Source organism: Cervus elaphus, chromosome 2, assembly GCF_910594005.1.
Source record: "Cervus elaphus chromosome 2, mCerEla1.1, whole genome shotgun sequence".
In the NCBI taxonomy this organism is placed as follows: domain Eukaryota; kingdom Metazoa; phylum Chordata; class Mammalia; order Artiodactyla; family Cervidae; genus Cervus; species Cervus elaphus.
Window position 1 is genome coordinate 13,874,415 of NC_057816.1, and position 250,567 is coordinate 14,124,981.

General features: G+C 45.5%; 1 long non-coding RNA gene across 1 annotated transcript; it reads right to left on the minus strand.

The window, feature by feature from the left end:
- Nucleotides 1-10,184: 10,184 nt before the first annotated feature.
- LOC122674537 lies at nt 10,185-210,322 on the minus strand. Its single transcript, XR_006334990.1, has 7 exons — nt 210,231-210,322; nt 166,049-166,249; nt 156,860-157,126; nt 155,755-156,130; nt 48,803-49,200; nt 31,495-31,635; nt 10,185-11,601 (listed from the first exon to the last, which is right to left on the minus strand). It is a non-coding gene; the product is annotated as an uncharacterized LOC122674537 (long non-coding RNA).
- Nucleotides 210,323-250,567: the final 40,245 nt, after the last annotated feature.

Sequence of the window (250,567 nt, forward strand, 5' to 3'; positions counted from 1 at the left end):
CTCATCCCCATTGCTGGAGCTTTCTCTAGCCAAGACACTGTCCCTGGTCTCGGGAAGAGCTGATGATCTAATTCTAACTAAAATGTTAGTGACTTTCAGGGACTTCTCTGGTGGCCTAGTGGTTAAGACTCTGTGCTTCCAATGCAGGAGGTGAGGGTTTAACCCTAAGCTTTCGTTTAACCTAAGTTTTTGTTTTTGTTTTTTTCTTTTTTTAAAAAACTTTTTATTTTACATTGGAGGCTTCCCCAGTGGCTCAGATGATAAAGAATCTGCCAGAAATGTGGAAGACCTGCGTTTGATCCCTGGGTTGGAAAGATCCCCTGGAGAAGGGAACGGCTCCCCACTCCAGTATTCTTGCCTGGAGAATCCCATGGACAGAGGAGCCTGGCAGGCTACTGTCCATAGGGTGGTAAAGAGTCAGATACGACTGAGCGACTAACACAGTTGATTAACAAAATTGTGATAGTTTCAGGTGAGCAGTGCAGTGACTCAGCCATATGTATACATGTCTCCATTCTCCCCCAAACTCCCCTCCCATCCAGGCTGCCACATAACATTGAACAGAGTTCCCTGTGCTATACAGTAAATTACCCATTTAAGATACAGCAGAGTGTACACGTCCATCCCAAAAGAGCCTCATTTTAAATAGTGGAAAAGCAATACAAAGCTTAAATTTACCATCTTAACCATTTTAAGTATACAGTTCAGTCGTGTCAAGTATATTCGCATTATTGTGCAATCATGAAAAAATGAAGATCTATGATTGTGGTACTGGAGGTGGGGGTGAAAAACTTCACAACCTTTTCATTTTGCAATAGGAAACTCCATATCCATTAAATTGCTACCTATTTGCCTCCCCGCAAGTCCCTGGCAACCACTCTAAGTTTTTAAAAAAGGGATGGACAGTGATGCAGCGCTTAACCCAAAGAATGAATCACTGGTGGTGGAACTGGAGTCTACAAGAACAAGCAAGTACGGGATATTTTCAGCTGGAGGAATATTCTATAATACCCCACCACTACCACCACCACCATCATAGGTCTTCCCAGGACCCACCCTGGTGGTTGAAGGAGATGGTAATACATTCCACTGTTCCTGCCTGGAAAATCCCATGGACAGAGGAGCCTGGCGGGCTACAGTCCATGGGGTCGCCAAGAGTCAGACACGACTGAGCTACTGAGCACCCTGGTGGCTGGACCATTGGCCATTCACTCCGGGCTCCAGGGCATTACATGATGGGCAGGCTGCTGACCTCATTAAATATCCAGAAAAGAGAAGGACCATAAGAGTGTTGCGCTCTTCTCAGGCTGTGGCTAATCCAGGCTTGGGAAACTCTGTGGGCCGGCCTCGCTCCCAGGCCACAGAGCACTGCAGTTAATCCCTCAGGGCTGGGCAGTGGCCAGAATCATCTCCGGATAAGCTGATGGCCTGTTCTAGGCACAGCTGGCCTCCACCCATATCCTGGTGGGACATAGTAGGCGAAAGGCCACGTGGAAAAGAAAGAGTTCAGTAAAAGAGAAAGCATTTTTAGCTGATCCTCAGGGAAACCTGGGGTTTGGACCCACTGCTGCTGCTATTAGACTTGGTCACCATCCACAGATAATGTCCCCAGTGACAGGCTCCCTTTTCTCCTAGAAACAGGAGCTATTGAGATTAATGCCTCAGAGTTAAGATCCATGCCTCTCTGAGAAGTCATTATCCTTTGTACCAAAATAAACCACAGAGCTTCACACATCCTCCATCATGAAGGGGCACCGGCCATTATTATATGGTCTGGAAGCCAAAGATGTCTGCAATGTCTTGTGCCTTTGCTTCTCAGAATGAAATGCCTGGAACTGGCAGCACTGGCCCTTGGATCTGGCACAAAATCCCAGACTCAGGCTATTGCATACTCTGCGTTTTAACAAGATGCCCATGTGTTTCTATGGCCCACAAGAGTTAGAGAAGGACCACTTCAACATGGGCGGCACCTGGCCAAGCATCGTGGCACCTCAACACTTGTATTGGCTCCTTGTGACCCCAGAATAAGCCCGAAATCCTTAACAAAGGTGGAAGGCCACCACCAGCTGGCCTCTGCCTCCCGGTCCAGCTTCGGCTCCTTGGGTCCCCCTCTGCTCTCTTCAGCAGAGCTGTGAGGACCTCTTTTGCTGGGCTGAGCACGTGGCCATCAGATGACAAATTCCCTTGGCTTGGAATCTCCTCCATAGAACTACCCCCTTTTGTTAACTCCTCTGTTATCTCTTCAACAGATATTTAGGGAGCATTCCCTAGGTCAGGCATCCTCTGGGAATAGTCCTCATGGAGCTTACGCTGCAGGCCTCCCAGATTTCACTGACAGTCATTTCCCCGAGGATGGCAACCCTGACGCCTAGGGAAGGGTAAATCTCTGAGCGCTGTCCTCCCAGCCACCTGCATGCCCCATTTGTAACACGTTATGCTTTACCCAAGTTTGTGGCTCATGTCTTCCTTTCCTGTTAGTCTGGAGTCCTGCGAGGGCAGGGCCTGTGTGTCTTGTTTGCGGCCCCTGCTCTCAGCCACCACCTCACCCAGAGAGGGGCCCTGTGAACTCAGTACAAGGAGGGGTTCCAGAGGCAGGGAGGGCCATGGCTGAGATGCAAAGAAAACGCTCCGTGACAGTGGGACCTGCTGACTCTCATCAAAGGCACGAGAGAACGACTTTTATCTTTGACTCTTATTTCTTTGATCTGAACTTCTAAAGAGATGATGTGTGCCCACAGTGTGTGCCCTTTGAAGAGAGAAAATCTGAGCTGGCATCCACGGTGGATTCCTATCTGTCCAGCTGCCTGGGATCTAGCCCCACTCCCTTTTCCAAGGAGAGAATGGTGGGTACTACAAGGATGGAGTCAGGGTGTGGCTCCAGCCGGGTCTGGGCTGTGAGAGGCTGTGTTCCTGCCCCAGTGGGAGGCGCTGTGGCTTCCCCCTCCCCAGCCCCCTGGAAAGGAGGTGGGTGGATGTGGCCTCCGATGTCAGGGACAGAGGCCCAGATGAGAGCAGCTCTGCAAAGAGAGAGGTTCAGGCATTTTTCAAATCAAATCTTATTAAGAAATCATGGACCATAAAGACTTATTCTAAATTGATGAACTGGGATAGTCAATGCAAGAGAGAATATTCCTTTTCTCCCTCCCTTTGCAGGTAGCTGTGGTGGTGCTAGTGGTAAAGAACCCACCTGCCAGTGCAGGAGTCATAAGAGACATGCGTTTGATCACAGGGTTGGGAAGATCCCCTGGAGGAGGGACAGCAATCCACTCCAGTATTCTTGCTTAGAGAATCCCATGGACAGAGGAGCCTGGAGGGCTATAGTCCATAGGGTTGCAAAGAGTCAGACACAACTAAAGTGACTTAGCACGCATGGTAAAAAGAGCTTTAGGTTTAGGAAACCTAAGGAAAGTCAGGCTTGTCATCAGAGATCACAGGGGCCAACTTTCAGACTCCCATGACTTTACTGTTCAGTATCAAAATGGGTCTTTTCCCACATCCTTCTCATTTTCCTTCTTGCATTTCTGAGGCAGGAGAGGCAGATGGTGTGGATCCCAGGCTGGCCAGGGAATCGGCTGGGCTTCACTGACCTTCCCTTGGTCACACAGAGTCCTGATTCCAGTTTGCTATGATTCCCATTAGACGTTCATGCTGTGGCATGCATGCAGACTGCAATGAGGTCAGGCAGATGGCTCTGTGACCTTGAGCTCTGAGCAAAATTGGTTATGACTGCAGCTGCCACACACACCCAGGCCCACAGTGCAGGCAGGCAAAGGCCACCTCGAGTCTGCACAGGACTGCTCTCAGGAAACCTTTGGATAAATTCTTTTTTCAATAACAAATTCCCTTATGTAAACGAACGAAGATAAAGCGAACCCACGTCTCTGTGTAGTTGACTTGTTTTGTATTATTTTAGCTGTCTTAGAGTGCTTATGAGTCAGAAGCAATTTCAGGAAATACTGCCCGTATCACCAGCTGGAATCCAGGGTCCTGTTTTCCAAGAGCCCTCAGGCTCATGGACATGTGTTTCTGGGCGTGCACACACACACACACACACACTCAGGCTCTCACACAACACCTACACTCACTTTCACCAACTGGCATATTCACGTACACTCCCATAAAACTCATATATACACACACACCTTCCCACACACACATTACACATACATTCCCACCCAGGCACCCTATATACACACATGCATGCATGCGTGTGTACACACACACACACACACACACACACTTTCACACATTTCTGGCCAACTCTCCCTGACACTAAATGTAGCACAATGGACTCTTCACCAAAGGCACTTGTTGCATGAGAATTAAACCTGGAGAATGTTCACTGGTCATTCTTTAATAGATATTTCCAAATGTCTGTGTGTTTTGGTTGGTGGACATCAGAATGTTGGATTGAGGCAAGTTTTTCTCTGCAGCTCCCTCTCTTCTGGGGATGTGTGAATCAGTTATTCCTGGCCATCCCTCCCCACTGAAGCAAAGCAGTGGGAAAAGTAAAGGCAATTAACTCTGTCTCCACTGCAAAGGACAGACAACATATAGGAAGCTGATTTGGAGTACCTAGGCACAGGTAGCACAGTTGGTAAATAATCCACCTGCCAATGCAGGAGACATGGCTTTGATCCCTGGGTCAGGAAATCCCAGGGAGAGAAGAGCCTGGTGGGCTACAGTCCACGGGGCTGCAAAGAGTCAGACACGACTTAACAACTAAACACATGGAGCACAGCAGGGACAGAAGGCGCTTTGCAAGCAACAACTCCAGCCCCTCCTGATTTCTCCACAAAGGTCCAGAAGCCCCTCAGATCCCTACCCTTTGCACAGTGGTCACTGCAGGTCATACCCAACTCCCTGGGAACCTGTGATCTCTGCTGAGTCCAGTGAGGACAGGACATGGCGATGGCCCCATCTGTGGGAACAAGGCTCCCTTCTGTAAATGCAATGGCTCCTCTGCACTCTTGGCTTTCGTACAAAGCCAATGTTTGTCCTTAACTATTTGTGTTTGTCCACTGTTTGTTATATAGTTGTGTCTATTTCCTCTTGGCGTCCATCAGCCTCAGTGTGTCTCCCTCTCATTGTAAACACACAGAAGAGCGAGACTTTCTCTGACTGATGGTGAGTATAGGGTTCCCGGAAACAGAGCCCTCCCTCAGTGCTTTCTGATGGCGGTGGGAAGGCAGGAAGGCTGTGACAATGAGCTCTCGTGGTTTCTATGCACATCTAGGTGATTCTGTTTCAGGGGAGGGCTCCTTGATCCTCTGGGTGCACTTTGTCTCGAGATGCTCATTCAGACCCGAGTTACCAGGTGACACATCAGTGTGGACCTCAGGAGAGCTTTTCCCTACGGTGTTTTATGCCAAATGTAACATTCAGAAGGGCTTCCCGGGTGGCGCAGGGAGCTTGCCAGCCATTGCAGGAGACACAGGTTTCAATCTCTGGGTTGGGAAGATCCCTTGGAGAAGGAAATGGCAACCTATGCCAGTATTCTTGCCTGGGGAATCTCATGGACAGAGGAGCCTGGCGGGCTAGAGTCCCATAGGATGGCAAAGAGTCAGACACAACTAAGCGACTGAATAGCAGCAACATTGTGAGTGTGAGGTCGTGGATGAGCAATCCCAGTGGACAAAAGGTGGGGGGGACATGCCAGCAACTGCTTATGCAGAATGAAGGGGTGGGTCTTAGGACCCCCATATATAAGGCTACACCACATATGATCAGAATAAATTGGGAAGCCCTCTGGGTTAGAAGACAGTGTGCTTGGGTGTGGCTGCCAGCAAATGGAGCGTTCTTTACAGAAAAGATGGGGACATTGCCAGGACACCCACAGATCTGGGTGCCTACCAGCAACCCACGACCAGGCAAAACCATATGCTGATGCCTGGAGAAAGTGGATGACCTTGCTAATGTGTAGAATGTGTACAATAACACTTATCTCATAGGATTATTTTGGAGTTAATTGAAAACACATGCAAAAGGGCTTAGCACATTAACACTGAACACTAAATAAGTGGGAATCATTACTATAACCACAATCATTATTACTCATCTTTTTCACCCCCACAAATAATTAGAAGGGAACTACCCTTGTATAAGTTACTGTGTTTGGTAAAAAGAATGTGACTCTTCTGGGGATAAAAGAACTCAGTAAACTGAGCCCTAAATAATGAGAAAGAAAAATTTCCACCTGAACAGAAATGATGTGAGGAAGAATAAAAGGGAAGAAAAGTAGCTGACATGGTCATTGTGAAATGGCTTGAAAATTTCCATCACCTACTTTCATGAATGGAAAAAAGTCTACATAATAACCATTATTTTATTGTTGTTCAGTCACTCAGTCATGTCCAACTGTTTGTGACCCCATGGACTGCAGCACGCCAGGCTTCCCTATCCTTCACTATCTCCCAGAGCTTGCTCAAACTCATGTCCTTTGAGTCGGTGATGCCATCCAACCATCCCATCCTTGTCATCCCCTTCTCCTCCTGCCTTCAGTCTTTCCCAGAATCAGGGTTTTTTCCAGTGAGTTGGCTCTTCACATCAGGTGGCCAAGGTATTAGAGCTTCAGCTTCAGCATCAGTCCTTCAAGTAAATATTCAGGGTTGATTTCCTTTAGGATTATTTCATGGGCACTTAGTATTTGTCAGGCACTTTGTCAACATCTTCTCGTTCAATTATAAGACCCTATGAGGTAGGCATTTCTCTCAAGAGAGCTGTACAGGACCTGTCAGAATCACTGTCATTGTCAACCACAGTCCTTTACCCAGGCTTCCTGTTAGCGCCTAGAGCTGCGGTCCAAATCCAACGCTGAGGTGCCTGCCGCTGTGGTTTTTTCCACCCCAGCTCAGAGCATGGAAGCTCAGAGGGTGCCCTTCCCCACCCTGCCTTCTGCTCCAGCAGGCAGTGGAGCGGAGCTTCGAAGTGTCTGGGTTTTGGGTCAGACTTGGCTAGGTGTCCAGTGGCAACTTTGTAGCAGCACAACCTTGGAAAGGCTCCTCCAGTTCTCCAAGTCTCATTCTCCTCACAGTTCAGTGAGGACGACAGTAAGATGATCTTCCGCATGAGCTTCATTTTTTATAGAATGACATCCAACTATATGGCTGGCACATAATAAGTATTAAAATCTTTAAAGGGTCACTGTTATTATAATACTGTATAATCACCAGATATGTATGTAGCCAGAGCTTCTTCAGCACCAGGCCCCACAGTGGGCTCTCAGATCCGATGAAGCAACATTGCAAAATATCTCAACAGCCACTCATCAGTGAGTCAGAACTCATTTCCAGGTGGCTCCAGCTAACACCTCTTTTAATTGCCTTCAGAATAAATACCTCCCAGGTTCAAAAAGTTGCCTGAAGTCTTACACAAAGTCCGGGGCCAGATATTGTTATGAAAGCCAGGTGGTGGATTGCACAAATATTTTAAAATATGGCTCACACTCTCCTTGCCCAAGGCAATGTCAAAGCTGGGGGTAGCAGGCAGGAGAACAGAAGATTTTAATGGGAAGGTGTGAACTTTGTGGTGACAGTCCTTGTTTGTTTCTAACTTAGGAATTTTCTAGCCACGCATCCATCCTGGGCTCTCAGAAACTGAGAAATCACCCCGGTTGGCCCCTGGCTCTGCGATGCAACTCAATTCCCCTTGCTCCACAATTTACTGTGTTGTTTCTGGGTGGGTTTCTGTGCTTATTTCCCTGGGTGTCATCTAGATAGTCAGCACACGTGATTTGCAAGGCAAACAAAGGCTGGGTCCAGGGAAGAGAAGAGGTCTGTGTAACAAGACAGCCAATGGCTTTTAAGGACTACCTAAGTCCATCCCAGCTCAGAGCCTGGGAAGTAATGAGCAGAGCCATTGCTGCCCGCTGTATGAACACCACTTTGTAACAGTTCTATCCATCCAGTAGATGAAAGCTGGGATGCTTCTCACACCCAGACACATCCCTGTACATTCAAACTGGCTCTGCAGCTATGTGCATAAGCTGTCAATCACGGAAATAATCCATTTGATTATTGACTTGACGTAGACAAGAGCTTCCTAGTAGCTCAGCTGTTAAAGAATCTGCCTGCAATGCAGGAGACCCTGATTCAATTCCTAGGTCAGGAATATCTCCGGGAGATAGGCTACCCACTCCAGTATTCTTGGGCTTCCCTAGTGGCTCAGACAGTTAAGAATCTGTCTGCCATGTGTGAGACCTGGGTTTGATCCCTGGGTTGGGAAGATTCCCTGGAGGATGGCATGACAACCCACTCCAGTATTTTTGGCTGGAGAATCCCATGGACAGAGGAGCTTGGCAGGCTGCAGTCCATGGGGGTCACAAAGAATCAGACATGACTGAGCAACTAAGCACAGCATAGGCAAAAAGCAGAGTTACTGTTTCCCTTTTAAACATCAGGTAAGTAAATGCGGATTTAGTCAAAGGCTTCTCTTAGACTTATGGACACAGGGAGAGGAGAGGAGAGGGTGAGATGCATGGGGAGAGTAACATGGAAACTTACATTACCATATGTAAAATAGAGAGCCAGTAATTTGCTGTATGTCTCAGGGAACTCAAATAGGGGCTCCGTTATCAACCTAAAGGGGTGGGATAGGAAGGGAGATGGGAGGATGGGTCAAGAGGGAGGGGACATATGCACATCTATGGCTGATTCTTGTTGATGTTTGACAGAAAACAACAAAATTCTGTAAAGCAATTATCCTTCAACTAAAAAATAAATAATTTTTTTTTTAAAAAAAGGCTTCTGTTAAGTCACTTTAACACACATAACACGGTGCCCTTCTGCAGGATCTGGCTTCAAGGTCAGTGCTGGAAGGAAGATGCCTCAAGTCAGGTCAAGCACAGACGCACCACCCAGACAGCAAGCGATCACACTGTAATTATAAGTGTGTGCTGGGGGTGACTAGTGGGCTCTTTCTGTCTCCTTCTGTGTATGAGAATCAATCAAACGTTAGGAGAAAGGAGACACCCGCCAACAGAGGCACCCGTGTCCAGCATTTTCCCTTTGAAGCCAGAACTCCTTTGACCTCAGGAGTCACTGAATGGCTGTCAAGCCCTAGCAGTGTCAGACGGGTCAGCAGAGGTGGCTCCAGGGGGAATGTTTTCTTAGCCGGTAAATTTATCAAGACTGGGAAATGGAAGCAGCCCCAGAACTCAGCACAGTCCTGTGCATCCCCTTTTCACCGGTTCCCCTTTGAAGGTAAATCTGTAGCAGACATGAAATCGATTGGTGGGTTGGGGGAGGGAAAAGATGGACTAGCTTGTGTTTCATGCCTTGTAACAGGTCTTAAGGACTTCTTAGATGAAATAAAGGGTAACTATAATGGGATAGAATGTTTTGTCAGGGCTTTGAAGCTGAGTTCGTGGTCCAGATGGGGCTACAGGTGAACATAACACAGCAAAATGCTGCCAGGAGGAAAACCACAGTGGTTACGTGATAAATTATCAGAAGACTAGCAGGTGAGGCAGGAATACAGAGCTGCAGGAACAAGGTCCCCCAGGAAATGTGTGAAGAAATGAATAGGAGGTCTTTGTAAGCAAGTCCAGAGCTGAAGTGCCTGGATGAACTCTGTGGAAGGATTGGGGCTCTGACTAAGTGTTTCCAAACCTTGGGTCATAAATTCTTGTCCACTGAAAATCCAAGACGTGAAACTAAGTCAGGAACGCCCCACACTAAGGACAACACACTTACTCTGTCCCCAGACCAGAAATAAAGCTGAATTCTGTGGATTCCATCCAGGAAGTCTAGAATGGGGTGCCAGGTACGGGCGCAAGTCTGAGTTACAAAGAAAGGGATAGAAGACAAACTCTCTGACTCTTAGATGTTTAAGACCACATCTCCATCCAGACATCCATTCCAGAGCAATGGATCCTGATGGAAAACAGGATGAACCTTTCAGTCTCAGAGCACAATTACCTATTTTTATAGCCCTGAAGTTTTTACCATCAATGTGAGAAGTGAAATTTTTTGAAGTATTTATTTATTTATGTATTTTTGGCTGTGCTGGATCTTCACCGTTGTGTGGGCTTTTCTCTAGTTGTGGTGAGCGGGGGCTGCTCTTCATTGCGGTACTTGGGTTTTTCATTGCGGTGGCTTCTCTTGTTGTGACGCATGGGCTCTAGGGTGCATAAGCTCAGTAGTTATGGCTCCTGGGCTCTGGAACACAGGCTGAGTAGTTGTGGTGCATGGGCTTAGTTGCTCTGAAGCATGTGGGATCCTCCAAGACCAAAGATCAAACCTGTGTCTCCTGTACTGGCAGGCAGATTCTTTACCACTGAGCCACAGGGAAGCCTGAGGAAGCTAATCTTTAAAGGCAAAGCCCCCTACCCCCTGCCCCATCCTTCTTAAGGATGTCACATTGAACTTCCAGCTGCAGGCGAGGGCTACACAACTTGGCCCTGAGCCAGCACGGACACCCCTCCATTCAAATGGACAGAGGCTGTGATCCTTGAGGAATATTTGCTTCCCAGCTTGAAGGGAAGATGCTGTCAACCACAGGCATCATGTAACATCTTCCAGTAAAGCAAATTTCCGCAAAATGTGTTCCATAGACATTTTGCAATGTTAGTGTTCTACCATCAAGCCAATTTGAGAAACACAGGGTTAAACTGAGTTCAGCGTTTTCTCAAGTATGGGTTTTTGAGTCATTATTAATGTATATCATGACTCTCCAAGCAGAGAATGCAGCATCTTTCAATCTTATTAGACCAGTGAACACTTTCCTAGTGAAAATGACTTCCAAGGACAAGTGCTCCATGAAGCACATTATGGGGAGCACTGTGTGAGGGCCCCCCCTCCCAGAACATGCTCTCCTTCAGACTCCATGCCTCTGCCAGGAGAAGGGGCTTTCTGGTGACCCCCGCCAAACCAGCTATGAGAAGTTTTCCTTGTTACAAGCCTGTCCACAGCTAAAGTTCATATGTTTTCTCCAAGTACTTTTTCTTGTGTTCACAAGACTTCCTTTCTACTCAGATCCCTTGTCTGAGTTATGAGGAGGCAGAGCTTAGTCTCCGGGTCCATCTGCAGTCCCAGGCCACTTGTTACATTAGGTCACGTTTAGCTGAGCAGTCCGCTGGGATCAATTCATCCTTCTCTGAGGGGATGAGGGGTTTGGGACTCAGACCTGACCTGTCAAAGGGCCTCTTTGCACAGAATAAAACATGGTCCGGAGTCCCACACTGCCGAACCCCATTCTGAAGAAGAACCCGGGCTCCAGGGGGGGACGAGGGCAGAGACCACTGGTCACTAGGGCCTCCTGCCACCACCTCTAGAAAAACAATTCCAAGCGCCTACTCCAGACGGTTGCTCAGCGGCTTCTGTGCAGGCGACAGCATGCGAGGCTTAGTCACCGCGTCCCGAGTCCTCCCGGGGGGACAGTGATGCTGGGAGGGCGGGGTTGGGGGGGGCGCCCGGTCCCCCCACCACCAGCCGGAAGCTCCAACACTGCCTCCTCAGCAAGGACTTGGCCCGCATCAGAAATGTAGAATCCGGTCCTAGAGCCTCCACTGGGTTGACTCCTGGTTTCTGTCATGATGTTGGAGACGTGAAGTCTGGAAACCGCAGCCCATCTGTTTTTCAGTTTTCTTGTTTAAAATAGTACCTTGTCCAAACGTGAAATGAGAAGAAAACACAGCAGTGTGAATACTCTGTAAGGTGGAGACCTGAGAGGGCCCAGCTCTGGCGCACAGACTCCACCTGGAGGCCAGAAAGGGTGACCCCAGGTGGGATGGAGTGCTGCCCCCAGGGGCTGGGCAGCTGCATAAACACCCCAGCTCCTCCTTGGAGCCCGGAGAGCCTGCCTGGGAAGATAAAGGGATGAGGTCATCCTGGCAAGCCTGTGCCACCTCGAGTCATTAGACCCCTGCCCGGCCTCCCCCCAGGCCCGCCCCTCGCCCCCACAGGTGTGCTGTCCCTCTCCAGCTGGCATAACAAGGCCATGCCAGCTCCGAGGCCGAGGCGGCCCAGGGCTGTCCAAGACTAACACAGCCAGGCCGCCGATGCCAAGGCAGGAAGATGAGGGAAGGCTCTTCTCTGCAAAATGAAAATAAATTGCAAAATGGCATCGTGTGTGTGGTTGCCCTGGAGAAGGAGGATCTGGAGAGGAGTAAAGCTAGAAAGCTGGTTTCCGCAAAGCCAGGTGGTCCCGGGGCAGGGACGAGCATCAGCCGCCTTGGTGTGGGGATAAACGGGAAAAGCTGCAGAGCTTGCCCAGATCCCGGCCCCTCCTGGGGACCTCTGGGTGCGGGAGACACACTGCAGTGCCTGCAGGCTGCCCACTCACACCATGAACAAACTTGGAGACTCAAGACTCGGAACCGGGGCTTCTCACACGTTCCATCTCTGCCCCTCCAACCTCATCATCTGTGCTTTGTTAGTCCCTTAGGTTTTCAGGCCACAGAAGCCTGAACAAGCTGCCCCTGCCTGGGATATCCCGCATCATCCGTTAGAAGGAGCATCTTCACCCTCACTCTGTTCTCATCCAAATTCTCCATCAACTTGGGCTCCAGGAGGACAAGCAAGCTGTACCTGAGGGTGCAGAGGGGTGGGTAGGGGCAGTGGGGTTCCCTCTTTCTCTCTCATTTGCTTCTGCCCAACTCTAGCCTTCATGCCTGCCCCCATGTCTCTAACAAGTCATGGCTCTCCACCCAAGAAAGGGTTTGGGAGTGCAGCTTGATAAGACCAACCAGAACCCAAGCACTGTACTGTTACACTCCTCGCAATCCAACACTATGCTCAGGTGGCTCCGGATGGCTGAGTGCAAAGCATTACAGGCTTGGGATATTTTTGATGATCTTTTTGCAAGGAGAAAGCTGTACTTGGGTTTCATCCCCTCAGCGGTTCTTCCTGAGATACTGCAGAGCCCGCTGACAGCACCAACACACACAAAGACACTTGGCATTTGGTGGGTGTTTTCTGTACATTTAAGCTGTGAGCGCTCAGCACAGTGGTGCCAATCTGCCCCACGGGAACGCTGCTCCCTTCACGACCCGAGCTTGGGAATTGAGGTCACGCCTCATTGTTCTCATTGTCCCTTTAACCAGCTCTTCCTTTTGTCTCCAGAAGGCCTCTCTGTCTTACCCTTGTTGTTTGAAAACGTTTCTTCTTTCTTGCCCCTTCCACTCCTCTCTTCCCTGTTCCCCTACTTTCACTTTCCATTCACAGCTAAGCACAATTATTTTCAGGATCCTCTGAAAACTGACCCATCCACTGCACCCACAGAAAGTGTCAGGGTCTTCAGCTGACACCCCAGTTCAGTGAAGGTCTGCTGAGCATGCACTGGTCACCGAGTTCCCATGAGGGACACAAGATCCAGACTGGGTCCCATCTAATAGCAGACAGGAGCCCTAAGTCTCCTGCTGTGGCTTCTGTATCCCAAGAAGGCTTACACTTTGCATGGCATATACACAGTAGGTGCTGAATACATTCTTGAATGAAATCAATAGTCTGCCCCTACTTATTCTGATGAGAAAGCTGTTCCAAAGCCTGAAAGTTTCCTAAAAGATGGGATTGAACATAGAGAATGAGACAAAGGTGTTTAAATGATTAAGTAGTTATAAACTGTGGACAGGGGTACACTGACCACTCATTTTCCATCTTCCAACTTCCTCCAGTGCCTCAGGCTCAGTCTGTCTGCTGACAAACAGAGGGGAGAGGGAAAGCTTGCCAAGAAAGGGCAAGGTCATGCATCAATCCCCAGCCCATCCCTTGGACCACAGGTATCTGCTTTTCTCCCAACACCTGGAGAGTATGGACTCAAGTGGGGAATGAGGGAGAGAAACGTTCATTCTGTCCCTTCAGCCCATGATCCATCCTTGCTTCACATACCAGGCACCATGTGACAGAGTCACCCTCACCCACGATTGCGATTCATAGAGTTGGTTCTGAGCCCAGGACTCAGATCTCACTGGCCCTGCCTCTGACATCCTTTGGCCACGTTCTTCCTTCACCCCTGCCATCCCCCACAATGATCCAGCCTCATTCACATCAGCAACACTGGTTTTTCAACCCTCTTTGATTAATGGCTTCCCTGATAGCTCAGTTGGTAAGGAATCCACCTGCAATGCAGGAGACCCCAGTTTGATTCCTGGGTCTAGAAGATCTACTGGAGAAAAGATAGGCTACCCACTCCAGTATTCTTGGGCTTTTCTTGTGGCTCAGCTGGTAAAGAATCTGCCTGCAATGCAGGAGACCTGGGTTTGATCCTTGGATTGGGATGATCCCTTGGAGAAAGGAATGACTACCCACTCCAGTATTCTTGCCTGGAGAATTCCATGGACTAGTCCATGGAGCCACAAATAGTTGGACATGACTGAGTGACTTTCACTTTCACTTTGATTAATAGTCTTCACAATTCAACTCTGTATCCTGAAGCCCACATACTTGGTGCTTGCTCTGCAAGAAATGACCTTTCTTCTCCCCTGAATGACCTGGACAGAACCAATGACATTTAAGTGGGGACCAGCAAGATGTTAGGTTTGCAGTCAGTCCCTCACACTTAGGCAGAGGGAGCTGGTCCACTGCCTGGGCTCATAAACTGGGCTTGATAAGTGAGCACCTGAGAAGACAGCATCCTCTTCTCTCCTCCCCCCATGATCTCGGATGTCCAACAACCACACATCTCCCATTGCATTTTGGCTCAGCCCTAGAGTCCCCTGAGATACCTTTGGAGGTCAACCTTTGAAGGTCAACTGTGTCAAAGAAAGATGATCTGGGAGTGCAAAGAATGAAGCTTAAAAATGAGGAAGTGGGGATGTGAACAGACTCCGGTGCAGATAAGCCGCATAAATGCAAACCAGTCAAGCCCTGGACATATCCAGGACTACAAGCTGAACTCGAAGAAAGAACAATACAGAGCAATTAAGGGAACTGAGATAGCAACTGGGGATATGATACCCTGTCCCACTACCCTCCTGGGGTGTCTGTTTCAGGAACAGGCACCCTTAGAAAAGGAGGTATTTTACAAATAAATTCCAGAGGAAAACCAGGGGCCCAGGCAACCAGAGAGAAGTACTATTCAGAGGTGCAGCCTCACCAGCCCCAAATGGAAAATCCCAGTACAGTCCTAATATTGTTTCCTTGTTAATGGGGACCAAAGGCTTTCTTGGATCCTAGAAAGAATTTTTCTGTGGTGATTAAGTAGAAGATCTTTTCTTAACAGGGCATTTTATAATATATATTATACATGTGAATATACAAAATGCAATGATGTATATTTGAAGTCTTAAAAACCTTTGACAAAAAGATCCCAACAAAGTCTAGAATCTGTTCATACAAGAAGATTTTTCTAATTCATAACAGTGGCCTTTCTGGACAGTGAATACATTTAATCTTCATGTTAAAACTGCAACTTTCCTTTTAAGTTCTTCTTTAGCTGTATCCCATAAAGTTTTATATATGCTGTCTTCATTCTGTCCCAAATAGTTTCTAATTCCCCTTGTGATTTCTTCTTTGATCTGGGTTATTTAGAAATGTGTTGTTTAATTTGCAGATATTTGGGGAGTTCTCAGATTTCCGTTGTTGCTTTATAATTTAATTTTATTGCAGTTGGAAAAGATACTTCAAGTCACATCAATCCTTTTACAAGCATGGAAACTTGTTTTAAGGCCTATCATGTGGCCTTTCCTGGAGAATGTCCCACATGCCCTTGAAAGAATGTATTTTGCTTCTGTTGGGTGAATTGTTCTATAAATGTCAGTTAGATCATGTTGATTAACTGTTTTTCAAATCTTCTATATCTTGGTTCTTTCGTGCCCCCGCCTCTGGCTAAGCCACACAGCACATGGGATGTTAATTCCCTGACCAGGGATTGAACCTGTGCCCCCCGCATTGGAGTTGTGGTCTTAACCACTGGATTGCCAGGAAAATGCTCAAATCTTCTATATTTTTATTAATTTTCCATCTACTTGTCCTATAAATATAAAAGGTCTTGAAATTTGGAACTATGAATATTGAATAGTGTGTATCTCCTTTCAGTTCTCTCAGTTTTTGCTGATTACATTTCAGAGTCTTATTAGGTTCACATGCATTTCAAATAATTTCATCTTTGTGATGTTGTGACCCTTTTTACTATTATGAAATGTCCCTGTTTATAGCTACTAAAATTATTTTGTAAGAATCTATTTTGTTTGATATGAATAATATAGCCCATTCTAAGCTCTTATTTTTTTTTTTTTTACTGTTTGTATACTATATCTTTTCTATTCTATAACTTTCAATCTAGCTGTATTTTTGAATTTGAAGTATGTCTCTTGTAATCACCACATAGTGGACTCCTTCTTTCCTATCTAATCTGATAATATCACCATTTTCATTGAGCTGTTTAGTCTATTTGATGAATCATTTAATGTGATTTTTGATGTCAGTAGATTCACATCTGTCATTTTGCTCATTGTTTTCATTATAGCTCTTCTCTTTTTTGTTTCTTTGTTCTTCCTTTACTACTAGCTTTTGGGTTCAACAAACATTTTTGGTATATCATTTTAATTCCTCTGTTGATTTGGAGGGTGGTTTTTGGTTTTTTTCTGTTTTGTTTTTATTTTCTTAGTGTTTGCTACAGGGATTTAAATATACATATTAATTTATCAATATAATTTATGTTAATATTACCTTAATTTTAGTAAGATATAGCACATCAAATAAATTTTTAAAATCAAGGGAATATATATTTATACCTTCTTTTATATTTATCCACAAAAAGAATAGCAAGGAGAGATAAGACAGCCTTCCTCAGTGATCAATGCAAAAAAATAGAGGAAAACAATAGAATGGGGAAAACCTAGAGATCTTTTCAAGAAAAATAGAGATACCAAGGAAACATTTCATGCAAAAATGGGCACAATAAAGGACAAAAATGGTATAGACCTAACAGAAGCAGAAGATATTAAGAAGAGGTGGCAAGAATACATAGAAGAACTACACAAAAAAGATCTTCATGACCCAGGTAACCATGATGGTGTGATCACTCACCTAAAGCCAGACATCTTGGAGTGCAAAGTCAAGTGGGCCTTAGGAAGCATTACTAGAAGCAAAGGTAGTGGAGGTGATAGAATTCCAGTTGAGCTATTTCAAATCCTAAAAGATGATGTTGTGAAAGTGCTGCACTCAATATGCCAGAAAATTTGGAAAACTCAGCAGTGGCCACAGGACTGGAAAAGGCCAGTTTTCATTCTGATCCCAAAGAAAGGCAAATGCCAAAGAATGTTCAAACTACCACACAATTACACTCATCTTACATGCTAGCAAAGTAACGCTCAAAATTCTCCAAGCAAGACTTCAACAGTAAATGAACCAAGAGCTCCCAGATGTTCAAGCTGGATTTAGAAAAGGCAGAAGAATCAGAGACCAAATTGCCAACAAATGCTGGATCACAGAAAAAGCAAGAGAATTCCAGGAAAACATATACTTCTGCTTCATTGACTATGCTAAAGCCTTTGACTGTGTGGATCACAACAAACTGTGGAAAATTCTTAAAGATATGGGAATACCAGACCACCTTATCTGCCTCCTGAGAAATCTGTATGCAGGTCAAGAAGCAACAGTTAGGACCGTATATGGAACAACAGACTGGTTCCAATTGGGAAAGGAGTATGTTAATGCTGTATATTGTCACCCTGGTTATTTAACTTATATGCAGAGTACATCATGCGAAATGTCAGGCCAGATGAAACACAAGCTGGAATCAAGATTACCAGGAGAAATATCAATAACCTCAGATATTCAGATGACACCATCTTTATGGCAGAAGGTGAAGAGGAACTAAACCTGCCTTACTTCAAACGATACTACAAAGTTACAGTCATCAAGACAGTATGGTACTGGCACAAAGACAGAAATATAGATCACTGGAACAAAATAGAAAGCCCAGAGATAAATCCACACACCTATGGACACCTTATCTTTGACAAAGGAGGCAAGAATATACAATGGAGAAAAGACAATCTCTTTAACAAGTGGTGCTGGGAAAACTGGTCAACCACTTGTAAAAGAATGAAACTTGAACACTTTCTAACACCATACACAAAAATAAATTCACAGTGGATTAAAGATCTAAATGTAAGGCCAGAAACTATAAAACTCCTAGAGGAAAACAGGCAAAACACTCTCTGGCATAAATCATAGCAGGATCCTCTATGACCCACATCCCAGAGTAATAGAAATGAAAGCAAAAGTAAACAAATGGAACCTAATTAAACTTAAAAGCTTTTGCACAACAAAGGAAACTATAAGCAAGGTGAAAAGACAGCCTCAGAATGGGAGAAAATAATAGCAAATGAAGCAACTGACAAAGAATTAATCTCAAAAATATACAAGCAGCTCCTGCAGCTCAATTCCGGAAAAATAAATGACCCAGTCAAAAAATGGGCCAAAGAACTAAACAGACATTTCTCCAAAGAAGACATACAGATGGCTAACAAACACATGAAAAGATGCTCAACATCACTCATTATCAGAGAAATGCAAATCAAAACCACAATGAGGTACCATCTCACGCCAGTCAGAATGGCTGCTATCCAAAAGTCTACAAACAATGAATGCTGGAGAGGGTGTGGAGAAAAGGGAACCCTCTTACACTGTTGGTGGGAATGCAAACTAGTACAGCCGCTATGGAGAACAGTGTGGAGATGCCTTAAAAAATTGGAAATAGAACTGCCATATGACCCAGTAATCCCACTGCTGGGCATACACACTGAGGAAACCAGAATTGAAAGAGACACATGTACCCCAATGTTCATCCAAGCACTGTTTACAATAGCCAAGACATGGAAGCAACCTAGATGTCCATCAGCAGACAAATGGTTAGGAAAACTGTGGTACATATACACAATGCAATATTACTCAGCTATTAAAAAGAATGCATTTGAATCATTACTAATGATGTGGATGAAACTGGAGCCTATTATACAGAGTGAAGTAAGTCAGAAAGAAAAACACCAATACAGTATATTAACGCATATATATGGAATTTAGAAAGATGGTAATGATAACCCTATATGCAAAACAGAAAAAGAGACACAGATGTATAGAACAGACTTTTGGACTCTATGGGAGAAGGCAAGGGTGGGATGATTTGAGAGAATAGCATTGAAACATGTATACTACCACATGTGAAATAGATCTCCAGTCCAGGTTTGATGCATGAGGCAGGGTGCTCAGGGCTGCTGCACTGGGATGACCCTGAGGGATGGAATGGGGAGAGAGGTGGGAGGGGGGTTTAGGATGGGGAACAGATGTACACCCATGGCTGATTCATGTCAATGTATGGCAAAACCACTACAATATTGTGAAGTAATTAGCCTGCAATTAAAATTAATTAATTAATTAAAAAAAAAACAAGGGAAGAGGAGCTCTATTCAGTTAAGAAACTTAATAGATACAGCAACCAAATGCAATATGGAGGCTTTGTTTGACTCGATTCAACTATTAACTCAACTGTTTGTTTTTTTTTAAAGTATTTTTGAGATAATCAGAGAAATGTTAATACTGACTGGGTGTTAGATGATACAAGGAATATCATTAAGTTTGTTATATTGATGGCACTGTAATTATAAGGGAAAAAATCCTTATCAATTAAATATACATAACAAATTAAAAAAAAAATGAAGAGCCTCTTGATGAAAGTGAAAGAGGAAAGTGGAAAAGTTGGTTTAAAACTCAACCTTCAAAAAACTAAGATCATGGCATCCAGTCCCATCACTTCATTGCAAATAGATGAGGAAAAAAATGAAAAAGTGACAGACTTTATTTTTTTGAGCTCCAAAATCACTGCAGATGATGACTGCAGCCATGAAAATAAAAGATGTTTGCTCCTTGGAAGAAAAGTTGTGACAAACCTAGACAGCGTATTAAAAAGCAGAGACATTACTTTGCTAATGAAGGTCTGTCTTAGTCAAAGTTATGGTTTTTCTAGTAGTCATGTATCGACGTGAGAGTTGGACCAAAAAAAAAGGTGAGCAACAAAGAATTGATGCTTTTGAACTTTGTTGTTGGAGAAGACTTTTGAGAGTACTTTGGACTGCAAGGAGATCAACCCAGTCAATCCTAAGGGAAGTCAGTCCTGAATATTCATTGGAAGGACTGATGCTGAAGCTGAAGTTCCAATACTTTGGCCACTTCATGTGAAGGGCTGACTCACTGGAAAAGACCCTGATGCTGGGCAAGATTGAAGTCAGGAGGAGAAAAGGGTGACAGAGGATGAGACAGTTGGATGGCAACACCAACTCAATAGACAGGAGTTTCAGCAAGCTCTGGGAGTTGATGATGGACAGAGAAGCCTGGTGTGTTGCAGTCCATAGGGTCACAGAGAGTCGGACACAAGTAAGTGACTGAACTGAATTGACACCATTTCCAGTGTTCTTCATTTCTTCCTTTGGATTTGCCTTATTGTTCCATATCCTTCTATTTTCTATCATTTTATATAGAATTTCTTATAAGGTAGTTCTTGTTATAACAAATTCTCTCAGTCTTTGCTTATCTGGGAATGTCTTTATTTCATCTTAATTTTTGAAATATACAATTCATAGTTGACTACTTTCTTTTATTACTTTGACTATTTCATTCCACTGGCTTCTGGCCTCCACTGTTTCAGGTAAGAATTGGGCTGTTAATTGCATTGTTGTTCCCCAGTTCGGGATGAGTTTTTCTCTTGCTGCTTTAAAGACTTTCTGTCTGTGTCTAACTATGATGTATGGGTGATTTTTATGTTTATTTTATTCAGGGTTTGTTGAGCTTTGTGGATGTGTAGATTAATACTTTACAACACAGACTTCCTTCGTGGCTCAGTAGATAAGAATTCACCTGCCAACTCAGGGGACATGGGTTTGATCCCTGGTCCAGGAGGATTCCACATGCCTTGGAGCAACTAAACCTTGGAGGCGCAACTACCAAAGTGCTCCACAACAAGAGAAGCCACTGCAATGAGGAGCCTGTGCACTCCAACAAAGAATAGCCCACACTCACTGCAACTAGAGAAAGCCCATGCAAATCAACCAAGACCCAGCACAATCAAGACTAAACAAATAAAATTATATGAAAATATTTTACCAAAAAAATGTGAATTTTCAGCCATTGTTTCAAGTATTTTTTCTCCCATTTCTTTCTTCCCCTGGGACTCTCACTACATGTTGGAGTGTTTATTGTTGTGTTATAGTTCTCCGAGGCTCTGTTCATTTTTTAAAATCTATTTTCTTCTCTATTCTACACATTAGATAGTTTCTGTTGACTTATCTTCAAGTTCATTGATTCTTTCTTCTGTCATCTCAAATTTACTCATTTAATTAGTTTTTATTTTAGTTATTGTGCTTTAAAATTCTAGAATTTCTACTGACTCCTTTTTATTGTTTTTTTCTTTATTGAGAAATTCCTATTTGAGGATCATTGTCATTATGCTTTTATTTAATTTTTAAAATATATTCTCAGAGCTGTTTTGAAGTCTTTGTGTGCTAAATATAACATCTGGGTTCACTCAGTTTCTACAGACTTTTTTCTCATGAGAATGAATCACATCTTCCTGTTATTTTTTATATCTCATGATGTTTTCTTGAAAACTGATTCTTTAGACCATATATTGTAACATTTCTGGATTACACTTTTTTCCATGAGGTAGTTGTTGTTGTTAGAAACTTATTTGGACTTAATCTGCAGAATCTATTTCCCTGAGATATGCAGCTACTGATGTCTCTGCTCAACTGTTTTTAAACTCTTGTTTTGTTTTTCTGCCTAGTTTTCTAGGGGTTGTCCTGTGTCTGCATAGCTTACTGGTAAGTCAATGATTCATAAGAGGTTGTGCTTGAGAACCTTGAGCCTCTAAGGCTTCCACCCTCTGCTGATAGATCTGTGTGTATGTTAAGCTTTCAATATTTAGCCAGTTTGCCTCATCTTCACTTTCCTCTGGACCTTCTTGGGTGCCCTGTAAAGATGAGTATCATTTCCCATATATCCAAGGAGATAAGGAGAACTTATAACAGCCCTTTCATGTTTCTCTCATTTCCAGCGTCTCCTTATTAAGTTTCTGACTGGTCTGTCACATCCCACAACTGGGACTATAAACTCAGGTTAGCAAAGCTACGAGAATTTCCCATTCACTTCTGCCACATATGCTTCTTTTACTGATAATGCTGCCAGGGACGGGTTTTGGCCCTCCACCCAAATCAAGTCAGTGCCCTGTAGCAGTGAAGCTGTTGTTTTTCATGGGCAGTCCTGCTCTGGTAAGATTGCTTCACTGACCAAGCTTTTGGAGGAGGAATGAGGGAGGAACAGATCCAGGCAAGAGTGCTGCAGACTCTCTGTAGCCTTCCACTCTTGTCATCCAAAGTCCTAACAGATTTTCATGAATAAACACTTCTCAATTCCTAGTTTGTCCCTGATTGACTTTTGGAGTCCTGAAACAGTTGTTTTGAATTGTTTTTTCCAGTTCTGTTTGTTTTTTGGGGGGAAGAAGTTTTGTTACACTCTTCACTTTGCTTTAATAGAGCTGAATAAAACCTGAATAAAAGTGGAATAAAACCTGTGAATCAATTGCTTCAACATGTATCATGGTGGGTTTTTTCCCCATTTACCCTGTCTTGTGCTCTTCAACAATCTGGGTACATTTTCTGTCAAAAATTTCTTAATTATTTTGCTTTTTCATAGCATCTTTATTCTAATAACAAAGAAGTATTCTGAAGCATTCTAGCATTTTTGTCTCTTTCTAAGAATTTTTCCTTATATTTCAATTCACACAAAATAAACTTTGGTGCTGAGATGTCTAGAACACAGGGTGTTGACCATATGCTATTTAACAACCTCTTTTGTCTTAATATATCCATAAATATAAAGGTGGCTCAGATGGTAGTGAATCTACCTGCAATGTAGGAGACCCTGGTTCGATCCCTGAGCCAGGAAGATCCCCTGGAAAAGTGAATGGCTACCCACTCCAGTATTTTTGCCTGGAGAATTCCGTGGACAGAGAAGTCTGGCAGGCTACAGTTCATGAGGTCACAACGAGTTCGACACAACTGAGTGACTTTACTTCATACATAATATGTCAAATTTCAGTTGCACGCTTTTACCTATGTTTCTTCAGTATTATAAAATACTTCATTAATTAAAGTCCTATGAATACTGAAATAAATTTCACATATTTTGAAAGAAACTCCACCAAAAATTATGTAAGTAGCAAATAGAGGTATGACAATTTTCACATTACTAATTGCCAGGGAAATAGAAATAATACACAATGACATGCCGTTGCACACCCACTAGAGTACGAATCCAAGGAGCAAACGAACTCTCACAAATATTTGTTAGGGCTATAAAATGACACAACTATTTTGGAAAACATTTTGACAGTTTCTGATAAAGTAAACATATACTTATCATATAACCCATCCTTAGGTATTTGCCTGAGAGAAATAAAAGCTGTCCACAAAAAGACTTGCACAAGAATGTTTATAGCAGCTTTATTCATAACTGCCCCAAACTGGAAACAACCCCCAAATCCATCAGTCATAGAGCAGATAAGCAGATTGCCATATAGCTATATAATGTGGTCCTGGTTTAACAGTAAAAAGCCACAAACTATTATATACACAATTATCTGGAGGAATCTGGAAAACTTGCTGAGTGAAAGAAGCCAGACACAGAAGACTACATAACGTGTGATTCTATTTCTATGAAATTCTAGAGCAGGTAAAAAAGAAAACTACCTAGTGATAGAAAGGATTTTGGGGTGCCTGAGCACAGTGGGGTGGAGAGTTATCTGCAAAGGAGCAGAAAGGAAGTTCTCAGAGGTGAGGGGATAGAAGTTTTCTGTATCTCGATTATGGCAGTGGCCACAAAGGTCATACATTTGTCAAACTCAAAGTGCTAACTACTCCTTTACTTATTTATTTATTTTTCTTTTGGCCACACCAGCTGTGCAGTATACAAGATCTTAGGTCCCTAACCAGGGATCAAATTCCCGCCCCCTGCATTGGGAGCTCTGAGTTCTAACCACTGGACCGCCAAGGAAGTCCTGCCACCATTTTAACATGGTTGCCTGGCAGTATATGTAAATTACACCTCATTAAACTTAGCACCGTTGGCAGCATGTGGTAAGCACTTCGAGAATGTGCTGAGATTTGTGGTGAAATCGTAGTAGGATGGGGAGACTTCTCTTTCCTGCCTGAAGAACTGGAACTGCAAATTCCCCAGTGGCTTCCCAACCCCTTGAGAAGAGAGACAGCGCTGTCAGTGGGAGTTTGGAGGCTTGGGCCTCATCTGCCTCTGGAATCTGTCCAAGCCAGTTAATGCTTTGAGTCTCCCTTTAAAAAAAATAGATTGAGTTTTATGTGCCCTAAGATTCCTTCCAAAATAAAATGTCCAATGTTCTGTTATCAGACATATTTATTACAAATAAGATCTGTGAAAGTAATTTAGTTTCCACATTTCTTAATCCTTTTCTCTTATTTAATGCCTTGTGATCCTGGACACTCTCTCTGCCAAACTCCTTTCCTCTTACAACCAAAATTTTATTTACTTATGTCCCATTTCCTTAGTGTTGCTAAGCAACAGGAAAGAGTCCATTGATCCACTGTTACTACGGAACATAGCTCGTCCAAGCTTTGTGCCTTGAAGCAACAACTTAACGTTTACCTTGCTGTGAGCCTACAGCTTGGGCAGCAGGACAGCTCACCTCTGTTCCCCTTAGCAGCAGCTGGGGCAGCTCACTCTTGTGCCTGGAGTCTGGACTGGGAGGTCTCAGACTCTGGAGGTGGGAGCAGTGGGGACCCCGAGCACCTCTCTCTATGTCCATGTGTTCTTGCCATGTGGACTTTCCGGCCGGGTAGCTTCTAAGGAGCTGGATTTCTTACATGTTGACTCCATGCCCCAGATATGCACAGTGAGAGAAAGAGACAAAGGTAGAGAAACAAGAGACAGACAGACAGAGATAGACAGAGATAGAGACAGAGAGACAGAGAAGGCTCACCCTCTGAGAGAAGCTGTGTTGCCACCCCTCCCCTAGTTTGAAAAGTCACAGAGTTGTCGGTTCTACCTAATTATGGTCATCAGATCAGATCACTGAGGCTGGTCTATGTGCACGTGAAGGCTTCCCTGGTGGTTCAGATGGTAAAGATTCTGCCACAGTGTAGGAGACCTGGATTCAATCCCTGGATCAGGAAGATCCCCTGGAGAAGGGAATGGCTACCCACTCCAGTATTCTTGCCTGGAGAATCCCATGGACAGAGGAGTCTGGTGGGCTATAGGGTGGTAAAGAGTCGGATACGACTGAGCGACCGGCACTCACACATTCACGTGAAGGGGGATTAGAGGCCACCACTTGATGATAACAGTGTTTAGGAACCCAAGGGAGTTTTAACATCATGGCCAACTAGTCTGAGTCAAGGTTTTATGGATGATAACATGGCTTAAGAACGGAGTTCCCACTTCTCTCTCATGGTATTGGCTTGTCGAGGTCACTACTGTCCTACCTCAGAGGACTGGCACTTCTGGTGCTCTGATGGGCCCTGTGGAAGGTAAAATCCTTGGATCCCTGAATGCAATGAAAAATTTTTCCTTGTGTACCCCTCAGCAGTCAACTTGAAGGAATGTGTGTGTGTGTCAAGTCACTTCAGTCGTGTTTGACTCTGCGACCCTATGGACTATGTAGCCCACCAGGCTCCTCTGTCCATGGAATTCTCTAGGCAAGAATACTGGAGTGGGTTGCTATGCCCTCCTCCACGGCACCAAACCCATGACTCTTATGTCTCCTGCATTGGCAGGCAGGTTCTTTACCACTAGTGCCACTTAGGAAGCTGGAAGGAATGGTTTGCAACAACCTCAGTCCTGCCTGCAGCTGGAAGGGAAGGGCAGGCTGCTGACTATGCCCTGACTCAGTGGAGGGTCAGTGAGAAACAGATTCATTCAGACTCTATCAACCAATAACCTACCAAGGAACAGGTGAACAGTTCTGAGGGCAGCCCCTCATACAGTAAAAACGGCTCATTCTATGACTAGAGCTAAATGCACAGAGCAGATATCTGCGTAAATGCAACACATTCTTGACCTGGAGCCAAATAGCAGGACCTCAGACTCCTCACGACGTGGGTCTGCTGAAGTTGTCACACTCTGCCACCCCAGCCCCAGAGGAGAGTCTGTATCCCACAGCTTCCGAGATCACTGCCCTAAGGCTTCCTTCCAAGGAGAACCTTTATAATCATAACTTAATTTTAAATATTCATGTGATATTTGTATCCTATACCATAATCTCTCTGTTTATTTTAATACAAAATGAGGACTTCCCTGGCGGTCCAATGGTTAAGACTTCACCTTCCTTAAGTCAGACAGAGAAGGAGGAATATCATATGACATCCCTTATATGTAGAATCTAAAAAGAAATGACACAAATGAACTTACAAAAAAGAAAGAGACTCACAGACTTGGAGAGCAAACTTATGGTTACCAGAGGGGGAGAATGGGGGGAAGAGATAATTAGGGAGTTTGGGATGGACAGGTACACACTGCTCTATTTAAAAGGGGTGACCAACAAGGACCTACTGTATAGCACAGGGAACTGTTCAATGTTATGCAGCAGCCTGGATGGGAGGGGAGAATGGATACATATATGTGTGTATCTGAGTCCCTTTACTGTTCACTTGAAACTATCCCATTGTTGTTAATTGCTTATACCCCATACAAAGTAAAAAGTTTTTTTTTTTTTTTAAAGACTTCACCTTCCAAAGCAGTGTGTGAAGGTTTGATCCCTGGTTCAGAAGCTAAGATCCCACATGCCTCCCAACCAAGAAACCAAAACATAAAACAGAAGCAATATTACAACAAACTCAAATAAAGATTTTTAAAAGTTCTCATCGAAATAATCTTTAAAAAAATAAATAAAAAAAATAAAATGAATGTGATTTTACTCAAAATCACAAAAGTAAAATTGGTGCCCTGAGAAGATGAGCTGTGTGTACTCTGTGATTGTTTCCTAGACACACCCAGGTACTTCTTGGACTTGAGAAGAAAAGGAACTGTAAATTCCATCTGAAAATATAATTTTAAAGTCTAAGAGAATTTTTTTTATGCATTCTGGTTTCTTACTAAGAATGTAAAAGGGAAAAGAACCAAGTTCATGGTGACAGTCTCCACTTAGTTCCCAGCCGGCAGCACGACCTTGCCAAGCATGTAGCTGAGCCACCCTGGAGGAACTATTTCAGCCCCAACTGATGCATGTGCAGTAGAAATCAGGTGTTTAAATGAGCCCTGCCCAAGCTGAAGGTCCGTAAACAAAATCAAACACTGCTGTTTAAGCCACTAAGCTATGGGGGTATTTATATTACATTACAATAGATAGTGAACAATGACCAAAGAGCTTGGAACAGATATTTCACAAAGGAAGATACACAAAGGACCAATAAGTACAAGAAAAGACTAACATCATTAGTCATCAGGGAGATAAACATTAAAACCACAGAAGATATCACTATACATCCATTAGGATGGCTAAAATTAAAAAAATAAAGTAAAAACTGACCTAGACCATGCACTGGTAAGGATACAGAGGAACTGAAATGAATGCTCACACTTTGCTGAAAGCAAATGGTACAACCACTTCCAAAAATAGACAGTTTTTTAAAGACTTAATTTTAAACCAGCAAGTTCACCCCTAAATATTTACCCAAGAGAAATGAAAACATATGTCCACCAAAAATGTACACAAGAATGTTCCCAGAAACTTTTATCATGACAGCCCAACTGGATACAGTCCAAACATGTATCAACTAGAGAATGGACACACAAATCGTGGTATTATTATAGAATAGTAAATACAACCAAATACAATAAAAAGGAATAAACTATTGATACAAGCAATAACATCAATGAACCTAAAAATGATGAAGTCAAGATATCCCCAGTTCAGTGGTTCAGTGGTCAGCCCTTCCCCTTCCAATGCAGATGACACGGGTTCGATCCCTGGTTGGGGAACTAAGATCCCACATGCCTCTCCGCTAAGAAACCAAAATATAAAACAGAAGCAACATTGTAACAAATTCAATAAAGACTTTAAAAATGGTCCACATCCAAAAAATTCTTGAAAAATATGATAATGAGGGAAGGAGATCAGATACATAATGATGCCTACTTTCTAAGTCCACTTATATGATATTCAAGGGTAAGCAAAACTAATCAAGTAAGTAGTTTAAAATCATGATCCTGTCTGAGACAATCTGGTTTCTAGAACTTGTGATCTTAGCCATGATGCTATATCTGTAAATCCATGGACAAAGATTTTGAAGAAGATAATGATTTACCCTGTGTTATATGAGTGGTGAGTTCCTGGGGAAGAGGGAATAATTAAGAGATAATTGAGGAGAAGTGAAATAGAACTTTGTTTTTGCTCTCTCTATATCTGGTTATTTCAAAATTTTTAAATGAGCATGTGTAATGTTAAAAAACATTTTTTTGAGTGTAATTTACTTACAGTAAAATGCACAAGTCATAAGTGTATATTTTGGTGAATTTTGTGACAAATATACATTCATGTAAATGACACCTCAATGTCACCGTTGCCCAGAGGTAGCCACTCTTCTAACTGAATGCCAGAACAAAAGTGAGCACAATTAGAAGAAAATGCCACAATCAAACATTCAGCATTATAAAACTTCGCAATGCATGGCAACAAGTAAAAGTGATCAGGTATGCAAAAACATAGAAACACATGGCTCCTACAAGGAAACAGTCAATAGAGGCATAATCAGAAAGGACAGAAATTAAAAAACAAAGACTTTAAAATAGCTATTATAAATATGCTTAATATGCTCAAGAAGAAGTGGGAAACATGAACATGATGAGAAGCCAAAAGAAAGGTTTTTAAAAGAGAGAGAGTCTGAAAAGGAATTTCTAGAAATGAAAATTAAATCATCTGAAACAAAGAATATACTGACTAGATTAACAGCTGATTAGATGCTATAGAAGAACAGATTAGGAAATGATCAGAAAACACAGTTACAGAAAATGTTTAAATGAAGTACAGAAAAGATTGACAAAAAAATAAAATAATATATAGCACCTATGGAACAATATCAAAGAACTCTAACTTGTAAAATTAGAGCCCCAGAGAAGAAGATGGATATGTGAAGAAATAATAATAGCTATAAGTTTATCCAAATGTAGTGAAGATGATAAGCCCATATGCCAAAAAAAAAAAAAAAAGTCTGTGGAACCCAAGCAGAAAAACTATAAGGAAAACCATGCCAAAGTAATTACAAATTGCTAACAAAACAGAGACAAAAAAAAAAAATCTTCAAAACAATCAGAGATAAAAGGTAAATTACAGAGTAATACAGACAAACACAACAGCAGAATTCTTATGATAAAATATGCAAGCCTAAAGGAAAGAGAGAAATATCTTAAAATGTTGAAGGAAACTATTATCATAGAATTGTATCCCCAGAAAAATTGTCTTTTAAAAATGAAGACAAAATAGAGAATATTAGAGATGAAAAAAATATTTCACATAAATAAAAGCTGAAGGGATCCATCAACAGCAGACCTGCATGAAAGATATTAAAAAAGCAAAACAAAAAACTTTGCACACACTAATGAAAAATCAGAGGGACTTCCCTGGTGGTCCAGAGGTTAAGACTCCAAGCTTCCATTGAAGGGGCGTGGGTTCAATCCCTGGTTGGGGAACTAAGATCCCCCATGCTGCATGGCGCAGACAAAAGAAAAAATCAGAGACTGTCAGACTGGATTTCAAAAGCAAGACACCTACAAGATATTCTTTCATGTGCATGTGTGCTGCATCCTAAGTTCCCTCAGTCATTTCCGACTCTTCGCAATCTTTTGGACTGTAGCCCACCAGGCTCCTCTGTCCATGGGATTCTCCAGGCAAGAAGACTGGGGTGTCTTGCCATTTCCTTGTCCAGGGGGTCTTCCTGACCCAAAGATCGAACCTGAGCCTCTTATGTCTCCTGCATTGGTGGGAAGTTTCTTTAGCACTGAGCCACCCAGGAAGCCCATTCTTTCATGTATAAAGATATTTTTTAAAAAGTTAAAACTAAGAGTATGGAGAACTAGTACCATGCAAAAACTAATAAACGGAAATCTGGAGTGACTATAATATCAGACAAAGTGCAATTGTGGCAGGGATCACTCTATAGTATATACAGATATTGAATTATACATGTTGTACACCTGACACTTTTATAATAATACTAATAAAAAGGATTATCCATCTAGCAACAGCAGAAAACAAAATCTTTTCAAATGTACACACAACATTCACAAAGAAAAGACTATATTCTGGATCATAAAACATGTCTCAGTAAATTTAAGGGAATTTAAATCATATGAAGTATGTTCTCTGATCATAACAAAATTAAAAATAGAAATTAATACCAGAAAGATTCCTGGAAAATCTGCAAACCTTTAGAAAATAAATAACTCAAGACCAAACTTAATCATAAGAGAAATTAGAGAACACTTTGAACCAAAACTAAAATGAAAATATATCAAAATGTGTGGGATGCAGCCAAAGCAGTACTTAGAGGGAAATTTATAACTTTAAGTGCTTGTATTTGAAAAAGTCTCAAATCAGTTATCTAAGTTTCCATCCTAAGAAACTACAAAAGAAAGAGCAAATAAATATAAAGCTCATATGAAACTTATACCTCAATAACTCTGATAAAAATTTCTTATTCCATGTTGACTTTGACCTGATAGCTTATCTTAAATCATTTCTTTTTCCTGTTGCTTTTCTTTTCTTCATAGCTATAGATCTTTTTATAAATAACAGCCTTGTTGAAAAAAACATATAACTATATACAAGGGCATATTAACTATATACAAGGGCATACATAAGGAATTTCTGAATTTTATGGTACAAATTGCATCAATGAGTGACCATATATTAAGCCCTTACCATCTGCCAACCCTTGCACATGTGTTGTTTCATTTAATAACCAGGCTATAGTGGATCCCTAGGGGATTTTGATGGCTTAATTTATGATCCCCAGAAGCCGCCATTTAAACATCCATCTCCTGCAGAATTGTTGGATTTGGTTTATTTTCTCTGTTTTGTGTGAATATTTGTTTTCATCACATAAGAAACCATCTTGAAAAAGCCCCTCATAAATCTCGGTGTGTATGAGATCAACTGGCTTTAATGAATTATGAGATCAAGTAGACGGTCTGGAAAACAGCCAGCATGTTTAAAGAAGAGATGGGGCAACCCACTGCAGTATCCTTGCCTGGAGAATCCCCACAGACAGAGGAGCCTGGCGGGGTACAGTCCATGGGGTCACAAAGAGTCGGACATGACTGAGCAACTAAGCATAGAACACAAGATACAGAGCAGGGGTGGATTTAGTCCCTCTGAGTATTCCTCAGACTCAGTCCCTACATGATACAACAGCAGTGAGCTACGGAAGATGAAGGTGTGAAATGCAGAGCCCAGAGAGGACAGCACACTCCACCCCACACCCCCAAGTGGTCAGGAGCTCACATTTTTCCTAGCAGTCCCAAGGTGTCTCCTCACCTCGTTCTCACTTACGTTCAACTGTGGTGAGCGTCCTCCCTGTGGGACAGCCGCTTCCCTTTCTTTGGTTCTGTCTGGGGACGCCGCTCTCTAGATTCATCAGGTGGGCTTCCTAGGTGACGCTGGTGGTAACGAACCCACCTGCCAACACAGGAGATATAAGAGACACTGCTTCAATCCCTGGGTCAGAAAGATCCCCTGGAGGAGAGCATGGCAACCCACTGCAGTATTCTTGCCTGGAGAAGCCCATGGACAGAGGAGCCCAGCGGGCCACAGTCCATGGGGTCGCACAGAGTCGGGCATGACTGAAGTGGCTTAGGACACACACAGAGAGACCAGTTAGCGTGCTCACCCCAATATTAACAAACATCACAGGTCTACACAGAGGAATTATTTGTTTACTGGTGAACTAATCAGAAGATATCACTACAGCTGGGGATCTTCCCCCGAATGAAAACGAAGGTTTGAGAATTATTCTTTTTCAAAGGTCCATTCTAAATTATGGGGCTGTAATTCCATCTTGAAGGCTACTTGTGGGTCACGCTTCACTTCTCGTGGTTTATGACTTCAACCCAGGCCCTTGATGGAATTATAACCCAACAGGCACAGAGACTGCTATTTATCATCTGTTTATTTTACAACAGAGCATCTAGTATATTTTGGTTTTATGCTCCTGGAGAAGACAAGCAGGGAGGAGGAGATAAAAGAATTGAACCCAGGCTACAGCCATGTCCACCCAACTTTAAATCCTTGAGATAAAAAGGCAGACAACAGTCCAGACATGTTATCGAACAGATACCTGGAAGTCTCTTCTCTGGGTCACAGTGGAAATAAAACGTCCAAAGGACTGTTTGGTGTCTCTTCTGGGCGGAGCAGCAGAGCTCAGCAGGCAGACAAGAGGGTGGCCATCCTGCCTCCCTCCTCTCCACCCCACCCCTGCCTCTGTCTGCTCTGTGCCAACAACAAGCTCTTAGGCGGGAGGCTGCAAGCGCACAAAAAGCTGGGTCAGGGATCAGGCAGGGTCACTGGGCACTCAGGCCTTGGATTTGGCCGCTGGTCCCCACGGTGTGCTGGGCGTGGACACCCCTTTCTCTTTCCACGCTGTCCCCAGGCTCTACCGCACACTTGGCCCTGGGCCTTGGCAAACATTCTAATTTGATGCATAATTAATGTAACAGTGATTCAAGGCAGAGAGGCTTCTGGGACTAATTAGTGACCTGAATCTCCATGGTAGCCTGCATTCCATTCTTATCAGTGCCGGGAAGAGCTGCACTCCCTGAAACAATGTCTCCCACTTACGACTGCAACACAGCCAAGAGGCAAAGATCATCTTCCCCTTCACTGTGCACAGATTCCAGCAGTGTGTGATCACGTCCCACGGGGACTGCACTTCCCCTGGAAGAGCCGCATTGAATTAGTCCCTCGTGAACTTTCAGGTTTCTATGTGGGCCTAGGGAGCTTTCGTCGCAGGTGGAGAAATAAAGACAGTCAGCAAGGGCTTGTTGACCATTCACAGAATGGACAGCATTGTTCTGGGGGTTGGAGAAGCTTGAAAGAGAATGGAAGCCTCAGCTCTCTTTCCAAAGACCTTGCAGTAGGATAATGAAGCCCACAGTGATGAGAATAGATGACCTGTGATTTCTCCTTCCTAACTTGATCCCCCATTTGTCTGAGCTTGCATGGCTCCCAGTGTGCCAGCCATATACAGAGGAGAAGTTCAAAGTCAGAGTGACCTCAGCCCAGGGAAGTCAGGGGCACCGCAGCAGTGATGGTTTCACTGCCTCCCTCGCCCCCTGCCCCCACCAGCTTCCTGGAGCTCTTTATCCCCATCAGAACCACTGCATTTCAGCTCACTTGCTCAGGCCCAGCCTGATGAAGCCTAGAGTCAGCAAGTTGTGGACATGGATTGTGGGCCAATCCAGTCTGACCACTCCTTCAATTCATGTACACATGTGGTCCGTGGCTGCTTTCACGTGACAGTGGCAGAGTTTAATAGTTGCAACAAGCATGGGATGACCCACAAGTCCTACAACATTTACTATTCAATCCTTTGCAGAAAAGTTTGCTGACCCCTGCTCTAGACCATCAAAAACCACCCAGCAGGTGGGTGATCTTGGCTTCAGTCTTAGTGTCTTAGAATTCTTTTTTAAAGAGTGAGCTATTCGAGAGTCCCTTGGACTGCAAGGAGATCCAACCAGTCCATCCTAAAGGAGATCTGTCCTGGGTGTTCATTGGAAGGACTGACGCTGAAGCTGAAACTCCAGTACTTTGGCCGCCTCATGCAAAGAGTTGACTCATTGGAAAAGACCCTGATGCTGGGAGGGATTGGGGGCAGGAGGAGAAGGGGACGACAGAGGATGAGATGGCATCACCAACTCGATGGGCATGAGTTTGAGTAAACTCTGGGGGTTGGTGATGGACAGGGAGGCCTGGCGTGCTGCGATTCATGGGGTCGCAAAGAGTCGGACACGACTGAGCAGCTGAACTGAACTGAACTGATGGACCAAACCAAGAACAATGACTTAACAAAATGTATCATTTTTAGCCTCTACTCAGGATTACGCAGTGACCAAGTGCCTGTTTGATAAACACATAGGTGCTACTTTCTATACATCAGGCACAACTCTAAGCCCTATACCTACCTGAACTCTTTTCATCCTTACTATCACCCTATCAAGTTGGCATCACCCCCCGCCCCATTCGCAGATGAGAAAACTAAGATGCAGAGAGGATATGTTACCCACAGCTGTATAGCTAATAGCAAGTGACAGAGCCAGGATTTGAACCCAGGAAGCCTTCAAGTTCATTCAGACAAACCAGGACCTTCAAGTTCATTCAGCAAACTTGCCAGTCAGAGCCTGTTTTTATGACATTCCCCAAAGCTGGGGTCGTAACATCTAGCCTGGATCTTTATGGGCTAATCAAATTTTCAGTGTCAAATATATTACTATAATTCAATGTTGGTAAGGGTGCAGTGAAATGGGTACTTTGGTACATTTTATATCAGTTCAGTTCAGTTCAGTTGCTCAGTCGTATCCAACTCTTTGTGACCCCACAGACTGCAGCACGCCAGGCCTCCCTGTCCATCACCAACTCCCTGAACTTGCTCAAACTCATGTCCATCGAGTCGGTGATGCCATCCAATCATCTCATCCTCTGTTGTCCCCTTCTCCTCCTTCTTCTCCTTTTATATAGATTTCTCTATATATTTTTACAATTATCTATTTTAATTGGAGGCTAATTACTTTACAATATTGTAGTGGGTTTTGCCATACATTGACATGAATCAGCCATGGGTGTACATCTGTTCCCCATCCTGAACCCCTTCCCCATCCCATTTCTCAGGGTCATCCCAGTGCACCAGCCCTAAGCATCCTGTCTTGTGCATCGAACCTGGACTGGGGATCTATTTCACATATGATAAAATACATGTTTCAATGCTATTCTCTCAAATCATCCCACCCTTGCCTTCTCCCACAGAGTCCAAAAGTTTGTTCTTTACATCTGTGTCTCTTTTGTTGTCTCATATACAGGGTCATCATTACCATACTTCTAAATTCCATATATATGTGTTAATATACTGTATGGGTGTTTTTTTTTCTGACTTACTTCACTCTGTGTAACAGGCTCTGGTTTCAGCCACCTCATTAGAACTGATTCAAATGCATTCTTTTAATAGCTGAGCAATATTCCATTGTGTATATGTACCACAGCTTTCTCTATATATTTTTATATAAATTTCTCCTACATTTTATATAGATTTGTAAATTGATTTTGGAAAAGAATTTTATTATGTTGCTCAAGTGTATTAAAAAGGATTAGGTCCCCAGTCTATGTTTAAATAATAACCCAACACACAGAGAAAACTTTCCAAGCTATGATATTTATTGTGACAATATTTGTCACATGGAAAAATTAGGAAGTATACAATAGTAGGTAAATGGTTAAATGAACTCATGGACTATTATCTTACAGAGCATAACTGTGTATATATGTAAAAAGAGACTAGAAAAACTATATAAATGTTTGTTGAATGAACTGAATAACAACAACAATTCCAGAATGTTCTCCACAGATCATATTTTCACTTGGCAAAAGAAGGACCCAAATTCAGTTTGGAAAATATGGTCGCTGGAGAGTCATGTGGTCATGCGGTCATGAAATCTGGAAGTTTCTACCAATAGCTCACTTAACTGTTACATGGCTCTAATGGTTAAAGAAATCTGCCTTCTCAAACTTCCATCCATTCTCAGCAGGCTGGGAGGTGAGATGACCAGAACAAAACCCGTATAAACCAGGACAGATGCGTAAGATACTTCAGCCTTAACAGTTCTCCTAACAAAAGCGTCATGTGCTAATCGCTGTCACTGTTAATGTGTGAAGTTATTTTTGAAAATATTTTCTATTTTGGCACTTTAGGCGGGGGCTTTCTATTTGCTCTTCTCCGGACCTGCCTTCCTCATCTGGAACTCGGATTTGCGGTTTAGAACTTGAGACACTGTCCGTATTTCACAGTGCTTGAGTCTAAATATTCTTCCTCATAAATGAAGGCAAATGACTGTTTTCTTCCTCCTCTTGCTGAGTGTTTTCCTAGATTGTGTTTTTCACTGTTGACTGATGTTTTTTCCTTGCGTTATGATGGGTGAAAGCCAACTGTACACATTGCCAAGTGCAGCGTGGTTGGGATCCGCCAGGGTAGGGGGTGGGAAGGAAACCTCGCTTCTTGGATGATGGTGATGTTTGGGCACTATTATAAGTGATTCACATACGTTCAGTGTGGGAGCTGGAGCTGAAGGGAATCTCACGGGGTGGGTGTGAGGCCGCTGGTCCATCCCAGGGGCTGGGGACTTGATCTGTGTTTGATTTCTGCAATGATTTTTTGGCATGACTCTGTGAGGCTGTACATAGGTATCAAAGCTCTCAGGCTCTTAAGAGGCATCTACTTTTAAAGTTACATATGTGCAAATTTCTGGTTATTCCTCCGGGTGAGTGTCAAATGGAACAAGTACAAAGACATACATTTGGGATGAAATGATTGTTTCATCAAGTATAATGAAGGATTCCCGGATGAGTGACAACTCATGTCTGGAAAAACTGAAAGTTTCTGTTGGCCAAGGGAAATTTCTGCGATAAAGGCACTCCTTTATATCTTGATATAGTCTGGGTTACACAGGTATACAACTGTGTCAAAACCCAACCAATGTACAATTAAGACTCAGAATTCCTGTTTCATCAAAAGAAATACTGGAAACAAAGACTAAACTCTGGTTAATATGCATGTGGAAGAATTTAGAGGGAATTCTATCTGAAATTCACAAAAAGTAAGATGGACTGATGGTGGAAATGGGGCGGGATACACATGTGATAAAACGAGGGTACTAAAGTGTCAGCATCAGAATCTAGGTGATGGTTCTATGCAGCGGTGTCGCCTTGCTTGAGACTGGCCATGGTGGGAATGTCAACACCGTAGATATCAGCAAATCATACAAATCAGAGCATTTTAAATTTTTCATCTGAAGAGCCAGTTTACAAACACACCACTCGGTAGCTATGTGGGTTGTTCGCTGTAAATGTCTTTCAACTTTTCTGTATGTTTGAAACTGTTCATAATAAAATATTTGCAAAACAATATGACTCAATGTGTTTTTTTAAAAAATGATGTAAAAAATAGTTTTTAGACTTTTGCTTCTGAGTAGGATTGGAGAAGGAAATGGCAACCCACTCCAGTACTCTTGCTTGGAAAATCCCAAGGACGGAGGAACCTGGTATGCTATAGCCCATGGGGTTGCAAAGAGTCGGACACAACTGAGTGACATTTACTTACTTACTTAGGATTCAGTAGGTAGAGGCAAGGCATTTCTAGCACTGCAAGAGCTTGGAGAAAAAAGACACATCACAAAAACAGGGTGGAGAATCACAGAGGCAAAGAGGACTAGAAGAATGAGAATCCCAGAGAGAAAAAGTACATGCAAAGCGAGCTGAGGCTGCTAGTAGCTTTCTTCAGTGAAGCAGGATGAGGGCACTTGCTAAAGTCCAGTCTAAGGACAGGGCTTATCATATGCAGAGAAGAGAGAAACCAGCAGGGTGCTTTTCTGAGCCCTATGACTGATGCAAGAGAAAGGATCCAGAGGAGTCCTAGACCCTTGGCTGGTTTCCCACAGGACAGTTTCTGCACAAGGGTGGACGGGAACCTCTAGCTGAGCCAGCAAGGAGGGGTATGATTGCCCTAAGCTCTGAGGTCCTGGGAGATGGTCACACGAGTGGGAGGGGCTTGTAACCATACCCAGTGGGGCTCCCCACCAGAACTCTGGCAGATTTTGAATCTTTAGGATGTGGAGGCTAAACTTTCAGGACAGAGGTGCCAGAGACACAGCAAGATCTCAATCCAAAGCCCAGGGGAACTTCGCCTGGATAGCAGCTGGACCTGGAGTCAGACATCCCTCAGCCTCAGGTTCTATAAGAAATGAAGTCCTACTAGAGGAAGGGCCCTGGGACAAACACGCTCCAGGTTAGAGTTAGAAACTTGTGAAACCAGATGGAACTGGGTCTAACTGCAACCCAGCCATGACCCGGTCTAAGTTCTCACGGCATTGAGGTGATAAGCCCCTTATACTGCTTGTCTAGCTGGAGAAAGGGCAAAGCCCTATGGGAAAGTGACCTTTACTTCAGTCTCGATGGTTTTTTATACAAAACGCCTGGCAAACAGCCATAAGTAACGAGACAAGGATGTAGGAAAATGTGACCAAAAATCAGGAGGGGAAATAGACAATAAAGCAGATCCACAAAATATCCAAAGGTTAGACTTAGCAGGGAAGGACTTTGAAAACAACCACTATAAATATTTTAGAGAAAATGATGGACAAAAAAGATGTCTGAAAGACAGAGAATCTCAACTGAGAACTGGAATGTATTTTAAAAAAGAAACAAGTGGACATTCTAGGACTGCAATACCTCAAAGCAAGAACTCTTTGGATGTTTTAACAGCAGAAGTCAAGGTAGTGAACCTCAAGACACGTGAACAGGAGAAAAAAACATACTGAAGAGCAGAGAGAAGTATGAGACAAGCAGAATACAGACAAAGAGCCTAACAAGTGTGCAACTGGCATACCAGAAGGCAAGGAGGTAAAGAATGAGGACTAAGGGATATTTAAAACCAAAGCCCTTATAGGCACCAGGGGAAGATGTATTTCATTTGGGTGTTCCTGTCCTGGTCGTTACATTTACTGACTATGTGCTACACTGGGAAAACCCCATACTTCTTCTGATCTTGCTTTTTCCTTGTCTGTAAAATTGAATCAGTAATATTAACTCCTTAGGACTTTCATAGTATCATCTGTAAATGATAAAACTATATAAGGTAGGGTGAAAATTTCTTAAACTGTCATTGTTCTCATCATTACTGTTTCTTTGCTCAGTTATTCTTGGGGGTATGTAATCTCTAGCCCTAGCATACATTGGTTTCATTTAGGCTGTATCTCCTCTTCATTCTAAAATAATTCCATCTTTGTTGCGTGTTTTTCCTCCTTGTGTAACAAGCAGTATCTATGCCAGAGGTCACTGAAATAGTCACGTTGAAGACTCTGTAAAGGATTGCCCTTCTGAGACTATTTTCTGGGACTTGAAGTTCTTGGGTGGAGGGAGAACAGAGGGGACAGAATTGGGAAATATGCTCTAATGTAAGTCAAATTCACTTAAATTTTTTGATCATTTAGTCTCTAGTCACATTAGAACTGAGTGAAAGCCCAGATTCATATCAGGAAGGGTAGATCCATAAGACTCACCAAAATGATGTGCAATTGTGAGCACACATATATATTTATAGGCATTTATATACACACATATTAAAGTGCTCATGGAACACAAGCCTGGAAAACATGATTTCAGATGAAAGATTTGTTACCAGGGAAACCAAAACGTCCAGTATTCTGATTCTGAGATAACCCCTAAAATTCTAAACACGGTTTCTGAATTAGTTTGAGCTCTTTTGTTATGTGTGTTGTTGTTTTTATGAAGAAATAAAGAAAATAAAGGGTTTCCCAGGTGGCACGAGTGGTAGAGAAACTGCCTGCCAATGCAGGAGACATAAGAGACACAGGTTCGATCTCTGAATCAGGAAGATCCCCTGGAGGAGGGCATGGCAACACTCCAGCATTCTTGCCTGGAGATCCCATGGGCAGAGGAGCCTGGTGGGCTGCAGTCCATGGGGTCTCATGACTGAGTGACTTAGCATGCTCTCACCTTTTTAAAAGCCCTGTCTCCAAATACAGTCATATTGGAGGTAGGGTTCCAACAGATGTATTTTTAGGAGACAATTCAGCTCATTGGCTTCCCAGGTGGCACAGTGGTAAAGAATTTGGCTGCCAATGCGGGTGACATAGGAGACACAGGTTTGATCCCTGGACTGTGAAGATCCCCTGGAGAAAGAAATGGCAACCCAATCCAGTAGTCTTGCCTGGAGAATCTCATGGACAGAAGAGCCTGGTAGGCTATTTAGTGCAGGGGATCACAAAGAGTCGAACATGACTTAATGACTGAGCACACATTCAGCTCATTACAAGCAGAGGAAAAAAGATCAAATGTTAGTCAATGGCCTCATGACTAAAAGTACTTTGCCACGTCCATGCCAGTAACAACTGGCCAACCCAGTAGATCAAAAAGCTACACGCCTTTGTTTCTTTACTGAGGGGTTGCAGTGGGGTAGGTGATGGTGGTGTGACCATCTCCACTTGTTTTTTTAGCTTAGATTTGTGGACTTGGAGTCCTGAGTCTTTTCTGTCACCACCTTTCTGACCATCTGATGGTCGGCCCTCTGTTCTCTTCACCCTAGATATCCTATCTTTTAAGAAATGGGGAAAAAAAAAGAAATGGAGGCTTCCAGCCATTGCAAGTATGTCTCCAAAATTAAGCTACCCAACTCTGGGGTCACAACTGCAGGGGAGAAGCCACAGAGCTGCTACCTTGGGATACCAAGTGCCCGTTGGGGTGGGATGCTATAGGTCTCTGGCTTGGTTCTTCAGCCAAGACAAAACTCACCCTTTCCTGACAATGCATGTGAAATAGGACATTTACCCAAGTCAAGTCAGAAAATGCTTATCACAGGGGAGGCCATGGACACTGGGACAAAAACATCTCAGACACTGAACTCTAGGAGCTCACAGTCCCGTGGGGAAGACAGACACTTAATGAAGCAAGGAGCAGAGCCCATGAAGCCTCGACAGTGAGAGCCAGTCATGCCGACCGAGAATCAGGGATCGGTTCACAGAGGTCCACAGGGGAGTAATGTCCGGGCAGGATCTAGGATCAGGAACATGAACTTGACAGGTGGAAAAAGCAAGGAGTGTGGGATGGTGTGAAGAAGGCAAATCCTTCCACTTGGATGAGAAAGCCCGTGCCAGACCACAGAGGCACAAAGATGATGGAATTTCTCAGAGACAACATGGCAAAACTGATGCAGCTCACGCAGACTTCTCAGGTTCACCCCGAGTGCTGGTTAAAATACAGATTGCTCCCCATCCTGGTTCAGGAGTTCCTGCTGCCGTGGGTGTGCGGTGCCATCCAAGGATCTGCATTTCTCTCAAGCCACCAGATGGTGTGATGCTGCTGATCCAGGGGCCGCACTTGGACAGAGCACCGAATCCTAACCTCTAGACCACCCGGGAGCATCGGGGCCACACTTTGAGAACTACCTCACTGAAGATGGTGAAGGACGTGGTGGTGGGTAAGGCAGAGTGTGGGCTTTCCTCTTTAGACGATGGTTGGGCACTGGGGCACTTGGGCAGCTGTTTCAGAGGAGAGCTGTTGGGTTGAGGGAAATTTCCAACAATTGTCTAGGGCTGGGGGCAAGTTCTGGAGCTGTTCCAACCAGGCCCTGGAATGTTCTCATCAGAATGGACAGTAAATTCCAGATGCAAGAGACATTGCAAAAACAGAGTCAAGTTCTCTTGGTGATTAGTTGAACAAGGAGGAAGAGAAGGGGAAGGTGAAGACACTTTATAGGTCCTTTTCAAGGGACTGGACAGAATTTAAAACATTCCAGAGAAAAAGCACAGAAGGAGAAGCACAAGAGAGAGCAGGTGTGTAGAAACAAGCAAGGGAACCTGGGAACCTGTGGGCATAGCTCTCCATAGAAGAGGGAGGAAAACGAAAGTTAGCATAAAAAGAAAAGACGGTTAGGGACTTCCCTGGCAATGCGGGGGGGATCAGGTTTGATCCCTGGTTGGGGAGCTAGGATCCCACATGCCTTGGGGCCAAGAAACCAAAACAAAAAACAGAAGCAATATTGTAACAAATTCAATAAAGACTTAAAAAGTGGTCTGTATTTAAAAAATATCTTAAAAATAATACAGGTGAAAATATAGCCTGAGGAGTGTCCACGAAGGGGCACAAAGGAAGGAGACATGTGAGTGTGGATGGAGGGGGAGCCCTGCAGAGGTGGATGGACCAGCAGTTTGCTAACTTATGGTGACTTGGAGGCACCTGTTTATTTAATTCTTTCAAAAATAAGCATCAAAAGGATGCCTTGTGCTGAACTCTGAGGGCACAGTGGTGAGCAAAACAGAAGAATGCCTGCCACCATGGGGCTCGTGGGTGTGGAATCTGTCATCACAAATGCAAAGGAAAAGACAGGGTGTCACGGAGGGAATGACAGGTGAGGTCACACCAGGGGATGACGCTGAAGCTCAGGCTAGATACATGAACCCAAAAAGAAGAGGCTGGGATGACCGTGCGGGTGAAGACTGCAGGCAGATGGCCCGTGTCAGCCCCAAGGATCTGAAAGGAAACCAGGTGACGGGGACAGAGAGGTGAGTGGGAGGCTGTTTCAGACAAGACTGGCAGGCAGGCCGGAGCCAACACACGCAGGATTCTGCTCAAACCTCGTTAAAACTCCTCTCCGCGTAGACGTATCTTCAGAGCCATCAGCTTCACCCCAACACCAGCTTTGTTTTTGTTTAGTTGCTCAGTCGTGTCCACTCTTTGTGACCCCATGGACTATTGACCGCCAGGCTCCTCTGTCCATGGGATTCTCCCGGCAAGAATACTGGAGTGGGTTGCCGTGCCCTCCTCCAGGGGATCTTCCTGACCCAGAGATAGAACCCACATCTCCTGCACTGCAGGTGGAGTCTTCACCACTGAGTCGCCAGGAAAATTCTGTTTTGGCTTAAATTCTGACTTTCACTAGCTTTGGGATGTAAGCCTCTATTCCTCAGTTTCCTCATGAAAAAGGATCTCCTCCATTGGGGTACTATGAAGATTAAATAACTTAATACATGTAACATGCTTAGAACAGTGTATAAGTATTTATCTTCAATAAATATTAGCTAGTTATCACCATCATTATTACTCTACGCTTGTATAAAAGGCTCAAAACCTAACTTTCCACCTCTCTTCCCCTTACTAAGGAATATACTAGTTCAGACAATCACAAAAATGTTATACATTGCTGTATTAAACTCCTGCCTAATCATTTTCAGGTCAACACCAGCTTGCTTGGAAACAAACTGAAATTTGGCCCTTCACCTATTTCACCAAATCTGGCTCAGAACAGCCTTCTGGTTTCTAGAACATTTAAAGCTCGCTTGCCTCTGAGGACGAAGGCCTGCTGTGATTGAGGATACATATAAAAATATATTTATGTGCCTGCGGCTCAGAAAGCAATTTCCAAAGAGAATTTCTGAAGCTGTTTTGAGCATTATACAGCCTCTTGAGAGGATGGATTTCTTCCAAACCCATAACCGAACTCTATCCATCCTAATGAAAGTTCACAGCAGTGACATCACTCTGTCCCTCTCTCTACACGCCTCGCACTTCTGGGGTCTGAGGGCACGCGAGGCAGTGTAAGGCCTGTGCTCTCACTCTCGTTAAGCTCACGGTCTCAGCGAAGATTCAATCCTGTCAGAGGGAGGAATTTGGCAGTTCCTGCATCTCCTTACTCATCTTTTTTCACAACCTGGTTCACAATCTAACCTGGAGGGGCTATAATAGAGTGATAAAGTGCTTGGAAGCAAAGCAAAGTAGGGTTTGAGTCTTATCTCTGCCCCTCGCTAGCTGTGTGACTATAGGCAAGTTGCTCATCCTCTCTGAGTTCAGGGATCACTTCTGTGATAATAATGAGAACACCTATTCCATCAGGCAACTGTGAAGATTGAGTGATGTCTAGAAGCACCTTGTACTTTACCTGGAACAAAGGACTGTCACTGTTGTCCTGACAGAGCAAATGGAAATCACGGCAAAATGCACCAGATGGTCCAGGGACACTGCTCGTGGCTTTGCAGCTGTGGGGAGACTTCTGGTCCCCAGCCATCTGCCACTTCCACAGACACGGCTCTCCTTCGCCAGTTTACAAGGCAATTACACAGCCACAGGTTGCTCGCGGTCGGTCAGTGCTAACAGGGAATGACTCTCTTGCTCCGTTCCTGACAAGCCGCATAGTGTTCCTGCTTCACCCCAACCTGCCCCCCAGCCCTTTCCACACCCCAGGGCTGTCAGGATTTAAGGCCAGCTCCCGGGGCTTCAAGAGCCACCTTTGTTCTCCCTCCACTCCACCTGGCAGCTTTGCAAGGTCTGATGGATCCTGTTTCAGGAAACCCCTACGGAGGTAAAGTCCAGGTTCTCCTCCACACATGAAAAGGGAGAAGAAAGTGCCAGGGGGGTGGGGTCCCTGCAGCCCAGCCAGGGGTACAAGGGAGCTGCTGCAGAGGGTTTCCATTCAGAATGAATCACTGGCTTGCAAGTTGGCAACCCCGGACTTTGGAACAACTTGGCAAATGGAAATCTAAATGGATTGTTCACTGTGTGTGTGTGTGTCCCCAGGACCATGTGTTAAACACACCTCCCTCCACACACACTGAACAGACAGACACACTGTCTCACCAACCAGCTTGCCCAAGAAGGGGTAGGGAGGGGATGGAGTACTTGGTGAGAGCAGGAAATGATACAGTGTCAGAAGAGATGATGCAAAGGCCATTGTCAAAGAGGTGACATCACAACTCTTGTGCAAATATAAAACAAAAATGTGGCACAGAGTTTATCCAATCCATTCATCAATGAGGGAAGCAGTAAGACATTCAAACTGCTGCAAATGACAATTTGAAAAGTTTGATTTTTTAATAGGCAATTGAGTAAAGAAAACAGGGTAAGATCAATAGGTTTTAAAACCTAAACTGAAAAAAAACAAAAAAAAACCTAAACTGACTCATGTCTCCCATGGTCACAAACCATAGCCTTTGTGGTTTATCTTCCCCTCCAACAGCACAGAAATTATTTGCATCTCTACCAAACAAAAATCAGCCAACCCCTGCCCCCATCAGAGCTGAGAAATAGCCAAGTCGGTGGAGCACCAATCAAGGGAGTGGGCTGAGCAGAGGGCTGGGGGATACTCAGTATCTCTTTTGCTCACTGCCAAGTGTTGAGTCATTTTTCTCCAGTTTGTGCCAAGCTACACTTGGTTCAAGTCCTCTCTGGTCCCTTTCTCCAGGCATGATGTCTGTTCTAGCCAGACAGTGTGAGACCCACTGTAGCCTTTTGCTCTTTTAAAAACCTTTGGTCCAAACTGGGTCAATAGCTAACTCAGCAACTCCTTCCTGTCTTCATTCACAGGATGCCCTGGGCCAGAGAGACGAGATGCTGGGGCACCAGCAGTGGTCACGATGCCCTCTTAACCATCTGTGGCCACAGGGCTCCAACAGGGCCACACTAGGAGCCCCATCCACCAGGACTTGAGAGGTCACATTTTAGTCCGAGTCATGGGCAGAGAAGAGACACAGCTTGAAACACTGGCCAGAACTTGCTAAAATGGCCACAGAAAACCTCAGTGACACTCGTCAAGGAGAACACATGAGGTATATGTATTTCACTTATACTAATTATTTCAGGTTAATTTAATCTCAGTACTAAAAAGGAAGCATCCACATTGATCACCATTCCTCTCACTTGCTTGTGTAGCAAGTGTTTGCCTCACATCTACTTGTGAGCCTGCATTGTTCTCAGTGGTGCACACAGCAGACACCATACCTTCCTCATGCAGCTCACCAAGTGACTCTAGAAAATGCTAATCTTCCCTTACTTATTTCATGCTTGTCAATGGGTTTTCATGCAAGAAGCCCTTGAGTCTCAAACCTTCCCAACATTTTCCCCAAAACACAGCCTGCCTGATGCCAGGTCTCTCCACCTCCACCCCTGCCTCCGGGGTCCCAGCCCCTTGTCATCTCCCCCCTGCACAACCAGATTGCTTAAAGATATGAATCAGGGGCTTCCCTGGTGGTTCAGTGGTTAAGACTCCGTGCTTCCACTGCAGGGGGCATGGGTTCAATCCCTAGTCAGGGAACTAAGATCCCAGATGCTGTGCAGTATGGCCAAAAAAAAAAAAAAAGGTTTAAAAAATGTGAATCAGGTCTCTGGAGATTAAACCCCAAACTCCACAGCAAGACTCCTGTGGTCCAGTCCCTGCCTCCCCTTCTCTCTGCTCCAACAACAGCACCAGGTTCCTCTGTCTCAGGGCCTTTGCACCAGTTGTTCTCTGTCCTACTTCTTGACTGGTTCCTCCTCTCATTCAAGTCTCCATTCAAATGCAACCCCTTTCTTCACTCCCTACTCCGGCCCTCTCTATCATATCACCCTAACCCTCACCACCATAATTACTCTTCTCTGTTGATGTAGCACAGTGGTAAAAAATCCACCTGCTATTTCAGGAGACAAGGGTCTGATCCCTTCATCAGGAAGATCCCCTGGAGAAGGGAATGGCAACCCACTCCAGTATTCTTGCTTTGAGAATCCCATGGACAGAGCACTTTGGCCGGCTACAGTCCACAGGGTCACACAGAGTTGGACACGACGCACGCATACACCCACATCTATTGACTTCCCATCTCTCAGCTCCTGACTGCAAGCTCCTTGCCAGAGGGAGAGAGGGACTGTGTCTGCCTCCTTCACACCTGAATCTCTAGCACCTGAAGTAGCGCTTAGCCTACTGGATGCACTAGAATCCTGCTTGTGAATATACTCGGAATGAGAAAATGAATAAATTGTTCTTTATCAAATATTCAAGCATCAAAATGTTCTCCCATGGCAGGAACTGGCCAGCTAAAGATACAGAAAGAGAATTAAATAAATTTAGAAATTGAGAGTAAGCTCTGTGAAAGCAGCTCCCATCTTTCCTGTTAATGGCATATCCCAGGGCCTAGAGTAGAGCTTGGCACTTAACTGGCATTTTCCGTTTATAGAAGAAACCGTTACACATGCAAATTGGGGGCTGGCACAGGTCTGGGTGAAGAGCCTGCTCAGGCAGGGTGGGGCCTTGCGAGCAGTCCTCTCAGAGCCGACAGGAAAGTCTGAGAAGGATGAGGTTTCTGAGTCCCTGCCTGGCAAGTGAAAGTGTTAGTTGCTCAGTCATGTCTGACTCTTTGCAGCTCCATGGACTGTAACCTGCCAGGCTCCTCTGTCCATGGGATTCTCCAGGCAAGAATACTGGACTGAGCTGCCACTCCCTTCTTCAGGGGATCTTCCTGACCCAGGGATCGAACCCTGGTTACCTACATTGTAGGCAGGTTCTTTACCGTTTGAGCCAACAGGGCAACATGGCACCCCCCCCCCTTAAAAGGCTTCTCAGGGAACCAAAGGTCCTCTCTCCCAGGGATCGGCTGGGTCTGGGGAAGGTGATTTTGTCCTATTGACTGCTCACCTCTCAAGTCCCTCTCTCCACGAAACTCCTTTGTCGGGGATTCGGGGGATTTCTCATTGCAGCCTTTTCTGTTTCTGCCCTGTAATTTCTCAGTTATAAAAATGGGGGCTCTGGAAGAGATCTTTAAATTCCTTTCAGAGCCAACATTTGGTGGTTTTACGTGTAAATGCTTTCCACCTGGAACCAGGGGGTGTTCGGGTCAAGCCTTTAAAGAAAGCACTTGGTGCGTAATGAGAAGGACATCCAGAGCTGGCAAGAGGAGCCCCCGGCAGCAGGCGTCCAGGTGACGAGGCCCCAGGTCCCCCAACCTGAGGCTGCTCAGGATCCTTGGAAGCCCTCATCCTGTCGCCTCCAGGGCTTGGCGCTAGGTTCCTGGAACTTCTCCACTCTAAGCAGAGATGTTATGAAGGAATGTTTGAGGTGGAGGAATGAGAAACATTCTCCACATGAGCTTTTAAAGTCCACGTGTGAGTCTGGTGTTTCTGAAGCTCCGAGTCCCCGGGGTGCTTGTTGAAAGTGCTGTCCTGGCTGCCCTCCAGGCTCTGACTCCACGGATCTGCATTTGCAGAGCATCCAGGGGATGCTAGTGCACATCTCTGATGGAGAAGTGTGCAGCCCCTGGTGACCTGCGGGAAGGAGCCTGGCCTCTGCGGGGAAGTGGCTTGGGCAGGCTGCGGCCCTGAGAGATGCTGGGAGGCCGAGCAACCTCTTCTGGGTCAGCCTCAGGCCACCAGGTTCCAATCCCGTCAGTCACCTGGGGGGCCTTCTGCATGAGGCCAGCCAGATGGGCACTTGGAGAAGAGAAGCCCACTCGTGCCCAGACGTTCTGGGGGTACACCATAGCCTATTCTCCAGGGAGCTGTCTTTATATCACTGAACATGAGTGGATTCTCTGAAGTCTCTCCAAGTTCTAGAAAATGAATGCGATGTTTTTGGCCCTCTTGCTGTCCTGATAAGCTGGTTGACTGGGCTTGAATAGTGAGCTTGATTCTGCCTCAAAGGGTACTTTCCTCGGCTCTTCTGAAAATGCTCTGTGCCTGCTTTCTACAGCTGATGGCAGCAATGGCGAAGCTCTTTTACCCTTATCCACCGCCAGACATGCACCTATGCAACTAAAATTCATGGAGCAGGAACGTCCCCGGTAGTCCAGTGGTTAACACTTCGCCTTCAAGTGCAGGGGCTTTGGGTTCAATTCCTGGTCAGGGAGCTAACCAACATGCCTTTTGGCCATAAACTAGAACATAAACACCAGAAGCAGTATTGTAACAAATTCAATAAAGACTTTAAATGGTCCACATCCAAAAAACAATCTTAAAATTCATGGAGCATTTGTCCCCAGAGTTGGAGAATTTGGTAAATAGAGAGACTCCTGAGAGGCATCTCTCCCAAGGGCAGCTGCTCCTGTTTCTCACTGCTCACGGAGCCAATGGCCGCGGTCCTTCTAACATCAGTACCCGGGGTTGGGGGCGGGCGGCGGGGAGAGCTATGGGGAGGAGGAGGCCAGAACTCAGTCAGGATTATTCACAAAGGATCAGAGAACACATCCACCCCCAGAAACAGCTCAGCGGTCCTTCTCAAACCTCAGCGCCCAGGAAGTCCCCACACCCTAACCAGTGCCTCCCCAGGGCTTACGTGCTCTGTGGGACCTGCCGAGGCCTCAGGGCTCATGGAACTTCCATGAACTTGTGAGTCCACCAAAGAGCCCGTGAAGAAAAGCATCAAAGGCTAGGGGCTTTTGTCTTCATTCTGTGTCTTCACCTCCTCTCCGCTGCATAAACATTCACCTCCAGCCTATAAACATTAAAGGCTGAAGATTGAGAGAAAGAGCAAACCAGAAGCCTCTTTCCCACATGGTCCTTCCCACTTCTCTGCCAGGAGCAGAATCCAGCACTGTCCTTAACTCCAGGAGCAAAGTTCATGGGTGCTAGGTCCAGGCAGCTCTGGGGACATGAGAAAACCAAGAGTCCAGCGAGAGCCTGATGTCCAGCTCATATGTCTCCCAGATGGCGGCACCAGGGCGAGAGCAGCACCTACGAAAACCACAAGGTCAAGGTCAAGGTCAGAGCACTTTAGATGCTTGGGGGGAAAGAAGGAAGCCACGCTACTGAGATGTCTAGTGGTCAGCAAAGGACAGGGGAGGCTTTCTACAGCCAGAAAGTTCTGACCCCGAGGTTTTCCTGAGCACGGAAAAGGCGGCCGCTCCACTTGATGGCAAAGAGGCCCCAGAGTTGTTTCACTTCCACAGTAGGTGTGTCATTGGCAAGGTACCCCTTAACTTTTTGAGCTCCAGAAGCCCTAACTACACATCAGTGAGCCAAAATAACTAGAATTCTGAAGTCAGAAGGGATCTTACAGTTGGGGGGACCTGAGGGCATTCGTTCACAGGGAGGAGACGGTACAAACGAGAGGACAAGCCAACAGTGATCTTGGAGCACGGACCCCGTGGAAGGTGGCCAGCCCCGCTCAGCCCTGCCACCAGGTGACTGTTCCCATGCAAGAATCTGGTGCCAGGTTTGTCAGAGCTAATGAATTTTCAACATAAGCCCCAAATTCCGATTTTTATGTGAAATTTCCCAGTTTTAAGATGTTGGCAACTAAATTCATGTTATTTAAAATACTGCACAGGCCAAACAAAACCCACCTGGATATGGGGAGAGGGTGGAATCAGCCCGTGGGCCTCCAGCTCCATAACTTCTGATATGCATCAATTACTGAGTAACCATCATGGTAAGAGCTAGTATAAATTGGGTGCTTTACACACATTATTACACTTTGTCCTCACCGTTGAGGTGAGGTTTATAGAGAATAGGTGGCTTCTCCAAGTATGCATGGCTACAGACAAAGGGCAGCCAGCATTCACATCCAGGTCTGTCTGACGTCAGGTGCTGAACCCATAGCTACTAAGTGATATTGCAATTCCAGAAACAGCTACACTTGCCATTGTATGTGTGTGTGCTAAGTCGCTCAGTTGTGTCCAAATCTCTGCAACCCCATGAACTGTAGCCCACCAGGCTCCTCTGTCCATGGGATTCTCCAGGCAAGAACACTGGAGTGGTTTGCCATGCCCTTCTCCAGGGGATTTTTCCCTACCCAAGGATCAATCCCAGGTCTCTGGCATTGCAGGCAGATTCTTTTACTGTCTGAGCCGCCCGGGCAGCCCATAAACTCATTCAATTCAAGGCTAGGCACACAGAAATGGACACTTCGTGTTTGCATGGTGAAGGTTTTGTATTGTTTGTAGTAGGACTCCATCAGGAAAGGTGGTGGTGGTGGCAGTTTAGTCGCTCAGTCGTGTCCGACCCTTGCAACCCCATGGGCTGTAGCCCACCAGGCTCCTCTGTCCATGGGATTCTCTAGGCAAGAATGCTGGAGTGGGTTGCCATTTCCTTCTCCAGGAAAGGTAGGCTTGCAAAAGAAAAGCTACCACCCTGGCAGCAGACAAAGCCAGGGAAGATGTATCGAGAATTTTCTTCCATTCTCCATGGTGCAAAAATCCCTGTCTGGCCACTTGCGATGAGTATTCTGGCCTTTTCTACCCAAAGGGCAGCCAGTGGGCCAGCAGCATTGGCGTCAACTTGGAACTGGTTAGAAAGGCAGAAGTTCAGTGCATGCACATTGACTGAATGGGTCCCTTAGGAGGAACAGCTCCTGCTCATGCCCCTCAAAGCAGGAGAGGCCTGTCCTTGCCCCTCTCTGGTATGTCCTCCAGTCTGGTGTGGGCCCTTCAGTTCTTTCACAAAAGAGAAAAATTGTTAGTTGCTCAGTCATGTCTGACTCTTTTCGATCCCATGGACCATAGCCTGCCAGGCTCTATCCCTGGGATTCTCCAGGTAAGAATACTGGAGTGGGTTGCCATTCCTTTCTCCAGGGGACCTTCCCCACCTGGGTATTGAACCCAGGTCTTCTGCACTGCAGATGGATTTTTTACTGTCTGGGCCACCAGGAAAGCCCATAATACCATACTTCCCATCAGACCACCATTTCCCCAAAGACAGAGGTTCCTGCTTCCATTTCTATTTTGTCTCTTCCTGGACATGGCACACAGTCATTTGAGCCCCTCAACCCAGCTGCAGACAAAGGGGAAGGGGTCTCCCAGTGCACAACAGAAGGGATTCTTCTCTAAAACCACAACCGTGCAAATTAGCTCAGCCTCCCAGACTGGTGGCAGGCACTTGAGAATGTGAGAAAAATCTGTACAACACTGCCAGACCCCAGTTCTCACCCTGGTACTATAAGCATATAAATGGTGCCTGCATCTAAAACGCACATACAGAAAAAGACAGGGGTTCCTTGATTCTAAAACGTGTCTGCCAACCCTTAAGGGAAATCTGAGATACTGGGCCAGGTAGGGACCTCTAGGCTCCCTTGCAGCAGTTCTCAACAGAAGCCCTTGCAGAATGCTGTGAACACGAACAGGAACCCTGAACCGCGGTGCTGGTGTCCCTCTGCCTGCAGCTGAAATGGCACGCAGCCTGGACCTCTAACCTCCTGTGCTTCATGCTCATCATGGACCCTTTGCTTCAAAGCATTGCGGTCCTTTTCAGAAAAATGGGGCAAACTCCTGACTCTTCTGTCAGTGCTGCTAAATTTGCAGCCATTCCCAGGGGCTGGTGTACACAGGAGGAGAAACATCCCAGAGGTGCAGAGGCCTGCAGGCCCGCAGGCTCACTCCCAGTGCACGCTGCCTGCATGCCTTTCTCTATGTGCTCCAGACGCGAGGCCTCCCCAGAGATCGAACCTTGCAGGAAAATTCTCACTGTCCCCAAGCAACCCAAATTCTTCAAGAACGTATGTCACCTCCAGCCCTTGCACAGCCCTCACCTGCCTCCGAGACCATAATCACTCAAGGAAAAATAAAGTAAAAGTTCCCAACACCCTCCTCCTCCCCGCGGGCCTGCCTGGTGAACACGTGCAGAGAGCCGCTCTTGGCTCTAACACATGAGGCTTTCCATTCCAGTTAAACTGTGATGTTGCCATGGAAACACCCAGTGAGGTGTTTCTCTGCCCGGCCGGCCCAGGCTGGGGACTCGAGGCCCACGTTGCAGATGCCTCTGAGCTGGGTGCCACCTTCACCAACCCAGGGCACCCCCACCCCCAACCTCTTCAGGGCTGTTCATGCCTGTAGGTGTATGGGCATTGGGGCACACGTTTGTTTTGTTTTGTCTTCAGCCCAGCCCCTCCCAGCACACAAAAGGCACATTCTTGAAAAAAAGAAAAAGAAAAATGTATTTTTTTCCCCCTGCATTCCAGCTGCCTGAGCTAAGCGGAGGAATGAATGGTTTGGGAAAAATCTCACACAGGAATAAATTTACAAGGGACAGCTGAGCGGATAAATTCAGTCCCCAAAGAGGGGCATTACGAGGCCTTTTGGCAGGAGACTTGCCCCTTGTGCAAAGCTGTCTAAAAAGAAAAACAGAGCAAGAGAGGGGGGCTTTCAAATCCACCCCAAAATAAACCGTTCAGAAATCCTTTTAACTCCCTCTAGCTGTCAGCATCTGGAGACAGGGAGGCCTGTGCACAAAGCCCCATCAGTCTTTCCAGGTAAACCTCAAGGGGATCCCAGAGCTTGGCTTCAAGGTTACCCAAGTTTCTTGGCTTGACCCACTATCTATATCTGGACAAAAATGGAGTTTGCCCTCATGGGGAACTCATCATGGCTTAGCTGAAGAGGGGACCAAACTCAGTATGAGCTGATGGACCGATGGCTGGGGGGTCAACCTGAACCCATGCCTCCCGGGATGAGGGACTCATCGCAGGGAGAGGATCATGGTTGTGACTATGAGGAGGCTCCCACTCAGGCTAGAAGATGCTGGTCTGAACATGCAATGTGTGTTCCTTTGAGTCCCCGTAGTTTTCCCTACAAAATCTGAGAAGAAGATTATGCCAGAATGATTTCAGGACATTTCCCCCAAAATAGGATGTTAAACACTGGCCTCTCCCCTGCTTTTCAGCTGCTTCCTTGACTCGCTAGTTAATGGCCGGTTGCAAGAATTAGGAAAGTCCTTTTGTTGCACTGAGGTCTGAAAACTCAGTCAACCCATACTCACTCCCTTCCCTTTGGAAACCAAATCCTAAAACTTTTACAGCTGGAAATGACTTTCTTGTTACCCCTTGAGGATTTTCCCAGGCTCTTCCACCCCCAGGAGAGCCTGAGACTAGCCCGGCTGATCAGGCTCCTCCGGGAAAGGCAAGTGACTGTCACCAAACATGTCCACAGTGCATGCCTTGAGCTAGCACTGAACCCAAGTGACATTGCTCCTTCTCCCCCCATAGTCCTACTTCTGAAGTCACTATCGGTCAGTGAGCATTCAGCACTCATAGTCCAATCCCACACTGTACACTTGGAGATGAACAAATACATATTTATGCAAGGATCAATTTCTGTCCCCAGGGAGATCAAAATCTCCTACCCAGACAGCATGTACCAGTAACTGAATATGTGCCCTGTTCCAGCTTTTTACTAAGTATTTCATGCTGATAAGTCCTTTATTTGCATTTGATATAGTAGCTACATGCTCAGTGGAATCTGACTAACTAGAGACAAATCCTGGGTCCATCCCTAATCAGTTATGCATCCTTGGGCATTAGCCTCCCAGCCTCGTTTTCCTCATCTGTAAAACAGCTGTTAACATCTACTCCACAAGATGTTGTGAGAATTTAATGAGTCAGTGCTTGTGATGCTCTTAACCCAGTGGTGAGCATTAGTGCTCGAACAGTGATCACATGGCCTCACTTTCAGAAACACCCCTCTACCCTCGATGCTGGAAATCAGCTACCCTTCCTGTGGAAACCCACAATTCTCTGCCAAAGCATTCCATGTTCATTACTGAATCCTTGCCCATTAATTGTGAAGCAGAACACGTCCTCCTGCAGAAGAAAAAAGACACTGGAGAGCTACAGGTGGCCTGTGCCTCTTCCAAGGAAGACTACTTGGCAGGAATCTGTCTCTCATTTTTGACTTTTTTCTTTATTATTAATCAACTAATTAATTTTTGGCTGCACTGGATCTTTGTTGCTATGCATGCATTTCCTCAGGTTGTGGTGTGTGTGTGTGGGGGGGAGGTCTACTCTTCCTTGCAGTGTGCGGGCTTTTCATTGCAGTGGCTTCTCTTCTACAGAGCACAGACTCTAGGGTGTGGAGGCTTCAGTAATTGTGGCTCATGCGCTTAGTGCTCCAAGGCATGTGGAATCTTCCCAGACCAGGGATCGAACCTGTGTCCCCTGCCCTGGCAGGTGGATTCTTATCCCCTGGACCAGGGAAGTCATAGCCTTTGTCTTTGTACTGTATCTAAATTGGGACTGGGTAAGCCCTAGATTCACATTAAGTCTAACTTAACAAACCTTCTGTGTCATCTTAATAAGGAAAGAAAAAATAGGAGTATCTTCTTTTTAATATATAAGTATCTGTGAAAAACACACTTACATACATGGTGGTGGTTTAGTTACTAAGTCGTGTCTGACTCTTGCAACCCACCCCCCAAACATATTTGCACAAAGCCCTTGGAAGAAGAGCCCAGACAGGAGTGAAAATGGTTGCTTGAAGAAAATAGACTACAGAAGTTACGGATGAGAGTGAACTCTTCTGAGCACAGATTTTTCAATATTTGGTACTTCTAGTAAGTAAACGTTGGATATATATGTGCATAACTGAACCACTTTGCTGTATACCTGAAACTAAGACAACACCGTAAATCAGCTATACTCCAATATAAAATAAAAATTTTTAAATAAAAAATGCTTCAGATGTAAATATATATATATATATATAATTAAAGCAAATAGGAAAAGAAACAAGCTATAAAATTGAACCTAAAAAATACAAAATAACCCAACTGCAAAGCACATCTAAGTGACAACAGAAATGTAAATGCTACTGGTAGTTTTTATGTTATGAGTATTAATGATAAGGCATTTTGAAATGGTTTTATAAGAATTACAGGAAAAAGCACGTGTGTTGATGTTTAAGAAGCATGAGCCTTACTGGAAGAGATATGATTGGAGAATGAAAGAAGTTAAGGAAGCAGTAACATTAAAAATGAAACAGGAAAAAATGCCATTATTATTAATAATTATCAGGTGTCCCCACCAGCTCCTCCTGCTGTGACCACCTGCCAATGATGCTGAGCTTGGACTGTCCTGTCCAAAAACAGCATCTCTCTCCAGCCTTCCTCACCAGTAACACTCAGAGACAGCTGCCATCCCCACCCCAGCCAGAAAGGAACCTGGGAGACAGCAAAAGGATGAGTGGCTCCTGGGATGTTTAGAACATATAGAATCTTCCTGCAGGGCCCCTTTGACTGTGATTCTAAAAATACTTCCTTTCAGGTAGCACTTGTATGGCCCCAGTCCGTCCTCTTCTTTCTTCTACTTGCTCTCTTAAGAGGTAAGAAATTATCATGGAATCTGGAAAACCATACAAGCCCCAAGTTTGCCTCTTTTCAGAATTGTCTCCTTAGGACTTGCATCCTTGGATAAGTCATCTCTCCTCTCTGAACCTCAGTTTACTAATCTGTAAAACCCAGTATAAAATAATGCCCATTATGCTGGATGGTAAAATGTAGAGATAATGGATATGAAATACTTAGTGTATATATCCGACAAATGGTTGGTACCATCCTTGTTATTTATGTTGACATGAAAATGTTCTATGAATTGCAGAACTCTGCATGAATGTCAAATATCATTCAATTATCCTTCAACTGGATAAGAGATCATCCCTGACGCTGCTGGTCCTGTGCAAAGGAAACATACAGAGCCCAGACCCGCCTCAGTCCAACAGCAGATACAGCACCTGGGCCGGATTTCCAGCCTGTAGGAGAAAGCCACCCGGCAGGTATCTGAGTTCACCACATGCCTTGTATTGAGCGGGGGAGGCATGTGTATTCATCACTGGGACAGAAATGGAAGGAGTGGCCTTTGGCATGTTCTCTTCTTGCAATAAACAGTGATTAGTAAAATCCTTTTAGAGAAGAACAAACATTGACCATTAGGTAGTAGGTGGAGGAGAGGATGGAAATGAAGACAGAAAAACAAACACTGACTGTTAGGTAGTAGGTAGAGGAGAAGATGGAAATGAAGACAGAAACGGCTCCTGCTATTCCAGGACCACACCGCAAGCCACGAATATGCTTTTAATCAGCAGTTATTAAACAGCTGCTTTATTAAACCTAAATTAAATGCATGTTTGAGGGACTGGAGCACTCTTGAAGAGGGAATTCATGGGCATTTCCTTCTTGCAAGCTGTGACTTTTTCAATATCAGGGTTTCATTCTGTCCAGAAGTTCCAAGGAACTTCAAACCCAAACAAGAGATGAATCTATCTCAAAAGAAAATAACAACCCTGCTGAAGGGTGTGGGTGATGAACACAAGAAGAACGTTGGCCAGCTAGAATGCTCATTTCCAGTTGTGCAGGAGAAGGACATCCTTGGGGCATCTCCCCATCCAAACATCGCCATCGTTAACACTGACTGTCAGCTCCAGCGGTCTGCCAGGGAGGACCCCAGGTGATTTACGAATATCAGCATGATGAATTCCGGTGACTGTTCTCTGAAGCAGTTATTATTAGTGGGACTCACAGAAGAGAAGGCTGATGTTCAGAGAGATTCAGAAATGTGCCTGGGGCTGCACAGCTTGAAGCTGTAGAATTAAGATTGCAATCAGGTCTGGCTGCCCAGCTCCAGAGCCAACACCCGAGGCTGACAGAGGCTGTTCTTATGGCATCTATGGGGTCCATTCTTGTTTTCAGGGTGTGTCCTCTGATACCTTTTCTCACCTTCCTCAGTAATAGGAAGAAAGTAGGCATGAGGCCATTCAGAATAAAGCCACATCCCTCAGCCTTTCTGCAGCTACACGAGGCCATGTGACTGAGTTTCGGCCAGCAGGACATAAGCTGAAGCAATGTGATCAATGACTGGGAAATGTCCTTAAAGAGAAGGCATGTGCCCTTCCCCTCCCTCTTTGCTCTTTTCTCTCCCAGCTGCCTAAAATGCAGATACACATGCAGCCTAGACCGCAAGATGGAAAAGGCATGCTGAAGGTAGCAGAGGTGCAGAAGTGCGTGAGGAGTCTGGTCCTGACAACTGCAAAGCCACAATACTCTCCCATCTGCCTCCTAACATTAATATGTGGGACAAATAAACCCTTGTCTTGTTCAAACCACTGTTACTTTGGGTTTTGTGTCACTTGGCTGGGTACAATCCTATCTATTACATGGGGATGCCTCCATTCTTCACACTCCATCTATTCCCACTTAAAGTCTGTCCTTCTCTGCATTCTCTTCTTTCCTTCCCACAAATTTCATCCAAATGGACTCAAATTACACATGTATCAGATTAGTGGCAAATCACCAAAAGGAGCAGAAAGACAGCCGGGACCTCTGGAGAAGGCAAGTGTGAGTTGGAATCAAGGACCATGCTCTTAGGGGAGATGTTCCTGGGCGTGGTCATCAGTGAGGGAGTGGTTCAAACCCAAATCTTTCTGCTCAGTTAGCCTCTCTGTTCACGTATGAGGAAAAGCAGAAGTCTTGCTAACAAAATCTTCTTTCCAAGAAAATAAATTCAGGTCATCCTTTTTCTCTGGTTCCTCTCCTACCATCATTTCCAGGAAGAGGTACGTGATGCGGCTGCCATGAAACATCTCTGTCTAGTCCCACCCACAAGTACCAGGTTCCAGGCTGGACCAAGCCAGACTGGCCTGGGCTTTCTCCTCCCTTGTGTGTCATTCTTGCTTATCTTCCAGGACAAACCAACAGAGCCTGGCTGCAAAGAGAAATGATCCTTACCCCTCCCATGGAAGTGTTTCAAAGAGTTCCAGAAGGCACAAGTCCTCAAAGTTCCCTGAATCATTGAATCTTAAAGCTGGAGAAACTACAGAGGTCATCTTATCCAAGAAAAGATGATGATCTTACCACTGGAGGAAACAACCTGACCAAGGTCAAGTTGTTTGTTATTTGAGAACTGGGCCCACTGATAACAACAAGCACAGCAGTAATAATATTTAAACAGTTCTATGTGCCAGCAGTCAGCATGGATTTTTGTTGTTCAGTTGCTCAGTCATGTCCAGCTCTTGTGATCCCATGGACTGCAGCATGCCAGGCTTCCCTGTCCTTCTCTATCTCCCAGAGTTTGCTCAGATTCACGTCCCTTGAGTCAGTGATACCACCCAACCATCTCATCCTCTGTCATCCCCTTCTCCTCCTGCCCTCAATCTTTTCCAGCATCAGGGTCTTTTCCAATGAGTCAGCTCTTCACATCAGGGGGCCAAAAGCTTCAGTATCAGTCATTCCAATGAATACTCAGAGTTTATTTCCTTTAGGACTGACTAGTTTGCTCTCCTTGCTGTCCAAGGGAGTCTCAAGAGTCTTCTCCAGCACCACAATTCAAAAGCATCAATTCTCCAACACTCAGCCTTCTTTATGGTCCAATTCTCAGCATTAGAGACAAATAGTTGAACAAAAGAGACACATGCCAGACTTTAAGGGACATTTTGGTGGGAGAAACAGACAACAAACAAATACCAAATATTTTGTGCCAGCTATGATAAGAGCCACAAAGAACAAGTGTGTATCACCACACAAGCATTGAAAAGGGGCACACCTGGTGACGGAGAAGGCTCTGACATGATTAGAAACCATTATTTTGGGTAAATTCAAGAGCCCAAAGAAACACAGAGTGCTAAAGCCATCACCAGGAGTCAGATCATTCAAGACCTAAGCAGCCATGTTAAGATTATTGGAGTATTTGGGAATTCCCTGGTGGTCTAATGGTTAGGACTCCATGTTTTCACTGCCAAGGGTGTGGGTTTGATTTCTGGTTGGGATCCTGCAAGATCCTGTAAGTCATGCAGTCTGGTCAAATGTTTAAAAACTTAAAAAGAATATTGGAATATTCTAGGAATAATGATGAGTCACTGAAGAGTATTCCATGGGCAATAACAGAGTCTGCTTTGCATTTATAAATAATCACTTTATGGCTGAGTGCAGAAGACATGAGTTGAGGCAGAGTGGCCTCTCAGAGCTGTCTAGTTGTCCACATGAGGACAATGAGTGTGGACACAGGAGAGACAGAGGACAGATGTGGATGGAATTGGGTAGAAGAGACCAGAGCTGTCTCTGTGACCAGACACAAGTTCAGGAGCTGTCTTCCTGTGGATGATATTTGAATCCATGGACATGGGTAAAAGCTCCCAGAGGGAAGTAAAGTGAGAAGAAAAGGTGAACTAGAATCTAGTTTCCACATGTATGCATTAATATACGATATTTGTTTTTCTCTTTCTGACTTACTTCACTCTGTTTGGCAGTCTCTAGGTCCATCCATATCTCCTCAAATGGCACAATTTCATTCCATTGTTATATGTACCATGTCTTCTTTATCCATTCCTCTGCTGATGGGCATTTGGGATGCATCCATGTCCTGGCTATGGCAAATAGTGCTGCAGTGAATTACATTGGCGTCCATGTATCTTTTTGAACTATGGTTTTCTCCAGGTATATCCCCAGGACTGGGATTGATGGATCATATGGTAGTTTTATTTTTAGTTTTTTAAAGACCCTCCACACTGTAGCAACAGTGTGGGTGAAGGGTTCCCTTTCCTCCACACTCTCCCCAGCATTTGTTGTCAATTTTTTGATGATGGCCATTCTGACCAGTGTGAAGTGAAACCTCACTGTGGCTTTGGTTTGCAATTATCCAATAATAAATGATGGATGTTGAGAATCTTTTTTTGTGTTTGTTGGCCATCTGTATGTCTTCTTTAGAGAAACACCTATTTAGGTCTTCTGCCTATTTTTTGATGGGGTTGTTTTTCTGATATTGAGCTGCGTAAGCTGTTTGTATATTTTGGACATTAATTTCTTGTCAGTTGCTTCATTTGCAAATATTTTCTCCCATTCTGCATGTTGTCTTTTCATCTTCAAGACCTGCGTGTGTGCTATCACTTCAGTTATGTCCGACTCTTTGTGACCACATGGTCTGTAGCCCACCAGTCTCCTCTGTCCTTGGGATTCTCCAGGCAAGAATACTGGAGTGGGTTGCCATGCTCTTTCAAGGGATCTTCCTGATGCAGGGATTTAACCTGAGTCTCTTATGTCTCCTGCATTGGAGGCAGGTTCTTTACCACTCGTGCCACCCGGGAAGCCCTGAGAAATTTTAAACCTAAAGATTGGGCAGAAGGAGAAGCTCCATCAGAGGAGCCTGAGGGAATAAGTGGCCAGAGAAGCATAAAGCCAACCAGAGCCTGTGGAGTCACAGAAGGAAATATAGTGTCCCCCAGGAGGGAGTAGTCAGTGGTGCGAAGGCCCCAAGGGGACAAGGAAGGGGAAATGAGCAATATGGAGCCTCAGGGCTGGTCACAGTGGCCATGCTGGTGGTGGAAGCTCCTCCCCACCCTGCCCTGTGCCTCCCTTCCTTTCTATCAGCTGTTTCTGAGTTTTATCCTTTACAGTAAACTGGTAAACCCAGCACTGATCTAGATACTTCCACTCAAAGCAGAAGCTCAGCATCATCTAGAAATAGGTCTACTACAGATGGCTTTAAGTCCACAACTCGGCTGCCCTCCTGCAATGTTACTCAGAGGTGGGAGGAGCGGATGTGGAAGAAGACATTTTTCCCACAAAGGGTGGTCAAGTTCATCATCTGGGTAACTCATGTCTCAGAGCCAAATAGCTAAAGCGGTCATTTTTTAATCAGATGAAAACAATGATGATGATCCTTCTGTGAACATGAGTTCTTTAAGAGGAAGCAGATTAAATATTTAGAAATTTTCAAGATTCAGGAAAAACCAAAACCCTGCAAACTAAGAGTTTACAGTTAAAGATTTTTAAAGTATGGCTGTTGAGTGAAGAATTTGGTAGAAGCTTACTTAAAGAAATTTTGTGTAAGAATTTATATTTTTGAGGATTATTTCATGAACGTGATCCCATTACTTGAGAAATTTCTCAGAAAAATATAGTAGCAGTTGTTCTCCTTACTTTTTGCACTGGTTAACTGTACTTGGGAATGTGAAAATTCAGAATGCTAATTTCCTGACGTATACTAATGGATATCTCACTGGGAACTTTGCATAAACATCATTCTTGAGTAAGGACTAAAGCAAGTCCAAATACTAGACAATTCTGCTTCGGGATCAGAAACAATGTCAGTATTTTACATGGGTACATTTAACCAAAATTGAGGGGAAACATTGATAAAAATCAACTTCTTTATAATTTTAATAATTTCTAGAGATTCTGAACTTCCTGAAGGTAAACTAATCTATGTAAAACTATGCCTAAGCTCACAGCATTCTCTTTCTAATGCTTGTGACAGTATCAGTGACTGGGACTTGGAATAATTAGACATACCTTATACTTGAAGGGCTTCCTTTGTGGTTCAGCTGGTAAAGAATCCATCTGCAATGTGGGAGACCTGGGTTCGATTCCTGGGTTAGGAAGATCCCCGGGTGGGGAAGATCCCCTGAAGAAGGGAAAGGCTACCCACTCCAGTATTCTGGCCTGGAGAATTCCATGAACTTTATAGTCCATGGGGTCACAAACAGTCGGACATGACTGAGTGACTTTCACTTTCACTATACTTGAAATGAGCTTCCCAGGTGGCGCTAGCGGTAAAGAACCTGCCTGCCAATGAAGGAGACATAAGAGAGGTGGGTTCGATCCCTGGACTAGGAAGATCTCCTAGAGAAGGAAATAGCAACCCACTCCAGTATTCTTCCTTGGAAAATTCCAAGGACAGAGGAGCCTGGCGGGTTACAGTCCATGGGATCACACAGAGTCAGAGACGATTGAAGCGACTTAGCGCAGCACACACGTACAGCACATACTCTGAATAGATACAAGTTGGTATGAAAATGTATGAGTCCAAAAAAAATTAATGATAACCATTAGATGGAGCACATATGACTGACTTCAGCAAAAGCCATTTCAATAAAGTGGTGAGGGTGACGCCAAATAGGAGTGAAATTCAGAGTGACTTGGAAGAATGGGGGGATGGTCATTTTACAAACCACTTTTCATCTCAGATTCATCCTGGATTAGCTCTGGTTCACAATACACTCAGGGTCTCCCTAATTCTTACCTCAGTTCCACAAAAAAATGTTACAAGATCGGAACCAGAAACCCAGGCTCTAGCCCAGTCCCAAGACTCAGATTATGAAGTAAAAGCACGAAGTCTAAGTATATATGAATTGCATTAATAATTTCTAAAACCTTACCATATTAAGTTATCTTATAAATGTTATATGTAAGTTTGGGGTGTGATAATTTTCTAACAAGCTAGGAATTGGTCCCAGGGTCAGAACAGTAGATGTTATTTGATGCCGAGAGTGCTAGGCCGGGAGGTATGACTAGGGGTAGGGGATGGTGATAAAAAGGACCTGCCAAAAGACAGGAAGTTATCAAGTGACAGGAAGTGATCATGCAGTCAAGGGATGGGAGAGCTGATGCTATTCGATCAGATGAAGGCACCAAGGTGAGCTGACTGTCAAATCCAGAAGTATGAAGACTCACACAAATGCTAGGTCTTCCAAGTGGGAGAATTTACGAGGGCTTCAGAGTCTGGGCTATTAATCACACTCACAGGTTCAGTATTTCCCGCACCCACCCTATAAGGTATCATGCATCTCCCTGTCCTCAGGAGGACCTGGGTCACACAGCCAGGGAGGGGCAGACCAGGGCTCAGCCCCCACCAAACTGACCCAGGTCCCACTACACTGACTGCAGTACAGAAGCCCAGCCCACCTCACTCTCCTTGCAGGGTGAGCTATTGCCTACAGGCAGAGACTTCACCTCTCAGGGCCTTGTTTTCTAGGCTTTTAATCATGTGACCTTCCTCAGAGGGGGCTGAAGCAATCCTCAGGGGGTCGCTGCATCTCACCCTGCTCCACTCCTGCCTCTGACCTACCATCTGGCAGAAAAGTTTTCAGCTCAGCTGTCCCACCAAAGACTCTCTCAGGTCCTCATAATCAGGAGCAGAGCCCCTGAAGCACCTCCACAGGCAAACCAGGGCTACCATGGCTGAAGACGGACATTCGTCCTGAACACCCGCTGCCTCCCCCATGCGGGACGGCTGACAGCAGCCTTTTGTCCTCTGGGTGCTGACCCTTCCTACCCAGTGCTGCGTGTGTGATGGAGAAGGACCAGAAAGGGGAGCGGGCATCCGCCACACAGGGCTTTGTAACATCTCTGACCTGAGTGACTTTTGTCCTTGTTCACTGATCCAGACATGCAGGATGCTTGCTGGCCTCTGACGTGTGACCAGCTCCCCTGAGTCAGCGCAGACGCACATAGCAGGAAGCCAGCACTAGCTACGTATGCATGTGCATTTCTTCATCTGTGTGTGTGTGTGTTTGAGTCTCCATGTGCAGGCTTTATAGATTTTCCAACCCTGATTGCTTATCCCTCCTCTCTGACCCTTTTAGGGACGTGTCAGTGCTTGAGAGGGTGGTTAAGATCATTTCCCCAAGAGTCAGGCACATGAAGCGTGATGTTTGGGGACCAGTTCACTTTGTTTGTATCTGTATTTCAACTGAAGCGCTTCCGTTCCCACATGGCCCGGGGCTGAGGCTCTGGAGCCACTGTGGGGCCCGCGGGAGCTATTTTTCCAGTTGCTAGGCAATGTCAATCCTGCTTCACGCCTGGTGAGCTCATGCCTGTGGCTGATCGGGGATTAACTTCACAGTAACCAGAAAGAGCAGGGAAAGAGGTGTGTGTTCAAACAGCAAGCACGAGCAGTGACAAGAGTGATGAAGGAGGATTTGATGACACACCTAGAACCACGAGGAGCAGGGAAAACAATAGGTGTCATTTTAAGTCTCTATGCCAGGTGTGAAGCAAGGTGTCTTGACACCAGTGAGCTCACTGAAACAGGGATGACACAAACCAGAGAAGCAGCTACGTGAGAGCAGATGCCTGTCATCTTGGTCACTGCAGTGCTTGCCTTTCAGACTGCCTGGCTATGGTATAAATTGAGAGATTATTACTCATGGTATAAGCCAAGAGATTATTGCTCATGGTATAAATAGAGAGATTATTGCTCGTGGTATAAACCTAGAGATTATTGCTCAAGCCCTAGTTATCATCTTGGGCTTCCCAGGTGGCTCAGTGGTAAAGAGTCCACCTGCAATGCAGGAGATAAGGGTTTGATCCCTGGGTCAGGAAGATACCCTGGAGGAGGAAATGGCAACCCACTCCAGTATTCTTGCCTGGAAAATCCCATGGACAGAGGAGTCTGGTGGGTGGTCCATGGGGTTGCAAAGAGTCGGACACAACTGAGTGACTAAACAGACACACACAGAGTTATCATCTAATCCAACTCTCTCATCTACTATACAAGCCCATAATCTGGAGAAATTCCCCCAGATAAACACTCCATCTCTCAGACTTTTCTGACTCACATTTTGAAAGGTCTGATCCTCTGTCCCTCACTGCAGAGGGCCCAGATGACCACTGGTGACCAAGAAGGGGGGGGTGGGGTGGATCATGTCTAGAGATTCTAGAGATTCATCAGGCCCCCATTCCCAAGCCTACCAGTCTGCTAGCCCATGCCCTGGTTCCCTAGGGCAGGTTTCGCAGGACCCTGGCCATTCTCCCTGCCTCCATTTTCCTGCTATTTCTCTCCCAGACCATTCTGATAACACAGCAACAGTGCTTCCTCTTCCTGGCATGTGGCTGCTTCGCAGGAGCCAGCCTGGTCTCTCCCACCCACCACCCAGCAGACTTCCTGCTGACTCACCCCCACCACACCTAAATTATCTAGCCTCACCTCCCACCAAGCCATGAGCCTGCCCACTGCTCCTACCACACCTGGCCTCTTATCACCCTCCACATGTAGCTTAACCAGATCCTATGGGGGTTTTCCAGTTGTACTGAGAAGCCATTGACAGACAGCACCGTATAGGCTGTTACAGAATAATAATTGCCATCAGTGTTACCATTTGGATAAGCCTGTTCATAAGAAACCCTAAATAAGAGGTGATTTCTAGACTTGGGGAGCCTCTCTTGATGCTACAATTGGCATGTTGTGGGAGTGATTGTAAGAACGGTTTTATCCAACTTTTATTCAGAGCTTCCAATATATCAAGTGTCAAACAATAACTGTTTTACATGCATTATCTCATGCTGGGAGATAATCAGAGCCAAAGGTCACTCCAGAAAGGAAATAGGTTTGGTATCTAATTCTCAAGTGAGCAGGGGACCTTAGGGAAAGAAACCCATGTGCAGAGAACCCAGTGCAGTTTAAGGTACTGTGAGTCAACATCTAAGAGCTTACACATTAGAAGGGTCTGGTCAGTTTACATTTGCCTTGAGTTTGGGTTCTCTCTGTAATAGGAACATAATACTGGCTTCTAAAAGCCCAACAGTAAAGTCCTTCTGAACAGAACTCTGCATAACTGAGAGTACACAGATGAGCAACAAACTCGCCCACCAGAAGTGCCAGGCGTGCTTCCAAGAGTCAGGGTGAGGAAACCTGCCCACACCATGGCTCACACCCTGAGCCAAGCCCTCCAGGGCCGGTGGGAATTTCTGGCCACCAGTGGAGAGTGTTGACAAGTTAATTACCGAGCCTACATGGTCTGCGGTGACCGCGGGGTGGCCACAAGAATTGCGTGGTGCCAGATGCTGCCCGAGTGCTGAGTGACGGTGCAATGCATCAGACACTAGGACTGTGCTAGTATGCTGCCATGGCAACTGACAACTGAGATTAAACAGTAGTTTCCCTTGAAATCAGCTGGCATCCTATAGATCAAACGACTGATGGATGGAGTAAATTTTTCACTTTTCCATGAGGTTTTGGTTCTTGGATGATCTAGGTGTTGAGATTCTAATGGAGCAAGGATGAACAGCCTGGGAAGTGAGCCATGGCAGCCTGTGACACCTGAACCCCCCAACACTGCTCTGTGCATTTTCTGCCATCTCTCTGTGCAGTGAGCCAACCGTCCCTTCATCTGAACTCCCCCTGCCTCACCGGCGTTTCTGAGTAATGCAGTCGGCCAGCTTTTCACTGTGTATCCTCCCTTCAGCCTTGAGAACACTGTGCATTCTATTCATCTGGTCTGATCCCCGTATAAACCCTGCCACTCAGCCCACAGACCAGCTCTCATCTGATAACAGACTGTACCCCTAAGTCCAATCAGCTGAGGAGCCAAATATATGCAAAGAGCTACAGAGTGGACACAGGAGGAGTTCATGCAATCCATTCCCCAGCTACAAAGTTACTTGTAGTGAATTCACTAGCAATGTGGGTCTCTCATGTCATTTGCAGTGACTGGAGCTAGTATTTACATACTTCAGGTTTCCTTTGCATTGCTGACTTGTCTCTGTGGTATGCGTCATAATCTTTCAATAGCTTCTTCCTGCCAAGACTATGAAGTGCAAACTCCTTAGTTCAGCAGTCAAGGGCCTCCAGATTACTCCCAGGCCCCTGCTCGCCAGTCCAGCCAATCACATCTCCACATTTCTGCCCTGACATCTTTGCTCATCACATTTTCCCCCAGGGTCACACGGCCCTTGTGTCACCACCACCAAGTCACGGTCAACTGCCAAGTCCTGGGTCAAGTTCCATGGGAATCGAAGAAGGTTTCATGGATCATTTGGATACTAGTGACCTATCTCCACCTCCTCTACCTTCTCTAGAATATTTCTTCCTTACCACTGTTCAGATTAAGTGGTACACAGCTACCCCACCACCAAATTCATATGCTGAAGTACTGCACAACTCAGAATGTGAACTTATTTGGGTATCTTTTGTTGTTTGTTTGTTTGGCCTCACTGTGGGGTATGTGGGATCTTAGTTCCCCCACCAGGGATAGAACCTGCGCCTTCTGCAGGTGTTTGAGCCCCCTTGGTGTCTCAAACACTGGGTCACCAGGGAAGTTTCCATGACCTTATTTGAAAAGATGGTTGTTGAAAATGTGATTGGTTAAGATGAGGACATATTTGGAGTAGAGTGGACCCCTATACCGATATGATCAGTGTCCTTGTGAAATGCTACACACAGACATGCACACAGGAAGAACACCATCTGAAAGTGAAGATGGAAATTTGGGTAATGTGTCTACACGCCACTGAACATCAAGGATTTCTAGAAAAGCACAAAAGGCTGGGAGAAAAGCACAGAGTATGTCTTCCTCACCACCTTTAAAAGGAGCCTACACTGCCGACACCTTGACCTTGGACTTCTAGCTTCCAGAACTGTGAGAGGGTACATATCTGTTGTTTAAACTGCCCAGTCTGTGCACCTTGTTACAGCAGCCCCAGCAAACAGTACAATCACTTATTCCATTATATTCAGATCCAACAACCATTAGAGACCAAACACGTGCCTAAGGCCAACCTAAACGCTTTACATGTTATTCCTCATTTAAGGCTTAGTAGATGTATGAGGTGATGGCAGTATTCCCACTGTAAATAAGGAAAATGTGGCTCAGGTAGTTAGCTAAAACCATAGGACCAGTAAAAGACTTGAAACCAAGCAGGCCCATATTAGGATAACCATCTCATGCTGCCTCTCCCACATGCTGCCCCATGGGACAAGGCTTCTCTCTCCAGTTAGGCTCATGTTTCTTAGAGCCAGAGGTAATGTCTGAAAAATCAAAGTTTCTGTCTTTATCCATGTAACTGCCTGTAATTGCATCACGCAGACCTAAACAATTCAGTTGTCACCAAATGAAGAGGTAAAGTTTGATAATAGACTTTCTGGTGGACAAGAAGTTAACTTGAAGAGAAGAGAGGAAACTCTTGAGGAAACTTCAAAGGAATAAGCGATTTCCTTCCCAAGGGGTTGAAACAGAGACACCAAAAGAACAGAACAACAAAACAGACCATGTAGGAGCTGCGAGGTAACAGCAAAAGGTCCAACACTTGTGTAATTGGTGTTCCGAAAGTAAAAGAGAGAGAACAGGACAGAAGAAATGTTGGAAGAACTCGTGGTTAAGAATTTCCCAAAATTAATGAAAGAAACAAACCACAGATCCAAGAAGCTCAAAGAATCACAAACAGGATTAAAATATATGCATATGCACACTCACAGACATCATATTTAACCTGCTTTCAATCAAAGATAAAGAGAAAAATTTGAAGTCAGCAAGAGCAAAAAGATATATGACATATAAAGAAATAAAGATAAGGATTATCCCAGACTTCTAATCAGAAGTTTTATGTAGAATACAAGACCATAGGGAGACACCTTTAAACACTAAAAGGAAAAATGTCAGTCCAGATGTCTATACTCAGTGAAAATATCTTTCAAAAGAGAATTTTTGAAAATATTCTTTTAGGGACTTCCCTGGTGGTCCAGTGGTTAAGATTTCAGGCTTCCATTACAGGGAGCACAGTTTCAATTCCTGGTCAGAGAACTAAGATCCCATATGCTGGGATAAATAAATAAATAAAATAGATAACCAATAAGGACCTATCATTGGTCCTTATAATAAACCATGATAAAACAAAAGAGTTTTTTTAATATATGCTTTCAGACACACACACACAAGAAACCCAAGAGAGTGAATTATCACCAGTCCTACACTAAAAGAAATGTGATAGGAATGTCTTCAGGTAGAAAGAATATGACACCAAATGGAAATTTGGATCTACACAAACAAATAAAGAATGTTGGAAATAGTAAAAATGAGGATAAATATGAGAATTCTTTCTTATCTTTAATCTTTTTAAGATGCTAAGAAGTTGGGCTCTCTGAGTTTAAAATCTACCTCTAGCATTACCACTTGTATTAGTGAGCAATTTATATAAATGTTCTGTATTTTTGTTCTCTTATCTGTAAAGTCAGGATAAAAATACTACATTAATATCTTGTTGAAATAATTAACTAAAACAATATATGTAATAGACTAAAGATACAGTAACTTTTCTATTTATTCAACTCCCTAATCATTAATCATTCAAGACTCATATTCTGGGCCAAAGGCAAGCAGAATGAATTAACCCCAACTTTCTTCAAACTCTCCAGAGCATTCTTTATTGGTTTCAGTTAAAAGCCCCACTATTCTTCTTCATCCACTATGAAAAGTTGCCCTTCCCCACTTTCCCTCATCTGAAGATAAGAGAACACCTACAGTTAAATTTCTTGCCATGCCAGAGTCCTTTTCTCTGGGGAATGGATGCCTTTAGAATCTCTAAATTGTTATTATCCACTTTATTCATTGAATCACCTATAATGTGTCAGGCCCTGGGCAAGGAACAACAGACAGAGCAAGAAATAAGACACACCAAGTTCCTGCCCTCATGAAACATAAGATCTAGAGGAAAAAGTGGAAATTAAACACTCAAATGAACCAATATATCCCTAAATGGTGGGGGGAGGGGGGGGGGGGGGGGGGGGAAGCAAGACTCTTCCCAGCAAAAGAACTTATTCCATTTTTAGGGCTGCTTCATACTTGAGAAAAAGCCAAGATTCTTTTGTCTGGAAGTCAGCTGGCACCAAAACTCCAGGGAGAGGGGAAAGTCCCTCAGGGACAGTGGGAAAAAGTATCTTCCCCTAAACTAAGAAGATTCTTTGAGAACACACAGAGAAAATGGAATAAAATGTAAGGACTGCATTAGAACATGAACCTTCTGTTGGGTGTTTGCCTTCATGTGTGATTCCTTGCCAGCAATTGACATTCTTTACATGAGTGCGCAATTTCAGGGACTTAAAAACACAGGCGGAGCAATAAAGAACAAAAGGAATCTTCTTCTAGGGGAAACTGAGTCCCAGAGAGGAGAACTAGTCCACCCAAGTTTGCACAGCTACACTAGTGGGAGAACTGAAGTTGGAAGAAGCAGTCAAGTCTCCTGACCAACATCCAGTGTCGTGCCTCAAGGGACCACCACATTGCCTCTTCTGGGAATTGAGAATACTCACAGCCTTGGACTTATTTCAGACACCAAAAGCCATTGGCAACTTTCCTTTACTCACAATTCCAAAACATGCAAATTTTCTATTTTTAGATTCTTCAGTAAATGCAAGCTTTTTAGTATCAACATATTCAAAATGCATTCTCCACTACTGTAAACCATTTTAAAAAGAGGGATTAAAGATCAGGAAAGGAAAAGGAAGGTAAAATAACTTCCACTTGGATATGGTCATGTGAACAAAATCACTAGCCTATATTCTCTTCTAAAATGCCATTAAAATGGATGTAAAATTAGGAAATGATAGGAAGACACAGAGAATGAGAGTAAAGACAGCAACAGACAGATATCAGCGAACATTGGAAGATAGGAAGTGAATGGATGAATGAGAACAACGCTACCAGAGGGGCAAAAATTAAAAAGTGAGTGACCACAGAGGACTCACCCTCCCAACAGGAAGCCACGTCAGACCACCAGACCTCAGAAAGGCTCAGAAGTTGGTGGACAAGGCAACTCGAAGGCTGAGGAGGAAAGCAAGCTTATATCAGGGGTCAGGCCCTTCCCTGGCCCCTTTCCAACCCTGTAGACCCTGATGGCTGTGTCTCCCCAACACCAGCAGCAAGGATTGCAGCTCAGAGGTTCTGGACTTGGGGACACCCCACCTGGCAAATGGCAAGGCAAGTAAGCACCATGGAAACAGAGGGATGAGGTGAAGGTCTGCAGACTGAACCAGGAAGCCCCCCACTCATGTGCCCCACACACACCAGGACCCTGCAAGCCAGGCCTGTGCTTTTCTAGTCAAGAGACTGCAGGAGTCTTTGAATCAAAGAAAAGACCAACAATTGACAATGCTGACAACTGCGGGTCACTCCTTCTCCAACAAAAAAATGTTACAGTGAAACTGCCCTGTCATCAAGCTGAGGCCCCACTCAAGCACTTCCAAAGGGTTTTTAGTGTCTCGCTATTAAGTAAGCATGGACAATTGGGGTCACTAAACATTTTATTAAAATCTTCAACATGATAGGAATTAAACAGAAAAATCATACTCACACAGAGAGACAGATAGACAGACAATGGAAAGAGCAGGCAACAGTTTTGTTTTGTTTTTTTAAATAAAACAAGCTATTAACATCCTCAGATAGGGCCTTCCCTGGTGGTCTAATGCTTAAGAGTCTGTGCTTCCAATGCAGGGGGCAGGTTCAATCCCTGGCAAAGGAACCAAGACCCCAAGTGTTGAGATCAGCCAAAAAAACCCCAAAACCATCCTCAGATGAGAAGAGAACACATTTAAGAACAGGATGCTTTTGGAAGAAAGTCACATTCGAAGAAGTAGAAAGAGCTCCTGGGGATTCAAAGTGATAGCAAAAATTTAAAACACAAGAAAAAGAAAAAAAAATTTGGATAGAGAGGAAATTAAAGCTCAGAAAATGTCCCAGAACCAGTTTCAAAAATGGAAGCTAGAAGAGGAAAACGAGAAATGAGAGGACAAATATAAACAGTCTTGTATCCAGTTTCCAATCAAAGGGGACAAATAAAATCTAAGGGAGGAAGTAATTAAAGAACTAATGATTTATTAATTATTAATGACTTTTTCATAATCAAAGAAATAATGATTCATAGAAAATTTTGTAAAGAAAAATGACTCCAGAAAAAAACGTGTTACAGAAAGGAATGTAATTATTACAGTTTGTGACACAATTATTAACAGTAGTTCAGTTCAGTTCAGTCACTCAATCGTGTCTGACTCTGCAAACCCGTGGACTGCAGCACGCCAGGCTTCCCTGTCCATCACCAGCTCCTGGAGTTTACTCAAATTCATGTCCATTGAATTGGTTATGCCATCCAACCATCTTATCCTCTGTCGTCCCCTTCTCCTCCTACCTTCAGTCTTGCCCAGCATCAGGGTCTTTTCCAATGAGTCAGTTCTTTGCATCAGGTGGCCAAAGTATTGGACTTTCAGCTTCAGCATCAGTTCCTTCCAATAAACATTCAGGACTGATTTCCTTTAGTTTTGACTGGTTTGATCTTCTTGCAGTCAAAAGGATTCTCAAGAGTCTTCTCCAACACCACAGTTCAAAAGCATCAATTCTTTGGTGCTCAGCTTTCTTTATAGTCCAACTCTCACATCCGTACATGACTACTGGAAAAACCATAGCCTTGACCAGATGGACCTTTGTTGGCAAAGTAATGTCTCTGCTTTTTAATATGCTGTTTAAGTTGGTCATAGCTTTTCTTCCAAGGAGCAAGCATCTTTTAATTTCATGGCTGCAGTCACCATCTCCAGTGATTTTGGAGCCCAAAAAAGTAAAAAGTCTGTCATTGTTTCCATTGTTTCCCCATCTATTTGCCATGAAATGATGGGAGCGAATGCCATGATCTTAGTTTTCTGAATGTTGAGCTTTAAGCCAACTTTTTGACTCTCCTCTTTCATTTTCATCAAGAGGCTCTTTAGTTCTTCTTCCCTTTCTGTCATAGGGTGGTGTCATCTGCATATCTGAGGTTATCAATATGTCTCCCGGCAACCTTGATTCCAGCTAGTGCTTCATCCAGCCTGGCATTTCACATGATATACTCTGCATATAAGTTAAATAAGCAGGGTGACAATATACAGCCTTGACGTACTCCTTCCCTGATTTGGAACCAGGCTGCTGCTCTATGTCTGTTTCTAACTGTTGCTTCTTGACCTGCATACAGATTTCTCAGAAGGCAGGTGAGGTGGTCTGGTATTCCCATCCCTTTAAGAATTTTCCATATTTTGTTGTCATCTATACAGTCAAAGGCTTTGGCATAGTCAATAAAGCAGAAGTAGATGTTTTTCTGGAACTCTCTTGCTATTTCGATGATTTGGCAATTTGATCTCTGATTCCTCTGCCTTTCTAAATCCAGCTTGAACATCTGCAAGTTCACGGTTCACATATTTTTGAAGCCTGGCTTGGAGAATTTTGAGTATTACTTTGCTAGTGTGTGAAATGAATGCAATTGTGCAGTAGTTTGAGCATTCTTTGGTGTTGCCTTTCTTTGGGATTGGAATGAAAACTGACCTTTTCCAGTCCTTTAGCCACTGCTGAAGTTTTCCAAATTTGTTGGCATATTGAGTGCAGCACTTTCACAGCATCATCTTTAAGGATCTTAAATAGCTCAACTGGAATTCCATCACCTCCACTAGCCTTGTTTGTAGTGATGCTTCCTAAGGCCCACTTGACTTCGCATTCCAGGATGTCTGACTCTAGGTGAGCGATCACACAATTGTGGTTATCTGTGTCATGAAGATCTTTTTTGTATAGTTCTTCTGTGTATTCTTGCCACCTCTTCTTAATATCTTCTGCTTCTGTTAGGTCCATACCATTTCTGTCCTTTATCGAACCCATCTTTGCATGAAATATTCCCTTGGTATCTCTAATTTTCTTGAAGAGATCTCTAGTCTTTTCCATTCTATTGTTTTCCTCTATTTCTTTGCATTGATCACTTAGGTAGGCTTTCTTATATCTCCTTGCTATTCTTTGGAACTCTGCATTCATATCTTCCCTTTTCTTCTTTTCCTTTAATAGTATTTATATAACAATAATCCTATATGAGTGCAACTGGTTTAACCAAAATTGTGAAATAATTATGGAAGGCAGGGAGGAAAACTATGTGTGTACTGCAAGGGCAGATTGTGAGGAAATGAAAATTCTCACCTCCTATTGTAGGAGGCCAAAACATGATGTCTTAAATGAAGCAACAACAGCAGTAAATAATAAGCAAATTATTTGGAAACATGACGGTAAATTCCTAACGAAAAAGCCAAGAGTTTCAAATGACATGATTTATATATAAAAGAGGGAAGGTGGGGTATGGAACCCTTTTTATTCCACTGGGGTATAGTTGTTTTACAATGTTACGTTAGTTTCTGCTGTACAAGGAAGTGAATTAGTGTAAACTCTGGAAGTTGGTGACGGACAGGGAGGCCTGGCATGCCTTTGCATAGGGTTGCAAAGAGTCGGACACGACTCAGTGACTGAGCTGAACTGAACTGATACATATATCCAGACTTCCCTGGGGGCTCAGAAGTAAAGAACCTGCCTGCAGTGCAAGAACTCCAGCAGATGCAGGTTCAATCACTTGGTCTAGAAGATCTCTTGGAGGAGGCCATGGCAACCCACTCCAGTATTCTTGCCTGGAGAATCCCCATGGACTGAGGGGCCTGGCGGGCCACAGTCCAGGGGGTTGCAAAGAGTTGGACAGGACTGAGCAACTTAGCACACATGCAAACATATATCCTCTCCCCCCTAGACCTCCCTCCCCGCTTCATCCCACCCCCTAGGTCATCACAGAGCCCGGAGCTGAGCTCCCTGTGCTATAGAGCAGCTTCCCACTGGCTATCTGGTTTGCACATGGTGGTGCATATATGTCAATCCTAGTCTCCCAGTTCATCCCACCCTCCCCTTCCCCCTTGTGTTCACATGTCTGTTCCCTATCTCTGCGTCTCTATTCCTGCTCTGCAAATAGGTTCATCTGTAATGTTTTTCTAGATTCCACATATACATGCTAATATACAATATTTGTTTTTCTCTTTCTGACTTATTTCCTCTGTATGACAGCCTCTAGTCCTTCCACAACTCTGCAGATGGCCCAGTTTTATTCCTTGTAATGGCTGAGTAATGTTGCATTGTATGTATATACCACATCTTTATCCATTCCTCTGTCAATGGACATTTAGGTTGCTTCCATGTCCTGGCTATTGTAAACAGTGCTGCAGTGAACCTTGGGGTGCATAACTCTTTGTGAATTATGGTTTTCTCAGGGTATATGCCAAAGTATATGAGCATGGTAGTGAGATTGGGCTTGGAATTTAAAACCCCATCACACTATTCTACTCTATGCCAGTATCATCTAGGATACGTTTTTAAATAGTGCCAGAGCAGAATGGAAACAATGTATAGTGAGAGTAGATTTCATACACTGAAGCCTTGCGGATAAGGAAGTGGAGGGGACTTTAGAATTCCTTAGCCAGTGACACCGGGCGTGAAAATGGAGCAGAGGTGGGTGGGACAGGCAGGCAAAAGGGTGGGCTTTACCCCAAGTAGGCACTGAGCAGAGTGAAGACAACAAAAGTCCCAGACCCTTAGGAGGAAGTGTCAGAAAACTTGCCCAGAAGTGATATGCATCTCAATACAGGTGACTTGATGCTCTCTCCCCTGAAACACACCAGCTTCCTTGCGTCCCTGGGACCTGGATGGACAAAGCAGGCATCTTCAGGATAAATCAAATTGCATGGAAGGTCTGCCCTTACTTCAGTGAATGGGACATATTTGTCAAGAGCTTTCATAGGTTTAATTGGACCGGTCTCCAATCGACTCTTCCCTTAATATTTAAAGTTGCTCCATGGTAAATTCACTCACAAAGGGGTTTTCCCAGAACGTATCGTTCACACCTTCCTGCAGTGCTCTTGTTCCCACTGCCTGGAATTCCTTCTTTGCCTCCGCCTTCATCTAGGCAACTAGGCCTCGGGGTTAGGACTTCTCAGACATCGTTCTCCTCCAGGAAGTGTTCCTGGACCTCTTCTGTGTGCTCTGCTCCCTCTCTAAGGTACACTAGATGGTTTTCTGCTGCGTTCCCAGAGTGCCTTGTGTATCAGTTCAGTCACTCAGTCGTGTCCGACTCTTTGTGACCCCTTGAATCGCAGCACGCCAGGCCTCTCTGTCCATCACAAACTCCCGGAGTTTACTCAAACTCATGTCCATCAAGCCGGTGATGCAATCCAGACATCTCATCCTCTGTCATCCTCTTCTCCTCCTGCCCCCAATCCCTCCCAGCATCAGGGTCTTTTCCAAGGAGTCAACTCTTCACATGAGGTGGCCAAATTATTGGAGTTTCAGCTTCAGCATCAGTCCTTCCAATGAACACCCAGGACTGATCTCCTTCAGGATGGACAGGTTGGATCTCCTTGCAGTCCAAGAGACTCTCAAGAGTCTTCTCCAACTCCATAGTTCAAAAGCATCAATTTTTCAGCGCTCAGCTTTCTTCACAGTCCAACTCTCACATCCATACATGACCACTGGAAAAACCATAGCCTTGACCAGACGGACCATTGTTGGCAAAGTAATGTCTCTGCTTTTTAATATGCTGTCTAGGTTGGTCATCACTTTCCTTCCAAGGAATAAGTGTCTTTTAATTTCATGGCTGCAGTCACCATCTCCAGTGATTTTGGAGCCCAAAAAAATAAAGTCTGACACTGTTTCCACTGTCTCCCCATCTATTTCGCAAGAGGTGATGGGACCAGATGCCATGATCTTAGTTTTCTGAATGTTAAGCTTTAAGCCAACTTTTCACTCTCCTCTTTCACTTTCATCAAGAGGCTTTTTAGTTCCTCTTCACTTTCTGCCATAAGGGTGGTGTCATCTGCATATCTGAGGTTATTGATATTTCTCCCGGCAATCTTGATTCCAGCTTGTGTTTCTTCCCGCCCAGCGTTTCTCATGATGTACTCTGCATATAAGTTAAATGAGCAGGGTGACAATATACAGCCTTGACGTACTCCTTTTCCTATTTGGAACCAGTCTGTTGTTCCATGTCCAGTTCTAACTGTTGCTTCCTCACCTGCATACAGGTTTCTCAAGAGGCAGGTCAGGTGGTCTGGTATGCCCATCTCCTTCAGAATTTTCCACAGTTTATTGTGATCCACACAGTCAAAGGCTTTGGCATAATCAATAAAGCAGAAATAGATGCTTTTCTGGAACTCTCTTGCTTTTCGATGATCCAGCAGATGTTGGTAATTTGATCTCTGGTTCCTCTGCCTTTTCTAAAACCAGCTTGAACATCTGGAAGTTCTCGGTTCACGTATTGCTGAAGCCTGGCTTGGAGAATTTGGGGCATTACTTTACTAGCGTGTGAGATGAGTGCAATTGTGCGGCAGTTTGAGCATTCTTTGGGATTGCCTTTCTTAGGGATTGAAATGAAAACTGACCTTTTCCAGTCCTTTAGCCACTGCTGAAGTTTTCCAAATTTGTTGGCATATTGAGTGCAGCACTTTCACAGCATCATCTTTAAGGATCTTAAATAGCTCAACTGGAATTCCATCACCTCCACTAGCTTTGTTCGTAGTGATGCTTCCTAAGGCCCACTTGACTTCGCATTCCAGGATGTCTGGCTCTAGGTGAGCGATCACACCATTGTGGTTATCTGTGTCATGAAGATCTTTTTTGTACAGTTCTTCTGTGTATTCTTGCCACCTCTTCTTAATATCTTCTGCTTCTGTTAGGTCCATACCATTTCTGTCCTTTGTCAAACGCATCTTTGCATGAAATGTTCCCTTGGTATCTCTAATTGTCTTGAAGAGATCTCTGGTCTTTCCCATTCTGTTGTTTTCCTCTATTTCTTTGCATTGATCACTGAGGAAGACTTTCTTATCTCTCCTTACTATTCTTTGGAACTCTGCATTCAAATAGGAATATCTTTCCTTTTCTCCTTTGCTTTTAGCTTCTCTTCATTTCACAGCTATTTGTAAGGCCTCCTCAGACAACCATTTTGCCTTTTTGCATTTCTTTTCCATGGGGATGATCTTGATCCCTGTCTCCTGTACAATGTCACGAACCTCTGTCCATAGTTCATCAGGCTCTCTGTCTATCAGATCTAGTCCCTTAAATCTATTTCTCACTTCCACTGTATAGTCATAAGGGATTTGATTTAGGTCATACCTAATGGTCTAGTGGTTATCCCTACTTTCTTCAGTTTAAGTCTGAATTTGACAATAAGGAGTTCATGATCTGAGCCACAGTCAGCTCCTGGTCTTGTTTTTGCTGACTGTATAGATCTTCTCCATCTTTGGCTGCAAAGAATATCATCAATCTGATTTTGGTGTTGACCATCTGGTGATGTCCATGTGTAGAGTCTTCTCTTGTGTTGTTGGAAGAGGGTGTTTGCTATGACCAGTGCGTTCTCTTGGCAAAACTTTATTAGCCTTTGCCCTGCTTCATTCCGCACTCCAAGGCCAAATTTGCCTGTTACTCCAAGTGTTTCTTGACTTCCTACTTTTGCATTCCAGTCCCCTATAATGAAAAGGACATCTTTTGGGGGTGTTAGTTCTAAAAGGTCTTGTAGGTCTTCACAGAACCATTCAACTTCAGCTTCTTCAGCGTTACTGGTTGGGGCATAGGCTTGGATTACCGTGATTTTGAATGGTTTGCCTTGGAAACGAACAGAGATCATTCTGCCGTTTTTGAGATAGCATCCAAGTACTGCATTTCGGGCTCTTTTGTTGACTATGATGGCTACTCCATTTCTTCTAAGGGATTCCTGTCCACAGTAGTAGATATAATGGTCATCTGAGTTAAATTTACCCATTCCAGTCCATTTTAGTTCACTGATTCCTAGAATGTCGATATTCACCCTTGCCATCTCCTGTTTGACCACTTCCAATTTGCCTTGATTCACGGACCTAATATTCCAGGTTCCTATGCAATATTGCTCTTTACAGCATTGGACCTTGCTTCTATCACCAGTCCCATCCACAACTGGGTATTGTTTTTGCTTTGGCTCCATCCCTTCATTCTTTCTGGAGTTATTTCTCCACTGATCTCCAGTAGCATATTGGGCACCTACCGACCTGGGGAGTTCCTCTTTCAGTATCCTATCATTTTGCCTTCTCATACTGTTCATGGGGTTCTCAAGGCAAGAATACTGAAGTTGTTTGCCATTCCTGTCTCCAGTGGACCACACCTTGTATATAGTCCTGCCTTTATACTTAGCCCACAGGAGTAGAATCACCCACCAGCCATCTGCCTCCTCCACTGCACCATTTCCCAACGCAAGTGTGCATTTCTGAGCTTAGGAGCCTCATCTGATGAGCTCTGGATCCCTACCAGCACCAGCACCAAACAAACTAACCCAGAAGGCAGCAGCCACAGCTGGTGTCTGGTTAAGATCCCAACATGAAACTTGCCCCCTGAACACAGAGCAAATCAGAAAAGGGGTTTCTCGTGGAGGCCAAGGGCTTGGCAAGCAGAAGCCTGGCTACGCTGACCCGCCCCTTGGTGCCCCTGTGTAGGTATGGGCCACAGGACTTTATATAACGTGACACTGGCTGCATGACCTTGGGGCCAGACTCTCAAGCTTCTCATTGGTGAACCGACAACAGTAAGCCCCATCTGGTAGGGTTGTTTGGGAGATTATGCCAAGTACTGCACAAAATATGCTTGCCCGGGTGCCTGGCACAGAGGGAGAGCCCATAACTGGGAGAAGTTACTGTGATTACCATTGATAACAAGATATCAGGGAGGCGCTTGGAGACTTTTCAGCCACAAAATGACATTTGTGCCATTGACAAACATTGCTGGGCACTTAGCAGGGTGGAGGAATTGAATGAGAACAAAAGTGGAGGCAGAGGAAAGAACTGGGAGGCTCTTACCAAGGTCTTAGCGACAGTCCGAAGCCCCAAGTCAGAGCAGAGCAGAAATGAGGCCGGAGCCACAGAAGCATGCTTTCTGCACAGCCTTTGGCCTATATCTCCTGCTCTGCAAACCTGCCTCCCCACAGAGAGTCCCCCAGAAACTGTCAAGAACCTGTGCAGAAAAGCTCACTCCAGGACGGGCGCCAAAGCAATTCAGCGTGTAACAATGCACTGAAATTGCAGGGCTGGGGGGAGGAGAGAAAGAATGCCGCAACCTTCCTTGGGAGACCCAGAAGGCCCTAACAGGCGTCTGCAATCCCCCGGAAACGCCTGCCATCCAATGTCCAAATGAGAAGCTTCAATGAGAATAAAAGCCTGTGTTGTGCACATGTGGTCACAGAAAGACGTGTATGTTTCTGAGGTGGGTGCCAGACTCAGAGACCTGGGGCCAGCTGAGGAATGTCTTCCAGACCCGGAGAACCAGAGCTCCCAGCCGCTGGAACACAGGAGGGGAGAGGGGTGTGGAGCCGCAGAGGAGGGCCTGGGCTTCATGGCCTCTCTCTAGATCCTGGGCTCAGGAGTTCATTCCAGATTGGAAACACATGCGCGGCAAGGCGAGGCAGGAACCAGAAATCAACAACACATAAAAATATTTCCTTCCAAGACACTTTTCCCTCCTCGATCTTGCCCCTCCTCCCCAGACTTCACTTCCCTTCTTTATTGGCCACGGGGCTTTCTGGGGAGGTACAGGCTCTCGGGCCCCATAAATAATGATATGAGGAGAGGCTTTACATACAGATTGTGTCTCCATTCCTGAGTCATTCAGAATGCACCTGAAGCTGTAACAGCCAAGGGAGAGATTTCCAATGGCACATGAAGCCTGCTCTAAGAAATGTGTAAAATGCTTCTCCTTGTTACTCCAGTGTTTTGTTTGGCTTTTTCCCATTAGTGTCGAATGATGGTGGCGCCACCTCCACACCTGTAAGTCAGAAGTTGGAGGGAAATTCACCTCCAAAAGCAGGTTCTGAGCAAAAGTGTCTTGTGGGCAAGGACCTTCTACACAGGACCCTCAGGTGGTGCCCAGGCAGACATGAGCGTCCTTACTCCCCAAAAGGTTGCATGGTGATGGTCTGCTGCTGTGTACATACATGGACTTTTCTAGGGAGAAAGCCCACAGACTGTTGTCAAATCTACAGGAACCCAAAATGCTTGGAAATGACTGACTTAGCTGTTACCTAGCCCGGTGATCCCAATCTCATCTGAAGTTTGAATCCTTTCCTTAAAGTTTCATTAATTCAATAACCCAATGTATGCTTGAATTCCTCCAATGATGAAAACGTGAGCCAATAGCCTAATAATTGAGAACAGGGCTTTGGAGTGCCAGCTCCAAAGCCTGTGTTCAGAGTTTGATGTGTTCCTTTCTAGCTGTGTGACTTTTGGTCAGTAATTCAGCCTGGTTCACTTTCATTTTTGTCATCTATTTTTATGTGTATGGATCATAACACATCTTAGGCATTTTTGAGATTAAATGAAATCATGTATGCAAAATCTGTAGGCAGCATGGGAACATAGTTTGTGGATAAGAACTGTCACTGCTCTTACTATCCTCATCTTTTTTTAAAATGTGGCTTTGTTTTGTATTAGTTGCAGGTACTTTTTAATTGAAGTACAGTTGATTTACAATGTGTTCATTTCTGCTGTGCAGCAAAGCAATTCAGTTATAAATACATATACATGCTTAGTCCCTCAGTCATGTTCAACTCCTTGTGACCCCATGGACTATAACCCACCAGGCTCCTCTGGCCATGGGATCCCTCCAGGAAAGAATACTGGAGTGGGCTGATGTACATTCTTTTTTATATGCTTCCTCATTATGGTTGATCACAGGATACTGAATATAGTTCTCTGTGCTATACCATAGGACCTTATAGTTTATCCATTATATATATATATAAAATATAATTATATAATTATAGCATATAGCATATTATAATTATAATGATATATATAGTTATAATATATTATTATATATATAATAGAAAGAAAGAAAGAGAAGTCGCTCAGTCGTGTCCGACTCTTTGCGGCCCCATGGACTGTAGCCTACCAGGCCCCTCCATCTGTGGGATTTTTCAGGCAGGAGTACTGGAGTTGAAATGGGTTGCCATTTCCTTCTCCAGGGGATCTTCATGACCCAGGGATCGAACCCAGGTATCCCACAATGTAGGCAGACACTTTAACATCTGAGCCACCAGGGAATCCTATAAATAATAATATATATAATTGCATCTGATGATCCCAAACTATCACCCTCATCTTTGTCATCATTGCTGTTAATATAGAGACAATTCACTACCATTTGGAAAGAAATGGTAATCCTGTTTTTCTTTCTTAATAAAATTCTTCTTCTTATGTTGAACTGAAATCTGCTTCCCTGCAGCTTCTGGTCATTGGCATTCCTTGACACTTGGTCAAACAGGGCAAGAATTGGAAAGTGAATGCAGGGTGTCCTATTGTTCAAAGTAGCAACCCAGGAAAACGTGCCTTCTATAACAAGGCATCTTAGTAAGAATCATTCAATAAGAAAGGAAATTAAAGTGAGAGAGTTTTAGACTCAAGATAAAGTGGGTCTTTTTTGTTTCATGAAGACATGTTGACAATAAAGGATATGCAGAGTACATCATGAGAAATGCCAGGCTGGATGAAGCACAAGCTCGAATCAAGATTGCCGGGAGATAAATCAATAACTTCAGATGTGCAGATGATACCACTCTAATAGCAGAAAGTGAAGAAGAATTAAAGAGTCTCTTAATGAGGGTGAAAGAGGAGAGTGAAAAAGCTGGCTTAAAACTCAACATTCAAAGAAAACTAAGATCATGGCATCTAGTTCCATCACTTCATGGTAAATAAAAGGGGGGAAAGTGGAAGCAGTGACAGATTTTCTTTTCTTGGGCTTCAAAATCGCTGTGGACAGTGACTGAAGCATGAAATTAAAAGAAACTTGCTCCTTGGAAGGAAAGCTATGATAAATCTAAAGAGCGTATTAAAAAGCAGAGACCTGTTCAGAGAGAACAGCATTGAAACAAGTATACTATCAAGGGTGAAACAGATCACCAGCCCAGGTTGGATGCATGAGACGGGTGCTCAGGGCTGGTGCACTGGGAAGACCCAGAGGGATGGGATGGAGAGGGAGGCGGGAGGGGGGATCGGGATGGGGAACACATGTAAATCCATGGCTGATTCATGTCAATGTATGGCAAAAACCACTACAATATTGTAAAGTAATTAATGTCAAATGAATAAAAATAAATGGAAAAAAAATAAAAAGCAGAGACCACTTTGCCAACAAAGGTCTGTATAGTCAGAGCTATGGTTTTTCCAGTAGTCATGTATGAATGTGAGAGAAGGATCATAAAGAAGGCTGAACATTGAGGAATTGATGCTTTCAAATTGTGATGCTAGAGAAGACTCTTGAGAGTCCTTGGATTGTAAAGAGTTCGAACCAGTCAACCCTAAAGGAAATCAACCCTGAATATTCATTAGAAGAACTGATGCAGAAGCAGAAGCTCCAATATTTTGCCCACCTGATGTGAAGAACCAACTCACTGGAAAAGGCCCTGATGCTGGGAAAGATTGAAGGCAGGAGGAGAAGGAGGCAAGAGAGGCTAAGATGGTTACTGACTCAATGGACATGAATCTGAGCAAATTCTGAGAGATAGTGAAGGACAAGGAAGCCTGGCATGCTGCAGTCCATGGGATCACAAAGAGTCAGATTTGACTTAGCAACTGAACAACAAAAACAAATAGCTCTAAGTGAATAGTTTTAAAACTTAAATATCACTGAGCAAATCCAGTGTCTGGTTATACTTTCCTTTCACTCAAAAGATTCTGCAAGCTCTTCCTATGACTACTCAATGACCACCAGCACTGGCATTAACAGTGTTTCCTACAAATTCTTCTAACCCCTTATCTCCCACTGTTATGATAAACGAAGCCACTCAAGCGAAGTCAGCGTGTTACTCACTACAGCTGACAGTCCCCAAGAGTAGTGCAAATTGCTGATCCTGACATGCTGATTCTCCTGCTCTCTCGTCTCCAGACAGATAATGGCTGTCCTGTTCTCCTCTGAGTTTTCAGCACTTCTCACAGTTTCTGGCTTCTGTTAGGAACTCAAAAGATATTTGCTAAGTGAATGAAAACTGAATGAATGAATGAATAGACTTATCAGCAGTAGTAGCTTGTGCAAAGTAAATCGTGTTCCTTTTTTAGTCCATTATGTCATATCAATTAGAGTTATAGAAATTTTTGTTTTTGTAACTTTCATATTTAAAGTGCAGTTGAGGACAGATTTTATATTTTCTCACTCCTGAAATCATTTCTTTTATCAGATAAACCCACATATCTTTAAATAATTCCTTATATTGTATGCTTTTATATTCTTTCCACCATCCTCCTTCTTCCCTTGCAAACACTGAAGACTGATTACTCATAGGTCCTAGTGATGCCAGGGTCCTTAGCTGGGAACCTTGCCCACTATACAGTGTTTGTCCACTGCTCTCCTCCTTGGCTCTACAAGAGGTCCTGAGTTGAAGGCTTCATTATGACCTCTCAGAAGCTGGAGGTTGAAAGGAGAAGATAATATTGAAGAGACAAGTTAAAGCACTCAGCTCAGTTCTTCCTACATTTCAAGGATCTTCAAGGTTAGGTACATGGGCTGGATAGTAGCAGAAGTGTTTGTCACCAAACTGTGTGACTCAGAAGGAAGACCGTGTCCTCTAATCTTGGTGATTCTCTAAGACAGTAAAGTCCACTGCCTCATCAGCTGCCACCCTCATTCGGACCAGGTAGTTGGCAAAGCCCTAGAAACCAACCAGTTAAAAGCATCTTCCTAGGGACTTCCCTGCTGTCCAGTGGTTAAGACTTCACCTTCCAATGCAAGGGTGTGGGTTCAATCCCTGCTCGGGGAGCTAAGATCCCACATTCCTCTTGGCCAAAAACAAACAAAACATAAAAAAACAGAAGCGATATTGTAACAAATTTAATGAAGATTTTTTTAAAACCCTTAAAATAAATCCTCCTATTAGTACCAATATTGTGTTGGGGAACAGATTGGGACCAAAATGCCTCTGTGTTCAACAGGCTAATAAGCAAAAAACCGAGTCAATCTGAAAACCATCTAGTGACACAAATAGACAACTGGCAGAAGAAATTTGCACCAACAGAAATCTATTTAAAAGTGCGGCCTTGATGGCAAACAAAGACGTTAAAATTAAAACTTCAGTGAGATGCCATTTATTTAAATAATTAAAATCTGTCAAGATTGAAAAGAGAGGCGTCCCAGAGCTGGTGAGCATGCAGAATCAGCATCTGAATACCACTGGTGGAAGTAAAGCAGGTCAGGAGAGCCTGTGCGGGGTGCAGTTTGGCAGTTGGTTGCAGAAACTTTAATAAGCACACCCTGGGATGCAGCACTCCCACTTGTAGAAATAATACCTTTAGAAAATTATCATAGACATACACAGAGATATATGGACAAAAATATTCTTTGCAGCATAATTCATAATAAAAAGTAGCAAACTGAAATATTAACATTAGGAAGCTTATTAAACTGCAATTTATCCATTTGATTGAATACTATGCCTAAAATACTTCCATGTCATAAATGAATTTTAACCATGAAAATGTTTGCAGTTTATTAAGAAATGCAAAAATGTAAGAAAAAATGTTCACAGCAGACTGCTTGACAATACACAGCCCATCCAAGCTGGTTAGCTTGTAGCTTCTTTTAAATCTTAACTCATTCCTCTTGATCTCCTGAGTAGTCAGTGTCTGTTATGCCCTCAAGGCTCTATATGCCTCTCCTTCATCTTCTTCAACTGTATAAAGAGTTGGACGTTGTGTGTGTGACTCTTTGATTAATGATGTCTGACTCTCCAACTAGACTATAGCTGAATGTGGGTAGGGTTAGGTTTAGCTTTAGGTTTAAACCAGGTTTATCCCTGGTTTAGGCATAAAGAGATCAATCTCCTGCCTCTGTAGAGCATGAACTGGCTAGAAGAGGTCTGGAAACAACAGGATCTGCCATCTGGACAGAAGAAATGAGCTATGACTGCAAGGATGAACTGGAAAGACTTGTTCAAGAACTACTGAGGGGGCAAAAAAACAGTGAGAATTGATAACTGAGTAGGAGGGAGAGAGAGTCAAAGATAACATCAGATTTCTGTCTTGAGTGAATGATGGTTGTGTCACCAAATGAGACAGGAAACTCGAGGTATAGTTCAGAGGAGGAAGAAGAGATGTGTTTTGAACACATTGAATTGGAAGCTTAGAAGAGAAGCCTGGGCTGGAAATTTAGACTTGAGAGTCATCCACACAGAAGCAATGATGAAAAGCTTGTGGGTGGATAAAATCACCCAGGGAGAGCATTAACCTGAGAAGAAAAGCTGATCAAGCACAAGGACCCTTCTACAGGGTCGGCAGAAGAAAAAGGAGCTCTGGAAAAGAAAGAGAAGGTGTGTTCAGACTCATGGAGCAAAAGCCAAGGGAAGAGGGATTTTGAAAAGGAAAGAGTGTGGGGTGAGCAGATGCAGCAGAGATCCAGTAAATTAGTACTGAGAGAGGCCTGAGAAGAGCTGTAAATTAGAAGGTGAGTAGTTACTAGCAATTTCCGTCAAATGTACATGGAAGCCAGGCGGCAACCAAGCCAGTGCATGAATGGTGCAGAATGAGCCCGTGAACATAAAGGACTTGCCCCAGGCTAGTGAAAAGAGTTGCTGGGAAGACAGAGTGAAGAAGGGGTAGAGATTTGAAGTCAAGATCTGGGGCACTGAGAATAAAGGAGAGAGAAAAGACAGAGAACAAAGTCTCAAAGGATTAAGGAGAGAAGAAGGTAAGGACACAGCCCAGGGGTTAGCCTGTACCAAAGAAGGCAGGCCTCATCTCCTTGCCCTACATGGATTCATTATGTGATCTAAGGTTAATTTGTATTGCAATTCCTTATACACATTGCAAATGCCAATATCTGCCAGGAATGATGCTAAGTGGGAAGGTGCAGGAGGATGGCTGAGAGCTCCTTACAGATTCCTGTAAATTAGAAGTAAAGGGAACTTCCGTGGTGGTCCAGTGGTTAAGACTTCGAGTTCCAATGCAGGGGGTACAGGTTCCATCCCTGGTTGGGGAGCTAAGATCCCACGTGCTTCATGCCCTCAAAGGCAAAACATAAAATGGAAGCAATATTTTAACAAATTAAATAAAGACTTTTGAAATGGTCCACTTCAAAGAATTAAAAAAAAAAGAAAGAAGTGAGAGACCAAGCACAGGGATGAGCCGGTACCAAAGATGGGTCATGTCTTTCCTGGGACATGCTAGAGCTATTGGAGACCATGTAAGAGAGCTGGGGCAGTAAGCATTCCAACAGTCACCTGGTACTGAAGAAAGACAATGAACAGCATGATAACTGGCGATTCCTGTTCAGACACTGAAGCTTTGTTTACCTCATGTAGTCATTTCCCTTCATTATTTGCTGGCATTATACTTTTTTTGAGCCTCTTAATTTAATGGTGTGCTAAGACAAAAAGGTTGAAAAAGCACTGTTGTTGTCCTTCAAGGCTGAAAGAAGGGAAAGGAAGACAGATAGAGGCATAGGTGAGTTTCTAGAAAGTTGAGAACCTTTTCTAAATTCTGTTGGAGAGCTGAATAATTCTGCCCCTTGACAAATCTAACACTCCCATATAAATCTCCTACATCCAAAGGTAACCTTTGATAATGAGAATAAAGATAGGGACCTCCTAACCATTCATGCAAGAACCCTCATTATCACTCCTCAATCCAAATAATGACTTAGCTGGCTGAAAAACACATTTTACTTCTAATTCCTAGTATGCATATATTCTATACAAAACAGCTCATTTCTTAAAGTTTATTATTTCAACAGACATTTCTCAAGTACTTCCTGTTTCCCAGCATTTCACCTTAGTTGGGGGTTAATGGTGGCTAGGGGGTAAGGAATCCACCTGCCAATGCAGGAGGCACAGGAGATGCAGGTTCGATCCCTGGGTCAGGGAGATCCTCTGCAGTAGGAACTGGCAACCCACTGTAGCATTCTTTTGCTTGAAGAATTCCATGGACAGAGGAGCCTGACGGGCTCCATCCTTGGGGTCGCAAAGAGTTGGACACAACTGAGCGACTCAGCACCCACAATGTAAGAAATAGAGAAATGAAAGATGTTTCTGCATTTTTAAATAAAACTTCTATGATGTTAATTTGCCAGTGAAATCATTTGTACAATGATCCTTGTCACAAAAGTATTGATTCTTAAAAAAAAAAAAATCTTTACTTCTATTTCATTAAATTGTCAGTTCTTTATTAAAAATGCTAAGATGTAGGCTCAACTCCTACACTGTATTCTTAAAGCCTAGTGTTTCCCAGCTTTGGGACCACTCCCTTTCCCCCACTTCCTTTCCCCACCACAAATTACCTGCCTTCTTTATTATTTAGGGATAATATCTAAACCAATGTACTTTTAATTTCCATTAAATTATGGTGCTTTTAAGCTGCCCTCTTATAGAATCAATCATGTCTACAGGAACAAAAAGCTGTTACTCAGTGATGAACATAAAAGATGACTCTCTTGGGTTCTCAGCTGGACAGCAGACTTTGCTGAATGAGAAAGGAAACTCAGTTCTGAAAGCTCCCTGGAAGCATCAGGAGCTACCTGTGGTCAACTCAGATCATGGAGGTTTTGGTTTTTTTTTTTTCTATTTCTTGTTTAAAAAGATGCTTATAATGGCCACAGAGTGAAGTAAGCCAGAAAGATAAAGACCAATACAGTATACTAACACATATATATGGAGTTTAGAAAGATGGTAACGATAACCCTATATGCAAAACAGAAAAAGAGACACAGATGTACAGAACAGACTTTTGGACTCTGTGGGAGAAGGCAAGGGTTGGATGTTTTGAGAGAACAGCGTCGAAACATGTATATTATCTAGGGTGAAACAGATCACCAGCCTAGGTTGGATGCATGAGACAAGTGCTCAGGCCTGGTGCACTGGGAAGACCCAGAGGGATCGGGTAGAGAGGGAGGTGGGAGGGGGGATCAGGATGGGGAATACATGTAAATCCATGGCTGATTCATGTCAATGTATGACAAAAACCACTACAATAAAAAATAAAATAAAAAAGATGCTTATTTGCTACGTTCACAACAAAAGTAAGGGGTGAAGGGAGGAACTGGGACTGCCTTACATTAAACATTAGACTGCCGTAGATTAGACAAGGTAGTTAACAAAAAATCACCAAAGTATGGGCTTCTAGATCATAGAGGTTTACACAGTCTCCGAGTGGAGAGCCAGAGGCATCTAGACAGTCTACTGCTTAGGAACGTGGTGACTACTCACTTCTTGGCTCAGAGTGGAGCCATCAAGTAGGCAGTGCAGGTTCCCACTGTAATTCTAGGACATGAGTGCCTCACTTCACTGCCCACCCCAAGACACGACAGGACGCAGCAGAGCTGAAATACAGTACCATGTGCTTGTTTAGGGTAGGATGAGATGTCCTCTACCCCTTCCTCAGCCCAGGACTCTCCACTCCTTTGCCTGATGCTACAGTAGACCCTCAGAATTTCTAGTGCACTCACCTCAGTGAGGAATGTGAAACTGGGCTGCCCGCAAGGGTTCTCTTACCACAGCCCTTCTCTGCCTCGTGTCCTGAGTTATTTCTCTTTGGTCATGGTTTTTTCAACACATCCCACTCCCTTTGACTATAGTCCTCTGGTTGTCAGGATCCCTCTTCGTGTAGAAATAATCTGATTTTTTAGGTAGACCTAAATGAGGGGACCAGCACCACGACAATTGTGTACAATCTCCCCTGCTCTGGATACAAATTCTGATTTTAAGATTGCCTAAGAAGCCACCCTGCTTGACTCATTATTTCACAATATGGTCTTAAGAGCAGTCAACCACATCGCAAGCCTTTTTCAAACCAGTTCTCTACCACCTTGTCCTTATATAATTGTTTTCAACCTCAAGTGAGGACTTGACATTTTACACAGTTGAATTTCATCTTATTGGTTCTGGCCCATAACGTCAGTCTTTTGAGATTATTCTGAAATGCTGCCCAGTTCTGGTCATCTCTTAGTCAACATTTTTATCAGCCAATTATATGAAGACATAAAAGATATACATATCAAGTTTGTGGGTAACACAGGAAGTCCTGTATCCCTAGAGACCTCCCTTTGGAATGGCTCAAAAGCATTAATCAACACATAAAAGAACAAGAGATCGCCTTCCTTACAAAAATACAATGCAAACCTTGCCAAAGTTTTAAGAGAAAAGCTCCAGAAATGTGTCTGGCTGAAGATACAGGCTTCCCTGACTCTATTTCAGAGCTCACAGGGGTCAAGTCAGACAGGCCTGCTTAGGGGTCCCAGCTGTGGGAGAGTTACTCTGTTTCTATAAGGATCAGTTTTCTTATTTGAAAATGGAAGTCATGAATGCAAGCACCAACAACATAACCACAACTACCTAGTCACCATTGCCCATCCAAGACCCTCTCAAATCCCCACACTCAAAACATACTGCAACTCACCCCATCTGAAGAGACCCTTCCCACACACAGGGAGACATCTTTAACCACTACAAGTCTAGGTCCAACCGTGCATCCCCCATACAGAAATCAAAATTCACCCTTAAGGATCAGCCTACTCACTAGTTCAAGGGAGCTCCTTTCTAACGTACTCCTTGGCTGATATTCAAGCGTACTATGGTGTCCAACCATCATAAATTCATTTGCTGATAGTTTTAAATGTTCAGTAAATACTTATTTTCTTTTTCAACTTTTTTTAAAGGACTCCTCTCTTACCAGGAACAAGAGCAGGCAAGAGCAGTGGTGGTGAGAGGGTTCAAATTGCAGTTCTGTCAGTTACTGGTGATGTGAGCCTGCAGGGGTTGCTTATCCTGTGTTTAAATTTCTTCATTTGGAAAGATTAGTTGGGACTTCCCTGGTGGTCCAGTGGTTAAGATTTTGTCTTCCAATGCAGGGGTGCAGGTTCAATCCCTGGTCAGGGAGCTAAAATCCCACATGCCTGGTGGCCAAAAAACCAAAACATAAAACAGAAGCAATATTTTAACAGATTCAGTAAAGACTTTATATGGTCCATATCAAGAAAATATTTTTAAAAAGTGTGGTTAATAATAATATCCACCTTATAGTCTTGTCTTGAGGTTTACAGGTAAACATACATATATAAAGGTCTTAACATGGAGACTGACATATCTATTCTTGATATTATCTCTACTTAGCCTCTTTTCTTAAAATGTAAACCTTCCCCCCTTCTTTATTTTGTGTTGCCACTTTCTAGCCAGCCCCAGGAGCAAGCACCAAGAAAACTTCAGTTTTCTGATTTAATTCCATCTCAACTGATTACTTCCTTGTGATTTTCTCACACCATTTAAAGTTTATGGTCACTAGCATATTTCTCCTATTTATATACGCCATTCATTATAAAATAAATCATCAATTTAAGTAGCTTTTCAGAGAGGAACATTTAAAAATCACTACCATAGTTAACATATGCATTTTGTCCACATCCTATTTCCAAAACCTAAACATATACATATGTTTTTTAAAAGACTGTAGTTTATAATAGTGTATTGTATATTCGAAAGTTGCTAAGAGAGCAGATCTCAAACATTCTCATCACAAGAAAAAAGTGAAACTGTGCAGTGACATGTTAACTAGACTTATGGGGTGATCATTACACAATATATACATATATTGAATCAGTATGTGGTACATCTGAAACTAATATAATGTTATGTGTCAATTATATCTCAATTTTTAAAAGTGAGTAATAATAGGTTGGATACATATGTATGACAAGGGAGGGGGGTAAGGGAACCCTCTCACATGTGGACCACAAAGCTCAGTCAGCCATCTTGCAAAGAACTGGGATTTAATTGGTTATAAAGAAGAACCAGGCAAAGGAATATACATAATTTAGTATGATCCATTGTTTCCGGAAAAAAAACAAACAAGTTAAAATGTATCCACTCATCATATAACATTGTGCTCAGTCTCTCAATCATGTCTGACTCTTTGTAACCCTATGGACTGTAGCCCAGCAGGCTCTGTCCATGGAATTTTCCAGGCAAGAATCCAGGAGCGGGTTACCAGTTCCTACTCCAGTGGATCTTTTTGACCAAGGGACTGAACCCATGTCTCTTGCGTCTCTGCACTGACAGGCAGATTGTTTACCATGTGCCACCTGGGAAGCTGTCTTTTAAGCAGTGGCAAATGGTTTTATTCTTTGAGATTTTTGGTTGTAAAATAAGCATAAGTCATTACCATTTTAATCACTTTTAAATGTACAATTCAGGGGATTACATATATTCATGATATTGTGTAATCATCACCACTATTTATCATCATCCCAGACAGAAACTACTACTACTCTACTTTCTGTCTACATGAATTTGCCTATTCTACCTATTCTAAATACTGTATACATGGAATCATACAATACTTGTCTTCTGTGTCTAACTTACTTCACTTAAAATCTTTTCAGGGCTCAACCGTGTCATAGCATGTATCAAAACTTCACTCCATTTTAAGCCTGAATATTCCACTACATGTATGTATGACACATTCTTTGATAATAAACATTTTATTGTTGCCACCTCTTACCGTTGTGGTAAAGTTTTATTGAAAATGGGTGTACAAGTATCTGGGTCCCCATTTTCAATAATTTGGGGTACCCAGAAGTGAAATCGCTGAATCAAATGGTAGATCTAACTTAACTTTTGAGAAATCACGAAATAGTTATCCACAACGGCTGCAACATTTTACATTTCCACCAACAATGCACAAGAGTTCGAATTTTCCCACATCCTCAACACTTAGCATTTCTTCCTTTTTGTCTTTTTAAAATAGTCATCCTGGGACTTCCCTAGCAGCTCAGTGGTTAAGACTCTACACTTCCATTGCAGGGGGCACAGGTTCAATCCTTGATCAGGTAACTAAGACCCTGCATGCCACCATATGCAATCCAAAAAAAAAAAATTAAAATAGTCAACCTAAGGAATACGAAGTGGAATCTAATGTGGTTTTGTTTTGCATCTTCTTAATGGCTAATGGAGCTGAGCATCTTTTCATCTGCTTATTGACCTTCTATATGTCTTCTATGGAGAAATAACTATTCAAATTCTTTGTCCATTGTCCATATTTAAACTGGGCATTTTGCTGTCACTACTGAGTTGCAGGAATCTTTTATATATTCTATATATCATCTCTTACCAAATATACAATTTCCAAGTATTTTCTTCCATGACATGGGTTGTTTTTTAACTCTCTTGATAGTGTCCCTTTCTTTATCCCTCACTGAAATTTTCATTTAAGCTATGATATTTTCTGGCTCCAGAATTTCTGTTTGATTCCTTTATATAATTCTTTTTTGCATTCTTATTTTATTTTCATGTTGTTTTCCTGATTCCCTTTAATTTTCATTCATGTTTTAGTTCTTGAGCTTTTCGAGCATATTTGACAGCTAATCTCTTTATCATGGGTGTATTTTTTTCAATTGAGAAATAATCTATTCTATTTTTTAATTAATTTATTTTAATTTAAGGCTAATTACTTAACAATATTGTGATAGTTTTTGCCATACACTGACATGAATCAGCCACGGGTGTACATGTGTTCCCCATCCCGAACCCTCCTCCCACCTTCCTCCCCATCCCATCTCTCTGGGTTGTCCCAGTGCACTGGCTTTGAGTGCCCTGTTTTAAGCATCAAACTTGGACTGGTTGTCTATTTTACATATGGTAATGTACATGTTTCAATACTATTCTCCCAAATCATCCCACCCTTGCCTTCTTTCATAGAATCCAAAAGTCTGTTATTTATATATGTGTCTCTTTTGCTGTCTCACATATAGGGTCATTGTTACCATCTTTCTAAACTCCATATATGCGTTAATATACTGTATTAGTGTTTTTCTTTCTGACTTACTTCACTCTGTATAATAGGCTCCAATTTCATCCACCTCATTAGAACTGATTCAAATGTGTTCTTTGTAATAGCTGAGTAATACTACATTGTGTATATGTACCACAACTTTCTGATGCATTCATATGCTAATGGATATCTAGATTGCTTCCATGTCCTAGCTATTGTAAACAGTGCTTGGATGAACATTGGGGTACACATGTCTCTCAATTCTGTTTTCCTCAGTGTGTATGCCCAGCAGCGGGATTACTGGGTCATATGGCAGTTCTAGTTTCAGTTTTTTAAGGAATCTCCACATTGTTCTCCATAGTGGCTGTACTAGCTTGCATTCCCACAAACAGTGTAAGAGGGTTCCCTTTTCTCCACACCCTCTCCAGCATTTATTGTTTGTAGACTTTTGGATAGCAGCCATTCTGACTGGCGTGTAATGGTACCTCATTGTGGTTTTGATTTGCATTTCTCTGATAATGAGTGATGTTAAGCATCTTTTCATGTGTTTGTTAGCCATCTGCATGTCTTCTTTGGAGAAATGTCTGTTCAGTTCTTTGGCCCATTTTTTGATTGGGTCATTTATTTTTCTGGAGAGCTGCAGGAGCTGCTTGTATACTTTTGAGATTAATTCTTTGTCAGTTGCTTCATTTGCTATTATTTTCTCCCATTCTGAGGCTGTCTTTTCACCTTGCTTATAGTTTCCTTCATTGTACAAACACTTTTGAATTTAATTAGGTCCCATTTGTTTATTTTTGCTTTTATTTCCATTACTCTGGTAGGTGGGTCATAGAGGATCTTGCTGTGATTATGTCAGAGAGTGTTTTGTGATATTTTCCTCTAGGAGTTTTATAGTTTCTGGTCTTACATTTAGATATTTAATCCATTTTGAGTTTATCTTTGTGTATGGTATTAGAAAGTGTTCTAGTTTCATTCTTTTACAGGTGGTTGACCAGTTTTCCCAGCACCACTTGTTAAAGAGATTGTCTTTTCTCCATTGTACATTTTTGCCTCTTTGTCAAAGATAAGGTGTCCATAGGTGTATGGATTTATCTCTGGGCTTTCTATTTTGTTCCATTGATCTATATTTCTGCCTTTGTGCCAGTACCATACTGTCTTGATGACTGTAGCTTTGTAGTATAGTCTGAAGTCAGGCAGGTTGATTCTTCCAGTTCCATTCTTCTTTCTCATGATTGCTTTGGGGCTATTCAAGGTTTTTTGTATTTCCATACAAATTGTGAAAGTATTTGTTCTAGTTCTGTGAAAAATACTGTTGGTAGCTTGATAGGGACTGCATTGAATCTATAGGTTGCTTTGGGTAGTATACTCATTTTCACTATATTGATTCTTCTGATCCGTGAACATGGTATATTTCTCCATCTATTTGTGTCATCTTTGAGTTTTTTCATCAATGTTTTTTAGTTTTCTATATGTAGGTCTTTTGTTTCTTTAGGTCAATTTATTCCTAGGTATTTTATTCTTTTGCTGCAATGGTGAATGGAATTTTTTCCCTTAATTTCTCTGTTTTCTGTTAGTGTGTAGGAATGCAAGGGATTTCTGTGTATTAATTTTATATCCTGCAATTTTACTGTATTCATTGACTAGCTCTAGTAATTTTCTGGAGGTGTCTTTAGGGTTTTCTATGTAGAGGATCATGTCATCTGCAAACAGTGAGAGTTTTACTTCTTCTTTTCCAATATGGATTCCTTTTATTTCTTTTTCTTCTCTGATTTCTGTGGTTAAAACTTCCAAAACTATGTTGAATAATAGTGGTAAGAGTGGGCACCCTTGTCTTGCTCCTGACTTTAGGGAAAATGCTTTCGATTTTTCACCATTGAAGATAATGTTGGCTGTGGGTCTTCAGTTCAATGTTAAGCCCCTTAAAAACAGTGACTATGTTATTTTTCTCTACTTAATGGAATTATTTGTCCTTGGATCATATAATGGAAAAATCATATGCTCTGTTGAAACCTGAGTTCAAATGTTATCTCCTATTCTATGGTTCTGTACAGTTCCCTTGACCCCAACCTCCCTGCTTTCCAGTTTCCTCAATAAGTTGGTCAGGATAATAACTGTGAAAGAGTGGATATAGAAATAAATGCCTGCCACACAATAGGCACTCAGGAAACATTTATTGCATGCAATCTGTGGTAAGGGATAAATTCTTATCTAAATGATGCATACCTATTCATTTTCTTTTTCTTTAAAGATTTTTCTTTATATGGACAATTTTTAAAGACTTTATTGAATTTATTACAATACTGCTTCTATTTTATGTTTTGTTTTTTTTTGGCCTAGAGGCCTGGGCAATCTTACCTGCATTGCAAGATAAAGTCTTCACCCCTGGACCGCCAGGGAAAGTCCCCTTTCCATTTTTCTAGTTAACTGTTTCCTGTGTGTCAAGATTTGAGATCTGCAGACCCAGGCTAATCCAAACTCATATACCTGTTTTCGAGTCCAGCTGGTATTGCTTTGGGGCTACCACTTGGATCCTCAAGTTGCCTCTGTCTGAATCTACTTCTACATTCCACCCTGTCTGCCTAGAGAGCCAGATTAGGGAAACCTCAGCCCCACGGACAATAGATAATTTACTTTAGGACACTCAGACTTTCTCCACATCCTAGGAATCCAGCTCCCAAGCAGAGTAGATTCAGCTTAGGGGAAGAAAGTGAAACCACCACACTAATCCTTCTTTGTGAGTCCTAATTCCCAGTTCTTTATGTGTATTTGTACACATGTACTATGTGTATTTTGACATACCTCATGACTGATTTGGCCAACTCTGAAATTCACCAGACTTTACCACCCAGCCATGGCAGTCCTAGACAAGATGGGCCTCACCTGTGAAGCAGGGCCCATTCTCTCAAGTCTCTGCTGTAGAAAGACAGGGTAAAAGGAGTGCTTTTGCTGGTGTAGGAAGCTTGGGGAGAAAAAGGGCTGTGTTATCCACCCATTCCAGCTCCCAACCCCCAGTTCACTATTTTTCTCAACAATCATTTCTCATTCAAGGATACCTTGATTTACAAATCTTCTGGGATATTTTAGTTATTTTGAACAAAAACAGTCTGGACAAGGAGGGGGCCTTCCCAAGTGGAAGGATCAGAGGCTCCAGTCCAGAGAGGTGGAAGGCTGTGACCCAACCTTCCAAGAGAAGAAAGGACAGTGATGCTTGTTTGCCCTGAAGCAGCAGAAAGAAAACCACAGCCTGGCATATGTTGCCCCTGATCCTCCCCTCCCACCAGTGCCCTAGTAACCATTTCTGATAACAGAACGTGGATGGAACATTCACTTGTGTGAAATCACTGCTCCTACTTGGGCTAAGATAAAAGGCACTTCTTTTCCGTGAGTTATTAGGTGATCCATGGATCATGAGTGGTAGCGTGTGATGGCTCGGGAGATAAACCACAAGGGGCTGAACATCAGCTGCAAGTTCTTGGACGGATTCTTATCCTCCCAATGCATCAGAGTCTTCATCTACAGTAAAGTGACTCATGATAGTCCAATCTCATAGGGTTGTTTCGAGGCTTAAATAAGTTATTATATCTAAAGTTCTTAGAGGACTTCCCTTATGGTCCAGTGGTTAAGAATCGACCTGCCCACACAGGGTACAAGGGTTCGATCCTTGGTCCAGGAAGATTCTACATGCCTTGGGGCAACAAAGCCCATGTGTCACAATTACTGAGACTGTGCTCTAGAGCCTGAGAGCTGCAACAAAAACCCAGGGCAGCCAAAAATTAAAGAAATGAATAAACAAAATTTAAAACAAACATAAGTAAAAATACTTAGAACAGTATCTCTGAGTGTTCTGTAATTGTTAGCTATTATTATTATCTAATTCTCAATTGTTTTCACTAAAGAGAGGATGAAGAGATGTGAACTATCCAGAAATTGGCTTGTCATCCAGAAATACACCCTCTTACATTTATATTGTTCCTTTACAACCCTAACCTTCTCTGGTTTGGGTTGAACTGGTACACTAGACTTCGATATGTCAAAGAGTATTCATAAGAATATCATGGAGAGGTGACAAGGGAAGAAGAGATGTGAGTTTAGCAACCCTCTGCTAACTGCACCCATGGGTCATCCTAACTCCTGTTTTCTTTCTAAGCAGCTGTGTCTGCATCCACAACCAAAGTCACAGCTCACCCTGCCCCGTATGTGAGGGTGGGCAGGTGTAGAGCTTACAAGCCTCTAAAGCCAAGGGCTTCCCTCCACAGGGATGCGGACTTTGGGCCTGGGAATGGATGAGACGGATGCCAGGCGTGTACTTCGTGCTCTGGGAGCTGGTGCTGGAGTGCGGGCGGGAACTGCACTGTCGGCAGATTGGGAGGGGCCTGGGAGGACAACAGGGCCCAGCAGGAGAGAGCAAACCAGTCCCATGTGAAGAATGGGAAGCCAGCCGGGAGATCAGACCAGCACCAAGGCAAGACTAGAGCAGCAGAGCTCATGGGCCATGGGGGAGATGCCCGCTGCAGGGCACAGGGTAGTGGCAGAGGGTCACCAGTCCCACAGCCTTTCAGGAGGGGTCTCTGCTGAGAAACTAAGGGTGGCAACTGGATTAATCCCCAGGCTGTCAGAGAAGTGAGGACCATGCTTGAGAATCTGAAGATGGGTTAAAGTAGTCCTCTAGTCCCTGAAAATACTATCGGGCCACCTGGGGGAGCCTAAGCACTAGTCCTAGACAGGACACTGAGTCAGGGCCCTGCCAATCCAGCAGCCTGCCTTCTTTTTTTTTTTTTTTTTCCAGCAGCCTGCCTTCTTTTGGGAGACTGTGAGTACATACACATGTGTATTTGGAATATAGTAATAATTATAGCTACCATTTATTAAATGCCTACTTTGCCAAAAGTTGTGTGGTTTGTTTTGTTTTGTGTTTTTAAAGATTTTCTGGATGTGGACCGTTTTTTTAAGTCTTTATTGAATTTGTTACAATATTCCTTCTGTTTTATGGGGTTTTTTTGTTTTGTTTTGCTGTTTTTTGCCACCAGGCATGTGGGATCTTAGCTCCCCAACCAGGGACTGAACCCACACCCCCTGCATTGGAAGGCGAAGTCTTAACCACTGGAGCACCAGGGAAGTCCCAAGAGCTGTGTTAAGAGACTCACATGTACCACTTCATTTGATGCTGACAATAACCTCCCAAGAGAGGCCCTGCTCTAACCTCCAAGCCATCCCGGGTGCAGATGCCAGGCCTGGGGCCGAGGGACTTGGCCTGCTGCAGTCCCCTTTACCAGAAACAGCATGTGCTGGTCCAGGAAAGGTGCTTAGTCAGTGTTTGCTGGATATTTATCTCTGCTTTCAAGAGAGAACACTGCAAACTAGAAAGGTTCAGTGACTTTCCACAGTGACAGAGGTTACAAAGAAAAGTCAGAATCCAAACCGAGCCCTGGCTGACTGTGTTTGCTTTTCCATCTTTCTCTTCTGGGTAGAGTGGAAAGCACGCTGGCTTGGCCGTGAAGACCCCAGCTTTTACTGCCAGTTCTGCCTCTAGGGGTGTGAGCTCCAGTCTCCTCCACCACAAATTAAAGGGCCAGAGCATCCACCAGCACTTGGGTCCTGCAGCTGCCGCAGATGGAGTGGGTGGATTGCCAGGGACAGGGTCTGAGTCACAGTGGACACTCCCCAGGAGACCTGGCAAGGTCAGTTGATGGGTGTCCTGACCCAAATCTTGGAAAATGTGGGGCAAGGAGAAGCTGCCACAGAGAAGCAAAGGCTGACGGGTGGTGGGGCGCCTCTCTTCCCATCGGGAGGGCATGTCCCATCCTCACCTCAGGGGAAGCGGCCACTGCTGCTCAGACCCAGGGCAGCGGGTGTCCTGCAGCTTTGGGGCTTCAGCACTCGCTGTTTTCAGAGCCTCATGTCCAATCTCATGAGTAATCACCTCCGGTGATTAGAGCTGGGTGATGTCTGAGGATGACAAGACTCTGAATTCTCAATATTAATTTCAGCCACATTCGCAAATTCCCCTTCATTACAGTTTCATTTGAAACACTCTTGCTCAGTGAGGATCCTCCCTTTCAAACACAGTGGCCCAGAAGAGTGAACTCTAGATGACCAGGCTGTCACTCTGAGTTATGTATCATGCTAAAGATGCCTAGTATTAGACTTTACAAGGTTTTACTGCCTCGTACTATTTCGTACTATTAGTGAGAATGACTTGTGTGTGTTTGTACAGGCTTCCTCCCAGCAGATCCTGTCCTTTTCTTCCCAGGAAGTCCACAGCAGCTCACAGGCAGTGTTTCCTCCCTCTCTTCTGTTCTGAGGCTGCCTTTGTTCAGTGAGGTGAAGAAACCTGGGTTACATAAGAGAAGGAACCTGCACCCTTTGGGGGAGACAGGGGCTCCTTTCATAACTTGGTGAAACCTCCTCTTCCATCCTCCCATTCCTAACTCACATGTGCACATACAACATGCCACATGCAAGTTCTAGTGGTCTAGGACCACATAAAACCCAGCCTCAGAGGTCTCTTACTGTTATTGCTGTTGCCATTCAGTCGCTCAGTTGTGTCCAGCTCTTTGTGACCCCATAGACTGCAGCACGCCAGGCTTTCCTGTCCTTCACTAGCTCCCAAAGTTTGCTCAAACTCATCTCCATTGAACCGGTAATGCCATCCAACCATCTCATCCTCTGTCACCCACTTCTCCTCCTGCCCTCAATCCTTCCCAGCATCAGAGTCTTTTTCAGAGTCAGCTCTATGCATCAGGTAGTTAAAGTATTGGAGCTTCAGCATCAGTCCTCCTAATGAATATTCAGGGTTGATTTCCTTTAAGATTGACTGGTGTAATCTCCTTGCTATCCAAGGGAGTCTCAAGAGTCTTCTCCAGGACCACAGTTCGAAAGCATCAATTCTTCAACACTCAGCCTTCTTTACGGTCCCACTCTCACATGACTACTGGAAAAACCATAGCTTTGACTATACAGACCTTTGCTGGCAAAGTGATGTCTCTGGTTTTTAATATGCTGTCTAGGTTTGCCATAGCTTTTCTTCTAAGGAGCAAGCATCTGCTTGGTTAAAAACTGGGTCATTTTAACCCATGACTCAGAACAATGGGACATTGTCATGCAAAAAAAGAAAAAAATTAACCTTGACCCTCATCTCACATCTTATACGAATATTCACTCGAATGGATCAGAGGCTTAAAAGTAAGTGCTAAAACTAGATATGCTATTAATAGAAGAAAATATGAGAGAAAAACTTTGTAACCACAGGTAAAGCAGACTTCTTAGCTATGACACCAAAAGAGTGGAGCATAAAAGATAAAAAAGTGACCATCTGGACTTCACTGAAACTAAAAGTTTTTACTCTTTGGAAAATATTATTAAGAAAATAAAAAGACAAACCGCAAACTGGGAAAAAAAATATTTGCAGAACACTTAACTGTGTCCTCTTCTTAAGAAACTTGCCTGGGGACTTCCCTGGAGGTCCAGCAGTTAAGACTCCACACTCCCAGTGCAGGGGGCAGGGTTCAATCCTCGGTTGGGGAACTAAGACCCCATATGCCATGTGGTACAGCCAAAAACGAAAAAGAAACTTGCCTGGAAGTCCTGCCCGGAAATGTTTGCTTGCCTTTCGTGTGAACTCTTGGCTAGAGGTGGCCTGGGGAAGACTGCCTTTCAGCTGGGCATAAGGTTCCTGGAATATCACGGGGTTTTGTGACCAAGGCAGAAGAAGGGAATGTACACGGGGTAGGCAACTTGGAGCATGCCTTGTCTGCAGTGCAAACTTTTGGGAAGCTCAGCAGGTGGTAGCAAAGTGCTCCCCATGATCTGGCCCTGTCCCTGGGGCAACACTGTCTTCAGCCTGGAGCGCCACAGGACAGGCCTTACACACAGGGAGTCCCGGGGGAAGACATGTGTGCAGACTATTGGGGCCAGGGCTACACAGGGCAAGAGAGAGATTCCCCTGGGGGAGCCATCCATCCGTACATGCTTGGAGGCAGTGGTCCTCAACTTGGCCTTCACAATAAGGAGATTTAGGAACCGGGCGGGGAGGGGAGACAGACGACCCTAGACATGGGAGCAGGCAGTAGGATGCAGCCTTCAAGGACTAAGAAGGCGATGTGCCTGGCGTGGCAGTATGGGTATGCTGAGAAGTGGAGTTGAAGTCAGTCTGAGCCAGGTCCAGGCAAATCCCAAAAGCCAGACAGAGATCTTGGGACTTAAGGACAGAGTGGGTGGACCCTCTTTCTAGAACCAAGGGGTGACTTGATGAAAGGAGAGCTCTTCAGATCTGCTCTTCCTTCTCCAGAGAGAGCCCTGGCCATCAACTTTCTTCCTTCTCACCCTTAAGGAAGATATACTCATTTACTTCAGGGGAAGAAAACCCCTCCTGCTGCACCAACCACAGGCATCAGCAAGCGACCCCCATAACTCACCCTCTTCCTGCAGAACCAAAGGACAACATCCCTCCCCAGACCCCAGACGTATTAGCTAGGGGTCAGAGTTGGCCTTCTCTTTTATTAATATTGGGATATAGTTGCTTTACAATGTTGTGTTAAGTCTCTGCTGTACAACGAAGTGAATCAGGTATATGTAAATTTATGTCCCCGCCCTGTTGGACCTCCCTCCCACCTCCCCCCTCCCACCCCCCAGGTCATCACAGAGCACCGAGCTGAGCTCCCTGTGCTATACGGCAGCTTCCTAATCTTCCAATTCAAGCCATCTTCCCCTCACCTTCCCGTGTCAACACATCCATTCTCTACATCTGCATCTCTATTCCTGCCCTGCAAATAGCTTCATCTGTACCATTTTTCTAGACTCCACATACATGTGCTAAAACTGTCCTTCAAAAAGATACATGCACTCCAATGTTCACTGCAGTAATCTTGACAAGAACCAGGGCACAACGGCAGCCTAAATGTCCCATTGTCAGATGAATGCATAAAGATGTGGTACGTATACACAATGGAGTATTACTCAGCCATTAAAAGGCATGAAATTGGGTCATTTGTAGAGACGTGGATGGACCTAGAATCTGTCATATAGAGTGAAGGAAAGGGAGTTGGTGCTCTGGACACACCTCAAGTGGTGGGGCTGACAGACAAGTCCTGCCCTTCGTTCCCCCAACCCCAGCTCTGCCCTGAGTGCCTCCCACTGAGCCCCACCCACTGTGACCCCCATTTCTCTGCTGCTGTGTATTCTTCATCACAGTTATTTTTTCCTGTCCCCACTTAGTACTTATTTAAGCCTGATTTCACCTGGGAAAAAGGGCTAGATGTAAACAAGAACCCACTGTGATATGCCATAACCAGATCCCTCAGGAAAATAGGTGGTATGGGGAGAGAGGCATCAGAAACATGAGGAGCCATAAATCCCCCATGTAAGGAGGTGGTGGCCTGGAGGGCGTGGAAATAGAGACAAGAGTGTACACATCAAACACACACTGAGGTGATGACCTCTCACCATCTCAGGCAGAGAGCAGGGAGCTTACAGTCCAGGGTGGAGACCACGATCCCACCCAACAGCTGGCCAACCACGTAAGGCGGGTCTCGGGGTCGGAGGCTCTGTTCCTCCCGGAATGATATTTCCCTAAGCTTGAAGTCACTTCCGCCAGCCAAGCAAAACTCAAAGGAAATGACATCATGCTGACGAGTGAGGCAGCTGCTCCTGTGTGAAAGCCAGGGTCTGAAACCCGGTGACTCTGAAAGCTTTTAAAGGTTTCCTGCTCTGCTAAGGAAGCATCAGAGGAGAACCATGCCTTGTGCGTGTATCTGTCCCAGGGTCACCATGGTGACGCTGTGTATGTTTGCAAGGCTGGAAGCATCAGAGATGGAAAAGGAAGCCAGGGTGGACCAGAGCAGGGAGCCTTGCAGGAATTTCCCTCTGATCCTCCACAGGCCATCTGTTAACAGAAAATAATGTGCCTGTCTGGGTTCTGTCATCCAACCTGCCATTTCCACAGCTCAAGGAGGGGAAAAAAGTCACAGACCACAAGAGTCATTCCTGAGAGCGTTCAGGTAAACCCATCTTCCCAAGCAGAGTTAGGCACGTAGGGATTTCCTGAGAGAACCTCCTACAGATCAGTTCTGAAGACCAGGTGCAGCACAAACACAGTGGGGGCAGAGGCATGGGTCTCTAGGATGGTGGGTGGGCCCACTGTCACTGGGGGCCAGGCGGCACACATGTCAGGAAGCACCCGTGATGTCCTGGAACTCTGGACCCATGCATCCATGAGGGATCCCATTTCTAGATAAGAACCGTCCCCTTGGAGCTGATGCTCCCACAGATGAGAACCTCAGTGTTTGCAGCAATTCTTCAAGCAAGATAGTCAGCCTTTAAACCATTCTTTGTCTTCTCAACCACCTCCCAACTTTCCCTTAAATTGAGGGAAGCATACACTAGATAACAGAGGATTCTGACCAGCATTGAGTTCAATGATGGGCCAATGTCTCTATCATGTAAACTTACTTTTAGGTGAATCACACAACATATGTATGGTGGCCAACATTTAATCCAGTGTCTGACTAAAAATATTAGGTGGTCAAAAATATTTATCAAAAAGATGCGTAATTTTCCATAGGTAGATGGGCCAGTGTAGAGGAAATATGGAAGTAATTCCCACCTAGACGTCTGGTGAGGTGGTCTGCATGGGGTACAGAGAGACTGCTAAACAGGATACAGGGGGGCTAAGTTAGTTGTGCTTCTAACCCACCCCTCCTTCCTTACACATATTCATTCCTGCACAAACTTCAGGCTCATGGAGATCAAAATTCCCCTGGAAATGTACTGATAAATCTCAGTTGACTGGTAGAACATCTTTCCTACAGTGAAGGCCTAAGATTTGGGCAGATGGCAAGGTGAAATGAAAGAGAGATAGACTTACGGCAGGCTAAAAATAATGTAAAATATACAAAACATCATAGCATTTTCCTATAAGTAGTAAAAGCAGCTTACTAGGATGGCATCAAATCCCCAAATAAAAAGGGCACTGAAATGTATTTTCCAGGAGGTATTGTCTGAAACAAGTCTGAGTACTTTTTCAAATTTACTTGTGGCTTTGTTGATGTCCGATTTTGTTTTAGGCCAAGTAATAAAGTCATTCAGCCATTTAGCAAATGTTTATATCAAACATTTATAATACAGAGCAGTGATTCTCTCCCCAGACAATTCTATCCCCCAGGGCACATCAGTAACATTGGAAGACATCTTCGATTATCACAGCTTGATGGAGGGTGCTATTCGCATGAAGGAGAGGACAAGGATGATGCTAAACATGGAACAGACCCCAACAAGATAGAATAATCTGGCCCAAAATGTTGAAGAACCTCATAGAGGGAGATAAAAATCTCAGTGGTTAAGACTCTGTACTTCCACTGCAGGGAACACAGGTTCAATTCCTGGTCAAGGAACTAAGTTTCCTCTAACTGCATGATGCAACCAAACACACACACACACAGAGAGAATGCAAAGAGAGTAAATATTCTCTTAAGCAGCCTTCCCTTATATTAACTCAAGTGAAACTAACTGACGGCTGCCCACAGCACAGTGTGCATGTGTGGTTGTAAGCCTGTGCACTTCTGCCTACCACCCCCCTACCCCGGATGAGTTAAATGCTAATCAAGGATAAGCTGGATTTGTTTCCAAAGCTATTTATGCCAGTTTTAAAATTATCTTAATTGTATAATTTAATTAAATACCATGAAAACTCATGATACAGGATTGTGAAAAGCAAGTTGCTATTTTTATTCTAAGTAGGATGCTTCGAAAGATTTCAAGAAGGTAAATCATAAAAAGAAAATACTATCAAGTTAGATATGGGTAAAACCATTGGTTAAGACTCTTGAGAGTCCCTTGGGCAGCAAGGAGATCAAACTAGTCAATCCTAACGGAAATCAACCCTGAATATTCATTGGAAGGACTGATGCTGAAGCTGAAGCTCCAATACTTTGGCCACCTGATGCGAAGAACTGACTCACTGGAAAAGACCCTAATGCTGGGAAAGATTGAAGGCAGGAGGAGAAGGGGGTTGCAGAGGATGAGATGGTTGGATGGCATCATTGACTCAATGGACATGAGTTTGAGCAAACTCCAGGAAATGATGAAAGACAGGGAAAACTTGTGTGCTGAAGTCTATGGGCTTGCAAAGAGTTGGACACAATGAACAACTGAACAGCAACACAAAAACAACTTTGATAGCCTAGAGGAGAAAACAAAGTCTTTAACATGTAGAAGAACTATTCACTCATATTGCTTCACAACCATCAAGTCTATGACCCATTTTCTGAAAGACTGTAACTGGAAATCATAAATAGGCCACTATGGGTGTGGTTTCTGCAAGAAAGATGACTCTTGACACCCATCAGCTTACTCACACTCCAAGAAGAGGTCTTGGCTCTATTTCAAAACATTGCTGAATAAATGCACATTGATGTGCTTGGAGATAAAATATGTATCCTGTGTGCATATCATTTTCTATGATTCTTTATCTTACACAATATCTTGTATTAATTTTTGTAGATAACACAACTTCCACTCTATCTGTTTACAACTGAGCACAGAGCAAGCAGAGAACTTGGCAATAGATAAGGAATAAGAGGTGAACTCAATGGATGTGAATCTGAGCAAACTCCGAGAGATAGTGAAGGACAGGGAAGACTGGCGTGCTGCAGTCCATGGAGTCATAAAGAGTCAGACATGAATGACCAACTGAACAACGACAAAGAGAGGTGAAGTGGGGCCTGATGAGGCGTCTCTGGGCTATGATGTGTTTGGGCTCTTGTAAGAAATGGAAGCCATGAAAACTGTTTAACCAGGAAGTTACCTGACCGCATACTGTGCCATGGAATGGTATCACGTGACTCCAGGGCAGAACCTGCATTGAGGGAAGCAGGACGACTGGCCAGCAGTCCAGTTAGGAGGGCTGTGGGGATTAGTGTTCCCTGGGATCATTGAATAAAGCAGTGGCTTTATTGCAGACACTGAGGATGCAGACACGGGCATGGACTCGAGGGATATTTGTGAATTAGTATCCTAACTGATAGACTGATAGCAAAGGAGATAGACTGATAACATAGCATAGGAGAGAGGCAATGTCAAAAAACACACTTAAGTTTGGGGCTTAGACACCTGAGACGCTGGAGGTGATCTTCCTGGGAAACAAAACAGAATAGAAGAATTCAGTGGGAAGATGATGAGCTCAGTTTTGGACCTGCTGAACCTCAGAAGCCTACGGGACATCCAAGGAAAGATGTTCAGTATGCAGTCGGATTCACGGGTGTGGCGCTTGAAAGAAAGTCTAGGGCTGAATACTTGGACATGTGAGTAACAAGCATATAGAAAAAAATGTTGGAGTCATAAGAGCAAATGAAATCGCCTGGCAAGGAAATGAAAAGTTGGCCTAAGAGAAGACATAAAATATTCTTATGAATCAATAAGAAAAAGAGCTAATAAAAGAATATGCAAACGACACAAGAAAAATAGTTCACAGAAGAAAAAACACAAAACACAAATCAATACATGAAATTCAACTGTCTTACCAATCAAGGAAATTGAACTAATGACACATGAGTTTTTTTATGCCATTATATTGACAAAAAGTGATGCCTAAGAATGTCAAATGTTGGAAAGGATAAGGATTTCAGGAGGCCATACTCTACTGGTAGGATTGAACCTTGGTACAACAACTTTGGAAAACACTACGGCATTGTCTTATGAAGTTTACCCAATAATTCAACTCACACATGTGACCCTAGATTTCTGGAATATGTGCACCAGTGACATCTGCCAAAAAGATTCAACATAAGTGTTCTTAATAGCACAATATGAGAAGCTACCTATATGAGACTTGACAAAAGGGACAACACCAGGGAAAGGATAGAGCATGGTATATTTACAAAAAGGATGGTTATGAAGCAGTAAAAAAGCATGAACAGTACATGCATGCAACAACAGGAAGGAATTTTGGAAACAATGTTGAGTGGAAAAGAAAGAGTTCCAGAAGACTTCAGTCAGTATATAATTTTAATAAAAGTTAAAGGAAAGCAAAGTGAACACAATATCATTTCTGTATTTATGCACTGGGGATTAAACAAAATGAAAAATTTCTTTAAAGTTGTAAAGAAAATTTAGGAAAGTGATTCTCTATGGTGGGAGAGAAGAAGAAGGACAAAGGGAGGAGGAGGGGGCACGTGAGGGAATACAAGTTAGGGAATGTACCCTTCAGGTTCATGGATACTTACTAGATCACTGTGATGTGTAACTTGGGGCTTCCCAGGTGGCTCAGATGGTAAAGAATCTGCCCGCCAATGCAGGAGACGCAGGTTCAATCCCTAGGTCAGGAAGATCCCTTAGAGGAGGAAATGGCTACCTACTCTAGTATTCTTGCCTGGAGAATTCCACGGACAGAGGACCCTGGTGGGCTACAGTCCATGGGGTTGGCAAAGAGTCAGACACGACTGAGTGATTGAGCACAATGTGTAACTTACACAGAGGTTATGAATGTCCTTTTGTACAAATCAAATAGCATATTAAGACTAATAAAGAAAAATGAAAAAGTTGCTCTTAGCTCTGCAATTTACATCCTGTTCTGGATTCAAATACCGCTTGTTTTCTCCTGGTTATCGAGTTGTGTTTGAGGACTTTAACTCCCTTCAGCACACAAACAGACTTGTGCCCCCACCCTAGGATACATACAGGACAGTGGGGTGTGTGCATTTTGGGGTGATAAAATTATTCATGGCTTCACTCTGTTAATATTTTCCCATCACTCTGACTCATTCAATTATTTATTTTCATTCTTCATGTTACATGCATTTATGTAAGCCACCTCGTGGTCTCTGTGGAATGAAGCAGGGTGAAAATAATCAAACCGAAAATACTCTGTCCCACAAGGGAGTAAAACAATTCAAATTCTGTATATTATTTTCCCATTTATGGAGAGAATGCAGAAAAGTGGGCCGTTCCTTTCCTCTGAGGCAGGCCGTTGCAAAAAGTCTTCCAGAGCCCCTGACAGCCAGGAGGGGACCAGAAAGGCCATTCACAGGCTGTTTCAGAGAACAGTCTGGTGTCCCATGAGGTCCCAGAGCTCTGTCTTGTCAGTAGGGGCCTCAGGGGAAATAGATACAGTTCTGAGAAGTCTTCCTGGGATCCTATGACAGGAACCAGCCTAAGCCCCTGGACCACCTGCTCCATCAGCCTTCTGCTCACCACTGGCATGGCCCCCAGTCCTCCAGGCCAGGGAGAAAAGGGACCCCACATTGCAGCACCCTCACCCCCACCCACTGGTGCCTGGGGAAGCAAGGGTTTCCAGGCAGGGCATTTGTTCCATAGCAGGGCAGGCCAGTCTTCCAAAGATGTCACCTCCAACTGCCAGGAAACTGCTGGATCTTGCCTGTGTTGTAAGAATTTTCTGCATCCCAGAGCGGTCAGGATCACTGGTCTAACTCCATATTAACATAGTAAAATTTACAGAAACCCCAGACCACGGCCTGAGCCAGCAGTCCTGATTCCCCGCCCGGTCCCAGAAGGTAAACCAAGCATTGGAATCCCAGTGTCAGACTGGAGACAACAGTCTGCCTCCAGCTGTAAGAGAAGGGCTGGAAGAGGCTCCCACTGCCTATGCTTTGGCTTGGTCCATAGATGGCTGTGACCTCACATCTCCTTCGTCCACTGCTTCCGTAAGATGGCTGCCACCATCTTGCCTATAAAAATGTTTTTATGTGAAGACGATGAGGGGGTGGGGAGGAGACGTAGAGGAGGGGAAGAGGAGGAGGGGCTGCCCATCCTCATATGGGGTGTGAGGCTATGACACCTGTCTGTCCTGCAGGATCTGTGCTTATGCCAACACGTCAAAATCACACTGGGGTCATCCGCCCATCCTCCCCACTGGAGAAGCCCCGATGCTCTTTGTAATGAACGAGGGAGAGAAGTGTATCTTCCAGGTGCATTCAGATCTCAAGAGTCCTTTCTACCACCTCCCCTTCTTACAACCCCTTAGTTCCAGAACCATTTCTAAGTGAGATGAATCTTTATGAAGTCTATGCTCAGAAGCAGCTAAAGCTATGTCTCCAGAAAGATGGCAAGCAGAGAAGAGCTGTCTGAAAGTGCCTCCCTCATTCTGAACACACAAGAAAACCACTCGGTCTGTGTGACACCTCAGCTATTTTCCAGCGCTTACTGAATCACCTCTGTTCTGAAACCTCCACGTGATACCAGAGGGGAAAAAATGCTCTCGAGAAGAACTCACCAGCAGCAGCAGCACACCCTCAAGACCAAACCTGCCTGCTCAGAGGCCACGAGGTAGAGTTCTTGGGCCTCATGATGTCTGTCCAATAGCCTAAACATAGCAGTGTGGGGTATTAGAGTTTTTGATGAAAGAAATGTCAGATCCTTGCAACATCCAATAACTCCATAGCTCCTGGTCTACCAGGAGATGTTGTTCAGTAACTAAGTTGTGTCCAACTCTTTGAGACCCTATGATATGCAGCATGCCAACTTTCCCTGTCCTTCACCATCTCCCAGAGTTTACTCTAACTCTTGTCCATTGAGTTGTTGATGCCATCCAACCATCTCATCCTCATTCTCAGCATCAGGGTCTTTTCCAATGAGTTGGCTCTTTCCATTAGGCGGCCAAAGAACTGGAGCTTCAGTTTTAGCATCAGTCCTTCCAACAAATATTCAGGGTTGATTTCCTTTAGGATTGACTGGTTTAATCTCCTTGCCATCCAAGGTCCCTGGCTCTCATCCCTTTAAAGACTTTAAAGTCCCTCATCCCCTTAAAGACCTCTTCACTCACTGGCCAAGGGATTTTCTCCAGGCTCTTCCTCCTACCTCTGTTCTTACTGATGGAGAGCAGTTGCCATTTTGAAGTCAAATAGTAGAAAGGTGACAGCATCTGTGAAAAATGTTATTGAAGAATGCAGCTTCCTCCTGCAGGCGCACCCCCAGTTTCCTCCTCTCCTGGGCAGCCTGCCCACTCCCTCATTTGGCTTCTCCCCAAGACACCCCCTCACAGATCCCGTGGAGGGGCTCCACTGCCCAGACCCCTGCTCTTAAAGCTGTTTAATAAAGGTAAGAAATAATATACAAAGGTATGCACTTTTACCATTATTATCCTGAGCAGAGAACTCTGCTTCACTACTTGCCAACAACCAACTAACTGATTTCCAGTCTTAGTTTTATGTTACATTTGCAGAGTGTAAGCATTTCTCTAGGTCACCATCACCAAAGTGTATTCCTCAAAAGAAAAGGGTTTCATGGCTTGAATATACATATTTGTTTGCATAGAGTATGCTCTTACAAGAGTTTCACATACTTATTCATATTTTAACTTCTCATAAAGCCAGTTTTACTGGCTTTCACCTATTTTGTATAACATCTACAAGCACCTCTAACAACAAGACTGCTGGAGAATACATTCTGGATGATGCTCTCCAAAGCTTATCTTTGAACTGAGATTGCAAGTTGGAATATCTGAGTCCTCTTTATTTTTAGAAAACGATTATGATGCATACATGTGCTGATTTGCAAGCATTCTCAAGACCTTTTCAAAGGTTTTACTCTTTAAGCTTTCTGTATATATTGCAAGTGTACTGTTAAAATCCACCAGTCAGGCAGCATTCTTTATGGTGTATCCACACAGCACATTCTTTCAATCTATCCCTGGAGGATTTTGTGGGGTCTCTCCTCAACCTTGGTCAACAGAGTGACAACAAGAATGTTTTAAAACTTTTTATTTTGTATTGGTGTATAGCCAATTAGCAGTGTTGCAATAGTTTTCAGGTGGACAGCAAAGGGACTCAGTCATACAAATACATGTATCCATTCTCCCCCAAACTCCCCTCCCCTCCAGGCTACCACATAACATTGAGCAGAGCTCTCTCTGCCCTACAGTAGGTCCTTGTTGGTCATCCTTTTTAAATATAGCAATGTGTACACGTCCATCCCACACTCCCTAACTAGCCCTTTTCCCCATTCTTCCTCCTGGCAACCATAAGCTCATTCTCTAAGTCTGTGAGTCTGTTTCTCTTTTGTGAATAAGTTCATTTGTATCATTTCCTTTTTAGATTCTGTATATAAGGGATGTCATATGATATTTCTCCTCTGTCTGACTTCCTTCACTCAGTAAGGCAGTCTCTAGGTCAATCCATGTTGCTGATAATGGCATTCTTTCATTCTTTTAAATGGCTGAGGAATAGTCCATCAGACACCTGGAACTCCTCATTTTTTTCCTTTCTGTAGTTAATTTTTCACAATTATACACTAAAATAAATTGAAGCCACAATGAGATATCTCTAAATACCTATCAGAATGGCCAAAACAAAAAGCAGTGGTAGTGTGTCAAATCTTTGTGAAGAGGAAGAAAAACAGAATTACCTATCTGTCCATTGCTAGTGGAAATGTAAAATGTTTCAGCAACTCAGGAAAATACTTGGGCAGTTCTTTCATAGAACTAAACATGCAATACCGTACAACCCAGCCATTGTAAATCTGGGCATTTATCCCAGAAAACTGAAAATTTAGGTAAACCCAAAGCTTGTCCGTGAATGATCATGGCCATTTTATGTATAATAACCCACAACTGAAAACAGCCCAGAAGTCTTTCAGTAGGTGAAAGGTTTAAGAAATGATGGTACAGGCATATTGAGGAATACTATGCAGTAATGAAAAGGGAATGAGCTTTTTTTTTAAAAAAAAAAAAATAAAACATGGATGAATACCAAGAGAATTAGGATGAGTTAAAAACACCAATCCCCCAAATTATGTATGGTATGATTCCACCTATATAACCTTCTCAAAATGACAAAGTTACAGAGATGAAAAAGAGATTAGTGGTTACTATATCAACCACTACAATAGGGGTGAGGCAGTGGGAGGAGAGTGGGGTTTCCCTATAAAGGGAGAAACAGAATCCTTGTGATAAGGAGCTGCTGTGGATCTGGACTGTGATGGCGGACACGAGAACCGACATGTGATAAAATTACACAGAACTAAACACACACACACAACTTCCCTAGTGGCTCAGCTGGTAAAGAAACTGCCTGCAATGCAGGAGACCTGACTTTGATCCCTGGGTAGGGAGATCCCCTGAAGAAGGAAATGGCAACCCACTCCAGTAATCTTGCCTGGAGAATTCCATAGATAGAGGAGCCGAGCGGGCTACAGTCCATGGGATCACAAAGAGTCAGACATGACTGAGTGACTTTCACTTTTCAAACACACATACACGAGTACATGGAAAATTGGGAAAATCTGAATAAGATTGGTGGATTTTACCAACACAATATTTTGACTGTGATACTGTACTTAGCCTTGCAAAATATTATCATTGGGGAACCCAGCAAAGAGCACCTGGGGTGTCTCTATATTGCTTTTTAAAAATAAATTTATTTTTACTTGTTTGGCTGTACCAGGTCTTAGCTGCAGCATGTGGGATCTAGTTCCCTGACCAGGGACCAAACCTGGGCCCCTTGCTTTGGGAATGCAGAGTGTTAGCCACTGGACCACCATGGTGTTAGCCACTGGACCACCATGGAAGTCCATGTCTGTATTGTTTTTTAAAACTGCATATGAATCTACAATGACCTCAACTTGAGGTTAGAGACTATACAAAAATTTAAATGTATAAATGAACCTTCCATGCCTCCAATATAGGCAAGATAGCCTACTGATATGCTAGTCCTATCTCTTCTGGGAGAAAACAAGAAGTAATGTTAATTACAATGAAGGGATTGATGTTAGACAGGGGGATTTCTCACAATCAGAAAGAGATTTTAGAAAGTGATGCTAATGACCAGAGGCTCTGCAATCTCCTTCTAGGGATGGGACACAAATTTGAATAGCATTTTCACAGGGAATCCTCATTCCCTGGGAGGCCTTCCGCACACTACGAGCCCACGCTTCTCTCTGCTTCACAGCCCTGTGTGTGCCATTTTGCATCACAAACTGTGTAACCCTATCATCTTATGTGTCCTCTTGTCCTGGCAGCTCTGTGGGAGAAGGATTTTGCTGTACAGTTGAATAGCATGTGGCCTAATGCAAACATGATCAAAATTCAGTCATTTTAAAAATAAAATATCTTAAAAGCTGTAAAGAACCCTTTCCTTAGAAAGCTTTCCCTTATGGAGACATGGGGATGGTTGAGATGACCTCATCGGTCCCTTTCACTAGAGGAGCCAGTGGTCTTCTCTGAAGTTGTTTCTTATATCAGGGAAGAGTTTCTCACCAACACTTCCTCACTCCGGGGTTTTTAGGGCTTTATTTGGGTCTAATTGGTGCTTTCAAACTGTGGTGCTGGAGAAAAATCTTGAGAGTTCCTTGGACAGCAAGCAGATCAAACCAGTCAATCTGAAAGCAAATCAACCTTGAATGCGCATAGGAAGGACTGATGCTGAAGCTGAAGCTCCAATACTTTTGCCACCTGATGTGAAGAACTGACTCACTGGAAAAGACCCTGATGCTGGGAAAGATTGAGGGTGGAAGGAGAAGGGGATGACAGAGGATGAGACGGGTGGATGGCATCACTGACTCGATGGACATGAGTTAAAGCAAACTCCGGGAGTTGGTGATGGACAGGGAAGTCTAGTGTGCTGCAGTCCATGGAGGTGCAAAGAGTTGGACATGACTGAGCGACTGAACAACAACAAAGGAAATATTAGAGAGATGAATAAACCTAAGCATTAACCAGAAAATTCTCATCCCCTCTCACCAATTTAGACAATGAGCAAAACAGAGACAGAACACGAACCTGGGTTCACCCACAGTTCTAGTCCATTTACCTCCCTTATGAGCTGGGCTCCAGGGAGCAGCACTGCAGGATGAAAGGATGACCCCTCATGCCACTTGGGGCCCCTCCCAGCATGCTGCTGCATTTCCCTGCCAAACCCTAAAGCCTCAGGGCTCCTCTTAGCTCAGGAACATCTGCTCATTTCCTTAAATCCATTTCCAGATTTGATAAATATAAAAGGCAGAACAGAATCGAGCAGCTCAAGGAAGTGAATGAGGGGATAACGGGTCCCTGTGCCCTGGAAATTTGGCACCGCTGGACTGTGCTAAATTAGGTGCAAAGAAGCCATCTGGCCAACTTAGTTTTAATCCCATCAAGTTGGTTGAAAAATATTCACCAGAAGATTGAAAGTGAAGGGAGAATTTTAAAACAGTATAATTAGATGTGATGCCAGAAAGTCTTGTCATAAGTCAGCTAAGAGCAAGGAAGGAAAATAAAGAAGAAATTGCAAATATAATTAAATAAATACACCACAATAAATGATGATAAACCCAAGCAGGGCTTGGCCTCAGCCCCTGCATTCTTCCAGGCGGTTCATGGGGGCTCTGTGTGCCAGCTTGCTTGGCAGGCTGGGCTTAGCTGGGTGGGTTCAGCAGAGCTCAGGAATGTGAGGGGGAGGAGGCAGCCAGGTCCCACAGCCCTGGCAGGTTGTCACAGGGAGGCTGGAAGGGACTGACAGATCCCAGGTAGTGTCTTATTTCTGGGCACTCTGTACTGCTCCGTGTGTGCCCTGCCACAAGATGTATAACACAAACTCACCACTTCTTCCCTCCAGGGGAGAAAAAAATATCAGGCTGCAGAAAGCATGTCTAGGGCTAAGCTTGTCTGCCTGAATCATTCTGTGTTTACTGACCACTATTCAGCGAACGCCTTGCATTCTCTAATCTCTGAGAACTTATGCAATAAAAGATGGTGTGGATTCCAGATTCTGGCATTTCATGGGGCAGTGCCAGGAAACTCTGGACGTCCTTCATTTCCAGCAGATCTCACACCAGCAAGGTGCAGACCTCAGGATCAAAATTCCAAAGACAGGGGCTGAGAAGGACCCCTGTCACTGCTCTACCCTGAACAAAGCTCCCAATTAAGGGGAAGGCACCACCTTATTCCCACCTTCACTGGTTTTGCATCCTGCCACGTAAATGCAGGTGGAGCATTATTTGCAGAACAGAGCCTATGGAGCAATCATGCTTGATGGAGCTAAAAAGAGCACCAGTCTTAGGGTCCAAAGGCATAAGTCAAGTGTCCAGATCTATCACTTACCAATGCTGCAATCATGAGCAAGTCACTTAAGTCACTGAGATCAACCTGCTCTTATACAACATAGGATATCATGTCCTACCACAGTAAATCATACAATGACATACAGATGTTGACTGTTCCTACTGTGAAAGCCTCTTGGAATCTTGCTGCAAGTTTCCAAAGAAAGATACCTAGCAAATGGTGTACTCTGGGCTGAGTCGGGAGAATGGGTTCTGCTTCTTAATTCTAGGTGATCTCGCTTCATTTTGTTGAGCCCCTATTGCTTCACCTGCAAAATAAAAAGATAAGCCTAGACACTACCAAAGGTCTTTTCCAACACCAGTGTTCCAGTGGGACCCCGTGAACTGTAGCCTGCCAGGCTCCTCTCTCTGTGAGATTTCCCAGGCAAGAATACTGGAGTGGGTTGTCATTTCCTCTTTCAGGGGATCTTCCTGACCCAGGGTTTGAACCCACATCTCCTACATTATAGATGGCCTCCTGAATAGCAGATGGATGTTTTGCCACTGAAACACCAGAGAAGATCAGCATAACAGTGCATCTAAGAAAAGTTGTCTTGGGAAGGTTGATGTATTGGGTTGGCCTAAAAGTTCATTCAGGTTTTTCATAACATCTTACAGAAAATCTTGAACAAAATTTTAAGCCAACCCAATATAACCTGGCCTGGAGAATTCCATGGACTTTATAGTCCATGGAGTCGCAAAGAGCCAGACATGACTGAGCGACTTCCACTCACTCACTCACTATAACCTCAAGGACTGTGTGCCGACAGCTCAGAAAGACCATGTCCTAGGTCAGGGACTGGCCAACTGCGGCCTGCTGGGCCAGATCTAGCCCACACCAGCTTTTAAAATAGAGCTTTATTGGCACACAGCCATGCATGTTCATTTACTGCTGCCTCAGAGTTTCCTCGGTGCTACAACAGAAGAGCTGAGTGGCTCTGACCGAAACCACATTAAAGCAAAGCCTGAAGTATTTACTACCTTACCCTTTACAGAAAGTTCACCGTCTCCTGCTCAAGAAGTTTGCTGGATGGTTTCAACCAAAATATCAAACCAAATCTTGCTGACAGTCTTTTTTTCAAAGAGTGAAAAACTGATTGACAATCTGAGCTATGTGTATGCTTTTATATTCAACTAGAATACAGTTCATGAGTGCCTAAACATAATACAATAACAATGATAAATTGACTAAAAGGACATTCACACCTCATATAAATGGTGTTGTTTTCCACTGGACAGAAGTTTAAATAGACAGGGTTTTTAGGTTGTAAGAAACAAGGCCTATGTCATGTTCCAAAGAGAAATACAAATTTCTCATGTAATCTAGATGAGAGGAAGGCAGGATTAGTATATGGAAGAAAATTAATCCTCAGACTCGTATGCAAACCACCCATACCCTGGAGTGGAAACTTCTCAACATTTTCTCATCAACCCACCCTCCACTCATAGAGAAATTAGAAGATGCTTTCTCCCGTTCCCAGTCTCCCCACAAAACATACACACACAGCAAAAGGCACGAGACACTGAACTGTGAGCTCAACAGAAAGAAGGAAAAACTGTGCATTCCTGAAACATTTGCAGCTTTGGAATTTGCAAAGCAGAAGAATCAACCCAAGAACTAGGACTTCATTATTCTGCAGAGGAGAGAGAGTCCCAAGGAAGAGGTCCACCCCCACCACCACCCCCACCCAACACAGAGTCTGAAACAAGAAGATAATGGGAGGGAGGAATACAGGAAGGCAGGCCAGCTATCCAGGCGGGGCTCCCCCTGAGAGTTTAGCAGGGACTATCCTCCCCTTGGTACAGCACAAAATTACACGGGAGCTGGATCAGAATAGGCTTACATGCTGTGTGAGCCTGGGTGTGGGTGTGAGCCTGGGCGTGGGTGTGGACGTGGGCGTGAGCGTGAGCCTGGGCCCACGTGGGTGTGAGCGTGCATTGGTGTGCATTTGCTGCTACTTCACCTCCTACATCATTCCCCTGTTGCTGTATAACAAACCATCCGAATTATTTATTAGCCCACAAATCAATGCAAAATTAAGCAGGCTTTGGCTGAGCTCCTGAAGTCAGTCACCGTCGGTCAGTGGGAGGGTCTGCTGGGAGCTGGGGGCTGTCACAGGCCATTACAGCCCTCCTGGTCGTTCATCTCACATCTCAGAACACAGCAGAGCAGCGTGGGGTTTCCAGCAGACAGGAGGCCAGTCCCGTTGCACAAGCACTTTTCAAGCCTCATCTCACATCTCACTGGCTAACATGGCACCAGCCAGAGCAAGCTGGTTCACCAAGTTCAGATTCCCAGAGGAGAGCAAGCTTCCAGCTGGTGATGGGAAGAGACAAGCTCACAGTGCATGAGCTATCCCACGGGGAGAGGCAAGACTATGGTTCTGCCAGGCTAACGTTGAGTTCACAGTGAATGCACCCAAGACTGCAGTGTGTCCTGTTCGTGTGACTGTTAAGCCATGAGGCATCAGAGGAAGGGAACAGGTATTTAGAGTGAGTCAGAAAGCAAGAGTGAGTCACAAAGCCTAACTTCATCACTGATATACTGCACGACAAGGGACACGCATTCAATCCCTAAGAGCACATTTCCTTACCTGTAAAACTCCCCTGGAGAAGGAAATGGCAACCCACTCCAGTCCCTGGGGTCAGAGTGCGTGGGGCTTTGGCTTTTCTGAGCACTGAAGTTCAGCGTCTGGCAAATCACAGCACAATAATTCCCAACAGACAGCTTCTCACATCAAGAACCATGTGCCACATGGAACTGCCTGGCCTGTGAGGGCCTGAAGGTTTGGGGGCCCCCCAGACCTCGATCTCTTCCAGAGGCTGTGACTCAGCCCCCAGAGGAGGGGAACAGGGTGACCAGGCAAGGGAGCATCACCCCTCACAAGCCCCAACTTTTTCCATTATCCAGTCTCACAGACTTGGGGGCCAAGGAACCATGCCCCAAGGGGAACGAGTCTGACAGTGGGAGGGCCCTGATCCTGTGTAGACTCTGTTGGGGTCTTGGGCACAGACATTCCATTCAGAAGCCAGCAGGAGACGGGGCTGTGGTGTGAAAACCTCAGAGCAGGGGACTGGAGGTCTCTTGACAGTCACGGGGGAATTTGCCAGAAAACTGAAGTCACAAAGCATCAGCATGCCATACGGCCGGGTCCAGGCCCTGATCTCATGGACACACAGCTGTGGCTTTTCCCAAGCACCGTGCCCAGAGAACTGGACCTGAACAGGGGCCACTGCTGTGTATGGCAACCAGTGCATCTTGGGACAGTTCTGCAGCCAGAGTGTAAATGCACTTGCTGGCAGCAGGCACGCTCATAATTAAAGTGCTTCAGGGACGTTAGGACAGTATGTTTCTGTTAGGCTCTTCCTGGTTCCTGGATGCAACCCCAGGGCCTTGAAGTGGCATGTTTGTGACAGAGGTTGTGTGCTTACTGTATCAGTAACCAAGATCAAGGGGAATCGTAGGGACAACCATTTCTGAACAAGTTCCCCAGAAGTGCCCTCTGGAATGTTCTCCAAGAGGTTGGATGCTTGAATAGGGAAAAAGCAGCAGCTCAAATTGGGAAAGTCAGGTAGGCTGACCGGTGTATTCCCAGAATTCCCAGTTCTAGTCCTAAACATCCCACATCCCAGGAAAACCTCAGTCCCAGGCAAACCAAAATGGTTGATCACCCTGAAGTTGGGACACTCCACAGTCACAAACACAGTCACCCATCCAGGATGACATTTAATCCAGGACACACATGAGTTGTTATAAGGACCTTTTGCAGGGAGACATTAGCCAATGAAAGAACCTTCTGCTCTACCCAGACCAGTCCTCACCTGGTGTATTAGAAGGATTTTTCAGAGAGACAGAACCAATAGAATGCTTTGAGTTTCCCTGGTGGCTCAGATGGTAAAAAAAAAAAAATCTGTCTGCAATGCAAGAGACCCAGGTTCTATCCCTGAGTCAGGAAGATCCCGTGGAGAAGGGAATGGCAACCAACTCCAGTATTTTTGCCTGGAGAATTCTATGGACAGAGGAGCTTGGCAGGCTACAGTCCATGGGTCACAAAAACTCAGACGTGACTGACCGACTAATACACTGTACAGAATTGACTGACCCTCAAGCCAGAGTGGGGTTAGGGCATCATTCTGCCTGTACAGTCAGAAATCCACCAGTATGTTTACAGTCAGCCTCCATATCTGAAGTTCAGTATCCATGGGTGCGACCAACTGCAGAGCATAAACTACTGTAATTGTGTTTATTGAAGAAAAATCTGCATATAAGTGAATTTGTGCAGTTCAAATCCATGTTTTTTTAAAGGCCAACTGTACAGAGAGAGAGAGAGATTTATTTTAAGTAATTGGCACATGTGACTGAGGAGACTGGTGAGTCCAAAATTAGCAGTCTGGAAACCCAGAGAAAAGCTATGTTACAGTCTTGAGTCTAAAGGCCATTAAGAATTCCTTATTCCTTGGGGGACCACAGTCCTTTTCCTCTTAAGCTTATAACTGATTGCATGAGGCCCATTTCCACTCTGCTTGACTCAAAGTCAACTGATTTAAATGTTAATCTCATCTTTAAAAAAAAAAGATACTTTCATGGCAACATGTACACCAGTGTTTAACCAAGTATCTGGGTACTGTGGCTTTGCTAAAGTGACACATTAGATTCTCCATCACAGAGAGGAGTCTGGAGGAGAATGGATACATTTATATGTATTACTATGGCTGAGTCTGTTGTGCACCTGAAACTATCACAACATTGTTAACTGCTCCAATATAAAGTAAAAAGTTAAAAAAATAGATAAATAAAAACACTTCAAAAAACTCTCCATCACACCTGGTCAGGTGCCAGTAAAGCCAAGCTACAGAGTCCTGCATGCATGCATGCTAAGTTGTTTCAGTCCTGTCTGACTCTCCACAACCCCATGGACTATAGCCTGCCAGGCTCTTCTGTCCATGGGATTCTCCAGGTAAGAACACTGGAGTGGGTTGCCATTTTCTCCTCCAGGAGATCTTCCCAACCCAGGGATCGAACCTAAGTCTCTTGCATCTCCTGCACTGACAGAGGGTTCTTTACCACCAGGAAGCCCACAGTGCCCTACCGGGTTGCAACTTGAATCCTGGGAGAAGACAGTAGGATGGATGTCCTCTAAGGACGAGTTTCCTGCTCAAGGAGGCTCCCATGACTATGTCCACACCACCTCCTCCAGCTGAGAGGCTGGGGCTTCTGACCAGGCTTCTTCCTGACGGGAGGATGCTGAGGCTGGAGCTGAAGTCTTGGCCAGAGTCATTCTCAGTTTGCTTTATGGTGTTTTGAAGCCACAGCAACACTGGAATGAGAGCGCTGATAGCCCATCTCCTCCCCAAACTGTGGGAGGAATTGGAAAGCCGCGTCTCTGGCCTTTCTGAAGGTTCTGGGTGTGCTAGTGTTCCCTGGCTCTGGCTGCAGCAGTGACAAGAGGAGAGGAAAGAGCAACGCCCATCCAATGACACTGCAGAGCTTAGAACGTGGCTGGTCCTTGGAGCTGGGACATAAAATGATGGCCTTTTGCCACAATTAGAATAGACAATTACAGCACCCTTGATTGTAGACAATACAGGATTTTTAAAATAACTACAGCTGTAATATTCTACCAACCATGGAATCACAGTGTTGGGAGGACCTTAAAATTCATCTGGCCATTGTATCCAGCTGTAACATTTATTAAAAATGAACTGCAATGAGCCAGAGGCAGCATCATTATTTGATTGGCTCTGATACTCCCATTGTGTATTCAGAGCAGCCCAAGTGAAAAGAATTTGAATTTTTCCAAGGAATTCTCACAGTTCCTGTCCACCGTGGCGTTTGTATTTCCTCAGTGTTCTGTTGTGGTCTTCCTCACCTGCCAGTGATTTTCCCAGGCTCCCATTTGATAGCGCCGATGCAGAGCTTGGGGGAGAAAAAGAAGGGTGGGGAAGACGACCAGCTGTGAAGGAGGAAGACAGGGTCCAAAGACAAGCAGAGGCAAGAAGCAACAGGAGGATGGGGCAAGGATAAAGCCAGGTGAGGGTGAATTACAGTGGCATAGATCACGAGAAAAGGGGAGAACCAATAACAGAGAGAGGTACGACTGGAAAAGAAAGGAGAGAGGAGACCAAGGCATAAGGAAAAAGGGCAAAGGTGAATTATTGACAGGGTGATGGGGCAGGGGGCCTGATGCACAGTGGAGCTTAAGCTATGTCGAGGAGCTGAGTTCTATTGGGTGGTGGCAGCAGATGCAGTGGGTTTCCCAGGTGGTAAAGAACTCATCTGCCAAGCAGGAGATGCAGGAGACCCAGGTTTTATCCCTGGGTCAGGAAGATCCCCAGGAGAAGGAAATGGCAACCACTCCAGCATTCTTGTCTGAGAAATCCCATGGACAGAGGAGCCAGGCGGGCCACAGTCCATGGAATCATAAAGAGCTGGACACGACTGAGCAACTGATCATGTACACAAGTGAACCCAGTGGATGGCCCGGGAGAACAAAGAGGTTGGCGTCTTGACTGTGGGCCAGAGCAGAGTTCCTTCCATTCTCCTGCCTGAGCCCCTGACCAGCTGCTTCTGTTCCTAGAAGCTGCCACAGTCAAACCCCACAGCTGTGGGGTAAGCTGACTCTTCTTCCTCCCAGACAATACACCAGTGAAACTTTGCCAGTTTTGAAGAGATTTCCGTTTTCTCCTAACAAATGTCCTCTGCCTCCATCACGAGGGAGACACAATGTCTCCCCGTGTTCAGTCTCCTCTCCTTAGGATCCTCCCTCAGATAAATGAAAACATACACACATATCTTCCCAAAACATGTCCTGACATTTATTCACATCAGCCAACAAGCCACAGAAATCCTCTAAACCCTCTGAAAAACATGCTAAGCCAGCATTCCCCAGCAAACACAGAACTCACTCCGTCCCTCTCTCTCTCTCTCTCTTTCCTGAACTCTGCAAAACTAAGCAGTTGGTCAACCTAGGTGGAGACATACTATCTTACAGATGCTCCAGGCAGCCCATGAGTGGGTCCCTGGCACAGCCTGTGATGCTGTTGACCAGGTTGTAGGCTGAACGCACAGTATGTCGAAAGGAAAAATCATTTCCAAGAACAATGATGGAAGTAGCCCAAATGTGTGCTTGGAGAAAACCAGTGAATCTGGGTTTTGATCCAAGTAAAATATCAAAAGGATGAATCAGAAGAATATATATTTGGGGCTTTGAAAAGTTATTTTTCTTTGTATGGTTACGATGGCAGAGTTTCAATTTGAGTTTCGAGTGCACGAGAGATGTGTCAAATGATCCGGTCTGTAACTTGTGACCAGCCTGGAGGGGAAATGATAAAACATTGTTTTGATTATGGACCTAAGACTGTTTCAATAAACACAGCCTGGAGATCACGGTAATACCAATTTTTTTAAGAGTGTCTTTCTCTTTTTACTGAACTTTTAGAAAGAGTTTTTATTTTGTTTTCGATGGGGGTTTTGCAGGCTCCTGCCTTCAGCCTCAGAACTTCCACATCCCGGCTGTCTTCTGACGTACTCTCGTCCCCTTTGCGTACAAGGCCTTTGAGGTGGGCTGAGGTCTAAAGCTTTCATAATACTAGACGGTAAATCTCACTCTTGGGGTCAACCCAAGGTCATCAGACATTAGATGACAATCCGAGAAGCTGACTCTGTGTGCTTGTGACTTTGGAGGATGCTGATAAAGGAAATGGGATGAGGAATAAAAAGTCCTGCTTTCAAGTCTGGGCTCTGCTCTTTCTGAGCTTTACCTCCTTCCATTTTTTTCAAATAGCAAATACTGTTGACTGTCTAAGATGCGCTGAACACACACAGAACTCTTCATAGGGGCAGCATGGAGGAGCCTTCAGTTGTGCAGGTGACAATGTTAACAACAAGATTTAGAACAGTGTGCAGATGCAACATGGAAATACATGCAAGGTACAAAGACTGCACAGAAGAGAAAGGCGGCCCTTCTACTGAGGAAGAAGAGGGTAGGCTTTCACTACAAGGGGACTTGTGAATTTGGTTTCAAAAGATGGCTAGGAGTTCAATCAGGTAAACCAGGAATGCTGCATGCATGCTAAGTCGCTTCAGTTGTGTCCAACTCTTTTCAACCCTATGGGCTGTAGCCAGGCTCCTCTGTCCATGGGATTCAAACAAGGAATGGGTGACGGATATTTTTAAGAGCATACACAAAACCTCAGAGACTGGACAGGGTGAATGTGTTTGGGAAGCTATAGGGAGTCTGCTGTCATCCAAGCAAAAATCATATGCAATGGGCTGGAGGGCAAAGATGCAAGGGGGATGAGGCAGAAGCACAGCAGAAGCCAATGCAATGAGCTTGGACTTTACAGTGTTGTAACAGTGGCTAATGTTTACAGAGCACTTTGTAGTGTCCATCACACAGGCTTAAACACTCCCGAAACATCATAACACATTGCTTTTACTACTATCCTTGGAAGAAGGTCCAATTATCCCTCCAATTACAAGATGAGGAAACTGGTCCTTGAACAACATATGTAACTTGAAAGAGGAAGTTGAGACTCAAACCCTGCTCTGTGCACCCTCACAGTCTCTGCAGCCTCTCACATGTATGAGCTCACTGGACTTAGCAGACAGAGATCCTGATGATACAGACTGGGTCAATTTTAAGAGCACTTCGAGGGGCAGAAACTACAGTTCGTGGAGTTGAGAAGCAGACAATTTCAAGGAGGAAGATTAAGGAGTTCGAGTCCAAGTCTTATGATCTCCATTTCTGGTTTTCTCCAACAGAGAGGGAAAGAAATGGATGGGAAGGTTGGAGGAATTCCAAGGAAAGAGGCTCAGATTCTGGAGTGAACTAACTGTTCCCCAGGGGAGACAGTTTGTCCAGCTGAGTGCTGAATATGGGGTACAAAATGGCACAAAGAGCTACCTTATTCTGAGCTGGGGAAATCACACCCAGGGGTGTGTGGAGAAACACCCACAGGGAGAAAGACCAGAGAAGAGGTGACATCAGTGGAGCACTGGAGAATGAGGGTGAAAGGAAAAAGTAATTCCAAAATGCCCAGCAGTTGGGCAAACCACAGATGCTCGAAAATATCTATGTGTTCAAATAAAGGGAAGCTAGAACATGTTTGCTGGAGCAGAGACTTGAAGTATGAAACCAAGGAAGCACAGGCTGGAACCAGGTTACAGAAGGCTGAGCAAAGACGTCCCACCTTTATTCAGGACACAGAGGACCACTGGAGATCCCTGGGCAGGGAACAATGCGGTCACAGCATTGCCCCAAGGCTGCTCACCTGCGGCCCGGCTCAGGGTGGAGGGGCGCTCCATCAGTACCGCCGGTGCCGCAGCCCAGGGGTGAGGTGATGCGGCCTGAGCTAGGGCAGTGACACAGGACAGGAAGGGACACCTCAAAAAAAAGAGAACTACCACATGACCCAGCAGTGCCACTCCTGGGCATATACCCTGAGAGAAACGTCATTCCAAAAGACACACGCACCCTAATGTTCACTGCAGCACCATTTACAGTAGCCAGAACCGGGAAGCAATCTAGATGTCCATCAACAGAGGAATGGATAAAGAAGATGTGGTACATATATACAATGGAATATTACTCAGCCACTACAAGGAACAAAATTGTGCCATTTGCAGAGATGTCGATGGACCAAGAGTTTATCATACAGAGTGAAGTAAGGCAGAAAGAGAAAAACAAACATTGCATATTAATGCAAATATGTGGAATCTAGAAAAATGGTACAGATGAACCTATTTCCAGGACAGGAATAGAGACTCAGACAAAGAGAACAGACATGTGGACACAGGGCATAAGGGGAGGGTGGGATGAATTGGGATATTAGGACTGACACATAGGGACCATGTGTAAAATAGGCAACTAGTGGGAAGCTGCTGTCCAACGTGAGCAGCACAGCTCAATGCTCTGTGATGATCCAGAGGGGTCAGATGGGGTGAGGGCGGGAGGGAAGTTCAAGAGGGAGGGGATAAATGCATACTTACAGCTAATTCATTGTTGGGCAGCAGAACCAACACCACGTTGTAAGGTAATTATACCCCAATTTTACAAAGCATTGTGAAAGGAGAATCAACAGGACTCTGTGACCGTTGAGACAGAGCCATTCATGATGATCAAAAGGGTTTGACGACTTCAAGAACGGCTTCACTGATGGCTCAATGGTAAAGAGTCTGCCTGCCAATGCAGGAGACACAGGTTCAATCCCTGGTCCCCCTAGAAGATCCCACATGCTGTGGAGCAACTAAGCGTGGGAACCACAACTACTGAAGCCCAAATGCCCCAGAGTCCGTGCTCTTCAGTAAGAGAAGCCACTGCAAAGAGAGGCAGGTGCTCTGCACCTAGAGACTAGCACAGCCAAAAATCAATCAATCAAATTATTTAAAATTTTTTAAAAGACTTGTTGTAACATTAACAGAGATGGTAGAGTCAGGACAAGAGTGTATGTCGTTTCTTTCCATAGCTTTTGATTAGTGTATAAGCAAAAGTATTTGGTGGAAAAAAAAAAAAACCCACCTAAAAATTCAGTTAAGGGGAAAGAAAAACCTGGAAGTCCATAATGTCCCTGTTAACGTTGCCTTTTGATAAGCCCTCTGAGTCTTTTCTTTCCCTACACACACAGATTTCTATTATTTTCATTATAATGGGCTTCCCTTGATAGTTAATAACCATAATGAATTAATTACAATGAATAAATAATTAATTGATAATATTAACATTAATGAACAATGAAATAATAATGAATTTTTTCATTATAATTAGGATTCCATTTTATACCTTTTTTGCACCTAACAACACACAGTGAACATCTTTCCACACAACAGTTATAATTCTGCATTGTTATACTGATTACATAAGATCACACCTTATGGATTTATCACAATTTACTCTATCAACTTCCTTGATACAAAACATTCTGAAAAAAAAAAAAAAAAAAAAACATTCTGCATGATCCCAATTTTAGCCCTAAGTAACATTTTAAAGCTGTAAGTCTTTGTTTCTTTAGGAAAAAATTCCTAAAAGTATAATTTGAGGTCAAAAAGTATAAGGTTTTTTAAAAGACTTCTGAACCGTATTGTTAAATTGTCCTCTGGAAGAACAAACTATACTCCCCTCAGCAATATAGGAGAGTAAAGACAGAAAGATTTTTACTAGAGAAGAAACAGGAACAGCTTCACATACATAGATTTTAAAGCATCTAGAGGACACAGTGGTGACAAAGGCAAGTAAATAGTTGGGAAGGAAGGAACCAGATTCTAAAAGAAAGATCGGGTCTCTCTTCACGTTACTCCTCTTCTTTAGTTTCACCATTTCTCTTCCCTCCCTTCCCGAGCCCTCCTAACAGCTCTGTCTTAAAGCTGTTGGCAAAGGTGAGCAAGATGGACACTCGCGCACTGGGGGAGGGACAGCCACCTCAGCCAGGTGTCAGCCCAAGAGGGTGTGGGGTCTTAGAGCCCACGATGGGCAAAGGGGTCACGTGTGCGAAAGGGCAGCCAGCACAGGCTGTCAGAATGATAGATACACAGTAAGTATATTGAGAGTTGTGGAAGCCAGGCTTGCCGCTGGGCTTCTGTATTAGCCTGGATTCACCAGAGAAACAGACCCAGTATGATATGTAGATACAGACGTAGACACACAGAGAGACAGAGAACAAGATTTATCATAAGGAACTGGCTCACATTATCATGGAAGCTGACAAATGTTGAGATTTGTAGTCAGCAAGCTGGAGTCCCAGGAGAGCTGACGTGTGGTTCTGGTCCAAAGACCTGAGAACAGGAGAACTGCTGGCCTCAGCAAGTCTCAGGAGAGCAAGTGTCAGTCCAGGTCTGGGTCCGGAGGCAGAAGAAGACCAATGTCCTAGCTTGCAGATGGTCGGGGAGAGTGAGTGAATCCTCTTACTCAGTGTTAGGTTCTACTCGGGACTTCAGTGGATTGGATCAGGCCCACCCCCTGGGGAGGGCAATCTGCTTTACTCAGCCTACCAATTCAGTGTTTATCTCAGCCAGAAACACCCTCATGAACACAGCCAGAATAATGTCTAACCAAATATCTGAGGACCACGTGGCCCAATCACATAAAATTAACTATCACAGTTTCCAACATGGAAAGGAGAAAAACTGAAATGAACCCTGTGGGCTGGAATTCGAGATATAAATGTGAATTCATGGTTCAATACATAGAGAGATATAGGTGTAAACAGGTGTGTGTTCCCTGACTCTTCCCTGTGAGAGGGGTCTTACTGCTATTGGTTTACTCCCAATAGGGGTAAACTCCCCTAACACCCAGGATTTGGCTTCCTTGTACCCTTTTTTATGCTAAAAGAATCCAGGGTTCCTTAGAAGAATGGTTGATTCTAAGACTGAATAGAAAAATAAAAAATGAGCCTGAAATGACTTTTTGTGCCAAAAAATGAAGCAGTCTTCAAAGAATGATGGAACATGTCACAAGAACACAAAAGCCAGCTTGATAATTTGGTACCAAAACAGATAATGATAATAAATAGCAATAGATTAAAAATCTGTGGAATAAAATAGGAATTCATGAGTTCAGACTGACATAAATGAGCTGATGAATAAATTGAAAGTTTATTGTTAACAGGATACTTACAAAGTCTCAAACCAACTTTCCATAAAGTACTCATTAACTATAAAGAGGAAAAAAGTGACTTACAGTGAGGAGGTCTGTGAGATATCATCCTAATCTAGTGATCAAAATTAACATCCTCAGCAAGGGAATTTAAATGATATGCCCTTTAGTGATACAATGAGAAGAAGGCAACATCACTTCTGGAAAATTCCTAGCAAAGATGTATAACTCAAATTTAATCATGAGGATACAGCAGTAAATCAAAACTAAGGGACATTCTACAAAGTAATGGGACTTATTATCTTCAAAATGCAAGAGCATGAAGTCAGGAATGGTTCAACTACTCCAGCTTGAAGGAGATGAGATGTGACTGGTTCTAGACCACATCCTGTTGCTATAACAGACTTCACTGGGACAATAAGAAGAACTCAAAAGGGACCTGGGGGTTAAATGGTAGTGCCCTATCACTCAACTTCCTAGGTTATTTTTTAATCTATTTATTTTTTAATTGAAGGATAATTGCTTTACAGAATTTTGTTGTTTTCTGTCAAATCTCAACATGAATCAGCCATAGGTGTACATATATCCCCTCCCTTTTGTTCCCTTACCCCACTGCTCTCCACCCAGGCGCCCTTTCCCAATAAAGTCTCTTGCTTTGTCAACACATGTGTCTCCTTGGACAATTCATTTCCAAGTGTTAGACAAGAGCCCAGTTTCGGGCCCTGGAAGGGGTTCCCCTTCCTGCAGCAAAGGGTGACTCTGGTGGGGATTCTTCTTCACTGCAACTGACATCCTGACCACTTGGCGTACTCAGGGACCAGCTTGCCCACCAATGGACCAGACCGAACGGCCGCAACTGGGACCCTTTTGTCCCTGGTCTCCTCCTGACGTGAACAACTGGCCAGAGTGCCCCGACCGGTAAGGAACAAGAAATTTTATTGACCTCTCTCCCCTTCCCTCTCTCTTTCCTCTCCTTAACCCTTCCTACCCTTTCACTTTTTTCTAGTCCCCCAGTCCTGGATGCAGGAATCTGGTCGAAGGGCCTCGGCCTGAGCTGAGGATTGGAGACTGATCACCTTCTCTTGGCAGAGAACTTGCATTCTGATTCTCTTCTGGTCAGGTTTCTGGTAGGGCCCAGTTCCAGTCCTCCCTTCTCTGGAGGCCCAGGGTAAAGTCCCGTAATGCCTGGGTATCTGCAGGTGGCAGGAGACGTCTGTAAGGCCAACCCTTTTGCCCCCCTCTCCCGCCTCCTCCCCCTTCTTCTTTCAACCTGGCTTTATTTCCTCCCTTTGGAATGTTTGAAGACCTGAGATATTTTCATTTATTCTGTTAGTACTCGGATCTGAAGTTCTGTGTCTTTATAGGAGGTTTTCTGAGAGACTGTATTCTTGTATTTAAGGGAGTGTCTGATGAGGACTGCCAGGTCTATATGTGTGTTTTAACTCTGTGTTCTGTGTTGTGATTTCTGATGGCCATGTTGCTTTGTCTGGCCACCATTTGGTTTAGATCTGCCACCATTTTGTTAGAAGTTGATTTTCTTTCCCTATGCCTTGAGACCAGGGCTCTCAGGAACACTTATCTAGACTATCTCTAACTCCTGAGACTGAGGGGAAAATGGGGGAAAGCCTTTACAATTTTTATTTATTCCAATTGTTTTTTATAAACTAGTAAGTTTTATATTGTAATATCTAATTCATGACCAAGCTTAGAAAATGAAGCTAGATCTTGCTTTGTGTCTGTCTAAATATGTCTTGGTATGTCTTTGTCTCTGGGTAATATTTTTGAGATTAATTTGTAAATGAACTCTATTTAAAGGCTTAAAGAAAAGTAAGCACTTACAAATAAAATAATTCTAAATTAAACAATAAATTCATGTGAACCAGGAAATATTCAGTATTAAATACTTGATGTTAATGTTTATTTGTTGACCTATCTAATATAGACATGTCTTACAGTAATTAACATTAAGTAGAATATTTTCATTGTATCTAGGTTTAATATAAGTTAAATATTATCATATCTGTTACAAGTTTGTCAACAAGGAAATTACCTCGAGTGAAGAAATTTCTAAAAAAAAAAAAAATGAGATATGAGCTTTTAGATAAACTCTATTAAGAATAATTATTCTTTAGGAATATCTGTCTAAAATAACCTCTCTATATTGGTGTAACTTGAATTTCTAAGGGCTGTGCTAAAAAAGTGTTGGAAATCTATTGAATAGCTAAGTCATTTCCAAATAAAATAAGATTTTGAAACATTTACTACTAAACACTAGTTTCCTTTTACAGAGAAACTAAAGAGTTCTGAGACTATAAATGAATAATGTTTGGTGCCATCCTAAATGTTCTAAGAAAGCTAGGGTTTTAGAAATTATCACTGGTATTTATGCTCACCAATCTATAAAATGCTAATATAAAAGTTAGTTCTTGGGTGCTAAAGGAAAGTAGGAGGTGTGTTTTCAGTAAAAAAAAAAAAAAAAAAAAGGTATGAAAAAATACTAAAAAGAGTTATGCATTATCAAGGTTTTCTAAAATTGGATTATAATTAATTAGATAAATAGATTTTGTTAGGAATGACACAGCCATAGAAAAACTGGTTAGAGCCAACGAGGTCCAAGATGGTGGAGTCGGCTTTCACTAGACCTTGAGCTTCAACATATATGCCCATTGTGACATATCAACAAGCTAAATGATACACCCATCAATATTGACTAAATCTGACCAAATGTTCTAAACCCTTTTAACTGATTTTTTTGACAAAACTTCTTAAATCAAATTCTTCTGAAGTTCCTTTGACCTCTAGCTAACTTTGGAGCTTCAGAGGACCCCTGATACATCCCAAAGAGAAATATTAAACTAACTGAATTTATTTGGTTGGTTAAATTACATGAAAAAATATTATCAAATGAGTAATAAATCCTCTCATGTTATAATGTATGGTAAATATTACTAATATAGATATTCTAGAAATTATATGGAGTTCTTAGCATTCTGATATGTCTTGGTATTCTAATGGAAAACCTGATGACTTCACAAAAATTAACAAAGGACTGAATGAACCAGCAAATATGTTTATAACTTTAATGGTTTCTATTTGAAAAATTGTGGGATGAATCTTATGTTTTCCGGGAGCAGGGAAAACCTTCCTCTCAAACTAATTATGACAATAATTTAGTAAAATTATACATTATAAACAAAACAATTATATTTTCTCTCTGACTCCTCCAGAAATTGGAAACTCTTAGGTTTCCAGTAAGTTTATCAAAGAATCTGCCTGCAATACAGGAGACTGGGGTTTGATTCCTGGGTCAGGAAGATCCCCTGGAGAAGGAAATGGTAATCCACTCCAGTATTCTTGCCTGGAAAATCCCATGGACAGAGGAGCCTGGCAGGCTACAGTCCATGGGGTTGCAAGAGTCGGACGTGACTTAGTGACTAAACCACCACCACCACCCATCTCTCTCCCCATCCCACCCCACTAGATTGATGCATAGCCAGTATTTGAGTTTCCTGAGATGAACAGCAAATTTCTGTTGGCTATCTATTTTACATATGGTAATGTAAGTTTCCATGTTACTCTCTCCATACATCTCACCCTCTCCTCCCCTCTTCCCATGTCCATAAGTTTATTCTCTATGTCTGTCTCTCCATTGCTACCCTGTAAATAAATTCTTTGGTACCATTTTTCTAGATTCCGTATATATGCATTAGTATAAGACATTTCTCTTTCTCTTTTTGACTTACTTCACTCTGTATAATATGCTCTATGTTCATCCTCCTCATTAGAACTGACTCAAATGCATTCCTTTATATGGCTGAGTAATATTCCATTGTGTATATGTACCACAACTTCTCTATCCATCTGTTGATGGACATCTAGGTTGCTTCCTTGTTCTAGCCACTGTGCTGCAATGAACAATGGGATACATGTGTATTTTTCAATTTTGGTTTCCTCAGGGTATATGCCTAGGAGTGGAATTGCTGGGTCATATGGTGGTTTTTATTCTTAGTTTTTTAAGGAATCTCCATACCATCTTCCATAGTGGCTGTATTAATTTACATTCCCACCAAAATATTTTCTCCACACCCTCTCCAGTATTTACTGTTTGTAGACTTTTTGATTATGGCCATTCTGACCAGTGTGAGATGATATCTCATAGTACTTTTGATTTGCATTTCTCTAATAATGAGTGGTGTTGAGCATATTTTCATGTGTGTGTTAGACATCTGCATGTCTTCTTTGGAGAAATGTCTGTTTAGGTCTTTTCCCCACATTTTGACTGGGTTGTTTGTTTTTCTGGTATTAAGTTGTATGAGCTGCTTGTATATTTTGGAAATTAATCCTTTGTCAGTTGTTTCATTTGCTATTATTTTCTCTCATTCTGAGATTTGTCTTTTCACCTTTTCTTTTCTGTGCAAAAACTTTTAAGTTTAATCAGGCCCCACTTGTTTAATTTTGTTTTTATTTCCATTACTCTAGGAAGTGGGTCCTAGAGGATCTTGCTTTGATTTATGTCATCAAGTGTTTTGCCTATATTTTCCTCTAAGACTTTTATAGTTTCTGGTCTTACATTTAGGTCTTTAATCCATTTTGAGCTTATCTTTGTGTATGGTGTTAGGAAGTGTTCTAATTTCTTTCTTTTACATGTAACTGTCCAGTTTTCCCAGCACCATTGATTGAAGAGGCTGTCTTTGCCCCATTGTATATTCTTGCCTCCTTTGTCAAAAATAAGGTACCCATAGGTGCATGTGTTTATTTCTGGGCTTTCTATCCTGTTCCATTGGTCTATATTTCTGTTTTTGTGCCAGTACCATACTGTCTTGATGACTGTAGCTTTGTAGTATAATCTGAAGTCAGGAAGGTTGATTCCTCCAGCTCCAGTCTTCTTTCTCAAGACTGCTTTGGCTATTTGGGGTCTTCTGTGTTTCCATATGAATTGTGAAATTTTTTGTTCTAGTTCTATGAAAAATGCCATTGGTAATTTGATAGGGATAGCATTGAATCTGTAGATTGCATTTGGTAATATAGTCATTTTCATAATGTTGATTCTTCTTCCCCAGGAACATAGAATATCTTGACAGCTGTTTATGTTATCTTTGATTTCTTTCATCAGTGTCTTATAATTTTTCTGTGTACAGTTCTTTTGTCTCCCTAGGTAAGCTTATTCCTAGATATTTAATTCTTTTTGTTGCAATGGTGAATGGGATTTATTCCTTAATTTGTCTTTCTGATTTTTCATTGTTAGTTTAGAGAAATGCAAGTGATTTCTGTGTATTGATTTTGTATCCTACAACTTTGCTAAAGTCACCAATTAGCTCTAATTTTCTGACAGTATCTTTAGGGTTTTCTATGTACAGTATCAATTTCCTAGCTTTGATGGCTGTATTTGCTTATGCATGAGAGTGCTCTTGCTTGCAGAAAACAGACATGCAAAGTATTCAGAGGTCATGGTGTATCATGTCACCAACTTACTTTCCAATAGTCAAGGAACAAAAGGTTCTTGTTAGTGTTCCTGCAACCTTTCTGCAAGTTTGAGAAAGAGAGGTGGAAGAAGGGAGAGAGAGAAAGAGAAAGAGACAGACAGACAGACAGCCAGGCAGGCAGACCAGGGCTAGAATAACTCATCTGAAACTGACAGCACTTAAGTTCATGGAGTAAGCCATGCTGCTGGGTCCCGAAACTTCTTGGGTCATCCTGTCCTGTCTCTAGCCCAATCCTAACTAAGACTGGGATGTGTCTACTAAGAGCCTAATTCTACAATAATTTTATAGAGAAATGGTGGACTGAAAATGAAAACATGTGAAAGAGTGGTGGCAGGGGTTGGTCCACTGGAAGAATCAAAAGGACAGATCAAAGACTTGACTGGGAAACAGACCATCTGGGATCCAAAAAGATGTCAGGGGCCGGGGCAGTGGGGCGGGGGTGGTGAGGGGGGCAGTGGTGTGGCATGGGCAGGAATAGGTAAAGACAGTGATTTTGAGGCAGGGAAGGGGTGGTGAGGTGACCAGCAGAGAGAGGCCAGCTGACTTCCAAGAACTCAGGGCCAGGATTCTAGGGGTGATCAGCTTAAAGGCTGGGTTTTTTTTTTTTTTTTTTTGCGGTTTTTTTTTTTTTTTTTTTTGGTGATGTAGACTATTTTTAAAGTCTTTTTGTTGAATTTGTTATAATGTTGCTTCTGTTTTTACAAGTTCTGGTTTTTTAGCCATAAAGTATGTGGGATGTTAGCTCCCCAACCAGGAATCAATCCACACTCCCCCCAACACTGAATGTCACAACCACTGGACCACCACGGAAGTCCCCTGAATGCTGGGATTGGTTGTTCCACCAAAGCGGGAGTGACCCACGAAAGGCCTTGTTCTCTGTTTACGTTTACACCACCAGCGAGTGCATCACAGGCTCTAAGGGTAACAGCCAGGAAGGAGGTCACTGGAGAAGAGGAGGATCCACACAGAGAAATACTGTGACCCAGGAGAAAATCCTGCCCATGTGCCCAGGAAACCTGACTCAGAATACTTATCACACTACTGCCTTTAATAACGTGATGGAGAACAACCCAATGCACAGGGGCAGGGGGGTGGCAAAAAAGCATGGCATAGTCATATATGCCAGCCAAGATGAATTAACTATGGCCACTTGCATCCACTCAGATGAATCTGTAAAACAGAAGGCACCCAAAACTACCGCATGTGACAGTATTCATACAAAGGTCAAACACACATGAAATTAAAAAACAGATTCCTTTCACTAAATAGGCTTTCAAACTGTAATGGAAAGCAAAAGAGCAGTAAACACTAAATTTCCCTGAAGGGAGGAGATAACCACCAGAAAGCATTCAGGGGTGTTTCAGCATTTGGACAACATTCTATTTCTCAAGTTGGATGATGATCCAGGCGTATTTATTATCTTTCATATCTTTACATACATTATATTTTATTTTGGTATGTGCAGAAGTATTTTATTAAAAATAAACAGAAGCATTTAAAGGGGAATGTTCCCAAGGGTTGTCATAAGTGTCTCTCTCTGGGATCTTGCGAGAGTTCTGAAGACCAGGTTACTTTCTGCCCAGGCCCCTTGGTGGATCAGGGGTCTTACAAGATTCTGGTATCCAATTTTCCCAAAACTTTGAGTGACCCTGCAAAATTTCAGGAAGATTGGAAAACTATCTTTCCAACTGGCAGAATTTCAGTCAGAATTTAGAGTTCTCCTTGCAGCAAACAGAAAGACAAACAAAAAAGTGAACATCGTGAACTTTAAAAGAAAACAGTCTCAGGAGAAAAGATTTAGTCCCTGCGAGGCAGTGATCTCAAAACGACAGCTGGAGGGAAGGAACCGGGCAGCCCCAGCCCTAAGAATGTGAGCCTGGGAGAGACTGCAGAGGGAGCCTCCTTTAGGACCGGGCAGGCTCCAGGTGAGGGAGATGGGCTCCTGAACTCACGGAACGTTGGACCTTGAAGAGAGGGGGCATCAGCGGTGCCACTCACATTTTATAAAAACCTGAAACCATCCCAGATGTAATACAGAGATGTGCTCAAATCCCATGTGCTTCTTTTCAACTGAATCCATACAGGGCTGATATATGTCCTCTTAACCCTACCTCCCTCTTCATCTCCAGTATTGAACTCGATGCAAAAGATGAGTCAGCCAGGTACAAAGGCAGGTAAGGCTCGGGCTCTACAAACCCCAAGGAAACTGACCACCAAGAACCAGAATCAAACTAAGGCAAGTGGTGGAGGAGCAGTTGACCATAATCTCCAGAGAAGTCACAGCCTCCTGCCCTGACTGAGCTGCCAGAGACATCAAGGCCCCATACTGTCCCTCTGCCACCGCCTCTTCTTTTCATTGCCAAGAACATCCACTCCAGCAGTGAGGGGCCATCCGAGAGCATCAGACAACTGGAGGCCCCAGGATGGGGCTGAAGTTGATGGAAGACATAAGACTATAAATAAATGACAAAACATGAGAGAAAGGTCAGGCTCCAGGGAGATGCTCCTCGTAAATTCTCTTGATCCTGATTGCTCCATCCAGAAGCAGATTAAGTGTAAAATACTGATCTTGAATGGGGTCCAGCCAATATTTATACAGCTTGAGGGCTTTCTGGAAGGGCTGTGTTCTCTGAAAGGAAGGAAGTGGGTTAGGAAAGGCAGCGCTGGTGGAGGATCCCAGAAGGAGGGGGGATGGGACACTGTCACTGACCAATGGGCTGTTCCAAGTCTGTATGCAAAAGGATGATTTTCATGGTGCAGATAGTATGGCTGCTCTGGGGTACTGTGATGGCATGGGTCTGCCGTAACAGGTGGAGTTTATTCTAAGTGCACTATGTGAGATGAGAGGCAGAAAAACTTATGATTGCAAAGTAAAACAAAATGTGGTTTAAAGTTTTGCAGGTAGACAGAACCACACATGACCTTGGGCATTTCACTGACCCCCTCAGTCTCAGCTTCTTTCTTCTGTGAAATGGGGATGATTATATCAAAAAGTATCGTGAGGACTGAATTGGAGATGCATGGGAAGTTCTTAGCCTGACACCTATAGTGTATTAACTGCTTCATAAATTATTTATGCATCATCACTGTGGTGAGAATTAACATCACTCTTCCCTTGGGTAAACAAAACAGGCCGTAGTGTGTTGAAGGTGCTTAAAGAAGGTCCCATGAGCTATGAAAAGACTTGCATGCTGGATAGACATCACTAAGTTTATTGAGAGCAAACAGGGTCCCTTAGAGGCTGATTAAGGAGGTCACTGGTATCTGAATAATGAGTTACACATGAAAGTTGATACCTGTCATTGGATAGCAGGACAAGAATGATGGACACACCAGACCTTGAGTGCTGGGAAAATGTGATGTCACTAAGTAGTCAGTCATCCATTCCTCCATTCAGCAAGTATTTATGAGCACCTACTCTGTGCCAAGCTCTGTTCTTGGCCATGGGTGTGTACTGGTGAGCAAGCAAGCAAAGGCCTGTCCCCATGAGCTCAGAGCAGAGAGACAGGAGCTCAGGGAAGCAGTTGTTGTTGTTTAGCTGCTAAGTCATGTCCAACTCTTCTGTGACCCCATGGACTGTAGCCCACCAGGCTCCTCTGCTCATGGAATTTTCCAGGCAATACTAGAGCAGGTTGTCATTTCCTTCCCTAGGGAATCTTCCTGATCCAGGGGTCAAACCTGCATCTCTGCTTCGGCAGGTGGATTCTTTACCACTGAGCCACCAGGGAAGCCCAAGGGTAGCGTGTGGTTACCGTGAGCATATGGGCATCAGCGAAAGCTCTCTGACCTTTCTGCAGAACCCTTTGGATGGGAAATCTAGAAGCAGCACAGAGGGAAAAGTGAAGACTTTGAAGCCAGTCAGACCAAGGTTTGAGTCCTGGCTTAGCCTCACTCACTCTGTACCTAAGATGTCTGAGCAGAAGTACTCTTGACTTGACAAAAGCACACTGGTAATTTTTTGTCTGACTCAATGAGACTATGAACCATGCTGTGTAGGGCCACCCAAGACAGACAGGTCATGGTGGAGACCTCTGACAAAACATGGTCCACTGGAGAAGGGAATCGCAAACCACTTCACTATTCTTACCTTGAGAACCCCATTAACAGTATGAAAAGGCAAAAAGATAGACACTGAAAGATGAACTCCCCAGGTTGGTAGGTGCCCAATATGCTACTGGAGAAGAGTGGAGAAACAGCTCCAAAAAGAATGAAGAGGCTAAGCCAAAGCAAAAAGAACACCAGTTGTGGATGTGACTGGTGATGGAAGCAAAATCTGATACTGTAAAGAACAATATTGCATAGGAATCTGGAATGTTAGGTCCATGAATCAAGGTAAATTAGAAGTGGTCAAACAGGAGATGGCAAGAGTGAACATCCACATTTTAGGAATCAGGGAACTAAAATGGACTAGAATGGACAAATTTAATTAAGATGACCATTATATCTACTATTGTGGACAAGAATTCCTTAGAAAATATGGAGTAGCCATCATCATCAACAAAAGAATCTGAAATGCAGTACTTGGGTGCAATCTCAAAAATGAAAGAATTATCTCTGTTCATTTCCAAGGCAAACCACTCAATATCACAGTAATTCAAGTCTATGCCCCAACCAGTAATGCTGAAGAAGCTGAAGTTGAACGGTTCTATGAAGACCTTCAAGACCTTCTAGAACTAACACACAAAAAAGATGTCCTTTTCTTCATAGGGGACTGGAATGCAAAAGTAGGAAGTCAAGAGATACCTGGAGTAACAGCAAATTTGACCTTGAAGTACAAAATTAAGCACGGCAAAGGCTAACAGAGTTTTGCCAAGAGAACTCACTGGTCATAGCAAACATCTTCTTCCAACAACACAAGAGAAGACTCTACACATGGACATCACCAGATGGTCAACACTGAAATCAGATTGATTATATTCTTTGCAGCCAAAGATGGAGAAGTTCTATACAGTCAGCAAAAACAAGACCGGGAGCTGACTGTGGTTCAGATCATGAACTCCTTATTGACAAATTCAGACTTAAACTGAAGAAAGTAGGGAAAACCATTAGACCATCCAGGTATGACCTTAGTCAAATCCCTTACAATTATACAGTGGAAGTGAGAAATAGATTCAAGAGATTAGATCTGATAGACAGAGTTCCTAAAGAACTATGGACAGAGGTTTGTGACATTGTACAGGAGACAAGAATCAAGACCATCCCCAAGAAAAAGAAATGCAAAAAGGCAAAATGTTTGTCTGAGGAGGCCTTACAAATAGCTGAGAAAAGAAGACAAGCAAAAGGCAAAGGAGAAAAGGAAAGATATACCCATCTGAATGCAGAGTTCCAAAGAATAGGAAGGAGTGATAAGAAAGCCTTCCTCAGCGATCAATGCAAAGAAATAGAGGAAAATAATAGAATGGGAAAGACTAGAGATCTCTTCAAGAAAATAGAGATACCAAGGGAACATTTCATGCAAATATGGGCACAATAAAGGACAGAAATGGTATGGACCTAACAGAAGAAGAAGATGTTAAGAAGAGGTGGCAAGAACACAGAGAAAAACTGTACAAAAAAGATCTTCATGACCCAGATAACCACGATGGTGTGACCACTCACCTAGAGCCAGACTTACTGGAATGTAAAGTCAAGTGGGCATTAGGAAGCATCACTACAAACAAAGCTAGTGGAGGTGATGGAATTCCAGTTGAGTTATTTCAAATCCTAAAAGATGATGCTGTGAAAGGCTGCACTCAATATGCCAGCAAATTTGAAAAACTCAGCAGTGACCATAGGACTGGAAAAGGTCAGTTTTCATTCCAATCCCAAAGAAAGGAAATGCCAAAGAATGTTCAAACTACCACACAATTGCACTCAGCTCACATGCTAGCAAAGTAATGCTCAAAATTCTCCAAGCAAGGCTTCAACAGTATATGAACCATGAATTTCCAGATGTTCAAGCTGGATTTAGAAAAGTCAGAGGAACCAGAGATCAAATTGCCAACATCTGCTGGATCATCGAAAATGCAAGAGAATGCCAGAAAAACATCTACTTCTGCTTTATTGATTATGCCAAAGTCTTTGACTCTGTGGATTACAACAAACTGGAGAATTCTTAAAGAGATGGGAATACCAGACCACCTTACCTGCCTCCTGAGAAATCTGTATGCAGGTCAAGAAGCAACAGTTAGAACCAGACATGGAACAACACACTGGTTCTAAATAGGGAAAGGAGTACGTCAAGGCTGTATATTGTCACCCTGCTTATTTAACTTATATACAGAGTACATCATGTGAAATGCTGGGCTGGGTGTAGCACAAGCTGGAATCAAGATTGCCAGGAGAAATATCAGTAACCTCAGGTACGCAGATGACACCACCCTTACAGCAGAAAGTGAAAAAGAACTAAAGAGCTTCTTGATGAAAGTGAAAGAAGAGAGTGAAAAAGCTAGCTTAAAACTCAACAATGAAAAAAGAAAGATCATGGCATCCAGTCCCATCACTTCATGGCAAATAGATGGGGAAACAATGGAAACAGTAAGAAACTTTAATTTGGGGGCTCCAAAATCACTGCAAATGGTATCTGCAGCCATGAAATTAAAAGAGGCTTGCTCCTTGGAAGAAAAGCTATGACCAACCTAGATAGCATATTAAAAAGCAGAGACATTACTTTGCCAACAAAGTCCATCTAGTCAAAGCTATGGTTTTTCCAGTAGTCATGTATTTATGAAAGAGTTGGACTATAAAGAAAGCTGAGCGCTGAAGAATTGATGCTTTGAGCTATGGTGTTGGAGAAAACGCTTGAGAGTTCCTTGGACTGCAAGGAGATCAAACCAATCCATCCTAAAGGAGATCAGTCCTGGGTGTTCATTGGAAGGACTGATGCTGAAGCTGAAAGTCCAATACTTTGGCCACCTGATGCAAAGAACTGACTCATTGGAAAAGACCCTGATGCTGGGAAACATTGACGGCAGGAGAAGGGGACGACAGAGGCTGAGATGATTGGATGGCATCACTGACACAAAGGACATGCATTTGAGCGAGCTCCGGAGTTGGTGATGGACAGGGAAGCCTGGTGTGCTGCAGTCCACGGGGTCCCAAAGAGTCAGACACAACTGAGCGACTGAACTGAATTTCCATCCAGAGTACTCTAAGGATTAAAAGTGACACATCAAGCACTTAGTTTTCTGACTCGTACATAATATGTGTTTAGTAAAGTCAAACCATTTTTCTTCTCATGTGATTTGTACTTTGGGTCATTATTTCCTCATTGATTCCTGTTAGTTTTTAGCAATGTTTCTCTGGAAATATCAGGCTGTCTCAGTGAGGAGCAGGAAGCCATGGATGTTTTCCTGAGCTTTGCAGTGCTAGGAGCCATGCAGGATACGTGTCTGGGAGTTGTCATGTGCTGACAGCTGGTTCCTAGGCAGAATCCCTGGAGAAAGATTCCAAACTCGGAGGAGCCTGTTTTTGTGAGGAAAAGCCTCCTCTTAGGTCCCAGGGACAGCACGGGGCAAGATGAGTGGTCAGAGGCACAGACAGAGCCATAACAATCAAAAGCGCACACTGGAATGGTCCGCACACAAGGCCTATGCTCACGCCGTCCCTCTTGGTCCTCCAGGTCAGCTGTTTTCTTCCCCATCATGATGCTTGTGCCTAAAGGAACTGTGGGCAAATGATTGCCTTTGTTGCTGTTGGTAATGTTCTTTAATACTTTACTGTCTATGCTTTCAGTTTGTTCTTTTTAATTGTGGTAAAATACACATAACATGAAATTTACCATCTTTGTCATTTGTCAGTGTACATTTCAATGTATTAAGCACATTCACATCGCTGTGCAATTATTGTCTCTTTGGGCCTCTGAGTCTCACGACTGGCGGAAGCTGAGCTCCAATACTCTCACTGCCCCCTGCATCCTGATTCCTGTCCCCCAGGACTGTTCTGCATTCTGCCTGCGACCTCACTGTGGGTTTCCCAGCTTAACAGAAAGAGGGTTTGGGCACGAAGGTGAAGCTGGGGGCTCCTGTGTGCCTCACCTTTCATCTGGGGCATGGTCTGTACGAAATTCAACATCTTTCACCTGCTGCTGACACACATTTCCCAGGATATGACTCAAGTCGAGCCCCACTTGGCTGACATCTGCCTTTCCAACCCTGCCTGACTCGGCAGGGAAGCCAGTATCTGGCAGCGGGAACATCGTCGGGTTGCTGTTCCTGGCGGGGAAAGCAGGGTTTGCTGCCTAACATAGCAAGGGACGAGGCGGGGCTCCCAGTGCTTTTCCCAGGGCCTTTGCTAATGCTCTGTGGGGTTTTCAGGAAGTCACTTTGTGCTGAGCTATTGGTCAGGAATAAGAATAACAAAATGGGTTTCTGTAGAACTCCTTGGTAGTGATTCATCAAACCCCACATACTCTCAGATTCTCGAGATTCAGAATGTTTGGGAATGGTTAACTCGGTTCTAGGAAACCCATCTGATTTTTAATGATGATAATAGTTCGTGTGGTAAAGAACTGACCTGCCAATCATGTAGGTGTAAAAGATGTGAGTTTGATCCCTGGGTTGGGAAGATACCCTGGAGGAGGGCACAGCAACCCACTCCAGTATTCTTGCCTGGAGAATTCCATGGGCAGAGGAGCCTGGTGGACTACAGTCCATGGGGTTGCAAATGAGTCGGTCACAACTGAAGCAACTTAGCACACACGTAGTTCACGTAGATTTAGTGCTAAGTAGTGGGTGTCAGCCACTGTGCTAACAATCCAGGTCCCGAAAGATGGTTCTCACATCTCATGGATCCATGGAGAAGTATCCTGACTTGCCCTTAATGCAGTTCCTAGCCCAGGAAGAAAGATTTCCAAAATGGCAGCTGGAAGAACAAAGCTTCTTAGGATCACTTGTTGGGATGAAGTGGATCGAGAGGGACACTGAAGTAGAATTATTACTAAGAGGGGAGGGGAGAAGATACACTGGGGGAGGAAACCACAGGGCATGCAGATGGAATGTAGTTCTCAAGAGTTTGAGGGGTTTTTGATGGCCTGGAGGAGAACTTTATGAGGAAACTTTCTCCAATAAAATGAAAAGACAAACCTCATGGAGGAATTTACTGCTCATAAACCCAAGCCTGGGAACCTTGCCATGGAGAGCGGGATCAACCTAGCTTCCCTCAGGCCTGCTCTCCCATGTCATGGGCACTCATGGGCCATTCTGCCTCTGAATCACAGACAGAATGGTAAGTGGTCTCCCACAAACATCCTTCAGTTCCATCTCTAAAAGGACTCCACGCTCCCCTTCCCTTCTCTGTTTATTTTCTCTGTGCCCAGAAACCAAATCAGAGCCAGGGAACAGACCACCACAGAAAACCAAGACTCTGAAGACTGCCCTGTGGCTTGTCATCAACTAAGAAGGTCATGGCGGATGGAGTCCACATTCCATTCCTGGGCTCTGCATAACCCATGCTGATGACTGAGCCAGCTACTGCTAAACCATCTTACTCACCAAAATGAATCCTCTTGCAAAACCATGATACAGTTCAAGAAATGGTCCTTCCTCCAATGACGATAAACCACTAACTCTGCTCTTAGCCTATATCTTCCTCTGTCGCTTTGGGAGGGATGCTCACAGGATGTTCAATTCATGATTTCTCTCTTAGAATCCCAAGAGAGAAGGCAGTGCTGTCTAGTAGTTAAGAGAATGCAGGGTCTGCAGTGACTGCCTGGGTCTGAGATCTCTCTCTCTCTCTTCTTTTTAATACATTATTTTTTATTGGAGTCTATTTGCTTTACAATGTTGTGTTCGTTTCTGCTGTACAGTGAAGTGAATCAGCTACATGTATACATACATTCCTTGGCTTTTGGATCTCCCTCCCACTTTCCCCAGCCCAGCCCTCTAGGTCATCACAGATTGTCATGAAACTTAAATGATATAAAACCAGCACACTATTTAGCACAATGTCTGCCATACAGGAAGTACTCAAAATACATTAGCTATTATCACATTATTTGAGAACTTGAGAAATAAAAAGCACACAGAGCAGCCCTGCACATAGCAGAAGCTTAATGGCAGAAGGGCTGGCTCATGTGTCCCCCTCATGGGTTAAAGGCTTTTCTTGGATCTCACTTTTTGACCCCAGGCATGCCTTAGTTTATAGCACAGTAATATCTATTATTATTATTGCCTCTTGATTTTATAGGAGAATTTCATTTCATGTTGATTTTATTTGGTAATAATTATTTTTAAAGGCTTTAGCTTTTGTGTTCCCTGCCCTTATCATGTCTATCACATAAGAAGAAAAGGGCAGACACAAGAACTAAGAAGAAACTTTGAGTTTCTGCAGATGAGGACGTGGGAACCAGGACAAATGGGGTAAGGCCATGTGTCCCATGTGCAGTGACAGAGCAGGACAAAAACCTTGGCCTTTGCTTCTTCAGTTCAGTCGCTCAGTCGTGTCCAACTCTTTGTTACTCCATGAATCGCAGCACGCCAGGCCTCCCTGTCCATCACCAACTCCTGGTGTTGGTGTTGGTCCATCACCAAATTCATGCCCATTGAGTCGGTAATGCCATCCAGCCATCTCACCCTCTGTCGTCCCCTTCTCCTCCTGCCCCCAACCCCTCCCAGCATCAGGGTCTTTTCCAATGAGTTAACTCTTCGCATGAGGTGGCCAAAGTATTGGAGTTTCAGCTTCAGCATCAGTCCTTCCAATGAACACCCAGGACTGATCTCCTTTAGGATGGACTGGTTGGATCTCCTAGCTTACCTTATCCTAAATGAATTTGTTTATTATAGATATTCTCTAAGGTATGGAAGGAAGTATTTGTTAAATGAATACATGCTTCTCTTCTACACATAAATGTCTGTTTTGTACGGTTCATCCTTTCTTTAACAGCACAGATATATGAAGCCATTCATATAATATGTGAATGTTGACCAAGTACAGTCGTCAGCTGACTATGGCCATGCCCACAATAGCCTCTGGAAGACTCTCACCTGCACAGGTTAGAGATGGGACTGAACCCACAGTCTTCCCCACCGTGAAGTCAGGTCAAGTCCTCCAATAATTGCAGGATCTCCTGTTCTGGGACATCCGTTCCCTCCAAAGGCCTGGCTTAGCTCCAGGCCATGTCAACTGGGAACACGGAAAGAAATTCCAAGCCTAGCACAGAGCCGTGCAGAGGGCAGAGGGGTCAGGGCTTAGTGTTCTGTCTGATAGGAGGATCCCATTTCAAGAGGTCAATCTAGCTTTCTCTCCTAAGAACAGCAAATTCTCTCAAGCCTCTTCTCACCCCAAAATTACCCAAGAGGCTCCGACAAGTCCCTGAAGTTTCAATCATTTACTAAACAAGTCTTCACTGGGATCTTGTTCGGTACCAGGACTAGGGGTGGGTCTTCCCAGGTGGCACAATGGTAAAGAATCCACCTGCAATACAGGAGATGTAGGAGACCTGGGTTCGATCCCTGGATCGGGAAGGTCCCCTAGAGGAGGAAATGGAAACCCACTCCAGTGTTCTTGCCTGGAGAAACCTACGGACACGGGATATGCCTGGCGGGCATAGTCCCTGGGTCACACAGAGTCAGACACAACTGAGTGATGGAGCATGTACGCAGTAGGGATGTCCTTATTACAGATACTAAATCCTTATCAAATATATGATTTGCAAATATATTCTAGAATTCTGTGGGTTGTCTTTTCACTTTCTTGATTGTAACTCTTAAAGTACAAAATTTTAAATTTTGATAAAATCTAATTAACTTTTTTCCTTTGGTTGCTTGTGCTCTTGATGTCAAATAAGAGAATCATTGTCCAACATGACTATGTTTTCCCTAAGAGCTTTATGCTTTGAGCTCTTACATTTAGGTCTATGATCCAGTTGCAGTTAATTTTTGTATATGATGTAGGGTAGAGACCCAAATTCATTCTTTTGCATGTGGATATCCAATTGCCTCAGCACCTTTTGTTGAAATGACTATTCATTCCCCATTCAATTGTCTTGGCACTCTTGCTGAAAATCAACTGACTATAAATCTAGTGGTCTACTTCTGGATCTCAATTCTATTTCTTTGATCTATATTCTCTCCTTATGTCAGTACCATACATTCTTCATCACTGAAACATTATCATGAGTTTTGAAACTGATAAGTATGAATATTCCAACTTTGCTTCTCTTGCAAGATTGTCTGGGCTCTTCTGGGCCTCCTACATTTATATATTACTTTAAGGAACAACTTGTCAATTTCTTCAAACAAAAAAGGCAACTGAGATTGCTATATGGATTGCATTAATCTGCAGGCCACTTTGGGGACTATTGCCATTTTAGCAATATTAAGTCTTCCAATCCATAGATGCAAGGTGTCTTTCCATTAGTTATTGTTTAATTACTCTCGATAATTTTTCAAGGTTTCTCTGGTGGCTCAGTTGATAAAGAATCTGCCTACAATGCAGGAGACCCAGGTTTGATCCCTGGGTGGGGAAGATCCCCTGGAGAAGGAAATGGCAACCCACTTCAGTGTTCATGCCTGGAAAATCCCATGGACAGAGGAGCCTGGTGAGTTACAGTCTGTGGGGTCACAAAGAGTCAGACATGACTTAGCGACTAAACCACCAATAATGTTTCATAATTTTCAATGTGCAAGTCTTACACTTCTCTTGTTGAATTTATCCCTAACTATTTTACTATTCTTTGATGATTCTGTAAATGTAACTGTTTTACTATTTTTAATCATGCATTTCTAGTGCATAAAAATATAATCTGTTTCTGCATTTCAATCTTGTATCCTGCTACTCTGCTGAATTCACTGATGAGCTCTAATAGCTTTTTTGTGCATATTTTAGTATTATATATATACAAGATCATGTCATCTGCAAACAGAAATAGTTTTACTTTTCTCTTTCTAATATGATGACCTCTTCAAGGCTTCTTCCTAATTGTGCCATGGAACATTTTATCCTTTATTAACTAATTTTAGGCATCAAGAACATATGCCCAATGAGAACAAGAATTTGTTTTGTTCCCTGCCATAGACCTGGCATCTAGACTCATTCCTAGTATTTAAGATTTCAATAAATATTTGTTGAATAAAGGAAATAAAAAGAAATGGGGGATAGCCCCCCTCATGGCACAGTGGTAACGAATCTGCCTGTCAATGAAGGAGACACAAGTTCGACCCTTGATCTGGGAAGATCCCACATGCCATGGAGCAACTAATCCGGTGCACCACAGCCATTGAGCCTGTGCTCTAGAGTCTGGGAGCCACAGCTTCTGAAGCCCACGCACTCAAGAGCCCAAGCACTGCAACAAGAGAAGCCACTGCAACGAGAAGCCTGTGCAGCAAAACTAGAGAGTAGCCTCTGCTCACCACAACTAGAGAAAAGCCCACACGACATGGCAACGAAGACCTAGCCCAGCCAAAAGTAAATAAATAAATAAATAGCTTTTAAAGTAATGGGACACTTTAGTCCAGAGCTTTTCCTTGTACCCTAAAACTACATCGGGGGGGGTGGTTTATTCTATCCCATATATAAATATATTCGCTTATGTCTGCCCAGTGCCTCACGATCAATGAGCACTCCATAAACACGTGTCTAATGGGTGAACGAAGAAATAAATAATATAAAGCCTGACATATGAGGGGTGCATAATTAAGACCATGTGGCCACATCTGGTATAGAAAACATCATCTGTCCAACAGCTTAATATGCCATCAACTCCGTCCCAGTGAATGATAAATACCACCCCCTAAGATCACAGTGATAACAAAACTCTGTCACTGGAATTCCAACAGTTCTATGGTGGTTGTTAAAATGATACTACTATGTAATTCCAGTTATTCATATCATTTCAACAGCAACTCAAGAGTTGGCTGGGCAGGGCAATGGATGGCAGGTCACCTAGGCTGGACGTGCAGGCCAGTTGCTGGCCCTGCCCCCTTGTACCTTCAGCCTTGACTCTCACCCAGGGATTGCTTCAGGTGCATCTGGAAATGGAGTGAGAATACTTGGCATGGACACCGTGTGAATAGCCCACGAGGTCCAGGAAGGTCCGGGACACAGAGGGTAGGAGGTTGGCGGCCCTGCTTATTTCTCTCATGCTCTTTACTTTTTTATATAATTTATTATGTCCATTTTTATTAAAATGATGACTCTATGATCTTACTTATCTGGGGAAAATAAAGTCAGACTTTGAGAAAAACAAAAGCTCCAAGGATATATCATAAAGCACAGGGCTTCTCTGGTGGCTCAGTGGTAAAGAATCCACCTGCCAATGAACGAGGTGCAGCTTCTATCCCTGGATCGGGAAGATTCCCTGGAGAAGGAATGGCAACCTACTCCAGTGTTTTTGCCTGGAGAATTCCACGGACAGAGGAGCCTGGTGAGCTACAGTCCATGGTGTCGCAAAGAGCTGGACATGACTTAGCAACTAAACAGCAAACCACAGGTAATATAGCCAATATTTTATAATAAACTAAAATGGAATACAATCTATAAAAATCTTGGATCACTAAAATTGTACACCAGAAGACTTCCCCAGTGGGTCCAGTGGTTAAGAATCCTTCTGCCAATACAGGGGACACAGGTTTGATCCCTGGTCGGTGAGGATCCCACATGCCGTGGGGCAAACAAGCCCATGCACCGCAACTACTGAAGCCCAAGTGCCTTAGAGCTTGTGCTCTGCAACAAGAGAAGCCCTCACAAGGAGCAGTCTGTGCACTGCAGCTAGAGAGCAGTCCCCACGTGCTGCAACTAGAGAAAGTCCATGGGCAGCAACGAGGTCCCAGTATAGCCAAAAACAAATAAAATAAATTTCAAAACATTTTAAAAAATGGTACAACTGATACCAACACAACATTGTAAAGCAACTATACCTCAACAACAACCAAAAAAGTCATCGCAAACAAAAGTTTACTTTTTAGAGTCTTATTTTCAAGATTAGTAATTTTTCTGCTCTTACTGGATTTGAATGATATCATATGAAATACAGGTGTTTCTTAGTGTACTTGGATGCACGTCTGAAAATCTGTTGGGTTACAGAGTTACCCATGTTACTACCTACTATTTTCATTTGATCTAAGGAAGCCATTTCCCTGAGGGAACACACCTCCAGTGGATTTTATTCAGCTGGAAAACACCACTTGATCAACATAAATCAACCTCACCCTGTTCTTTTAAGGAGACCTTTGTTCCCATTGCCCCAGCCCCACAACCCCAGACTATCCGTGTGTTACAGATTGAAATCTACACTCACCAAATAATCATTTTATTGTTTTTACTCAGACAATTATCATATAAATAACTACATTGTTACTAGAAACATATTTTAAGATTTTAATGAATATGAGATCTGTAGCTATTGCAGACTTGCTAATCCTCAATAAATATGTTTTTAATCAGTTTAGCATTTTATAAACAATAACTGTCCCATTAATTCTGGGGTGGACTTTGTAGGCTTGATGAAAAGCACTGCAGTTGATTTGTTTTCCCTGGGGCTCTTTAAGTTACACTTTAAATTTGGAGATTCAACCAGGGGAATTTTCCAGCCTTCAAAACACAAGAGCTGGGAACAAGACTGAGTATAGCAGTGACAGGAAAAAGTAGGCAGCTTAGGGTTGTCAGGAAAAGTCTGGAGTAAGAGTCAGATCAGGATCTAAGGCTGCTTCTCTTCCTAAGTAATCTTTCTAAACCAGAGTTTCCTCATTTGTCAAGTGGGGATGATCATATGTAGCCTGGCCATGCATTTTCATGGTAGGGAATCTGATGTATGAGTGTATGAGAAAATGCAGTAAAAATCTCGCAGTACTAGAGTGTGGGGTCTAGGGAACCCAGCTTGGCTCTGCACAGCTCAGCAGAACCAGCTCAGCCACATCGTCTAACCCTCTGGCCCTCAGTTTCCCCATGTTTACAGTGTAAATAACGATGGCCTTCCCTGATGGCTCAGATGGTAGAGAATCTGCCCGTAACACAGAGGACACGGGTTCGATCCCTGGGTCAGGAAGATCTCCTAGAAAAGGGAATGGCAACCCACTCCAGTATTCTTGCCTAGAGAACCCCGTCATCAGAGGAGCCTAGTGGGCTATAGTCCATGGGGTGGCAGAGGCGGACATGACTGAAGCGACTAACACTTTCACTTTCACTAAATAATGATAATAATAATCATAATGTCTATTTCTCAAGGATTTCTCACATACAGTGACATGATGTATACGAGCATTCACATAAGACCTAGCACAGAAGATGCATCAAAACCATTCTTTTCCCACTGTCCACCCATCAGGAATGTACATACATTCCTAAGATGAAATCTAAGATGCCTGGGAAACGTCAGAATCACAGAGTCATCGCTTTTTCTGCCAGAGAGAAACAGGCCTGCGATGGTGGAGACACCACCATCACCACCTGTGTTTTACTGACACCCAAGCCTGTCCTCTGCTGGAGCTCCCTGCCCTCCGCTCCTTGACTGGGGATCCTTTATCAGAGTTGTGATTAATAGTTAGCTTGACAAGCTGACTGGGAGGGGTGGCCCTGAACTCAGGAATTCAGAGGATGCTGCATATGAGAGTCAGTTACAGCTCTTTATTACTAATTTTTATTGGAGTGGAGTTGCTTTACAATGTTGTGTTCGTTTTTGCTGTATAGCAAAGTGAATCAGCCACATGTATACATGCATCCCCTCTTCTTTTGGATTTCCTCCCCATTCAGGACACCACAGAGCATTGAGTAGAGTTCCCTGTGCTGTATATATGTTCTCACCGGTTATCTACCTTACACATATATCAGTAGTGTAAGGCAGAAGAAGTGGAGAGCTGGCGATGTAGGTCAGCAGAAAACTCCTTAGTAGTCAGTGTCTAAGGAAGAAAGGGGCAGCCCGGGAGTGACTTCCCTTCTTCAGCAAGTGGCTGTTCCGTGTTGGCTCTGGACGCAGTGTGACCCAATATGGACCCAGGGATGCCCAGAGACGGCCAAACCCTGGGGTCACATCCCTCTATACATTTGCAGGGTCTCCAGATCTCACGAAAACCTTGAGACAAATGACCTCACCAAGCTCCCCAGACTGAACAAGAATGCTCGAGGGGTGTGAGCACATTAAACCAGAGTCAGTGGACAAGAATGCAAGAGCTGAGCACAGGCAGACACCTCAGGCTTTATCACGCTCTTAGTTCTCTTGACTGAGCAGGGCCCCATGGCCATCCCAGCCCTCCCACAGCCCCAAGACACACACACACACACACACACTCACACACACGCACACACACACTCCTCCAGGGACAAGCACCAGAGAGAAAGATTAGCTACATAAACTAGGCAAGCTTGTAAAACAGCTGAAGAATTAAGTACTCAAGAATGTTTTGGCCAAGCTGCTGACCCATTCCCCACTCTGCAAGGCCCAAGGAAGGAGAGAGAGAGATAGAAAGAAAAATAAAAGGACCAGGGGAACACAGAACCAAATTATTAAGTGCTTTTCATCCAATAAATAAACTCCATCTGACAGGCCCTCCCCTGGAGTCCTGAGGTGCCATGAGTCCTGGAAAATGACTTAGGAAAAAAAAAAAAGAGACACAACAGAGATTCCCGGGTCCTGACTGAAGCAAGAGAGGTGTCTAGTGAATTCCCTTCACGCCAGTCAGATTCAGACGAGAATTGGGATTTGGATAGACAAAGGAAGGATGAGCAGCCTGGCGACCAGATCAGAGTCTGGAAGCGGGAATCAGTCAGTCTCACTCTGAGTGACAGCCTTGACACACCTACTTGTGAGGTGATGACACCCAGATCTAAATGTCAAGACCCCCCACTGCTCCTCTCCCCTGGGAGAACGGTAACCAACGCAGTCAACGCATCTCCCCCTGCACTCCCCACTCACATCCACCCACCTTCTGCAACCCTGCCTCCAGCATGAATGACCAGCCCATCAAGCTAGAAACCTCTGCCACCCTCCTCTTTCCCTTCTCTCTCATCCCCCAGATGAATTTGGTGACCAGCCCCCATGCTGTCTACTTAGACATATCGGCCAAATCAGGTCCGTCAGGACCACGTCAGGGCTGACTTTAAGTGTCAATTCTCGTATTAGTTTCTCTACCATCAACCTCTCACAGTCCACATCATCAGACACAGCAGCAAAGATGTCATTGTACTAGAGAAAAAAAAAAATAAAATCAGACCATTTCCTAAAGAAAGACCTCCGCCAGATGCATGAGACAAGTGCTCGGGCCTGGTGCCCTGGGAAGACCCAGAGGAATCGGGTGGAGAGGGAGGGGGGAGGGGGGATCGGGATGGGGAATACATGTAACTCCATGGCTGATTCATGTCAATGTATGACAAAACCCACTACAATATTGTAAAGTAATTAGCCTCCAACTAATAAAAATAAATGGAAAAAAAAAAAAAAAGACCTCCACCAGCTCAGTTACCTTATCGGGGACCACGCCCTGGCCCTTCCCAGTCTCACCCTTAATTTGCTCGTGTGGCTGCGTCACCCGCCCCTCAGGCCACGACCAGGCCTCCCCATCCCCTTCCATGATCTGGCTGATTTGTTCTCCCCCTGCCTGGGGTTCCCTCACCTCATCTCTGCCCAGTGACCCCTCTGCATCTCTCGAGGTCCAGTTCTAAAGCCACCTCTTCCATGATGCTCTCCCTGGTTCCACAAGACAAAGCCAACCCTTTCCTCCCTGCTTTGCTCATTTCACTATCACAGCACTGATCATGGGCTGTGATTTTCTCTTCCCAAGTCTGTCCCACTAGAATGTGGGTCCCTTAAGTCTGCTCCTCGTGGTTTTAATCACATTGGCCTCAGAATGTAGCCCTTATAAGCACTTCTTCAATGTTTCACTAAATGCATGAACAGACAGATAACCGATGACTAAGCAAGCTGGCAGTGGACTCGGATAAACAACCACCCTCTGTGGGTCTTGGCGGCGTCATCTGTGCAAGGAGGAGGCTGGAGCTCCTAAACCCCCATGGAGGCCTGACACTGCATGGCTTTACGAGGGTGTGCTGAGAGAGAGCGGGGCCTGGGCTTCTCTGTGCAAGAACTGAGGCCGAGAGCTGTAAATACGGAGAGTCGCTGAGGGTCTTTGGTAAACCCAGAGGCCTGGGCCCTCGAGAGTAGGCAGGCTTGTGCAGAGGTAAGCCAGTCATTTTCATTAAAAGCACAGCAAGGCACCGGATCCAAACACAACATTAGGGCTTGCAATCTGATATGCCTGCAGAAACCCACCCCCATCCTTCAGGAAAACAGCATGGAAGTGGCCAGGGAGGAACCGAAACTGCCTAGAAGCAGGTGGGAAGCTGGGCAACAGAGCAAGGAGGGGTGAGCAGCCAGGACCTTCTCTCACCTGCAAAACCTCTGTGGGCCCCTTTGCCCATGAAAGTAATGCTCACATCCATAATGTCCACCGTGTCATCCACCCCAATCCAAAGTGACCTCTTCCTTCTCCTTCTAAAATCTGGTAACAGGTCAGCTGCCTGGCTTGATCAGCTTTGGCACCACTTCCCCACATCACACAGTGCCCGACAAACAGGAGCCACTCAAAAAGGTTCTTCTGAATAAATGAGCAAGTGTGCTCAGAGCTCAGTGGGCCTGTAGAGAAGGATCCTTCCCATGGGGAGAGCCCCGGTGGGAGGCTCAGCTATTAAGAGACATCAAAACAGAAATCCACCAAACTGTAGGGCCGTTGATTTTTTGGTCTTTGTTTGTTTGTGGGTTTGTGGGGAGGAGCTCTCCTGTTGCCCAGGTCCTCGCCCAAATACTCTGCAAGCTCCTTATGGACAGAAACCACATTTCCTCTTCTTTCCTTCAAGACACCCACCAGTATCCTGCACACACACACACCAAGTACGTATTTACTGATTGCTTTTCTGCATAAAGCCGGGATTACCTAAAAGAGAAAAACTACAGAAAAGGAAGTGGAGGAAGAAGCATCCATAAAGAACTTTCACCTAAACAAAGACACTCTGGGAGCTCAGTTAAGACTAGAAATGTTAGGCTGCAAGGAAAAGTGTGGAAGAAAAACGCCAACAGGAAGGGGGCAAATAAGAGAGCAAATAGGGGAACTTCCCTGGTGGGCCCTTGGCTAAGACTCTGAGCTCCCAATACAAGGCGTGTGAGTTCGATCCCTGATCAGGGAACTAAGATCCCACACTCAGTAAATAAGAGTTCACGTGTGGCAACTAAGATCTGGTGCAGTCAAATAAACATTTTTTTTTAATTAAAAAAAAAGTAAATGGGCAAGGCAAGTTGGGGGAGGATAAATAATCATTTCAAAGAAACACTGGGGCGTAGTTAAAATCACACAGTGCTGGATACACCACGGGTTCTGTTTCAGAGTCACTTTTCTGGGTGGGAGACTGTGACGAGCAATCTGTCCGAAGATACTCCCTGGTCACAAGAGAAGGGCGAAGCCTTCAGAGATATGAACCTCATCATTTCCTTCTTTGAATGATGTGAAAGCTGGCCTTCACACACACAGACATAGAAGCTCAGAGATGCTTGAAAATGAACAGGAGACACGCTGATAGGAGTAATCTCGGGCCTGTGGCTTGGCCCAGGGATGCTGAAAGAGGGGCGAGAGAAGGTACAAGAACAAGAAGGACAAGAGGAAGCAGAGGATGGTCCACCTCCAGTCTGGCTGCACTCTCCAGCATCATGATTTCTGTTTCTCCCCACATCCTTTCCAAAGCTCTGCTCATAGCAGAGATGCCGCTTAACCCACCACAGTGAAATTTAAGAAAAACATAAGCATGTGGAGTACAAAACCTAAAGGAAGAATCTCACAATCTTAAAACCATCGAGTTAATAGTCTTCCTTTAATTTCCTTCACACGATGGAAAACAATACGCCTTGTTTTCATGAGATGACCTTGTCATATTTCTTGACAGGCCTGGCATCTGGGAAAGGACAGTATCACCAGCATGGATGAATGCTCTCTTCCTGTGAAATGCAAGAAATGTTTCTTTTATGGTGGAGATGATACTATTCTATCTTCACTCCTTTGTCTGGAACATGAGCAGATGTGTTGTTTTAAGGATGAGGAGGGAGGCAAATAAGATGGGCCAAAGTTTTCTGTCCACCAAAACTTTTAAGCCCAGGAAGACTGGTTACCGTGAACATCAAAGGCAAAGCAGAGAAGGGGAAGGAAGTCAGCAAAACCTCAGATAGAGTTATGTATGGAAGAGGGAGTAACCCTAATCACTTTGCCTTAATAATGATGGGAAAACTGTGCCTGGCTCAGAGGAGATGCTTACTGGGGATGGAGGGATGAATAGATGGGTGGATGCAGGGAGGGAGGGAGGGAGGGACAGATGATGGGAGGATGGGTGGATGGATGATAGGATAGATGGATGGGTGGATGGATATTTGGAAGGATGGATGGAAGAGAGGAAGAGAAGGAGGAAGGAAGGGATAGATAGGTAGGTGGATAAGTGGGTGGGTAGATGAGTGAATGGGTGGAATTGGGGAAGGGATAGGTTGATAGACAGATGATCTATGGGAATTATACCTCCAAGCCCTAAGTGGGTCACTTTCCTAAATCACTGCCCAGCCAACTAGTCATAATGATAAGTCCTCCTTGGCCCCTCATCTCTGTTGTCTGTTAATGTCAACATCACCTGGGGTTCCAAACCTCAGTGTGACTATCAGCATCTCCCGGCCTCCCCCCGAGTCATCTCCTGCATTCAATCCCTCCTCTCCATCCCCTGCACTCACTTCTTCTCAGGTGCATCCCAACAGCCTCCTATGTGACCCCCTCCTCCAGACCCAAGGGACCACTCACTCACCAGGTGTCTTTCTATAACAGTTCTGTTCATGCCCCTCCAACACATAATTGTCCCTAGTGACCATCATTGGCCTAAAAAGAATCCAAACCCCTCACGTGAACTTATGTGGTCCCCACGGCCTGGCTCCCAGGGGCCTTTGTCATCTTGCCTCCATCCTCACCTGCACTGTAATCTTCTCTTTCTGGGGGAGTCAGTGCTTCCGCGACTGCGCATCTCTGACCCTTTGCTCAGTGGGCTGTTCTCTGCTTGTAAAAGACAAAACTAAAGCAACAAATAAAAGCACTTGCCCATATGTAGAGAACAGACTGCTGGACACAGCGAGGGAAGGAGAGGTTGGGATGACTTCGGAGAGTAGCACTGACAATGTATGCACCACCATGTGTAAAATAAACTGCTAGTGGGAAGCTGCTGATAACACAGGGATCTCAGCTCGGTGCTCTGTGAGATGGGGGTGGGATGGAGAGGAGGGAGGCTCCAGAGGGAGGGGACATGTGTACACGTATAGCTGATTGACACTGTTTTACAGAAGAAACCAACACAACACTGTAAAGAAATTATCCTCTGATTAAAAATAAATAAAAAAAAAAAAACCCACCTGCCTGCCCCTCAAAGGCCAGTTCAAATGTGACTTCCTCCATGAAGACTGCAGATCCAGAAGCTGCTCTTTCCTCCACGTTCTGGCCGCAGCCTGTATCACCTCTGGGGCACCGACCTGGTGCTATAGCAACTCCTGGGAGGGGTTGGTGTAACCCCACCCTAGACTGTGCTCCTCGGAGGCCCGACCAGTGCCATCTTGCTGTGTCCCCCGTGCCGAGCACAGCCCCGGCCCAGGACCCATGTAAAAGGATCTTATTTTAAGGGACCGAGGTTGGCCCAGCGTGAGGCTCCCTTTGCCCAGGTCTTGGGAGCCGCCCACGCGGCTGTCTGGAACGACTCAGGCTCGTCTCCTCCATGACGCTTTACCTCCAAAACTACAAACAGGAAATCCAGGGGGAGGAGAAGCTCTGGTTAATAGAAAAGCAAGCTCTCAGCCCAAACCTCCAGCTGCCTTGTTAAAGTTAACAAGCAGCAGAATGAAACATGTGGCTTAGGAGCTGGGTTTCTTATTGTTATTACACACACACACACACACACACACACATATGCCTACACATATACGGGAATAAGCTGGCTTCAGAGAGCGGCTGGATGAACAAATAGAAGATGAGAAGCAGAAAGAGATCTGGGGGCCAGAGCACAGAACCAGTGGGCGTTTTTTAAAACCCCCAAGAGCAGGGTGGGGTGTTACCGTGGGCCTGACTATGCCAGGGGTGTCAGAGCTCCCCAAATAAAATGAAGCCTCACAGGCAGGCCAATCAGAGACAGCACAGGTTACACTGGGTCTGCCTCTCTCCCCAGTACGTGTTCAATCCCGACCAAGTGTCTGGCACAGCAGTTAAAATCAGGGACTGTGCCAGCATCGTGGATGTCACTTCTGGGGTGGGGTGGTGGGGGTGGGTATCCCTGTGTCTCAGGGCCTCTTTGCTACCATGGGGATAGAACCATAGTGCTTGATTCTCAGGGCTCTTAGACTTAAATATACAAAAAGCAAACAGTCCAGAGGTTACCCAAACCCTCCATCCATATTAGGGCTTTTCCTTTCTTTTTGGTTCATCCACAGACAAAGCCACGTGAAATTGAAAAGATTCTGTGGGTCTCACCTGTTGGGAGGTGCTCCCCGCACCTGTAGGGAGACGTGTGTGGCTGCGGCAGCAGGTAGGATGGACACAGAGGGCAGGACATTCATGCGGACCCCGGGGCGGCGGGGGTGAGGGACGCAGCACAAACTGCTCCTGAGACAGGCAGGGACCTGGGCCCCTCTGCTGTGATACCTGCACCTGGACACTCTTCTCCTCCAGCAACGAAATACAGAGAGGCTACAGGCGACTAGGAATAAACCCGCATGTGCAGCTGGGGCAAATTCTGACCTGAAAGGTACAAAGACAAAATAAAAACCCTAACTGCCACTTCTGAAGAGCCTGGAGCTAAAAAAAAACAAACTGGGTCTCCGGTGCAAAAGCAGCATACTGGGCTTGCCCCCTGCTCCCGACACCACAAAGGGGTGGGCAAACCGCCTAACCCACCCCTTCAGCCGCACCCTGGACCCACCCCTACCCTCACCCCATGTAAGTAACAAGCTCACCCCCTCCTCTGGAAGCCAGCTAACAAGGGAACCAGTTACTTTTTCTCACTCCCTCCTCCAGCCCAGTAAAGCCTAGCCTGAATTTCTTGTTTGAGAACTCTGGTCAATATCACTCCCACCTTTTTCTCCACTTCCTCCACTTCCTGGAAAAGTCCAGTTGCTTGGACTCAAGACAACCCCCAGCTGTCAAAGCAAGGTCAGTCCCAGGAAGAGCTGGTGCTTGCCTAGGGCCTGACAACACTCCCCCATTTCCTTCTACCCTCCTACCCACCATCCTCTCCCCTGCTTTTGTGGATGTCCTTGGCCTTCAGCCAAAATCAGGGGTGTGCTCTGCATAGGTAACAACTGGCTGTCACTTGCTGCTTTCCATGATGGAAATGCTCTTACTATGGGGCTGGAAAGAGATGCCCTCGGTCAGGTCCTGTGACTCCGAGGGCCTGCCCCAGGACAGAGCCGTCATCATCTCTCCCCCACACCTACGGTCCTGTAGTCCTGTCTCCAGAGGAGATATTACAATTGCCCTTACTCTTTCCACCTCCCTCGTTTCTTTCAGGTCATTGAAAATGAATCATCCTTTGGAAGGTGAGTCCTAGTGTTAAGGAATCTAGGTTGTTCTCAACGCTGGGAAAGTCCTGGGCGGTCACACATGGCCACTCGGCCAGGCAGGGCACGGCTCCCGTGGCACCATCCACAGGGTCTTTGATGTGAATGGTGACCCCCAAGATTGGTACGGAGTGAAGCCCTGGGAGTGTCTTCACCGCGGAGAAAGGGCCTTCCTGGGTTAAAGGCAGAATGGAAACCGCAAGACTTCCCAAGACCACCATTCCAGGCGAGTTCTTGGCTTCAGCACTGTCTGCAGCTGCTGAGACTCTAAGCAAGTCAGTGCTGGGGTGTCTCAGCAGGTCACATTATCCTCTCCTCTCCAAAGAAGCAGTTAGACATTCACCCTGTGAGTTGTGTCCATCTGCACCTAATGAATGAGTCCGTTTATTAATTTATTCATCAGAGAACATCTCCTAGGGCCCAGGCGTTGTGGATTTAGACATTGGAAATGCACTGAAAGGATTAAGAAGTTCACCGCCTAGGGGCTGACGCAGAGGAGAAAGCCAGCCCTCCCCCGTCACATTAGAGATTGTACGAGCCAAGAAAGGAGCCTCGTGTAGGCAAATTTACATCTGCTGACAGCGACCATGTAGCGAGTACTCACTCTGGGCCAGGACTCTGCTAAGCATCTCCTCGATGTTATTGAATCATTACAGCAACCTTATAAGGCAGATCCTATCATCCCCACTCATTCAGGAAGATTTCAAGGCCTGGAGACATTAAAAACTTGCCCAAGGTCACACTGCAAGGTCACACAGTAGAGAGAGGCCTGGCTGCACAGTACTCGCTCTTGACCTCTGGGCCACACCAGATCACTGAGTCTCTTGCAGTCAGCGGTGGTGGCTCATCTCTGGACAGTTAAGGGCCAAATCTCTCTCTGCATCCTCTGGGGGCTGATGCACTGCAGGCTAGCCAGAGGAACCGAGAGGAAGACACGGCCCAAGCTCCCAAGGAACACGTGGTCCCTGTGTGAAGTCGGGCGGCCACCCCTCTCCTAGAGCCCACTTCAGATGCTGCTTTGGAAATTCTGACTTTGGGGTCTTAAACAGTAGTTGAGCACTGTTTCTGGAAGCAAACATGACAACCAGCAGATGTTTTGTTTTCTTGTTCTTAATAAGCCCTTGTTTCTAAAATGGAAAACCTGGAGAAATCAGTGGAGTAGAGACAAGATTTTAAGTGGAAGGGAGAGAGGGGTATAAAGGAAGAAGGAATTTCACTCCTGGAAAATTGTTCTGCCAAACCAGACCCTCTCCGATGAGGCAAAAGATGGAATTTAGGGACACGATGCCCTCAGGAAAATTTCCAGGAATTCCAGTTAGCCTGGTTCCAATGACGCCTAACAGCTCATCACCCTCGCCAACTCTGAACCCAGCTCAGTCTTCTTGTTCTCAGTTTGGCCTTTTGAAGCCCTGCAGTATCTAGCCCACTTGCTTCTCTGCCTCATATGCAGAGATCTTAGAAAAAGTAGCCAATCTGATTCCCCTTGGGTAACAAAAGAGGGTTTAAGAAATAGACTCTCTCAGCTATCCCTAAGATCAGAAAACAAGTCTATGGCAGGCTTCGGAAATAATATCACTAACTTCCTGGTGCTTTGGTTTCCACAGCCAATCGAAAGAAATCCAGTCAAAGGATCCAGGGCCAAAAGTAAATACACAGTCCAAAAAAAAAAAAAAAGATTAAGACGAGAGTTTGTGTGTCACAGTAATTGGAAAATCGGGACCTCATAGTTTCTTCAATGTCTGTCTGAAGACACAAAGTAACACAAGGCTTAAAGACCTGCTTCTCCATCCCTTCTCCTGACCTGAGCTCCAGGTATCTCGGAAATCCTGTCCTACTTCAGATAGCTAATAGACCTAAGAGTTTCTTTTCTGAGCACAGAGATGGGGAATAAATGCTAGTGACGCTGAGAAATGGTGGGCAGAGCGAGACAAAATCCAAGGTGGACGTGTGCAACGGAGAAACCTTGAAAACTCTTCTCACCAATGCTGCTTCTGATTAAACAGGCCCACACCACAGCATCTTACCATTCCTGTGGGTGGACCACAGCCCATGGTTGCTTGGACGGGGCCAGCATGCCAAGCCAGCCAGATTGTGGAAGCAAGTTCCTCCTGGCAACAGGAGTCCCTGCCCTGCAGCCGAAAGCCATGTGGGGACACAGCAAATCCAAACCTTGGCCCCTACGCGGAAGGCACAGCTCACATCTGAGATTCAGGGGAGATTGCTCTTGGACCTCTAGCCAGCTCTGACCCCTAAGGCTGGGACCCTCCGAGTAAGTCCCTGATTGGCAGGTAAGACTTTATTTGGATTTTATAGTCTCTTCAAAGTATGTTCCAAGTCTCTTCAAAGTATGTATGACAAACATTTTCATGGAAAGGGAGAAAGCAGAGTCTGGGACAGCACCCAGGGATCCCCCAGGCTGCCTGTTTACCCCCATCACCTTATAGCAGATGAGAGAAAATCTGGGCTAGCCCAGGCCCACCTGGACGAGGCTGCCCGTCAGACTGGTGCCCTGGCTCTGCGGGCACTTCCCCAGCTGGGACACCCAACTGGCTGGACTGCCTTCCTCTGACCCTATTTGTCTTATTTTCTCCAAAGAGGCCTGAACAGGGAGAAGACAGAAATCACTTCTTCACAGAGCTTGAGAATGCAGCTCACGAAAGGTCACTGAGTTGGGGAGGAGGGGGTATTTGCGTCTCTCCCCTTCACCCTAACTGGTTCCTAAATCTAGTTGCAAAAGAAGTTCCGAGGACTTGCCAGTTCCCCTGGGATACCTCGTTCACCAGCCCCGAGCCTGAGCCCAACTCCATCAGCCCAACATCTGGAGAAAGCTGAAGTCCAGAACCTTCTCCTTTTCTTAGTGGAGAGTCTGGGGACGTAGGAGTTCCTGCCCCTACAGGAGGCTCCTTGGAAGTCGGCACATGATTTTCTCACGGGAAAAACATCTTTCCTCTTTTAGAGCCCAGGCTCCCAGCTCTCAAATCTCCTCTCCCCGTGTTCCTGTACGCCGCTCTCATTTAGTTTTAATTTCAATTTTCTTTTTCTTCCCCCATCAACTACAATCTAAAATCCATTGCAAGGTCTCACCCCAGAGTTAAGCAGAGCTAGGAAGCCAGCAGTCCTGATGGAAGGTGCCGAGGACCTGGGGTTCCAGAGCAAGTGGTGTTTTGAATTGAAGTTGGTTCCGCCACCCAGGACCGGGCGCAGAGTGGTCTAGGACAGGCTTCCCAGGATTTTCAGATGAGAATGCAGCGGGTAAGACTGACAGGGACACACGGGGGCATCCAGGCGAACATGGAAAACCCCGGGAGCACTGGTAGACAGTCTTCTCCGGCAACCACCAGACAAAGTGACCACAGTGAGCCGATCTCATTGTGCAGTTAACTGCTCAGATGATGGTCAGCGAGTCACCTCTAGGAACCTCTGTCTCTTCGTCTAGAAAATAAGAGATCTAGGAGCTTGGGGTTGGCAGATGCAAGCTAGTATATGGAGAATGCATAAACAACAAGGTCCTACTTGCAGAGCATGGGGAACTATATTCAATATCCTGTCAGAGCAAAAAAGAGAGATTATGCCAATATTCACACTGTCCAGAGTAATAACCCTTTTCTTCTTTTTATTAACATTTATTCCATAACATTTTTAATAACGTTAATGTTATTTTATTAACATTAATAGCTACTACTATTTTATTAACATTTAATAACTACCATAGCAACATGCAGAAAAAAACATTCAAGAAAGGTCCATAAAGGTTATCAAGCAATCATATCAGCCCATAATAAATTCGTCTCATAGATTTAAAAAAAAGTCATAAAGCAAAATGGAAAAGAACATAAAAAGGAATTTATGCATATGTATAATTGAATCACTTTTCTGTACGGCAGAAATAACACAACAATGTAAATCAACTATACTACGATAAACAAAGAGATGAGACTACATTATTTTTAACACCTCTTCCAGCCCTGACATTCCACATTTCTCACCCTAACTCGGAGCCCTGGAGCCTTTTCATTTCTTTATTTGCTGCCCTCCCGCTCCCCCTCCCCAATCTCTCTGCTGAAGACTAAGAGGGGAGGGATGAGGGGAGAGGAGGGAGGCTCAAGAGGGAGGTGATATATGTGTAATTATGGCTGATTTGTAACCTTGTATGGCAGAAACCAACACATTGTAAAGCAATTATCCTCAAGTTAAAAAATAAAGAAAAAAAGATCAAGAGGCATGGAGAGCAGGAACTCTGTAAATGTGCTAGGAGCTATATGCAAATTTATGGTAATGAATGCTGTAGGATGGTTCATCCCTTCAGGCCATTATCTCACACCTGCTGATGAGCCAGTCCATGTGCAGAAAATAGGAAATCTTTCTTTCAGGAAGCTCAGTCCAGTGAGAGAGGCAGCACCCTTCACAACAATTGGAAGATCTATTCCTGGTGCTATAAGAGAGGAATAAAAATGCTCCTGAGGGAAGGGGAAAGGCCTCAGAGAGATACACAAGAATCAGGGAAGAAATGTATAATTGAGGTCTCGTTCATGGGTGTGGTTGGGACAAGAGGAAGGGACAGTGGAGGCAGAAGGAACAAGGACAGCAAAGTCATCCTGAAGTCCCGGTAACGTTCATGGAGTGATGGATCTGGGGGAGGGCTGGGGCAGGACAAGGAGAAAAGCTCAAAGTCAGGAAGGCAAGGTGGGAGAGAGCTAAGAGGCTTGAACGCCAAGCTGGGGGAAACAAACTGCTCTCAGATGACAGCAAGGTTGGCTTGGGCTGCCTCCATACCTGAAGAAAGCTGCTCACCGCCCTGCCCTTCGGCCTCCCATACCTGGCTGGATCCCAGCCATCACATCACGTTCCATCCACAGGATGGAACAAGCCCAGCTTCCCGGCCCTGCACCCAGGTGGCCTCAACACTACAGATGGCCCGGCCCAATCAGAACATCACTCAGCGCACGCTTGTCTTCTTACATGAAACTCTAGAAGGTCAGAGAAAGTGACTCTCCCGACTTCTCCATGGGCAGGGACTCTGAGCCCATAGACCCTCTCAGGGGAGTCACTGGCTGGGAGTGAAGAGGTAACCGTGCCCGGGGAAGGCTGCTGACTCGAGTCGGACTGGCCCTGGACTTGCATCCTGACCTGTCCGGATCACCCATCACAGATAGGGCACTGAGGCCAGCCTGAGGCTCCCCAGCCTGGCCCCCTAGTGATCATTCCTTGCTGAACTGGCTTCTGCCCAGCCCTGGAGGAAGAACAGGGATGGGGTTGCCGGTCAGCATCTCCTGGGGAGGCCTCTCCCACATGCGCTGAGCCGTTATCTCTAAGAGTGATTAGGAAATAAAACAGCTCCCTTCCCCATTAGCTGTACACTGGCCCATTTGGGCCCTGAGACACCCCAGATCCAGGAAGGTGGGGCTCAGCTGACAGCTCGGTTTAGAGCAGATGGTCCCCCCGCCCTGCACCTTCTCCTTCTGCCTTGTGTTGTTTCTGGCAGCAGAGCAAGGTGGGGTGGTGGGCGGGGGGGCGGGGAGGCTTGAGGTCGAACTTGTTGAAAGTGCAAGGGGGAGAAAATTGTTCTCATCTGAATAAACAGAGTCAGCTGTTGCCAGAAGGTGAAACCTGCCCGGGGTGTGCGCCCCTCCCAAGGCAGCGTGGAACTGGGCTGACAGGGATGCTGGGACATGGGCCAGCGCTATCCGGGCGACTCTGGAGACGCCGCCAGTGGATGGAACGCCCCTCAGAGAGGTGAGAGGGCAGGGGTGGGGACAGGTGGGTGTGGGGAGGGAGGTCTTGGCCCACTTGGTGCTGTGGGCATTCAGTCTGTGTCAGCAAGTTGGGGGGGTGGTGCGGGGCAGGGGACAGCTGCCGCAATGGAATCCAATTCACAGGGGGTGTCTGGGACCCCTCAGCCTTGTGGATGGGGTCTCCGCCTGCCGTATCTCCAGGATTTCTGGGAAGAAACCGGTGTAGTAAGTGGTGCCCTGGGTGCTCCCTGGTGATGTGACCCCCTGAGAATATACCCCAGCTGCTTTGAAGGCATTCAACCCTGCCCAGCAGACTGACTGCCCCAGACACTCAGAAACTTTTCCACCCTGAGAGCTACAGCTAGTGGGCTCTGCAAAATAAGCAGAATGCCAAAGGTGAAGGGGAGGGATGGCAAGGGAGTGAAGGAAGAAGCAAAGAATCCGTGTGATATTCTAGGAAGAGCGCTAGGACTGGTGCAGAAATGAGTCCTGGTCCCTTCACCTCTGAAACTAACTCAACTGATGGCTTCAGGCAAGACGCTACTCTCAAGTCCAAGCTCCCTTTTCAGTACAGAGCTGGCTTGGATTGTGCTATCTCAACTAACATGTGATGAAACCAAAAAGCAGGACTAACACCCTTTCCTCTGAACCTCCCACTCTGCCCAGGTCATGAAAGACGGGGTCATGCTGACCCCAGTCCCTGGCATCTGCTCCGAGGATTGTGAGAGAAGTCTCCTAAGACCTGGAGATGCTGTCACACCTGATAAGCAGGGTGAGCCAGATCATACAGAACCTGCTCTTTCTGCTCTGGTGGGAGAAAAGCATGCAAAGGAAAGATGACTCAGACAGCGGTGTTTCTGCCTCAAAGGGACAGAGAAAGCCGAATAGGCAGGCCATCGACCAACAGCTGTAGAAGCATCATTGCACTGAAGCATCATCAAGGAAGAAAGGGTCACCTGATGGAGTAATGTTCACCCTGCTTATCCCAGCAGGGCCAGCTTTATGCCATAATCGCAACTCCCCGTGTTCATCTGGGTTTAACACTTTCCAAGGCTCAGCACGCATCTGACTTTTCTCCATCCTCACCGCCCCCGAGTAAGGAGATGGGGTCAGTGTCCCCACGCAGGTGAGAAAACCAAGGCTTGCAGGTTAAGGGATGTCCAGGGCGTCCTGCATACCTGTGCTCCCCTCCAATGAGGCTCATCTTCGGGGGTGGGTTGAGGACAGGGGGAAGCAGAGGAGGAAGTAGTGACAGTGCCAAGGGCCAGGGAAAGAAGCCTTGGGTTCTGTTTCAGGGCGCATTTTTACATCTCCGTTTCTTAGTCTCTCTGCCTGCTCCCCCCAGCTCTTCTGCATACATCAGAAATGTCAGTGCTTCCTGACCAGCATGTCACAAAAGCTACAGACTAACAGAAAATGTCCTGTGAGAAGGGATCTAAACTAAAGCCCAGAGAGGTAAAGCGACTGGCCTAAGATCACACAGTTGGCTAGCAACAGAACCCAGGTTAGAACCTGCTATTTCAGACTGCGGCCACACTGGATGAGTTAGAATGCCTGGCCAATGGCAATGACCCGAGAAACACCTGGGAAGTCCCGAATGCAAGCAGTCCCTCTGTGCACTTCCCCAAATGTCTGAGGTTGCACCCCCAGGCCCATATGCTCTACATCAAAGCTGGAGGCTGAGCCAACAAGCCTTCCTCTCGTATGGAATGACTCTGATACTTCCGAGGCTCCATTTCCAAGTGGAAACCTGCTGCCAATCCAAACAGAAGAGGCTAATCAGAAAGCTTTGGGTTTCATCCCCCTTGCTTACAGAGCTAAACTCTGGAGGCCTGAGCCCCTCCAATATAACTGCAGGGCTGGTGCTGGTAAGAGCATACCCCAGGTGCAAGGGGACTCTGAACTGTAGAGGGTCTCCCCGCCCCTCTGGCCATCCCGTGTTCCTTCCTTCACTCAGTAATCATGGACTTGGATCCTCTATTCACCAGGCTTTGTGCGAGTAGCAAGATCCACAAAGGCAGGTGAGACAGAAAACCAACCACCTTTGAAGAGTCTTCCTTCTATCTGGGAAGCAAGTCCCATCTACATTTTCTGGGCAAATTCTCTGAGTCCAAGGGAATCAGCCTCAGGATTACAAAACCCAAAGCAATGGTATTCCAGCCCAGAGGGTCAAAGTGACCTGGCATCTCCAACTCGGTGACCTGGGGCTGTGAAAGTTTTAAGGACGGGGGATTTGTCCACTTATCTGAGGGAGAATTTATGGAGCAGGCAGGTCTCAAAGAGATCCTGAGAGAGAAAGAAGATTTAGGTAGATGGAGCCTGGACCGTATGGAGCAAGAGAGGGACAAGGAAACTAGCATGTGGGCACTCACCAGGCTCTGCTGCCGTCAGCTGTGGGAGTCACCTTAACCCGTGAGAAGTCACCATCACCGCTCTCGTTTCATAGATGAGAAGACTGAGGCTCAAAGGGATTAAGTGATCTATGCATGACCACAGTTCTGTCCGAGGCCTGTGTGACTCCAGAGCTCACGCTCTTTTCACTGCGCTGGGCCCAAGGAGGAGCTGAAAGGAGGCTTCAGTGCCAATTACCAAAAAAAAAAAAAAACCACAGAAGAAAAAAGTGAAAGATAGCTTAGTTACAGAAGATGCAGAAAGGTTTTCAGTTTAAAGCAGTCATTTGTTCACAGTATTTTTAGTTCACAGTATTTTTTCTGTAAAGCCGTGCTTGTTTTATCATCATCCTCACCATCATCGCCATCCTCCCCATTGCCATCACCAATCTTTCTGATGAGGTTGTATAATGAATGATAACCATGTGCTAGGTACTAAGCTAAGTTATGCTATGCTAAGTCGCTTCAGTCATGTCCGGCTCTGTGCGACCCCGTGGACAGCAGCCCACCAGGCTCCACTGTCCGCAGGATTCTCCAGGCAAGAATACTGGAGTGGGTTGCCATTTCCTTCTCCATGGAGCTAAGTTATGGTTCTATCTAATTCTTCTGATAATGAGTTTAATTGCATGATTACTGTCCCCATACTACAGATGAGAAAACTGAGGTATGGGGGAAGTGAAAGTGAAGGCACTCAGTCGTGTCCGACTCTTTGCGACCCTGTGGACTGTAGCCTACGAGGCTTCTCCGTCCATGGGATTCTCCAGGCAAGAATACTGGAGTGGGTTACCATTTCCTTCTCCAGGGGATCTTCCTGACCCAGGGATCGAACCCGGGTCTCCCGCATTGGAGGCAGACGCTTTAACCCCTGATCCACCAGGGAAGCCCGAGGAATGAGGGAAAACTCGCCCAAATCACACATCCATTAAGTAGCAGAGCTGAGGCACCAGCCCGGGCAGCCTGCCTCCAGATCCTATGGTCCTAAGCACACTGCTTATTTATTCTTTGAGAGTCTACCTGCAGGAAGATGGAGGTGACGTCGAGGCTGTCACAGACACAGAACACATGGCAAAATGTACAAGTTGGGGATCTCCCTGGTGGTGCTACACATAAGAATCTGCCTGCCAATGCAGGGGGGACACAGGTTCGATCCATGGTCTGGGAAGATCCCACATGCTTCGGAGCAACTAAGCCCGCCCGTCACAACTACTGAGCCTGCTCTCCCTAAAGCCTATGGTGCACAACAAGAAAAGACACTGCAGTCAGAAAGTTCTCGCGGAACAACACAGAGGAGCCACTGCTTGCCGCAGCTCAGGAAAGACCACACGCAACAACCGAGACCCAGAACAGCCAAGAACAGAATTTTTTTAAACTTTAAAAAAAATGTACCAGTAGGAAAGCCATTGACTTGACTGGCCCCGTATGGTCCTGGAGTGGCCCTTGTGGAGGCAGAGGACAGCCCACACAGGGGTGTCAGTCTGAGGGACTTTTTGGAGGAATAGGTTTCAGGAGCTGCAGGAGGATGAAGGACAAGGGGACCTGTGGGCAGCCGAGGGACAGGATGCACAGCCTCAAGGCCACGGCTCTTGCAGACTCAGCCCTGTACCCCAAAGGCACCCCAAGGCACATCCACACCTCCCCAGCACCCCAAAGGCAGCTCTGTCCCCACCACGTGATTGGATGCCAGACGCTGTATCCTTCCCGGGAGGAAATGCATCTCGGAGCCTGGCCTCCCATCACAGGACACACCGCTGCTTCTCTAGGCTGTGAGCGGAGCCCCACAGACCTTGTCCTCCTCCACCTCAGCCATTCCCAGCTCCTCAGTCCTCTGTAAATCATCAACCCCATGGAGCCAAGTTCTGCTTCCCACTTTTTAAGTCTGAGGGCATTTATTCCTGCTGATAAACTGGATTTAGACAGCTTCACAAACCCCCGACTGTGGCCAAGATTATCAAGGTGAACTATTCCTGGAGCCCCATCCTGTCGAGGAGAAGAATGTACAGTACAGACGCAAACTGGCACTTTTCCCACCCATTTCTGTCCAAGCGAGAATTACTTCTGTCAGGGACTGGAGCAGGACTTGGGGGTTGGCTGGAGTCATAAATCAGGATTATTACATCGGTGCTTCCCACCAAACTCCCAGAAAAGGAAGGCAGCCCTGCAGGCCTCTGTCACAGCCTGCAGCTTCACCAAAACAAATAAAGCCCTGGGACCAAACCCCACTGCCATCCCCGCCAGCACACAGCCAGACAGAGATCATGAAAACAGCCCTGCTCCTCACCAGTTCTGCAAAGACGCAGGGGGATAGCTAGGATCCCACGGGCCTTTGTACAAATCGGGAGTGGGAAGGGGGTGGGTGACCCTGGGAAGGACCAGGGTCATAGTCCAGAGTCCAGGCCACCCAACAGCATCTGTCATCTCTCTCTCTCTCTTCCTTCCTTCCTCTTTTCCTTTCTTCCTTCCTTCCCTCCTTGCTTCATGTATTCCTTTCCTTTCTTTATTTCCTTCTTCTTCTCTTTTGTAGGATTCTATCGAATCTCGCTGTGTGTTCTGGGTCCAACACCAGGAAATGGTGCTCGTCGGTGGGATATAGATAAATACTAAGAAACAACAGTGGTGGGGTTCGTGGGGACAGGAGGGGACCAGGGCCGTCAATGCCTTCCGCTGCTCAGAGCTGCACGCAGACCCCTGCAAAGCTGGGCCACGGGGGTGGGGTCTGCCCGATGCCACTCTGGGGCCCACAGGGTTAGAGAGAAGCAAATGGGAGCGTGGGGCTCTGACTCCCAGGCCCGCACACCCCAGAGGCCATGCGCACTCGGGGAGCACCCCCTCTCAACACTGCTCCTCTGCCCTGCAGTCTCCTCACGCATGGGGAAGCCCTCATGGCTGACGGAGGGCAGGTGGAGGGACCAGACGGGACCCAGGGCCTCCTAAGTCGTGTGTGTGCTCCTTGGCAACCCCTCCATGCCCATCTTAGTGACAGTGCCACCAGCTCCAAGTGCAAGATGCAGGCAGGTCCGCCTGACCGTGAGCGGGTCTCAGACGAAGGGAGAGCAAGAGCGGCACGCGGAGCGGAGCACGGACCTTGTAACCAGGCAACGTGCCGTCCCATCCCTCTCCAAGTACCAGCCGTGTGGCCTCGAGCAAGGCACCCGCTCCGCCTTAGAGCCAGTCTCCTCGGCTGTGGAAAGGGGACAGGACGCCCCCAGCAGGGCCGAAGGTGCTGCCTTCGCTGCTCCTAGAGTCTGGACGGGAAAACCAGCCCCTTCCCCAGCCCTCAGCTGGGCTACTCTTGACCTTCGGAGCGTTTGATTTTTTTAATCTTATTTTATATTAGAATATAGTTGATTAACAATATTGTGATAGTTTCTGGTGTATAGCAAAGTGATTCAGTTATACATATATATATATATTTATTTGCATCTATTTTTTTTTTCAAGTTCTTTTTCCATTTAGGTTACTACAGAATATTAAGCAGAGTTCCCTGTTCCCTGAGCTCTACAGTAGGTCCTTGTTATCCATTCCAAATATAGCAGAGTGTACATGTCAATTTGACTTCACTTCCTCCTTGTAAGACTTGGGTGTTGTCACTTCCCAAAACCCTGAATAAGTCCTATAAAGCTAACGAACTCCAGACTCGGCCTGGCAACCCCAGCTCAGCCCCCGGCTCCCGGCTCCTGCCCCATCTCCTCCAGCCTCTTAGATGCCTTCAGCATCGCTGCCCTCCTTCCCACACCTCTGCACATGGGCCAGGCCTTCCCTCCGAGAACACTGCCCCTGCCGGTCCTGAGAAGATGAGATGGGAAAAGATGCTGCCGTCTGCCTCACAGAGATTGTTCCAGTAGGAAAAGTAACACATTACTATATGCAAATGGTATTACATTCTGAGTACAAGGATGTATCACAGAAAATGCATTCAGTCCGCTGTGTTTTGTAATGACCTTTTGGATGTCTCATACGTTCAGTGTACCCTTCTAGCTATAGGATCCATTTCGCAATTACTGAAAATGCCTTCACAGTTCACCTCCCAGTCCAGGCCTTCACCCTACTTCCACAGAAATAACTGTTGTTAACAGTTTTTGTGCACCCTTCTGGAAATTTCCTCTTCCTTCATAAACACACCTGCTCAATCGTTACACAAATGAAAATATATTGTATCACTCCATTCTTTGCCAGGCTTTATGTCTTACTTAACATTACTTAACAAACATTTTGGAGATTGTTTTCATAACAACACATGGGGAGCTACCTTATTCTTTTTTAATCAATTTTATCTGCGTATAGTTGTTTTGCAATGTTGTGTCAATTTCCGCTGTACAGCAAAGTGAATCAGCAGCACGCGTACATATATCTCCTCCCTTTTGGATTTCTTTCCCATTCACGTCACCACAGAGCATTGAGTAGAGCTCCCTGTGCTGTAGGTTCTCATCAGTTATCTGCTTCATTCATAGTATATATATGTCAGTCCCAATCTCCCAATTCCTCCCACCCCTCCATCCCACCTTGGGGTCCAAACATTTGTTCTCTATGTTTGTGTCTCTATTCCTGCTTTGCAAATAAGATCATCTGTACCATTTTTCTAGGTTCCACATGTATTATTTTTGATGGCTGCCCAGAATTCCAAGACTTGCATGTCCCGTAACTCACAATCTGGTCTCAGGGATGAACGCCTGGGGTGTCTTCAGTCTTTTGCTACAATTAACATGGTGATAGTCGATCTCTTGTTCACGCCCATCTGCCCACATATGTCAGTGTGTTTGCAGCATAAACTCCTAGAATTTTGAAAGCTGAGAGTGTCGGTTGCTTCCCAGGATGTTATACACACTTGTGCTCCATTTATGCTCTCGGCAGTGGGCTGCGGCTTGTTCCCCCATCTGACCAACGTTTGCTACCATGACATTGTGCATCAAAGCAATGCATGCAAAAGTCTTAGAAACTGTGATGCTCCATGGAGATCCAATGCTCCATGGAGATCCGAAATGGCAGTCCACTTGCCACCTCTTCTGAGAAGCTGTTCGTGATTCCTCCTTTTCTCCAGCATGACGGCCTCCCTCCCCTGACACCACACAGTACCGTGTCTGCTCCTTCTCGGTTCTGCCTCCTACAGCAAAATTTACACTCTGGCACAAAATAAAAACTTGTAAGGTTCAATTTGGATCCTACCGACTCAAGTTTCTCAGCTTCTGGCTGAGGCTGGCGGTGCTGGGCAGGGATGAGTATGGGATTATCCAAAGATATCCTTTCAGCTGCCGGCATCCTCTCTGATGGCAGGGGGAGGCCAGGTGGTAACAGTGCTTGGCAGCACTGCCCGGAGCAGAATAGCCAGGGCCGGTCTTCCTGGGATGCTCGGGGACCACGTCAGACAGACCAGAAGTGCCAACAGCCCTCCAGTCAAAGCCCCCACCTCCCACTGCCCTGACTGTGGGGCTCCCCAGCTTGGGGATCTGCTCCTGGAGGAGTCAGGTCACCCAGAAGAAGAAAACTGAGAGCCCACGACCTGGGGGCACGAGTGTGCAGCACAGACGCCGCTGGCTGGACGACATTCCTGTCACTTGGCTTCTCTTCCTCTGCCCTCCACCCTCTGACTCCTCACAGGTTCCTCCTGTCTGTCCACACTCTCTCAGCATCACTTCCTGTCTTTGTGCTTTTCTCCTTTTTTCTCTTTCTCCCACGGCCCCCCTCTTTGTCTCCCTGCTACTCCATCATTTTCTGACTTTCTGAGCTTTGGGAGTAACTGTGTTCTAGAGCCAAGGCAAGGCCTTGTAAACCCTCACGTGGGAAACGTCAGCCTCTTGCTGAGGGGTTGACATTTACTAAGAGAGCAGCTGGGATGCTGGGACTCAGAGCAGCCTCTGAGCATCTCTTCCTGGTACCCTCCCACCCTCCCCGACCCCCTACTCTCCCTGCACATGGAGATGCATAAATCCCCTCCTCCTTTTTTCCCAGACCCTCAGCCACATCCTTTACCTCCACACCCTGCTCCCAGTGCTTTAACTCCAGTTCCAGAGAATAGTGGATCAGAAAGGCTGGCGATAGTAAAGCACTGTAGACTTGCCCAAGGGGAGAAAGCTCTATCTCAGCATGTTGGATGTATCGAACCAGAGGGCAAAAGGAAGCTGAGTTGTCCGGGAGGACTGAGCGTGGGATGGAGAGAGAAGTGGGGAGCAGGTGAGGGTTGATCTAGGTGAACTTTTAACCTTTGAGATGCTCGCTACCTGAGTTTCCATGTCAGGAAGTTGCAAGCCCCACAGCTTGCTGCCATGAGCTCTGTCAACTCTCGGAGATCTTAGGCTCAGATTCCCTGTGGTCCCCAGTTAAAATGTCCCTAAAGGAAGGGCCACTTCTCCATTAGAAATTTCCCTCCCTGTCCCCTTTCTCCCAAACACCTCTCCTTTTTCTGGCCAAGCCAGCTCTCTCTATTTCTATCAAATGCCCAGTGAGCATGGAGCTTGAGAGGGATTATGCTTTGTGTTTCTTTCTCCATTCTTCTCCTTTTTCCTGTTACTGCACTTTCAGATCCATTATCTCATTTTTCTTGAGAAACCAATAGAGCAATTTAAAGGTGAGGAGGTTCCAACCCTGAAATTAGGACAATCCCTTGGAGATGGAGCTAGAAAGTTTACAGCCAAGAAAAAGGCCAGCCAGAGATGCTGAGATGTGCAGTGGGCAACCGGAGCGGGGCAGGGATTCTGAAAGAAAGAGGAAGACCACAAAAAGCAAACTGCCAGATCTGTGTGGCCATCGGGTTTCTGCTTGGGTTGCTCTGTACAGATGGCCCGAGACCCCAAAGGAAACTTCCAAAAAGGAATCCTTTGGCCTTTGTTCACTGGACAATAAATCCTTCAGCACCCTCCCTCCCATGACTCCCTGGTCCACTCTATAATGCAGAGCCCCCTGAAGCAGCATTTACTGTTGGGATGAGAGGAAAAGAAGCATCTGGCAGGGAGGAGCTCATTTCCTCTCCACGGCCAGGCTGCTTCCTTGACACAGACCAGGGTGCAGGGTGGTACCTGGCAACCAAATTTCAGCAAGCTGTACTTTGTCATGGCGACACAATGTGAGGCTAACCTCCCAACCCCGGGTACACTTGGGATAGTGGTCCATAGTTATATCCTTCTTAGTCAGCAGTTTCTGTTGGTTTCACTGGGATCTTGAGAGCCCCTTGGAAATCACAGATGTTTCTGTTTTGATAGAGAGAGACCCAGGATTCAAACAAAATTTGCGTGCTAAGTCTCCAGTCATGTCTGACTCTTTGCAACTCCATGGACTATAGCCCGCCAGGCTGCTCTGTCCATGGGATTTCCCAGGCAAGAATACTGGAGTGGGTTCCCATTTCCTTCTCCAGAGCATCTTCCCAACTCAGGGATCAAACCCGCGTGTCCTGCATTGGCAGGCAGATTCTTTACCACTAGTGCCACCTGGGGAGTCCTTTCCAGAGCATGACTTGTAGGCTATTATAAAAAAAAAAAAAAGAAAGAAAGAAAACTTTGAAATAACTGATCAATTTGCACTCAGATTTTAGAAAGAATATAAACAAAGCAATTTATCTCGTCTCTCTACCCAGTAAAAATTTTCAAATTAAAATATAGCCTAGCCTATGACAAATTAAATTACAGCACAGACCAAATATAGGAAGCTGCCAATATATTAATAGCATGGAGGAGGCAGGATACAGGCCAAGCCAAGGGTATAACACCCTCTGTTAGATCCTCTGGAATAGGGACTTCCCTGGTGGTCCAGTGGTGAAGACTTCCCCTTTCAATGCAGGGGATACAGGTTTGACCCCTGCTTGGGAAGCTAAGATTTCATGTTTCATGGCAAAAAACAAAAAAACCTGAAACATAAAAGAGGAACAATATTGTAACAAATTCAATTAAAAAGAATCTTTTAATGGACCACATTAAAAAAAAAAATACCTCTAGAATTTTGAAGATGGTGCCAACTCAGCCTCAGAGTCTAGAGATCTTAAGGACACCGTCAGAAATTTCTCAGTGGTCCAGTGATTAAAACTTGGCACTCTCACTTCCGGAGCCTTAGGTTTGATATCTGGTCAGGAAGCTAAGATTCCACAAATCGTGCAGTGAAAAAAAGGACATGGTCCCTGTGGGAAGCACGGAAATGCACCTCTCATGTCCCCAGCAACAGGAGCCTGACTGACGGGCCACCCTAGATACCACCCTCTGAACTCCACCCCTGCTGACTCTGAGGCCTCCCGTCTCACCAGCGGTTTCCAGCAAATGGCAGGGACTCTCAGCAGGTCGACAACAATAAGACCCAGAATACCTCTGACAAGCCACTTGGGCTTGAACACTCCCCTGCAGTCTTGCAGAACTCTCCTAGAGCTTGAGTGCTGACCAAAATGCTTCCACCACCTTCCCTTGTTTCTTTCACCTTCACCCAGGGACAGACTGATACCACAGGCTGACTGATCCCCCAGCTCCCCCAGGCCCCCAGCCCCTCCACATCTTCTTCCATCCTTCCTGGCATCTGCTTCTCTGAGGACACGCCCAACACAAGTAGCCCCAGGAGTGATCCAAGAAGAGGAAGACGAGGGTTGGGGACTGGATCCCCCCACCACCATCCCTGTGGGTGGAGGAGGTACAGATGGTCTCTGGCTCGTGTTGCTAAAAATATCACCCATGGTGCCCTGGGAAGTATCCCAGGAGAGAGGAATGCTGTGGCATTTTTAAAATATGGGAAGGATAATGCCTACAGATTGTGCCATTTGCAGAGACATGGATGGATCTGGAGACTGTCATACAGAGAAATGTCAGAAAGAGAAAATATTAACACATATATGTGGAATTTTAAAAACTTGTTTAGATGAGCTTATTTACAAAGCAGAAATAGAGACAGAGACGTAGAGAACACATGTATGGACACCAAGGAGGGAAGTAGGGGCTGGAATGGATTGAGGTACTGGGACTGATATATATACACGACTATGAATGAAGTAGGTAACCAATGAGAACTTGCTCTACAGCACAGGGACCTTACCCAGTGCTCTGTGGTGACCTACATGGAAAGGAAATCCCAAAAAGAGGGCATATGTGTAAACATACAGCTGATTCGTTTTGCCATACAGCAGAGACTAACACAACATTGTAAAGCCACTGTATTCCAATGAAAGTTAATTTAAAAAAGAAAGCAAAATAATATATGGGAAGAATAAACCTACAAAGATAGCAGAGTTGGCTCATTACTGCTAAGTTACAGTGCTGCCCTGAAAAGAGATGGAGACCATGGCCCCTAACACTTAACAGCTTCATGCATGAGCTAGAGGGCCTTCACAGGAGCCCCCAGGAAGGCCCTTGTCCCCTGGAGTGGACAAACAGACCCAGTTATACGACAGACTGTCGGAGTCACAGAGCTCCAGAAACATTTAAATACTCAACCAGAGGGTCTCTTTTTGCCAAAGGGAGAGGCCTGGCGAGCAAATGTGAGACGCTGTGACTATAGGGACTCCCTGAGGGAAGATATTGACCCCCCAGATTTCCTGTCCTTCCAGAGCCTTGGGCCTTTCAGATATGGCCCACCCTTCCCTGCAGAGAGCTGGTCCTTCAATGATTGCTGGTGCTCCAGGGCCCTCCCCCCACAAGGCAGCAGGTGTCCCCTTAGAAGTACACTTCATCCTCTCCTGGGTACTGGCACGGTAACTAGAGATTAGTTCAGCTCTGTGACTCTAACGGTTCCACATTTTAGATATGCTAACATATCTAACAATATATGGAAGGCAAGAAACTATCCCCTGGAATAAATGCAAGAATTAGCCCCGTTTACCAGCAGATCCCAAGGGATTACCCCTGGGCTTGAGTTTAAAGGCACTAGATCAAAGTAGCCAGGATGCTTGTATGCTTAGTCGCTTTAGTCGTGTCCAACGCTTTGTCACCCCATGGACTGTAGCCTGCCAGGCTCCACTGTCCATGGGATTCTCCAGGCAAGAATACTGGAGTGGGTGGCCATGCACTCCTCCAAGGGATCTTTCCAACCCAGGGATCAAACCCAGTCCTCTTTTGTCTCCTCCATTGACAGGTGCATTTATGTGACTACAAAAATTTTGAAGCGCTCTGCTACTCACCTGAAACTAATCTAATATGATAAATCAACTATACCTCAATTTTTTTAAAAAGAGGAAAAAAGGGATATTGGATCCTTGGTATGTTCATTTCAGGGCATAGGAGCAGAACAAAACAAAAACAAACAAACAAAAACAAAGTGGCCAGGATGTAAGGCTGGGTCAGCAAACACTCACTGACTTCAGGGCTCTCTGTTTGATTAATGGGCCTAACACCCTAGCAAGGGCCCCAGGGAAGGAGGCAAACAGCTGCTGGGGTGGGTCCTAAAGGGCAGGGAAAAGCAAGGGCCACTCAGCAAGCGGAAACGCTCCAGCTGCTCTGGCAGCGAGGACAGGAAGGCAGCATGGGGCTCGGGGAGTGGGCGTGCTGGGGCCGACAACCCCGAGTGTGAGGCCAGAAAGCCAGTTAAGGCATTGATTACATTCATTCCTACGGAACACAAAGACAGTTCTTCCCCGGCCACCTATCGCTAAAGTTAGAGGGGGCCGGGATTGCAGGATTTAGCACATGAAATGTAGGATTTCCGGTTAAATCTGATGTTGGGAAAGGAAGTCACAACGTCTGGTTTCTTAACATCCACAGGAAAGACAGAGCTCCCAGGAAGCGGAGGCACTGGGTGCTGTTGTCTGTCTATAACCCCCAAAGTCATCACGGCTGGAGTGAGAGATGAAGGCGGATGGTCACCTCAAAAAGAAACACGGTTCTCTGCCGGATCGCTGGCTCCAGAGCTGCCTGGAAGCTCTGATGGAGAGACGACTTGATTCCTGAGAAGCCGGACCTGCAGCCCCGTGGCAAATATCTACCCTGCGGTTCCCCAAAAGGTCCTATGACCATTTGCTCAGGGGGCAGAATATCAGGGAAAGGGAATACCCAGAGTCCTCTGGGACAGTTGGCACAGAGGGTCCTAGTTGACATCTGCATCCAGAGACCCAAAGCATCAGAACGACTTCTCTGTTAGGGTAAGGCCTCTGGAGCCAGGTCACAAATGTAGTCCTGGCTGAAGTGCAGCTCACGGGGGGGCCTCCTGTGTCCACAGACTTGCCGTCCATTGCCCCCGAGGATGTCATTGGCCTTGGATACTTGGCTGTTGTAGTAACCCCTGCATTGGGTCCCTGGCTTCTGGGACAAGATCTATCAGAGTTGGAAAAGCTAATTGGGAACCTTTGAATGGCTGCCCTCACCCCCAGCCAGAATATGTTGTCCCTGGGGAATGACAGAATGCGTGTCACCCCTAATAACCTACAAGATGCTGGCTCTCTGATCCCCATAATGTTTCATTTAAATCACTAGTCTGATCCCTGCAGAAACCAAAAAACCATGGAGAGTAACTGTGAACTACCACAGGCCTAAATGTGCAGGAACCGCCGTTGCAGCTGCTGTGTCCAAAATGACCTTATTGCAAGAGCAGATTAATAAGGCCTCGGGGTATGTGACCACTGACTCTGCAAATGTATTCTTTTCCATTCCAATTAAAAAGAGAAAGAATCAGACACAGTTTGCACCTATGTGCGGCAGAAAACAATATTCCTTTACAGATTTTCCACAGGACTGTCTGAACTCACCCATTATCTGTCACAACATAATCCAAAGAGCTCTGACTGCCTAGACAGCCTGCAGGGTATCACCCTGACCCAGCACTTCAGCAACCTCATGCTGACTCCAGGAGCGGTTTTAAAACCTATGAGGATTCAGGGACCAGTCACTTCAATTAAGTGTTCAGGGTCCAATAGAAAGAGGCACCAGTTTGTCCATCTAAATAAAAGCCCCATTGCTGCATCCTGCATACTCCCATAAAGAAGGATGCTCAATGCCTGGTAAGGTGCCCTGAGTTTTTGTTGTTGTTGTTTGTTTGTTTTTTAGATTTGTGTGTGTGTGTGTGGACCGTTTTTAGTCTTTACTGAATTTGTTACGATATTGCTTCTGTCTTAAGTTTTGGCTTTTTGACTATGAGGCATGTGGGATTTTAGCTTCCCGACCAGGGATTGAACCCACACCCCCTGCACTGGAAGTTGGAGTCCTAACCATTGGACCGCAGGGGAGTCCCATTCTGGGTTCTTAAAGCAACACATTTCACACCGACAAATACTGGCTGCCATTCCTGGAGGCATCCAGAGGGACGTTCTTTGCAGGAGATCAAGGTCATGGTGCTAACAGCCCCGTCACTTGGGCCATTTCATCTGGCAGACATGCTGGTGTTGGGAGCGGCAGTGCCGGGAAAAGAAACGATGTAATAGTTACTACAATGCACTTAGGGGAAACATCATAAAGCAAGTCTTGGAATTCTGAAGCAAGCCTATGCTGTCTACAGGAGGGATTTTTTTTGTTTCACGTTGTGAGCATTTATTTAACTAAAATCAGGTAGTAGAAGTAGTAGTGTTAGTCGCTCAGTCGTGTCCGAATCTTTGCAACTCCATGGACTGTAGCCCACCAGGCTCCACTGTCCACAGGATTCTCCAGGCAAGAACACTGGAGTGAGTTGCCATGCCCTCCTCCAGGGGACCTTCCCGACCCAGGGATTGAACCCAGGTCTCCTGCATTGCAGGCGGATTCTTTACCATCTGAGTCACCAGGGACACCTCTTAAATCAAATATGATTCATCACTTTACTGATCTGGAACATAAACTGCAATATATTACAATGTTCTGAAAGCAGATCTATGAACTTTTAGTTGTGAAATTCTTATCCTTCCCTCAGGATATCTTGTGGAACAGGTGGCATGAGACCTTCTAACACAGATATGAAGTAAGGGTATATTCAGACTGACATCTGAATATAAATGTAGGAACATCCTAATTCCTTTCTTATAATGAAAGTTAAAATAACACTAGAATTTCTATTTTCTTCCAGCACGCCATTTTGGAGACTACCTTTCTAGAACCTTCTTCAGCATAGCACATAGACATGTGCCATCAGTAAAGGCCTAAGTCATGTCTCATTTGTCATCCACTGGATGAGTCTTATGTCACCTCAGGAGCTATACAGCAGGGATTTACAAATCATCCAAGGACAATCATTAGCTCTGACCAGCTCCTGGTAGAGACGCTGGCCCACGGGACACCAAGTGACGGTAGTCAGGCTACCCACTGTAAGCTGAGCTCCGTCAGACCCACCAGGTCACAACACTGACGTTCCCAGTGACAGTCCTCCTAAACCAGAAAGGGTGTCTCAGAAGCTGAGCTTGAGCAGGACCAGAGGCAATGAGTGAGCTTCATGAATGTGTGACTCAAGTTCCATGCCACCTACCACAGCTGTCCTGGTGCCCCAGCTACACCCACAGCTGCCACCCCGCCCTATAAGGCTTCCCATGAACCCAGCTGAAAGAGAAAGACATCCCCTGGTCACTGCAATAGGAGGCGTGCAGGTCCTAGCCCTGTGTGGCCCTTCAAGGTGTGAAGGGTGCATTGTGACAGTCTTCGAGGCTGGGTCAGGCTTCCTGGAGGGGGTGAAGGCTGGGAGGCTTTGGCTAGAAAGATGGTACAGGGAGGGGCCCTGCGGGAGGGGAAGAGGCAGGACTCACAGATAACACGGTCCTCGGAAAACTGAATAGAACAGGACACAGAGAGGAAGGGCAGGGCTCTCCCTTTCACCTTGTCCTCACTGCCTGTCTTGCCTTATGATTTCTGCCCAATTTCCCTACAGGAAAAGTGATCTGGGCCTGTTTCTCTGGCCCCCGTGGTCTGTATCCTGGGACCTGCCAACCGTCAAACCCAGTGCCACAAGACGATGCCCAAACAGAGGAGGCCTGCCTCCCAATGGCTCCGGAAGAGATTTCCCTGACCGACCTAGCCCTGTGCTCCCTCCCCTCCCTGACATCCAGGTTCAGCTGCTATTCTCTGGCACCGATGCCTCTAAAGTATTTACAGAATGTTCTCCCACGCCCCTCCATTGGTGCTGAGGTCAAGCCAGCCAGTTCTGCTCATGTAGGTTTCGCTCATAAATCATTTTCTCCCCTGCCTTCAGTGCTTCACCGGCTCTCGGGCCCAGGCCCGTGGAACCTTCTCAAAGCACACCGCCTCCTTCTAGTCTCCAGGGAAGGGCCTGTTCCCAGCACTGGCCTCTGAAAAACCCAGGCTGTGAAGCCCTGCCCTCAGATCTGGGACAGCGCCGTCCACATCCACACCAGGGCTGCAGAATGAGCTCACCGGACGCCCTGAGGTCACTCCCTTGGCTCCAGGGCTGTCCAGCCCCGGATGCAGGGAGCGGGAAGGGGCCTTATCACTGGGAAGGGCGTGGAGTCAGGACGCCTGGGTTGCATTCCTGGCTCAGCTTGCAGCTTGCACAAGTCACTGAGTCTTTCCTGCCGGGACATGACTCCCCTAACCACACAGTGCTCGGCCCCTTGGGCCTCCAGGAATCAAGTCTAAATGGGTATCAGTCCATGGTGTCCAGGGAGCCTTCAGGATGAACTCGGGCTCGGCAGCCTCCACTGCCGTCACCTCTTTCCTAATGGTCATGTTTCTCTGAGGTCCGTCTTCTCTGATCCTAGAATCTCACATAGGAAATAACTCTGAGATACCAGTATGACTTAAACACCAGGTCCTAAGCTCTGAGCTGGTCTCACCCAGATCTAGTCCTAAGCCACACCTCCTTTTAGCCAGAGACTTGATAAATTGCCCTGCTAACACTACGCAAAGGAGGATCCATATAGCTGTTACAGATGAAGAAGAAAGTCCAGAGAAATTCAGTGTAATTTACGAAACTCACACACTAGTTGGCAGCAGGGCAAGGTTTCCAGAACACTCTATAAACCCAAATCACCCTGACCTCAGGCTTCCCTGGTGGCTCAGCTAGTAAAGAATCTGCCTGCAATACGGGAGACCTGGGTTCAATTCCTGGTGTCGGGAAGATCCCCAGGAGAAGGGATAGGCTACCCACTCCAGTATTCTTGGGCTTCTCTTGTGGCTCAGCTGGTAAAGAACCCACCTGCAATATGGAAGACCTGAGTTTGATCCCTGGGTTGGAAAGATACCCTGGAGAAGGGAAAGGCTACCAACTCCAGTGTTCTGGCCTGGAGAATTCCATGGGCTGTATTGTTCATGGTGTCGCAAAGAGTTGGACATGACTGAGTGAGTTTCACTTTCACCCTGACCTCAGAGGGTACGAGAGGCACCAGAGGATGCTCACAACAATCATGCATTTCAGAAGCTGAATGGGAAGCTATTTGGCTTGAAGAGTTTTGTGGTTTTTTTTCCCTAAGGGTTCCCTTTTCTCCACATCTCACCAACATTTGTTATTTGTGTTCTTTTCTTTTCAGTTGGAATATAATTGCTTTACAATATTGTGTTGGTTTCCTCGGCAATAAAAAGGAGCAAAATATAGATGAACCTAGAGACTGTCATACAGAGTGAAGCAAGTCAGAAAAAGAAAAACAAATACTGTATATTGTCCACGCATATATATGGAATCTAGAAAAGTGGTACAGATGGACTTACTTGCAGGGCAGGAATAAGAACGTAGATGTAGAAAATGGGACTTGGAGGTTTTGACTGTGTTTCCCCCAGCCTATTTTGTGGGCCTGCTTTCACCATGTTTTCTCTTGGTATTATTAGGAGACAGAAATAAAAATAAGTCAAATCATTTCACAGTCTGCCTAGAATTGTTATACTTGGCCCAGGTGCAGGACAGAATGCTTCCCAATACGGTTCCAACCAATCTGCTAGTTTGTTCATGTTTTGACCTATTTGACATATTTGTTCAAGAGTCCAGTTGGGAAGACTAAACCTTGGATAAAAACAATCACAATGACCAAGCAGAGAGGGACAAACCATGGTTATTAAAGGTGCCCAGGGATCAGGGTGGGGTAGCAGTCGCTGAGAGACTGAGTGGGAAGGAAGGAACGGACTGCCTTCAGCAGCCCTCCATCTTCTCCACCTGTGATCTCCGGGTCTCCCTCTGACATAAGGAGCCCCCAGCACCTGCCCCCATTCTGATCATGGACACAAGTCTCTTCCCCTCTCCAGGGGTGGGGGGCAGCAGCCAGTGCCAAGAGCCACCCCAGCCTGGCCCCAGGACTAAGGTCGCTCATCACCGGTACAGGCAGCTACTAAGGGCACAAGGGTGCCTTTGTTGCCACCACACTGGCATCGTTTATCCTCCCTAAGATCAAGAGCTTCTGCATGCACAGGGCCCGCCTGCCCCCTTCCCAGGACACCTTGCTCCTCCTCCTATTCAAAATCTAGCTGGCATTTCAACAGCCTTCCAGACAATCAGATTCTCCTCTTTTCAATAACCACGCCATTCTCCTGATTTTGCCTGGGTTCTCTCCAATATCTCTGACCAAGAAGAGTACAAGAGAGCAGATTCCAAGAAAACAACAGAAACAACACGTTCAGTGAGTCACTGGCTGGGTGAACACGGAACACCTTCCACAGACTCAGAAATATTGGTTGAAAGAAAGAATGAATAAGTGAGTAAAGAACTAAAGGGAGAGTGTAAGGGGATTTCTTCCATGGACAACTGGTCAATCCTAAACTTGCCGGGTAGGCTTTGATCACATCTTCCCCTGGTCCCTGACTCTCCCATAGCTGATGGCTTAATCTCTCTCAGTCATCCTCTCCTCTTTCATTTTCTCTTCTGCTACCACCTCAGTTATCTCATAGCTGGCCTAGGTCTGAGTCTCTTTAACTGGTTTCTCTATCTGCCTTTCCTTTCGGTCCCTCCCATCTGTCCTGCATGCCACACTTAGTCCATCACTCTGACCAAGTGTTAGTGCCCAGTTCAAAAACAGTCAAAGGTTTCAGGGCTTAATGCACAAATGTGTTGCATCTCCTGCAAGGTCCTCTGTAGGCTGTCTGTCTCTCTGTTATCACTGCCCTAGGTCAGCAGAGAGCAAGGGGAAACATACTAGATAAAGGTCGCAGTCTAAGGTTCTAAGCCCCAGTCTGCGCTTCACAGTCATGTAACCTTGGCCAAGCCACTTCAACTTTCTGGACCTAATAGTTTCAGCAGTAAAATGAGGATAGTGAACCTCAGGATATCTGGAGTATCTTCCAATTATAACATCTGTGATCCCAGGCAAATGATCACCTCAGCCAAATTCTCTGACTCACAACCGTTCCTTTTACTGTCCTAACTTCGCTCTTCTGAACATGCCGATGTCCTATTTAGAATGGCCTTCCTCTCCTCCCATCCAAATCGTGTGTGTTCTTCATGGCCCTCCTGAGAAATCCCAGCTTCTCTGAAAACTTCCCTGGCCCATAAAAATTGAGGCCGTCTCTCCTTGTCTGCCTCCACTCCCATCACACTGACGATGCCTAACACACAAGCCCCAGATAGTACTATTACTATTTCATGTGAACATATCTTGTTTTTCTGACTACATGGTACCATGTTGTAAGGGGAAGTGTCTTAGGCCCTCTACACCCTTGTACCCAGCAGGCAATCCACAAACAGGTGCCAATGGTTTCTGGAAGGAGAGGAACCAGGACCAGAAAGCAGGAAATCTGGACTCTAGTCTCCAGTGACCTTCAGCACTCTACCCGTGTAGACCTGAGTAAGATGAATCCATCTGTAAAATGAATGCTTTGGATCAGGATATAAGCTCATTGCTGAGATTCCTCCCAGAGCCAACACTTTGTGGCTTTCTGGTAAAGAAGGTCCAAACCTTCTTGAAGTCTCACTTTTCCTTATTTTCAAATCCCTTCGGTCCTGCTCTTGGGCTGAGCAATAGAAGGAGGAGCTTTCAAATAAGGCACCTCAGTCTCTCACTTAGCCTGAACCACTTCTGCAATAAGTTGCAATTCAACTGTGATAAATGGCCACAATGTGGATTTCACAGACTTAGCTGATTGAACTATTTCCTCAGAGCGGACTCTGTTTACCTAGCAGAGACCAGCTGTTTGGCACCGAAGGGCTTCTTACTGTTTTCCTTACCATTATAGCTACTTGTGGGCTTCCCTAGGGGCTCAGTGGTAAAGAATCTGCCTGCCAATGCAGGAGATGTGGGTTCAACCCTTGGGTCAGGAAGATCCCCGGGAGAAGGAAATGGCAACCCATTCCAGTATTCTTACCTAGGAAATCCCATGGACAGAGGAGCATGGCGGGCTGCAGTCCATGGGGTCTCAAAGACTTGGACATGACTGAGCAACTAAACAAGAACAACATAGCTGCTTGCAGCCACCCGCAACTTTAATGCCAGCATCCTATTGACGAGAGTTTAATAAAGTCCCAGAGTATCCACCTTTACAGATGGGCTCTTAAACAGAAACTAGCATTCAGTTCCTGCTGGTATTTCTAGAAACATTTCTCTGATTATCGTTTTCAGTTACAGATGCAAAGACATGGGGAGCTTTAAAAACCAAAGACCACATCTTTATCCAGAAAACAGAAGGAAACTGGACCATGACAATGATACCTCTCACCTGCTGGTAGGACTGTCATAATAATTCTAATGACCAAAGAAGTAGTAAACTTATCCTCATCCCTAACTTGGGACTATATCTTAACACATGCATCGCATCTCACCACACCCACTTCCTGGCTTCTTCATTATATCATTTGAGGCAAGACACTGCACCGTGTCAAGATTTTATAGACATTAGTAAAATGTGCTGTGGTGGTGGAGATGGTGGTAATAGACTATAAGAGGAATTTCTATGCTAAATGGCTAGTTCTGTGCTGAGTCATTGCTTCTTTCCTCCTTAAGTAATAATAACAGCTATCATTTATTGATTGTTAGGAGTAGGGCTTCCCTGGTGGCTCAGAGGGTAAAGCGTCTGCCTGCGATGCAGGAGACCCAGATTCGATCCCTGGGTCAGGAAGATCCCCTGGAGAAGGAAATGGTCACAAAGAGTTGGACATGACTGAGCGACGTCACGTCACCAGACACTGGACATAGCACTTTACTGCACACATAGGTGGACACTGTTGTCATCCACTTCTAGAGACAGGAACTGAGGATTAGAGAGAGCTGAGAGGGCAATCTCACTGGGCTTTTCAGATGACCCAGGCAGTAAAGGATCCCTCTGCCAGTGCAGGAGATGTGGCTTCCATCCCTGGGTCAGGAAGATCCCCTGAAGTCAGAAATGCCAACCCTCTCCAGGACTCTTGCTTGGAGAATCCCATGGACACAGGAGCCTGCAGAGCTACAGTCCATGTGATCACAAAGAGTCAGACGCGACTAAGCACATCCAAGCCCAATCTTCACAGACACAGGAGCCTGGCGAGCTACAGTGCATGGGGTCACAAAGAGTCAGACACGACTGAGCACACCCGAGCCCAATCTTCACAGAATAGCAGGGTCAGAATTCAAAGCCAACTCCCTGTGGCCCCAAACCCATGGTTGTAACCACTTTGAAACACAGCCTTACTCATATCTTCTTGGCTTCACAGGGTGTCCCAGTCCATTCCTCTTGCTTGGAAAGGACAGCTGACTAGGATCGCTTCATGCTTGTTCTTTAGTTTCTTAGCTATTCCTGGGAATTTAGCAAGGAAACTTGAGCCAAGATTCCTCAAGGCCATTTAGGGATATGAAGTTTGATCTTTTCTTGATTTGAGGGGAAAGATCAGTTCCCATCATTAACACCAACCTCTTCCCACTTCCCTGCTTAGTCCCTAGTGAAAAGGAAAGAGAACTAGTTATCTAGGAGGGAGGAGAACTCGGGTCCCAACCCTAAGTATTAAATACCTTCTATCTCTTCAGCACCCTGTGCAATGATAAGAGAAGGCGTGTCTGGGAGGGGCAGTGACTCATCCCTGGATGCTCTTTTGTCTGCAGGAGGAATGTGGCTGTTAACTACTGAATAGCGGTCCTCTGGACAGGGGAGCCTCGCGTGCTGCAGTCCATGGGGTCGCAAAGAGTTAGACATGACTGAGTAACTGAACTGAACTGGAGAAGTCCTCTTCTGGAAAACCATCCACTCTACAGGATCGCTGACGCCCCTTCAGGCATCTCCATTTGGCTGCGTGACCCAGCTTCATGACTGAGATTTAAGCTGTTGTCCCTGGCCCAGCAACTGGGATCCATGCCAGTCCAGAGCTCGAACCTGGTCCCAGGACCCAGGGTGATCTATGATGCTCCGAGCTACCATTTGATGAAGAAACCAGAAAACCAGATGGATTTCAGAAAGAATCTCCCGGTGCAAAATGGACAGTTAAACCTTACAGATGACCCCAGTCTCCCCACTTAACCGCCTCTTACTGGGCTAGTCCGAAACTGGGATTTAAAGCCTAAGCATGCATGCCAAGTTGCTTTAGTCACGTCCAACTATTTGCAAGCTGCGGACTGTAGCCTACCAGGTTCTTCTGTCCATGGGATTCTCCAGGCAAGAATACTGGAGTGAGGTGCCACTCTCCTCTAGGGGATCTTCCCAACCCAGGGATTGAAACTGAATCTCTTGTGTCTCTTGCATTGGCAGGTGGGTTCTTTATCACTAGAGACACCTGGGAACTCAAAAAAAGCCAGAGCAGAGGCTTTCATTATACCTGTCAAGACCTGGGCTCTAAAGATCTTTGATCAGAACTCTTAGTTTGATGAGTTATCAGGGCTAACAGCCAAGTGACTCTCAAATTCCTGTTCAAGTACTGTCCCCTGGGTGTGTAGCACCTTAGGACTCCTAGAAGGTTAGTGAGGCAGGATCTGGGCATTTCTAGGTGTCTCCCTCACCCCCACACCATCACCCTTCAACCATTGGCTAGGGTCCCCATGACATCCCAACCTCACACTCAAGACAGTTGTGTGGGAAAATGGGGTTTTAATTGTCTAAGCCAAAAAGCAATTCAGGAAAGTGAGGATGTTTTATGGAACACTTCAGTCTGTTTATTGTACTCATATTTTCCTTTTCTATGTATGTGCAAGAGTGATCTATGATTTTTTTTTTTTTAAGGCTATGTATAAAAGAAACCAAAAAGAGTGTTTTTCATGGAATACAATAAGAATTCTAAGTAATGGACAGAGACCACCTTTAAATCATAATTCGGCCTAAAATCAGACAGCTGGTCAAGGACAAAGCCAAGACAGGAATCAGGACACCCAGTCCCGAGGTGGCTGTGCGGTGGCTCCCATCCACTGGGCTCCACAGCAAGTGTCACTCAAACGCTTGGAGTCCTGCCAAAGCCCGCCCACCCATGGCGCCCCGCCCTCAGCAGAGGGGGTGAGGAGTGTCTCCGAGTGCTCCCTCCTTCCTGAATCAAGCACTCCCTTTCCTCCTGCCTGAGCAACCACTTAAGGCAACTGGGGAGAAGTGGCCCAGCTGGCCTGTGGCAGCAGAGGATGCCGGCTCTGCCCCTGGAGCCCAGCCTCGGGCCTCCGCCCCGTTCCCACACTCTTTCCCAGGAAGGTGTGAGTCTCAAGCTGCACTCAAGCTTGGCAGTGTGGGCAGAACTCACCTGGGCAAACAAAAAAGAAGGCAGAGAAGAGCACTCAACTCTAGAACCGTGTGCATGCCTTCCAGAGAGGGAAGAAAGGCCAAAATATCTAGGGTGGAGCTGGAGGACTGCTAGGACTTCAGCCAAGGTCAGGCTTGAATTCGGCTGTTCCCTCAGGACCCAGGACATGAACCCCTGGCTGTGGCTGTAACTGATGTCTTAGGACTTGCCCTCCCTGGGCTGCTGTCATGAAAATCTTAGGAAATCTTAACCTGCTTTGGGGGCAGTTTAAGGATTGTGAGGGAAGGGGGACAAATATTGCATTGGAACCTTGTGGTTGTCTGGAAAGACCAGGCTGAATTAGAAAGTGGTCAGAGTGAAGAAGTCTGGACTTTAGGCCCATCGTTCAGTCATGCTCTTGCCTAGAAAACCCCATGGACAGAGCAGCCTGGTGGGCTACAGTCCATGGGGTCGTGAAGAGTTAAACATGACTGAGCGACTTCACTTTCACTTTTCACTTTCATGCATTGGAGAAGGAAATGGCAACCCATTCCACTGTTCTTGCCTGGAGAATTCCAGGGACGGGGGAGCCTGGTGGGCTGCCATCTATGGGGTTGCACAGAGTCGGACATGACTGACATGACTTAGCAGCAGCAGTCGCTCAGTCGTGTCCAATTATCTGTGGCCCCGTGAACTGTAGCCCACCAGGCTCCTCTGTCCATGGGATTTCCCAAGCAAGAACACAGGAGTGGGTTGCCATTTCCTCCGCCGGGGGATCTTCCTGACCCGAGGATCAAACCCAAAGCTCTTGTGTCTCCTGCATTGTCAGGCAGGCTCTTTACCACTAGCACCATCATTCAGAGAGCCTGGTAATCAGACCTTCAAAGCCATGGGAACAGCATTGAGGAAGAATCATGAATTCTACAAATAGTCCTAAAAGCTAGTCTCAGCTTCACCGTTTATCTGCCATATGGTCTTGAGGAACTTAACCTTCCATGCACCTCAGCTTCTTCATTTGAATATGGGGATTAAAAATAAACACTTGAAAGGGGTGTTGGAGGACAAAAATGAAATAATATACATAAAGTACTTGGCTCATAGCAGGTGCTCCCAAAATATTTGTTCTTTCTCCTAAACCTTGAAGATTCCACCAGTGTTATGTTTTTAAACATCTTTTTAAACAATAGAAACCATTGTGAAGCTGTCGGGCATTTGGCCCTAGAAACTGTGAGACTTGCAAGATGTAATCGGATATCATTTAATAACTGTGTGAGTTGTGTGGTCTCACTGGTCAGGAAGAATATGCAAAGAAGATAGAATTCCATCAGCGTCAAAGGTCATTGGCCCTAAATGGGAAAGAAATTAATATATCCTAGACAAAGGAAAATGAAATCAAGTCATGTAGCAGTCTGAGTCGGTTGCAGGTTTCCACAACTAGATGAGACTTTAGTGGAGTAAAATGAATGCAAATTCTTAATACCCTGGACATAGCAGGTCCCAACAAACAGGGTAGGTGCCAGTGGTAAGTAGTCATATGGCCATACTAATCTGTACTAGCCTATTTATAAGACCAATAGCTTGTAGTATTATAAAGTTCCTGGTGTGGGCTACAGATGGGGCTGGCAAGAATCCAGGCTAAAATTCTAGCTAAAATCTCCAAAGAATGGGTTAGTCATTCAGTTATGTCTGACTCCTTGTGACCCCATGGTCTGTAGCCCACCAGGCTCCTCTATCCATAGAATTCTCCAGCAAGAATACTGGAGTAGGTAGCCATTCCCCTCTTTAGGAGATCTTTCCAACACAGGGATCAAATCTGGGCCTCCCACATAATTTTTTGGAGTGGCATTATTATTTCCTTAGTAGGTAAACATCTTTGAGGGCTTCCCTGGTGGCTCAGATGGTAAAGAATCTGCTTGCAATGTGAGAGACCTGGGTTCAATTCCTGGGAAGATCCTCTGGAGAGGGAATGGCTAACCACTCCAGTATTCTTGTCTGGAGAACTCTATGGACAGAGAAGCCTGGTGGGCTACAGTCTACAGGGTCGCAAAGAGTCAGACACAGCTGAGAAACTAATACACACAAACAGACACTCACACACACACATACACACAAAGCATCTTTTAACTCTGGGAAGATTAAGAATTAAGAATAGAAATATTTAAGAGAAGCAAGTTTAGAACATTTCTATTTATGCATTAAGAAAATATCTGTGCCTATTTGGTAGAATAAGTATTTGCAATATTCAAGAGAATTTGCTTGAACAATGATAAAGTATACCTACACTGAAAGTTCCAGTTTTCCATGTATGGTTAATTGATTTAGACATATATTTAAGTTTAACTTTTCTAAATTTATATACAGTTTTGGAACAGTTAGAGTACTTAAGGATCCCCATATATGTAAGTTTGTTTTATTACATTTATACGAATTACTTAGAAGTTTATAAAGTTTATTTTGTTAAGATACTGAAGGACTTCAAAATGAATTTAAAATATCCAATGTATACATGCAGCTTTAAAAGCTTAGAGGCATTTATGTCTACAACTGGGCCTAATTATTAATCAAACACCTCCTTAAGAATAATTGACAGTATTTGATAACTTTATAAAATAAGATTTGTAAATTGAACTTTAAGATAAAACTAAGTATATGACTTTATAAATGATATAGTAGCTGTGTTGTGCTTAGTCATTGTCGTGTCCAACTCTTTGAGACCTCATGGATTATAGCCCACCAGGCTCCTCTGTCCATGGGGATTCTCCAGGCAAGAATACTGGAGTGGGTTACCATGCCCTCCTCCAGGGGATCTTCCTGACCCAGGGGATCCAGGGATTGAACCTGGGTCTTCCTGCACTGCAGGTGGATTCTTTACCAGCTGAGCCATAAGGGAACCCCAAGTATAGTAGAGTGAGTAGCCTATCCCTTCTCCAGGGGATCATCCCAACCCAGGAATCGAACCAGGGTCTTCTGCATTGCAGGCAAATTCTTTAACAACTGAGCTACCAGGGAAGCCCATATTGTAGCTAAGTAACATTAATAAATTAGATGTTAATTTAAAAAAAAAGAACCCTCTGAATAACATTTTCTATTTATAAAAATCTGTTTGTGAGGGGAGGAAACCTTCCATTTGGGGAAAAAGATAAAATGTTAAGAAAGAAATTGCAATAAGTAAAGCAGATATTCTAATTGAAAAAGGGGTATCACCTGCATCCAGCTTACTGGTCTACCTCTTGGCTCCTCTTTCGACTCTGCATGTAAATCCCACCATCCCGTCCCCATCCTCATGCAGCCCACTCTCCACCCAGTGAGGACATGAGCAGAGTATCCCCAGGGCTGGTCAGGGGGAAGGTACCCCAAATAGATCACCAGCTCTGAATCCACACAGACCTGAGCCTGAATAACAATTTATGCAAGCTTAGGAAGCGTCTCTGGACCCCGAGTTTCAACTCTCTCATTTCTGCAGCAGGATTTTTTAAATGCCTACTCAGAGGATAGTAGGGGCTTCCCAGGTGGCACAGTGGTAAAGAATCCTCCTGCCAATGCAGGAGAGGCAAGAGATGCAGGTTCGACCCCTGAGTCAGAAAGATCCGCTGGAGAAGGGCATGGCAACCCACTCCCGTAATTCTTGCCTGGAGAATTTCATGGACAGAGGAGCCTGGCTGGCTATACAGTCTGAGGGTCACGAAGAGTCAGACCTGATTGAGCATGCAGGCACACAGCTCAGCGTGCAGAGGGTTATTAAGAAAAATAAATGTTATCTGTGTTTTATCAATTCTCACCAACAGCCACTGAGGGTGTGATTGTCAGCAAGACACACCTCAGCCCTGGAGAACAGCTAAGAGGAGAGTTGCACGTGTGAACAGGGCTGACCAGTGCCTGCTAAACCTGTACCTCACACATGAAGGAAATTAATGGGGCCATGGATGTCAGAAAGTTCTGGGCTAGAGAGTGGCAATGCCACCTACTAGCTATCCAACCACGGGCTCAGCATCAGCATCCTTTTCTGTAAATGGGGAAAGGTGACCACCATGGAGAGCAGTTGAGGGCATCCAATGAGGATATGCGTGCCCACATGGGGCTCAGCACCCAGCATACATGGGAGAATCTCACCTTATTGCATATTCTACATGCTCATGGCTGGCTCTTCCCAGCACCACGTCCCTGCATATAAACCCCAGAGTGCATGGCTGACATCAGGTCAGCATAGTGTCAAGCTCTGAGGACAGGGAGAATTTTGGCATTGCTGCTGGCCAGGAAGCCTGGCGTTCCCTCCTGCACCCATGGCCCTGGCTGACCCCAAGGAACTGGCCATTGGTCTGGAACAAATAAACCACATCTGGTTCTACTCAAAGTTTCTCTCCCTTTCACCTCCTTAAAAGGTAAAACAAAATGCCGCATCCATACTTGCCCACTGCTCACCCCAGTTCCTTTTCTTTCAGAATTTTCTAATGGAGATACTGGTCTGTGACCCTCCCGTCTGCACTTCATTTTCCTGGACACTTCATAACGCCTCATCCACCAAGTGCAAGGGACTGCTCTTTGGCCTAAGGGTGGTCGGCAGGTCTTAAGGAGTAATGTGACAGGTAGCCAGTCCAGAACTCAGTACCAAATCCCAGCAAGGTACTCCCCAGGAAAGATACTCCTTAGAGCTCCCATTCTTAGGCACAACTTCTCACTCAAGCAACTAAATGTTGAACCTGGGACTTGGGGAAAAAAATTCTCAGCAGTCTTTTGTGTCAGAAACATCTTGCCAAGTGTCCCAAGGGGAAGGAAAGGCCCCAGATCATGAAGATACTTGGACACAGCTGGCCCCTAACTTTCCATCCTTTCTCCTCCTCTCTTCCCACCTTATCCACAGAAGGAGTGGTCCAATCCCATGCCCCGAAAGGCTGCCCTGGTCCCCTGAACCCTCTGAGCCAGGAAACCATTCTTTCTGTCCAAAGGAAGGTCTTACCATGGACCTTTGCTTTGCTGTCTGCTTCCAATCACCCTTCTAGAAACTTTACCCAGAATTTCCTCTAAGGAAATTCCCTCTCCATTTTCAGTCCAGGGTGAAACTGACTCCACCCTAGCTGCCAGGGTGAGCCTGGCCGAGGAGAGTGTCTTAGTCAGCTCAGAGTTCCATAACAAAATACCACAGATGGAGTGGCCACAGTAATAGGAATTTATTTTTTACAGTCCTGGAGGCTGGGATGTCCAAGATGAAAGTGCTGGGCAAGTTGGTTCCCAGTGAGGGCTCTCCTCCAGCCTTGCAGATGGCCACCTTCTCATCATGTCCTCACCAGGCAGAAAGAAAGGGGGAGCTCTATGGACTCTTCTTTTAAGGGCAGTAATCTCATCACCAGGGCCCCACTCACCCTCATCACCTCATCTAAACTTTACCTCCCAAAGGCCCCCATCCCCAAATATCATCATACTGGGGGTTCAGGCTTCAACATATGAGTTGGGGGGGTGGCCAAATTAGTCCATAATAGAGAAACTCTAGGAACCTAAAGGAAATCAACACTGAATATTTAAGGACAGATGCTAAAGGTGAAGCCCCAATATTTTGTCCACCTGATGCAAAGAGGCAACTCATTGGAAAAGATCTTGATTCTGGGAAAGATTGAGGGCCGGAGGAGAAAGGAATGACAGAGGATGAGATGGTTGGATGGCATCACCAACTCATTGGATATGATTTTGAGCAAACTCCGGGAGGAAATATTCTTCAAGTATTTGAAAATTATTATTTGACTAAGCAAAGAATATTTGTGGGGACTTCCCTGGTGGTCCAGTGGTTAAAACTCAGCATCCCCAATGTAGGGGGCTGGGTCCAATCTTTGGTCAGGGAACTAGATCCTGCATGCCACAACTAAGACCTGGCACAGCCAAATAAATATTTTTTTAAAAAGAATATTTGCTGCCGCTGCCATTGCCTGGCAATCAGCACTGTGATTGTCCCAAGAAGTCAAAATGAACCAAACTCAGTCCTGTGCACAGAGCAATGTGCTCAAGGCCAAGAGGAGATGCAGTGGTAAAAGACACTGCAGCTGTCAGCAGGAAGTTCATCATTCAACTGTAACAACCCCCGTACACAGAAAGTACAGCAGAGTAAGTCGGGGATGACAGACATCTGTGTGCATGCCACCACCCCCCTGTCCATGCCTCTCTGCCCACAGCCAACATGAGGCTCCAGCATCCTGCCCAGCAGAGCAGGAAGGCAGCCGCCGCTGTGCTTCCCATGCTGACATCACACAGGAGTGCAAACTGCAGGACATCCCAGAACTTTTGAGAGAGATCAACTGGAACCACAGTACTTAAGGAAGTGGCTCAGCTGGTAAAGGATCTGCCTGCAATGCGAGAGACCTGGGTTCAGTCCCTGGACTGGGAAGATCCCCTGGAGGAGGGCATGACAACCCACTTCAGTCTTCTTGCTTGGAGAATCCCCTTGGACAGAGGAGCCTGGCGGGCTACAGTCCACAGGGTCATAAAGAGTTGGACACGACTGAGCAACTAAGCCCACACACGACAGAAAAGAAGCTTGAAAAGGGCACTGAAGGATGAGTGAGACGCTTATGGGAAAGGTGCACTCCCAGGCCCCACCCCAGATCTACTGAGTTAGACACTCTTGCTCCAACAGGCCTTCCCGAACAGGTGGTGCTGGTGTGTGCCGGCAGGTGAGACCACTGGACTTGGCCCGCCCCTTCTCCAGCTGCTTTCTATCACCTGTCACTCACGCCATCCTCACAGTGCACAGACCACCTGAACCTGACCCTTCTCCTGTGGGAGATGAGTGGTTCCTCTAGGGCTCACCCAGGGCCACCTGCTGAGGCTCAGTGCAGCTCGGGCTACCGCCTGGTCTCCAGGGGCCGGAGCAGTGCTGTCTCCAACAGCCCAGATAAGAGAGCACAATGGTAACCTGAGTCCTCCAGCCCTCAGGCTCCCAACCTCCCCTCTCACCTTCCCAAGGAGTTGGCCAGCCTCCTGAAACAGGCTGCGAACAACAGGGGTGATGACAGCTGCCTGACAGAAGAAAGGCGGAGGGTCCTTTGTGGGCGCCCACGCACACTCACACCTGAGGGACAGAATGTGACCATCACGGCTAGCACCCGCCCCCATCAGCCCCCAGGAGCTGAAGCCTCCACTTATCAGATGCCACGGCCCGAGCTGGCCAGTGGCAAGGATGCAGAAACTCAGCCTCCAATGAGCCCCAGGAACAGAGCCACAAGCGCCAGTCCAGGATCCAACTCCTTGTGCCAAACCCTCTCAGGCAGAAGCAACTGGTTTAAAGAGAAACCAGCTGCCATTCCAGGCCGAGGTGACAGGTCAGCAGGGGGAGTGGCAGGGGCATGGCTTTGGAGCCTGCACAGCGTTTGAAATCGATGCTCCTGTTGACAATCACTGCAAACCACATTCCTCACCTTCTCTGAGACCGTCTCTTCCCTTGCGAAGCAGGGACGACAGTGGTGGTCAGGACTAAGTGAAATAACACATGCAGAGGTCCCGGCAGAGGCCCGGCCCCTCCCTTCCTCCATTCCCCTCGGGGGAAGTCCTCTCACTCCATCTCCACAGCTTCCAGGAAGGGGACGCCAGAGCTGCCAATGAACCAGGGTAAACTCTGCCAGGGGCAGAGGACAGCTTCTTCAAGTCCCTTCTTGAATTAGATCATAAGTCTGTGTTAGGTTGAAACTGTATTTGTGAGCTGTCAGAAGGGGCTTTTTACCCAGTGTTCAGCACTCAGCATGAACAATAATGAACAGCTGTATGACTTGGCCTTCCCAGGTGGCTCAGTGGTAAAGAATTTGCCTGCAAAGCAGAAGACACGGATTCAATCCCTGGGTTGGGAAGATCCCCTGGAGAAATGAATACCCCCTCCAGTATTCTTGCCAGGAGCAACCCCATGAACAGAGAAGCCTGATCAGCTACAGTCCATGGGGTCGCAAAGGGTCGGACATGACTGAGCAATCATGCATATGACTTATGAAACACTGGGCATGAAGAAATTCATCAGGAATTCTCCAGAATCCCCCAGTTATCTCAAATTAATCAGTAATTCTCAGTAATCACTAATTCTCTGGCAAACTACACTCACACAGGCCCAATCCAGCCAAGTGCCTGTTTGTGTAAATAAAGTTTTATTGGAACACAGCCATGCTCATTCATCCACATATTATCTATGGTTGCTTTCACGCTACAAAGCAGAGTTGGACTACAAAGGCTAAAACTTTCATTATCTGGCCCTTTACAGAGTTTACCAACCCCTGCTCCAAGAGAAAGCATGCTGAAAGCCAGCAGTTGCGGTTTGAGCTCTCCAAGATGTGGACTCTGAGAAGAGTGTAGAGTTCAGGATGTTAAACAGGGAACGTGTCTGGGACTCTGGCCTCTGGAAGGAGAGGAGGGAAGCAGAATAGGGCACAGCGAGGGGTCAGGTAGCAATGCAAGTCTCGCAGCCTCGGCCAGCTCTCCAGGGAATCCCGGAGCAAACAGCCCCTCAGAGGGGTCCTGAACTAGCCAAAATAGCTCTGCTTTTACACTCTGCCTTGATCCGTCATTGGAATCGGGCCACCCCAGAGGGGCGTGACGCTAGGCAAGGCAGTTCCCTAAGGGGCTGAGTGCTGCAGGCTGTCTGCTGACAACACGCCCGTGCCCAGGTGACAAGTCCTCCCTCCATGGGGACCTGGCACTGCATTCCGTGCCCGCCACACTCTACACTTTCCCTCACCACCTTCCTGCCACGCAGCACCACTGAGTCATTTGAACCCCCAAAGGTTGCGGTGCATTCTCAGTGACACCAAAGCCCAAGTGGACTCTCCGCTTTCAGAATGACAACGGCCTTCCCTGGTGCTCCAGTGCTTAAGACTTCACCTTCCAGTGCAGGGGATGTGGGTTCCATCCTGGTCAGGGAATAAGGTCCCACATGCCTCATGGCCATAAAACCAAAACATAAAGCAGGAGCAATATTGCAACATTCAATAAAGGCTTTAAAAATGGCCCACATAAAAAAATCTTTTAAAAAAGATAACAACTAAGATATCATCTTCAATGTATTTTCAGTAACATTCTTGAAAAAAATGTATGTCCAAAAGCTTTCTTGGAAATCATATATGAACATAGGAATGCCATTCTCTGGAAACGTGGACTTTCTATTTCTATCAGAATAACGTCAAGACTTTTCGATAAAATGATTGGTGAGACCTAAGATACGTAATCTATATATATGATATAAAATATTTTATATAAAAGGTATAAATGACAGGTGAAATGCAAAAGCTTGCTACTCTTAGTGCAGTAGAAACAGATTTTGAGTCTAAAGACCGGGGTTCAATTCCCCACACACTTCTCATGTGGGCAATCCCTTCACCCCACAGGGTTTACTTGTCTGTAAATGGCAGCCCACTCCAGTGTTCTTGCCTGTAGAATCCCAGGGATGGAGGAGCCTGGTGGGCTGCCGTCTATGGGGTCGCACAGAGTCGGACACGACTAAAGCGACTTAGCAGCAGCAGCAGCAGCAAGATGAGACCACAGTATTGTACCCGTGTTTACCCACAGGGTGGTCACAGAACCAGATGAAATGATGTGCGTGAAATGGTGACAAAATCTGTAATGTGCTCAAAAAACATCTCATTGTCTATGTTCGTGTTCTGACACCTCATTAATCTCCATCTTGAAGTTCTTAAAGTTACATATTCAACTACCTAGTAGTTTTAATTCTTTTTTCTGGTCTTACCAAGTATTATATATCACAAACATTGTGTCACATGCAAAAAAGAAAACAAGTATTTTTAAATATTTGTATTTGTTCTTTACCTACATACACGCACACACACACATATATATACACAAACACCAGCCCCCTACACTATCTCCATCCTGAGACAAATATCTCAGTGAATAGACAGGTGTGAATATTCACAATTCTTGGCAAAGGATGTTGGAGACAACGTCAGAGGACATTCAAAGTCCCATCCCCTCCATGGTTGCACAACCCTTATGAATATTCTAAAAATCAATAAATCATACAGTTTAGGTGAATTGTATGGTTGAAATTATATCTCAATAAAGACAATTTTTTTGAACTCCCACCTCCTCCCAGTTCTGCTACCAAGAGGTCTCACCACTCTCCAGGAGCCTACTGATTGGGCTAGAACTCTGCGACTCTGTCCCACCACCGTTCCCTGCTGTAAGTAACCCCAGATTCTCCAGCCTGGGCAGCTGGTAGAAAGATGATCCCACAAGTGACACCAGTTCCGCAATCTGATTAATAAGACCTGTAACTTCCACTGGACAAAAGGTGCTCCCTCCATTGAGACTCACCCCCAACTCAGACAGGGCTCTGTGCTCTATGTGATCCAGGGAGGCCTGGTCAAATCTACAACCCGGGTCACCAAAGGGACCTGGCCCTGGCTGACATCTGTAGGAGCCCACGTGGGAGCTGGGACTTCTCCTGGGAGAGCCTGGGGTGCCCCACATCCCATCTTCCCATGGAGGTCTTTCTGCAACCCTCAGCGCTTCTGAAACAGTGCCGAGTGGGGGTGGGGGGTGCGCCATTCTAGCGTAGTCAAGCAGACGGCCCTCTCCTCTTCCACACCAAGTGGACTTGACTTCTGCCCCTTCAGGGGTGGGAGCAACAAGTTTTTGCCCAAAAAAAAAAAGAAGAAATCAAGACAGAAAATTTACTTCTTCCATCAGCCGCAGGTTCCTGGCTTGACTTATGTTACTTACATAAGAGTGATATCATGTGTTAGAATAGCACAGAGGGTGTCAGGAAAGGCCAAGGATGCCAGCCTGGACTGTGGCCCCCTCGAGTTCAGACATGGACAGAGGAGTGAAGGAGGGGTGTGTGGGAGTCAGGAATGTTTCTGATTCCAGCCTCCGACCCTGCCCTGTCCCACAGCCAGGAAACTCGGCCCAAAGACACTGCAAGAGGGGCTTTGAGACAAAGAAGGAAGGCAGGCATGCTTCCTGGGGCCTTTGGGATCCTCAAACCCTTTGAAAGTCCATCTGACAAATTCATCTTTGAGGGGGAAAACAAGTTCACAGGACAGAGAGTTCAACGCCGGGCTGAATACCCAGTGCCCATCCCACCATCCACAGCCCCCACAAGATGATGGGGCTTGTGGCTTTTCGCCTCTCCAGCTTTCTAAACCTTGCCACTTTTACCCTCAGGGAACTGCTTTTTCCATAATTGTTAGTTTATTCTGGCTTTTTCTTGACGAAAGCTGCTCTCCCTCCGTTTCTGGATGACATCTCATGACCTGAATCAGTAGAAAACATTAGCTTTGCCCTCTGACTCTGAAAACCTGGCCACAAAGTCAAATTCTCTGCAGATCCCTCCAGCATGAGACGCCTTGTACTCCTCTCCCTGCCACACACCACAGCCCCACACAGGCGCTCCCGAGGGAAGGCTGGGCCTTGCAAGTATTTCACAGGGAGCCTCTGCAGGCCTCTTTCCTGCTCTAAATCTCTCCAGTTTCTGATGCCCCCCACCCCTTTGCTCTCTTCCTTACATTTTTATCACATCGTATCCAACCACTGTCTCTTCTATTAGGTACTGAGACAGCTAACAGCTAATAAATATTGATAAATGGGGTGACTGTGATTGACGCCTTCTCATCTTTTCCTTTTGGGTTCTTTGTTCTTTTTGCATTGTCCTCATTGCCGACTCCACATTCTATGGATTTCCAGTCGAGATCTCTACCTGCTCCCTGAGACTTTGTAACTTACCTCTTACCTGTCCCATGTTAACCCCCTTTCTATCGGAAAGGTCTCATACAGGATGAACCTCATTGCTCCCACACTGATGTGAGCTCCTGTTTCCTTTTCCGTTCAAGAGTAAATATGTATTGATTACTGATTGTGTTCCAGCAGCTGTACTAACAAAACAGATATTAAAAAATCCTCAGTCCAAAAAAATAAAAAACCCTCAGTCCAATAAAGGTGACATTCCAGTGGTGGAAAACCAACAATAAGCAAAGAGATAAACCAGTAAATAATACGTATAGTAGAAAATAAAGCAGAGTCTCAGAACAGAGTGGTGGGGAGTTAGTTGGCTAAGCCTTTCCCAAGCCTTAATGAAAATAGTCACTTGTGGGACTTCCCTGGTGGTTCAGTGGTTAAGAATCTGCCTTCCAATGCAGGGGACATAGGTTTGATCCCTGGTCAGGGAACTAAGATCCCATGTGCTCTGGAGCAACTAAGCTCATGTGCTGCAACAAAAGATCCCACAGATCACAACCAAGACCCAACCCAGCCAAATAAAAAGATATATGTCTTTTTTTTTTTAAGAAAAGAAAGTAATAGTCACTTTGTCTTCATGTTTGTCAAAGCCTCTTGCTCTTTGATGATGAACAAGGATGCATTGAGAGAGCAGATCTGTAACCAACACTCCAAAGGGGAGAGAAATGGTGTCTACCTCACTAGCATCAAACCAGACAAGGGATCCTTGTGAAGACCTTGATGCAGCACCTGGAACACAAAGGTACTAAACAAAGAGCAGCCCCCCCCCCAAAAAAAAAAGGGAAGGAGGAGGTGCAGCCATGGACAAAAGCCATCTCATTTGCTCTAGTTTTAGTTTACTCTGCATATTATCTATGCTTTAATCAGGCAGCCCACTGCTTTAACAATCAACTGACCCTCAGACTGACAGGCTGCTCTTGGCTGAAAGTGATATGATAGATACACGGGACAGTTCAGAGAGGAATACAGGCTGAACTTGACAATAGTCAGTAGGGCTCACTTTCCTCCCCAGGGCACCTCCTCACTCACTGGTCATCTGTTGTTGTAGTTTAGTCGATTAGTTGTGTCCAACTCTTTGCGACCCCATGGACTGCAGCTTGCCAGGCTCCTCTGTCTTTCCCAGGCAAGAATACTGGAGTGGGTTGCCATTTCCTTCTCCAGGGGATCTTCCCAACCCAGGGATTGAACCTGCATCTCCTGCATTGCAGGCAGATTTTTTACTGTCTGAGTCACCAGGGAAACCCATGCTTCAGACTGGAGATGTTGAGATATCAAATATTCTGTTTGGGCATATAAGTTGAGTATAAATCTAAGAATTATTGGGCTTCCCAGGGGGCACTGGTGGTAAAGAACTACCTGCCAACGCAAGGACATAAGAGACTCAGGTTCGATCCCTGGATCAGGAAGACGCCCGGAAGAGGAAGGGCATGGCAACCCACTCCAGTATTCTTGCCTGGAGAATCCCACGGACAGAGGAGCCTGGCAGGCTACAGTACGTAAGGTCTCACAGAGTCGTACATGACTGAGAATTATCAATTGGTAGCATTAGATATTTTTTCCTAAAACTGGATTTAAGCTGTCTTATAAAGAAACGTTTAATTTGCCCATGGGAAAAAGCAGAAAGACAATAGTCTGGAGAAGCAACTAGAGGGCAAGGAGTGACCAGGAGAAGCAGAGCCCTGCCTCAGAGCCAGAGACCATCTGACTGCCTGCCTGCCTGGAACGGGCGGGTTTAGGGGATCATTTCCTGAAGGGTTCCCAAGAATTACTTGAGGAAGAAAACCTAAGGAAATACTGACCTCTTTGATGGCAATGGAATGGAATGGAGACTGAGATGGTTGTTAGTTGGGCACTGATAAATTTTTTTTAGATGGGTAGGATGGTGGGAGGATGGAAAGGAGGTCCAAGAGGGAGGGGATATACATATACATGTGGCTGACTCACTTTGCCATACAGCAGAAACTAACACAACATTGTAAAGCAATTATATCCCAGTTTTTTAAAAGATGGGGAAAATTCTTTTTCATAGCTTCCCTGAGGGACAGTGCCCACAGCTCCCTCCCCAGCATCTCCCCGCATTCCCAGATGCAGGCATTGGTAAATTCTGAAGGCTGGAGAAGATGGGAACACCTCAAGTACCAATGGTTCCCAATACCCCTGCATGTCTCTCTCCAGCATCTTTCCTTTCCCTTTCTCGTGAGGACAGGAGAAATCAAAGATCTACTAATTTAGAGTCTGTACCACCTTGGAAGGAAAGTTATGACCAACCTAGATAGCATATTAAAAAGCAGAGACATTACTTTGCCAACAAAGGTCCGTCTAGTCAAGGCTATGGTTTTTCCAGTGGTCATGTATGGATGTGAGAGTTGGACTGTGAAGAAAGCTGAGTGCCAAAAAATTGATGCTTTTGGACTGTGGTGTTGGAGAAGACTCTTGAGAGTCCCTTGGATTGCAAGGAGATCCAACCAGTCCATCTTAAAGGAGATCAGTCCTGGGTGTTCATTGGATGGACTGATGCTGAAGCTGAAACTCCAATACTTTGGCCACCTCGTGCGAAGATTTGACTCATTGGAAAAGACCCTGATGCTGGGAGGGATTGGGGGCAGGAGGAGAAGGGGACAACAGAGGATGAGATGGCTGGATGGCATCACTGACTCGATGGGCATGAGTTTGAGTAAACTCCAGGAGTTGGTGATGGACAGGGAGGCCTGGCGTGCTGCGATTCATGGGGTCTCAAAGAGTCGGACACGACTGAGCGACTGAACTGAACTGAACTGAACCAAGTGTAAACTTGGAAAACTCAGCAGTGGCCACAGGACTGGAAAAGGTCAGTTTTCATTCAAATACCAAAGAAAGGCAATGCCAAAGGATGATCAAACTACCGCACAATTGCACTCATCTCACATGCTACCAAAGTAATGCTCAAGATTCTCCAAGCCAGGCTTCAACAGTACGTGAACCATGAACTTCCAGATGTACAAGCTAGATTTAGAAAATGCAGAGGAATCAGAGATGAAATTGCCAACATCCATGGGATCATTGAAAAAGTAGGAGAGTTCCAGAAAAACATCTATTTCTGCTTTATTGACTATGCCAAAGCCTTTGACTGTGTGGATCACAATAAATTGGAAAATTCTGAAAGACATGGGAATACCAGACCACCTGACCTGCCTCTTGAGAAACCTGTATGCAGGTCAGGAAGCAGCAGTTAGAACTGGACGTGGAACAACAGACTAGTTCCAAATAGGAAAAGGAGTTCGTCAAGGCTGCATATGGTCACCCTGCTTATTTAACTTATATGCAGAGTACATCATGAGAAACGCTGGGCTGGATGAAGCACAAGCTAGAATCAAGATTGCCGGGAGAAATATCAGTAACCTCAGATATGCAAATGACACCACCCTTATGGCAGAAAGTGAGGAGGAACTAAAGAGCCTCTTGATGACAGTGAAAGAAGAGAGTGAAAAAGTTGGCTTAAGCTCACCATTCAGAAAACTAAGATCATGGCATCTGGTCCCATCACTTCATGGCAAATAGATGGGGAAACACTGGAAACAGTGAGAGGCTTAATTTTGGGGGGCTCCAAAATCACTGCAGATGGTGATTGCAGCCATGAAATTAAAAGATGCTTACTCCTTGGAAGGAAAGTTACGACCAATCTAGACAGCATATTAAAAAGCAGAGACATTACTTTGCCAACAAAGGTCCGTCTAGTCAAGGCTATGGTTTTTCTAGTAGTCATGTATGGATGTGAGAGTTGGACTATAAAGAAAGCTGAGCACCAAAGAATTTTGAACTGTGGTGTTGGAGAAGACTCTTGAGAGTCCCTTGGACTGCAAGGAGATCCAACCAGTTCATCCTAAAGGAAATCAGTCCTGAATTTTCATTGGAAGGACTGATGTTGAAGCTGAAACTCCAATACTTTGGCCACCTAATGTGAAGAACTAACTATTTTGAAAAAACCCTGATGCTGGGAAAGATTGAAGGCAGGAGGAGAAGGGGATGACAGAGGATGAGATGGTTGGATGGCATCACCGACTCAGTGGACAAGAACATGAGTTTGAATAGGCTCCAGGAGTTGGTGATGGACAGGGAAGCCTGGCGTGCTGCAGCCCATGGGGTTGCAAAGAGTCGGACACGACTGAGTGACTGAACTGAACTGTACTGAACCACCAAGTCTTATGCTCTGTAGGTGTTTGTTAAATATTTATTGGGTGAATGGAAGAAAGAGACCAACCTCTATCACCAAATACAAAATTACGCAGCTACAGAATAAGAAGGCATGAAAAGGAGAGAGAGGAATTTCATTCAAAGAGCTATTCAGTTTTTATTCTAGCATTTCTCAGGGGCCCTGATAACCATTCATTTCCTGGTATGTAAACAGAAGTGGGAGCGTAGGGGATGATGGAAGAAAACAGGTCTCAAATATGCGTGACAATACTGGTCAAAAGAAGTAAAAGGGACTTTGTCATTCATTTTTTTTTTTAATTATAGGAATCTTCAGTTTTTATCATGCTAATATATACCATGGGAAGGCATACTATAGACTACACAGAGTGGTGTTTTCATTTGTATTTAATTATGAGCTACTTTTGGAGAAGAATCTTAATCTTACAAGATCATGCTTCTTGGCTGGATGGTTCCCTGGAACACACTTTGGGAAACACTGGCTTCGTATCATCTGGATTTCTTTTTGGCTCTGAATCCTGTGGCTTTTCCTGGCCATCACATAGCCCTCAGACAAAGAGAACTCTGTATGCTGTACTCGTTCTCCTTATAAAGCATCTTATGTACGTGGAAATCACTGAATGTTCCCAAACATCCTCTGGACTTCTGCATCCCAACTTCAGTTCAGGCCTGGACCCCAAGCCAACCCACCATAGTCTTCTCAGAGACCATAGTTCTTTTCCAAGCGTCTTACAGAGTCCCTCAACTTTACAACCTATAAAACAGGTTTATATGTGCCCATTTATGCATCAAAAAATCACGCACTGAGCACTTCTTGTGTGCAAGGCACTGCGCAGGGGCAGGAGGTGTGGTGGGGGCAGACACGGATCTTGCCTAAGGAGTATATAGTTTGCAAAGAAGTGTTACTTCAAATGAATAAGCTTGGGAATGAAATAAACGTGATTCTGTGGTCTTGGATAAGTTACTCAACCTTTCTATCAGTACCACAACTGTAAATTGGAGGTAATTGGGTCTTCCCTGGTGGTCCAGTGGTTAAGGATCTGCCTTCCAAAGCACAGGCTGCTGCTGCTGCTGCTGCTGCTAAGTCACTCAGTCATGTCTGACTCTTTGCAACCCCATAGACTGTAGCCCACAAAGCTTCTCTGTCCATGGGCTTCTCCAGGCAAGAATACTGGAGTGGGTTGCCATGTCCTCCTCCAGGAGCTCTTCCCCACCCAGGGATCGAACCTGCGTCTCTTAAGTCTCCTGCATTGGCAGGCATTTCTTTACCACTAGTGCCACCAGGGAAGCAGGGAATGCAGTTTCAATTCCTGGTCAGTGAAGTAAGATCCCACATGCCATGCAGGGCAACCAGAAAAGCAAATAAAAACAAATAAAATGGAGATACTTGTATCTCTCTCCATCTTTGTGTGTTGATCGAATATAATAAAGTATGCAAAAGTATCCAGGATAGAGAAACCATGGCACTAGAACCTCAATAGCATTAATAGTATGAGAACCTTTAGAATCTACACAGCAGGCTCTCCCAGAAGCAGGTTCATCCTCAACTGCCTCACAGAAACCTCTAGAAGCCTCTCGATCATTGACCCATGGGCTGGGGAAACGGCGCTCACTGCCTGGCCCTCTGTGCACCCTCCTCTCTCTGCACAACTTGTTAGCTAGGGCAGTCGTGACCCAAGGAGGAATCCCCAGAGCCAAGTCTGGCTGGCTGGTCTCTCCAATCCTCCAGCCTGGCCCAGCCTTTGTGGTCTGGCCTGGTTCTCACAGTTACTTTCAAACAATTTTCACAGTATTAGTAGGGTATTTTTTGTCATTATCTACTTTTGACAAATGAGTAAACCCAGGATCTGAGAAAATAACCCTCTTGGCCCAGATCGCTCTGTTAATACGTGGCAAAGCTCAGATGAGGATTTCACGGGGGCAGTGGTCCATAGCTAACAAGACAGAGGTGGAGAGTGAGGAGGCTGCCCCTCACAGACAAGGGGCAGGTAGGACCAAAGCTAAGATAGGAGAAGAAAGGACAGGTTCAAGAGACAAAGAAAAGGTAAAGTGGCCATTTTGGGAAATGGAAGGGCCTGGGAATCCTACATACCTGTCAGTTTCCAGCCTTTTCCCAACTCCCTGCTCCAACACCCCCAAAAGAAAAGCACATCGTGTCTAACAGAAGCCCACAAACATGCACACAGACCTCTAGCTCTGACACCATCTCCATTGCCAGACTGGAGGAGGGCACGGCAATTCACTCCAGTATTCTTGCCTGGAGAATCCCCAGGACAGAGGAGCCTGGAGGGCTACAGTCCATGGGGTTGCAAAGAGTTGGACAGGACTTACCAGTGAAACAACACCAACAACCATTGCCAAACAGTAGCTTCTATTATATTGATCTGTACACAGTCCCTGCCTTCAAAGAGTTAAAGATCTGAAAGGCAGATAAGAGAGACCACAAAAAGGACATCACACCAAAAGTTGTGTCATCCTTAGGTAACTAGATTCCAGGGTAAGTTCTGCCATTGAGTAGTTAATGTGATCTTCGGCAGGTCACAGAACTTGGTTGGGTCACATTTCCTTCACCCATCACTCATTCATACACATGATCAATAAACATTTTTTCAGTTGCTTATGAGGTGCCAAGCACTGTGGTAGGCACTAGGAAGACAATATCCCGAAACCCACGTTGGGGAAATGCAAATATCCGTGCATGTATGCTCAGTCCAGTCCAACTCTTTGTAACCCCATGAACTGCAGCCCACCAGACTCTTCTGTCCATAGCATTTTCCAGAACACTGGAGTGCGTTTCCATTTCCTTCTCCAGGGGATCTTCCCAACCCAGGGATCTCCTGCATCAGCTAACGGATTCTTTATCACTGAGCCACCAGGGAAGCCCAGGCAAACATTCAGACAATCTCAATTCTACAACAGATTCTTCTTCCTCTGACTCATGACAAGTCAGTCACCAAGACTGTCTATTTCACCTCCAAAGCATAACCTGAATCACGGGCCTCAGCCCCTGTCCACTACCATACTGATCAAAGCCACAGCTCATACACAAGTGGGCCTCTCCTGGGGTGAACCCAGTTTGACGGACTCCACCACCCAAGCAGAAGCCTGGCGAGTCAGGGGAAGGCTGAACCATTGCTGGATGTTCTTCCTCGGACCCCTGCCCTCTGGAGGACGGAGACCAAGTATTTCGGGCAACGGGCATCTTGTATGCAGAACCAAGGAGGCCTTGAGCCTTAAGAAGGACATGCTGAGAGATGCCTGAACATGATCTCTGCATTCCAAAGAAACCACAGATTATTAAAAATCACATTATGCTCATAATTGTTTCAAAGGGAGGGGAAGTTAGAAGCCAAAGAGTTTAAGTGTCACAATAACAAAGATGTTTCCTGCAGGAATTTTAATAATAAAAGTGTGTTTAATAGTTATAAGTGTTTAGCCGTAAAACCAGTACATCATTAAGTAAATCCAGCCTTTGAGGATTCTGGCTTTTCTGCTCAAGAGGAATAACTTTTCTTTCCCCCTTCTTCCTAGCGCTATCAGATCACAACTTTTTGTCATTCCTTTGTATGGAAAACAAAAGTCAAAAACTCTCAGAGGACACATTCCCTCCTGCCCTCCCCCACCCCCTCCCCCGCCCCCACCCCCTCCCCCGCCCCATATGAATCCACTTAGGCAGCAGAAAAGGAAACTTGCCTCAGTTTCCTGGTCTGTAAAGTGAGGATAGAATAGCACCCACTTCCAAGAGTTATTAGAGGACTGCATCAGTTAATATTTGTAACATGCTTGGAGCAGCATCCAGCCCACAGCAAATGCTGCATTAGTGGTGTTAAATTACATTAATCACGAGATAGATAAATCACGTTCAATCGAATTCCTGTTATGAAAATACTAGGTGTGGGAGAACCACATTAAAGCAGAGAAAGGGAAAGGTAGGAGGTTAGTCTGTCACAGCCGAGCACGCAAGTTGCAGAAAGAGAGGAAGTCAGAGAGACACCCCCCAAAGATGGTACAGGAGGTCAAATATGCATGCTGCTGAATAGAAATGTTATGTGCATTTAACCTATGTGTACCTATATCTACAAACACGAGAGTGGAACTCCTTACTGCCCCACTTAAAAACCAGGGTCTGAATCTGAGGCAAAAAAAAAAAAAAATGAGAGACTCATTCATTTGCCCTACTTCTCTGTAATAACACACAAGAGGTTATAAACCTCAAATTGGGTCCAGTCCCAGAATTCAGTCAGTAAATTGAAAACAATAAGAACATAAAATGACTGAAATTCTCCATCTGCAGAAACAAACCACTCAGGAGATGCCTGTACATGTGCTGTTGATGGGAGCAGGGGCTTCTCCCCGTTTTCCATCAAGGACAGGATGCCTTACAAATTCAATTAAAGCTCCCAGAGACTCCCCCAAGCCCCATCAGAATGACCCCAGGAACACAGGCTGGAATGTGGCTCATGGTAACCTACTCAGCTGAATTGCAATGAATCTGAGGTAATGTTGTGCTGTCATTACAGAGGGTGGGGGTCTGCAGGAGTCAGGAAATTTAGAGTGAGACTCTTGGGCTATCTCCACCCCCGCCCAGGGTTGTTGCTCCATCATCAGACTGCTGGGTTGGAGCCTTCCTCCCAGCATCCCTTTGGCCCTAGAGCTGCAATGGAAGTCTTACCTGTCCCTCTGTGTCCTCGGAGGACCGTCTTCCAATGATGAGTGCCCTCGCTCGGTTTTGACGGGAACCTCGCCCGCTGTACTTTAGCAAATTCAGTTGGTAAAGGAGCCAGTTCTGCAGAGAGACTGACTGGGTTTGTATCCTGGGTCTAGTTTTCACTGGCTCAAGACATTGAGCAAATGACATCTGAGTCCCTGTTCCTCACTGACAAGGATGAAAACAGTAATAACCTCACGAGGCTTCCCTTGTGGCTCAGTTGGTAAACAATCCGCCTGCAAAGGCAGGAGACTTGGGTTCTATCCTTGGGTTGGGAAGATCACCTGCAGAAGGAAATGGCTACCCACTCCAGTATTCCTGCCAGGGAAATCCTATGGACAGAGGAGCCTGGCAGGTTACAGAGACCATGGGGTCATAAGAGTTGGACACGACTTAGTCACTAAACCACCACAAGTTGTTGAGGGAGACTAAGCTAGAATAATCCAGAAAAAAACAGTGCTTTCTGTGTAATGCCCAATAAATACTTGTGGTTTTTACTGTTGGTTATCACTGGTCATTGTATTGTTACTGCTGGTCTGATTAAACCCTGACTCATCACCATCATCCTGTTTGAACACCTCTGGATAAACCACTGAAATCAATTTTTTTTTAATTTTATTGAAATGTAATTGATTTACAATCAACTGTACAGCAAAGTGATATATATACATATATATATATATTCTTTTTTAGATTCTTTTGCATTATAGGTTAATACAAGATATCGACTATAGTTCCCTATGCTATACAGTAGGTCATTATTGATTATTTTATATATAGTGATATTTATGTATTAACCCCATACTGTTAATTTATTTCTCCTCCACCTTTCCCCTTTGGTAGCCATAGTTTTTCTTTGTGTATGAATCTATTTCTGTTTTGTAAATAAGCTCATTTGTATCAATTTTTTTTTTAGATTCCACACATAGGATACCATATGATATTTGTCTGACTTACTTCACTTAGTATGACAATCTCTCGGCCCATCCACATTGCTGCAAATGGCATGATTTCATTCTCTTTATGACTAAGTAATATTCCATTGTATATATGTACCACATCTTCTTCATTCACTCCTCTGGACATTTAGGTTTCTTCCCTGCCTTGACTATTGTAAATAGTGCTACAACGAACACTGGGGTGCATGTATCTTTTTGAATTAGAGTTTTCATGTCTTCTGGACAAATGTCCAGAACTGAGATTGCTGGATCATATGGGAGGTAACTCTACCTTTAGTTTTTAAGGAACCTCCATAGTATTCTCCTGTGGCTGCACCACCTTAACATTCTCATCAACAGTATAGGAGGGTTCTTCTTACTTCACGCCCTCTCCAGCATTTGTTATTTGTAGACTTTCTGATGATGGCCATTCCAACTGGTATGTGAAGTCAGATTCCAGATCTGAAAGGTCACCTGTGGGATGCATCTGGAGTGACCCCAGTAAAGTTCTGCTGTCCCCACTTAGGAGGATACTTGTTTATAACTGTTAATGACACCATTAACGTTTAGAATGATCCTGTATGGCCAGAAAGAAATGATAATTTTTTTTGACTTTTTGTTTTTTACTGGAGTATAGCCAGTTAACAAAGTTGTGATAGTTCAAGAACAGCAAAGGGGCTCAGCCATACATACACATGTATACATTCTCCCCCAAACTTTCCTCCCACCCAGGCTGCCACATAACGTTGAGCAGAGTTCCCTGTGCTCTACAACAGGTCCTTGTTGGTTATTCATTTTAAATATAGTAGTATGTCCATGTGATCCCAGGGATTCCCGAGTGGCTTAGATGGTGAAGAAAAGCCTGCAATGCAGGAGACGCAGGTTTGATCCCTGGGTCGGGAAGAGCCTCTGGAGAAAGATATGGCAACCCACTCCCGTGTTCGCGCCTGGGAAATCCCATGGACAGAGGATCCTGGTGAGCTACAGTCCTGGGGCGCAAAGAGTCAGACACAGCTGAGCAGCTGAGCATGCACACACGCACATATCCATCCCACACTCCCTAACTATCCCTTCCTCCCATCCTTTCCCCAGGCAGCCATAAGTTCATTCTCTAAGTCTGTGAGTCTGTTTCTCATTTGTAAATAAGTTCATCTGTATCAAGAAATGATAGCGTTTTGAATAAATACATCTCTGTACAAAATGGAATGTTTGATGTTATAGAATTACCCACAATTACCTCTCAGGGGCCCAGTCACAGTCCACGTTCCATCATGAAACCACGTAGCAGGGGATGTTAGAGTCGATTACGGCTTGAGAGGCAAGCTCACCTTCTCACTGTCACAGCCGAGACAGAGAAAACAGCTTTCTGCTTTTTTTCTGATTCACGGTCCGATGCTTGTTACCCTGTGCCCCCCGAATTCACAAACCACTGACGACACAGCAGAACTGCAAAAGGAACCACTGAGCCATGGCCTGAAGTTCAGAAGCTCAAGCTTGAACCTACATCCACGGGAGTGACCTCAGGCCAGCTGTTAACCCCTGCCCAGGCCTCCGTCCCTAGTCCTGTAAATGGGACACAGGGTCACTAGCCACTTCTCCTGCTCAAGGTTACGGGGCATATGGCGCCTCTGGACGTAAAAGCAAACTTTCTCGAGTTAGCAGTAATCACGCCTGGGAGAGACATCCCAAGGCAAATGGCATTGGATTAGGGATGGTACCAGTGAGAGCCACAGGAGGACCCCAGAAAGCTTTCTGGAGAAACAGCAGTGAATCCACACATTTCATCTTCTTCCCCAGCTTTCTGTGTCCCCAGCCATTCCTAACACAGAGAAAGGAGATCTGAGAACAGGGCTAAAGCTTTGCTTGGAAAAGCAGGTGGTAAGTCATAAAGCCATCGAATCTGGGGCCGGGAATGGGAAACACATGGTGGGTCATTCTAATTAACTCTTCACTGGGTTGCACAGTGCTGGGATGTTGGTTCCAAGGTTTTACGTTAGACTTGTCCCAGGCCGCTCTCTCACCATGGCAACCGAAGTTTACCGCAAAGCCGAAAGTTCTGTGTGGGAGAGAGTTAACGGAGTCGGATACAGTTCGGCTAACCACAATTAATTTTTAAAAAGAAGCAGAAGCAGCCAAGTATTTTCTCCCCTGTTCACATCCTTGGGGAGACGTTCCCTGCCCCTCTCCTCCTCACCCCTCCTTCTCTCTCTCTCCGTCCTCCACGCCCCTCCCTCTCCATCTCCCTGAAAACTCCTTTTCTGTGTGTCCGTTTCTCACCAACTGAAGACAGTGTGCAAACAGGAGCACTAGGTCCGCCAGTGTTCTCCACAAACACTTGTTTCTATCAGCACTGCGAAGGCCGGGCCTCACCAGCTTCGCTGTTTGTTGTTGTGTGGTCGCTAAGTTGTGTCCAGCTCTTTGCAAACCCATGGACTGTAGCCCTGCTAGGCTCCTCTCCCTGGACTGTAGCCCTGCTAGGCTCCTCTGTCCCTGGGATTCCCCAGGAAATAATATGGGAGTGAGTTGCCATTTCCTCCTCCAGGGGATCTTCCTGACCCAGGGATAGAACCCACACCTCCTGCTTGGCAGGCGGGTTCTTTACCACTGAGCCGCTGGGAAGGCCCACCAAATGGTGGCTCAGAAAAGTGTATTCAGTGAAAGAATGAATGAATTTGGCTCCTCCCTCCTTTTGCAGTGGACTGTGGGCTTTGTTTATATATATATTGTAGTTTCAACTGTGCTGGATCTTCGTTGTGGCATACAGGCTCTCTAGTTGCAGCACTCAGGCTAAGCTGCCCCAAAGTTTATGTGATCCTAGTTCCCTGACCAAGCTTTGAACCCACATGCCCTGCATTGGAAGGTGGATTCTGAACCACTGGACCACTAGGGAAGTCCCTGGACTGTGGATTTTAATATGATAACCTTATTTCAGAGAGGTAGTACAGCAGGTCATAAACCTACTACTGGCTGGCCTGAGAATCTGAAGACCAAGGGTTCCATTCAACCCTGCCCCTGCCGTTCTTGATGTGTGGGCATCAAGTTAATAACTCATGTCTCCTCTTTGAGCTTTATTTTCTTCCCCTGGAAACAAGGGCAGGAAGCAAGAAATTCGTTAAAGCCTCCTTAGCTCTAATCTCCTCTGAGTGTTTTACCAAAGACCTTGCAGGGAAATAACCCTCCCTCTGTGGGTCAACAGGCCAGGCCCATGCTATCTTTTCTGACCAAGAAGTGGGCCCAGCTCCATAAAAGGCAGGGAGTGTCCACTTTCTCTGCACGTCTTACTCAGGTTTATACCTACTACAATGGAGAGGGAAGCTGGAAACAGGCTCAGCCGTCTGAAAAACCACCCCATCTGGGCCAACCATCCCTAGGAATGCAATTCCTGTCACACTTGCATGACACATCTTCCTCTTACTTCACTCTTACCGGCGAAATTGTGAACTCTCAAAGAGAGTTAGGAGAGTAAGGAGGTCATGAAGTCCTTTCCCCGCCTCTAAGACCATCCTCCTCCAAATTACCCCAGAGAAGTGATTAGATTCTCCACTAAAGCATCATCAAAGAACATTTCACAACTTCTCTGGGCCTTGCACCATGCTCAGAAACGGAAGTGTACGAAGGTTTCTCTGTGACACACATGTCAGGAAATACCCTTCAGGCTCTGAAAATTCATTGATTTGCAGAGATCGTGGGCTTTGGACTCTTCTGGGCAGTGGCAGCTTCTCAGATGGAGCCCTGGGACAAGAACTTGAAGACCTGGTTCCCTTTGAGCCCCTTCTTGGGCATCCCTTCCACCGCCACTAGTAGCTGAGCTACCTGAGAAGTCAGGGCCGCATGGCTGGGCGTCCACCCACACTCCTTCTCTCAGGTGCTGAGCTGGGTGGAGAGGCATGTTCCCTCCCCTGGCCAGTGTCCATGAACTCCAGACTCTGGGGCAATTGCTACAGACCAGCCAAGTTAATGTTTAAAGAGCTAATAAATAAATAAATAGGTACTCTGGTGGAGCCAAACTGCTGAAAACAGCTCAGAACTTCCTGCCTTCTGAAAGTCCTTTCAGAAAGGGCATCAACTGGCAGGTCATTAGGGAAAGTGAGATGTGTTCATTGTGCAAAGCTCCCTTTAACCTCAATGCTCCTTTGTTCTTGTGGGCATCAACACACTCCATTTGACATTCTCAGTTCCTCTGATAAGAAGTTCTTCGAAGTCATGGAAGCTCAGATCTCCCCAATCCTGAAGCAGACCTATAGGAATCCTGGTCATTGGTCGAGCAACCTTGAACAAGTGCTCTATTTCTCTGAGACTCAGTTTTTCAACTGAAAATGCTTCACAGTCCTTAGGATCTCCTTAATAATCCATGACTCTGCCGGCAGCCCCGTGGAAGGAATATAGCAGTGGAATCACTCAGGACTGGGTGTGGGTCTGACTCCCCCACTCAGGGACTCGGGCCAGTCACTCCACACCCCAAGGCCTCTGTCTCCACTCTGGTGCAGAATAAACGAATGTGTGCCCCCAACCTGTACAAACTCAGGGGAAACAGGCAAATATGGTGTTTGGGGTATTTTTGCAAATTGTTCAAGCCTCTAGCTTCCCAGGTAGTGCTAGTGGTAAAGAATCTGCCTGCCAGTGTAGGAGACATGGGTTTGATCTCTGAGTCAGGAAGATCCCCTGGAAAAGCGAATGACTACCCACTCCAGTATTCTTGTCTGGAGGATCCCATGGACAGAGGTGCCTGGTGGACTACAGTCCATAGGGTCACAAGCAGTCAGACACTGCCAAGTGATGGAGCAGACGTGACCTATCAGCAGAAAGCTGAGTGTCTCTCTTGCAGTCACTTTGGTCATAAGTTCTCCAGGAGCCCCAGGCCTCTCTGGATTCGCAGGTACCTCGTCCTAGACCCAGTGGCTCCTTGCTTTCGAGGGATGTTGCCCTGATTACTCAGCCCACTCAGATCAACGGTTGACTTTTGCCCCTGGAGCCAGGATGGACTTCTCAGCATCACCTGGGGACACCCACAAGGGACCCAGCATCACAGATCTTCACTCACACACCATCACAGCCAAAGCTCCCCTACTCACAATCCCCAGGCAGGAGTGCTGGGTGCTAGGGGCTCACAGAACACAAAAACCGGCCCTTGGCACGAGTCTCAGCCCTTGTCTTGAGTTTGGGTGACTGGTCTACTTTTCAAGAAAGCTCAGGGACTTCCCTGGTGGTCCAGTGGTTGAGAATCCGCCTTGCAATGCGGAAGACACAGGTTTGATCCCTGGTCTGGGAACTAAGATCCCATAAGCCACTGGGCCAACTGAGCCCACGGGCTTTGCAGCCTGCGTGCCGCAATGGAACATCTCACTTGCCTCAACTAAGACTCGACACAGCGAGATAAATAAATACTTAAAACAAAAAAAGAAAGCTGGGGATCAGATCCTTCTTTCTTCACATCCCTTCCCCCACTCCACTTCCCCTCTCCCTCTTGGGTAAGTTTGCACACCCAGAGGTCAGATAGCATTTGCAAAGAGATTTTTTGACAAGTGTGGTCCCCCTGTCTCATACCAATACATGCCTGTGTAAGTGCCTTATATTTGCCTAACCAAGAATTTTTTTCCCTATACTTCCAAGGTCTCATCTGCTTTCTCCTCCTGAAGCTGATGAAAGAAAATGTTGCAGTAATTTTAAATAACCCCCTTAATGTGCAGCCCATCGGATCCCTGTTTTATCCATAACCTTAATGCACTGGTGCAAATATGACATACCTAACCGCACCTGATAACAAAGTTTAAAAAGTGGCAGCACGTCCTCCCCAACAAGAACCACACCCACAGCAAATAAATGTCCCTGCCCACAAGGTTACTTCTTCACCACTCGTAACCTCAGGTGTGCTTACTCCTATTAAGCCAGGGGAGGCAAACTTTTTCTGTAAAGGGCCAGGTAGTAAATACTTTAGGCTCTGTAGGCCATTTACATCTTTGTCATGTATCTGTATCTATATCTATATATATATGCATATTTGGTTTTAAGTTGGTTATATATATATAATTATATATATTTTTAAATGTAAAAACAATTTTTTTTTTTTTTTTTTTTGCTGCACCATGCATGTGAGATCCAAGTTGCCCAACCAGAAACTAAATCTGCATCCCCTGCACTGGAAGCATGGAGCCTTAGCCACTGGACTGCCAGTGAAGTGAGTGAGTGAAAGTCACTCAGTCATGTCCAACTCTTTGCAACCCCATGGACTGTACAGTCCAGGGAATTCTCCAGGCCAGAATACTGGCATGGGTAGCCTTTCCCTTCTCCAGGGGATCTTCCCGACCCAGGGATCGAACCCAGATCTCCCACATTGCAGGTGGATTCTTTACCAGCTGAGCCACAAGGGAAGCCCACTGGACTGCCAGAGAAGTCCCTAAAAAACATTCTTAAGGCTGTGAAAAAGAGTTGCTGCAGGTTGGATTTGGCCCAGAGGCTCTTGCCTACCCCTTGTCTAAACCTAAAGGTTCAAAATCTGCACATTAATCAGCCTAACCTGGGAATGTAGCTAGGGAGGGAGCTGGTTTTGGAAACAGATTCCTAGGTCTTAATCCACGCCCACTCAGCTGGGATCTTAGGTAAATTCTCCAGCTCCTTGGTGCCTGGGATGCAAGGACTGTCTACTGCTGACCCTAGAGGCCCTTCTCCAGACTCTGCGCCTCTCCAGCCCCCACGGGTGATTCTCTCCCTTGCTCAGACGTCTTTGTTGAACAACTCTCATCGTGCACCATCCTCCATCTCAACCTTACTTCTGTCTCCCTGCTTACAAATTAATCGTGTGTATTTTTTAAAATAACCCTTTCCAGTAATACCTGATAATTTTATCAATAGCCCTTTCCCTACAAAACTTGCTGGCAGAACAGTGTTTCCCCAAATAGTACTTCACCCCATCCTGGTGGATGACATAATTCCTCCTCCACCCCATCCTTGCAACTAAGCTTGCCCCAGCTTCACCCTGGACGTGACCGTCCTTGGGCTGAAGGACACAACAATTACCAGATTTCTGAGTCAGCCTTGAACTTGCTTCAGGAGGGTAGATATTCAGTTCTTTGGAAGTTTTCCTTGATTGCACTTCTGGGTTTCTGGCTCCTCAGGGTCATTGTGCATTAACAGGCAACCTACCCCAAGAGTCAGGGTTAAACCTCTGGGTCCTAAGGGAAGGTTATGCACTGCACATAGCAAAAGCAAAGCCAAAAATAAAGGCAACGGGGAAAGAAAGCCGCATTTCAGAGGTTTGTGAAGCCAGCACAGGATTTTGAAAGCAACTGGCAGTCAGTCCTAGATGCAAACTGGATCAAAATGACGCTGAGGTCACTTGGGTGTAACCCACAACCTTAGTGGAGGTGCAGATGCATTGAAGGTTTTCATGGCACTGTTGCTCTCCACATCATCACGATTTTTCACTGGAACATAATACACCAGCCGGCTCAACCATCATCATTTCCAGAACTTTGTCAACAAAAAAGAAGCCTTGACTAAAGGAGTTTTATAGTCAGTTTTAGCTCAGTTTATTCCTGACTCAGATAGGATGGGGGAGAAGCCAGGGCAAGGTTGCAAAGGGTGGGGTGGAGGGAGCCATGGACAGCAGGCATGGTAATATACAAAATCTGAGGCCACAGGAGAGAAGATAGGCATCTGTGATTAAAACAATGAGTACTGACCTATTGACCTGGATCTCCCAGGATCCTCCAACAAAGTTCATTAGATGTCAAACAATGGCTGAGTTGCTCTGCTGTTCCCCTGAGAATATCACAACATTGTTTATCGGCTTTACTCCAATATAAAATAAAAAGTTTAAAAAAAAAAGATAAGGAGTCAGTGTATATGCAATATGTGTAATAAAAACATATTTTCCTTAAAAAGTAAATTTAAAAAAAGAAGCCAAACAATTTACCTTTATATCTGTTATGCGGAAGACTGAACTGTTGGGAGTTACGCTAATCTGGTTTTCTCTCAAGTGAGATGGGGTATTAAGGAAGAGGTAAGAAGGAAGGGATGTTGGGAAAAGTGAGTGGAAAGTTTCAGAAGCCATATAACAGTCCGTAAAGTGCGCTGAACAAACACCGAGTAGCTCTCCTTGAAAGTAAAACCAGAGGATGTCTGGATGACCTTGGGTTTGGTGATGACATTTTAGATACAGCACCAAATGCACAATCCATGAAAGAAAGAAGATAAGCTGGAATTCGTTATAGTTAAAAACTTCTGGTTGTGAAAGACACTGTTGAGAGAATGAGATGACAAGCCACAGTTGGGGAGAAAATATCTGCAAAGAACATGTCTGTAAAGGACTCTTATCCAAAACACACCAGGAAACTCTTAAAACCCAACAAGAAGAAAATGAACAATATGATTGAAAATGGGCAAAAGACCCAAACAAGACACCTCACCACAGAAGATATACTCATGGAAAATAAGAATGTGAAAAGATACCAACATCATATGTTGTTAGGAAATTTCAAATTAAAGCAATGATGAAATACTACTGCACACCTATTAGAATGATCAGACCCCAAAACACTGACACCATTAAATGCCGATGAGGACGTGGAGCAACAGAAACTCATTCATTGCTGGTGGGAATGCAAAGTGGTACAGATGTGTTGGAAGACACTTCAGCAATTTCCTTTTTTTTTTTTCATTTTTATTGAGATACAAATGACAAGCAGCACTGTATAAGTTTAAAGGCACAGCATAATGACGACTTACACTTTCTGTTAAGTGATTACCTTAGTGAGTTTAGTTAACAAACATCATCTCGTTGCTGTTTGGTTACTAAGTTAGGTCCAACTCTTTGTGACCCCAAGGACTGTAGCCCTCCAGGCTCTTCTGTCCATGGGATTCTTCAGGCAAGAATACTGGAGTGGGTTGCCATGCCCTCATCCAGGGGATCTTCCCCACCCAGGAACGGAACTCACATCTCTTGCATTGCAGGTGAATTCTTTTCCACTAATGCCACCTGGGAAGACCCACATCATCTCATATAGATACAGAAAAAAGAAAAAAAAAAAAGGTTTTTTCTTTTGTGGTGAGAACTTTTACAATCTACTTTCTTAGCAACTTTCAAATATACCACACAGCAATGCCAACTATTGCTATCTGTTGTACACTGCATCCCTAGAATATATTTATAACAGTAAACTTGTGCCTTTTGGTTGCTTTCATCCAATTCTCTCACTCCCTACCCCTGGCGGTTTCTTACAAAACTAAACATATTTTTACCATACATATGATCCAGCAATCATGCTCCTTGGTACTTACCCAAATAAACTGAAATTTTCTGTCCACAAAAAAACCTGCACAAGGATATTTAAAGCAGCTTTATTCACAACAGCTAAAACTTGGGAGCAATTAAAATATCCTTTGGTAGGCTGAATGGACTAAACAAACTGGTCCATCCAAACAATGGAATATTACTCAGCACTAAAAAGAAATGAGCTATCAAGCCATAAGAAGACACGGAGGAAACTTAAATACACATTACTAAGTGAAAGATGCCAATCTGGAAAGGCTATGTACTGCATAATTCCAACTCTGTGACACTCTGGAAAAGGCAAAACAAGGTAGAAAATAAAAAGATCAGGGTCGGGGAGGCAGGTGATGAGGGGTGGGGAAGGAGGAATGAGTTGGTGGAACTGAAATCATGCAGAGGATTTTTAGGGCAGTGAAACCATTCTGTGTGATACTATAATGATGGTACCCTGTTATTATATATCTGTCAAAACTCATGGAATTTTCTGCCAAAGAGTGGACTATATCCGAGGTCCCCAAATTTTTTGGCACCAGGGTCTGATTTCGTGGAAGACAATTTTTCCCCGGACCTGGGTTGGCTGGGTGGGGGGTGGGGGATGGTTTGGGTATGATTCAAGTCATTACATTTATTGTGCACTTTACTTCTAAGCTAATGCTGCCACTGATCTGACAGGAGGTACCAACCCACATCCTGGAGGTTGGGGGCCACTGAACTATGTAATATAAACCATAGAGTATGAGTGGTGATGACTGTCACTGTAGGTTCATTGACTGTAACAGGTGCATCCCTTGATGGAGGATGTTAATAGCAGGGAAACTGTGTATGTGGAGGCAGGAAGCATGTGAGAAATCTCTGTACTTTCTGCTCAACTTTGCTATGAACATAAAACTGCAGTGCCCAGTGGTCACAGGGCACTGACCACCTTCAACCATACTGAAGAGAAATGGATTGGATTTTTTTGAAGTCAAGTGTTCATCTCCCAAAACAGTAGTAGATTCTGGCTGGATAAGAAGTTTATACTTCTTGAACTACCGGCCAGAACCAGGCCATAACAGAGCCCCGTGAATATGTGTAGAATGACAGACTTATCCTGAACCTCACTTGTGCAGCACCCACATGATGTGAGGCTTGCCGTGGCTGCCACCGTCCCAGTGTTCATCAGCCCAGACCAGTCAGGAGGAAACTGAGGCGCAAGCCCATCCCGGGCTTCTGTCATTCTAGGACTTGTCCAGAGTCATGAAACTCGGGTTACAAACACACCTGCTGACAAGGCCCAAAGCCTTGGGCAATCTTTGCCTCTTGTACTTCTGTTGTTCCCCTCATCAAACCCTTCAGCCAATCCATCAGCGTTATCTCCTGCCTAGACAACCACACCAGCCCTTGCAGCCTCCCAGCCCCGCCCTGGAGCCCCCCATCTCACCCAGAGAAGAATCTGATACTCTTACTACCCTGGCTGAAAGAACCTGTGTAGTCCCAGCGCTGGTCCCTGTCTGACCTCACCCAGGCCTCCCGACCCCTCTCCAGCCCACCAGCCTCCTTGCTGCTGCAGACACGCCGGGCGCATCCTCCAGGCCTCCCTGTTCCCTACACCTGGACACTCCTCCCCTAGAGGCCCTCCCACACCACTCAGGTCTCCACTCTAAGGTCACGCATGTAAAAAGGACACTTCCTGCACCCTGTACAAGCTCAAGTGCCTGCCCTGCTTCTGCTACTGCCTCTCCACCCTCTCCCCCTCCCCAGGTGGCCCATGGCATTGTGTGTACACTCATTTTGTTGTGTTGTCTTCGTCCCCTGCTGGAATGTAAGCTTCATCAGAGATTGTCTGCTGCTCAAGCCCAGGGCCTAGAACTGTGTAGGGCATGCGGTCTGTGTCTGATAAATATTGGATGGAAGAAAGGAAGGAGGAGAGGATGTGAAAAAAAAAGAGAGGATGGGGAGGAGAAGGGGAGAGGGAGGAGGGTGGAGGGAGGGAGGGAGGCAAGCTAGCTTCTCCCATGAAGTCACTGTTGGCCCCATCTCCCAGGACTCCTACCACCTGCTCACCACCCCGAAATGCTTCTGAACATCACAAAAGAATAATAAGCCACTCTCTTTGTCCCCAAGAATCTGTCTTGTGAGCAACGAGAAAACATACTAAAACCAACCAAATGAATGATAGAAGCAATTCACTGTGCTGAAGAGACTCCAGAGCTAAATATCCGTGAACACAGACCAGTGTGGTGGGAACCAGAAAAGAAAGAAAACTACACGGAAACCGGATACGGTGATAAAGCCTCAGCTGTGTGCATTTCTCTGGTCCTACAGAGCAGGTCCTCCATAAAGAGTCAGACACACTATATCATGTTCTCCAAATTGGTTCTGCGGAAATTTGCCCAAATCTTTCTCAAGTGCACATTACCCACAGCTTCAGGAGTGTCCGATGACCTAAAAATCTCTGAACTCCTTATTCTCATCAGCCTATAAATTCAATCTCCCCCGTCAACCCCTCCCCTAACCCTTCTCTCTTTTTCAGGGGAGGGGCAAGAGAGCAAGTCTTCCTATGCCTTCTTTGATTCCATTACTCATGTTTTACTCATCTTTTTTAACTTTCCCATTTAATCCCAGTAATCCTTTATTCTTCTCTTCACTTATTTTTTTAAGACTTTTATTATCATTATTATTTTTTTAATTGGCCACACCATGCAGCTTGTGGGATCTTAGTTCCCCACCCGGGGTGGAACCTGTGGCCTCTGCAGTGGAAGCACAGAGTCCTAACCACTGGGCCACCAGAGAAGTTCCACTCTTCACTCACTTTTAATCTTCTTTTTCTCTCAGGCAGTCTTCACCCCGTCTTCTTTTCCTTACCTATTTCTTCTGGATTTTCCGTCATGGAGGTTTGCATTTATAGCTCACCTCATTGCCCCATGTTTAATCACTGCAAAGCATCCTTGCCAAAAGCATTCGATTACAGGGAGAAAAGGCAGTGCCTTCCCTCATGGGCCTGCATCCCACATACTAGGTGAAGGAAGCAGCCACTAAATCATTCCTCTGCGTTCTCAGGTGACCAAACCGGCAGAGGTGGCCAGCCACCGTGCTCCCCTCCACTCCATCGCCCGCCCACTCATCAGCCTGTAAACCCAGGTCAGGATTTCAATTCAGCGCTGCTCCTTGGTGAAACGGTGACTGGACCTGCCCAGTGGAACGGCAAGCGTGAAGGAATGTTCTCCTGGCAGATGAAACCATGTGCCCAGTTTGGACCTGGCATCGGGGTTATACACGGCCCGCAGAGAAGTTGGGCCTCATCACAGACTCAAACCCAAGGGGCCACCCATGTCAGGAGGCACCCACCACTTTCGCCCCCAAGACTGAGTGATGGAAAGTCTGTCCCCCACAAATTGAAAGTGCCAAGAGTGCCAGAAACACAGAAGGGCTCCGGCAGATGGCACCAATTAATCTACCGTCAAGGGCTGAAAGACTGAAAGATAAAGGGTGAAACCCAAGAAAATCAACGGAGGAAAAGTCAACACACAAGAAGCCCGTGTGGCTTTAGCTTGACTGTGAGGGTCTCTATGGGAAAAGCAATGCACTTGTTGGAGAGGCAGCTGGCTTTCATTAGAGCCTAAAAGAGTTCAAAAATAAATACAGCCCCCCTTTTCACCACCCCAAATTCAGTGCACATTCGATACTAACAGAACGGACACCCAGGCTTAAAAGTCAAAGCATCTGAAACCCCTGCCACGGAGAATTGTTGTTCAAATGGTTTATTCCTTTGGAGGCCACTAACTAAAACAATAACAACTTTCATGTCAAATTCCAGGAAATAAAGGATAGACAATAAAGAAAGGGTTTTTTTTTTTTTTTTTCCCCTCCCCAAATGCAAACAAATGAATTAGTGCTGTGGGGCTGAAGGGAAGCCGAACAAATTAGGCCTGAGGGCGCCCACCAGCCCGCCTACCCTGCTGACCGCCTCCTGGGCGCCTTCTCCGTGAGAGTTCAGAAGTGGTCGGGGTTGGGGGACAAATATGTAACAAAAGATGCAGGCCCACCCAGAAGATGTGGGAGCCTGCTGGGAGGATTACAAACACTGGCCCAGGGCCAAGCCCTGCCTCCCGTCCCCCAGCTACAGAAAGGAAGGAAGGGAAATCGCCAACCCAGACCTCGTGGGCACGCCCCCCCCACCCCCTCCCGGTCAAGAGTAGTTTTTAGGCCAGAATAATGCCTGTCATTGTGTCTGCAGAGTCTTGGGTTGGGAACTACATTTAAAAATCATTAATTTTTCAAACCCGCTCTCCATTACCACATCAGAGCATCTCCATCAGTGAGAGCATGGCCTGCTTTGTTGGACACACAGTAAATATTTGTCATTAGAATTAATTAACTGTGCTAAAGAGGCCCGTGGCCAGCATCATCCAAACACAGCCTTTCAGTTTCCCACAGAGAAAAAGCCTATTCTTAAACCACAGGCTTTAACCCAGCATCTGAAAAAATGGTATATGAGTCGTGAGATGGGCTGTACTAAAGAGCAGATGCCTCGGGACAAACAACCCACCCACCCAATCAAGGATGGGTTTGAAGTAACATCTTGTGAAAGTGAACTCATTTCTGTCCGCTTATTGTATAGAGGTGACAACTGACAACGGGAGATGTTCAAACACCTCCCGAGAACAAATGGTAACCACGAGATCAGCCCTTAAATCTCCTTAGGTGGTTTTCATTAAGAAAATCTTACAGTTGGGTTCAAAAAGTAAAAATGTTATTCCTCACTAGCCCCCACTTAGAACCAAGTGCTTCCTTCGACCTCTGCCTTGCGTAACCCCTCCACTTTCTGGGACATCTCCTCCCCACATCTGCTCCCTGAAGGCATTCAGGAAATCCCAATGTCCACATACGAGCAGAATGACCAAACAAGGACAGGAGGCCAGCTGACTTGGTGGCCCCAGGACTCACGGAATTGAAGGACGGCGCTGCGTGCTGTTGGGGCACCCAGCATAAGGGGCATGGAATGAACCAGAGCAGGGGTCAGCAGTAAGACAGCAGAACATGGGACTCAGCGTTAGAAAATGAACCTCCAATGGTCTGGCATGAACTCAAGTGTTTCCGCACCACACGTAAACCAAGACTTCTCTCCCTGAATTTGCTCAGCTGCCATCTGCTGGTTTGATACCTGGAGTTCTGCTCATCTGGGCTTCTTGTCTTTCAGTTGCGTCGCTCACCATCTTTCCCCATGAGCTTCATCACAGACCATCTGGGCCATCTATGATGAGAAACAGCCTAGTCTACCGACTCCTTTTGCTTCTCGAGGGCTGTGGCTATACTTGTTGCTGTTTAGTAGCTAAGTCGCATCCAACTCTTTGTAACCCCTGGACTGTAGCCACCAGGCTCCTCTGACCATGGGATTCTCAAGGTAAGAATACTGGAGTGGGTAGCAATTCCCTTCTCCAGGGGATCTTCTAGATCCAGGGATCAAATCTGGGTCTTTGGCACTGCAGGCAGATTCTTTACCATCTGAGCCAACTAATCACCCACCAAAAAAAAGAAAAAAATTGTATTTAGACAAAGCAAGATATTAGGTTATATTGAAATCAGATTTCATTGCACAATTGCATAGATGAATTTCATATTGATGAAATTCATACTTTCTGGCTTTTTTTGTGTTAATTGTGACTGCCCAGCCCCTTGGGGGCCAAGGAAGATCTTTCTATTTAGGATTGCAGCAGGCAAAGCACTTCCAGTAGAGGCGCAATGATGGTGGATCTTCGAGTTCTTCTTTCCTGGTTTATCATCCCAAACTTTGTTACTTCAACATTCAGAGAAAAATCACTTATTGTCAATGAAAAAGAAGTTTAATCAACAGTCTCAACTTTCTTATCTGACATTTGGACCTTATCTACTGTCACTACATCACCACCATTTATGTTCTTAAGATATAAAAATCTAGACTGTCCCATGCCATGCTTATTTACATTGACAACAATCTTCTCCCACCTTGCCCAAAAAATCATTTTTAACAAAAACTTCAAACAGTTTTATCCCTAGGATCATTTAAAGCATTTCCACATGTCTTCATAAATAGCAACTAAACATTAAAATATTTGGGCTTTGCTTTGCATGTGTGCGAATGTGTGTGTTTAAGAGTAATGAATAGATTGCAAGTAGGTAGAGCTCTTGGTTGAAGACATCTGTCTTCTTTTGATAATCTGGCTCACTGTATTCATCAATTAAATAAGGAAGGCAGGCGAAACTCAAGGAGTTTCCAACCTGCCAAAGCTCAAGATATTAAGTCATTAAGCTTGGAGCTCTTTGGTCTGGAGCCGAGCCGGTCACTTGTGAGGGAGTGTCCCAGAGCACTAATGAAGACCCCTCTATGCCAATGTTCTGTAAGCATTTCTCCAACTAGGAATTTCTATGATCCATCTGTCTCCTCAGTATCTCCAGTTGGGCAAGAAGAGGATGTAAATTGTTCAGAGGACCAAATGAAGTACCCAAAGGCCACACTTGTTACTAGTTCATTAAAGCAAGCATGAGATCCGTTTCGTCTCCCTGTAACTCAGTGTTCTGTCTGCAGAATGAAGAAACTATGGGGCCAGTGAGGTTCTGAATGGCTCCTGATGTTGGTGAAATGTATTCCTTGATGGTTCCTTAAATCATTCTCTTAATGGTTTCTTTATGATTCTCACCAGGTGGCACAGTGGTAAAGAATCCACCTGCCACCACAGGAGACACAGGAGGTGCAGGCTTCATCCCTGGGTTGGGACGATCTCCTGGACAAGGAAATGGCAATCTTGCCTGGAGAATCCCAAGGACAGAGAAGCCTGGCAGTCTACAGTCCATGGGGTGGCAGACATGACTGAGCACCTGAACACACACACACACACACACACACACACACGACTCCACCACCCCCACTCCTAATACCGAAATGTCTGGGCAGAGTTATAGACACAGTCAAGGAGGATAAAAGTGATGTCAGAAGAGGCAGAGTGAGCTGGGGTCAGAAGACAGGATGGGGCAGGAAGTAGAAATCCCAGAATCCGATAGGCAGCAGTAATGAGATGGCTCCAACTGGTCTACTCAGGCCTCCTCTGTGCCAATTTGATTGGACACAGTTTCAAAGCAAGAAAGAAAATGCCAATGGAAACCAAAACAAAAGATAAAGAGCAGGCTTTCCAAATGAGTGAGGCAGGGATCTGGCCTCCTGGCAGGGGCAGAGGCCAGCAGCCCGGGGAACCTGTCCCCAAACCAGCTGAGCCCTCTCTGCACCTGCAGCTACTCCTTCCCACGGAGCTCAGCTGCACTCTACACACCCTGAACTCATTTGGGGGATTTTTTGGAGGGAGTCTGGCAAATTATTACACAAAAGGAATCAAAGAGGAGAAGGGGAAAAAATAAAATCATTTCTTCAGCATAAAAAATTATCCTTTGACTTCAGCCAAAGAATTTTTAAGCTCTATTCAGTTGTAAAATCTGTTCTCATGCCACCCACGTTTCGCATTCCTCCCCCAACTCCTGCCGCAGCCCCTCCTCTCCCCCTCCACCAGCACCACCCCTCATCTGCCACCCCCGAACTCAAATCCAAGCACCCATCTGAAGCAAAGATGAGGACCCAACAAAAACACATTGCCTCTTGATGGACATGGGTTTGAGCAAGCTCCGGGAGATGGTGAACGACAGGGAAGCCTGGCGTGCTGCAGTCCGTGGGGTTGCAAAGGGTCAGGCAAGACTTAGTGACTGAACAATAACTTGTGCATGTTCATGTTTCTATATATACACATAGAGCTAGCCCCATTCCTTACTAAAACTCTTTTAGCATCCCACAGAGACATCAGCCATGGCACCAGCTTGCCCCACACCCTCTCCCAGTGAACTGACAAGGCTCAGCTCCTGTTTCGGGGTAGCTGTAAGGGATGGCTACTCCACCTGGTAACCCACTGGACCCAAAGCTCTTTGGACCCAGAGTCGCTAATAAAAGGGCAGTGACAATGACCCTGAGTGTGGTCAAGTAAATAGGAAGTTGGACATATTCATTTATTTCTTACAAATTGTAGATGAGGGGCTTAGGCAAGATTTATTTCACTCTCACGGTCATCCCTGGGGTGGGCCGTGAGTCTGACTAGAAAGTTCCTCTTCACATACCCTTGGACTGACTCTCTTACCCTCTTGCCTAAACCTTTTTCTTTGGAGGAGCAAGTGCCAGAAGATAAGCTTCTGAAACAATTCAGGTTCTGGGGGCAGCGTTCCCACCAGCCCTGGAGAGCTTTCACACAGATCTATGTCCCAGAATGAGCCTGTTCAGTCTGCAGAAGGAAGTGTGATAATGCAGGAATGTGGCTCTGGGTCTCAGGTCTCCATCCCCCAGGGAAGGGGAGAGAGCAAAAGAAGGGAGGAAAAGCAGAGCTAAAGGTCACGAGTAGTTGGGACTTGATAATGCCATCTGCCCATGACACTGAAGTCACGCGTGTTGATAGGGCTCAGAACTCTGGGCTCTCTGTGACCCACAAAGCCTTAAGTTGAAAGGTGGGTTATAGTTCTGGTCTTTGGGTGATCAGGAACTTCTTCATAATGCTAACATCTGTACACTTTAAAAAAAAAAAGTCACAACCTGAGAGTTGTGAATCAGGTTTTACTGGGGGCAACATGAGGACTACAGTCAGACAGCTCCTCAGATAGCTCTGAGAGACTGCTCCAAAGAGGTCCTGGGGAAGGACAATGTATATGTGATTCTGGTGAAGGGAGAGTACATGCAGTTAAGCACATATTTTTTCCAGAAGGTTTCTGCTTGTCTTGTGACGCTTTCTGCTAGTCATGAGAAATAGCAGTCACCACGAAGGGTTTTAATGCTTTTCTAGATTTGAGGAGATACAAGAATGAGGCTCATAAAATCAGCTCCTGAAAATATCTAACTATCTGAAAACCTGTCCTGCCAGTTTTTCCCCAGGCACAGAGGGCCTCATTTCTGCTCTCCACCCTGAACTCCTTTCAGGGAGTATTGAAGGTCAGCAGCTGGAGCAGCACATGATCTAATCCTTGCAGAGGTAGATGGCAAGTGCCCATGTGTAGTTGACACATTCCAGTGATTAAGGAACCACTGCCTCCCCAAACTGTACTACTCCAATTGGATTCACCTTGAGAATGTGACCTGTTAAACCAGAAAGGGAATGTTACACCCCTCGTCATTTAACCCTTTCGAGGCAAACTGATTTTATAAAGAGACTTACCTCTCACCTTTGCAGAAGTCTGGACACTTGTGAAATTTTGTCCGTTTTCTGTTTGGAACAGCCATAGCTTCTGCTAACAAATCCTAAGGTCTGCAGGGTTTCTTAGACCCCCTAGGTCGTGCCAGCTTTGGCAAGTTTCCTAGACCTAATGAAGAGATAACGTGGAGAGGAAGGACATTTGAAAGGTGGCAGAAAGGCATGGGTACACCATGCATGTTCATTTTAACACATTCATCTTGCACTATCCACACAGAACATTTTCCTGGAGAGAGCGCCCATGAGATGTAAAGACCTAAGAATGAGTTTCACCCCCTCATCCTTCTCCCATCCACCAGTGGCCAGATTAGGAAATAACCAACCGGCTGAAGATCAAGTGGCAAGAAGGAAAGGGAAGCAAAGCAAGGGTCGGTATAATCTACCCCCTGCCCCTGCAGATGATCCTAGTGCTCCGACAAATTAGGAGGGACCCTTTGAAAGATGATTGTTGAGACCTCCCTGGTGGTCCAGTGGTTAAGAAGCTGCCTTCCAATGCAGGGGTCGTGGGTTCCAACCCTGACTGGGAAACTAAGATCCCACATGCTGCAGGGGCAATGAAGACCCGGCACAGCCAAACAAATTAATTAACTAAATTTTAAAAATATATATGTATATTTTTAAAAAAGAAAGATGAATGATCTCAGACCATTTTATGGAGAGTCAGATTTTCTCATTATAGTAAAGCAGTACAAGTACTGTTAGAATTCCAAAGAGGCTCAAAATCCACATCCTCAAGCATGTTCCCCAACCATTTCTTCTGATTCTAGGAGGTAAGCCCGCGGTCAGGTGAACTAGATTCATCAAAAGATCAAGAGAGAAAGAGAGCAGGAAGGAAGGAGGGAGGGGAGGAGGAAAGCAAGCCGAAAAGCTGACTCTGAGGTTTTTTAACTTGGTCCCAACCAATGAGAGTGTGATTTATACCACTTGTCAAGGCAGAGAAAAGCTGAAAAAGTCAGAGAGAAACTGACTAAGTGACCCTGTCCCTCCTGCCTACCTGTGGTGTCCAGTCTAAGGCAAGAAGAGCCTGCTGGTGGTAAAGTGTCAGTGGAAGGGGGAATCTTCTTTACAGGTAAGCAGTTGCATCTCTTTTCATTCAAAGAAAAATGGCATCCATTTTCCAGAGAAAAGACCAGTCAAGAATTCAAGAAGTGGATGCTCCCAAGAGAGAGGGAGAAAGCTCCTCAGTAATACAGCCTTCAGCACTGCCGGGGTAGCAGAGACCAGCATTGAGAGCAAAGGTCTTTGAGAGCCGGACCCACAAGGTCAAAGAGCATGGTAGATACTTGTCTTTGGGGCCACCCAACATCCAAACACTCTCCTACTGGGGGAAGACATCCCAAATTAGGTGAAAAACGGGCCTCCTTCCTTTGGGATCTACACCCAGAGCTGAACTCATTCTGCCACAAGGTCATCTGACAAAGCAGGAAATGGAGAAGAATGTTCACAAAGTTCTCTTCCAGGCCCAGGATTCTGTGAAACGTTTCAGTTTTCCCTCATCAATCCCACTTAACAACAGTATCAGCCAGAGCTAACATCTACTGAACAAGTGGACAAGCCAGCAATGCTCAGCACTGTATCCGCCTTCTATTATCTATGGGTTCCACATCCATGGATTCAACCTACTGCGGATTGAAAATATTCACACACACACACACCATACACCACACACAAATTCCAGAAAATTCCAAAAAGTGACACTTGAATTTGTCATTCACTGGCTAGTAGTTATGTAGTCTTTACATTGTATTTAAACCATTTATGTAACGTTTACATTGTATTTACAAGAAATTACATAGTATTTACACAGACTTCACTTTTTGGGGCTCCAAAATCAGTGCAGATGGTGACTGCAGTCATGAAATTAAAAGACGCTTGCTCCTTGGAAGAAAAGTTATGACCAACCTAGACAGTATATAAAAAGCAGAGACATTGCTTTGCCAACAAAGGTCCATCTAGTCAAAGCTATGGGTTTTCCAGGAGTCATGTATGGATGTGAGAATTGGACTATAAAGAAAGCTGAGCACCGAAGAATTGATGCTTTTGAACTGTGGTGTTGGAGAACACTCTTGAGAGTCCCTTGGACAGCAAGGAGATCCAACCAGTCCTTCCTAAAGGAAATCAGTCCTGAATATTCATTGGAAGGACTGATGTTGAAGCTGAAACTCCAATACTTTGGCCACCTGATGTGCAGAACTGACTCATTTGAAAAGACCCCAATGCTGGGAAAGATTGAAGGCGGGAGGAGAAGGGGACGACAGAGGATGAAATGGATGGATGGCATCACCGAGTCAGTGGACATGGACATAAGTTTGAGTAAACTCCGGGAGTTGGTGATGGACAGGGAGGCCTGGCATGCTACAGTCCATGGAGTCTCAAAGAGTCAGACATGACTGAGTGACTGAACCAAACTGAACACTGTATTGGATATTGTAAGTAATCTAGAGATGATTTAAAGTGTGTGGGAGGGTGTATGGAGGTTATATTCAAACACTGCACCACTTTATACCAGGCACTGGAGGATCTGACGATTTTGGTGTCCGTGGGGGTCAGGAGCCAATGCCCCACGGACCCTGAGAGATGCTGCATAGAGTTATGTCATTCAAACCTATCAAACCCTTATCAGCGTGTTCGCAGGGAGCTGTACAGTAGCCAAGTACCCGGTCTCACAGGGACCAGGACGGGGCTGGGTGACCATATGGAGTGGCCTGAAAACGAGGCAGTCAAGTGTAGCCAAGTAATTGGATGAGAGTTTTTTTTTTGCCAGAAGAGATGAGGAGCAAGCCAGGGGAGAAATGGGAAGGGAGGTCACAGCTATTGAACGTTCCCCTGTGAATCCTCACAAAACCACATAAGCAAGGGCCGGTTCCCCGTTTTACTGGGAGGAAAGCCAAGACCCAGGGCAGTGAGGGAATTCACCCAGGGTCCTGCCAAAGGAGGCTGGGTCCCAAAGCCCAGGTCTGTTTGGTGATGCAGCTGGGCCCCCAGGGTGAGGCAGGTGTGACTGGAGGGCACGGTTCCTGGAGCCAAACATCTGACCTACAGGTTTCCTGGGGCCTGTTCACCTAAAGGAAGTGAGGAGTCTATAAGCACTCCGATCACACAGGCAGTCAAAGCAAGCTTGCAGTTTCCCAGGGGCCCTCTTGAGTTCTCTGCACGGACCTACCAAGGCTGAGAATCGCACAGGCAAAAAGAGCCCAGGATCTGGAGGCCAAGAACTTGAATGCAAGGCCCCCATCCACACTTTTCTGGCTGGTGATCTCAGGACTTTGGAAACTGTAAAGCATGAAGCAAATCCCATGATCAGGGGTGATCTGAGAAACCTGGCCTCAGTACACAGTCAGATACCATCTGGTCCTGAACACTGATCCCTTCAAGCACATCAACAGCCTTCAAAAATGACAGTATGTCTCAGCTACGCCTGATACAGCCTCTACGAGCTTCCTGGTCTATTTATTTGCTCTAAGCATCTGCTTGGTTGGAGAAACACAGCAAGAATATCCTTGTGCCTGCAAACTTCCCCTTCAGCTGGACAGATGGGCCAGAGAACAGGGTTCCCAGGAGTAGGGATGCTCAACAAGACACAGATGGCCAGCTGACCCGGGCCATCACACTCCACGTGCCGGAGGTTGAGCAACAGCACAGGCAGCTGCCCCTCCCCACGGCTGCGCTGACCCCTCTGGCGAAGAGCTCACGGATGGGACGGGCATCGCTCCCCCATCCTCTGCTCCCTTCCCACATTGGCCAATTCAGCACTGCTGTCGTCAGGAAGGCCTGAAGCCTGGACTGTACTCAGCTGATAGGAGCTGTGCGTGTTGGTAGCGGGCGTGGGGGGGCCTGGATGGACACTGCCCTCTGTGAGCTGGGATGGACAGTCCAGGGTGAGCGCGGGTTCCCAGGCCTGGCCCGGGCTGACCGGACGTGAGTGTCTTTCTCTCCCCAGTGTCCCTGCCCAGGAGGTATTGATAACTTCACTTGGAATACCTTCCACTACCCTCTCCACCCCAACACAGAGACAGACACAATCTTGGACAGACAACCTGCTCTCTCTGACTCCCAGGGCAGAGTTATTCTTATTTCGAATCTCCTCTTGCATCCTGTATCCACCTGGGGACCCACTCCAGTATTCTTGCTTGGAAAGTTCTATGGACAAAGGAGCCTGGCAGGCTACAGTCAATGGAGTCCCAAAGAGTCAGAAGGGATTGTGCATCCACACACGTATGTAGCCAATAGAGTATAGGCACTGTATGACATACTATATAGCATGTATGTATATATTTACATGTTACATGTTAATAAGTGCATGTTAATTACTGTATATATGTATATATGTTGTGTGTATATATATGCATTATATATATATATGAAAGTGAAAGTATTACTCAGTTGTGTCCAACTCTTTGTGACCCCACGGACTATAGCCCACCAGGCTCCTCTGTCCATGGGATTCTCCAGACAGGATATATATGTATTATACATATGGGCTTCCCCAGTGGCTCAGACAGTAAAGAATTTTCCTGCAATGTGGGAGACCTAGGTTCAATCCCTAGGTCAGGAGGATGCCCTGGAGAAGGGAATGGACACCCACTCCAGTATTGCCTGGAGAATCCCATGGACAGAGGAGCCTGGCGGGCTACAGTCCATTGGATTGCAAAGAGTCGGACACAACTGAAGCAACTTAGCACACATGCGTATATATATATATGTATTATTAATTTTCTATTTATATGTATTATATACTAATAGATTAGCATGTTATTAGTACTGATACTATATTATGTGCTAATAAATATAATATACTATTGATATTTTCCAGGATGAAAAATATCATATCCTATCTTCATCGGTTTGGTGGTCTGCCTGCTTCACTAGATGGTGAGCTCTATGAGAGCAGGAACCATGACCGCGGTTTCACCCACCCCTGAAGCCAGGGTCTGGAATCCAGGTGCTCAGGAATCAACTGATGCATGGATAAAAACCAAAACACGGTGCCGCCCACCCCAACACATATACCATCAACTGAGGCAAGAGAGTCCACTCGCCACCCACTCCTCCCCAGTCTTTTAAGTTCCCCAGCAGAATCTCAAGCAGAATGTTCCAGCAGAGGCCTGGCTTTAATTTTCAGAGATAAAGAGAGCCAAGTGCTGGATAAGTGCCTTATCCGGGTTTCCAAGCCTTTTCTCCTTATTCCCTCAAGACGCCCACTCCGGCCTCCCTCCCAGGCCCCTCCCAGGCTGTCTCCACCCCTGGGCAGCCCTCCTTTCCCACACAGCCTGGGACATGCTGCCTGCTCACAGGGACGCGGAGCAAACCAGCCACCTCAGAGCAGGGAGGGTGGGTGCCATTCCCACACCCGTGGCCCCTCAACACCCACTGGCTCTGCTGGAAGCACTGCCTCCAACAGCCAGAGTGCCACCCAAACCCCAGCCTCCATGGCCTGCAAGGCTGGAGGGACCACACACAGCAGGACATGCACCCCCCACACACCCTTGGGCCTCATCCCTCCCAGGCCTCACACAGACACACTGCACCCCTCTGCGCTTCTCAGGGGAACCCTGTCACCTCCGCCCTGGACGCAGACAACGCTGCCAAGGACATGGTGCCCTTAACACTGCACCTCCTGCGTCTGCACCACCTCCTGTCTGCCGTTCATCACCAGCAGAGCAGAAAGGAGGCAGGAGCCCTGAGCACAATACCACCTTTAGGCTCCATAACCTCAGAGAGAAACGTGAAATGTAAATGAGTCCTACACGTCAGGTCTCACATGCCAGGCACTTTCTACCAGTGAGAAAGACACTGCTATTCCTCCTTTTTATGGCAAGAAAAAATGAGGTTTATGGTACAAGTTTTGACAATGTTCTTGGTGGAGCATCCTTGAATCCAACTTCGGGTTCTTCCAGAGCAGCTCCACCTTGGTGTGCTTTATATACAGACTCTAAATAAACTTTAGATTGAAGAAAAGATGTCACGGCGGGACTTCCCTGGCAGTCCAGGGGCTAAGACTCCAAGCTCTCAATGCAGGGGGCCCGGGTTTAACCCTGGTGGGAGACTAGATCCCACATGTCACAATAAAGATCTCACATGCCACAATGAAGACCCAGCATGGCCAAATAAATATTAAAAAAAAAAAAAGATTTCCATGACTATAAACTCATGTTCACACAGTTCCTATATCTGTTGCACATCTGAATATATGGGATCAACCTGGATGAAGTTTCAGCCCCACCTTCTCCCCACTCCTTCAACCCTCTCTACTTGCTCTCTACATGTACACACGCATGCAGACATACACACACACAGGCACACACACGCACAGCAGTCCTCCCAAGACCAGGCTTGATGTTCTTAGCCAATAAAGGGCTATTTGGAGATACTATGCTGAAGTGGCAAAAGAAGCCAGGGTGGCCATCAGCCTTGGCTCTGGGACCAACACTTTACTGGGCAGGATGTTCATGCTTCCAGCATCAGTCTCCTGGCTTAGCTGAACCACAGCATTCTGCAACCCCCTCAGAGCCTGGGGTCACTCCATTCTTGGGTGTCCACTGCACACCCAGAAGTCCATGTTGGGAAATGAGGATGGAGGAGAGAACAGATGCAATCCCGAGGATATTGTTGGGAAATAGAGGAATCTGAGGCATAAACACTCCACTGTTCTCAAGTTCGTCTTCCCATAAAAGCCCAGTGCTAGAGAGGAGGGTGCATCTGATATCCTGTAAGCTGTCATTAGACCCCACTATGTGCAGAAGCCAGCACTTTTACCTGGAGGGCATACAAAAGAAAGCTTTCCCATCTACAAGGACCTGACCATCTCTTTGGAGAGATAAGACCACAGCTGTCCACAGAGGGGCAGGTGGCAACCCAAAGCAGCATGTGGTCAATACTAAGGGAAGGAAGGAACTCAGAGGAGAGATAGAGGCCTCAGGAGGCCATCATGGTGAGACGGGACTTCATGAGTTTATAAAACACTCAGGCAGGAATAGGATGGGTGGGAAGCATTTCAGGGGGCAAAAAGAAGCCTCAATGAGCCTGGCTTGGGAATGAGGGAGAAGTGGTCAGAGGACGCTGAGTAGCGTCCCAGAGCTGCATCTGGGGGCTGCTGAGAATAAACACCAGCATCACCAAGAGTGCTTCCAAGTGATGACTTAGTGCCAGGCAATTGTCTATTTATATAAAGGATTTATATAAAGAATGTCTCCCTATTTCTAATCATCCTGTGAAGCAGGTAGTGTCATCTTGGTTTTACAGAGGAGGAAGGTGAGGTCCAGTAGTCATGTATGGATGTGAGAGTTGGACCATAAAGAAGACTGAGTGCCAAAGAACTGATGCTTTTGAACTGTGGTGCTGGAGAAGACGCTTGAGAGTCTCTTGGACAGCAAGGAGATCAAACCAGTCAATCCTAAAGGAAATCAACCCTGAATTGGAAGGACTGATGCTGAAGCTGAAACTCCAATACTTTGGCCACCTGATGTGAAGAGCCAGCTCACTGGAAAAGACCCTGATACTGGGAAAGATTGAAGGCAGAAGGAGAAGATGGCAACAGAGAATGAGATGGGTGGATGGCATGCCCAATTCAGTGAACATAAACTTGGGCAAACTGTGGGAACTGGTGATGAACAGGGAAGCCTGGCTTGCTGCAGTCCATGGGGTGGCAAAGAGTAGGATACAACTTGGTGACTAAACAACAAGCTTATCTCAGAGAGCTTAAGTCGCCTGCTAAAGGCCCCATTCCCGCCCTGCTCCTTCCCCCAAACAAAACCTGAGATTTCTCTTCCTAATTCCCTGTGTTATTTGGGCCCAAACATCATAGTTTCCACAGCAGGCAGAGGAATACTCTCATGAAGGCAAATTTAATGCTAAGATTCATCCTAATTGTTTTCCCACAAATTTACCTAAGCTACTCCTTTCTCCATCCATCTCATTCACTCATTCATGTAATAGACCCGTGACCTGAAGGAAATACATGTTAAAAGTCTTGGATTTCAGTTAACTGTTGACCTAAATTACGGTCCTCAAAGAAAGTGTCAAATGGAGCCAAAACTGAATTAAGCAAATGGACTTGCCGTATGAGAAGGAGATGAAGACAGAAGTGCAGCCCCAGACCCTGGCTGGGCAGCACCATGAGCCCAGGTGAGCGAGGGTGTGGCTGCAGCGGGCGCTGAGCCACAGTGGCCGCGTTTCCCAGACCCGGGGGGTGGAGGTGGGGCTGGGGAGGGGGGAGGTGTCAGAAGAGCAGGAACACCTGGCAGGAATTTTCCTGGAATTCCTGGAAGCAGTGGGGCCCTGGGACAGGGACACTTAGTCTGGTTTTCTCCCTGTTTCAGAACCAGACCTTGATGTGCAGCCTGTTCCCTCCCCTCCCTCCACCTCGGTGACCGAGAGGCAGCAGGGAAGATGTGGGGGCCACAGGGAATCCAAGCAGCCCCCCTCCTCTGCCTTCAGCTCCACCCTCCTCACCTGCAAGAGCAATTTAAGGCTGAGCTAAAGGTCAAGCGACCTTACCATCTGGCCTCCAAACCAGCGTCCTCCTGAGATGGCAAGCAGGCATCGTTAATAATTATGCAGGACGACAGCTGTAACTGGAGCTGGGGGACGAGGCCATGTCGTCCCCCTGGTTACAGGGCTCCCGGCAAAGTCTATGCACGACTGGCTTTGAAGAATGTACCTTTTAAGGAAAATCAGTTGATTCCACACATAACAGAGAAATTCTCCCAGGGACGTTTTGGGAGCCATTAAGTGTGTAAGGTTTACCATCAGAGAAAGTAGGTAGAGGAAGGTGGGGATTGAGCTTGCTGCCTGCTCACTGAGAAACTCAGAAACATATCATGGTAATGATCCTGTTGGCAGCTGGGTCACACTGGAGCCATCTCCCAGAACCCCCTCCCCAGATGGGTCTGGGTTAGAATTGGCCCAAAGAGGGCCTTCCGGAGATTTGGAGGCAGAAATGGAGCAGAGCCTCAGCTCCATCAAACTGGTCGCAAGGGTGCCTGAGGGCCCAACTCTTCTCCTGAATCCTGATTCTGTCTCCATCAGGGGCCTGGCCATCAGATACTTGGCTTCCAGTGGACTTGCCCATACCTCCTGCTTCACGGGGCCGTTTCAGCAACTGGGCTTCTCCAACTGGCCACACTTCCAGCTCTTCCTGATGCCTCTCATGTCATGTAAGAATCCATTCCTCTGCGAAATCTCTTCTCCCACAACTCCTACAATGGTGGATCTGCTTCTCTGATTAAACCCTGACTGACACGTACAGAGAGGAGACTTTTTAAATATCTGGACAGGTGGCAGTTTACGTGCCAAGGCACACTTGCCTCTTGCTATTCCTGCAAATAGCAGTGACTCTAAGGCTAGCATCAGAGGAGCGCTCACAGGACGGGGCTGTGAGGAGAGGAAACCAGTCCAGGCTCAGGAGCACGGGTTCCTGGAACCAAAACCAGTTCTGCCAACTCATCACTACCACGGGTGAGTGGACAACTTGCCTGAGTCTCAGTTTTCTCCCCTGTAGTTCCTGTTGTTCTGCAACACTCAGTTGCACCGAAGGGCCAACACACGACTGGACATCACTGCCCCCTTCTCTGAACCCGCCATCCCCGTGACTCTCCATGCCGGCCACCAACCCCACATCCAAAGGGCAGCAGCTGGGAAAGGAAGACCCACCAAAGCCAAACAGGCAGGGGCTGGACGGGTGGAGGAGGCATCAGAAGGAGCCAGAAAGGAGACAGGCAGCGGGAAGCATCTGCAGGAGAGAGGCAGCCCCACATGGCCCTTCCCAGGCTGCCTGCCAGAAAGCATCCAAAGATGGATTTTGGAGCAGAGGGTCACATTTTGAGATGTCCATTTCATTCAGGGCCAGCCTCATGTGCACCACTGTGGTTTCAGGGAGCTGACATACTGCCCACCAACCCCCGTGCCTGCTCCTCCAGCCTGACGGGTGGCCTGTCTGCCCAGGTGTCATCTCTCCTCCTGCAGGTCCCTACGGGATTCCGTCAGCCCCAGCCTGCACCCTGCACTTTCCTAAACAGGAACCAAGGCCACGTGGGTCGCCTGAGAGCTGGGGCTCTGAACGGACGTGCATGCATGGAGACTCCTTAAGACCCACGGACGATGATGGAGCTCAGGTTCTGAGCAGGTGCCATTCATCCCGGGGGGAGGTGGGCAGGGAACGGGGACAAGGCGTCCGAAGGCATAGTCCTGCAGGAGCCGAGCTGGAGAGTCCATATTGGGTGTCCCTCGGCCTCCCTAGAGGACAGTCCTTCCACTAGGTCATTCGGCCTCTGCAACGTGGACTCTTCGCAGGACACTCTCTGGGTGGACCGCGCTTCTCAACAGACACCCAGATGGGTTGGGGGAGGCCAACCCTGTGCCCACGGATCAAACTCATCAGGTTCTCTACCCCAATTCTGACTCTGGGTTCTGAGACTCATCTGCAGCTGATTAAATCAACAAGTGCGATTTGCCTCAGGACCCTTGAGAAATCTCCACTCCAGAACAACACGGTATTTGGCAACCTCAGTCCCTACCATCTCTGCTTAGAACTCAGCATGTCAAAGTTTTCCCACCCACATCTATCTTCCATCAACACGGAGTCAAGCAGATCAAGACTCCACTCAGCCCTGGTCCCCTGGTAACCCTCCCAGAGAGGTGACTGGTCAAGACCAGTGGTTCATGAGGCTCTCAGACCAACAGCATCGCATCACCCAGGGACTTGTTTGAAAGGCAAGTTATTGGCTCCCACCCTAGACCTGCTGTTTCAGAAATTCTGGGAGTGGGCCCACCACTCCAGTTTAAGAATCACTGGTCTATTTGATAGTTCTCCTTCTCTGTTTGACTTACTTCACTAACTATGACATTCTCTAAATCCATCCATGTTGCTACAAATATGACATTCTTATATGTGGAATCTAAAAAGAAATTATACAAATGAATTTACATACAAAACAGACAGACTCACAGACTTTGAGAACAAGCTTATGGTGACCCAGGGGAAGACTAGGGGGAAGGATAGTTAGAGAGTTTGGGATGACATGCACACACTGCCATATTTTAAAAGGATGACCAACAAGGACCTATCATAGAGCACAGGGAAGTCTGCTCAATGCTATGTTGCATGGATGAGAGGGGGATTCGGGGGAGAATGGATACATGTGTATATACGGCTGAGTCCCTTTGTTGTCCACCTGAAACTATCACGATATTGTTCATTGGCTATACCCCAAAACAAAATTGAAATTATTTTTTTTAGAAAAGAACCACTGGTCTAGACTTATGATTTCCTCTCCTCCAATCAGAGGGAGAATAGAAGGGTGAGTACTGGAGGCAAGAGGGCTGGGCAGAGCCCTGGGACCCTGCTGCAATCTGGGGCACTGGACGAAGGAAAGGAGGTCAGCTTGCTCTCTGATGAGCGAGGAGGGAGCGTGGCTTTCCCCCAGCAGCAGAAGCTTGGGCATCAGTCCCTCTGTGAGCCTAATCCATCCCCAGAAGAGCCTGACCATATGTCCCTGCAAACACAGCTTGCTCTACTGCAGAGCAGATGTTCCCAAGAGCCGAGCTGCTTGACTAGAGTTAATGGGCACCCATAAATCATCAGCTGGAGCCACGCGGAGGCTGCAGGGGAGATGAGGCCACTTGGCCCAAGCTCCAGCGTGAGAACTAGGTGTGTGCTCCGCCGGAGCCGGCATGCAGGACGGCAGCCGATCAGGGGAAGGGTGGCAGAGCTGGTCTCTGTGCCAGCTTGGAGCTCAGGCCGCAGTCACTCACACTCCTGGGGAGACCCTAAGTGGGGAGCACAGAACCCAGCTGGCCAGGGTCCTACTCAGCTGCTCACCCAGCTGCCTGCCCTGGGGATCAAGAAGGGCACTTTACACCCCACTTCCCTCCTCTCCTTGCCAAGGTTCTCATGGAGGTTTTTCCGCAGGAGATCTTGATAGAGTAGGAGATGTGGGAGAGGAAGGGAGCCCAGACAGGAAAAGGTCCTGGGAAGCTCCAGGACACCAGAAGCCTGGAGGGGAGCCTTCTTCATCATCACCCCTTTGTCCTCCAAAGTGCAGCCTACCCCAGCTCTGAGCTGAACCTGACGCTGGATACACCACTGACTTCCAGGCTGAGGCTCCCCCTGCCCCCCAGCCTGGGGCAGCAGGGCCAGTGCAGAGCCCCGGCCACAGTCCACTCATCAGCTCAGCGCTGAAGACCAGTGCCATCAGCTGGGACTGGTTCTCCAAAACTATGGGGAGGAGGGTAAACTTGGTGGGGTAACCATGCCCAGCCAGGTTAGGAGGGCACAGAGGGAAGAAATCAGCCAGGTTTTAGCAGTAAGGGAAAGTAACTCAAATTAAAAAGATTTAAATTCTGGACCAATTAAATGTATGAAAGGGGCCTGAAATTAAAGTTTCAGCAGAAGAATCCATATAATAAAGATTGGTACCACCAGGAGTGTGAGACAACTCCTCTGTATGCAATTTCCAGGACAAATTGCACCCCTCTGGGCTGCTTGGGCAGATCACTGATTTGGAAGGAGGACCGAGAGTTGTGGGAAAAGATGCCGGAAGAAATTTCTGCAGGGAGGGGTGTGGCTGAGCTACGAGTCTCACCCTTTGCTTACTTGGGTGAACTTTTAACCCCAAAGCTAGTGAGAAGTGGCTGCTAGGAGATTCCTCAGAAAAGCTACATTATGTTTCATGCCACAACTGTAAATGTAAGGGTTTCCCAGGTGGCACTAGTGGGAAAGAACCTGTCCACCAATGCAGGAGATATAAGAGACGTGGGTTCGATCCCTGGGTTGGGAAGATCCCCTGGAGGAAGGCACGGCAACCCATTCCAGTATCTTTGCCTAGATAATCCCATGGACAGAGGTGGGATCTCCTGGCAAGAATACTGAAGCGGGTTGCCGTACCCTCCTCCAGGGGATCTTCCCAACTCAGGGATCGAACCCCAGTCTCATGCATTGCAAGCAGATTCTTTACCATCTGAGCCACCAGGGAAGCCCACTTGGAGAAGATAGAGAGACCTGGTGTGGGGTCACTTCTGAGAAAGTGAAAATTGGGGTGCATCCACATGTCTGTTTACATGTGGCTAGATTTCCCTGGAACCTACAACTTCTATCTCTTTGATACTCAACTTTCCCCTTCCTCTGTGGCTGCTTCCCCAGAAGAAGCAGGTCCCATGCAGGAAAGAGGATTAAAAGTGGGCATTCAGCTCCGGCCAGAGATGGAGATGTGAAGCGTGAAGGGTTTTCGTTTTTTTTCTTCACCACATACTTTGCAGTCATGACTGCACTTTAAAGAGAATATCAGGTTGGTGGAGTTGGTTAAGATCCAAGACAAATGTTAACTGTTTGTTTTTAAACCAGGCCTCTTGAGTGACAACCCCAGCAAGCTTTTGATGGGGAAAACCTCCTCTTACAGGCATGGGGACAACCAGAGGCTTCCTTAGGCTGAGGAAGACTTTCTTTTCTAGTTTAGAGACTCAGGGATACAAACAAAGCTAGGTATTAGTTAAATAACTGGTCGAACTTTTAAAACAAATGCAAGTTCCTACAAGGAAGTAGACTCTTTATAAGGTTTGGAGACTGTAAAAAAAGGGAGAAACATCCCTGAGATCCGGGCCCAACCCTTGAGTCTCTAATAATTGTCCCCAGTACCCTCCTGGGTCAGTGGGAGTACTAAAAGGCACCAATGATCACAGCAGTAAGATTCTGGCCAAACAGATATATAACTCCTTCAGTCAACAGCCATCAACAAGCCAACAGCCTGTCAGGAGGCCTCTCAGACAGCACAGAGGTCAGCATCTCAGGAGAAGCTTTGAAATCAGGTGCAGGTTCAGAGCCCAGCCCTAAACTTACCATCTGAGCAACTCTTGGTAAACTACTTACCAGGCCCCAGTTTCCTGATCTGTGTGTGTGTATGAATGTCGCTCAGTTGTGTCTGACTTTTTGCAAGATGGAATGTAGTTCATGGAATTCTCCAGGACAAAATACTGGAGTGGGTAGCCTTTCCCTTCTCCAGGGGATCGTCCCAATCCAGGGGTTGAACTCAGATCTCCTGCATTGCAGACGGATTCTTTACCGGCTGAGCCACAATGTAAAGCCAGTGTCCAAACAAAGGATGATCATGAGGGTTAGATGAGATGATATTTGCAAAGCAGCTTGCACATTTCCCAGCTGTTAAATCTTAATACATGTATATGTGTGTCTGCCTGCATGCTCAGTTGAGTCTGACTCTTTGTGACCCCACAGACTATAGCCCACCAGACTCCTCTGTCTGTAGAATTTTTCCGGTAAGAGTACTGGAGTGGATTGCCATTTCCTACTCCAGGGGATCTTCCTAACCCAGGGATCGAACCCGTGTCTCTTTCATCTCCTGCCCTGGCAGGCAGACTCTTGTGTTAAATACATTTTTAGTATACATTTTAAATACATTTAGAGTATAAAAAAGTTAAATTTAAAAATTGTGAAAGCTGCTTTTCCCCAGGATCCCAGCCCCCAATTTAGACTCTTTGTGATAACTTTTGTGAGGGTTCAAAGAGAGAGCTGAAACTCCATTTCTGGGAAGATGGAATAAACATATTTTTCCTGTCCCATCCACCATATGCAACTAAAAGCCCTGGATAGAATATACAAAACAAACACAAGAAGACTCTGAAAGGTGGAAAGAAAAAGGCAGAATGGTGAGGGGACTCGGGACCCGACGACAACATAGCAGTCGGTTCTCTGGGCTTATTTTTTTTGCCTCATATGCAGCAGACTTGGAGCAGAAGATGGCAAATAGGCCAAAAGACCAACTCCCAGCAAAACTCTTCTCTCTTTGGCTAAAGAACAAGGAAAAGGGAGCCTAGCAAGACAGAAAACTTGCAGACAATGAGCACTCTGCTCCAGCCATCTGCAAAACAGCTGTGATACAGAAGGCTGGGTGGGAGGCTACCGTTTACCTTCTCCCTCCGGTTGCAACAAGACATCCCCAGTGTCACTGCCTGGTACTGTCACAGGAGGTCAGGCAAGAAGCTGGGAGCTTCATCCCCACTAGGCTATGAGATCACCTTCCCTCGGGGTACAGGTGGAGATCCATGGAGACCTGGACTTCCGGTTCACGGGGAAGTAAGGAGATGACCCCCACCTTGCAGAGTCTGTGTCAGGAAATAGGCCTCACTGTCACTCAGCAGTAATGAACTCAGCACACACCCCCTCCCCTAATGTCAGTGGAGCCACGTGGGGAGCAGAAAAAGCCTCTCCTCTCCCTGCCGGTCTGGACATTTTAGTGAAGGCCTAGTGAGGAGCCAGAAACACACCCCCCACCAGCTACCCAGCAGTAATGAGGAGCCCCCTCAGATGTCACTGGATGTCTAGTGAGGGAGTCAGAATTCTGCTGTCACCTGGCAGTAGCAGGTGGCCTTCCCCTGAAATCCTAAATGTGTGTGTGCCAAACAACAAAGCTGCAAAACATTGAAGCAAAAACTGATGGAGCTGAGAGGAAAAAGCAAACTGACCCACAGCTACAGCTGAGGACTTCAATGCCCCATGTGTTCCATTACCGAGTCGTGTCCGACTCTTTGTGACGCCACGGAATGTAGCCTGCCAGGCTCCTCTGTCCGTGGGATTTCCCAGGCAAGAATGCTGGAGTGGGTTTACTTCTATTCAACAAGTAAAAGAAAAATTAGACAGAAAATTAGCAAGGGTATAGAAACACACTCTACACCATCACCATCATCAACCAGCAGAATCTCTTTGGTATTTACCCAATGACAGCAGAATACATAGTCTTTTCAAGTTCCCTCAGAACATATACCGAAATAAACCATATCCTGGGCCATAAAACAAGCCTCAACAAATTTAAAAGAACTGAAATCATATAGTGTGTTCTCCAACCACAATGGAATCAAAGCAGAAATCAATAACAGAAAGATAACAAGGAAATAGACACCAGACTTCTAAATAATCCATCGGTCAAAGAAGAAGTCTCAAGAGAAATCAGAAAAGACATTGAACTGGATGAAAATGATAATACAACGTATCAAACTTTGTAGAACACAAATAAAGCTGTACTTCAGTAGAAATTTAGAGAATGAAATGATACATTAGAAAACAGTCTGAGTCTCAAATCTATCATCTAGTTTCCCACTGCAATAACCTAGGGCAAAAAAAGAACAAAATAAACCCAAAGAAAGTGGAGGGAAGGAAACAAAACCTGTAACAAATGTTTATAGCAGGGTTTTCCACTTCAGTGCAGTTGCTGAAACATTTTGCAGCACAGCCACACCATGGAATGTAACTTATAACAAAGAGGAACAAACTACTGGTGAGCGGTGGCCAGTGGCTACGGAGGGGGTGGACCTGCCCTGGTGGCTCAGCAGCAAAGAATCTGCTTCCCAATGCAGGAGATGCAGGTTCGACCCCTGAGTTGGGAAGATCCCCTGAATACTGAAGAAAATGGCAACCTTCAGTATTCTTTCCTGGGAAATCCCATGGACAGAGGAGCCTGGCAGCCTACAGTTCAGTTCAATTCAGTTCAGTTGCTCAGTTGTGTCTGACTCTTTGAGACCACATGGACTGCAGCATACCAGGCCTCCTTGTTCATCACCAACTCCCGGAGTTTACTCAGACTCATGTCCATTGAGTCAGTGATGCCATCCAACCATCTCATCCTCTGTCGTCCCCTTCTCCTCCTGCCTTCAATCTTTCTCAACATCAGGGTCTTTCCAAATGAGTCAGTTCTTCACATCAGGTGGCCAAAGTATTGGAGTTTCAGCTTCAACATCAGTCCTTCCACTGAATATTCAGGACAGATTTCCTTTAGGATGGACTGGTTGGAGTCTCCTTGCTGTCCAAGGGACTCTCAAGAGTCTTCTCCAACACCACAGTTCAAAAGCATCAATTCTTCTGCACTCAGCTTTCTTTATAGTCCAACTCTCACATCCATACATGACCACTGGAGAAACCATAGCCTTGACTAGACAGAACTTTGTTGGCAAAGTAATGTCTCTGCTTTTTAATATGCTGTCTAGGTTGGTCATAACTTTCTTTCCAAGGAGTAAACATCTCTTAATTTATAGTATGAAAAGGCAAAAAGACGTCTACAGTTCATGAGGTCACAAAGAGTTGGACATGATTTTTTGACTACACAACAACAGAAGAGGGGGTGAGAGTGAGATGAAAGAACATAAAAGGCACAAAGATCACTCAGCAATGCTGGACACGCTCTGTATCACGGTCAGTATCCTGGCTGTGATGTTAGAGTTTTGCGGGATGTTGTCGTTGAGGAAACTAGATAAAGGGCACATGAGCTTTCTCTGTATGATTTCTTATAACTACCTGAAATCTACATCTATCTCAAAATAAAAATGTAGTGAAAGGAGAGCTGGAGAGACCCAGAAGGGGCTTATAGAGGATCCTAAAGTCACGGTGGTAGAGGATGATGAACACCAGCTGTCCGAGCCACCTTATCTTGCCCTGTCCCAAGAACCGAGTGGAGCCAGCTCGACCTCAGGACTGCAAGGGGCGTTGAGGGTCAGGCTGAAGGAAGGGTGTACATACAATTTTTGCTTTCAAAGGAACCAGGCAAAGAATAAGTTCTATATCAGACTACAGCAAGGGCAGACATCCAAGGGGGAAAGTTCCTAATTCAAGTTCAGCCCTGAAGGCTGGGCACAGGTTGGAGACAGCAGGAAAGTTGGGGGGAGGTAGGCTGACACCCTGATAGCCATGGATACAAAGAGCAGCTCCTTGGGACATGTCCTGCCTTGTACCAGCTGTCCCTAAGCCCTAGCTGGCTCCTCAGCACCTCCTTAAATGATCTGAGATGCTTGGTGGCCTCCATGCATTGCCACTTTTTACCCTAAGTTAACTCAAGATAATGTCCCTTCAAAATAAAAAAAGCACTGCCCCCAAATACCAAGCCTTGGACTCTGGCAATTTAAATACCATGAATTAAATAGCTGGCACCTAAGGACAAATTCAACCCCTCCTTCAGTTGCCATAAAGCCACAGGACCTGCTTCAAGACAGAGAGACAGAAGGGTGGATTACAACAGTAATGATGACTTCTACCTGGGTGATGTGGGGACCCTGCCTTCCTCTCTCTGTACAGATTTCATCCTCTGTTACGTGGAGGTCATAGAGAGATAGGAGGGTCTATGTCTATGCCTCTCCTTCCCTTCGAGAATCCGCTGAAATGCCAACCACCCACAAAAAGACTCCCCTCGATCATCTTCAAATACCTTCTCCCTCCTCTCAACCCTTAAAAACTTTATCTAAAACACTCCCTTTTAAATTAATTTTTATTGGAGTACAGCTGCTTTACAATGTTGTGTTAGTTTCTGCAGGACAGCAAAGTGAGTCAGTCATACTTGTACATACATCCACTCCCTTTTGGATTTCCTTTCCATTTAGGTCACCGCAGAGCGCTGAGCAGAGTTCCCTGAGCGGTGCAGTATGTTCTCGTTGATGATCTGTTTTATACATAGTCTCAATAGTACATACGCGTCAATCCCAATCTCCCAATTCCTCCCACCCTTCCTCCCCCCTTGGTGTCCGCATATTTGTTCTCTACCTCTGTGTCACCATTCCAGCTTTGCAAATAAGATCACCTATACCATTTTGGCACACTTCGTATCTTGTATTAGAACATGCCTGATATTCCCTACTAAAGAGGAAATTCCCTGAGGACATGTGTTTGTTTTGCCTTTATTTGTCCACCCATAGTGCCCAGTATGACACAGATAAAGTGGGCAGTGAGTATTTGCTGAAAGAAAAAACCAAGGACAAATTGAGATCATTTGTTCCAGGTGAGGAAGCTCTTTTAAAAGTATAGAATTAAAAAATTACAAAGTGTAAAGGCATGGCATATATCTAAGGTCTGGTTTCTCCCCTCCTACTTACCAAGGGATCCGGGCCTAATCCTTTCACCTCGTTGGCATCCCACAGACAAAGCTCTGTGAACAGGGATCATAAGGAAGGTGAGGTTGCTTCCTTTGCTTTTGTGTCTAATTTCTACCACTCCTAATTTCAAAGGAATGAAACTGAAGGTTGGGTACAATAAAATCCTAAGCCCCAGGTATATAAAGATAAAATTGAGAAATCGGAAATGTATTGAGGAAATGGGGGAGATAAACTGACTGGTACCTTGGGTGAAAGTCACTGAGATTGGGCTCTAAATTGAATGCTAAACTTCCTGGTAGCCAAGGCAAAAAGGCAAAGTGGTAATGTTCTTAGTTCTCATTGTCATAAAAAAAGATCCTACCGGATATTGGGAAAGATAAACCCTTTCCAGAGCTGCCTTTGGCAGGAATGACGGTGTCCTTCCCTTTAAAAGGCTGATGAACAGCAGATGAATGGATAAGAAAGCTGTGGTACATATACACAATGGAATATTACTCGGCCATTAAAAAGAATACATTTGAATCAGTTCTAATGAGGTGGATGAAACTGGAACCTATTATACAGAGTGAAGTAAGTCAGAAAGAAAAACACCAATACAGTATACTAATGAATATATATGGAATTTAGAAAGATGGTAACGATAACCCTGTATGCGAGATAGCAAGAGAGACAGATGTATTGAATAGTCTTTTGGACTCTGTGGGAGAGGGCGAGGGTGGGATGATATGGGAGAATGGCATTGAAACATGTAAATTATCATATGTGAAATGAATCGCCAGTCCAGGTTCGATGCATGATATAGGATGCTTGGGGCTGGTGTACTGGGATGACCCAGAAGGATGGGATGGGGAGGGAGGTGGAAGGGGGTTCAGGGTGGGGAATACATGTACACCCATGGCGGATTCAAGTCAATGTATGGCAAAACCAATACAATGTTGTAAAGTAAAATTAATTAATTAATTAATTTAAATAAATAAATAAATGCAAAAATAAAAATAAAAAAGGCTGATGAAAAACATTGCAGGCAGCATCCTCAACTGCTCCCTCCCCAAGCCAGCAATGCTGAGGACGAGCATCTCACCCTGGGAGGCCCTGCTTCTGAAGGACCATCAGAAAGGGCTGCAGTAAAGAGCAGGCCCCCAGCCGACCACCAGCCCCAAGCAGCTGCAAAATTGGCCAGTCACGTCATTATTTAATGCTGTCTGACCTGGTGTAGGAAAATGCCTGCCTGAAACAACTATTTCCCATTTGGCATGAGGTTCAGCTGTCCTCTCTGACAATAAATTGCCATTGGATTAAAGTCTGTACTAAAATAGATCATGTCCTCTGAGTGTAAAAAATAAGCTATGGTAATAAACCGTGATAATCACTGTGTCAGGAGAGCATGTGCCAAATTCATTTTAAAAGTCATCAATTGCTTGCAACTTAAAGAGAAGAGTGTCGCAAAGAGACAGGTGAGAACTCAGGTGGTGGCGAGGTGTGGGGGTGCTGGGGGCAGACAGAGCTAAGGAAACAACAGCTGCCAAAAGTCAGGGCTCTTTGAATCTGGGTGACAGGTTACCTGGCCTTTCATTGATCTATTCGCTCCGCTTTTGTGTGTTTGAAAATACCCATATTTAAAAAGAAAACAACTTTAAACCTAAGAGTATTGCAATTTATACTGCAAGATTCTGGCCATGAAAAGTGGTTTGAACCCTGTAAAGTCCTCCCTGGGTTATCCACTGTTCACTCACTGCCACTGCTGCGACTCAGCTCCAAGACACCCCAAGAGGCTTTCCCAAGTTCACATGCCGCCTGGTCCCAGTCCTGGCTGAGGACACCCGGGGACCCACTGGACTCTGAGTGCTCCGAAAGGCATCTCAAAGAATGAACTGTCTGTTCCCAGTCCAGTCCCAGGGCCGGTCTCTGCTCCTTCGATGGCTGCAGTAAGAAACTTTAACCCACAATGGAGGCAGAGGAACGGGGAACCCTGAGCCTCCTTGGAGTGGGAGAGGGAAGATGTGGCCTTGGCCCCAGCACCAGCGGCCCTGGGATGGGAGAAAGGAAAGAGAAGGAGCAGGAATCAGAGGAGGGCAGGGATAACTCTTCTGTCCAGCCAAGGCCTCTCTGTCTGCAGGCTCCTGAGCTAGAAACTAGAGTCAAGAGGGATGATCCAGCAAGGAGGAGCCCAGAGCAGAGGAGGAGTCCCCGCAGAGGGAGGGGACAGGCTGAGACCTGGAAACCAGGTAGTCCTCAGAGGTGGGTGAACTCCTTGCAGCCTTGCCTCTAGAGCCGGATGCAGAGAGACTGGCGGGTGCACGGCCGGCCGGAGCCTGGGGCCTCTGACGCAATCTGATGCCATCGGCGCACGGGCAAGCAGCGGGGGACAGAGAGGAGGGGAGCTCCGGGCTGACCCCTCTGCACCCCTCAGCAGCCCCCCTGCCCCAGCAGCAGCCAGCTTGCTCCTGCTCCGTTTGAAGAGAGCAGAAGGGGAGTGTGCTTTGATTTTTCCTAAAACAAACAATGGGCTGAGGAAGGAGATAAGCTGCACCCAGGCTGGCTCGGGCTCCCGGGTGTGCGGGAAGTCACACTTCATATTTCCACCACGCGGGCCCCGGGGAGCCCCCCACCCGCCCCTTCTCCTCCAGGAAGGGTGGGAGGGCGGCTCTGCTGTGATCCGGGGACAGTGTCGGCCGAGGCATATTTCACTGCCAGCCGGACCCAAGGGATCCAACAAGGACAGAGGGACCTTGGTGCCTGCCCCTTCCTGACCCTGGGGGCTTGGAAAAGTGACCTTGTGGGGAGGGGGACGTCTCCCTAGGAATCTGCCTGAGTCACACCTCCTGCAAGAGGCAGGGACCCGACCCCGCCTCCCCTCCCCACAGGCCGTGAGCGCCCATCTGCGCCCCTTGAGCTCAGGGTGGCAAGACGCCCACCAGCCAGGCACTCAAGGTTCCAAATGCTTCTCACAGGTCACCTCACCTGGTCCCCTCCACGAACCTCCCAGGCAGGTACTGCTATCACCTCCAGGTACAGATAAGGAGCCAAAGTCACCCGTGGTTCACGGATGACCCGCCTTGAACCTGACCCTTGGCTCTGGGACCCGAAGGAGAGCTGGTTTCCCTAAGGTCTCGCACTCCAGGGCGGCTCAGCTGAGCTTCCCTGTTGCCCGGAGACTGGGGTTCCACCAGCACTTGGCACTGCCTTCAGCCCTTCTCCCTCCGCTGGCTCCCTGGGCTTCTTCCTGCAGCCCTTTGTCCAGCCTCTCCCAGCTCCCCATATGCATGTATGCCCATATACTCAGGGCCCCATAGCCTATGCGTATATATGCATATACACAATCGTACCTACACACACACATATACATACAGTCTCTCTCACTGAAAGGCCAATTCCACACAACTTCTCTCAAAAGAAAGGAAGAAATGAACTGCTCCCCTTTTCTAGGCAAATAAAAATAAAAATTCTTTTTATTTTTCAGTCACGTGGGCCTTGATAAGCCAGTCCCTTAGAATTACACGGAGGATTTGATGTGTCCCCCTTAATACAGTCACAAGACTCCCATGCCTTGGGGTTGTTTTGTCGACAAGGCCCTCCTGCCTGTCGTGAACGCTCACCAGCAGGCAGTAACCTGACCGAGGCTGTTGCTCTGCATGTTTCATCCCAGCGCCTCGTTTTCAGTTATGTGTTCCACTGAACCAGATTCAATGAGCAACCCTCTAGGGGGAGGACACACCTCTTTACCCCAAGTTGCAAGTGAAAGCGTTTCTTCTTTATTAACACAGTAATAAAGATAGCTAACATTCATTGCTCCTAGTAGGTGCCAAGCGCTCTGCCTCATGTGTCATATTCATCAGCTAATACGGCTGTCTGAAAAAACCTGTTATTATTTTCCCCATTACAAAGAAAGCCCCAGAGGTTTAAAGCAGCAGTGACAAAGAGGCAAAGCCTGGATCTGAGCCTGTACTTAAACCGTGAGGCAAACAACCCCGGTCTAGGGATTTGGGATCTTTATCACTAAGCTAATCTCCAAAATCAAACATATTATAAATGAAATTTACATAATAAACAAATGGGGGAAAAGTCCCCATAATCCACTCTTACACAGCCATATCCCCTTCATTACAATGCCCCTCTCTTTCTCACAAATTTCCACTGCTAAAGGTCTGACACATACCCTTCCAAATGCTTTTTTGGTATACATACGTACTGTGCTGTGTTTAGTTGATTCAGTCATGT